The 256842-nt window shown below is 42.5% G+C and overlaps 2 protein-coding genes and 2 long non-coding RNA genes across 8 annotated transcripts; 1 reads left to right on the top strand and 3 right to left on the bottom strand.

The window, feature by feature from the left end:
* Window positions 1-18710: 18710 nt before the first annotated feature.
* RAP1GDS1 (Rap1 GTPase-GDP dissociation stimulator 1) lies at window positions 18711-132347 on the top strand. Of its 4 annotated transcripts, none has more exons than XM_068136790.1 (15): window positions 18711-18916; window positions 60812-60922; window positions 82640-82762; window positions 90269-90394; window positions 103836-103982; window positions 113169-113297; window positions 115930-116055; window positions 118645-118788; window positions 119061-119192; window positions 119609-119743; window positions 121291-121416; window positions 122352-122491; window positions 126102-126228; window positions 127490-127618; window positions 131683-132347. In XM_068136790.1, exons 1-15 carry the CDS (start codon window positions 18913-18915, stop codon window positions 131808-131810), a joined length of 1827 nt encoding a protein of 608 aa, XP_067992891.1. In that variant the 5' UTR covers window positions 18711-18912; the 3' UTR covers window positions 131811-132347. The 4 variants fall into 4 exon arrangements, with proteins under 4 accessions (XP_067992891.1, XP_067992892.1, XP_067992893.1 ...); XM_068136791.1 differs by having other exon boundaries at window positions 60815-60922; XM_068136792.1 differs by lacking the exon at window positions 103836-103982 and having other exon boundaries at window positions 18714-18916.
* LOC137440556 (uncharacterized) lies at window positions 24493-25867 on the bottom strand. Of its 2 annotated transcripts, none has more exons than XR_010987179.1 (3): window positions 25782-25867; window positions 24981-25112; window positions 24493-24629 (listed from the first exon to the last, which is right to left on the bottom strand). It is a non-coding gene; the product is annotated as an uncharacterized lncRNA (long non-coding RNA). The 2 variants fall into 2 exon arrangements; XR_010987178.1 differs by lacking the exon at window positions 25782-25867 and adding an exon at window positions 25642-25725.
* Window positions 26627-35647, bottom strand: LOC137440555 (uncharacterized). Its single transcript, XR_010987177.1, has 4 exons — window positions 35385-35647; window positions 34921-34961; window positions 34710-34779; window positions 26627-26802 (listed from the first exon to the last, which is right to left on the bottom strand). It is a non-coding gene; the product is annotated as an uncharacterized lncRNA (long non-coding RNA).
* A 3760-nt stretch (window positions 132348-136107) lies between the features above and the next one.
* On the bottom strand, window positions 136108-227767 carry TSPAN5 (tetraspanin 5). The gene is made up of 9 exons (XM_068136794.1): window positions 227696-227767; window positions 227224-227324; window positions 162166-162216; window positions 150452-150598; window positions 147267-147437; window positions 145236-145361; window positions 142198-142245; window positions 141955-142071; window positions 136108-141413 (listed from the first exon to the last, which is right to left on the bottom strand). The coding sequence occupies exons 2-9, from the start codon at window positions 227302-227304 to the stop codon at window positions 141348-141350; spliced, it is 807 nt and encodes a 268-aa protein (XP_067992895.1). The 5' UTR covers window positions 227305-227324; window positions 227696-227767; the 3' UTR covers window positions 136108-141347.
* Window positions 227768-256842: the final 29075 nt, after the last annotated feature.

The raw sequence follows: 256842 nt of genomic DNA on the forward strand, positions 1-256842 counted from the left end.
TAAAGGAAATCAGTGGGTATTGATTATCAAATAAAAGTAACAACAGCTATGCCAGCAAAACTCCATAGTGCAGATCTGACCTAAATGACTACTTGAACCAAATGCCAGAAAGAAAAGTGGGTTTACATACCCTTTGATATAGTTAAACAATATCTATTTATGTACCCAACTGATACAGTTAAACAATACCTATTTTACTGACACACTGATGTCTGCATAAAGGTGATTTCTACTGATAGCTATACATGTTTAAAGTATAAAATTGGAATGTTATCAGTATGCCAGTTAATAATAATAACAACAACAACAACAACAACAACATCATCTCTTTACTAGACCAACGTAGCTACTCAGAGCACCATACTTGCTCTTTAAAGGTTTGGGTAAGATAAAACTTAAACAAAGAACCTACAAGGCCCAGGACAATCCCTCCCTTTTTCCTCACCTACAGAGTATTATACTTTTTCCCCAAGACTTTATAGCTCTTCTGTCTCTACCCAGAAAAAAAACACAGCATTTCTTTTAGGAGTTACATTTGTAACTCAATATATGGCATCGAAAGCACTTAAACATTAAGTGAATTTTCCTGAATGAGATTAAATTCTCTGTGTGTCTCAAAAGCATAGCATTTGCTTGCATTTACATACACAGCTCTGTCTCCAAATTGTAAAGCCTTACCAAAAAAAATCTCACAGAGGCAGGGAACATTCAGATGCTGATGATGGGAATGGTACTAATTCACATGGGAAGACTAGTGACTCAGCTTTTGTGAAAAATTGTCTGAATGTACTCAGCCAATACCAGCTTCCTATCTGTCAGGCTTAGAGTATTTCTGGGAATCTAAAGAGCCTGACATTTCTGTCAGCTCCAACAATGTGCACCCTTAATAAAGATATGCATACATGCATTGATGAAACATCATTCCTGTCAACTTGGCTGTGGGCTCATCTGCAGAGGGTAGGGTGTGAATGTAACCTGTCCACACCAGCAGCTTGCATTGAAGTGGCATCCTGTGGTGGTTGGTTTATCCTAGTTCCCCTTTAGCCAAGGACAAATCATAGAATCATAGAATTATTAGGGTTGGAAGGGACCTCAAGGATCATCTAGTTCCAACCCCCCTGCCATGGCCAGGGACACCTCACGCTACATCAGGCTGCCCAGAGCCACATCCAGCCTGGCCTTAAAAACCGCCAGGGATGGGGCTTCCACCACCTCCCTGGGCAATACAAATAGAAAAACAATTGGAATTTTGCTGGTCTCTGTGAAAGTGTCAAATTTCATGTTTCCTCTGTGTCTGATTCTCAGTTTTAATTAGACACCATATGTAGTGCATCAGGAAAGAATACAGCACTTACATAAAAAGCAAAATCATATGGCAAAATTCATATGGTCCAATTAATTGAAAGACTCAATAGACTTAGAACACTGAAAGAAGTGAGGACACAAACAAATATGTTTCCTTGCAAACAGACATTATCTGGGGTATTGCCTTACAATGAAGTTTGCAGAAGTACAGAAATCAATAAATCTGGGAAGTTTTACTAGGACTACATACAAAAAGTTTGCTGAAACCATTCCTAGATATGGAGGAGAGTTTGCAAGCTATGAATAGTTGAAAGGAGCTCATCCTTTAGTTTGCTGACTAGCCTCATATACAACGTTTGCAACCATTTACTTTAGATTGCTCCAAAAGACATCATTTACACATGAAAAATACTGTGTTTTTTTCCTATTATTTATTTAACTAATATACACACACACATATATGTGAGAAAAATAATTATTTGATAACCTGAACGTGTAAGTCTGGATTTTCCTCCTCCAAAGAAAACTAAATGGAAATAGTGTACTAATAGTGCAACCCTCCCAGTCTGGATACTTCTACCTATGGTGCACGTTCACTCCAAAATAGAAGCAGACAGCATCAAATGCTTGGAATGCAGTCCGTCTGTTCTTTTTCTTTGTGATTATTTTCTTGCCCTGTCTGTGATGTGATGTGAATGACAGTCTCAGTTTCAATGTGGAATTTCAGTTTGGAAAGCCCAAGCATGTCAAGCTAATTCTATTATGCAGAACGTCTGCTGAACAGTTTGCAGAACTATGCTAACCACTTTAAAATAACCTCTTTGCCGTGTGCCTTAACAGGGCAAGCAGGCAATAGTCAATCCCTTGCAAGGGGATTACATTCAAGACCACCAAGAGCAGACAAACTGACCAGACACATAAAGCAGACATTACTTTCATGAGTTAATAGAAGGTAAAATTTAGAATGACACTTACTATCCCTGCCATCTTAATATTTTAGGTCCAGACTATGTAGTGAAATAGCACAAGTTCCATGCATTTTTCAGGGGTTAAGAATCATTTCTTTTCCTCAGATGTGCTTATTCCTGGTTTGTCCATGGCATTTTGTCTATAGCTAACATGCCTTACAGAAATTTAAAACTGCATGATGAAAAAGATTCATGTTTCTTATTAAAAGGTTTACACAGATGAAACAACCATAATTCAACATCTGCACTGAAAAACAGAAATATTAATCATGATTTTCAATACAAAGATACAAGTCCAAAAGCAGAGTAATTACAAATAACAAGACAGCAATTGTACCATAACACATATACCCAAATGCATCATTATAAGGGTCCTGTCACTTAGCCATTGTAAGTTTCAACCCTAAATAATGAGTTTAAAGCACTGCTATGTGAAACTCAACAGCAAATCCATGTGTCTCCTCTTTCCTAAGCACACTGGTTAACGCACTTCGAATCACAGAGAGCAAGTGCATCAGAAGATTGAAAAAAACAACCAACCAACCAAAACCAAACAAAAACCCCAACCAACCAACCCCCCCCAAACCAACCAACCAACACAATAAACTAAACTAAAACAAAGCAAGCCACAGCACAACACACACTCCACACCCTCCCAATTATTTATTTTACATGATTTAAATTAGGAGCTGGGGTGGGGGGAGGAAGAGGAGCAGGAGATAATGATTTCTGAACAACACTGAAGCTAAGTAAGTTACCATCTTTTCCTCATAATCTGAAGATAACAGACCCCACCTTCAAGGTAAAAACAAGTTCCTTTTCAATAGGACTAAAAGGCTGGGGAAGGACTTCTCAGGATCTCAGGTAGTGATAGGACTAGGGGGAATGGAATGAAGCTGGAGGTGAGGAGATTCAGGATAGATGTGAGGAGGAGGTTCTTCACCATGAGAGTGGTGAAACCCTGGAATGTGTTGTCCAGGGAGGTGGTCGAGGCCCCGTCCCTGGAGGTGTTTAAGCCCAGGCTGGACGAGGCTCTGGCCAGCCTGATCTAGTGTGGGGTGTCCCTGCCCATGGCAGGGGGGTTGGAACTAGATGATCCTTGTGGTCCCTTCCAACCCTGACTGATACTATGATACTATGAAACCTTGGCAACTGTGAGTAGAGTAAAACATTACAAAGGAGGACTCTGTATTAAGGCAGAACAAAACAGATGACTAGAAACGTAGGAGTGTTGATAAGGTCAATAGGAGAAACAGTTGATAGTGTCATGTGTTTGTTATTTCAGTAGAAAATGGCCAATTTCATGTATAGAGTTGTAGTTTCCTCCTCTAACACTCTAGAAAAATCCATAAGCAATTGTAATGTCATAAAAGTTCATAGAAATATTTTAATAACACATATTACATTTGAAGATCAGTGTCGTAGTTTGGGCTGGGTGCCCTCTGCTACAGGGGTGTCTCCTGTATCCAGAAGTCCAGCCCAGTGGGTGGACACAGGATATTAGGTTATTTCCTACCATGATCCCTTGCACCACTATAAGTTTTACGGCGGGGTCTGGCACTTCCTCTTTCCTTCCTCCTCGCCACCTGGTAACTGGGGAAGAGATCTCCTGGCCATGGGCCTGGTTAGGCCCAAGGCCACAGGGGGATGGGCAGTCTCAGATCTGGCCATCTGAGACTAGCCTAGCAGTGGGGGGGGGGGGGGGGGGAAGGAGGAGCCCTGGGGGTTTGGGTGCACCCTCAGGTGGGAATGGGATCTCTCTGGGTCTGTTTTGGGTCTCTCTCTTGTCACTGTATTTCTAGTTCTCTGCACGCACTCACTGTTCTATTTAAACTTTCCATCACTTTTGCAATCCGTTTGTCTGAGTCGTTATTTCTGCGCGTGGTGGGGAGGGGGTTTGCCCCAACCCATTACAATCAGTCACACAGCTTTCATATGCTTTAGGTTAGAATCTTGCAGCCAGGTTTTTCAAAGGATAAAAATTAAAAGAATATTTTCTTCTTGTTCCAAAACTCCTCGTAAGATACGGTCTCTGTGTAAATAAAAACACAGCCTTGTGAGGTTTACAATATAAACCAGCATGAAAGCAAACATTTTTAAACAAGCAAGGCACATCATATCTATCAAGGCTGAGAGCCCCGGGGCTTTTTAGTCTGGAGAGGAGAAGACTGAGAGGGGATCTAATAAATGTATACAAATACATGAGGGCCAGGAGTCAGGAAGGAAGGGACAGCCTCTGCTCACTTGCACCCTGTGACAGAAAAAGAGGCAATGGATGTAAATTACAGCACAGGAAGCTCCCCCTCAACATGAGGAAGAACTTCCATACTGTAAGGGTCCCAGAGCACTGGAATAGGCTCCCCAGAGAGGTTGTGGAGACTCCTTCTCTGGAGACATTCAAGACCTGTCTGGATGTGTTCCTGTGTGACCAGTACTAGATTCTATGGTCCTGCTCTGGTGGGGGGGGGGGGTGGACTCAAAGATCTCCAGAGGTACCTTCCAATCCCTAACCTCCTGTAATTCTGTGAACTGGAACAGTATAATCTTCACTAAAATAAGAACATAGAAGAGCATTGCTAAGTACCTTTTAATTGTCTATATTTTTATAATGATGTCTTGCAAACCCAAAATCAATGTCGGCAACTTAGAAAGATTAGAAGTGTTCCTTCTCCTTTCAGACAAGAGCATCCTGAGGCAGTAGCAATGAACAGAAGTTACAATAGGTTATGAAGACTCCATGAAGGGGTTACTTGAGCTTGTCTCCAATATAGAAAACAATGCATTTTCACATCACTGGCCAATTAAATGAGTTCAAACAAATGCCTCATATCCTGGGGCAATGCAAATTTACGGGGGGGGGGGGGGGGAGAGGAACAACCAACCAACTCAGTCTTAGAAATCCAAAGTAGAAGATCAAAGGAAAACATTATAAAAATACCACAATGAAAATTACCTTTTGCCTGGAAAATAAAAACCTCTGCAAAATGTCCATAACAGCAGAATTTGTAGAGCTCAGAGTTTTATAAAGCCAGTTAGCAGTGCCTGGGCCATCTTCTTTGATAACAGAAACCTGACCCTTAGGAAGACAGCTGTGCTTTTGGAGAGGCAGTGTCAGCTCCTCAAAAGTTTTAAGTTTTAAACACATTTAACTCCTGCTAAATATTATATGTGATTTCTCTGTGTGTGCATTTTGAAGTGTTTATACCCTACCTGTCTTGCACAAAACTAAATTTCCATTAAAAGAAGAAGCTGAAGGTAAAGTAGAATTTTGCAGTCTGAGAATAAAAGACCTGAGCCCAAAAGCATACATGAAATAATGAATACATGAAGCTATCAACTGTTCCTCCTATTGACCTTATCAAGGGCAGCAGCCCCCTTATTTTAAGCTCTCTCTCTGATGAGTAAATATCATCCATCCAAATAATGGTTCTAATTTGATAGAGAAAGATATCAGGGAAGTGGATCAAGTATTGCAGTGAAACTCTAAGGCAGAAATGAAAGGTTTTGGAGACTCCATGTTTGGTCTCTCCTGTAAAATTACCTATGGACTTTTTATTTTCAAGCCTTCCAATTTATCAGGGTAATAAACTATCTCTCTGTAATTTGCCAGTCAGAAGCACACAGATTTGCTCATACTTCATGTGAATTACACTTCCAAGTCCACTCTTTTCACAACATTAGCATGAATACCCAGGTGTATCAATGGGCTCGGCTCCAGCTAATCTCTGAACTATTCTTGGCACACCAAGCAGCAGCAACTATAATGAATGGCAATAGCACAGAAGTGATAGCCTTATCTTTTTGGCAAGAGCTCTAAAAGCTCCGGAAGAAACTCATCATCATTAATGCAAACCCAAGAAAGGAGGGAAATATGCTTTCACCAAGTAGCATTCTCACTTGGGCCTCCATTTAGGATAACATCCACAGGAGCTTAGAAAACTTAAAACGGTCAGTAAAGATTCACATGGAACAAATGTACCAAAGCAAACAGGGAAGCAAAGAGCCATGTTAATTACACTGGTTCGTTCAGGGGATCTATTATATTTATTTTTTTTGCTTGCTAATTGTTCCTTAATTCAGATTGTGAAGACAACAAAGTTTTGAGGACTGTGAGCTGAGAATACTAGGGATGTTTAACTGATTTAAAACGTTTTTAAGTTTAAAGCTTGTGTAGCTACCAGTTGCACACACAAAGAACCCTAAATGCAAAACCAGAAATAAAAATTCAGCAGTACACAGCAGCAATGAGATTAACTGAAACCTCTTTTTTTTTCCTCTTACACATCCCTGCAGTCTTTGCCATCAGGAAGTGCAAGAAGTACAGCTGCAGTCAGCCCTGCAGCAAGAAGCTTAAGACTTCAAAGCTAATTTTTCAAAGGCCTCTCAGTTTGTTGTTGACAACACTGTTTTCATTTCAGTTCCAGAGGTCCTTATAACTAAAAATACACAGGTGTCCTGGAATGCAGACTGACATCAAGTGAGAGATTTTTTTTTTAATAGGGAATCTTTCAACAGGCAAACCACAGGATCATTTGGGGTGATGAGGAGGTAGAGGCCATAACACAGAGCTAGGAAAGGCAATAGTAGAGAATACTGGAGAACTGCCATTTACATCAGGAATGTCTTCATAAGGCTAAAACATAAGATGCCTCTCCTAAAGTTTTCCTTTTAAAACCTCCTTCTTTATGTGCTCTCCCTCCCATCATCTCTCCCTCAGCTTCTGCTTATGCCCTGAATGTTGTTGATGCACTGTGTTTTCTCTTCTAGATTGCAGGTCCTATGCTGCTGCCGCAGCCCTCACCATGCTAAAAACTATCCAGAGTACACTAAGTCAGCACTGCAAGCTCTGATTCCTGCCTTCTCCATTCTCCCCAAGGGAAATCATTCTGAAGCCCAGCCTCCATTGCCTGAAGATCAAGATACGTGGTAATTACTTTTGGTGCGATTTCCACCCCCATTTGCACTGCTATGGATAAAACTTTCAGACATGACAACTACCTACAAGGTCTTGCAGATTGTCACAGTGCTTGACAGGCTACATTAACAGCAGCGGTAGGAAAACTATGTGGCACTAAACCAGGGCAACTTCAAACCAGCTCTAAACTTCAAAATCAGAAAGCCTAAAGAGTAAACCCAGTATATTAATACCCATTATTAGAAAAAGTGGGGATCTAGCAGGTTGTAGATACAGAGCTGTGACTGTGAACACAAATGTATCTTCTACTTACAGAATACTTAGGCTGGACCTATACTGGTAAAGTCATGCTCAGCACCTCCAGGAATGGTCCCAAACACTGGGAGCACACCTATTCAGTTACTGGAAAATTAGGTCCAAGTTTCATCACATGGACTCAGAATATGAGTCTGTCACAGATTCACATCTGTCTCACAACGTTTTTGTCAGTAAAGAAAAGGACAGTGCAATCTTCCATCCTTACACATTCTTGTTATGTCAATTTTGAGGCTTCCACACCAGGAGGAATAACCCACACTTTGGCCTGATGGAAGTAATACATTATTAATGGATTTGATTTCTTTTCATTTTGCTTTTGTTGTTGTTGGCTTGTTCAGTAATGAAAATATGGCAATATTAAAGGATCTTTGCATTTCTAATTGCACTGGCACTTTATTTGGTCTGTGACCTGATCCCCTCTGGCTGATGCTGTAGCCTGGATGCATTCTAGCGTGGCAGCTTTTCCTACATGTCAGAACACTACTGCTGACCACAAATCTTTCCCGTCATGCAATATAAACATTAGATTCCTTTCCTCTCTCTGTTGCCTTCTTTTTTCCTGATGCATCAAATCAGTTTTCCCTCACTACTTGGACTATAACAGAAAATAAACGTATTTATCTCGTGTGATTTTGCAATACAAACATGCAGATTTATCATCTCCTTACCTTCTTAGTCCCCTTCCTAGTCTGACTGCTGCATCTGCTACCAAGCTGCTATCATGTACCTGAAATCTCTCTGTTCTACACCTGAAACTTTCAATCATCAGGTCCAACCACTCTCACAGCCTTCTGAAGCATCATATTAAAAATTCCAGACTAAGCAACACTTCTCTTTCAAATTCATCATCTGCCTGTTGTACTGCAATCTCACTCTTTCTCAAGGAAGACATAAGTCTTATGATCAAGCTGAGGAGCTTAGAGGCAAATCAGCCTATCCTTCAAGGCAAGATTTTGAGTTTTTTTTTAAACAATATGATTCTTTGTTTCCAGTCCTGATGGGGAAAGTAAATACATTTATTTGATCCTGGAATATAAACATATTTGAGGTTTCTACATGAACCTAATTTTACAAAGGCAAACAGTAAGAAGTAGAGAACTAGGCTTAGTGAAGTCATTTTAGTAATATTTTGTGGGAGACAGTTAAAATGGTACATTTCCCAATTTTTGAGCTCTCTTGCTACTTTATGCAGATTAATGCCATTTTTGGAGAAAAAAGAGAAACTAAGATAAACAGTTTGAGATAACAAGAAATTAAGACAACAGTTTGAGACATCAAGCTTTCTGTGGAAGAAAATTCCAAGAAATCTGAAGAAACAAACATCTAGATTTAACTTGTAACTCGTTACAGACAGAATGAAATGCTTCAACACCCCCAAAGTAGCTCTTGTGGCATTTAAAGCCTCAGAATTGTCTTCCTGAAATTCTCAGCCTTGGTGAACAGGCAAGCTTGCCAAGAGCTCACTACAGTATTGGGAGAACATAAAGGCCTCACTGCTGTTGCCTAGGTGCAAGTTTTCCCTAATTCTTATTTTGGAAGACACTGTTTTTCTCTAGAATTGCTACAACTTCTTCTTGGTCACAGAATGTTAGGGGTTTGAAGGTACCTCCAGAAATCTTCAAGTCCAACACCTCTGCCAAAGCAGAATCACGTAGGGCAGGCTGCACAGGAATGCATCCAGGCGTCTTTGGAAAGTCTCCAGAGGAGACTCCACAGCCTCTCACTGGCAGCCTGTTCCAGTGCCCTATCACACTCACCTCACTGATACCACAATGGATGAGGTTTAGAGTAGTAGTATCTTTGCTGGTACCAAGATTTCAACATAGAAAAGATGAAAAGCATGTGAAATTCACAACGAACAAAACGAAAAGAGACATTTGTTGATCCTTTCATGAACACCAGCATGTTCATTGCCTGAATCAGCACTTGGGGTTAATTGCTCCATCAAGCACCTTGTACAGACAGACAGTCAGACACACACCCTGCCATTGCTATTACACGTTAATAACTTTCACAGCTGTTCCACCCTGACCTCCTAAGCCACATGGTAGAAGGAAATACAAGGAGAAGGCGGCCAAGAGTGAGACTGGTCTATCTGAAAATTCCTTTTTCTTCTCAGATTTGGCAACTGCATATAGAAATCACAGGCTATGTTTCTTGCAGTATCTCAAATACATTATGGGTGTTGAGAGCTTGCCTGGGAAAACTGACAACTCAACAAATCACTTCAGATCACCAGGTTACATCTGGAGCTGCCTTGGTTGCAAAGTGGTCTCTACCTTGAAGACCGAGGACAACAGGGTGCAACTAATGATTTATGTTCTGGAATGCAGTCAGAAAAATATGTGTTACAGTAGCTGAATGGATTGAAAGAAAAAAAAAAAGAGGGGGAAAAAAAAGAAGGGAAAAAAAAAGGGAAAAAAAGGGCACACAGCTGCAGCAAAATAGCACATTTAACAGGAATGTGAAGACTGCAACATATTTGGGGAAATGCCAAAATCTGAAATATTGAAACAGCCCAAGGATTTTGTCTGTGATATTCAGAGTTATTATTTCAGACTTCCACAAAAGAGATTTTTTTTTCCCAATTCATAACCAAATTTATATTTTTAAGGTATCTGAGAAATATCTATGTACATATACATATTTGTTTGTATATACAGAGAGACAGGTATACATACTAAATATATGTGAAGATATATGTGTGTGTATGTAGTGAATTATATTTGCAGGAATTTCCATTTCTGAAACACAATGAAACCTACCACCACAAAATATACAACATCCTGCATGTATACACACTAAAGAAACTTTGCATGTAAATGTATTACATATACACATACAAAAAACCCAAAGACATTAATATATGGCCTGTACTAAATGAATTCCTGTACTATAGAACAAAAAATAATTTGAATATATAATAACAATAAACCTCATATTTCATATGCTTGAGCTAAAGATAGCCTTTCAAAGGACCCCATCTGGGCAGATGGATATTACAGGATCACAAGAAGTTAGGGGTTGGAAGGGATCTCCGAAGATCATCAAGTCCAACCCCCCTGCCACAGCAGGACCCAGAGGTAGACCCTTCTCCAGACATTCCCTTCTCCAGACTGATGAAACACCAGTAAGTTGTGAGCAATAATGTGGTTAAGACACTGCCTCTGAAGAGAGTCATCTGGCTATTATGTTATCAATTTGTTAACTTCAGTCAGAATTAGTTCCATCGTTAAGTGCAGCAAATCATAGAATCGTAGAATCAACAAGGTTGGAAGAGACCTCAAAGATCATCAAGTCCAACCCGCCACCCAGGACCTCACGACTACTAGACCATGGCACAAACTTATTTCCTGTCAGGGATGAAGGAAATGGAGTTAAAAAGAGTTAAAAGAATACTGGTGAAGCTCAAGCTTGCTGGATTGCAAGGCTGGAAGAGGGCAGAAAGATTTAAACACGAAAGGCTGGTGTACACATCTCTTTAATTTCTTATTTAAATTCTGTGAGCTCACTGATGTTATTACTGCACTGCAGTGCTGAACCTGTCACAGAGAGGTATACAACGTGCTACAGCATAGCGGGGTTTGTCTTGGGCTTCAGTGAGGAGGGGTGTTGATTCTATCAGAACACACACAACATCAACAACAGATCAATTCTTATCCATCAGTTGGCGAAAGGCTATCCTCCTGGACATACAATCACAGACCAAAGTATCACCTAGACCTGTATCACATAGAAACTATAAAAGCTTCCAAAGATTTCAAAACAACTCTATGTTTTGTAACTCTACCCTAAAATGTCACAGAATCACAGAATCAACCAGGTTGGAAAAGACTTCAGAGATCATCATGACCAACCTATTACCTAATACCTAACACCTCCTGACAACTAAATCATGGCTTCAAGTGCCACATCCAATCTTTTTTTGAACACCTCCAGGGACAGGCACTCCACCACCTCCCTGGGCAGCACATTCTGCTGGCCAGTTACTCTTTCTGAGAAGAACTCTCTCCTCACCTCCAGCCTAAACTTTCCCTGGCACAGCTTGAGACTGTGTCCTCTTGTTCTGCCACTGGTTGCCTGGGAGAAGAGACCAACCCCCACCTGGCTGCAACCTCTTTTCAGGTAGTTGTAGAGGGCAATAAGGTCTCCCCCAAGCCTCCTCTTCTTCAGGCTAAACAACTCCAGGTCCATCAACCTCTCCTAATAGGGCTTGTGCTTGAGACATCTCACCAGCCTTGTCGCTCTTCTCTGGACACATTCAAGTATTTCAATGTCCTTAAACTGAGGAGCCCAGAACTGGACACAGAAGTCAAGGTGTGGTGTAACAAGTGTTGCTTGTACTGTGATCTTTTGGTTCACACTTCACCAACAGCTGAACACAGTGGCCTTAATTAGGTAAACCTTAGCTCTCTCAATCCTTACTGCTCAGGTAGAATTCAAATTATCTCCATTAGTATTATCAAATCAGAAGCTGTTTTCATAATTAATAACTTACAGGGCTTAGTTTGCTTTTGCACCAGAGACATTGGTGGAAGCAGAGAAATAAACAGGGCATAACTGTCCCAGTAGAAGAGTAACATTATTAATGTAGCAATAAATTACAACATTTAAATATAAAATGCTTCATTATACTTACATAAAACATCTCTGCCAGATGCATGCAATTCACTGGGTGAAGTGCAAACCCATGTGACTTACACAAATGAATATATACAAAAGGTATACAGTAAAAATAAAAGAGCACTGTACAACTGTTTTGTCAATCTGGTTGCAGCATAGGCCCAGGCAGCATAAGCTCATGAAGGGCAAGTGCTGGAGCAAGTCAGCAGAATGGCAATGAAGCTGGTCAAGAGTCATGGAGAACAAGTCTTAGAAGGAGTGGCTGAGGGAACTGGGTTTGCTTAGTCTGGAGAAAAGGTGGCTGAGGGGAGACCTTATCACTCCCTAGAACTCTCTGAAAAGGAGTTGGAGCAAGGCAGGTTTTGGTCTTTTTCAAGTAGCAAGTGGCAGGAAGAGAGGAAATGACCTTATGTTGCAGCAGGGGAGGCTTAGATTGGATATTAGATGAAATTTCTTCACTGAAAGTGTTCACAAACACTTGAATAGGCCCCCCAAGAGGCAGGTGAATTCCCATCCCTGGAGATGCTCAAAAGACACACAGATGTGGTGCTAAAGGACGTGGTTTAGCCCCAGACTTGGCAGAGTCAGATAACAGTTGGACGCAATGATCTTAAAGGTCTTTAAAAAAAACCCCTCTGAGGACTGATCAACTCCCAAATGAGCCTTTACCCAAGAACAACACTGTGCATTAGCAGACAGTCAGAAAAAAACGGTGTGAATCTAGACAAGTGGCTTGTTGGGGGCTTTTTAATTTATTTCAAATTCTTCTAACTTAAGCAGGAAAATGACTAACATTAGGTGATGACAGCCAGTTGATATTGGGAAGGATTTTCTTACAGAACAGCTGGAGATGTCTGCAGACAAAATCCCTTTTAGATGAGTATTTCAACCTCTGTCATTTTATGGTATCCAAATTGCCTAGGAAAGTTGAGTTCTCACTTGTCTTTAAGGAATATGTCAGAAAGCCATTTCATCTTTGACTACTTTTGTTCTCAGCTGTCTTGAATCACTTCCTTAAACATATTGCACCTGGAGTACTACATCCAGCTCTGAAGCCCTCAATATAGGAAGGGCATGGACCTGATGGAGCAGGTCCAGAGGAGGGCCAGGAAAATGATCACAGGGCTGGAGCACCTCGGCTATGCAGACAGGCTGCAGGAGCTAGGGTTGTTCAGCCTGGAGAAGAAAAGGTTCTGGGAAAACCTAATAGCAGCCTTCCAGTAGCTGAAGGGGGTCTGCAAGAAGGCTGGAGAGGGACTGTTTATGAAGGCCTGCAGTGATAGGATGAAGGGCAATGGTTTGAAATTAGAATAGAATTAGATTGGATGTTAGAAGAAAGTTCTTTTCAATGAGGGTGTTTGAATGCTGGAACAGGTTGTCCAGAAAGGTGGCTGAGGCCCCATCCCTAGAGATATTGAAAGTGAGGCTCCACAGGACTCTGGGAGACATATCTAGTTGAGGATGTCCCTTCTCATTGCAGGGGGGTTGAACTAGATGACATTTAGAGGTCCCTTCCAACCCATGTGATTCTACAATATTGCCAGCAGAGGCCATTAAGCCACCTGTGTATCACTGGCCAAAAAGTTTAACCTTGGCCTTCCATAGATCAGTCTGAACCCTAATGGAGTTTAGTCAAATTCAGCTGTGTACCACCACTGAGGAACGGGAACCACCAAGATCTCCTATTTAAGACAGACACATGACCAGATGCTAGTTAGGGGAGATTTACAGAGTCCAGCTGGCAAACCACCTCTTATAGGGAAGACAAAGGCAAATATAGGCAAGACCCCTACAGGAGGAAGTTTTACACAGAGAGAGTGATTGCCCATTGGAATGGGCTGCCCAGGGAGGTGGTGGAGTCGCCATCGCTGGAGGTGTTCAGGAGGAGACTTGACAGGGTGCTTGGTTGCATAGATAATTGGTTGGGTGGTGTTGGATGATAGGTTGGACGCGATGATCTTGAAGGTCTCTTCCAACCTGGTCCATTCTATTTCATTCCATTCCATTCTATATCACATTTGGAAGCAGTCTTTCTCAAGCCCAGATTTTGTGACTAGGTCACCCAAGTAGATTTTATGCACACAAATTAATCTTGGAGACCTCCAGTTGCTCTCCTCCCTCTTCTTAAGGGCTCTAGGAAAGCTACATTAGAAAATTCTTGCAAGCAAGCAAAAAACCAATGTAACTGTCCAATTACATTTGAAGGGAAGAAGGAAGAAATTCTTTCCCAACTAAGCAGGAAAACTCCTTCATCTGCAAAAGACTAGCCTATAGCTACTGTTTTTGTGTGTTATGAATGCCATTTAGACTCTCCCCAATATGCAGGAAGAAAGCAGGCGACACTGATCACTAAACAAAAATGCCCAGATTTCCAAGCCAGAAAGAGCCTTGTAACATGACACAATATATATGCACCTGCATGTAACACATGAAGACTTTCCCTTCAGCCAGATTAAAGCCTTGCTTTTTGAAAGTTTGGGATTGAGAGACACAACCCCCCTTGGAGTTCCTGAGATTCCACTTTCCCATGTCAGCCATTCTGGTATTTAAATTGCAGTCACAGCTAGAAACTTGTACTTTTTGTCAAGGTTGGAGTTTTCCAATTTCAACTTCCAGCACTCACCAGGAAGGCTTTATCATGCATACTTACACACCAGATATGGGAACACAAAAGTTATCACAGACCAAGGTCAGGTGTTCACTTCTGTATTAATAACTGCTCTTATCTGACGGAAAATGTGAGGCAGCTTACACTCAGGCATCCCTGGCAACACTCTCCCTGTGCACACTTTGTTGTCTTGTCTTGCACATATCACAGGAAGATCTCAAGAAGTCTTGTCCTGTTTTCCATGTGCAAGTTCACAAACACTGCACTAATTCCACCTCTAGGCCTAAAAAATTTCTCAAGGTGCCAGGACTTGAGGTGTTGCCTGTGCCTCTAATAGGAAACAGAAGTAAAGCACTACTCACACTTCTGCTTTCTTTGCCTTTCCTTACTTATGGCAGCCTATTTCCCGTCAGATGATCCAAATTCCACCAAGCTGCAGTACCTCATTTCCCAATGTATTGGATCATCCCAACTTACTCCTGCTGCTTGTGTAGGCTTTTAACCTCAGTAGAGACAACTGAAAATATATTCCTTACATGCACCTTTGTGCCAAATTAAATGATACAATGTACAGAAGAAGATTTGCATGCAGTTGCTATGTCAGGGGTGAGATGTGCTGAGAAGTTGAAACTGATGCAAGGTAACAAAAAGAAAACTCATGAACTAGTAAGCACTGGAAGGTCACTGTGACCCACTTTTCCATTTTCTTGCAAGACATCAGAGATATTGCTTGGGAGTGAAGGGAGAGCACTTGTTAATAACTTAGTAATTTCTGTAGTATACAACTCATCTTCACAGCTGTGTCGCAAGTGCAGAAACAAGCAGAGATCTCATAAACTGTTCTAAAGGATATTTATTTATGAAAGACTCTTTCACTTTCTTCTCTGCTGCTGAAATTAAACATCCCTTGAAATCCACAAAATGTTCTTGCACAGGTTTCTATAGCAGACTCACTTTAGTATTTTACTTCTAGTTCCTTTTCCATCAGAAACTTGAGTTTGTTGTTTTGGGTTTTTTTCCTCCTTAATAAATACATTAAGGACTTTGTAATGTCATTGTTTTTAATGAGATACTGTCACAGGCATCATGGCACCACACTTCACAGGTGCTAAGCACTTAAAAAAACAACAAATCAGGGCACTGATTTTTGCATATTATCTGCCATAGATAAGGGAGGTAGTCTGATGAGATGAAACTCTTCAGTAGAGTCCCTTGGAAATGGAAATTCCTCCCAGGAAGACTCCTCTCTGTTTCTTTCACACTATGCCATGAGTAGCCATACATACAGGATCTTGTATGCAGCTTCATGAACAGAAGAGTTTTATTTGAATTTATTTATTTACTTTTACAACATCCCTTTTGTTCTGTAGTAAACTTGTAAATAATCCAGATTGACAAAAATCAAGCTGTCAGCTCCTCTGGAATTTTCCTTCTCTCCCAGAATAAGTATCCCATCAGAAGACCAAAAATCCTCCCTAGTTTTGCAAGGTTCTTTCAGATCCACTAAAACAAATTACAATCCAAGATGTTCTGCACTGCCAGGACTTAAGACAATTTTGGTAAAAGCACAACTCTTTGGAAGTCACTGTCCTCAAAATTCCTTCCTAACAGTAAGTCTTACCTTCCTGGGTCTTGCAGAGAGATGTGTGGGTATTTCAATTAGGACATGCAAGCAAACTTGGGAAACCTAGTCATTTTACAGGGACTTATCCAAATGGGAAATATTATGGATTAGTATGTAGAGTATCTACTCCATGATCCCTCAGAAATGGGTCAGAAACAATTTTCCTACCTTCTTCCCAGGACAAGTAGAGGAAACATTTGGGTCACAAAGCCAAAGCAAAACTGATCAAAAGAAATAATCACAGGGACCTCCAAAGATCAAGTCCAACCTCCCTGCCAAAGCAGGATCACCCAGGGGAGTCCACACAGGAATGCATCCAGGTGGGTTTTGAAAGTCTCCAGAGAAGGAACTCCACAACTTCTTTGGGCAGCCTGTACCAGTGCTCTGTCACCCACACTGTAAAGTTTCTCCTCATGTTAAGGTGAAACCTTCTATGTTTAAGTTTTGTATAATTTCTTGGCTTATTGCTGTGCATCACTGAAAAGAGCTTGGCCCCCTCCACTTGACACCCACCCCTCAGATATTTATACACATTGCTCAGATCCCCTCAGTCTTCTCTGGCAAAAACATAGGACAAATTTCAGGCAAGATTTGAGAACCAATGGAAGCAGAAAACCCCACAACCTTCCATTACACAGACTCATTTAAGAATCCCTATATTTTATTGGATACTGAATTAGACCAACCCCGCAGTTAAAAACCCAACATGCTCAGGTCTGAATTGTTTGCAGCCACAGTGCAAGGAAAAGAATAGCAAAAGCAGTTGGGTTGTCTAGCCACAGCAGAAATACACCAATTTTCAGTAGCAGCTGATGATGAAATTACCTATCTTCAGTATCAGGTTCTGCATACTGGGACAGTGGTTAACCCTGCTGAAGTTAACTGCAAAATTCTGATGTACTAAGGTCAGTGCTGATGAATCATGGGGCTACACCAAAGTAAATGGACCAATTCCATCTTCAGTCTGTACTCCACAGGACTGATTATGCTTTGCCTGTCATATTACACTGCCCTTTTATAGGCACGCAAGCTCCCAGGATCTCTTCCAGAGAGGAAACCCCTGGCAGCTGCTGACTGCTGTTGAACCAGACTACTGCTGCCACTTGGGAAGCCACTGGGAGGGGTGGCTCATCCTCAACTTCTTTTTGCATCCCTCATCTGAGCTGTCCCTGGCCTATCCATTTCTGTAAGAGCAAGCAAGACCATCTATCACATTCTTCAGTCTGACTTGATTTATCCATACTTTTAAGATTTACTCAGGTAAACCTACAAGTACATAAAAATGCAAAGATCTAGAAAAGGTGAAAGTGCTACGAGACCTACTCGGTTATCATTAACCACCACCCAAAACTGGTTCCCAGTGGACAGCACTGTAATTCAAGGGCTGTAACAGCGAACAGTGCCACATTGTTCCCTGCATTATGGAGATGAGGAACCCAGGGTGGAAAGAAAGGAACACTGAATACAGTGACCCATTTTCTTGTTTAAAATGCCTTCCACACAACTACCTTGCCAGTTTTGCAGGTAAATTTATACTGTTGGTTCAGCAAAATGGACAGCAATTGGAGCTCACCTGGCAGTTCCTACCACTGTTTTTTTTTTTCCTCCCTCACACAGCCCACCTAAAATCCGCTTTTCCATTCACCTTAATTCCTCCTTTTAGCAAGATTTCCACAAGTTTATCCTGTATTCTTAAACGTGACCACCCCTTCTGGTAGGTTCGGCTTGTGTCCCGACCCCGCGGCGGAGGGCTGCCGGCGCCCTGCGGCCAGGGAGCCTCGGCAGGGCCTGCGCCTTGCCGTGACGTCCAAGAGACGGCTGCCTTCCCACCCAGGGACCACCGACCCTTGCCCCACTGCCTAGCCCACTCTCAGCTCCGCTCTCCCTCACCATCCAGCAGCCCCAACCACAAGCCGCAGCCGAGGCGGCTTGCCTTCCTCGGAACACCTAGGGATGGCCAGGGTGGCAGAAACGTCCCCTACGCCGCCTCACAGGTAACAGCTCGGCTCCTTCTGCCCGGAGGACAGGTGCAGGGCGGCGGGAAAATAACGGAACGCCCTCAGGCGCCAGCAGAGGAGAGGGGTGGGGCAGTCACCACGCGCTGCGCTCGCGGCCGTTCCTAAGAGCCGGTCCAGCGCCCCTCACTCCCTCACCGCCATAGCATCCCGGCGGCCCCCCTAACAAAGAAGGCCTGGGGCGGCGCAGCGGGGCGGGCGCTGTCGTTCCCCGTGGGAACCCGCCCCTCAGTTCCCTCCTTCCCGGCCGAGGGCGCTGCCGCCGGCTCACGCACCGCCTCCTCCCACCGTGGCTGCCCGCCCTTCCCCGGCGGCGGCAGCAGCAGCAGGGTGCCGCCGGGCGGGCGGGGTGTCTCCCAGGCGGCCTTGCCCGGATGTGCTACCCTGACTCATAGCCGCGCCGCACGCAGGCTCCGCGCTGCTGCCGCGCCCGACCGCTCCGCGCACACGCCTCCCGCGGCTCCCTCCGCGCTGGCGGAGAGGTGGCCGAAGCAGCAACAGCAGGAGGAGGAGAAGGAGAAGGCCGCGGCAGCACCATGGGTAAGTCCCCCCAGCCCCGCATCGTGCAGCCTCCTGCCGCCGCCCCTCTGCCCCCGGAGGCCGCCGCCCGCTTGTCTGTGGCAGGCGGGGAGGGGCGACTGGTGCAACTTCCTTATCGGCCACCTTCGTTCTCCTCATGTCTTAGTTCTGGAGGAGGATCGGAACGGCAGGGGTTCTCCGCCGAGCCCTTCCAGCGCTGCCGTGGCCACTGCCCGGCCCCTGCGGCGCGAAGTTTTCGTGGCTCCGGCGCTGGTGCCGGCCGGCCAGCTCTGCCCCAGCCCGGCGCCCGGCTACTCAGCCTCGGGGTACTCGCCGCACGGCACTCCTGCTCTGGAGGATGAATTCGAGTGGGGTGTAGGAAAAAGAATTTCCCCGAGTGCGAAGGGGGGTTCAGAGCAAGGAGTTATGTAAGGCACCCCCAGGACGCTTTCCCAGTTACTGTTTGCATAATGGAGACAGTTAAGGTAATAGGTTTAGGAGATTATTTTGCGATCTCCATTCATTGTTTCTGGAAGACACAAGGATCTTTGTATTTCTCTGGCTTTTGGAAAGAGCATTAGTCATAGGTACAAATGCAGCCATATTACTTCTGCCTTTTTTATTTTAAGATTGTAAATTAAGTAGTTTCACACTGATCTCCACTTGCGTGGAGCTTCCAACACATGCCATGTGAATCTGCAAAGTACAGTATTTGGTTTTTCTTTGCAGAGTGTTAAATGATTTATCTCTTGCCTTCTCCACCCCTTCCTCTTGCACGCCCTACAGCTCTCCTAGTGTTCAGCAGCTGCTGTAAAACAGATTTTGCGTAAATCTTACTATAATATAGATCCCAGAAATGGGTAAGGAGTGCCTCCCTTTGAGCTGCCAAAGATTCAGCCAGCCTGCCAGGTGCAATGGTAGGACCTAGGCTGCAGATCTGGAGGGCCAAGGAGCTGTTGTTTGCAACCAGGGTAAGGAGGTGCAAGTTCCTGGATTCTGCTTGGGTTTGACATCAGCACTTCCTGTGGCCTTAGGTAAATCAGTAGTTTCTTTGCAGATCACACATCTTTCACTTTTAACTGGAAGTTTCCACGGCAAGAAGCGGTGGCAGTGTCTCAGATAAATACTTGGTTAACTCCTTTAAAATAATGAAGAACCTTTGGTGAAAATTTTAAAATTAGAAGCTGCCAGGGTCAGGCATAAGGAATAAACTATCAGATTTTACCGGAATTAGGTAAAACTGTTAACAGCATAGTGAAGATTTTTCATGTAGGTGGAAAAAACCATCAGAATTTAGTTTGTGTTCCGTTCCTTGCTTCCATTCACAAAGTAGAATTACTCATCATACTGGTCAAAGTCTGGTTGTATCTAACTCTGTTTTGGCTTCAAAAATAAAAACTTCAGGGCAGCATCTGAAAGCTGTTCCGAAAAGCTTGCGCAGAATGAGCCCAGCAGTCCTTTTTGGGTGAGGCTGTGCGTTGGTTGCAGGTAAATTTGTGAAACTGTGTGAGATTCTGCTATGGCTTCCTGCATAAGTAAGAGTAGCTACAGTTCTTTTCAGGAAGACTGAAGTGATTTTCCTGTAAAATCTATCAGCACTTACCCGTAATTGGCCGGAGAAATTGCTTGTGAAAAGAGAGGAATTTCCCCCACACACACACTTCATGTATCAGGGCCTGATTCCACTGTTTTCTGAATCGAGGCAGCAGATATCGTTACTCCAAGTGTCAAAGACTGAAATTAGTTTCGTGTTGGCTGGCAACTAATAACGACTTCCCATGTTTAAGCTTTATATTTAAGTCCATTCAGCCTATGGTATTTTTTTGGTAACGTACTGCACAAAAGCCGAAAATGTTGAAGATTAAATCAAGGGTTAACTTGCTCTTTCTATATCTTGTATATCGTTCCAGAAGTTGTGCTCCACAAACAAGTGTTTGTGACAGACTGCAGTTCTGTCTTGCAGTTAAACATATGATGTATTCTTTATTTATGAAAGTTGGCGTGGTATTAGCTGGTTTGTATACTAAGGATACAAAGTGGAACTCCAGTGTGACCGAACTCCAATCAAAAGATTTCTGTTGTAAAAAAGACATTATGTATACATGGATCTGCATTACTTTACTGTATAGAAATATCTCTGCAGCCACTCTGGTTTCAAGGGTGTAGTCCTCTGAAGACATTCTCATGGCTGCTGTTTCCTCCTAGAGGAGCGTGTTTTCCTGTCATTGGTATCAGTTCTTTCCAAAATGATCATTTTTGTTGCTTGCATTTATAGTTTTTAAAGTTATGACTGAGTACAGTTTAAACAATATTCAGCTTTTGGCTTGAAGATGCAGGTTGCCTTAAATACTCCTGGCAGTAGAGCACTTAAAATCTTTGAGATGACATGTGCACCCACCAGTACTTCTTTTGCAAGAACAATTACGGTTTTTTCCTTCTCAGTTACTAGTGTAATACTTCAGTTTTACAATGAATTGCCCCTTTCTCCAGTCAATTCTTCTGTAAACCTCAAAAAACCTGTGGTGGGTTGAAATTTTGCTACAACTGGTATACTTGTTCAAACACTATATTCAAGAAGGTCTTTCTGGTTTAGAGCAGTGTCTTGTGGAACTGACAGATCGTAAGCAGGCTGCAGTTACTCCACCAGTAATCCACGGGCTGCAAAAGGTGGAGTAATACCACATATAAGAGTTTTTATGCAGAAGACAAATACAGATCACAACTCTTTTCATGGCATGTATCAGTTTGTGTGAAGTTTTGATCTTATGGTCTGTGATAGTGTAAACTTGTAAATGAATATCCTTCCATTTTGATAGCACTGGTTTTGTTATCAGGAAACTGAAGTCACCCTCTACTCTCAAGCTTAATACACAGTTAGGTGCTTAGTTGGACAACAAACTGAAAGCAACCTGCTAGACTCTTTTTACAATACCTAGCAGTAATAGCCCAGTGACAAGCTGTGTAAGGTACACCAGCTATAACACAGAGGGATTTATTTGTCAAGGCTCAGTTCTGCCTGAGCACCAGCAGTTATTTAAGCAATGTTTGCATGATACTTTTGGGTGAACTCGATTTTTTTTTAAAAGCATAATAACTGTTGAATCAAGTCTACCTGCAGCCATTCTCCAATAGCATTGAGAAAGAGAAGAACTATTTCTAGTTCCCTCCTGCACCTGTGGTGTCCAGGAGCTCTGCTCCGCCTTGAGAGAAGATGTTTGGTCTGGGAACAGGGACCTGGCTCCTCTCAGAATGGAGAGGAGTCTGGTGCAAGGGGCTGGATTTCCAGGTTCCGTTTTGCTTTGGTTGAGGTAAAAGTCAGTTTATTGCATCAGGATTTGTCTAAAGGAGTCACTGAGTGACCTGTTCTAGGTGGTCCTGCTCTAGTAGGGGCATTGGACTAGATGATCAAGTTTTGGGGTCAGCCTGGTAGTGACCAAACACCAAGTCCAAACAGAACCACAGGTCAGGCTCTAACAAGACGCTGCTTGTCTTCTGTACATCAGTTCAGGAACTAAAGGAGGCAGGAGAGCATGAACCTTCAGGCATGGCTGTGTGCAAAATTGCTTCTGGGAAGACAGGAATAAATCTGCCTCCCTTTTGTTAAAAACCGGTGGCCTTAGATGTGAGAGGAATAAAAGCTAATGAAAAAACACGTCTACCTTGAGAGTTCTTTTGCTAGTTTTCTCATAAGAAATGCAAGTCAACCTAATAAACTGCTTGGAAAAGACATACAGCAATTGCACAAAATATTTTTTTTTAATTCTTTTCAAGTTTTGGTGAAACAGTGAGGTTTCCAGCAACACCAGCATATTAGTTCCAGTGAGCCAGAGTACACCAGTTTCATCCGGTGTTGCATTAGCGTTTCCTAAAAATGAGAGTAGTTTTGGGAAAAGTCTTGTCTGTAAAACACAGACAGGAAACTCTGTTTAGACTGCAACCTTTTGCTACTTCAGGATCCTCAAAGAATCATAGAATTAATAAGGTTGGAAAAGACCTCAGAGACCATCCAGTCCAACCTATCACCCAACAACTCATGACTAACTAAACCATGGCTTCAAGTGCCATGTCCAGTCCTCTTTTGAACACCTCCAGTGGTGGTGACTCCACCACCTCCCTGGGCAGCACATTCCAATGGCCAATTACTCTTTCTAGGAAGAACTTTCTCCTCACCTTGAGCCTAAACCTCCTGTGGTGCAGCTTGAGACTCTGTCCTCTTGTTCTGGTGCTGGTTCAAGTGTCTCAATATCCTTCCTAAATTGAGGGGCCCAGAACTGGACACAATACTCAAGGTGTGGCCTAACCAGTGCTGAGTACAGGGACAGAATGATTTCCCTGCTCCTGCTGGCCATACTATTCTTGATGCAGGCCAGGAAGCCATTGGCCTTCTTGGCCACCTGGGCACACTGGCTCATGTTTAGGCAGCTGTCAACCAGTACCCCCAGGTCCCTTTCTGCCTGGTTGCTCTCCAGCCACTCTGACCCCAGCCTCTAGCAATGCACAGGGTTGTTGTGACCAAAGTGCAGCACCCAGCATTTGGACTTGTTAAATGACATCATGTTGGACTCTGCCCATCTGTCCAGCCTGTCAAGGTCCCTCTGCAGAGCTCTCCTACCCTCTAACAATCCAACATCTGCCCCCAACTTGGTGTCATCTGCAAACTTACTAATGGTGGACTCATTCCCTCATCTAGACAATCAGTAAAGACACTGAATAGGATTGAGCCCAGCACTGATCCCTGGGGGACACCACTAGTGACTGGCCTCCAGCTGGATGTGGCACCATTCATCACCACTCTCTGGGCTCAGCCCTCCAGCCAGTTCCTAATCCAGTGCAGAGTGCTGCTGTCCAAGCCACAGGCTGACAACTTGGCCAGGAGTTTGCTGTGGGAGGTGGTGTCAAAGGCCTTGCTGAAGTCCAGATAGCCTACATCCAGAGCCTGCCCTACATCCACCAGGTGGTCACCTGATCATAGAAGGAGATCAGGTTGGTCAGGCAGGATCTGCCCTTCCTAAATCCATGTTGGCTGGGCCTGATCCCTTGGCCATCCTGCAGGTGCACTGTGATTGCCCCCAGCATGCTGCTGAAGCAGCCAGAGAGGTTAAGTTAGTCTGGGTGAACTTCCTTAATGAGTAATGTTCCAGTATTCAGGCCAGTGTTTGTGATCTTTTGTTACATGAGACTGAAACCAACCAATTTTGTCTTCATCTTTAGTTTGAAGGCTTCATGCACAAGTTTGTTTCCTGAGAACAGGTTTTTCAGAGGTAGTTTTAGAAGTCTGTGAGGAATAGCTGGCTTTCTGTTAGCATCAAAATAACAGTGGAAAGGGAAAGGGTAAAAGAATAGCTGAAACCTGAAGGAATCAAACTGGTAACAGTGGAAATGAGAAAGCTACCAAGACAGGAATAGAAGGGAACAAAAATCCCTTTAGGGGAACTTGTGGAGTGATAGGAATACTAGAAACAGAGGAAAGGCAAGGATAATGGAATGGATGAGTGGAACAACATAGGAAACAGGAGAAAGAAATGAAGAATTCTAGTCTGTGCCTTCCACCCTCACACAAGGAAAAGAAAAACAGTTCAAACACAGTTGTGGTATAAAAGCAAATAGATAATTTTTACTGTCTTCTTTTGTAGTACCCTTTGACAGTCCTTGAGAAGATGCATGATTTTCCATCGTCCTCAAGTAAAGCTGATTTATTTCTGGAAGTTCTGAGAAGTTAATTATTTATAAATATCTTAAGAGGGAAAAAAAAAAAAAGAAAAAAAGAGCAAGATTGTACCATAAAATAGCATTTCTTAAATAGAGAGCAAGATTGTACCATAAAATAGCATTTCTTAAATAGAGAGCAAGATTGTACCATAAAATAGCATTTCTTAAATAGAGAGCAAGATTGTACCATAAAATAGCGTTTCTTAAATAAAGGGGAGAGTGGTGTCGTCACCATTTGAGAGGAGAAAAAGCTATGGAGATTCATCTCTGCCATCTGTCAAGCAGGTTGGTTGTTATCCCTTCTTAACTCTGTTGCAGGATGTAATTCACGTTTCAGGATAACACAGGGACATTAGATAGTGACCCAGTTACTTACATAAGAGAAAACCCACTTTCCACTGTGGACTAGTCCACCTGGGTCTGTTCACATGCTGTGTGTTGAAGAAGATGAGCATCCCTGCTGTCTTGGTACTGTTGGAGGTAGTGCATTTCAGATTCTGACTTGTTTCTAGATAAAATAGATAAGGAACACGTAAACTGCTAGAAATAAAGAGTCTTAAAATGTTCATGTGTCTTCTCCAGCTAATGGAGAATTTTTTTCCAGTGAGCTTTCAGGGAGCTTTTCCTAGTAAGGGATTTTTTAAGTAGCATCTTTCCTAGTAAGGGGTTTTACAAGTAGTAGCTTTCGCTGGAAGAACAATCTTTCAGGTCCTCTTTTTTGTTAAATGTGGCCCAGAAAATTGTTTCTGTCTGCAAATTTTACTATAATGGCAGACAAACAAAATGTGTTTTAGTATAATATGAGTGTAATGATAGCTAAAAGCCACAGATTTATCAATGTTGATCTTCCTTTTAGCTGTTGTGTACTCAAATTTACATGTGCTCCAGATATGCCTAGTAGAATTTGTAAACTCTGGAACAAATGGCTGTGGTTCAAGGAGCCTTTAAAGCTGTGCTTGCAGCCTGGTGTTGTTTGTTCAGACTGGGAGTTACATGGTTGTAGTTTAGAGGTCTTTGAAGCCCTGGTAATCTCATACCATTCTTAAGATGTAGTTCGAGTAGATAGCCAGGAGAATTTGTCAAATCTGTAAACCAGGTGACTGCTGTTCATTAACTCCAGATAGAGGACACAGCTTAGTGTGGGATGCTTTGGGATCTGCAAATAAACACATCATACCTTAACTGTACAAGCAGAAGCGTGTGCTGTCAAGGCAGGTGCTGTAGAATTGTCTCTGACTTGAAACACTTTCAGATGCATCTTCTTCACAAATTCTGATATGAAATGTCAAGGCATAAACATGCATGTGTCTAAAGTAGTTGTAATGAAAAATATACATACATTGAGACAATATAGATGCCTCTACAAAGTTGTGCTAAAATCTGTGGTTTAAAATCAATAAAGCACTTTCACTTCATGCTTTCCATTTCTAGATTATATGTGAACCTCATAAGAATCACATTGAAATACCAGAGAAAAAAAATTACAATCCCACTTTTGCAAAGGAAATACTTCAACCGATCCCTTTTAATATTAGGTTCCATTTTCCTCATGTTTCACAGCTCTTAAACTTACTGCTTCCTAGTCATATATTATAGGAACATCTGAGGCACAACTTAATTCTGAGCTTGTATTGAAACACTGAGCTATTAATTGTGTTGGTGATAGCTCAGGGAGATTTATGAAAGTTAATCAGTGTTGTTCAAATCCATCAGTTGGTTTTATCCACTGATACTTACTAGCCTGATGGACGTGATTTTGAAGATAGGTGCAAAGTGTGTGTATCACCTTTTTGTGGACCCTTCCTATCACATTTGACAAGTCATTTCAATATTTGATTAAATCCAGTTAGCCAGGTTTTTAAATTCGTGGAGAGAATAGCATCCTTTCTTTCAGGCTTACTACCTGTGCTCTGCAAAGGTACTTGGAGGGAAAACTGGACAGAGAATAATATGAAAATTATGACAGAGATGGAGACTGAGTGAGAAGACTGAGATTCAAGGAGGAGAGCAGCTCAGCATTATGGGATGGGTGATGTGATGAGAATTGAACAGAACCTTGGAGAAAATACGTCAAGGCTGCCAGGGAGCCTGTGGGGAACAGTCTTACGTCTGGGAGACCTGTTGAGATGACAGCTCAGCATGTCCTGGTAGTCTTGAGTTTGCATATCCGCTGTCAGCTGTCTGTACATTTTTATGACCTGTGGGAACATGAGGGCACAAAACCTACAGTTGAAACCCTATCCTTTCTCCACCTTTCAGTAAATGTCTTTACCTCTACAACACACTAGTCTGGAAAACTCCCTAGGTATAACAGCATACTCATCCTCCTCTCCTCCTGTCTTCCATACAGTAGAGGTCTGCAGTTTGGAAGAGGCTGTTACATCCAGCACTTTACAAACTCCATTCTCCCTCTTTTGCTTTTAATTATGCCCAGACCAGAAACTAGAATTGCATTGTACCATATGGATTAATTCTGTGACAATGTTTTGTGGGTGGAAGCTGAAAATTCTACTATCCTAGCTATTAAATATAAAATCATAAAATACAGTCTCTGGAGTGAGTGTAGTGTTTGGCTGGGTGTCTGCATGTTGCTGGGGGCATCCTGCTCTCTGGCAGCTAGGAACTCCTCTTGGGAGTGTATCAGAAATGCTTCCTGTCTTTGATGCTGGCCTTGACAATCCAGTGACTTAAATTAATTGTACTATTTTAACATTTCTAGTCGTAAATGCAACCTCACAAGTACATGGCACTGTTTACAGGGCCAGTAGCACTCCTTGTTCCCTTCTCTAGCCTTGCTAAGCTGATTCCTGTATCCCTTTTCTATGGAGAGATTCCCATTGTGATCGCAGTCAACAGCACCCAGTATCCTGCAGGCATAACTTGAGTTCACTGCTGCCAAATAGCTACTTGTGCTACATGAAGGCTTTGGAACAGTTCCCTTAAATCAAAATGCTGTTTTATCTTGACAGCAGGTACAAAGCATGGGAAGAGAAAGGGGATTTAAAACCAAAGCAGGATTGTACACATCTTTCTTTTCTAAATCTTCCCTGTCCACAGAATGTTTAACTTGCCCCTCCTGGGCCTCTAGAGGAAACTGACTGAAGTCAATTTTCTGAGTCTGATGTATTTGGTAATAGTATCTTCGTATCTCTGTCCACTTCCTTCAGCAATGTTTTTATGTGCACACTTGAAGTCAGTGGATTGCTGGTCATGGTAGGACTCTTGTACAAAGGGCTGGAGCACTTCTCCTATGGAGACAGACTGAGAGAGTTGGGGCTATTCAGTTTGGAGTAGAGAAGGCTCCACGGAGACCTTATTGTGGCCTTCCAGTATCTGAAGGGGGCCTACAAGAAAGCTGTTGAGGGACTTTTTAGGGTGTCAGGTAGTGATAGTATTGGGGGGAATGGAGCAGAAAAATAGAAATGTGTGGATTCAGCTTGGATGTTAGGAAGAAGTTCTTCACCATGAGGGTGGTGAGACTGGAACAGATTGCCCAGGGAGGTGGTAGAAGCCCTAGAAGTTTTTAAGGCCAGGCTGGATGGGGCTCTGGGCAATCTGATTTAATGTGAGGTGTCCCTGCCCATGGCAGTGGAGCTGGAACTAGCTGATACTTGAGATCCCTTCAATCCCTGTCAATTCTGTGATTCTATGAAATACCTCAGACACCCCTCCTGAACTTCAGTGAGCAGTTTGCAAGGAAATGCAGTGAGTGAACATGACCATCAAGAGGAGTGGCCGCAGCAAGGAGCTGTTACGATGTGTTTCCAGACGTGCATTTCTCTTTTTCTCTTTTCCCAGTCCTGATTTTAGGAACAGGGTGTTGTATGAGGAGGGGGGGGAAAAAAGGCCAACCATGAAATAGCACTGGTTTGTGAACACATTTGTTGTAAAAATGTCTGCTATGATTAAATACATTTAAAAATCTATTAAAATGCTTTATATGAATAGATTTGCTCTCATTCTGCAAAACCTGTTGGGCATTCTCTTTTCTTACTTGGTTCTCCACAAAGCTCAAGGAGAATATACAGACATGCTGGCATGTGAAATTAGGGGAAAAGCAGGGAAACATTTGTGACTGAGGGAAAGAGATGGTGGAACATGTATTGCTGACAGAAACCAAGCAGATTCAGGGTTTTTGTGGTGCTTTTGTTTGTTTTCAAGCCTTCACAATAAAAATTAAATCACCCATTTACAGCTAGATAGTGCATCAGTCCAAGCTTTGATTGCACTGAATCAAAGCCTTAGAGTGAAAGCTTTTCCACAGAACGTTTTGCACGATGGGTTATTGTTGTGCAAATCATTGTCTGGCACAAGACCTATGTTACAAGCTGAAGCCCAATATTGTCCCTAACTGGAAACAAAGCTCTTTTCAGAGTTTCTCATTGGTCAGTGAAGAATGCTTTGTAGACACTGAGGTAAATGTTTCCTGAGAATAAAAGGGGAATCCCCCCCAAAAAAACTCTCCATCTGGTAAAAGAGTTTAGCTCAGCAAGTTAATGTGGGGATTTACTGGTTGGGGGTGGCAGCTGTTGCCGGGGTTTTGTGGGGTTTGTTTTGGTTGTTGTTGGTTGTGGGTGTTTTTTGTTTGTTTGTTTGGCTTTTTTTTGTTTAGTTCTGTGAGAAGTTTTACCTCTCATTTACCAATATATTTACGTGCAGCAGTGCCCAAAATACAAGTATGCACTTTCCAGGCAAAACCCACACTTCTTTATCTGTTGTTACAACGTGCTTATTTTCTTCAAGTATTTTCTGGTTTATCTGAAGGTCCTTTTGCACTGTCTTCCACAGCCATCTATGATTCTATTTCTTCAGCTTTCTTTATTTCATTGCCCAGTTTTCTATAATGTCTTCCTCCTCTCTACCTCCTCCAGTTATCTGTTCTTTTCCTTCTTTCCTCCTATCTCCCACTCTTTCTCCTCCTCTTGTTCTGTCTTTATTAATTAAATATGTGACAGCATCTTCCATCATCTGCCCTTTCCACTATCTTTGTTGAGGAAAGAATTGAAAAACTGCTGCTCCACTTTCTAATTTAGAGAGCTCGAGTGATTTCTGTTTTCCACTTCAGTAAAATATCAGAGTCATGCTTCAGTTTTGCCTGATGCACAATAAATGTGAATATATGGAAGAATGTATCTCTTAGGAAAGGAATTGTACAGAAATGGGCCCTCTTCATGCAAATGCTATTTATACAGCATTCTTGTACCCACACAAAGCCCACACTGATACCACTGAAGTCACTGGGATCTTGCTTTTCTGGCTCAGCTGTAGTGGAGCTTAAACTGTCCCGTTTTGGTGTGAAATAGCCTTCCAAGATGTGATATTTGCTGTCATGTTTGTACAGTTGGAGGGAGAATGGCAAACATTGGACTGATTATTGACCGTTAAAATGTCTATGCTAACCTGTAGCACCAAGTGAAGAAAGAGCCACACCCTATGATAAAGCAAATGACTTGATGGACTTCATTTTTCCTAAAAAGGGATGGAATTGTATAGTTTATATAATTTGTTATATCAAAGAAGAAACAGATATAGCATGGAGAGCATCATATTAGAGCCTCCTCCTCCTGTAAAAGGAATAGTGAGCATGGTGTCATGAAGGATGTTGACTTGCTGGAATGAGTCCAGAGAAGGGCAACGAAGTTGGTGAGGGGTTTGGAGCACAAGCCCTATGAGGAGAGGCTGAGGGAGCTGGGGTTGCTTAGCCTGGATAGGAGGAGACTCGGGGGTGACCTTATTACTCTCTACAACTACCTGAAGGGAGGTTGTAGACAGGTGGATATTGGTCTCTTCTCCCAGGCAGCCAGCACCAGAGCAAGAGGACACAGTCTCAGGCTGCACCAGGGGAGGTTTAGGCTGGATGTTAGGAAGAAGTTCTAAACAGAGAGAGTGATTGCCCATTGGAATGTGCTGCCCGGGGAGGTGGTGGAGTCACCATCATTGGAGGTGTTCAGGAGGAGACTTGATAGGGTGCTTGGTGCCATGGGTTAGTTGTTTGGGTGGGTTGGATTGGTTGATGGGTTGGACATGATGATCTTTAAGGTCTCTTCCAACCTGGTTTATTCTATGTAATTCTATGTAATTCTATACATAGTTACCTTTGTTTTATCTTCTAGCAGCATAGAGGAAAGGAAAAATTATGTTTTCAGAATTCTGTTCCAGAACCTCACTTTGTAGCCATTAGATGGTAGCTTTTGATGCTTTCTGTCATTCCCAGAGAACGTTAGAAATCCCTCTTTGCAAGACTGCTACACATTATGCTTCTAAAGACATACATAGAGTGCAGACACTTAATGCTCCAAAGGCAGGAATGGTGGGAAAGGAACAAAAATCAATTCAATACGCTCCTTCAGAATGCATTTTGATCCCAGAAATGATCTGAAGGGCTTGTTTATCTTTATGAAGACCATAACTTCTCCCTTTATGAGCAAAGGCAGCCCAGTGCTTTTTTTGTCTGTTGAGAACAAGATAGAATTTAAGACTTCTTATACAGTCTCTGGAAGAGACTGGAAGAGCTCTCTTGTGAACATAAAATTTGAGTTTAGTGCATGTACCTAGTTCAAAACAGATGGCTGGAGAGAGAAATGCCCTAGATAATGCAGCATTTTCTGTTAGCAAGGGGTGGCCTGTTTTAGTTCTCCTCTTTTTCTTTAAATTGGTATTAAATAGTCTTTCTGATGCAAAGCTACAGCTGAGGGCTACTGGATTGTTTTTAGCCTACTTAGTTCTTCCAGTGCTGAACGGTTTCCCATGTGTCACTGATCACAACAGCACGGTGTCGCCTGGAAGGCAGCATACTCAGCAGCTATTTAAACCAAACTGCTTTCTTTCCTAAAATCAGAAAGGGTCATCAACAAAACAGCATTTTTGGCTGTACATAAAGCACTTCCTGGATTTTTTTGAAAGCTGGTTAATAAGCACAATTTACAAAATGGCTTAATCTTTGGCAGGTTTTTCAAAACACAAAACCTTTTCTGTTTGATCCCTTTTATGTTAAAAAAAAAAAAAAATTAGATGAGTCTTGTCCATTCTTTATTTTATTTTATTTTCCCATTACCAGAAGTTAATTTCTTAAAATCAGAGCTATGGGGCAGAGCCTGCGTGTGGATTAAGATTAGTCTCTGTTTGGGCAGATAGAGTATCACAGTATCACCAAGGTTGGAAGAGACCTCAAATATCCTCTAGTCCAACCTGGCACCACAGACCTCAGGACTAGGCCGTGGCACCAAGTGCCACATCCAATCCCCTCTTGAACACCTCCAGGGATGGCGACTCCACCACCTCCCTGGGCAGCACATTCCAACGATGAACAACTCTCTCAGTGAAGAACTTTCTCCTCACCTCCAGCCTAAACCTCCCCTGGCACAGCTTGTTCTGGTGCTGCTTGCCTGGGAGAAGAGAGCACCCCCTTCCTGGCTACAACCACCTTTCAGGTAATTGTAGAGAGCAATGAGATCACCCCTGAGCCTCCCTCTCTTCCAGGCTAAACAATCCCAGCTCCCTCAGCCTCTCCTCACAGGGCTGTGCTCAAGGCCTCTCCCCAGCCTTGTTGCCCTTCTCTGGACACGTTCAAGTGTCTCAATGTCCTTCCTAAACTGAGGGGCCCAGAACTGGACACAGGACTCAGGAGATCATAGAGTAGAATCACAGAATGGTCTGGGTTGGAAGGGACCTCTGAAGGTCATCTAGTCCAGTCCCCTCTGCAGTCAGCAGGGACATCCTCAGCTAGATCAGGCTGCCCAGAGCCCTCTTGAGCCTAATCTTGGTATCTCCAGGGATGGGGCCTCAACCACCTCCCTGGGCAACCTGTCCCAGTGTTCCACCACCCTCACAGTAAAGAACTTGTTCCTAACATGCAATCTAAATCTGCCCTTCTCTAGTTTGAAGCCACTGCCCCTCATCCTGTCATTGCAGGCCTTTCTAAACAGCCTCTGTCCATCGTTCTTGTAGCCCCCTTCAGGTCCTGGAATGTTGCTATCAGGTCTCCCCAGAGCCTTCCTCTTTATTATGCATAAAGTGAATACAAATTTGATTTAAGATGGTAACTGGGCCCAGATTATAGCTTTTATATTCTGCCTGGGCATAAATGCCCACAGGGTAATGGGTAATAAGGTGATGGGTAATAAAATGATACATGTGCTGCCTTCATATTTGAGATGACTTGGATTCTCATTTTTAAACACTCATCAGAGTTTAGTGGAATTAATGGCTTTTAAATCTGCATACAGTTTTGAAGCTGCAGTGACTCACAGCTGTGGATGCCAGAAAAAGCTGCAGATGTTTGGTACACCGGAGAATTTGCAGCAGAGGAGAGTGAGGAGTTTATTCTCAAAAGACTAGTCAGTTCAGTGTATCATGTCAGACAAAGATGAGGTAATCTGACTTCTCAAGCATTGGAAAGAAAAGGTAGATCATAGAATCACAGAATGGCTCAAGGTGGAAGGGACCTTAAAGATCATCCAATTTCACATCTCCTTGCCTTGGGCAGGCACACCTCCCACTAGTCCTGGTTGTTCAAAGCCTCATCCAGCCAAGTCTTAAACACTTTCAGGGATGAGGTGTCCACAGCTTCTCTGGGCAACCCATCCCAGTGTCTCACCACCCTCGTAGTAAAGAACTTCTTCCTAATGTCTAAATCTGCTCTAGTTTGAAACCATTGCCCCTTGTCCTATCACATGTTGTGGTCATGGATAACAGTTATTGAAAAGAGCACTGAACTCAAGCATTATTAAAAAACAAACCCTCTTCAGTGAGATATGTAAGCATTCATCTAAATAGCTGCCTTAAGTGATAGGGTGGGGGGAAGGTAATAGTGTGTTCAACTACATGAAAATTGAAACAGGGAAATAAAACCAAACTTAAAGTTAGTTCCCCCCACCCCATCTGTTTCTTTTAAAAAGTGAAAACAAGACCAAGACAGTAGATTGTAAGAAAATTGTCTTCCTCTTTGTGCTGATTCTCATGCAGGATTTGACATTCATGTATTGCAAAAGGCTGCTATTGACTCAGGGAAATAGGAAATAGTGAAAACTACGTTTTTTCCTTGAACTCTGAAACATGAAAGTTTCAGAGACATGAAATGCCTAACAATTGAAAGGCATGCTGTACAAAAGAGATACTGGTTCGTGATATGTGAAAACATTTGCTCCTAAGTGGTGGTTATCTAGTGTGACACTGCATCACTGAAGGAGATACCAAGGTGCAAATGATGTCATAATGACAGCTGGAATTCAGACAGTTATTTTCAAAGGCCTGTGTTCAGACCACAGCTCCTATTCACCTGGGTATTTTGATAATTATTTCCTTATATACACATCTCCTTATAATGAATAGTTCCAAGTACCTATTTTAATAGGCATGTGGAGGGACATGTATTTGCTCTCTTTGATCTAGGGGGGAAGTAGATAGTGTTGGATGATAGGTTGGACTCGATGATCTCAAAGGTCTCTTCCAACCTGGTTAATTGTTCTGTTCTGTTCTTCTATTCTGTTCTGTTCTTCTATTCTGTTCTGTTCTATTCTATTCTACTCTAAAAGAGTTAATGTATTTTTGTTAATGTATTTTTGTAGCTCCACTAGTAAACAGTTCATAAAATCTCCTCTGTGGCACTTCTGTTCCATTTATGTCACACATGCTGTCATGTCACAAATTCTGAGATTCTTTTTTAAACCACAATTGACAATTTTAATCCTGTTTCTCAGAGATAAAAATAATTAATAATCTTTCCTCAGTATTAAAATATTGCTACAGAAAGCAAGCCTCATTCAAGCTCTTTATGTTTGCCCTTACAACCCAAGACCACAGTGTAAAGGAGACCATCTTCTCTGCTCTTTAAAACTGTTCCCAGATCCTTCTGAAATAATTTGAAGGATTTACCAATCAAGATGATTTTACATCATACTCAACATGTTGCTTTTTCCCAATAGTAAGACCTAACCTCTGTGACATTTCATAATCAGTCTGTCTTCTCATATGTGGGAATTCAAGCAGTACTAAAGGTGCATATGCTGTTGAGTAAATGCAAGATGAGAATCTTAAAATAAAAATTAGCAGTATGTTAGCAAGAGAAAAGAAATAATTTTATACATAGAAAGGAGTGCTCTGTTACCTGTGTTTTGAGGATTTTTCTTCTGGAGCTCCAAACTGCTGTGTTTTGTTGAACAAAAGGATGCTTGGATCTTTGGGAAGAGGAAAAGATCTGTTACACAAGAATTAGATAGCAGGAATAGTCAGATCAGGACTTTCCCAATCTGTGCTCTGCTAATTTTTGGTGTGACCAAGCAGTTGCATTTCTGTCTCACAACAAGACTTAGATGTACCTGTAATAAGCATGTCCTCCTCATAGTCACTGTAGTTAGCCCTGTGGTAGAAACAGTGAGGGTGTTTTGAGCTGAAATTTGGGCAGATGCATGGAGTCATAGAAGAGATACAGAATGGTCATTTGGAAGGGTTTTGAAGCAGGACTACTGCCAACACTAAAACCAGGTCAGCCATGACTTTAGCTACTGCTTGAAGACTACAGAGGCTGTGTTCCTTCAGGTAGCCTTCTCTGTCAGACTAAAGATGCCACCGGCTGCCCCTTACCTGTCATGTTGTGAACACATACCTGTATCTCGTAGCCCTGTCATAGGCTCTCCCCAGTTTTACAGTATCCTTCTTGATCTGGGACACCCAGAACAAGACAGTGAATTTTGGGACACAAATCCTTGCCAGGCATCCAGCAGAGCCTTTGATCTGCTGGCCACACTCCTAATACAAGCGATACACAGCTTGCTTTATTTACCTTGAGAGCACGCTGCTGCCTCATGTTTTACTTGGCATCCACTGCAACCCCCCGGGTCTTTGCAACAGTTTGTTCCCAGCCTGCATCGATGCCTCGGGTTATTCTGCCGTAGCTGCACAACTTGGCACTTATCCTTGTTGGACTTGATAAGACTTCCGTTGATCCAGCCCTCGAGTTTCTGAGAGGTGCTTTAGGGTTGCTGTTTGGTATTTCAGCCATGCCCTGAAATTTAGGAAATGTCTGCAAAAGATGACAAATGCCTATCTGCCTTCAGGCTATACTGCTTTCAAACACAAACTGCATACTCAAACCCTGCAGCTTAACCAGTGCATACAGGGCTGTGTAGACTCACATATATATATGACTTCTTGCTACTAAGTAAAGCAACAATAAACACTTTGTGACTGTAGGAAAACTAAACAAGTCTGTACACTTGCAAAAATGCCTCAGAGTGTTTGTTAGACTACCATTTGCAGTCAACCTGAGCTACTGGCGATCATTTACTGCAAGTGAATAGAGGATGGCAGACCTTAATTTGTACAAACCCAACAACCTTGGTTCTGCAGAATCACTCTGATAATGAAATATGGATTCTCAGGTGTAGCTGAAGTGGGATCACAGAATCACAGAACATTAGAGGTTGGAAGGGACCTCCAGAGATCGAGTCCAACTCCCCTGCCAAAGCAGGATCACTTAGGGTAGTCAACACCGGAATGCACCCAGGTAGGTTTTGAATGTGTCCGGAGAAGGAGACTCTGCAGTCTCCCTGGGCAGCATCACCCTGATTGTAAAGAAGTTTCTCCTCATGTTGAGCTGAAACCTTCTTTGTTCAACTTTGTACCTGTTGTTCTTTGTCTTATTACTGCACCCCACTGAAAAGAGATTGGCCCTCTCCACTTGACACCCACCCCTCAGCTATTTATGGCCATTGGTCAGATCCCCTCTCAGTCTTCTCAAGACTAAACAGCCTCAGGTCTCTCTCTTCGTAGGAGAGATGCTCCAGTCCCCTGTAATCATCCACTTGGCTCTCCATTGGACACTCTCCAGCAGATTCCTCTCTCTCTTGGGAAGCCCAAAACTGAACACGGTATTCCAGGTGTGGTCTCACTAGTGCAGAGTAGAGGGGAAGAAGGATTTCAGCTTTGTACTATGCTACATTACATAGCTGATGAGAAATTGAGATTGACTTGCAGGAGCCATCGATGGGAAACTTCTGGGTCCAGATCTTCCAGTCGTTTGTGAGAGCCTTACTGATCATGCTGTAGCTTACACCTTGTTTACTCGTCCAGTTTCCTGGCCACCTAAGCAGGGGACATTGCATACCTTGAGCTTTCTTTGATGTGGAATATGATGATCCAGAACACAGAAGCCTTCCCAAGTCCCTAAGTTGAGTCATAGCTCATATCTGACTTAACTGTAGAGGTAAAAGCTCCGACTTAAATTAGGGTCATTTACCTCAACACATTGTGCTTTTACCTGTGTATTCTTATTTATTTAACCCTCCCCCTCACCCCCCAGCTTCAATATTAAATCTTTATCAACTTAAAGCAAAAATAAACTTTCTCAAGACAGATGAGTCTACACTATCAGAGTTATTTGATAGCATCTGCCATTACTTTTATCCCCCTAGAGCATGATGTAGACCTGAAATAGGACAATAAAAACTCCTGTGCAGCCACATAAGACAATAATTTCTTTTGACAGAGGCATTTAGTGCTTCTCTAGTGGGACAGAGCAGTGCTGTTTTTCAAGGGATTATCACAGTGGATCCTACTCACAAGAAAGACAGACTTCAGTATGGAAGGGTGGAAATGCACAGACTTATTTCCTGGGATATTTTAGATTCTTCTGCACTAGCAGCGTTTGTTAGTTCTCTCCCTCTGGGCCTTCCTGTGGCCTTTTCCTTAAAGGGCTCCAGCTCTTATTACACATGAAAAGTGCTGGCACAGAATAGGAGAGTGCTTAGTCTGAGAAGGCCTCCTGTGTAGATGAGACCTAGAAGGAGGTATGCACATCCTGTCATCTACTGGATTTATAGGAGATTAGGAATTGCCAAGAGTTACCAACTACTCATTGTGCCTAGCTGCCTATTTCAAGGGGGCACAATGAAGGAGAGACTTACCTTGTGTTTATAGCTGAAACATTAGCAATTTTCCATATAAATACTGCTTTAAGGATCAATTGCTGGCTCCCTATTACCTCAGTAACATCCCATATGAGGCTTTCTATGTGTTAATAAAATGGAGAGGAAGGATATTAAACATGATAACGCTTCTAAAAATGGTAATTCTTATATTGCATCTAGAATATATTGCTTCTGGAATCTCAGCAGCAACAAAGCTGCACTGATCTGTACCTTGCTGAAGCATCCTGGTCTTTTCCTCATTTCATTATAATCTCAGCATATCAACAGTAGTTAAAACTGACAGCAGCTTTAGGCTTGTGCATTATCCACACACTTACTCCATGAAATGTATCTCTAAGCTTTCCTCCTGTAATGTGTGACAGCTTCTGCACTATTAATTTCTCTACTTTCCTTTCCTTCCACATTCAAAGGACCAATTATAACTGAGAAAATAGAATTTCTGGGATAAAAGCCCCAAACAACACCATAATTGGAAAACTTAACAGGAGAGATTCTTTCCTCAACTGTGGTCCATTTGTGGCTGGCATCTGTGGGAGCTGTATATGCTGACCAAGAGGAATTTCCTTGGCACAAACACTAGAAACATATGATACAGAGAGGACTGTGCTGTTCCTTATAATGCTGGTGCAAGATGGGCTACAGCACATTGTTAGGAGTTTTTCAGACTATTGACAAGACTGATGCAAAGATTCTTTGTGTCTCTTGACTGTCAAGCAGTCCATAAATAACTCTTCAGTGCACTCAGTTATACTACAGCAGCATCCATGTTACATGCAGGCAGGAGCTGTTCAGGAAATCACCTCACAGAAGGCTGTGCTAGGTTTTGACTTCTGAAGTATGATTGTATCTTTCAGCTCTAGTGGCAAAAGGACTGGTAGTTGATCAGTAGCTCAATCCTAAAAGTCTGTCAGTGTTGAGTAGTTCAGTGACATTATAGACAAGTGTAACAGCAGAACTGCAGTTAACAGTGATGTAGTTCTTTGGGACAAGGATTAAAAGTGGCACAGATTAAATAAGATGAATATCCTGAACTGCAGTGGAAGTTTCTCTGTAGATGTGTGATTAAGGGCAGACTTCCTTACACATACGCTCCAGATTTTAGGTGCTGGTTCCCAGTATGGCGTTCAGAAACCCAAGCCAGGAGTTTTGGCTCTCTAGATTAACAGTGCCTGGAGAATTCAGAGTAGGTTCAGCTACTGAGCTCAGCAAGAAACCACATGTCGTTACTATGCAAACCATTTTCTGATCAGCACAGTTTTGGCCTTAAGCCCAGGGCCTTGAATTATTAGAGATGGATGCCTGCACCTTTTCTATGAAAGTTTGAACCTTCATTCCTCCTATTCAAATGTGAATGGAGGAAGGACCTACCTGGGTTACCGTCTTCACCCTTGTTGGGATAGACACACTTGTACACAGGAAAGAGAGGTAGTCCGGGCTTTTTCTCTGCCCCCAAATTGAAGCTGTGCCCTGAAACAGACCAGAAAACAGCCTAATAGTAGTATGTGTTCGTAGCCTATTAGTCAAGGCATGTTTCTTAAAAGGTGGAGGTGTTGAGTTCCAGCACTTTTCCCTGTGACTCATTTGTTTTATGCAATGGCTGCTTAATATAAACTACATCTCAGCAAGAAGATGTAGAAGGTGTTTCAGTCCTAACATGAAAAATAAAAAACATCTGATTTGAGTGTGTTTCTGGGAATTAGCATTGAGGTCCTTTCAGGCAGAGAATATAATATGGTTTATTTTTGTGTTAAAGCTAATGTGCAAGAGGCACTTTCATGGTTTTGCCATCCACTTTTTGTGGGACACCAGTGCCTTTTCCCAGGAATTGCTGTGTTGCCTGTGTGTATGTGGCACATTTTAAGAAGAGTCTCTCCTTCAGAGATCCCAAGAAGGCTAATACATGGATTTCGTTATTAAGCTGCCTGAGAGGACTAGGAGAGTTCTGGATTTGGGCTTAAGCTGAATGCATGTGGAACTTCAAAAGCAGAAAGGTTGCATTTACCCAGAATTTGGTGACAGGTGAATGGGACCATGGGAGGGAGGTTTTCTAGAGCCATCTCTATATATAAACCAGATTTTTTAATCCTTTCCCCCCTCCTCTGTGATTTAAAAGCTTAGCCAAGATCTACTTGGTCATCAGAGGGATAAATATATCTTTGAAAATACAGCAGACATTCTTGATTTGAGTGCCACGATAATTACAACTGTGCCCAGTTGTCACAGAACCTTGCCTCCCTTGTGAAACATCCCAAGGACTTGTATGACCTCCTTTCATTCTTGAGACCTGCAGATTTGATGCAGAGCCTGACTCCTTTCAGTTTCTGTCAGCATGACTCTTAGACTGAGAGATGGTTATGAAGCAGTGAAAGCAAAGCACTCCTCCACTTTGAAACGCACTCAGATCTTGCTTATGAAGGAAACACGAGTTGCAGTTCAATGTAACAAGTGGCATTTGGCAGAAAACTTAGAATGGCCTGGGTTGGAAGCGACCTCTGAATGTCATCTAGTCCAAACCCTTCTGTGGTCAGCAGAGGCATCCTCAACTAGATCAGGTTGCCCAGAGCCCTGTCAAGTCTCACTTTGAATATCTCCAGGCGTGGGACCCCAAGCACCTCCCTGGGCAGCCTGTTCCAGTGTTCCACCACCCTCATAGTAAAGAACCTGTTCCTAACATCCAATCTAAATCTGCTCTCCTCTAGTTTGAAGCCATTGCCCCTCATGCTATCACCACAGGCCTTTGCAAACAGTCTCTCTCCATTTTTTTTGTAAGCCCCTTTCAGGTACTGGCAGGCTGCTATTAGGGCTCCCCAGAGCCTCCTCTTCTCCAGGCTGAACAACCCCAACTCCTTCAGCCTGTCCTTCTAGCAGAGGCGCTCCAACCCCCAATGACTTTCATGGCCCTCCTCAGGACCTACTCCATCAAGCCATGACCTTCCTGCATTGAGGGCTCCAGACCTGGATGCAGCACTCCAGGTGAGGTCTCACCAGAGCAAAGTGTTAGAATTACCTCTCTGGATCTGCTGGCAACACATCTTTTGATGCAGCCCAGGATGTGATTTGCCTTCTGGGCTGCAAACTCACACTGCCTGCTCAGGTGCAGCTTCTCATCAATCAGCACCCCCAAGTCCTTTTCCACAGGGCTGCTTTCTAACACCTCATCCCCCAGTCTGTATTGATAGTGAGGATTGTTCGAGACTCACATCTCCTCACTCATTCAAATGTTCATCACAGTGGCTTGAAGTAATAGTTGAGGCCTATAACATTTGATTTGTGATTTACCCAGCTGTGCATACATACTGTAATGTGCTGCCTCAGAACATCAGTACCATGTTTACTGCACTGTCACTGTTGTATAATTTTTTACTAAATAAAGCTCTTAAATACTGTGCAGAGGTTAATGATCACTTAAAACTGCAGCAGTCATGGAGAATGCTAGTGGGCTTTGTGAAAATCTTTCTTTAAAATGGAGTTGTATTAAACATTTTGTGCACTGCTTTCATTTTGCCATCTGAGTATGCTGTTTTATGTCAGGCTTACATGAAAACTCAGTTTTCAGAGAGCATCTGAGCTGATCATATCATTGCAGTGTTTTTACTGATGCTCTTTGTCCTATGCATTTGCAAGTGAAACAAATAACTGCATTACTAGGTAAATATTTATCACTAAAGGGATTAACCACAGATGTCTCATAATCTTAGTAACACCAGGTTTAAGGCAGTACATGATACCTTTAAAAAAACAACTCTAGAGTAGATATTGACCCTATAAGGGGCCAAATGAACAATACTGACGACTCAGTCTTCAGTTTACAATCTGTGGGCACCACAATCTGCCTACAAAGTGCATGTTGTTGATTTGAGGCCATTTTAGTAATTTGTGCTAAACTGCTAAATTGAAGCACTAGTGGCATCAGTTTCATCAGGCAGGAAGCAGTGCTCTCCAGGACTGACTTAATTTCCTTTGTATCTGTCATCAACATTAGAAACTGGTAAAAGCCTTTTGCTCTACGGCATGAGGAGACTGTCACACTTCTATCAGCCCTTTTGTGGTTTAGGAAGATCATTGAATTACAGGTTCTAAAAACTGTGTTATGAGGAGGAAAGACACATTCTTACCTGCTAGTCGTTCCCTCCCTTCCTTCCTAGGGACAAAAATGTTTTGGCAGGAGTAACTTCAGTGGGAGCATTTACCAGCATGTGAATTTGTAATTGTAAGACAATTGTAACTAAAGAGGTTTGGAGTCAGGCATTAAATATGCAACTGATCTCTTTCTAACTAACTTTCACTCAAAATCAAACACTATCACAAATAGCAGGTTGCTTCCTTTATAAACTTCACGTTCAAACAGTGGGGTTTGAGGGCTGAAAGCTTTCATGCATAGTTTGTAATTATCATGTAGCTTGAACTTAAAAATAGTGGGGGTTTAAAATTGTTATTATTTGGGGGAAAACTGATAAAAAACAAAAGCAGATTTTGAAAGTTCCCTGGAGAACAGCATAAACCACTGTTAAGACTTCAAATATAAGGAATATGTGCTCTTTGGGACATCATTGTGAAGTCCTCCAGTCTCACAAAAAGCAGAGGCTGCAATTCTGAACCTTCTGCTGGGATAGGAAATTTGAGGAAAACTGCATGCTTCCATAAACAGGTAACTATGAGGGCAAGCATAGCAGACCATCTGGTTTAGGATATGTATCTTACTGTCTTCTAACTTGTCTTTAAGCTTTCTTTTATCAGTGATAATTGGCTTTATCTCTCTATATCATGTAAGTGAAAGAATAAAAAGTGACCTTTATGATTATGATGACCCTTATGATTATGTGGCCTTCCAGTATCTGAAGGGGGCCTACAAGAAGGCTGGGGAGGGACTTCTCAGGATCTCAGGTAGTGATAGGACTAGGGGGAATGGAATGAAGCTGGAGGTGGGGAGATTCAGGCTGGACGTGAGGAGGAGGTTCTTCACCATGAGAGTGATGAAGCCCTGGAATGGGTTTTCCAGGGAGGTGGTTGAGGCCCCATCACTGGAGGTGTTTAAGAGCAGGCTGGATGAGGCTCTGGCCAGCCTGATGTAGTGTGGGGTGTCCCTGCCCATGGCAGGGGGGTTGGAACTAGATGATGGTTGTGGTCCCTTCCAACCCTGACTGATACTATGATACTATTGTATCAGAGCAAATATTTATGCTCCCTGTTGAGGCTTTGTTGAAGCACCTTGTCTGAGCTCTCACAATTTCAATGTCTGGTGTTACAATCCTGTGTCAGGTGTCAGAGGATTCTCACAGACCTACCATGCTATGGAAACTATATTAGCATGGGACACATGGAGACCCTCAAGTCAGTAGCTGAACCAGGAGAAAATAGTTTGCTAAGAGTTCTATGATCAACCTTGGAAGTTAAAACTAGGTGCTTGAAGATCTGGCAAACTCCCAATTTCTTATCTTGGAAGAGGACTGGAAATCTCAAGACTTTGTAATATTAGTAAGAGTTTTTAAAAGACTTACCATTTAGAAAGATAGTCAAGGCATAGGCTTTCTTCTAGTACGGTATGCATCTGCAGGCAGGTACAACAATGTGTATTCCATAATCACATGCTAAAACAAAGTATGAAAACAACAGTTATTAACTGATAAGAATTTAAGGTTTCAGAACAGAAGTACAAAATCAGGTTACATTAATTGTTACTTTTCACTGACAACTTCATTTAATCCACCAGGATACCTTAAAAAAAGTAACACTGAGTAATTATAGAACATTAGAATAGAATAGAATAGAATAGAATAGAATAGAATAGAATAGAATAGACCAGACCAGGTTGGAAGAGACCTTCAAGATCATCGTGTCCAACCTATCATCCAACACCACCTAATCAACTAAACCATGCAACCAAGCACCCTGTCAGGTCTCCTCCTGAACACCTCCAGTGATGGTGACTCCACCACCTCCCTGGGCAGCACATTCCAGTGGGCAATCACTCTCTCTCTGTAAAACTTCCTCCTGACCTCCAGCCTGAACTTCCCCTGGCGCAGCCTGAGACTGTGTCCTCTTGTTCTGGTGCTGGCTGCCTGGGAGAAGAGACCAACCTCTGCCTGTCTACAACCCCCCTTCAGGGGGATTGTGCATGATGTGCTGTTATGAGGTCTTTTATAGCTTTTCCTGAAAACCTCTCAGATTTTTCTGGGTTAGTTACTATTTTCCCTCTGCTCAGGCCTATTTTATTTCCTGTAGTAGATTCCTCTTTGGGTCCTAATCATGTGTATGTTAGGGCTTTGAAGATTGGAATAGCTAGTTTTAATTAAATCCACAGCCCAGTGGTGAAAGAGATTGTCAGAGCAAAGATCTTTCTATTCAGATCCTATGCAAAACTCCATTTGTTGAGCTGCCTACAAATTAATTAAAGCAACAACAAAAATTGTCTGTATTTTTACAGTTTTATTCCCTTTAGTGTCTCATTACATGGTAGGACCCCCCAAGTGTTGCTGCACACATGGAAGATGTCTTACAGAAATACTCCAGTAAGAATGAGAAAGTTAGCCAAAGGTAACTAGTGACAGAAGAAGGCCCTTACCTCTCCCCTGAGCTCTTATCCTACAGAGATGAATCAATCCCATAAATTCACATATGTTACACTTGTTTCTATGTTGAGGGATAGGAATAAGGAATGTTGCTAAACCACTTCTTATAACTGAAATGGCTTTTTTGTCTCTGGCATTGTTTTACGTGTCTCTTGACTTGAGATAATGCAGGTGTGGATCACCTCTCTCAGTTTTGCAACACCAAATCCTCCCTGATAATTGTAGTAGCTGTTTTGCATAGGCCAGGCCCAGCAATTCAGTGCTATGTGCTTAGGATGTGTACGAACTTATCAGATAATTTTTCATGCGATGCGATGGTATGAGTCTAAGCCATCACAGACACCAGAGGTTGCCTAATACCGCCTCCTGTGCCAAGCTGGGCTGACACTGACACTACATCAGGTTGCCTAGAACTTTGGGGTTTTAGCTGAAGGTGGGTTCATGTGATGCTGAAGACAGGCTGAGAGAGTTGGAGTTGTTCATTCTGGAGAAGAGAAGGCTCTGAGGAGACCTTATTTTGGCCTTCCAGTATCTTAAGGGAGCCTACAGGAAAGCTGGTGAGGGACTTTTTAGGATGTTGGGGACTAGGGGAAGGCTAGGGGAAAATGGATCCAAGCTAGAGGAGAGCAGATTTAGATTAGACATTAGGAAGAGGTGCTTCACCATGAGGGTGGTGAGATGCTGAAACAGGTTGCCCAGGGAGGTGGTAGAAGCCCTGGAGGTTTTGAAGGCCAGGCTGGATGTGTCTCTGGGCAACCCGATCTAGTGTGAGGTGTCCCTGCCCATGGCAGGGGGGTTGCAACTGGATGATCCTTGAGGTCCCTTCCAACCCTGACAATTCTATGAGTCTCAGTCATCCCAGACACCAGAGGTTGCATAATACAGCCTCCTGTGCCAAGCTGGGCTAACACTGAAGGTAGATCAGGTTGCCTAGACCATTTTTTTTTGGTTGGAGGTTTTGTTATTTTTTCTTTTCCCAGGCAAATCTGAATATAAATTAGCGAGAAATTAATTTCCTCTATTAAAGATAGGTATTTTAGCACAATGACTAGAGAATAAATTATTAACTGATTTTGGCACTAAGAGATGTATAATCAATATATACTGAGTGTCATACCCATCTGTTGCTGACATCTCTCTCATTGCTCAGAGTGGTTTCTGAGATCTGTTTCCCATGTTTCCTTACTTAACAGTTAATTTGCTCTCTGCTGTAACTTTAACCCCCTGTTACCTAGTCCCATTCCATTGGCCCTGAGCAGGCTGAGCAGGTTCTTACTGTGCTTGCAGTTTTCGAACAGCTGTGCACCAGGCTTTCACTTTCACTTTGTGTTTGCCTAGTAAGAAACTTGAAGCAGCAGTAGACTGAACAATCCTAGATGTTAGAAAAAAAATAGAAACCCAAGCAGCAACCCAAAGCAAAACCTCAGCAGTTTACTTTCAAGGTTAGTTTCAAGTTTACATGCAAGTAAACTTGTTAGAACCTAGCCATCTGTACACTATTAGGTGCATACTTGACCAAGAAAAAAAAAGGTAAACAAAGAAAGCTGTCAAACTGCTCTTGAACATCCAGACAGCTCTCAAAGGCTCTTTGTGTGGTAATGTTGGCACAGCTCCTAAGTGACCAGATGGAAATTTATTAACACTCAACAGGACAAGGGCTGAGATTTTGTTTCTTAACTTACTATATTTGAAACACTTGTAAAGAATGTGTCAGAAAGCTTGGTATTTCTTTCCTACTACAGAAAGTTACACACATACCTTTCCTGAAGGCAGAGATGTTGACTCTTTCAGAAGTTGTCATGGCTGTGATGTGGGCAAGAAAAAGAGATATGTGATGTATATTAATTCAAATAGAACAGGCTTTTAGGGAATTCTAAAAAGGTGTTTTTATATAGGAATGGAATGGAATGGAATGGAATGGAATGGAATGGAATGGAATGGAATGGAATGGAATGGAATGGAATGGAATGGAATGGAAAGAATAGAATAGACCAGACCAGGTTGGAAGAGACCTCCGAGATCATCATGTCCAACCTATCACCCAACACCATCTAATCAACTAAACCATGCAACCAAGCACCCCATCCAGTCTCTTCCTAAACACCTCCAGTAATGGTGACTCCACCACCTCCCTGGGCAGCACATTCCTGTGGCCAGTCTCTCTTTCTGGGAAGCCTTTAAGTTCTTTCTCTTTTCTCCTGCAATATCTAATTTATGTTTTCAAGTTGTTGATTTTTTCCATATGTAAGGGCTCAAAAAAAAAGTACACTGAGAAATGAAACCTCATACTCTCAGGTATCTGAGACTCAGAGAGAGCCATGCCTTTGGGGAAATACCAGCTAACACAGTAATACTGTGAGTTTGCTACCTGGGAATTGTACAACTCTAACTGTACTTGGGAGACAGTGTGAGAGGCCACCAAACCAAACAATTTGTATAATTTGGGCTAAAAAAAGCAGAGTCTGGTTGACAAGGAAAGATCCTGTTGTTTTTCATGAACTGACTGCTGTGCCCACACACAGTGGCCAGCTGGATAGCTCTTTCATAAAGCAGTTCATTGCAGCCTGTAAGAGCTTAAATCATAGAATCATTAATGTTAGAAAAGACCTCTAAGATCATCATGTCCAACCTCTAACCCAAATCTTGGAAGCAAGCTGCTTACTTCTTGGTGGCCACTCCCATGCATCTCGGCAGGGATTGACATGAAGACTGGCAGTGCTGAGAGACAGGGTAGCTGCAGCCTGAGCTTCAGCTCCCAAGTGTTCTTCATGAGCTCTCATCTATGTGCAGCCACAGATCAGACCTATGGGGGGCAGGAGGAAGGAGCTGCACGACAGCCATCACACCTAGCAAGCAGAGGTGTGCAATGGTGTGCCTACACAACATGGTTTCAAGTAACTGTATGCTTTCCATCCCCTTGCTGAACAATCTAAGGGCATTTGTCTAGAGACAGCAGTGCCCCTGGCCTTAGTGCTTCTGTGTAGCATGGGAATTAGCACAGGTTTTGACAAAATCTTGTCAAATTGAGAACATTTTCTCTTTTGGATAACACTGCAGATTTTATCCAGTTACCCAGAGTAAGAAAAATCCATATACATCATAATACACAAGGTATTTGTCTCCTGCATTAGTTATAATCTCAGGATCTAAAAAAAATTGAGCCTTCACAGGACTTGCTATTTGAAGGTTAGGTTGTGATATATAGTGTATGATTTTCCTTTGGTTTTGACATACATCTGTGCTGTGGGATCTCATCACCCAGAAGATGAGTTGGCACTGCTTCCATGTAAATACAGTAGGAAGGTTAAGAAGATTACTGCTCCTGATCTACGTTATGGGTACAGATTTCCTTGGAAGAGGTTCAGAGACTCCACTCCTAGTGGACAGATAGAAACTCCACAAACTCCCAAGATGCTGAAATCAGTTTTTTTACTATCTTGCCAGCTTTGCATTCTGTTTTATTGCTGGCAGTACCTGAAGCATCAAAGGTCATTTCTGTTTTGTACGGGACACAGAGCACGTGCCCTGCCCTACCTTTTTTCCCTTGAACATAGATTTTCCTCTGTATTCAAGTTCTGATGCTGCTTTCCAGAAACATGGGTACCCTGTGTAGTAATCTGGAGAGGAAAATCACCAAATACCTTTCTAAGTAAGAAAAAAGAGTAGGTTCTATTCAGTAGGGTGATTCTGAAGAAATTAACTATAAAAACAGTCATATGAACATGTAAGAATTAAACCATAGGACACAGGAAAATTCTGTATTACTTATTGTAGAGACAGTAAAACATTTTGCTTCCATGCAGCACCCAAACAATTTTTCTCTGAAATTTGACTATCTTGCTACAACACAGCACCTAGGGAAAAACAAACAAGCAAGCAAGCATCTTACCTTCCTAATTATCAGTTTTATAACACAGCATTGACTAAAACCAGTAATGTGGATTCAATTTTGATTGCAGATGATGTTGTGTTTCTTTCTCACGGAGGACCCAGCAGGAATTCAAAAGGCTGTTGCCTATCAGAAGTCCCCATTAGTATTTTCTGTTTTGCTCTGCATCTCTCCTGGGTTTTTTGCAGTGTGGCTCAGTGAAGATCAGGCACCTGGAGAAACTGAAATGTGCAGTTATTTGTCAATTAAATGTAATTCCTTCCAAATTGATAGCCATCTTGTATATGATTTTGTCTTCCATTCCTAGTAACAGAATACCAGGAAAGACCTTTCCATAAACTGGGAACCTTATGTCTTCTTCAGCTGAAATAATTACTTTTCTATCTATCATAGCTGATTCTAAAGTGAAATTCATCCAGTACAGATTATGACACAATGCATTTCTTTTTTAGGTATGAAAAACCCCTATCTCATCCTTCTTTTAGGGCCTGTTTTAAGCAAGACCTTTTAGATCTCTTTAGAAATCAGTAAAAGTTGTTACACTGATTTTACTGAATTTTGATCAGTTTCTTTAGACCTTAAGGTAACTCCAGATCATCACTGTTTAATTGTGAAATGTAAAGGTAACTAAATCTGTACCACAGTTTCTTAGGGAAGGGACAAAAGTCTTCCAACATCCTGCAAAATCTTCTGAAATGTCATTCCTATAGTCTAGCCTTTGCACCTCAGGGTTTAAGTAATAGAGAAAGGATCATTACCATACAGAAACCAATTACAGCAGCTACAGATCAATATACCTTGCACTATTGTGAATATGTTTGTATTAGTGTCTATTGTTTATCTGTGACTACAGAGCTCAAATTTCCTCCAAGGTGAAAAAAACAAACTAAACCAAAACCAACCCAGAAAATAAGGGGAAAAAATAACTGTAGTTAATCTCCATTTCTGTTTATCTTTAGATCTGAGCCTTTTAATTCTGCTTACAGACATATTATTGAGGCAGCTCCAAAGCAGTAAAAACCTCTCCACAACACCACACCACTCTTCCTGCTTAAAATTAGCCAGAATGCATGAGATTAACACATCTAAGTGCTGGGTTCTACACATTGGCCACAACAACCCCATGCAGTGCTACAGGCTGGTGTCAGAGTGGCTGGAGAGCAGCCAGGCAGAAAGGAACCTGGGGGTACTGGTTGATAGTGGGCTGAACATGAGCCAGCAGTGTGCCCAGGTGGCCAAGAAGGCCAATGGCATCCTGGCCTGCATCAAGAATAGTGTGGCCAGTAGAAGCAGGGCAGTCATTCTGCCCCTGGACTCAGCACTGGTTAGGCCACACCTTGAGTCCTGTTGTCCAGATCTGGGCTCCTCAGTTTAGGAAAGAGGTTGAGTTGCTGGAATGTGTCCAGAGAAGGGCAACAAAGCTGGGGAGGGGTTTGGAGCACAGCCCTGTGAGGGGAGGCTGAGGGAGCTGGAGTTGCTTAGCCTGGAGAAGAGGAGGCTCAGGGGAGACCTTATTGCTGTCTAAAACTACCTGAAGGGAGGTTGTAGCCAGGAGAGGGTTGGTCTCTTCTCCCAGGCAAGCAGCACCAGAACAAGAGGATACAGTCTCAAGCTGTGCCAGAGGAGGTTCAGACTGGATATTAGGAAGAAGTTCTTCCCAGAAAGAGAGATTGGCCATTGGAATGTGCTGCCCAGGGAGGTGGTGGAGTCACCATCACTGGAGGTGTTTAGGAAGAGACTGGATGGGGTGCTTGGTGCCATGGTTTGGTTGATTAGATAGTGTTGGATGATAGGTTGGACTCAATGATCTCAAAGGTCTTTTCCAAACTGGTTAATTTCTAGTCTAGTCTAGTCTAGTCTAGTCTATACCATTCTATTCTATTCTATGTAAGCAAAATGAAAATCTGCATTGTCAAGAGGTTCCAAATGAACTGAATGCTGGGTGATGCTACGTTGTTTAGGTTGCTCTCCTGATCTTAAATACAGACATAGGAGTTGTTAGCATGTATAGACTGACCTGATAATTGCAAAAAGATAATTAGGTAGCTTACTGCTCAGGTGGCAATGAGTCACAGTGTGTCAGTATTTTTAGGTAATAAAAAAGAAGCTTCATGAGAAATCAAGATGTCAGAAGAACAGATGCTGAAGCAAAGGGATAAATGAAAGAGTAACAAGTCTCTAAGAGCAGATGGTATATATCTAAGATTCAGAAAGTGTTTTAAGAATGAAGCAGCTGAACTGCTGACAGAAATAGGCACTCTTATTAAAATTAGTTACTATGCCAAAAAAGTAGAGCAAATTACCTAAGTTAAAAACAGGTTGCAGCAGGAGCCCTGCGGTTAATGATCTATCAGTATTTCCCTACAACTAGTAATATCAGATGGGGAAAAAAAGAAAAGTACACACACCTCAATGAATGTGGTAGGACTCAAAAAAACAAGCAAGATTTCTGTTTAAATAAGTTAACAAACAAAGTAAAGCTCCTCCCTGATTAAGATGTTCATGGATTTAAGTGTTAATCTGGTTAAGGGCCAGGATCAGCCTCAGGACCTGTTCAGCGCCAAAGATGTAGATTATAACATAGGAATTGCCTTACTGGCTGTGGAGAAGCTACAGAGGCTGAAATGTTTTCAAGCTTGCTAGATCCAAACAGATGGCCCAGTGAAGTCTAAACACATCTGCTCTTTGTGAACCAGAGCACTGAGGTGCAATGTGACAATGCCAATGCCATATGACTACCTGTAGCCAAAAGTCAGTGCACCCTATTGTCCTGTTTCTTACAGTGAATGATCAGTAGCTTCTGTCTAGGAAAAGACTGGGCAGGGGCAGGGCGTAGGGAAGTAGAGGGTGATGTTCTCTCAATTTCCAGTAATCTGATGTTTAGGAATTTCCTAATCCATGAGTTTTATGCATTTCATAATATAAGTATGCATGGACTTTAGAATCATAGAATTGTCAGGGTTGGAAGGGACCTCAAGGATCATCTGGTTCCAATCCCCCTGCCATGGGCAGGGACACCTCACACTACAGCAGCTTGCTCAGAGCCACATCCAGCCTGGCCTTAAAAACCTCCAGGGATGAGGCTTTCACAGTATAACTAAGGTTGGAAAGGACCTCGAGGATCATCGAGTCCAACCTATCAACACAGACCCCATGACTAGACCATGGCACCAAGTGCCACGTCCAATCTCCTCTTGAACGCCTCCAGGGATGGTGACTCAACCACCTCCCTGGGCAGCACATTCCAATGACAAATGACCTCGCTCGGTGAAGAATTTCCTCCTCACCTCGAGTCTAAACCTCCCCTGGTGCAGCTTGAGACTGTGTCCCCTTGTTCTGGTGCTGGTTGCCCTGGGCAACCTGTTCCAGTGGCTCACCACCCTCATGGTGAAAAACTTCTTCCTAACATCCAATCTGAATCTACCCACTTCTAGTTTTGCTCCATCCCCCCAGTCCTGTCACTAGCTGACACCCTAAAAAGTTCCTCCCCAGCTTTCTTGTAGGCCCCCTTCAGATACTGTAAGGCCTCCTCAGAGCCTTCTCTCCAGACTGAATAGCCCCAACTCTCTGAGTCTGTGTCCATGGGAGAGTTGCTTCAGCCCTCATATTTTTTTCTAATTGAATAAATTAGATCAATCTCTGTATCGTCCCAGCCTCTTAAGAGATTCACATCTTAATTATGTGCACTGTGAAAATATGCTTTACTCTTTTTATTCTTGTTCAGCAATTTCATTTTAGTATTCTAGTTGCTGTGTTAGGAACAGCAATAAATAATAGCTTTCTTTTCATTACCTTAGTCTTTTTCATTATTCCATATGTCTAGGTCATTTTTTACCCTCGGTCATCTTTTCCAAAGAAAGGATCCTTGTATACTTAACTTCCTGAGGAGTAGTTGTTTCTTATGTTTGCTCAGCCATATCTGTGCCTTTTCCAGTGCTTCAGCAAGTCATTTGCAGCATGAGGTGTGCAGGGTTGTATGCAATATTAAAAATGTGGGTATATAGTAAAAATTTTGCAGTGGCAAAAGTTGTTTTCTGTTTCCTGTTGCCCAAGAAAGCTGTTGATCTTTGAACTGTCGTGGACCATTTGGTCTGGACTGCCCCTACAGGTCTCCTGGTTGCACATCCTGAGGCAGTTTACATGACCTGCTGCTAGGGATAACCCCAGTCTGCTAGCACACATCTTGTATGGCAGCAGAGAAGAGCCAGCACCCTGTGGCTCATGCTACACCCAGTGTGCACTGGAGAGATGCTGTGTTTCTCCAGAGACTCAAGGGAACAGGAGTGCTTCAGACTGCCCATTCCATCAGTGACAGAACTCAGAGAAGGAACATCTCTAAAGACCAAAGAGGAATCCTTTGCCAGGTCGTGACTTGGAAAGTCCATATAGAAGAGCACCAGCACAGCCAAAACCATCTTGTTCAAACAATGCTGAGTGAAAAGAACCACCTGCAGGTATAACCAGCTTGGCTACAGCACCAATGCCTGTTTGTCAGTTTTCTCTGTGCCTCATCCTTCTCTGACATTGCTGACTGAAGGACATCTGCAGAACAGAGCCTATAATTCTTAAGTGGCCTATATTTCCACAGCAACTAGGTGCAGGAGGACCTGGTAGGGAAGAAGGGCAATTGCTTACTCTCATGGCCAGCACCTCAATCTCCTGGCTCTGACCTGCAATGCCACTGTGTAGTGGAGGAGGATGGAGTAGAGGCTCACATAGCATGTGCAGATCCATCTCCAGGCTGTGAGTATGTTCACCTTGGTTCACCTTGAGGTTATCCCACCTGCATTCTGGTAGCATGTAAAATGGCACTTCTGCAAGGACCTGCTGTCAGCCATTTGTCATTTCTGAGAAGAGGAAAATGTGGGAATCCACTGAGTCGCACTAGACTTTCTCTGCCATTAGAGGATCACTGTTAGACGAGTTCTGTTCCTTTAGGAGACAATAGCCAGCTATGTTTCTCCTGGCATTACCTGTCAAAAATTAATTCTTTATCTCTGACAGCATGTATCTGCCTCCTGATCAGATACCAAATTACAGTACTTCCTACTAGGCTAAGAACAGAATCATTTCTAGTGACCAATTAATTGGGGTGGTTTGACAGAAAACACTGCACACTTGGCAGGACTTGAGGGCAGCTGCTGCAAAGGAGGGAGTATTTCTTGGCAGTGGTCTAAACGTAAGGAAATTCCTTGGTCCTCAAGAAACTGTCTATATTTTGGGTATTTTGCATGGCTGTATTTTTCATGTCTGGGTAGTTAAACTGTTGTATCAGACGAAGTATCTTCTGGCAAGGTATACCAGGGAAAGCATCTCAGCTTTTCCCTATGTGGATTCATGAAGGACCCATCCTGTGGATTCCTGCCAGCTTATTCAATGTCCTGTGAACTAGTGGGCACCACTTCTTTGGAGAAGGGGCATCTGATATCTTGAAAGACCAAGGCATGCTTCAGATCTCACCACTTTCTGAGCTTCCTACTGCAAAAAGTAATTCAGGCCAGATATGCATACTCTTCAGGCAGCCAGCTTCAGGATCAACAAAGCACTCCCGCACCCATCCCCACATACACCCACACACCGAATGCTCACCTATTATGTGTCTGGGATGTGTATCAGTTCGTATGTTCTCAATTAATACAACTGCAGAATATACTTAATTCAAAACCAAACAACTGTGGTGTATCAGTGGTGGATTTTTCTGTACAGGTTTGTACTGAAATTAGAGGAAGTTGAAGGCCATACAAGAAATTTAAATAATTTCTGAAGTCTAGTCTATGTAGATGCTTACATTTGAAAGACATCTATGCTGTTGTAACAAGGAGGCCCATAAAATGGCATCTTTCCTTCTGCTCACTTTGGTGGCTCACTATCTCCTGAGAAGCAGTGAAACAGACACAAAAGGCTCTGAGGCTAATACATCCCTGTAATAGCAGAACTGCTTAAATTTCTTATCTGATCAGCCTGTTTCAGTACATCCCATTTCAGTATCTCTTAATTCTGATTTTTTTCAATCTGTTCAGCTGCATGTATAATATAATAGTCCCTGTAATAACAACAGTATGCAAGGTGTCAATCAAACGGTACAGGAAGTGTGAATGATGTATTCAAGCAAAGTCTTATTTACAGAGAAAATATCTAACTGGAAAAAGAACAGAAAATATATTCAAAAGCTATCCTGACAAAAACCACCCATCTAAATACTCAGCAAAAATATTCTGAATAGAATAGAATAGAATAGAATAGAATAGAATAGAATAGAATAGAATAGAATAGAATAGAATAGAATAGAATTAGAAATAGAAATAGAACAGAACCGAACCAGGCTGGAAGAGACCTTCAAGATCATCGTGTCCAACATATCATCCAACACCACCTAATTAACTAAACCATGCAACCAAGCACCCCATCCAGTCTCCTCCTGAACACTTCCAATGATGGTGACTCCACCACCTCCCCAGGCAGCCCATTCCAATAGGCAGTCACTCTCTCTGTATAGAATTTCTTCCTAACATCCAGCCTAAACCTCCCCTGGCACAGCCTGAGACTGTGTCCTCTTGTTCTGGTGCAGCTTGCCCAGGAAAAGAGACCAACCTCCGCCTGTCCACAACCTCCCTTCAGGCAGTTGTAGACAGCAATAAGGCCTCCCCTGAGCCTCCTCCTCTCCAGGCTAAGCAACCCCAGCTCCCTCAGTCTCACCTCATAGGGCTTGTGTTCCAAACCCATCACCAACTTTGTTGCCCTTCTCTGGACACGCTCCAGCAAGTCAACATCCTTCTTAAACTGAGGGGCCCAGAACTGGACACAGTACTTGAGGTGTGGCCTAATCAGTGCAGTGTACAGGGGCAGAATGACCTCCCTGCTCCTGCTGGCCACATTATTCCTGATCTGGGCCAGGATGCCATTGGCCCTCTTGGCCACCTGGGCACACTGCAGGCTCATGTTCAGCCTACCATTGACCAGTACCCCCAGGTCCTTCTCTGCCTGCCTGGCTGCTCTCCAGCCACTCTGACCCCAGCCTGCAGCATATTTTTTTTAACATCAGTCCTAGAAGATGGCTTTTTTTTGGTGTACCTTGACTTAGTGGTTTGAAGATGCTGTGCACTTAAGGCAAAATTAGCAAGCTAATTCTTGTCCACAGAAGCTGCAGCCCCAGATACGCTATTGAGTACTTTGCAAAACTATCTGCAGCTTGGACAGCATTCCTGTGGCCCTGACCCTTAGCAACTACCACATTTTCACAAGATGAAAGAACAGTTCTTCTGTATAAAACACACTAGTGACTGAAAATTGGGATGAGTCACTGAAAAGCACTCAGAAAAATAAGGCACAATGACATGAAATGGAATTTTAAAGCATTTACTTCTGTTAGTATCTTCCTCTTTTTCTCTGTAAAAATGCCAGTGTAAGAAATACAGCAACAGTTTGTGAGAGATAGTAGTGATGCTATGCCACCAAAAGCAACATGAGCTGCTGTAGAATTCAAACCACCTCATTTTTATGAGTGTTTGTGCAGGAGTAGTTATCAGGGGAAAGCAAAATGCAACAGTAGGTGGGATGTGCCAGACAGCCCTGACAGCTCTGACAGCTCTTGCCAGACTCCACTTCCTGATTTATCAGTTTTATCGTTAGGACATAGGGGATTAAGGTCTATGGAATTCAGGGCTTTCTGTCTAGACAAAAGAACCAAATCTTCTGAAAGCAAACCACTAATCCAGGTGTAACTGAGCAACTCCCTGTGCTTGGCTTCATAAAAAAATTAGATACTTACATTGAATTTCTAACTTGATGCCTCACAAACTCATGACCTGATAGCAGACTGCTGATCAGCTGTGCCACAGCGAACACTACTAGCCTCATTTTTACCATTACCATCCTGATCTTGCTTCATTAGCTCTTCCCAACCAATGTGAGCTTTCACATGGCCTTATACATTAAGACAATCTACTTACATTTCCATGACACCCAGCCAGAAAGATAACTTACTTTGGTTTTACCCACTGGGTTTTTGTCTCTGTGAATCTGATCAGCCTGTGCAGTAACAAACCTACTGGAAACAGCTTCTGTAGAAAAGGGAGGAAGAGAACAGGAGATAATCACAAGAAAACAATGGGGGGTTGTATATGGAGACAAGCAACTGCAGCTTCTTCACTAAATGACAGGGTCAGGGCAACTGTGAAACTGCAGGAGTAAGGAAGCCTCATGCGTTTGTATGGTGAGAGCCTGCTAGAACCCCACAGTGTTTGCTTTCTGAGTATGCCTGGCAGTGTCAGCTCAAACTGTAAGATTTTGTTCTTTTCAGAACAGCAAAAGGAAAAAACAACCAACCAAACAAAAAACCAAAACCAAACCAACCAACAACAAAAACACACACACACACAAAAACACACCCACACACAAAAACCCCAACCAAGCAAAACCAGAATCTGTTTAAGATGTATTTGCATATATCCAAGATTCTCAGGTTTCAGAAGTAAATATGTCTTTAAAGGTATTGACCCTGTTTAGAAAGACTTGGGTTTGCACAAAGAGGCAAAGCTGGCAACTCTTTCCTGTGTTTTTTTCCCTTCTGTGCCCATGGCCTTCTATCATTGAGCCAAGAGATTTGTTGTTTCTACAGTATTCCTACTTACCATTTCTTCCTTTGCTCAGAACATGGAGTAAGTCTCAAGCTGCAAGAAGTTTGGAGTTAAAAAATCTGTTAGAGAATCAAGGGTTATTGTAACTGGTTTTAGAAGCATTCTGTGCATATGGCTTCTAATTTAATTTCTATTACTATTTTTAAAGCACTTACAGTATCCAGTTATCTGGTTAAATGGCAGTTTGGCACATAGCACATACTGCTGCATAGTTTCATGAGACATCTGAAAAGTAACAGGGCATCCCATTGCCACACCTGTCCATTGATTCTTGAAGGGTGTCTAATGTTTAAGTTAAATGTCCACATATATCAGTATGATATGCACATACTCAGTACCATCAACAACTGAGCTGCTTGTCCTAGGGAATGAATGAATCATTCTGCATATCATATGCAACCATATCATACCAAAATAGTTTTCCCCAGAAAAACTGAACCATGGCACTGACTGAAAATGGGAGGTAGGAGAAAAGACTGAAGAGGCTGTGGTAGCTTAATAGAGGTAGCAGATTCTAGTGTGGGGCGGACTGGAAGAAATTCCAAGTATTTAAGGTAAAGCACTCAACTCTCTACACAGCAAAATTAAGTAAGTGGGAACTTGTAGCCAGGAGGGAGTTGGTCTCTTCTCTCAAGCAACCAGCACCAGAGCAAGAGGACACAGTCTCAAGCTGCACCAGGGGAATTTTAGGCTCGAGGTGAGGAGAAAGTTTGTCACTGAGAGAGTCCTTAGCCACTGGAATGTGCTGCCCAGGGAGGTGGTGGAGTCACCATCCCTGGAGGTGTTCAAGAGGGGATTGGATGTGGCACTTGGTGCCATGGTCTAGTCATGAGGTCTGTGGTGACAGGATGGACTTGATGATCTTTGAGGTCTCTTCGAACCTCGGTGATTCTGTGATTTGTTTGGCACATACGACATAGAAGAGTCTGTAAGAGAGAAATAAAGTCTGGATGTGCTCTCCAATAACAGCAGCCTCTCTCTGTAGTCTGCAAAAACCTCTATGAAGGTGAAGTTTTTACCTATGCTAAGAAATCCCCCCTCATTTTTATGTACATGGAGTAGATTCAGCTCTCTCACTTCTAATGGTTGCTACAGTTTCAAAGCTAAGTGTGTGAGTATAACGGGAGATGAGGTGCCTGTAGGGTGGAAGAGAATTAGTGCTGTATTAGCCAAAAAATGAAGAGAGGAGTATGAGATGGGAGATGGAAAGTACAAGATGAGGGGGAGTGCATAATGTTAAGTTGTAGTCCTGGGTACCCTGCACCTCTGTCTTCTGACTAATTCCAGTGATACTTCCTGAATAATTGATTTAAGCAATGAGACTTAGCAGTACATGTTCAGCTCTGCTGTTGGTTGCATCATCCAATAAATGTGCTGCAGTAAGCCTGCTAGACAGGAACGTAGGTCAGTACCAGGGAAAAGGAGATTTTTTTTTCTTGGTACCTTGTTCCAGGAGGTGTCTGTTTAGTGTGGTGAGAGGTGATATGGAGACCAGTATCTCAAGAAACACCGCTAAGTGCAGCTGCCCCAATAGCTTTTACAGTGCTGCCTGCACACTGCTGGCTCTCTGCCTTTAGGAGTAATGACATTCCTGGCTATAGTGTAGCTTAGAAACTTGTTGGGTGCTGAATAGACACTAACTGCCTGATAAACAATTTCTTGATGAATTTTATACCTGAATATTGAGCAGTTCAAAAATGAAGCATCTTACCTTTATTTATATGGGATATTGGGCCACAAAAGCAGACACTAATAAAATACAGAGGTGGGACAAAGCTACAGCTTTGTTTAAGAAGCAAAGCAGCTACAAGAGGAGTCAAATTCCATACTTTGTGGGATGTCTGCTATGTCTCTGCTGGGCCACCAGTGCCTCAAAGACAAATAAAGGGAACTTCTTGCCATGCCTCCTTTCCTTTGCACCATCCCATATGTGGGCAAATGAAGAGGAGGCAAAGCCCAGCAGCTGCCAGCTCATCTATGAAAGGAGCTTCCTACATTACTGTGAAGCTCTAAGGCAGCACTGGCTGCCTTTCAGGTGCAGAAGATACTAGTGATGTGCTGCAAAGAAACTGTACCTGTGGCTCTGCAAGGCTTGAGTCAAGGCTTTCTGATTAGTCACTGGAGAACAAGAGAGGGGTAGACACTATTTAACATTATTTGCTTTGAGTAACACTTTCTGCTTACTGACAGAGTTGGCATAGAAACTGAAGCAGCTCATTTTTAAAAGGACAGTCCATTCAGAGAGAGCTTAGTCATCATCAGGCAAACCAAAGAAACTCAGGCTGCAGCTGCTAACACCTAGACCTTACTCATGAACAGACAGAACATTTGAAATGGTAGCAATCATATAACCCCAACTCATGTGGGAAAAAAATATTCATCTATTGAGACTTGTATTATGTGGTGTGGATATTGTTTTCTTGTTTTGTTTCTTAAAGAGGGGAGAGTTACTTAATCATCTGACATCCACAACAGAACTTTCTTATTTCTAGAAGATGCCTTATGTTATTATGGATCAGTTGAATTTAAAGAGTCACAGTATCACAGTATAACTAAGGTTGGAAGAGACCTCAAGGATCATCGAGTCCAACCTATCAACACAGACCTCATGACTAGACCATGGCACCAAGTGCCACGTCCAATCCCCTCCTGAACGCCTCCAGGGACGGTGACTCCACCACCTCCCTGGGCAGCACGTTCCGATGACGAATGACTTGCTCGGTGAAGAACTTTCTCCTCACCTCGAGTCTAAACCTCCCCTGGCACTGCTTGAGACTGTGTCCCCTTGTTCTGGTGATGGTTGCCTGGGAGAAGAGACCAACCCCTTCCTGGCTACAACCACCTTTCAGGTAGTTGTAGAGGGCAATGAGGTCACCCCTGAGCTTTCTCTTCTCCAGGCTAAACAATCCCAGCTCCCTCAGCCTCTCCTCACAGGACTGTGCTCGAGGACCTCTCCCCAGCCTTGTTGCCCTTCTCTGGACATGTTCAAGTGTTTCGATGTCCTTCTTAAACTGAAGGGCCCAGAACTGGACACAGGACTCAAGGTGCAGCCTAACCAAAGCAGAGTACAGGGACACAATGACCTCCCTGCTCCTGCTGGCCACACTATTCCTAATGCAGGCCAGGATGCCATTGGCCCTCTTAGCCACCTGGGCACACTGTTGGCTCATATTCAGGTGGCTGTCGATCAGCACCCCCAGGTCCCTCTCTGTTTGGGAGCTCTCAGCCACTCCAACCCCAGCCTGTAGCTCTGCATGGGATTGCCGTAGCCAAAGTGCAGCACTCGGCACTTGGACTTGTTGAATGCCATCCCATTGGACTCTGCCCATCTGTCCAGTCGGTCGAGGTCCCTCTGCAGAGCCTTTCTACCCTCTAACTGACTAACATCTGCCCCTAACTTGGTGTCATCTGCAAACTTGCTGATGACTGACTCAACCCACTCATCCAGATCATCGATGAAGATGTTGAAGAGGATGGGGCCCAGCACTGATCCCTGGGGCACACCACTGGTGACTGGCCACCAGCTGGATGTGGCACCATTCACCACCACTCTCTGGGCTTGGCCCTCCAGCCAATTCCTAACCCAGCACAGAGTGTAGTGGTCCAAGCCACGAGCTGACAGCTTAGATAGCAACGCAGTTCATATGAACAGTGGTGATTCTAATATTGTGTTGGAAAATGGCATCATACTTGAAAAGCTATAAGCTTAGGACTTGAGATCTGGGATGTATAGCCAAGATGGAAACATAAGACAGCATGCAGAAAATGGCATTTTCAGTTACTTGCCATTTACTGATGAAGAAATTCAAGAGGCACTTACTTCCATCATTTTTTTCTTATACACAGGCATAGAATGGAAGAAGCTGTTTCTGGTTTTATGCACCATATAGGCTGAGAAAATATTGATAGCTAAATTGCTGTTCCATGGCATTTCATAAAGTGCCTGCTGGCATCCTGTTCTCAGATGGAGAGTGATAAATGTATATTTAAATTTGAGAAGTTTAATTTAATCTACAACCTTTGACTCCTGGCTTTCTGTGTTCTCAGAATACAGACCGTACTTGCCGCCTTCGTTGATCCTGGGTCTTGCTTACTTTACAGTAACTGTTTACATTCAAGGCTATAATGCTGTTACCAACTTGATGAGGACACTGATTTGTCTGGTTTTTTTCTCTCTGTTCATCAAGCAGATAATCTAAGTGACGCCCTGAAGAAGCTGAAGATAACAACCACTGACAGCACAACAGATAGCTTGGAGGGATGCTTGGACTGTTTGCTTCAGGCTCTGGCACAAAACAGTAAGTTGCATAGACCTTCCAGATTTTATCTATAATGAGATATGTAAGAGTACGATGAGATCAGTGAATTAAAGTGGGGCAGGAAGACTAACTGAAGCAGTAGGCTGGGTTGGTTTTAACCCATATATATCTGGAACATGCAGATAGTACTGAAGACAGTGTTAGTGTGTACCTGGGATATTTGGAACAGCTGTAGTTCAACACCCCTGCCAAAGCAGGATCACCCAGGGGAGTCCACACAGGGATGCATCCGGATGGGTTTTGAAAGTCTTCAGAGAAGGTCACTCCACAGCCACCCTGGGCAGCCTGTTCCAGGCCTCTGTCACCCTCACTGTAAAGAAGTTTTGCCTCATGTTGAGGTGGAACCTTCTATGTTCATCTTCATTGTTCCTTGTCTTATTGCTGTGCACGACAGAAAAGAGCCTGACCCTCTCCACTTGACACCCACCCCTCAGATATTGACAAACGTTGACCAGATCCCCCTTCAGCCTTCTTTTTTCCAGACTGAAGAGACCCAGGTCTCTCAGTCTCTCTTCATAGGGTTCATAATTCTGGTTAAAAGATTATAGCTTTGTATTTGTAATGTATTTTTCCTCATACTTCTGATTATGTAGTTCTTATTTCCAGTAGTTGCAATTAGCAGGAATAGGCTGGATAGCCAAAGACAGTCCAAATTTGACATGTGGTATGATAGCAAAAGTAACTTAAGAATGGAACAAGATGTCTTTTTCACCAAAAGCTGTAGAATGTGTATCCCCACTCACAGTAGGCAGAAAGGTATGGTAAATGAAGATGACAGCTTAGAAGACTTTACAGAGTTCAGCTTACTTAGCACTTCAGATGGTGACAGAAGAAAAATCTTTGTAATATGGCAGGTCAAGATACCATGATTAGAAATTCTTCAGGAAAAAAACCCAAACATGTTGGTCCTTTGCAAATATCAGTACACTCAAAAGTGCATACTCTTAGTAAGTCATATTTCTTTTCTGTGGTGGCATCCTGTAAATCACAGCTATTTGGTTTATCTGGTGTAAAAGACTTCATGAGGATTTTTACAGCAGAATATAAGCACCAATCATATCAAATCAAATATGGATGTTTTACAGTCTGCTGTTAGTGGTAGTGGATTTTTACTTCTGAATAGTTTGCAAGGGGTTGTCAGCCAGGAAAGAATAAAATATTTGTAGTTTAGATCAACCCATTCTTTGAAGATGCTGACTCATTTTTCTTACAGGTTTATTTATAAGCTATCTCCAACTTCCAGTTGGATTTTGTATTTCTAGTACTTTTAAGTCTCAAATTATAAGTATTAAAACATGGTATGAAAAATGACAAAGTGCTTAGTATAAATAACAGAGTCTATCATTTTGTCGGTGAAGGTCACAAAGCTATGTCACAGAACTAGTTTGACAGATGCAAAATAATTTTGACTAACGGTGAGCAAATTACCAATGCTTCCTTGCAACCAGCTGATGCTCTTCCAATTCAGTCTAGGGATTTGCTTACTTACAAAATCTTTTCTCTTCTAGAATCACAGCTGCCAGATCAGATAAGCAGATTATTAGGATTTTTGACCTCCCTCTTCTGGGCAGTTATACAAAATTGAGCTATAATACCTCCACCATTTACCATGGGTTTTGCATGTAAGTCAGCAATGTGAATATAACCCTGCTGACCTGTCAAATCATAGAATCATAGAATCTGTTCCAAACCCCCTGTCATGGGCAGGGACACCTCACACAAGATCAGGTTGCTCAGAGCCACATCCAGCCTGGCCTTAAAAACCTCCAGGGATTAAGCTTCTACCACTTCCCTGGGCAACCTGTTCCAGTGTCTCACCACCCTCGTGGTGAAGCACTTCTTCCTAGCATCCAATCTGAATCTACCCAGTTCTATCTCCACATAGTTACAGTTGTCCAAAATTGAGGGCAGCTAAAATAACTCACTGAAAATTAGATAGGCCAGATGAGACAGTTCTTTCAACAACTTGCTGATGATTTAAGAGCCTGTATATCAATTCCCTTTCAAGTGAATTAGGTGCTTCAATACCCAAGTTCTCAGTCTCTTTGGACAACAGGCTTTAGTTGTCAAGATAGTTTGATGATTTGAGAAAAAAAAGCAGCATAGTCTTCATAGAAGGCTGGCTTCTGACTAGGAATAAGTTTGTGAGAACAGCAGTACATTAAAAAAACTTCAGAGGTTATGAGGTAAATTACCTAGGTTTGCCCACAGAGGTTGCCTAGAGATGCCTCATCCCTGGAAACATGTCAGGTTGTACAGGGATCTGAGCAACCTGATCTAGTTAGAGATGTCCCTGGGAGGGTGGACTAGATGACCTTTACAGCTCTCTTACAACCCAAAACATTCTGCAATTCTATGAAATTGCATGTAAGAGATGGATTCAACAAATAGGTAGAGAATTGGTTTTCTACATGCTGCAAGTCTCAGAGTTATTACTCAGCTGCCAGCATATTATGATTGTCCTTCCTTTGACCAAACAACCAATGAATGTCCTTTCTTGTATTTCTCATCCATCCAGTTAAGGTCTTAATACAGATTTTATTCATCGATTGACTTTTAGTTGCAGTGTGTATACACTACCTAACGTCACATAGATGTGGTGATACACACAGGGCTGTACCTCTGTGTCTGTGTATGAACTACTGTATAATAACAATTATAAATCAGATTGTTTATATAAAACCACATGTTCATTGTAAGAGAAGTCATTTAAATAGGATTTCTCATATTTTCTCATGCTGCTTTCCTTTGGTGTGCTCCTCTGTGTATGATGACATTAATGATGTCTGCATGCTAATTATAGTTCAGTAAATCATAGCATTAGAAAATAAGGCGTGCAAGGAATAGTTTATTTAAGATAATTTTATAGGATTGGGAGCTCATGGTGGTATAATAAATCATAGAACTTGCATGTATTCACTTCATTAAGACTTGGGGATCAAAAACTTACCTTGTAAAAAAGTAGTATATTATTCATACACTAATGCAGCTCACTCCCATCTACTGCTAACCAAAACCAGCAGTTAAACCCAGTGTTAATACAACATTAGGATTTTTAACAAAGGCAATAATCATTTCCACAACTTGGGTCTGGGCATATTAAATGTACATATGAATGTTTCAGAGACCGTTACACTGCTCTGAATTGCTAACCATGCATGCAGCATAGAAGCATGGGTGGTGCAGAAACAAAGATGTCTCTGAGATGTCCCTGCCCATGACAGGGGCGTTGGAACTAGATGATCCTTGAGGTCCCTTCCAACCCTAACAATATGATTCTATGATTTTAAAGGTTAAATTTCTTACTCTCTAACAATACAGTGACAATTATAATTGCATTTAGTTTGCATACAATCTTTCAACCTTTCATCATATTAAAGCATTACAAATCATTTTCTTCCCATATTACAGAAATCACAGAATCACAGAATATTAGAGGTTGGAAGGGACCTCCAGAGATCATCAGGTCCAACCCCCCTGCCAAAAGCAGTATCACCAAGGGTAGTCCAAATAGGAATGCATCCATTATTGTCTACCCATGTAAAAAGGGATGGCAAACTTATAATGAATATTGTAGCTTTTAATTTCTTTTTATGGATTATGACTCTTTTTCTTTTGTTTTTCACACTCTTCCCAATCTTTTGATAATCCCAGACAGTAACCTGCAACATGATACCTCCTGTCTGGCATTACAAGCTATTCTGAAGTTTGTCACAGCAATCAATTTAAGTTGCATGCTCACACACATGCTACAGCACACAAGGGTAAATTAAATACTTTGCTGAATGTGGTAACTCCTGGTAAATATTTGGCAAGCCAAATTCAAGTTGGTTTAGCTACTATTTAGAATAGAATAGAATAGAATAGAATAGAATAGAATAGAATAGACCAGACCAGACCAGACCAGACCAGACCAGACCAGGTTGGAAGAAACCTTCAAGATCATCGTGTCCAACCTATCAACCAATCCAACCCACCTAAACAACTAACCCATGGCACCAAGCACCCTATCAAGTCTCCTCCTGAACACCTCCAATGATGGTGACTCCACCACCTCCTCAGGCAGCCCATTCCAATGGGCAATATTTGTCTATAGAGAGAGAGTTGTATAGCCCTTTGCATCTGAGACACAGGTCTGAAAATCCTGTACAGATGGTTTCTTGAGGAGACATGTTTGGAGAGATGTATAGTCCTCCTTGCACAGGTATTTTAGATCTTATCTAACACCAACACTCCTGACTGAGGCCAGTGTAGCTTGAAACACTAGATAAAACTGAGGAATTTAAGCTGAAAGAAGCAACAGCAACAGAGGAATAAAGATAAATGTGCATTAGAAATGCTTTGGGATAAGAACATACCTCATTTTGTGTGGCCTTCCTTCAGCATTGCCAGTGAAGTCTGCTGGGGACCACTCCAGACTTTGCACCCATAAAGAAAGCCCGCAGTAGCAAAGACTTACAGTAATATTAGTTTAGAGTCTCAGATAATGGAAGTTGCCACAGCTCCTTTCACCTCTGTGGTTCTCTCTCATTCACATAAGCTGAGATTCTGTCCACCTTCTTAAAGGAAAACACAAATGCTTGATCTCTCTCCACCTGCCAGTGTTCACCATCTCTAGACTGCTAAATTTGTGATGATTTAGATTTTTAAAGGGAGGTTACTGTGCATGATCCATGAGTAAAGAAATAGCCATGCACTGCAGAAAATAGTGAATCACAAGGCGAAATTTCATCTATTACATGTGTTTGCTTTTACAAACTATCTATTAAATTACTTCATTGGCTGCTCCATAGAGTTTGGAGACTTTCTATATAGACATGATTTGATGTGTGCTGTCAGAAAGAATTTTCCGCTCTGGACATAGACTGTTCAGAGTAATATGGCAGATAGAATGATCATGACAATCACAAAAGGCAGAAAACAGGAATTACTTTGTCAGAGAATATGATTCTGAGGTTCTGCAGCTGTTTGGTTTGGGTTTTTTGGTTTGATTCGGCTTTAAAAGAAACCCTCTGAGATTAACTGTGTGTTGTAAAATGAATTCAAGTTTTATGTTTCATGTGTTGAAATCCCTTACACTAAAGATTGAGACTTTTTACAAGCAGTCATCATTTTCTTCACTCCCCTTGCCCTTCAGATGGACTAGATTAAGAAACAGCTTCTCTTGCGGCTGTTTTATAGTAGTGTGTGTGAAGAGGGCAAGAATTCAAGTCTGCAGAAAAGCTGGAGTACAAAACAGGGGGAAGGAGAGCTATGACAAGTGAATCTGTATGCATTTTTCTCAGAGAGATGGAGTTGTGGCACTTCCCTGTGCTCACTGCAGTAGAATGAGTTGCCTCCCTCTGGCCTCCAGGCTGCCCTCAGACCAGCACACAGTATCACTAAGGTTGAAAGAGACCTCGAGGATCACCGAGTCCAGCCTGTCTCCACAGACCTCATGACTAGACCATGGCACCAAGTGCCACATCCAATCCCCTCTTGAACACCTCCAGGGATGGTGACTCCACCACCTCCCTGGGCAGCACATTCCAATGCCGAATGACTCACTCGGTGAAGAACTTTCTCCTCACCTCGAGTCTAAACCTCCAGCCACTCCGACCCCAGCCTGTAGCTCTGCATAGGGTTGCCGTGGCCAAAGTGCAGCACCCGGCACTTGGACTTGTTGAATGCCATCCCGTTGGACTCCGCCCATCTGTCTAGTTTGTGGAGGTCCCTCTGCAGGGGGGAGCAAAACATAAGTTTTGTGTAGTTGTCTGCTGCCCACAGCCATCTACACTGAGATCTTAAGCCAAAGTTACGAAAGCTGTATATATGCTCTGATATTTTTGCTAAGTTTCTATCATATTTAGCAACCTCAAGGAATTAAAGGTTTGGGTTTTTTAAATGACAGCTTACAGAGGAGCATTCTCTGAAATCTCATTCTTCCCTTATGTACAAGTGGTGCTGAAAGATGCAAGGAAGCCATATTCTCTTTTCTGACCACCAGAAATTCTCAGTGCAAATACTGTAGGAACAGTATTAAACAGTAGCTTCAGTGGCATAATTTGACTGGAATATTACTGAATTTTGTCTTTTTTTTCTTTTCTTTTTTTTTAATAATAAAAGCAGCTGAATGTTACAAGCTCAGGTTTGGAACCAGAACCTATATTGTGAAGAGTAAAACTACTCTTTTCAGGGGTTTTGTTCTCAAAGCACAATGGTTTATGTTCTATGAATTACTATTGGTAAGGAGAGTTTACTGGTCTTAATTTGCAGAGGGACCTTGACTGACTGGACAGATAGGCGGAGTCCAACAGGATGGCATTCAACAAATCCAAGTGCCAGGTGCTGCACTTTGGCCATAACAACCCCATGCAGAGCTACAGGCTGGGGTCAGAGTGGCTGGAGAGCTGCCAAATGGAGAGGGACCCGGGGGTGCTGATTGACAGCTGCCTAAACATGAGCCAGCAGTGTGCCCAGGTGGCCAAGAAGGCCAATGGCATCCTGGCCTGCATTAGGAATAGTGTGGCCAGCAGGAGCAGGGAAGTCACTGTGCCCCTGTACTCTGCATTGGTTAGGCCACACCTTGAGTCCTATGTCCAGTTCTGGGCCTCTCAGTTTAAGAAGGACATTGAGAGACTTGAACATGTTTAGAGAAGGTCAACAAGGCTGGGGAGAGGCCTTGAGCGCAGCTTGAGAGGCTGAGGGAGCTGGGATTGTTTAGCCTGGAGAAGAGGAGGCTCAGGGGTGACCTTAGTGTTCTCTACAACTACCTGAAAGGTGGTTGTAGCCAGGAAGGGGTTGGTCTCTTCTCCCAGGCAACCAGCACCAGAACAAGAGGACACAGCCTCAAGCTGTGCCAGGGGAAGTTTAGGCTCGAGGTGAGGAGGAAGTTCTTCACTGCGAGAGTCATTAGTCATTGGAATGTGCTGTCCAGGGAGGTGGTTGAGTCACCATCCCTGGAGGTGTTCAAGAGGAGATTGGTTGTGGCACTCAGTGCCATGGTCTAGTCATGAGGTCTGTGGTGACGAGTTGGACTTGATGATCTTTGAGGTCTCTTCCATAGTATCATAGTATTGTAGTATCAGTCAGGGTTGGAAGGGACCACAAGGATCATCTAGTTCCAACCCCCCTGCCATGGGCAGGGACACCCCACACTAGATCAGGCTGGCCCATGCCACATCCAGCCTGGTCTTAGACACCTCCAGGGACGGGGCCTCAACCACGTCCCTGGACAACCCATTCTTCCAGCCTTGGTGATACTGTGAATGTCCCTGTCCATATTAGGAGAGTTGCAACTAGATGACCCTGGCGGTCCCTCTTCCAACCCTGGCAATTTGGTGATTCTGTGAATTGAAAGAACATAGTAGTTAGAACTAAACTTGTAATGTGGAGGAAAAGGCCTGTGAGACAGTGGATACAATTACATCCATTTATGATTTTACTGGCTCAGATATTTTTAATTTAAGCTTTAAATCAATGGCAGACTAAACTAACAGAGAAAAACATGGTAGCTTAACATATGCTTTGCAGCATGGAATCTGTTTAAAATAAAACCAACACCATAAAAGCTTGTCAGAAGGATGAGTAAAGCACTTATGCACTGGAGAAAAGTGTTTTAACAGATCAGACAGTTAGATTTCTGGAAAGAGGTAGTAAATGCTTTATTTTTTCAATCTCACACCCAAAGGAAAATGCAGGTATGTATTATTGGATTTTGGGAACAAAAGGTTAACTCTGCTCTGTAGGGAAATAAACCAGAAAACAGTATTTGCCATAATTTTATGTCAACATATAAAGATTTCTATCTGTTAAGAGCAATCTCATAAATACTATGCCTATCAAGAAAGTGAGGCTATCCCATGATCCTCATATGGAGGTCCACAAGAAAGGACTGCCTGAGGAAAAGGCAACAAGAAGGAAATAATAGTTTGCTTTTAAACCCTGGGCCTTCTGGGATAGAATTATTGCAGTAACAACAAAACAATAAATGGTACTGCTAGTCCAGACTTACTGTATTTCAGATACAAGAGGCCACAGCAGACATAAATAACCCAATTTTGACAGATGAGACATCTGAAAAATCTGCTCAGAACATTGTTTTTGGCTCTGATACAGTGAGTGTAAGGAGGCTGAAAATGCCCACTAATCCCAGCCTCCAGCACCTGGCTCTGAAAAATATCTGCCATGGTATTGGAGGGCAAAGGCAAACACACGCGCTTGAAACGTTGGGGTTTTTCACATGCATGTTTTGGGAGGCTAAGAATACGAGTTTACATCTTGTGTGTCAAAATGCTTGAGCAAAATCCCATAAATAAGCTTAAGTAAGAAGGCAGGGCCCCAATTTTGGAAGGGATTTGGAAATTTTGGAAAGGTCTTGCAATGCAAAGAAGGAGGTTTAAAATAACAGACTTTGCCCTAAAGATATGGTTGGCTAAGATGCCCCCAGCTATGCTGATACCTGGTAACTCAAGGAACCATCCAATGACACAGTAAAACTGTAAACTGACAGTTGTTTGAAACTGGGCATTTAAACATTATTGTAAGGTGTCTTTGGCATGTCGTTTTTCTTCCCATGATGAATGCAGTTTCTTTATGCTGTTCACTTTCACCCTGAGACATACTTTGGCTGTGTGGCCATGTTTTGGTGTGTTTTGAATAGGCTTACCCTGGTGGATCAGAGAAAATAACATCATGTTACAAACTCCCAGGGTAACTGCTAGCATTCCTTGCAGTCACTTCTGCTGTTTGAGCTTTCTACTGTTGAGATCATGAGCTCAGCCCTCCTACCTAAAGCTTCTGTTCAAGTTTTCTCTTGAAAGTCACCAGTGGGTTTTCTGAAATGTGTTGGTTCCTATTTGATGGCATCTCAGAGGAGGATGTGTTAGCATCTGGAGTGCTCAAGAAAATGTTAGATTTCTGCAGAGGCTGCAGATTTCTCACATTCCTTTATCAGTGCTGAAACTTTCTATCCAATGGCCTGAATCTTCTGTAGGCATTTGCTTTCAAAGGCATCTAGTTTCTTGTCTTTGATGTTTTGGTGGATTTCCAGTTCCCACCACCATATGTTAATGCAGAGGTTATACTGGAGTTGGAAATCCTGCATTTTATTCTGTTCTTTATAGCTGTGGTTCATTTATGTTGTTGAATTTTGTTCGTGCTCATGCTGGTTTTGTATTTGATGTTCCTTTTTGTTGACCTTCACTAGCCACAGAAGATAGAACAATTCCTCTACTGGAGCACAAAAATTAAGGAGAATTTAGAGATGTAATTTGAAATTGTTAAATTCAGGGCTCAACTGGAAAAAAAAACAACCCTGCTTCTCTGTAATTTTTAAATGTATTACTGTCACTAGTAATGTTTTTGATTGATGAAGAGAAAAAGTGTTCCCTGTCATTATTGCCTTTTTGAACATTTTTGACAGTTCAGTGTACATCTCCTTATTTATTCATTGCAGAGCCAGGCACGTGGTTCAGCTTGACTTTCAGCGTGAATGCCATCTGATTTTGGTGAAGTCTTGTACCTCTTTAGTACAAGCAGAATTTTGCAGTAGTCATTTAGTCTTTTGTTTCTGTGACCCTGACACAAATCGATATAAAAGACTTGCCACCTCCACACCCTAAACATAGGAAAAATTAAGTTGTAGAACCTGTTGTCCTAGCAGGTACTCTGAGATGCAAAAATTACCTGAAATCATTTTTTCCCATTTGCTAGATGCTTCAAACCTACTTCTTTGCCTTTCTGAAGCACGGAGAAAAAAACTCCACATTTCACAGCTTGCCCAAGAAAACCTGAATTTTACACATCACCCAACTAAACTTTCACTGTTTTGAAGAGTCTCTCTGAGCAGAACTAGAGCAAAATGAGTTGTAAGCATCAAACAAGGTGGCAATAATTTCATGTGGATTGTGACCAAGTAACAATGCTTTCATTACTCTGCACAGCTTTATACCTTCAAACAAAATTGTCTGTAGGCCCTATTTGTAGGGCCTCACTTGTAGGATTAACTTTTGTCTATTCTTGTCTCATGTAAAAAGAAAAATAGTAGTCAGCATCCCCACAGATTTAATACACATTGGTAACAAGCAAGCTGTAACGAAACAAACCCATGTGCAAGCAGTTTGAGGTAGTGTATCACAAGCTAGTAAGTTAACAATGGTACCAGTTGGATGAATGCCCTATTAGACCAAATTATAACCAGCAGAATTTAAGTACAATGGCAAATAGCATTTTACCACTTCATTTTTCCTGCTTTTTCTTGGAAACTACACCTCACTAACTCTGTGTACTGGAGACATGAACTGGTGTTTGCTTAGCAACTGCTAAATCTTGGTCTAGCTTCCCTGGACTTCAGTGTTGCAGGGATGATGTATTTAACATCTACACAAATCAAGGGAGGAAGAGGGAACAGAAATTACAAAGGAAGAAGTGAAACTAAGAATAGCATAGCATAGCATAGCATAGAATTAACCAGGCTGGAAAAGACCTTTGAGATCATGGAGTCCAACCTATCACCCAACACCATCTGATCAACTAAACCGTGGCACCAAGCACCCCATCCAGTCTCTTCCTAAACACCTCCAGTGATGGTGACTCCTCCACATCCCTGGGCAGCCCATTCCAATGGCCAATCACTCTTTCTATGAAGAACTTCTTCCTGAAATCCAGCCTAAACCTCCCCTGGCACAGCTTGAGACTGTGTCCTCTTGTTCTGGTGCTAGTTGCCTGGGAGAAGAGACCAACCCCCACCTGGCTACAACCTCCCTTCAGGGAGTTGTAGACAGCAATGAGGTCTCCCCTGAACCTCCTCTTCTCCAGGCTAAGCAACTCCAGCTCCCTCAGCCTCCCCTCACAGGGCTGTGCTCCAAACCCCTCCCCAGCTTTATTGCCCTTCTCTGGTCACATTCCAGCAAGTCAACATCTTTCCTAAACTGAGGAGCCGAGAACTGGACACAGGACTCAAGGTGTGGCCTAACTAGTGCTGAGTACAGGGGCAGAATGACCTCCCTGCTCCTGCTGGCCACACTATTTCTGAACAAAGTAGTGCATAAGATTTTTCAGAGGAGAGAAATGGGAGAAGGGAAGAAGAGATTTGCAAGAGGAAAATTTGTGAAAGAAGACTAAATACATGTACCTAGAAGGCAGTGGATGCCATATCTCAATAATTTCTAGTGTCTTCTACGACTACTTTCTCTCAGAAACACTATTGATTTAGCTCAATATGTTAAGGCAGCATGGTACATGTTTAGACCACAGAGTAAAATAAGTAAAAGAAACTTAAAGAGAAGTCCTGATTCTGCCAACATTTACATATATTTTTTCCTTTAAGGACATAGATTCTCACATTCTGGTAGTCCCACCAAGCTCAAGAGCTGGATTTGTATGTATATAGCTATACACATGGCAAAGCATTTGCATGTTGAGAGTCAAAATACGAACAGTCTCTTTTAGCAGTACCTTTGGTTTGGGTCATCATCAGTCCTGGTTTTTATAAACAGTAGGTGTCAAAGAAAAGTGTTCTTCCTTCAAAGAGGTATTTTCAGTTCATTTCTTAGTACACTGTCTTTGCTGAGTGTCATATAAACCTGGTTTTCTTGATGGGAAGTAAATAGCTGTAAAATTGAAGGAAAAAGCATGATAAGGGAGGTGATTCTTCCCCTCTACTCAGCTCTGGTGAGACCCCACCTGGAGTACTGCCTCCAGTTCTGGAGCCCCTATGACAAGAGGGATGTGGAGGTGCTGGAAGGTGTCCAGAAAAGGGCCACGAGGATGATCAGAGGGCTGGAGCACCTCTCCTATGGGGACAGACTGAAGGAGTTGGGGCTGTTCAGTCTGGAGAAGAGAAGGCTCCAAGGTGACCTAATGGTGGCCTTCCAGTATCTGAAGGGAGCCTACAGGAAGGCCAGGGAGGGACTTCTGAGGATATCAGGTAGTGATAGGACTAGGGGGAATGGAATGAAGCTGGAGGTGGGGAGATTCAGGCTGGATGTGAGGAGGAAGTTCTTCCCCATGAGAGTGGTGAAGCCCTGGAATGGGTTGTCCACGGAGGTGGTTGGGGCGCCATCCCTGGAGGTGTTTAAGCCCAGGCTGGATGAGGCTCTGGCCAGGCTGATCTAGTGTGGGGTGTCCCTGGGTTGGAACTAGATGATCCTTGTGGTCTCTTCCAACCCTGACTGATACTATGGTACTATGAACTTTTGCCATTGAATCATGTTTTACAACATCTGTATTAGAAGTTAATAAAACATTTAACATGCACGGGAATATCTTGCATGACCAAAGTCTTTTTGATTGGCTTGCATGCAATAAAAACAAGTCTTACATCTCATATAGCTCACACTACATATAGATTGTAACCATGGATGGCAGAGGAATAAAATAAAAAAGAATCTGTTTTGTTTTTCAGGACCATTTTCATGTAGTGAGGAGGATTTATATTCTGCTGCTAAGGAGAGCTTAGGCCTGCTTTGGCACTAGCAAGGGTGGAAACTGTCTTAGCACAGATGCAGTTTCTACTGCCTACAACATTCCTTTGCTACAACACCTTAGACCACATCCTTCAGAAAGTAACATTACCAACAAAATAGGCCTTTGTTATTTTTGTAGCTTTAGGCGGTGTAGCTGCATCAGAGTAAGGGTTTGCTGGTAGGAAGCTGTCAAACCAAAACCCTGTATCTTGGACCAGCATATTTCCACAAGCAAAAATTTCTAGCCAGCCTCTGATGCAGATAATCTGTTGTAGCAGAGCCACAGGTTCCAACAGAATTGGGCCAGCTCAGCCAGTTAAGCTCATTGCAGTCCATTAAGCTTACCTGAGAAGATTTCTAGTCAAATGCTCTTCTAAAAGGTAGAGATTCTGATGGATATTTGACAGGAGGGAGTTTTGGCACAAATACTGTGTTGCAAAGCATTCCTTCTCTTTGCTGAAGAAGGTTGTTGCATCTTAGCACGTGAGGCTGTTGCCTTTTTGTGGCACTGTGTACACATAATCCAGAAATGTTTCATCCTAAGTGCTGTGTATAATCTATTATTGCAGCATACCTACTTAATTGGAACATACTAAATCAAAGTGACTGCTTTTTATTGGACTGCCTCCCAGTAAACTGGCAGAGCCTAATGATGCTGAATGGTAATCACTGCTACTTTAGTAGGGTTATTTTACATAAATTCTTCTTAATAGTGATGTATTTAGTTAGTGCCAGATAGTTCAGTGATGTTTATCCAAGTGTTAAATTCCAAGAATTTGAATTGAATACACAATGTGCCAAATAAAGATTAACTATTATATTTTTTTTCCCCACAAAGGCATCAGTGAATAGCAGTTCCAGAGAGAATAGAACTGACAGATTTCTTTTTAGGTTGCATTTCTGAAAGGCAGCACAGACACAAAGGGGAAGGCCTGCTTTTTACAAGTCATTGTTTTGAGAAATCTTCTAATTCACAATTTCAGGTCTGAAATTTCATTCTTAGTTTTGTCCCAGTCCCTTGTGACTTGCAAATGTGATCCTTTTGATATTAGTTTTTCCTTAAACTACTTTGGCAGCAAAACCTTTTTAAAGCATCAGTAGCTTAAAAACTTCCAGTAAGCAGTGGGCAGAATTTTACAGCAGGCATTTGAGCTCACTTGAGGGCACTCTTAAGAGGTTGCTTAAAAGGAAAATGAAACAGTGCACAGCTTTCACATCTGATTTCATTTTTAAACTGAATTAAATTGAGAAGAAGGGTTTTACATTGTGGGCCCAGAACTTCAGTTACATCAATTGAGAAACTAAAGAATGAGGATATTAGAGGACCCTAGGTAAAGCCTTATGTAAGTCCAGGTAGTACACATAACAGAGGAGGCAGATTAAAATGTCCATACAGGCTGGGTATAAAATGTGAAGATTCTAGTGGGTGGCATTTGTACTAAGATGCCAGGCTACAAACGTGACAGCTGAGGCATTAATGTCAAACTCTGTCAGCAACTCTACTATAAAAGTGGTTAGCACCTGCAGAGCGTGTGTCTGAAAAGGTAAATGTGGGAACTAACAGCTCAGATAAATCCACCAAACTATGCATCAAAGCTCTGAACTAGATCCAGTTCAGGAACTCAGGGGTTGCCCAAGTTTAATATTCTGCCTTGTGCTATGGCATGGAAGTTTTCATGTGCATATTTATTCACTGAAGGCACAGCTGGCATGTTGTTTTATTTACCTGGATTTCAGCAAGGCCTTTGACACTGTCCCCCACAGCAAACTCCTGGCCAAGCTGTCAGCCCATGGCTTGGACAGGAGCACTCTGTGCTGGGTTAGGAACTGGCTGGAGGGCCAGGCCCAGAGAGTGGTGGAGAATGGTTGCCATATCCAGTTGGAGGCCAGTCTCTAGTGGTGCCCCCCAGGGATCAGTGTTGGGCTCAATCCTGTTCATTACCTTTCTGGATGAGGGGATTGAGTCCATCATCAGTAAATTTGCAGATGACACCAAGCTGGGAGCAGGTGTTGATCTGTTAGAGGCTAGAAGGGCTCTGCATAGGGACCAGCAGTGTGCCTTGGTGGCCAAGAATACTAATGGCATCCTGGCCCAGATCAGGAACAGTGTGGCCAGCAGGAGCAGGGAGGTCATTCTGCCCCTGTACTCAGCACTGGCTAGGCCACACCTTGAGTACTGTGTCCAGTTCTCTGGGCTCTTCAATTCAAGAAAGATGTTGAGATGCTGGAATGTGTCCAGAGAAGGGCAACAAAGCTGGTGAGGGGTTTGGAGCACAGCCCTGTGAGGAGAGGCTGAGGGAGCTGGGGTTGCTTAGCCTGGAGAAGAGGAGGCTCAGGGGAGACCTTATTGCTGTCTACAACTACCTGAAGGGAGGTTGTAGCCAGGTGGGGGTTGGTCTCTTCGCCCAGGCGACTAGCACCAGAACAAGAGGACAGTCACAGGCTGTGCAGGGGGAAGTTTAGGCTTGATCTTAGAAAGAAATTCTTCCCAGAAAGAGTGATTGCCCATTGGAATGGGCTGCCCAGGGAGGTGGTGGAGTCACTGTCCCGGGAGGTGTTTAAAGAAAGACTGGATGAGGCACTTAGTGCCATGGCCTAGTTGATTAGTCAGGGTTGGGTGGTCAGTTGGATTTGATGATCTCAGAGGTTTCTTCCAACCTGGTTGATTGTGTGATTCTGTAAATGTCACTGGTAGCTGCTGGTAGCTGCTGGTAGCTGCTGGTAGCTGCAACAGCCTATCAAGGGGTGGGCTCCTCAAATTCACTTTTATTCTTTGGGTATAGCTTTTGGAGATTTCAATCAGTGGGAATCCTGCAGCTAATTGGTTGGTGAATCTGTCTCTCCATATGGCCTTCCTTCCTTGTTAGAGCTGAGATTTTAATTACAAACATCTGTGCACTATCTGTTTCTCCATTAAAACTAGGAATTGAAGTTTCCCCACTGCTGCTGACAGAGACAGAGCAGAGCAAACATCGCAATGAAAGCTTTGACGTAGCTAAAGGAGAATCCTCCTTCCCTGTCTCCTAGGGTCTAGTTTGAAGGATAGGTGAGCAAGCAGATTGTGTTTGATGGGATTTCCCCATGTGAGGAGGAGCATGCCAAAAGGAAGTTACATTTACACGTTTAGTTCTCTATCTAAATTATTACTTGAGGATTTATTTTTTCCCTACAGAAAGGATTCTTGATAATTTGAATAGGGTTTTTTTGGCCAAGGTATGTTAACCAAAGACAATGCTCTTTGTTGCATGAGAACACATCATTTGTTTCACTGAGGTTCTTTCCAGCACACTTTTTGTGCTCTTGTAGTCAGATTAAAATTTGCATTCTGTGGTTTGGAAATTACAGTAGGAGGCCACAAAGAGACAGTGCTTCTGGAGGGAGGCCATATATGGAGAGAGCATCAATACTTGTTCTTGGGCACGTGAACCTTTTTTACTGTGGTGGCTGGGAGGATATGGCAGTTAGATATCCTTGCTCTCTTCATTCTCCTCCCTTCTGCAAGAGCAGGTGGGAGGTTCCTTTCACGATGTACATGGCTCATCATTATTTATTCCTATGTTCATCATTCTGATGAGAGTGCATGTAGGAGGGATGTTACAAAGCCAATGGTGTTTTCTATAGTAGTTTCAGGAGGTTTATAAAACAGCTTTGCAACTAGAAGTACATACATTTTCCAAAAGAATACGGCTGGCTTAATAAAGAGGGCACTCAGAAAGCTGCTCATTTACAGTTCTATTGTCTGCCTTCTTTCTCATGTAAAGCTCCACAACAGGGGAGTTATTGCAGTGTTAGCCTTGACTACAGTTGGGTCATACCCAATAGAGCAACTTAAACTCACTGTGCGTAGAGCATAGGAATGGTGAACCTGTAATTTTCTTTTGCTGCTGAGGGCAAAGTAGCACTTCTGATAAATATGCCTTGCCTTTCCCTTCCCCTCACTGCCTTTTCTTTCACTTGAAGGTGGAGGAAGTGATGCAGGGAGGAGAAAAGAGCGAAAGAGAGAGGCATGAAATTTCACATGAAATAGGGCTGTGATGGGAGAGAATCTAGAATTTCATTTGAGACACTTGTTGGAATTTTTTATCCTGCAGTGATTTCTGCTACTTAATTAAGCAGTCTGATAGCCACAGTGCTCAGCTCTTATCTGTGGTATTAATGAATTTCCTGCCCACACCCTTTATTATTCTGACTGCAGGCACTGCAAAAGCCATGAAAAGCAAGGATATTGACATTTTAACCACCCCAGCTATGACATTAATAAAATTTTGGCACTCTGTGATCTAACATACTCCTTGCTTTGATATCTAGTGATATAGAGACATCTAAAGCTGCAGGTTTAACCTTAGAGGTTTCCTCATGTGTATTATATCATGTGCAAAAGGGCTGTTTCTAAGGCAGCATTATCACAATCCTACAGTTTCTTTGCCTTAAAACTGAAGACACTGAGTGCTGCACAGGTGGCTTGGTGCATGCAGACCGAAAATCAGGCTTTGAAAGACAGCATTTGAAATCTGGATATCCCATATAGTAACATATAGGACTTCAAAGTGTGGCACCCTGACATCTGGCTGCCTAGATTAAGTTCTCTTAAGAGACAAATTGAACAGATTGGAAAGGGGATCTGGTTCAGCTAAAGCAGTTAAAATGGTGAGCGCAAGCCAGCTTTTTAGTGTATGATTGTTGGCTGTAACTTCTTTTTCTCTGCTATGGAAAGCATGGGAGGGGATTACGTGATGGAGATTTTGCCTGTATCTTTCTTGCACCTAGAGAAACATTTGGTTGTACTTGTTCTGACAGTACATTGAAACAGCAATTCAAAAGGTGACAACTGAATGAAGCTAGCATGAAGCAGATTCATATTCTTCAGAAATAATACCTTTTTCATGCATACACATGCAGGCAGGAAGCCAGGCAGGCTTCCTCCAGCTTCTGAAGAGAAACAAACACAGGCCAGAGCTGATGGTTGCCTATGCTAAAGCCAGAAGCAATTTCTGATTCTTATCAAAACCCAAAGTATGTCTCCTAGGCCCAGGCAACATCCAACCTTAGGTTCTGCAGAAGGAAAACCGTATCATGGTTTTTACAAGCACAGTCAAAATACTGCTACATAAATGTGACTCTCCATCCTCCTCTTCAAAAGAACAATCACACACATGCTTTCCTTCATTTCAGTCTATGTCCCCTTGCCTTTTACACTTTGATATAGGACTCATGTTATGTGAAGCTGAGCAAAAACAAGACAGATGTGCCTGGGCCTTAATGGGTGGGCAGTCTTGCCCTGACAACCATGCCACTCTCTAGTTGCAAGTGAAAAAAGAGGAGAAGAAAAGCTTGGCTTAATTTAAGATGGTTATCTGCCTTTTAATGATGTCTGTAGCTGCAGTCTTTTACTGCTGTAGTTACACCTTCAGCACATCCTGCAGAGCAGGGTCTAAAGCTGCAGGCATACATGTGGGCAGAATCACACAGAAGCCTCTTAGCTCGTGTTTTTCAAGGAGCCGTGAGGCATTTGGACACTTCTAAGACACAGCCAAACTGCTTTTGTGTCTGCAGCTGTGCTGAAATCCTCTTAAAAAGCTCACACCTAATATTTTCTTCTAAAGACATTGGCGTGGTTTGAGGGTTTTTTTAAAAACCCCTAGAGTTGAGTCCTCCAGGAGAACCAGAGAAGTCCAGGGGATGGGCTGGAAAATTGTAACTTTGTTATTCAATCTCATAATTCTATCTCTTTATAAGTTGGCAGCAAGGCCAACTCAGTCTCTTTTCCTTCCTTCCTTTGGGAGTCCTTATCTGGTAACAGCAGACAGAGGAAGGTTCTCCTCCTGCGTTATGAGGAGAGGCTGAGAGCCCTGGGGCTCTTTAGCCTGGAGAAGAGAAGACTGAGAGGGGATTAAATAAATGTTTCTAAATACCTGAGGGCTGGGGGTCAAGAGGGAGGGGACAGGCTCTGCTCAGTTGTACCCTGTGATAGGACAAGGGGCAATGGATATCAACTACAGCACAGGAGGTTCCACCTCAACATGAGGAAGAACTTCTTCACTGTGAGGGTCACAGAGCACTGGAACAGGATGCCCAGAGAGGTTGTGGAGTCTTCTCTGGAGACTTTCAAGACGCATCTGGATGCATTCTTGTGTGACCTGTGCTGGATTCTATGCTCTGGAGGGGGTTTGGACTCAGTGATCTTCAGAGGTCCCTTTCAAGGCCTAACATCCTGTGAACATCCTGGTAACATGGGGCAGTAGGCCTGTTTATGGCCTTCAGAGGCATGACTAACTTTCTCCTGCACAACTATGGCCTGCTTAGGCCAGAGAGATGGGGGGGAGAGGGGGCAGAGAAAGGAGCATTGGGGTGAGTGGTTTAGTCTGGTTGAGGGGAGGGTGCTTGGGGCGGTTTCATGTATCCTGTATATATACTGGGTGTTAAGGATTCATGTATTCTGTGTTTTCCTGTATATTTCTGAATACAATTTCTGTATTTCTCTACAATTTAAGGAGAGCATCTTCATTTTACTTCCTTTGGGAGTAAAATCCTTTCTGTCTGTTCTTTAAACCAAGACAGAAATGTAATTCAACACTTATAAGACTGGGTGCTGTGTCTCCCAGCAGTGTGGCAGGAGAAAATGCATTAAAGTCTCCTGCCTGCCAGTTGTGGTTAACATAGAGGTTCACAGGTATCTACATTTCCAATTTCAGTTTTGAGTTTAAGAGAGGAAGAGGAGCTCCTTGTTAATAGGCAGCTAAGATGTCTGGACCAGTCTTTAGTCCTGACAAGATGTTTTTGAGTTGAAGCTTTTCTTTCATCTGTATATATCCATGGGAGACTACATCTATGAAGTCATATGCTGTATGTCAGAATTTTAAAAAGCTTCCAAATTAGCCATAATCTCCTTTACACTATCTCTTACAAGAGGACTTAGTCCATTTCAAAAATTGTGATTAACTAGATTGCAAACAGGTTAATAATAATCAGAACTTCTATTATGATTTATGTCAAAATCAATCAATATTCATTTTATACCTAATCTGTATGTAATCAGATGTTATCATTGACATACTGTAGATGAGTATCACAGAATTAAACAGGTTGGAAAACACCTTTGAGATCAAGTCCAACCTATCACCCAACACCATCTAATCAACTAAACCATGGCCCTAAGTGCCTCATCCAATCTTTTTTTAAACACTTGCAGGGACAGTGACTCCACCATCTCCCTGGGCAGCCCATTCCAATGGCTAATCACTCTTTCTGTGAAGAATTCTTTCCTAACATCCAGCCTAAACCTCCTCTGGCACAGCTTGAGACTGTGTCCTCTCATTTCTGTCACAGGTTGCCTGGGAGAAGAGACTGACCCCCACTTGGCTACTACCTCCCTTCAAGTAATTGTAAAGTAGTCCAACTGAAGATCAACATCCCAAGATGAAATTGAACGTAGAATTAGAGTCACAAAAGTAATCCAAACATGAAGTTCTCTCCTTTCAGTCCATTTTTTGTCACCTAGACATCGCTGGTTGGCAATCAGCAAAGCTGTACATACCTGTATTGTGAGTCACAAAACCCATTTGAGTCACTTTGGCCAGGCTTATGCTGTCTCCTGCTCAGGGTCAGCCTGGGTGGATCTCTCCTGTGCTTGCAGGCAGCTGGTATTGTCCTGCAGCTGTACGTGTCAAAACTCAACTGCAGGATCGGAGGAGATGGTGATCCCAGTGATACATCATTACTAATTCACTGTGAAGCGCAGCTAAAGAGTGGTTGCAAACTGCTTCCCTAGAAGATGAGTTGTGGTGCACAAAATCAGCATTTACTAGGAGAAAAACAGAGAACACCTTGGTAAAAATACTGGATTACATTAAGGCTTCTCATTTGCTATTCAAGTGTGTATAATGTACCCTTCTCCCCCACCCCCCACCCCTTTACTCCTGGATTTGAAAGGTATTATATAAAACCAAAATCTATTGATCACTACTATTGCTGCCCAGCCTGTCTTGATAGCTCTCAGACCAGAGTAAGTGTGCTTCTAAGAAACTGCAGAAAGTGATACTTAGCGGTCTGTCTTCTCAGCTCTGAAATGTCTGCATCTGTTTCTCACAGTTACTGGCAAGCCCTATTTCTTTAATTTTAACTTGCTCTTACTGTAAAGCTTTTATTTTAAGTGATGTGAGGGGATTTGTGCATGTTCTACTGCTTAGAAATAGCCCTGTGAGACAGGGTTGTTGAACAGTAAGACTGGGATTCATTTGGATTTCTTCTGCTTTGCAGAAGTCATCAATTAGAGCATCTCACAGTCATCTTTGGAGAGTGCAAGTAGCTTCCATTATGAATGGCTCAGGAGTCAAACTGCCTTCTAAAGTGATATCTGCAATCTCATAACTGTATGTCACACTCACTCATCTCAAATATGCTGTTACTTGAAAGCATTAGCAAAGTATGGTTTAGCATCTAGGACCTCAAGTTTAATCGCAGTTGAATCAATGTTACTTTTCACTTTGCTACAGAGCAAATGCTAGGCAAGGTCCTGTTATGGAGCAGCTGCACAGCTCCTCGCTACTACATGCAAAAAGAGGAAAGATTTTGTCCCAGATCTTGGATATCTGCTACGAGACAGTGTTAGCTTTCCTGAGACTACTGGAGCTACTGTAGCTTAGTAGAGCAACACAGAAGATACTCAAGTTGAGTAAAGCAGAGTCTAGACTAGGATCAGTTTAGCTCACCCTCTTCTCCAATTTCTGACTGCTACACCACATGAAGCTATGCCTCAACTGTAAGAATCTTCCCCATCATCCCACAGATGCTTCCAACAATTGATCACAGTTGGATTGGTTGATGGGTTGGACGCAATGATCTTGAAGGTCTCTTCCAAGCTGGTTTGGTTTATTATTATGTATTATTATGTTCCTTGATTTTTACATAGTACTTTAGGCTGCTGTGTATCACTCCATGACTTTTAGTCTTTTCTACCACTCTCTCCAGTAGTTTCCCTATGTATGCATGAGTATGTGTCTGTATTTACTTACATAGTACTGAGTCACCTTATAAAGATGAATTAATGAGGAATGGCAAAGTACTGAGTTCTGTAAGCACATCATATAAACTAAATAAGATAATTGCAATAGCAGCTGGTTTACTATGTGGGAGAATCATTCCTTTAAGAATTACCTTGGAGAAGACTTCGCTTCGCTTTTGCTTGTCTGTCTTTTCTTCCCCAAAGCCAGTAGATACCCAAGTCATTTTTTGTGTGTGATCTGTTTTTCAGATATGGAGACCAGTGAAAAAATCCAGAAAAGTGGAGTTCTTCAGGTGTTCGCAAGTCTGTTGACGCCACAATCTTCCTGCACAGCAAAAGTAGCTAACATCATAGCGGAAGTAGCCAGAAATGGTGAGGTTTTCTACAAGAACTTTTCTGCTGGAACATCTTCAGTTTTTCACCTCACTTGTCAGTATGTTTTACTTCATTTATGTTTTCATTTTGTAGATTAGACAACACCTTTCGTACCCCTCCCTTCCACTCTTTTTGCTTCATCAGATTTTCTTTTGCCGCTTTTTAATACAATCAGAATCACATTTGCCTGCTGGAAATTCTGTAGTCTTTACTTTCATGCTATTAGTTTTTTAAGAGAATCAATAGTATAATATATTGGGCAGAAGTAGCAAGCCCTTGGCTTTATGAAAGGCATATAGAAAGAGAAAGGTGTGCATCATTTCTGCATCCGTCAGTTAAACAGTAGTAGGTATGCAGGTGGTTTGGGGATAATAGATTATTTCTTTGGTCTGAGATTTGTGATAACATTGTTACCATAATAAGGCCTTTGATACCACACCAAAACCAGTTACTGCTACCTAAAGGGCATTCATTACATGTGTTAAAGTAAGAGCCCCAGATCTCAGATGAGAATCAGGGCTCCATTTTGGTAGGTATTATATACATACAGTCATATACAGCAGATAATCTAAAACTATTTGGTTTTCCCATTAGTAAGAATTATCTTAAAGCTCATCCTATACCCTTCATGGATTGAGCTCAAAAAATAATGTCTTACCTGTAGGCAGGCACTACTGACAGACCCTGTACCAAGAGTAGAGGAGCTTTGTGGCTGACTTTTCTTACTTTCTTCTTGACTTGCTGCTGTCCCATCCAGAGGCACAGATTGCATTGTGCACTTTCCCTTCCCAAATGCCAGGCAGAAAAAAGTAGGATGCTTTGCAACTGCTGTCTGCATGTAGGTCTGGCAGCTCTCTCCCTCTCAACTCCCATGCTGATGCTTCTTCAGAGGAGAGGCTACATCGTTACTGCCCTTTCCACCTTTTCTTTGGAGTCACAATGCTACAGCTTCTGGTAGCCTCTGTGTGACCTCACTTATTTTGAGACTATCATAGAATCCTATGGGCTGGAAGGGACCTTCAAAGGTCATCCAATCCAACCCCCTTTGCAGTCAGCAGGGTCAGCCTCAACTAGATCAGGCTGCCCAGAGCCCTTTTGAGCCTCACCTAGAATACATCCAGGGAAGGGGTCTCAACCACCTCCCTGGGCAGCCTGTTCCAGTGTTCCACCACCCTTATAGTAAATAACCTGTTTGTAACATCCAATCTAAATCTGCTCTTCTCTAGTTTGAAGCCATTGCCACTCATCCTATCACTGCAGGCCTTTGTAAACAGTCTCTCTCCAGCCTTCATGTAGGCCCCTTCACTAGGTCTTCCTGGAGCCCCCTCTTCTCCAGGCTGAACAACCCCAGCTTCCTCAGCCTGTCATCTTAGCAGAGATGCTCCAACTCCCCTGATCATTTTCATGGCCCTCCTCTGGATCCTCTCCATCAGGTCTATGTCCTTCCTGTATTGAGGGCTCCAGGCCTGTACACAGTACTCCAAATGACGTCTCACCAGAGCAAAGAGGCAGAATCACCTCTCTGGATCTGCTGGCAACATGTCTTTTGATGCAGCAGCCCGGGATGTGATGTGCCTTCTAGACTGCAAGCTCACACTGCCTGCTCATGTCCAGCTTCTCATCCATCAGCACCCCCAAGTCTTTTTCCACAGGGCTGCTTTCTAACACCTCATCTTCCAGCCTGCATCGACAGTGAGGATTATTCTGACCCAGGTGCAGAACCCTGCACTTGCTCTTGTTGAACCTCATGAAGTTTACCTGGGCCACCTCTCCAGCAATGGATATTCAGAAACAAAATTAACAAGAAGATATACATGGTTAAGATTTGTAAGTTTTAAAATTAGGGAGATAAATAACCAGTGAAAAAATGACAACAGAGAAATTTAAACTTAGGAATGTTTCTGAATGATAGAGATTTTATGCAACCATATCACATCCTTATTCTGTACCTAATAAATACATTTAGAATATCACTGTCAACTGTGTGTCCTCACAGTTAGTCCTTTTACCTCCAGCCTCAGAAGGGGGAAAGTTAAGAATAAAACCAGTGGCCACAACAGATTTTAACTGAGTACTGAGCATTGTATCCTGCAAGATTCTCTCACAGATCATTTCAGCCAGTATCTTTCAAATCCAAATTAATTAATGGAATCTCTGAATAGCTTCTAATGTATCCTTTACCCTGCCAGCTTATAGATTTCTGTTAAGAGTACACTCTTCAGAAGAGCTAGCATTCTATCTGCTTCATCATACAAAATGACATTTGTCTTTTTCTTGTGAAGACTGAGAGGAGCTAGGTGTTTGAAGTGTAACTGTTGAAATAGTTGCTTAAGCAGGATAGGAAGAAACACCTCATTTGAATTCTGTTGTTTGTCTTCTTACATAAGCACACAAGTGTTTCATGCTTACATTGTACCTTTTCTGAGCAAGCACTTGGAGAAATTTGTGTTATCAACATCCTACAGATAGCAGGCATTAAACACAAGCAATTGAACTGATTTCCCTGTGGTCATGCCACGCAGCACTGGCAGAGCTGGGAATAGTGCCTCTGACTGAATCTGGGCTTTGCTGATAAAAGAGCATCTTTTTCTACCCAACTTTTTGTTTTCCTTTCCTATTCCCCTCATCTGTTCCTACACACATCTGGTCACATCAAATTCCTCTATTTGCCTCTGGTTTTCTAATGTTTCAGCTTCTCCTTTTCACCTCTTCAGCTTCTCTTTTCAGCTCTTACTTTGTTTCACCTCTCCAGCTCTCATGAATCACAGAATGTTGAGGGGCTGGAAGGGACCTCGAAAGATCAGCCAGTCCAACCCCCCTGCCAGAGCAGGATCACCTAGACCAGATCACACAGGAACACATCCAGGCAGGTCTTGAATATATCCAGAGAGGGAGACTCCACAACCTCCCTGGGCAGCCTGTCCCAGTGTTCCATCACCCTCACAGTAAAAGAATTCTTCCTCATGTTTCCATGGAACTTCTGGCTTAACCTCCACCCATTGCCCCCTGTACTGTCATTGGGCATCACTGAGGAGAGCCTGGCTCCATCCACTTGGCATTTTCCCTTTACATCTTTATAAACATGAATGAGGTCACCCCACAGTCTTCTCCTCTCCAAACTAAAGAACCCCAGCTCCCTCAGTCTCTCCATGTAAGAAAAATGTTCCACACATGACTTCCTCCTCCCAGCACGAGCTTGTGTTTGTTTGCCATTTTAGATACCCAAATACACAAAATTCCCTTTAGCCACTCTTGTCTGTCCAGCTACAGCCATTTCCCTTTCAACTGTGAGTATATGCACTTACTATAAGAGCTTCTCTCACTACTGTGGACCTTTTAACACCCCATCCTGATGGTATTTAGTCTCCTCTTCTTTACCAGCTGTAGGAATGAGAACATCATCTTTGCAATCTGTAATTTGCTACAACACAATTACATTTCTCTTTTGAAATCTTGTCTTCTTTTGGTTTATATTTCTCTGTCCTCAATGGTTCTCCTAACTTAAGTGATTTTCACTGTTTGCTTCAAAGGATCTGCTTTACTTCCCCACCAGGTTAGTGGAAACCTTCTAAATGACCCTGTTGTTTACTTTCTCTTTCTTCTATTACTTCTATGTAGTATATCACCTGCAGCTACTACATTTTTGTTGCTGTCTCAAGTCTATAGTACTATATATGGCTCCAATTCATTTACTTCATGCTCTTGCATGACCTTGGTAAATAAAAGTTTTCATAGTATATTGCTTAATTATTTTGCTACTGAATGGGAAAATGAAAGCTTCTGTTCACTGACTGGGGAGACAGTGGAGGAGGGCTTTCTTACTCCTCCTTACCCACAGGAGCAAGAACCTAAACATACAACAGAACAGACTGAGACATCTGAATCGTTCAGAGGAGAACAAGTTCCATTTCCTGTCACAGACAAAGTGAAAAAAAAATAATTAAACCCCCTGATTTAGAAACTGCAGCAAATTAACTGCTGTAAAAGAAGGAGAACTGCAAAACAGGAAATAGTTTTTATAGGCAATTAAGATAGAAAGAGCTTCAGATGGCAGAGAGGAAAGAGGGAGGAACAATGCCTTTAGCAAGTAAACATTCAGATGAAGAGGAAAGTGGGTGGCAAGGAAATAAATAAAACGTTAACAAGGACATGGGAAGAGCAGTTGCAAAGTGTGGTGGTTTAAGCCTTAACTGGGAGTTAAGAGCTCAGATGGGGGCAAGGCTGAGGATCCCTTCCTCCACCTCCCCCTCCTCCCTCCCAGCAGAGAGGGGAAAAAAAAGGAAGGAGCAAATCCACCAAACAATAATTTGGAGTCGGCTTGGAAGTAGAGAGGTAAAGAGTTTTTTCTTTAAACAAAACAACATATATATGTATATGTCAATAACAGGGAAGGTTCACAAGGGCAAGGAACAAGGATGGATGGGAGGAGGACAAAGAGGAAGAATACGAAACCAGTTTCTATCTGAAGAGGCGCAGAGGCAGCAGGGAGAAGGATCAGGTCCGACCACATGGCAGAGGAGCAGGAGGGCAGCTGCAGTAGCTCTCATCCAGGAGAGGCAGGAGCCAAAAGGAGCTAATGACTCCAATGCCTTCCCTTTTATACCCTAGCTGGACAGGGAGTGGAGGAGTGGAACAGACTCAGTTTCCCAGGGGAAAAACACCCTGCAGGGAAGGCAAAGGACTGGCAAGCCCTCCACCCTGTTTTCCAGAAGAGGCGTTAACCCACCACACAAAGACAAAATGTAACTGATATTTGTCATGTTCATTATGATGAATGCAATCACAATTTATCACAACATAGCACTGACTACAGTTCTAAAATATTACAGTATCAGAGGACAGATACTGCTGATTCTACTTAATCTGCTTGTTGATCTATCGAAGTTTACCATCACATGGGGATTGCTTACCTCTATGGCAGTTACTTTGTTAGCTAAAATAACACTGCAAGACTAACAACAAAAGACACAAGATTTTGTAGCTACAGAAACACCAAAGAATATTGAAATAGATTAAGTGCAACACAGGGAGCTCTTAAGAAGATATATTCTGGTGTTCTGTTGATCCAGAATCAGAAAAATGTTCTCATCTCTTTTTATGGGGCCTGTACACCCTGTTTCCTTCTGTCTCATAAATGACCTGGTTTAACACAGCCTGCTCTCATAAGCAACACCCCCCCCACCCCCCCCCCACAAAAAAAAAAATCACCAGGGAAAGCAGCACAAGCAGTCCTGTGGACATAGCACAATATAGCATTACCTTAGCCTGTTTCTCAGAAAAGCAGCAAAAGCAGAAACAGCAACAGAAACCAGTGGTAAAACAACCTCCACACCCCTGAAGCCTGCAGCCAGCCCAGTGGAAAAAGATAACACCCCAAACCAGAAACTGGAAGCAGCAACTGGAAACAGGAAGCTTCTCATGTTACAATCTGAACTTCCAGCCCCATGATACTTGGCTCCAGCCAGCACTTTCATTTTGAAGCTGGCATGACAGCAGCATGGTATTGAAAATACACATCAGCAGATTCAATTGGCTAAACCCATGACAATAAATGACTAAGTAACATGAAAGTGAAGGATTTTGGAAGAGTTCAGGATCAGGAAGAAACATAACACCTCCCTGGAGGTGTTCAAAAGAGGACTGGACATGGCACTTGAAGACGTGGTTTAGTTAGTCATGAGGTGTTGGGTGACAGGTTGGACTTGATGATCTCTGAGGTCTTTTCCAGCCTTATTGATTCTATGATTCTATAATTTGCAGCTGACTGCGAATGAAAACAGGCATATTGCAGTGCTACATCTCTGAAGGGTGCTCTGTAGTAAACTATTAATCATAGAATCACAGAATGTTAGGGGCTGGAATAGACCTTGAAGCATCATCCAGGCCAACCCCCCCTGCCAGAGCAGGATCACCTATGCCAGATCACACAGGAACACATCCAGGCAGGTTTTGAATATTTCCAGAGAGGGAGACTCCACAACTTGCCTGGGCAGCCTGTCCCAGTGTTCTGTTACTCTCACAGCAAAAAATAAATTCCTCCTGTTTCCATGAACTTCCTCTGCCTCAGCTTCCACCATTGCCCCTTGCCCTGTCATTGGGCATCACCCAGCAGAGCCTGGCTCCATCCTTTGACTACACCAATGACTATTGGTGTGTCAGGTGGTTGCTCCTGTAAACTTCCCGTGTAAAATGTGCAGCACAGTGCCTGTCTGCCTGTGCCTCCTCCTTCTGGACACCAGTCCCTTACATCTGTGACACCAGCTTAGTTCTGTGACTCATGTGGACATTGCTGTCTATTCTTATTTTATTCTACTCTAACACTTTATTTCTCTGCGACTGGGAGCATGGCAGGAAAGAAGGAAAGAAAGGCAGAGAGCCTCCCAGTGGATGTTAGCCTGTGGACAGGTACAAACCGTTAGGCTCACACAGTCTTTCTTATATTTCCCACCCTTTCATTTTCTTTTCCTTTTCCTAATAACGAATCTGTAACTTAGCTGTAATTCCTTTTTCTTAAAAAAAATGTTTAAAGCAGAAGGTTTTTGGGGGAGTTCTAATTAAGGGAACAGAGAGTAGAAATTGCTGCTCATTTTGAAGCATGAATACTAATTTAAAGTCATCTTTTGTGTCATTTAGTAGTTTTAATTTATGTTGAATTTGTTGGGGTGAAGGAAGGGTTGTGAATTCACTGTTCTTTTCAGCGCTTCCTTATGGTGTTAAAAACAGGCTCAGCCTGAGCAACATTAAAAATTGTTTCCATGAAAGTCAACTAAATACTCTTAATTCTTTCTAAATTAATGAATAATCACAGAATATTAGAGGTTGGAAGGGACCTCTAGAGATTCTTGGGTCCAACCCTCCTGCCAAAAGCAGGATCACCCAGGGGAGTACAGGCAGAAATGCATCCAGGTAGGTTTTGAAAGTCTCCAGAGAAGGAGACTCCACAACCTCCCTGGGCAGCCTGTTCCAGGGCTCCATTACCCTCACTCTAAAGAAGTTTCTCCTCATGTTGAGATGAACTCTTCTATGTTCAAGTTTATATCCATTGTTTCTTGTCTTATTACTGCACACCACCAAAGAGAGATTGGTCTCCTCCACTTGACACCACCCCTCAGATACTTACAGATATTGATCAGATCCCCTCTCAGCCTTCTTTTCTCAAGACTAAACAGTCCCAGGGCTCTCAGTCTGTCTTCGTAAGGGAGATGCTCAAGTCCCCTAATCACCCTTGTGGCTCTCCCGTGGATTCTCTCCATCAGGTCCCTGTCTTTCTTGAATTAGGGAGCCCAAAACTGGACACAGTATTCGAGGTGTGGAAATGGAAAGAATACAACCTCAGCTCCTGACTTGGGCTTATTCTCTAGAATCTTGCATGAGAACTGACATTGCTTTTTCCGTGCTGATGTTTATTCTCACACAAGGCCCAGTTGCAGTGCCACTGTGACCTAGGGTGGCTGAAACTGGAACCTGCTGGTGTGCTTCTAACAGGCTGTCCGTTGTTTGCAGAATTTATGCGGAACCCTTGTGTGGATGCTGGCTTGGTCCCTCCTTTGGTGCAGCTCTTAAACTGCAAAGACCAGGAAGTTCTGCTTCAAACAGGACGTGCGCTGGGCAATATATGCTACGACAGCCGTGAGTGTTGGAATATGCCATATTGGGTAGATGCTCCTGGAGGAGGGAGGGGAATGTTTTGATCTTCTGTACATCACGTGCTATGGGGTCATTTTCCTCCTTTCTTCATTCTTTCTTACCACATGACTCTTGTGATTGTGTGGCACAATCGAATGTCACACCTGGCATTACGCTGTTGTGACAGAAAGATTAAAAACCCTGTTTCACTGCTGCAATATCACTGGATATAAAACCCCAAAATATTTGTGATCCTGGGTTTGGTTTGGTTTTTTGAAACATAATTAGCTAGGTTTTCAGAGAGCAGGTGCAGCATACATAGAAGCCTGAATAGTTAGTTTTTCCTCAAAAAGAGTGTCTCAGAAGGGAACAGATGAGTCAGGGGGGAGCATTCACGTTCTACCAGTCTCAGAGGTGTGCAGAGCTGTGTATGGCTGAAATAATGCCTGAGCTCTCATTTGATTCTCACGATTTTGACGTGTCCAATCAATTGCCCCATACTGGTTTTTTTAGTAGTCAGGATCTGGAAGGGGAGATTGGGGAGGGAGTGTTTTGAGCTTATTATGAGGACAATAAATGTTGCACAGCCAAGCAACTGAGTTTTGCAATGCAATTGTGACTCCATGTGCTGGTCACATGTATGGATATGCTGTTTGCAAACCCAAGCCACTGGTTGCAGAGTTTTGAAAAGGCAGCCTCATTGTGCCTTTGGGTAAACGTTTTGGTACAGAAGCAGGGACGGCAGGAGCATCTTTCTGTACACATGAAGGAAGCCTATGGATGTCTGCAGATTGGAAGTGAGATGAAACTATAAAACAATTTTGTTACCTTGGGATTAAGTGACTTACTTCACATGGCCAGAAATTTTCTTTGTACTATGTGCTGCGTTTACTAAAAGCTTTGCTGTTCTGAATACTCTCTGTTGAAAGAATGCAATGATTAGTAGCCTTTCTCCTTGATGGTTTTTTTTTTATCCTTGTTTGAAAAGTTGTATTTTATATTGTTTTTAATTACCTTGCCTTTGACCTCAGGGAAGTTAACTGCGTTTTCCCATGCTGCAATTTCCATTTACAGACAACTGCTGCTTGAGAATGTTAATGTATAATTCTCTCATTTAGGATTTTCTTTAAGGTGACCAATCAACTGAACAACTGGAACAACTGGAAACTTCAAGTAGAAGCTTTCTGTAACATAATTTATTTATTACATTTTATTTCAGGGTGTTATGTGATGTAAGGCTCACTCCAAGGTGGCAGTGCTTTATTTCCTATAAGTCAAATCGACATAGCTACTCATGTCATTATCCTCACCTTCTTTCATGAAACAGAATAAGAACACACTGAAGTGGTTGTGTAGTACCAGTTATTTCAGATTACAGCTGGCTTTTATGGTGAAGGATTGACCCAGGACCCAAAAGCTGTGCTAACACACCTTGCCTTTCCGTGGAGCAAAGCTGGCACCGATAAAAACCTGCAGTAAGCAGTGATGTGTTCTGTATGCCATGTGTTGCTGTGCTCCTCTGGGAGGACAGTCACTACCTTCTGTGTGCATTTGGATAAGATTACTGAATAGAATGTAATAAAATGTCACAAAAATCAAGATTAGCATCTTGGATTTGAGTGGCAGAGGCAATTCACGGTGCTCATTTATCACATCCACCCTATCTGACTTTTATTTTGTATGTTATATTAATATGTAATGATTATGTAGTTATGTATCCTATCCTAAATTCTTATTTAGGACAAATACTTTCAGTTACTACAAAATTTACTCTTTTTTCCTTTTCTGTTATTTTTCCCTGACAAAGTACTTTGAAAGAAAACAAAGACTTTCAGAGTATAACGAAGAGATGTGGAAGCCTGTAATTCTAGAGAAAAATGTTGTGTATTGATGGTCTTCTCAATTGACAAAGAAGCAGCTCTTACCTTACTGATAATTGGGATTCATACAGAAACTTGAAATACAGAAACAATTGCATTTTGCCATATACAGGAGTGTTTTTTCACTTCTCCTGCCCGTGTAATTACAACACGAAGTGATGAGGAAGGCCTTTAAATCCTAAATCAGCATTAGGCTGAAGTTACAAAATCAAGCCCATAGTGAATGACTCACAGCAATATTTCTATTTATTGAAAGCCCCAATTATCCTGTATTTCATCCCAGCAGGTATGCATCACTTTGCTTAGTGACATTTTGTGCAAAAAGTTGTTCATCAGGTCTCTGTTTTTGAGAAGGCTGAATGGGTGCAGGATGAAAGTTAAGGGATGAAAGGCTTTACCTGCTGGGAAGGTGCCTTAAAAGTGGCCTTGCTGAGTAGAGGGATTGCCTGACAGGATTTTCTTGATTAAATGAAAAGTGGCAGCAGTCTCTCAGAATTCACAGGTCCCAGAATTTGCATGAAGGCAAGACCATTTGCACTTAAGTTCAGGAGAGGGCTACTCATGGAACACAGCTGCTGTGGAAAGGTAATTCAGGGCTAAGTAAGTCCCAATGCTGGACTAGGTTTAGTACCTTCCTGAAGGTAGAAGGGGAATTACACACGTGTTGGCCAGAGACCTTACTGAATAGATTATTCTCCTCACAGAAAACTTGAAAGGAAATCCTGTTTGCTTACAAGATTTTCTTCTCTGTGACGTTTGAGGTGCATGTGTGCAGAGTTACTGTCTGGGTGCTCCTCAGGGCTAGCCCCCTAAAATAATACTTCATCACCTGCCCCAGAGTAGAAAAAAAACACAGAGATTTAAATGCATTTCATGAGCAGAGGAAAAATTAGGTCAAATTTATCCTAAGTGACACTGAGGGCATCCTTTTTAAAGTATTTATGTGGTGAACTGTTTTATGTGACTCTCTGAATATCAAGAATAGAGGCAAATGTAGCTTCAAAGCAGAGTAGGAGGAAGCTTTGTTAGTGCTGCTGAGGCATCTATGTCTCCCAGAACTTCCTCTTGTACGCAGAAGAGAAAGAAACAGGTGAGACAGCCAAAAGGATTTTAAATCAGAAGCAATGAATGTAACTAATCACAGTATGCAGACTGTTCAGTGATGTCCTACAACTTAAGAACAGATCCATCACAGCATGTTCCTGTGCAGGCTGTAATTGTTGAACATGCTAAATGCCACATATACCTTTGCCCTCAAATTGTCATCAAAGCAGAAAGTGCAAAGCAAAGAAAGGGAGACAGGATCTCTCCCTCCTGCTTTCTCCCCCACTATGTCTGCAGCCTGTACCAAGTACAGCTGCTTTTACTTCTGTATCCCCAGACAACAGGTTCCTCAGCCTCACTCAGGGACAAAATACTGTTACTAGATGCAAAGCTCCAAGCCCACTCATTCCTTTTAACCACCAGTTACATTTTTCATCCCTTATAATCAAAGCTAAATTCTTAGGCATTGCCCAGTGAAGACCCTAAGACCCAGATCTCTCTTAACCCCAGACCTTGAACACTGGGGCTATTTAGTTTGAAAAAGAGGAGACTGAGAGGAGACCTCACTGCTGTCTACAACTACCTGAAAGGACATTGTAGAGAGGCTGGTGCTGGTCTCTTCTCACAGGTAATTAGTGACAGAACAAGAGGAAATGGCCTCAAGCTGCGACTGGGTAGGTTTAGACTGGACATTAGGAACAATTTTTTTGAGGGGAAGAGTGGTCAGGCATTGGAATGTGCTGCCCAGGGAGGTGGTGGAGTCACCAAACCTGGATGTGTTTCAAGGTGGTTTGGATGTGGTGGGGTGGGGATATGGTTTAGGGGTGAACCTTGCAGAGTAGAGTTGTTGGTTGGACTTGGTGGTCCTGAGGGTCTTTTGCAACCTGATTGTTTCTGTGATTCTCTACCACTTCTGTTTAAAAAGATCTTATGTGTACTCAGCTGCCTGTTGTATAAGGATGTACAGACCTCTTGCACAGATCTGCTAAGACAGGCTAAGTACAAAAAGAAAAAGCTACTCAATTGTACCTCAGGATCTAAAGCAAGAAACCAGACACTTAAGAATTAAATGTACTGGAAACAAGTCAAATTCAGTTTTCTTCAAAAAATGGCATAACCTTTTTCAGTACCATATGGAAAACCAGCAGAATCCTGGAACACAACTAGTATTGATAATGACACACTACTGGCTAATCATTTTTATGAAGGTCACCCTTGTGGCATCTGGCCACAATCTTTTCATTGTAGTGGATCCTACCAAATGTAAATACCATCTACTAAGCTGTTTCCCAAGCAGTATCATGACATTGAGAGCAGAGGCTTTAACTTGTTAGAATAGAATAGACCAGACCAGGTTGGAAGGGACCTTCAAGATCATCGCGTCCAACCCATCAACCAATCCAACCCACCTAAACAACTAAACCATGGCACCAAGCACCCCATCAAGTCTCCTCCTGAACACCTCCAGCAATGGTGACTCCACCACCTCCCTGGGCAGCCCATTCCAATGGGCAATCACTCTCACTGTATAGAACTTCTTCCTAACATCCAACCTAAACCTCCCCTGGTGCAGCCTGAGACTGTGTCCTCTTGTTCTGGTGCTGGCTGCCTGGGAGAAGAGACCAACCTCCGCCTGTCTACAACCTCCCTTCAGGTAGTTGTAGAGAGCAATAAGGTCACCCCTGAGTCTCCTCCTCTCCAGGCTAAGCAACCCCAGCTCCCTCAGCCTCTCCTCTTAGGGCTTGTGTTCCAGACCCCTCACCAACTTTGTTGCCCTTCTCTAGACATGTTCCAGCAAGTCAACCTCCTTCCTAAACTGAGGGGCCCAGAACTGGACACAGTACTCGAGGTGCAGCCTAACCAGTGCAGTGTACAGGGCTGATTGAAAACTGTTCAGAACAGCTTGCAGACAATTAAAATTTGAGTTTTTAATTGTACAGTAGCAGTGTTTTACATTAGAAAACCATAGCAATCTTACAGTTGGAAGTCCTTGGTCATGCAGTATTTTTTTCCAAGCCTCTGCAGTACAAGTACTGCATCAGCTAGAAACTAAGCATACCATGTGCATACCAACACATTACTTTCACAGTAATATTTAATACTTAATAGGAATTCATCATGAATGTTCTTTAGGAAGCTGTTAAACCAACATTATTCTGATTTCTTGGTTTTGACTCTCCTCATCGTTATGATGAGGAAGTCTTTGTGAGCAGCAAAAAGAGCTATTAAAGGAATTATATCAAAAACATAAATTCTCCTTTTCAGGCTATTTCTCTTTTCAAAATATACATTCTAAATACTAACTCTACTGAAACAAGCAACAAAACTCTCATGACTTAAGCCAGAACTTAACAAAAGCTCACATGGGGGATAAATTTGAATGAAAACCCACCAAGCCCAAATTACCATAGATTTGCAGCTTTTGCACTCTCTAAGGTATGAGACCTGATGTTTTAAAGAGTATAGGTATGGCATGTCCTGCTTATTTTTGTCAATGCAAGTATTTATTTCTTCCTCATTTTACCAGGAAGATCTATTTTAATAAACAGAAAAACCAGATCAGAATTCAGTCAGTACAGGTACACAGAAAATACAGACTAAGAAACAAAGCAGACCTTTTTCCAACTCATTACTTACTCCCCCTCGAGCATTTCATTCACAATCTGTAAAGTTTGTGTATTGCTCATACTTCAACAAGCTCAGAGGACACATCTGCTGAATTTACAGTCAAAATAGAAGCCACAGGCAGCAAGGAAATAAACATCAAAACAAAAAAAAAGGAAATGTTTCCAGAGTCTTAAATAAGGTCACATGCAGACTTGGAAAGAAATCCCACTTCATCCCCTAGATCTTCCTGCCACCCTAGAAGCCAGTTAAGAATTAAGAGACTTTAAGGACTGAGCTATTTCTTCATACTTCAAAGCTAAACAAAGTAGGAAAGACAAAACCTGGGAATCCCCCTAATATTTATGAAGACTAAAAAAAGCCCCTGTCAGGAAGAAAAGCTTTTAGGATTTCAGTAACAAAAAGTGAACTACACAAAATATGTAGCTCTCTTCTTTTAACTCAACCTCTGTTTTCATGTCTTTTATGACATTGCCTTTCAAGTTATTTAAAATTGTTCATATTTATAGACAGCTGTACAGTCATGGTGCTTGCAAGCCCTCAGAAAATAAAGTCCAATAGCTAAGTGTCTAGACATGGCCAAAATGTAAAACCTTGTCCAACTTCAGTTAAAAAAGCAGACATTATGCAACCACAAATATTCACTGTCACCAGATCAGCAATTGCAAAAAAGCAGAATCGTTATGGTTGGAAGGGACCTCAAGGATCATCCAGTTGCAACCCCCCTGCCATGGGCAGGGACATAGTATCACAGTATAACTTAGGTTGGAAAGGACCTCGAGGATCATCGAGTCCAACCTATCAACACAGACCCCATGACTAGACCATGGCACCAAGTGCCACATCCAATCCCGTCTTGAACACCTCCAGGGACAGCGACTCCACCACCTCCCTGGGCAGCACATTCCAATGACAAATGACTCTCTCGGTGAAGAACTTCCTCCTCACCTCGAGTCTAAACCTCCCCTGGCGCAGCTTGGGACTGCGTCCCCTTGTTCTGGTGCTGGTTGCCTGGGAGAAGAGACCAACCCCTTCCCGGCTACAACCACCTTTCAGGTAGTTGTAGAGGGCAATGAGGTCACCTCTGAGCCTCCTCTTCTCCAGGCTAACCAATCCCAGCTCCCTCAGCCTCTCCTCATAGGGCTTGTGCTCAAGGCCTCTCCCCACCCTTGTTGCCCTTCTCTGGACACGTTCAAGTGTCTCGATGTCCTTCTTAAACTGAGAGGCCCAGAACTGGACACAGTACTCAAGGTGCAGCCTGACCAAAGCAGAGTACAGGGGCATACTATTCCTAATGCAGGCCAGGATGCCATTGGCCTTCTTGGCCACCTGGGCACACTGCTGGCTCATATTCAGGTGGCTGTCAATCAGCACCCCCAGGTCCCTCTCTGTTTGGGAGCTCTCAGCCACTCCAACCCTAGCCTGTAGCTCTGCATGGGATTGCCGTAGCCAAAGTGCAGCACTCGGCACTTGGACTTGTTGAATGCCATCCCATTGGACTCTGCCCATCTGTCCAGTCGGTCGAGGTCCCTCTGCAGAGCCTTTCTACCCTCTAACTGACTAACATCTGCTCCTAACTTGATGTCATCTGCAAACTTGCTGATGACTGACTCGACTCCCTCATCCAGATCATCAATGAAGATGTTAAAGAGGACAGGGCCCAGCACTAATCCCTGGGACACACCACTGGTGCCTGGCTGCCAGCTGGATGTGGCACCGTTCACCACCACTCTCTGGGCTCGGCCCTCCAGCCAGTTCCTAACCCAGCACAGAGTGTAGTGGTCCAAGCCACGGGCTGACAGCTTAGCCAGCAGTTTGCTGTGGGGGACAGTGTCAAAGGCCTTGCTGAAGTCCAGGTAGACCACATCCACAGGCCTCCCCACATCCACCAGATGGGTCACCTGATCATAGAAGGAGATCAGGTTGGAGAGGCAGGACCTGCCCTTCCTAAATCCATGTTGGCTGGACCTGAGCCCTTGGCCACCCTTCAGTTGCGCAGTTATTGCCGCCAGGATAATCTGCTCCATCACTTTCCCTGGCACTGAGGTCAGGCTGACTGGCCTGGAGTTTCCAGGTTCCTCCATCCGACCCTTCTTATGGATGGGGACCACGTTGGCCAGTTTCCAGTCACCTGGGACCTCACCTGTGAGCCAGGACTGGAGGAAAATGATGGAGAGCGGCCTGGCCAGCACATCTGCCAGCTCTCTCAGCACCCTAGGATGGATCCCATCCAGAAACACCTCACACAAGATCATCTTGCTCAGAGCCACATCCAGCCTGGCCCTAAAAACCTCCAAGGATGAGGCTTCTGCCACATCTCTGGGCAACCTGTGCCAGTCTCTCACCACCCTCATGGGGAAGAGCTTCTTCCTAACACCCAATCTGAATCTACCCATTTCTAGTTTTATTTCATTCCTCCTAGTCCTGTCACTACCTGACACCCTAAAAAGTCCCTCACCAGCTTTCTTGTCCCCTTCAGATACTGGGAGGTCACAATTAGGTCTCCTGAGAGCCTTCTCTTCTCCAGACTGAATAGCCCCAACTCCCTCAGTTTGTCCAGAGGGAGTTTGGAGGGCTCCAACCCTCTGAGCATCCTCATGGCCCTTCTCTGGACACATTCCAGCACACCCAGACCCTTCTTATAACAGGGGCTCCAGAACTGGCTGCAGTACTCTAGGTGTGGTCTCACCAGAGTGGAGTAGAGGGGGAGAATCACCTCCCTCCACCTGCTGGCTATGCTTCTCTTGATGCAGTCCAGAAAGCAAATCACATCCTGGACTGCAAAGCAGTCGGCACAAGGATAGCACTAACCCCAAACCAACACTCACCTCAGCTTTTCCTGGATCCCAGGGCCAACACTCACCTCAGCTCTTCCTGGATCCCAGGGCCAACACTCACCTCAGCTCTTCCTGGATCCCAGGGCCACTTGTTACTTTCTCACTTCTCTGAATAATTTTCTTTCTTCCCAGTGCCTAGCAGGCCCCACAGATACACTTTATGGTGGGTTTTTTTGGTTTGGATTTAGTTTTTGTTTGTTATTCTTGGACAGACTGAAACATTTCACTCAAGGCCTGAGAGTAACATTTCTAAATTAATTGCTGTGTGCAAGTTTATTTTGTTAATAGCCTGTGGTGCTATAAATGTCTATTTGCCAGTGTAGGAAAAACTGCCTGATATTTTGCTGTGTAATTGGATTCCATGATTTATTTCATGCTGTATGAAATAAGCAGCACAGGCTGGCTTCAGCCCTGACTTATGCTTCCATAAACCTAATTTGTTTGACTGCAATGGAATTACTAAGGAATTACATAGAGTCATAAACTGAACTGAAGAATTTGCTGTCAGCATATTGCACATGAAAAGGAAGGCAGAGGGAAGTGTTCTCTTCGGCTTTGAGGGCCTTTACCTTGCTTTTATAGATCTAATAGAACCTCTTCATACTGGATGGCTTCTTCATTTTCAAACAGAATTTAGTAACAGAATTTGCTGCACTTCAGAACTGTAATCTCTTTGGAAACCAGAACAAATCACCTGCCAGTACTGAGACCAGCAGCATTTTGTTCTCACAGAATCACCAAGGTTGGAAGAGAACTCAAAGATCATCAAGTCCAACCTGTAACCACAGACCTCATGACTAAACCATGGCACCCCTCTTGAACACCTCCACTCGATACCAAGAAAAACATTTCTGCTGTTGTTGAAATCTTCGGTCCACTAGTAGAATTTGACTGGAAGGGAAATACTACCAAAAAACCCAAACCCTTAAACAGTAAACTCATCACTGTTCCTTTGTCTGAAATCAGAAACTTGGGATTTTTCTCATGTGTCTCTGACATAAGAGTAATATGAAAAATAGGCAAATGTTACTGGAAGTAAATTGTGGCGTTGAATCTGGCTTGCTTTGATTGCTGTCTCGAAACAAGCCTGTGTTCATGGAGGGAATGTGAGTAGTCACAGTAATTTGATAATCCACATGGAGTTTTACAAAACTTCTGTGAGCCACTCATGATATAAAAAGAGACTTTACTAATTCTTAGACATGGTTGTGGGATTGGGCTAAAGAATACAGTGGAAGTAATAACTCGTTCTGTAATAAATCTTACTGTACATTTTATAGGGGGAAAAAAAAACCCTCTGTGGTTGCTTGGGTTTTTCAAAGATGTGTGTACTTAAAAAACCAAAAGCTGCACAGCAGCATTTCCCCCTGTGAGCCGCAGTGAAGCAGTTTTAAGCAGAAACTGTTCCATCACTGATCTCTTAGGAATAACAAATGTTTATTTAAAAAGGTCACAGGAAAAAAATGTCAGCGCGGCTTCTGGGAGGCTGGAAGCACGTTAAGTGTGGGAGTTCATAGAGCTGCTGAACTGCAAAGTAGTAGTTGGATCGAGAACAAGGCACAGCAACATGCTGTGGTCTTGTTTTGACTGTAAATGATTTGGAGCCCAGCGAGTATTCTTATGTGCAAAATCTGTTTCTTAGCGACGGAGCAGGGAGAAGCGAGTCAGTAATAAGTACATAGAGCATTCTGAGTCACAGGCATGCTTTTTCGCTTGGGGATGCAACAGGATGCCACAGTGTGAGCTTGGAGTGGGTAGTCAGGACCTTCAGATTTTTTCCTCCTACATTAGATACAGGATTCTTTGTGGCCCTGCACTAATGAGCTGAGTTAATCCTCTTGAGCCTAAGGCGGTGGCATCAGGAAATCCTAATTATAGCACTAGCCCAGGTCTGATCTTCACCCAGCTGCCTAAGGCACAGTAGCAGCTACCCAGAGTGAGCTCTAGAATGGGAAAGAGTTGGATCAAACAACTCAATTAAGTCATCTCTTTTATTTATCTACCAGCCTATATAGTCACATCAACACCTGCTACTTACAGCCTGCCACCTACTTGGGAGGGATCCTGAAGTTCATTTTGCTCTAACTTTTTGGTTATACTATAGATACAGAAAGGCATTTCTTGGGAGTGAGGTTTATTTGTGAATCTTCCTGAGTTACTTCTGCTGTCTGGAGAGCAGAAGCTGGTATCTGTCCACCTGAGAAAACTATTGCTTGGCTAAGAATTTTGTTGTGTATTTGAAGTGAGAGACTGTTTCCCTACTTACAGATACAGCAGCTTTTGATCTATAACAACTTTGACAAAAACTGAGGGAAAGGAAGTAAAAGGATATGCAAGTTAGATTTTCATTTGTTGTAAAATATTATCAAACAGTTACTTTCAGAGGAGTTGTGCCAAATTCCATGCAGGTAAGGAGCTTGGCTTGTAACTGGGGTTTGGATTTTTTAACTCCTGCTCCTAACCCTCACCCAACACTATATAATTCTCTGCTCACTTATTCCATATGCAGTTCCATATCATAATGTGTCCAGAGAAAGGCAACAAAGTTGGTGAGGGGTTTGGAACACAAGCCCTGTGAGGAGAGGCTGAGGGAGCTGGGGTTGCTTAGTCTGGAGAAGAGGAGACTCGGGGGAGACCTTACTGTTCTCTACAACTACCTGAAGGGAGAGGTTGTAGCCAGGTGGGGGTTGGTCTCTTCTCCCAGGCAACCAGCACCAGAACAAGAGGACACAGTCTCAAGCTGCACCAGGGGAGGTTTAGGCTGGAGGTTAGGAAGAAGTTCTACACAGAGAGAGTGATTGCCCATTGGAATGGGCTGCCCAGGGAGGTGGTGGAGTCACCATCACTGGAGGTGTTCAGGAGGAGACTTGACAGGGTGCTTGGTTGCATGGTTTAGTTGATTAGGTGGTGTTGGATGATAGGTTGGATGTGATGATCTCTTCCAACCTGGTCTGGTCTATTCTATTCTATCATGACACAGGTACAGGACTGTCAACTCTGAGATTAAGATTTCTTTTATGGTATTAGCTTGCCGATTTCAGTTGCATTATAGTAATTTCAGGACTGCATTCAGTCTATCTGACCTAGAATCAGTGATTCAGTTTTATTTTGCACACCTGTTTTGACTCATAAGAGTGGAGTCAATTACAAAATCATGTATTTATGTATCTTTCATAATAAACAAATATGAGAAGAAGATGCTGGAATAAATAAGGATAACAGGATGTTGGAATATTCCAGCCAGTGTTGGTTTTTTCTTTGCTGGTTTGGTAAATATAAGCACTGAATCTGAATACCTGACTATGCTGTCTCTCTGTTGGTGGAGGATTTCCTTTCATTTCAGCATTATGCTTGAGTTTGTCACTGCTTCAAGGATGTGAGAGATCTAGTTCTTTTATAATGCTCCCTTTTTTTTAGTCTTACCTTGACACAGAATCTTACCTTGAATTGGTTTAACTGTATACAGACTCCATTTTTTTCAAATGGAGATACATGCTTGCAGTGCAGCACAGTCCCCTGATGTCCTCATCATGTTCAAGGTGGAGACAGTCATGGCAATGATGATTTTTTCCTCTGTTGCATCTATCTCAGTTATTCTGCAAAACACTCATTACAGTGGTAGTAAATTTAATAGCTTAGATCCAGCAACAATTACCCTTCCTCTTTTAGCTCCACTCAGCAAATTATCTGAAGTCTCTCTATATGCCCCTCACATACATATATATTCATGAATATATATAGTGTATGTGTATATATAATACTTTTCATGTATATATTATATATATATATAATGTAAGGGGTATACATGCCTCACAAACAGTATTAGCAAGAACTTTGGAACACTTTGTACTGGAAGATCATACTCTAAATATGGACAGCCTTGATTTTCATACTGCACATGGTGCAGAGCAAGGAAAACCTGATAGCTTGACCTCTACATACAACAAGGAGAGAGAAGAGTGATGATAGAGTGGTGCATAACGAGGGAAAGAGGAGATTTGCTTTGAGGCCATTAAGAAATTGAGGAGAGGGTGGGGTTTTCTTTCTTAATTTACAAAACTTTTTCCTGTAGTGATTTGCTCCCCAGGGTTTTGGGTTGGTCCAGATTTTCCAGTTGATTGTAACTGTGACTCACTTGGAAATCTCTCCTTCTGGAAATCCTGGAATTTAGGTTATTGATCGTTGTCTGTTGCTGATTGCCTGCTGGGAAAGGAAGTGGTAATGTAAATAACTATAATAGAAGGCCAATTTTTCTGTTATTCCTACGCTGATACATCAGATCTGATTTGTTACACAGGAGTTCCTGACAAAGGTTGTAGCATGTTATTTGACACCTCTCAGAGCACTGCAGTCTTTTATAGATTAAGAGCAAATTTTTCTCTTAGCCATGCATGAATGGCTAAGCACCTGCTAGTGGTATTAAATGGCAGGCACAGAAGAGCAAAAGCACTGGATTCTATGGTCCTGCTCTGGCAAGGGGGTTGGACTCCGTGATCTACAGAGATCCCTTCCCACCCCTAACATCCTGTGAGCCTGTGACATGCCGTGCGGCAGAGTGAGTGCAAGCAGCTTGTGACTGGGAACTGGTACCCCTGTTGGCTTTGGTTTGTTTCCCATTTTGTTTCTAAATAACCTAAGTGATTTATTTTCTGTGTTTCAATGTCTTGATGTGCATAACAGCAGGAATAAGTTACCTGGTCCACAAGGGCGTGTGGACTAGACTTTGTAAAGTGCTCAGAACCTCCCTCTGGTAACACCCTGTGTATTTCCAGAATGTTATTTATCAGCTGCAGCAGCTCTGCCTCAAACACTGAACTTCTTTGCAAAGGTATCAGTGCCAAGTGGTTAATCCCTTTTGTTGTAGGTGCTTTCACTTTCCTAGTTCTGTGGCATTAAAAGCTGTCCCTCGAGTGTCTCTCTAGCTGAATTTGACAGCGCTGGATGAATGCCTTCCCTCTGTGTAACAGCTTTGTGTTCAATGGTTACTGTCATGTGTGGGACTCTACAATGGGATTCTTTTTTATTTTATTTCTTTTAATGTAACTCTTTGTTTTACAGATGAGGGCAGGAACGCAGTTGACCATGCAGGTGGTGCACATATTGTAGTAGACCAGATAAGGTCACTATGCAGTAAAACAGACCCAGCCAGTGAGAAGCTCTTGACTGTCTTTTGTGGCATGCTGATGAACTATAGCAATGAGAATGGTAAACAACACCAAACATTTGCTTTATATCTACCAGGAGAACAGCTCCCTCAAAAAAAAAATATAGAAGTTCAAGTCAGCTGTAGGTTTACATTGTGGATACTAACACCAAGTTATTCTGGAAAGATCCAGCACCTTCATTCACGTATACAACTGTTTCAGTAACATGATGTTCCCAAAGACACTGTGTAGTGCCATGCAGTGTACCATAGAAAAGTTTTAAAATGGGCATCTAGAATTTCCTTCTGTGTCTAAAAGAAATGCATGGAGATGTATCATACATCTTAGGGAAAAAAACATTCCAGAAACGTGTGCACATGGCACTGTGGGATGTGGTTTGATGGCCATGGTGGTTTGCGGTTGGACTCACAGAATCACAGAATTGTCAGGACTGGCAGGGACCTCAAGGATCACCCACTTCCAAACACCCTGCCATGGCCAGGGACACCTCACACTACAGCAGCTTGCCCAGAGCCACAACCAGCCTGGCCTTAAAAACCTCCAGGGAATGGGCTTCCACCACCTCCCTGGGCAACCTGTTCCAGTGTCTCACCACCCTCATGAGGAAGAACCTCTTCCTAACATCTAATCTAAATCTCTCCTCCTCTAGCTTGGATCCCTTCCGCTCAGTCTTATCACTACCTGACACCCTAAAAAGTCCCTCCCCAGTTTTCTTGTAGCTCTCTTCAGATACTGGAAGGCCACAATAAGGTCTGTTCTTCAAACTGAATAACCCCAATTCTCTCAGTCTGTCCTCACAGGAGAGGTGCTTCAGCCCTCTGATCATCCTTGTGGCCCTTCTCTGGACACATTCCAGCACATCCAGATCCTTCTTGTAATAGAGGCTCCAGAACTGGACACAGTGCTCTAGGTCGGGTCTCACCAGAGTGGAGTAGAGAGGGGAGGGGGAGAATCAGCTCCCTCAGCCTGCTAGCCACACTTTTCTTGATGCAGCCCAGGCTCTGGTTTGCTTCCTGGGCTGCAAGTGCACACTGGTGGCTCATGATGAGTTTCTCATCCACCAGCACCCCCAAGACCTTTTCTTCAGGGCTGCTCTCAAGCCAGTCCCTGCCCAGCCTATATTGGTGCTTGGGATTGCCCTGACCCAGATGCAGGACCCTACCCAATGATCTTAGAGGTCTTTTCCAACACAAACAATTCTGTGATTCAACAGAAGTAAACTAAAAGGCTACATTAAGTCCTTCCTTTTTCATTTAGTATCAAACACCACCATAGGACTAATTTGTTGCAGGTGTGCAGTGTTGATTTAGGGGGGATATGTATGCCAAACAGTTCTTAGTTATTTTGCTCCTTGTGGAATGTGTTATTTTCTTCTAAGATAAATGGGAAATAATTAATGTATATTTGTATACATTAATGTATACAAATATACATGTATATATAATTGTATAATATACAATTATACATGTAAATAATGTATAATTAACTCTGGTCTGTGTCTGTCTAAAAGTTTGTAAGCTAATGTTCCTTACCCTGTTAAATGGAGATGTTTAGAGCCTCAGGAAAGTAAAAAGAGTAGTATCTTAAATGAGCAATCCTTGACCAGCAAGGGTTAGAAAATAGCTTTCTACACTAGCTATAAGGATGTGTTGATATTTTAGTACCTAGTTTTTCCTGCTTACAAGCTTGGTGATATGCCCAAACATATTATACAGCATTCACACATCTCCAAGTTTTCAAAACTTGAATCTCTAAAACACTTGGGATAAATGAGGAAGGCTCAACAGAGAATCTTCTCCTGACTCGTAATGGCACAGACTGCAAATACAGTTAGCTTTTTACAGCATTTCTTTGCTCATGCCCATTTCCTGAGCTGCAGTGTTGTATCCTAGGAAGGCATAGCTTCTTTAGGAGCTGCTCACCAGATCCTTAAAGCTGTCACTAGCTCTAACTTGCTTTTGTACATTCAGAGAATGGGTTGGGTTGGAAGGGACCTTAAAGTTACAGTTCCAACCTCCCTGCTACAAGCAGAGACACTTTCCACTAGACCAGGTTGCTCAAGGCTTCATCCAACCTGACCTCGAACACCTCCAGGGAGAGAGCATCCACAACCTCCTTGGGCAACCTGTTCCAGTGTCTCACCACCCTCACTATAAAAAATTTCTTCCTAATCTGCAGTCTAAATCTGCCTTCCTCAAGCTTCGGTCCATTCCCTCTCATCCTATCGCTACAAGCCCTTGTAAAAAGTGCCTTCCTGGCTTTCTCGCAGGGCCTCTTCAAGTACTATGTTCCCAGATCTCTTCTGCCTCTCAGGATGGTCCATAGACTTAATTTTTTTCCCCACCTCTACTGTAGAAATTTTTAATCTGCTTTTCTCATCTCTTCTAGCATAGTGTGTTTTCTGTGCCATGTGTCCAGAGCTCTCAGCTCTTAGTGTTACTCATCCAGCTCCAAATATCACTGCTGTATGTCTCACCTCTGTCTCTTGTTCTTAACATTTTCTCCCTCCTCTTTTCCTACTATTATCTAAGAATGCTTGTTTACAGTACTTCTCTCTTCTCCAAATAGCAACTTTCTAGTTCCTTTGTTTCCTATAATTTTCAGGAACTGTTTTGCTTGATGTCTGCATGACATTATATTTCATACTGATAACTCCATGTTCTCTTTATTTGTTAAAATATTTGGAGCAAATTAGATATTCTCACCTCCAAGCTAGCAGAATACTTTGGATTGACTAATAAGCATGCAGTATATTTGGTGGCTTAAGGCCTAGATAAATCTAGGAAGTGCTGCACAGGGGGAAAACAACCTATCAGCTTTGCTTCAGTGACCAAGAGCCCAGAAGATCCTCCAGAAAATCAATTATGAGATAAATCTCCCAATCAAGCAGCTTCTGAACAGTTTAACTGTTATGAACAATGAATAAATTACTAATTCCATCTATTAAGAGAGATTATTCTGATGCAATTCATAAAGCAGTTGCATACTTGAGTGACACCTAGGAGGATCCACTAGCTGCTCTGCTAAATGACATCTTTCATCTCACACAAAGTAAGGAATGGACACAATATTCACAGGAGCCACTGAGGCAATGGCAGAACTGAGAAATGCAGAAGTATATCCCAGCTTCTGGATCTGAGTACCACCACCCTGTTCTGCCACTGCATCAGGGAGGAATACCAGGAGTCTTACCAAACCCTCAGCCTTATCCCACATACTCATTGGCTCCTTCTGTTGGGACCCAGCTCCTGTTTGGCCCAGCACTCATCAGTGTGCTGTGTAAGACTTGTGTCTTGTAGTTCCATTGTGAATTTAGTCACTGACTGGAACAACCCTTGACTTCAACTCCAGACAATCTGCTAAATCTGTTGGGGTGGGTTCTTTGATTCATTTTTTTTAATTAGAAAGGAATTAAAGGATTACAGTTTTAGAAGAGAAGTCAGTGACTGTACCTGCAACACGTGAATGCATAGGCAAGTTAGTTGGCTTGTCTTGCCAGCTATAAGAGCCACAAGTACAACTGGACCACAGCTCTGAACTATGGACCATCATAAATTTTCAGGACAACAGCCAATGTCAAACATGGGCCCAAGAAAGTCACTTATTTCTGTTGACTACAGCAGCCAGTAGATGTCTGAGTCAATCTAGTCCCTGAGTCGATCTAGTTCTCTGCTGACCTGTAAACATGAAAATTCAGATTGCCCTGACAGTTCCTTGAACTCCCAGATTAGCAGATACCATTTCCAGTACCATAAGGCTCGATCCCATGTCACTTAGGAAGTAGATAAGCACTGCATTGGTTTTGCTGAAGGACGAAGAGTATGGGATTGCAGGCTGGAGTCCCAAATTTCTTCTTCTGTAGTTAGAGAAACACACTGGACATACACACACACAAAGACATCTGAGGAAGGAAGTGTTTCAATTCTTGAAATAGCACTGGTGCTTTCTCTTGTTTCTGTAATCTTTTTCTGCTTAGCATGCTATGTTACAAAATTGCAGGTAGGGACTTTGAAGATTTCTTTACTGATTTTAATGACTCCTACTATTTGAAGTTGCAGTAGCTGTCCAGATAAGAATGATTCCAGCACATTTGGTTCTTAGTTGCAGCTAATTGTCTGTGAACACCCTAATATTTTCTAATCCTTTATATAAATTGTTTTACTTGATTCTAAACAGTTTTTCATTTCCTGTCAATTAATTGCCCTCTTTTCCCACTAGCTACTTAGCTCCTGCATCATTCTTAGTAGCTATCAGTGTCTCTTTTTTAACACAAAGACTCATTCCTTTTTTCGTTAGCATAGGGATTTGTCAGACGAAAATGGCAACTAAAGAGCAGCTCCATGTAATGTTTTCTTTTCCTAAACAGAGCATTCCTGTATCTCATCCCAATTCTGGACACTCACCTTGAAGTTGTAACTCTGTAACACTGTTGACTAAGCTTTAACACTAAGATTCCTGTGACATCTGCTTGTGTTCAGGAACTATTTTTGCCTGCTGTTTCTCAGTTCTTCCTTTGCCTCCTCGAAATTTGATCATTTTGTTAGTGGGTTCTATGTTAACAAAACAAGCTTGGCTTTGGCATCTCTTGCAGTTCTTTTAAGCTTCAAAGAGTGTTGGTTTTCAATTGTGTTGCCAGAAATCAGTTTGTTTTTTTTCTGATGGGACATACCCCTTTGGCCTTCAGCTCAGATTACCTTGACCCTATCTATCATAATTGTATTTTACTGCCCAAATTCAGTCAGACACAAGTAGCTCATTCCTGCTTTCCATTATCCTTGAAATGCAAAGTTGCAGGTATGGCTAGGGATGAAAAAAAAAATGTTTGTGAATGGTTTTGCTCATAGCTTAATCCCAAAAGAAGCAAGTCTTGACAAAGACCTATAAGAATTCTTTCTTTGTCAAGCTACGCAAACTTCATTTGGGGTACATAGCGCCCATGCTTAAAGCTGCTCTTGTGGCACCTCCCAGTATGTTGTTGTGCTTCTCCTGCTTTGAAGACTATTATTATTACCTATAGTCTTTGTGCAGCTACAAATCTGCTTAAAAACAAGGGGCAAAGCAGGCTTGGATAAAGAGGGAAAAACTAATTAAACTACTCTAATACAACTAATAATCACATGCAAACGTTCATGTGAAGGAGTTAGTGATATGAGTAGTTACGCTGTAGATCTCACAAACCTGTGAGCCAAGACTGTAAGTTAATGGGCTCAGTCTGCATGGTAGCTTGAGATTTATAAAGCCAACCATGAAAGCATTTGTTAAGAAATGCAGAACCGATGGAAGAACTGGGCCAGCTGGCTTGCTCTAGGTGGTCAAATTGGAGAGCAGAAGTTAACGGTACACAGTAGATGGGTGAAAGTATACATGCATTTATATATAGCGGTCTACATATGTAGGTAAAACCAATTCTGCCTATAGGTTGCTTGCTCATCTCATTTCATTTTAAGCTTCAGCCTGTCAAGGTTGTCTGTCCTTCAGTGCCTTTGTAAATTACAACATTCTGATGTTAAATCATACACCTGCCAAGCCTGCCTCTCATACTCTCACAAACTTAGCGACTGGAATGAATGTTGAGGACTGATTTGCGGCATTTACAATCTGTAGGATCTATATAAATAGGGAATGAAAGGGAGATTTATGGCACCAATATGAAGGTCTAACAGCAGTATTTCAGTAATGCTTCCTTCTAAGACTTACCTATGCTGATTTTCATGCTTGCTGTGGGTTTTGTTTCGTTTACATCACAAGCTAAAGATGTCTAGCATGCTTTCAAGACCTAAATGCACTTAAATGCAAAGTAACCTACAAGCAAATAAAAAGTGTGTTTCCTGTGATAGTTTCTTAGGATGGTTATCTATCCTATTGATAGAGAATCAACAGAGTCACTTCTGTGATGGTTTAATACAGAGACAGGGATTACAAGCAGGTTTCTCTAAGGTGTGAAATGATGCCATTAATTGTACAAAAGAACATTTCCTTTAGCATTATAACCATGGTCACTCATGAGACAGGCAAAGACTAGTTGTTTTCTGAAACTCTATCCAAAATCATGAACGAGCCTAAATCAGCATTTTTAACTCAACTGCCCCCGGATAAAGTTCTCAATTTGGGATATTCTCCCCAGATCTTACTCTTTGGAGTTTCCATGTGTGTCACCGAAGGACATGGAGCCATTGAAATGCAAGTTTTAGGTAGGTAATTCATTGTGCTGGCGCATGTATTGATTGCCTTTTATCTACCTGTATATGCATCTGTACAGCATCACTGTCAGTGCTTTTCACCTCAAGAGAACACAGAGGCCTCTTACTACTGCCACATACGGCAGCAGTGTAAATTCTGAGTTTCCTTTGTAGCTTTAAGTCATAAATTCAGAAGGAGCATTCAGTTTTTCATGCTTCCTGCTCTCTATGCATCAAGTTCTGCTTAGGAAGCTGATAGAAATGCTGTTTCGCCCTGAGACATGATGATGCCTGGCTTCATGGCTCATTTTAATCCTGTGTTAGGCAGCTGCTCATTGGAAGGATGCATGCTTCCCCTGAGTTTGCCTCCTGCTGTAATAGGGCCTTGTACACTTCCTGCAGTGAAAGGCTGAGGTAAGCACTTACTCCATGTTACCCAGTCTGCAGTCTGTCATCAAATAGCTAGAGGACTGCTGGCAGTCCCTTCAGCTAAGACTGAACCACTCAGATGTTTTTAATTTCTCTCAGTTATTAAGTGCTGTAGGTCCCCATACTATTTTTAAACCTCTTAATAGACTTTGCTCTTGCATTTACTAGAGAAGAAGCCTCCGTTGGTCATAATGACAAATGCAAACTACACATTCAGGATTTGAGAATTTGCATGGCAAGATCAGGCTTAAGCACAAGCATAGCAAATAGCTGCTGGCAGCCTTTCATCTGTAAAGGTTTTGCCTGTCATGCAGTTTTGTGGCTCACAGGGTTCTCCTATCTTTAGCAGAGGAGAAAATGCATCCTTTTGCTCATGGCAGTTAAGGCATCAATATTTACCTAATAGGTAGTTGTTGTAATCCCATTCCTACCACACTGTAGACCCTCCCTGTGTGCAGGTGCCATCCTTCTAGTGGAAGGAAATGAGATTAGTATGAAGTCAGGTATAACACACACCTGACTTTTGACCCAATTAGTCTATTTTCTTTTTTCCTTTTTTTCCTACTTGGGAATTCTAGAGGCCCTTCAGTCAGCCCTTCCATGCTCTCTTGCAAAACAATATATCCTGTTTGCCTCTTAGGATTCCTGTTTCTATCCAAAGATGGATATGCTTTCCCTTTCTCCACTAGTCTTCTCCTTCTCACCTTTTATATATTTTGTATTGAGAAAGAGACAGCATTCATAAAAGAAAAAAACAGCTTAAAATAGAGAGTTTATGCTTTTGGTGTCAGAATATTCTGCCAAACAAAGCCCATAGAGATTAATTGTCTCTTCACCCATTACAGCTGGATGAAGTGATTTTAGAGTGACTAAAGGCATATAGGTCTAGATACAAAGCAGTTCCTTCTCATGTAATTTTCTATGGCATTTGTGATTTGTGTCTTTGTTCTCCAGCTCTCCATGACTACCATTTTCCCTTCAGAATTTTCCAGTGTTTGCAGGGGACAATCACAAGCCAAGGACAAAACCAGATTATTTACCAGTAACTTGAGTTCTCCTACACGATCATTTTCTCCACAGAACCATTCCACCTACCCCTTCCCCAATTTTCCTATTCAGAGGCAGCTTTTTACAGTCAGTTTAGATTGAAGTAGGAGGATGTAGTAGTGACTCACACATCTGCTGGAGGTAAAATGGCATTCAATGCATGCGCTGGTGCAACTTGTACTTACCTGAAATTTGACAGCTTCAACAGCTCTTTGGTGTTCGACATGGGGTTCTCAAATTTCTCTATAAACACCACAAATCTGTGGAAGAGGTAACCCCTCTCCCCCAAAAAAGGAAATTCAGTTACTGGTAAGTAATACAGTCTTTTAAAGATGTCAGACCATAAGGATTCCTGCTCGTCCCAATAACACTTACTTAGTGTACCAAATGGCTAATTATTATGAAAGTCTTTTTGCACTGAATAATAAATTAACTAAGCAGTCATCATTTTTATTATTTGAAAATTCCAAACATGTGACAGAATCTTGAAGACAAAGATTTCTGAGAGCACAAGATTATACTAAATAAGATATACTGGTTTTATCTCCCTGTACAAACCTCTAACTGTCATGTCTCGCCATGCCACAGATACAAAAACTCCAACTTGCTTCACTTGCTCAGAATTAAAACTAATTCCCCTGCAGGGCTTTGACCAAAAGCTAAATTCTCTTGAATTCACCAGGCTTTGGATCTTTTGAGTAATTATTTAAACCTGGTTGAAGTGCTTAGAAACAAAGGAAAAGATGCTTAGGAGACTTACTAAACAACATCTGGTACGTTCACGTCTGCCTCATTCTGTTCAGCTGTGAAACAAAGCTTTTCTTCTTCGCTGTTGTAGGTAAAACGTGTAAGAGAAAACACTGTAATAAATACTCTTTGAAAACAATCATGTTTCTGCCTAACCATCAAAGCATCTTTCTATTTGCAGACATCTAGGAGCAATAATTTACTTACTTGTAATCACTAAAAACTTTCATCTTAAGCAAAAAAAAAATCAGAATGGCTTCTAAGGACTTTTCTTAAACCTTCCCTTTTTTTTTTGTCTTTATTAAACTTTCTTTTTTCTTAAGCTCCTCAATCTGCATTGTGACTTGCTGTGTTTATAAAACTTCTCACATTTATTGCAGTGCCAGCTTATATGCATTCTGATTTTAACTTTCCAGTTTTGATCTTTAAGGGAAAACAGAATATAGGGACACCCTGTCAAACAATTACTTCACTGATGCAGTTTTGTTTGATTTCAGTCAGCTAGCGTCAGGGAGCTCAGAATCAAACCCAACACGTATTATGTAGGATCCCAGTAACCACATAGTTAGCTGTGTGATTCACTATGCCCTCCCAGCAGGCAATATTTCTGGAAATACATCCCATTGCTAGGGGCAGGGGGGTTTAAGAGTCCATATCTTAAGTCTGGACCAGGTCCTAGTGTAGAAGCGTAGAGCAGACAGATGTTTTAATGCTTCCTAGCCTAGGAGTTGTTTTATGTGGAAAAAAATGGCTTGTTTGTTTGTTTAATGACTAGAACTAGGAACAGAAATGCTAACTCACTGCTGTACTTTCTTTTCATGTAGATACCCTGCAGTCACAGCTTATCAATATGGGTGTTATTCCTACGTTAGTGAAATTGTTGGGTATTCATTGCCAAAATGCAGCTCTGACAGAGATGTGCCTTGTTGCATTTGGCAATCTAGCAGAACTTGGTAAGTTCACAATATTCATCTCCATTTACAGCCACTTTTCATAAAGTCATATATTAAGATAAGGAGAGCCTCACACTGGTGCCTGTTGCGTTCCTTTTGGTACATTCAAAAGTTAAAGCAAACAATTTCTGCTTATTGTCTCTGTAATAGGTGGCTCTCTGGGTTTTTTCCCTCCTTCAGGAACTGGAATTTATTTGGGTACTTATGTTTTATGTTAACGTTCCTCAATGCAACTACACCTAAGCACATTTTAAATCATCTAAGCAGTATTTCACGAGCACACTGCTTATAGTGAAGTATTTATTAATGATACAAATAATCTATTCTGGTGTAACTACACAAAGTTACATCACGATTACACTGGCTCATGGAAATCACTGAGGGAAGCTGAGACAGGCACAGCCCGTAAATCTGCCGATACAGATGCAGAGCTTTAACGTGTTCTAGTCTAAATACTTGCATGTACAAACCGTGAATTTTACTCAGATGCAGATGTTGTTTTTAGTTAGTTTCATTTCAATTGAAGTTTTTGGTCCTGCTTTGATCCAGTGTCTTTGCAAGTGGATTAGTTTCATTGGAATTCCAGCACATGTTTTATTATCACTTGAGTTCCACATTACTATTTTTCTTTTGCCAGCTTATTATGTGAAATTTTAGGCCTATGATATTTGGGGTTTGGGTGTGGTTTTTTTCCACTGGAGTACAATAATACAGCAGTTATGATATCATCCTGTATTTCCAAGAAGATTCAGCAGTTCAAAATATGAAAAGAATACCTGTGAGTTTGTACTACTGGTCCCCTGAAGCTACTCACAGCTGTCCTAAGTTCATAGCTGTTAAGGCCAGAGGGAACATCATTTAGTGTAGTCTGATCACATGCATAATACCTTTACTTACAGCAGACAGCTCTGCTTAATAAATCAACAACAGGACGAGGCATCAAAATAGCACTGAAGACATTACTAGATCAGAGATCTTCAAGATGAGCATCATATATTGTATCTGCACAGCACAAAGCATAATAGGGTGGTATACTGGAAATTCTATTACTAGAATGCAACTAAACCCATAATGATATTAAATAGAATCAATGGTATCTTCACCAAGAACTACCTTTTCTTTCCCTATTTGGAAAGATCCTGCTCTGTCCAGCTGAGTAATAAGAACCATGGGAAGGAAGCTTAACAGCAGCTGCTTCCCTTCCTGTTCCCATAGGCTGAAAAGAGGTTGCTCTTTAAGATTGGCACAGAATTAATTTAGCTTGTAATACTTTAATCTCCCTTAAGCAATAGCTTAGTCAGTCACATTGTAACTCTAATATTTTATTTTTGCCTTGTAACCTCAGGGAATTTTATTGTGAGGTTGTCATTTTTCATCACTTAAGAGACAACTGCATGGCGCAGATCCCCTGAGATGCATTATATGAAACGCTTATTCTGTATCAAAGCAGGGCAGAAACCCAGTAAAGATAGTGATAGTTCTGCTTTGAAAAATATTGGAAAGATCAAAAAATCCACTTTGATTATAGAATCATAGATTGGCCTGGGCCCGAAGGGACCTCCAAAGGTCATCCAGTCTGACCTCCCCACAGTCAGCAGAGACATCCCCAGCTAGATCAGGTTGCCCAGGGTTGAGCCTCACCTTGAATATCTCCAGGGAAGGAGCCTCAACCACCTCCCTGGGCAACCTCTTCCAGTGTTCCACCACCCTCACAGTAAAGAGCTTGTTCCTAACATCCAATCTAAATCTGCTCTTCTCCAGTTTAAAGCCATTGCATTATGCTATGCAGTTGTGCATATTCAGAGAAAACAATCATAGGATTGCACAAAAGGGTCTAGGTGTGCAGTTCATGCCTTTCCCCAGGCCTTGGTGTCAATTAGACATTAAAATAATCCCTAAACATCCATCAGAGCAGTAAAAAAGGTGCTGGAAGGCTTTCTAACTACAGATGGCCCTCGGGAGGTGGCAACTGGAGAATGCAGGACACCAACCCTACCACCTGCATCCCCTGTAATACTGCCAGCGAAGAAGAGTAAGATACAGGCAATGAAATAAAAGATGCTTTTGTTGAACCTGCCTTTGAAGAACCACTATCTGCTGGCTAACCTCCTGGTGGCAGGCTAGCCCATCTGTAAAGCTGCTTTTTGCTGTCTCTGCAGCATGAAATGGCCCCACAATAGCCACACACAGCTTCCAAAGTTAAGGTCACCATCATGAAACTGTGTAAATATTAAAGCATTCACTACAACTCTTTTTCTCCCTACATAAGAAAAAGCAGCATATAATCTGCTAGCCTTCCTGGTAAGCTGAAAGGAGCAAAAGACTTAATAGATATTTTCATAGTGTTACTGTTTCTATAGCTACCTTTACTTTCTGTTAGGCAAAAACAGCCCAACGACCTTGACTGGATATTTATGTATATTTAAACAGCCTTAGACATAAGTAATTCAGGTCAGTATGTTTATCTTAAAGCATCAAGACATCTTTCATTTAGTGACAAGCACAAGGCTGTTGTTCTTCTCTGTGAAGAGCACTATTGAATAAACTTGGTAATAAAGAGGGGAAAAAACCAGCCCTACTTTTTGATGTGATTGTTTTACTTGATACTGAATTTTTCCCTTTTGCCTCACAGAGTCAAGTAAAGAGCAGTTCGCCTACACAAACATTGCTGAAGAGCTTGTGAAACTGTTCAAGAAGCAAATAGAGCATGACAAAAAAGAGATGATTTTTGAAGTGTTGGCTCCCCTGGCAGAAAATGGTAAAACTTTGAGAGTTTTTTCTCCTATATGTATTTTTAATCCCCTATATGCAATCTTTTTAATAGAAATGTCTTTTTTTTAGGGACTAAGTGCAGAGTAACTGGCTGCCTTGTTCAGAAGCTACTGGAGCAGGTCTTGGGATGATAGTTTCACATAAAGTGAATAGGTCTTAATTGTCTGAGCATATGACAGGAGCTAACACAGTAATTGCACCTCCAATTCACTCTGTGCCTGGTTATGTTACACTCTACTTCTCTGTGCCCACAGTGGGAATATCAAAAGCTGCTTTTTAGAGGGCCTTACGTTTTGTCTGCAAAACACAGGCTCAGGCACTGGCAGTCCACTTGGACTTGATGATCTGGGAGGCCTATTAGAGCCTCAATAATTCTGTGATTCCAGCAGAAGATCATGGGTGGTTGTGTCATTTTCTGTGATCACAGAACCACCAGCAGTCCCAGTTCCCAGGGATGTTACTTTTGCAAGGGCCATATTAATTGCAGAGCTTAAGAGCTGGATGCTCTCATATTGAGGGATTGTAGTAATTTAAGTTGGGTGTTTGGTGCAATATATATGGCAGCTCCAGGTAGCCTCAGGAACCTTGAGTTTCATTCACTGATCAAGGCAGTGCTGGAATCTGTGTGCCAGATCATTCCTCCAGGGACCTTCCTCCCAAAGGAGTTCTGGGCAGTTTGTATAACCTACCACCTGCCCCTTAAAGAAAAGAAAGAAATGAGGTAGTTAAGGAGCTTGACTGAAGTGGGAAGCAGTTCTGAGCATGGATGACATGACAAGATTAGATGCCTCTGTAGCTGTGTTGTAATCAACTTGGCATTAAAGTAACAAATTACTGGGCAGAACTCTAAACACTGAAGATTCAGGTTTCATCCTACTATGTTGTACAGACTACACACTACCCGTGTCTCTTTTTCCATAGTATAAATCAAAGTAAGTTTTTGCTTCAGCTAAAGATTTTGTCTCTCATATGAAGTGGTATGTGAAAACAGGAGTCAGTTACAAAAATCCACATTTTGCCAAAACAGGCTCATTTATGATACAATAACTAGCAATTTGGTGTAAGATGGTTCCATCCTTGGAGACTGGCACAAAATTGGATTGAACCTTTGGCAAGTTTGACATATTTCAGTTCAGATGCTTAATATCTTTTAGACTGTATTCTATAGTCACAGTAGAATTTGGTAAGTTCACTGCTTCTGAACATAACTGGGGTGCTTGTATGTTATGAGGTAGTCAGCTGCTCTCCCACTGAGGATTCAAAGCATACTTCAATGAGCTCACTGTGCTGGTACTGTGCAGGTGCTGTTGATTGCAGATAATTAGCAATAGGTCAGGCGTCAAAAACATCTAAATGAAGTGTTTGCAGAGACTCAGTTTTGGTCCTTGGGGGGTTTTTGAGGTTCACTTTGTTTTGTTGTTTAAGCTAAGCACACTGCTGTAGCAATTCATATATTTCAAATGGCAGAGCATCTGCAGCCTGGTGTCCTGTAAATAAGGGAACTCTTTTTTTTTTAAGTGCCTGAGTTCAAAAGTGCCTATTGAAAAAATCCCAACACAATTGGATATTTTGCCTATTTAAGAAAAATCCCAACTGGATACATTGCATTCCCTAACAAATTCATGAGATCATCACCTACTTTTAGAGAAGCAATGAATTGAACTCAGGCAAAAAGCCTAATGACAACAGGAAACAGAGTCAGACACATCTATCACCAGAGGTAGAACACTTTTCCTCGCTCAGCTGTTGCTTGTAAACTGCATGAAAACAAGTATTTCCAAAGGTTTGGCCTTTAAAAGCATTTAAACTTGGGATAAATTAGTTATTGTTACTATGTTGTGTCATACAGAGAGCAATCCACATCTCCGCAGAGGTTTGTGACTGTGTTTTCTAAAATCAGGGTGCAAAAACCACCAGAATGGCTTTCACATCACAAGAAGACATAGCACAGCATCAGGCACGCACTGCCACCTGCCAGTCCCACTTAACAGAAAGGAGATTCCCGGCTCCAAGTTCACAGGGAAACAAAATCTGTTAAAGATTATGTTGTAGAAACAACAGGAAAAAAAATATGGCTCCCAAGTCTTGCGTCCCCACCTGTTGAGCCTTGTTGCCAGTAACCAAGACATGGGTTCGCTTCATCAGTTTCCAGTTCTCTAGTCATGGCAAATTTCTCCCCCAACTCAGCCTTTTGGATTTGGCCTTACTGTACTTCTGCAGCCCTTTCAGCAGATGATAGAAATCTTGTTTCAGCTAGAAGAAAGAGGTGATAACTTGCTCTGAGATTTAATCAAGAAGTTCTGTATTTTATACATCCATGTGACACTGAAGTCACTGAAGTTCTGTACATGAAACACAGTAAGAAACCCTAAGTTTGTTCTGCTCAGGCAGTGGTGGGTAAATGGTAGCAGCAGTTGGCCCTGAGAAGCTGCAGCTTTATCTGCACAAGCTGTTAGTGATGAAACCAGTGACATCACTGCTTCTTTTCACAGTCTGACCCATGGGTATGTAATTACATGGAGGTACTTAAAATAAAACCACTGTTCTGACTCCTCTTACCCATGCTGTTCTTCAGATGTCATTAAACTGCAGCTGGTTGAGGCAGGCTTGGTGGAGTGCTTACTTGAGATCGTCCAGAAGACTGTGGACAGTGACAAAGAGGATGATGTTGCAGAGCTCAAAACAGCTTCTGATCTGATGGTTTTATTATTGCTTGGAGGTACGTCTGGTCTCTCACTGCTTTCACAAAGCAACAGCAGACACCTGTAATGCAATTTGGCTCCTGAGTTTTATTGTTGATTAATTTTCTGAATAACCTAGAAGCTTTGCTGCCTGCTAGTTAACATTCTTGACCCATTGGTCAAGACTTCCTCTCATTCCATGGTAGGACTGGATTAATTGCAGTTCTGCCAGCAGAGCTGCATAAACGTGAAGAATCTTCCCTAACAATCACTTCTTTGGCTTGCTGACTGTCTATGCTTTTTACCCCAGATGAGTCCATGCAAAAGTTATTTGAAGGAGGAAAAGGCAGTGTGTTCCAAAGAGTACTATCATGGATTCCTTCCAACAGCCATCAGCTACAGCTTGCAGGAGCACTGGCCATCGCAAATTTTGCCAGAAATGGTAAGAAAAGGCCTGAAAGGGTTATGTAAATGTATCTGTGCCCTTCTATCGCTCTCTCTCTGTACATTATAAACACAAGCTGTGTGTGGCAGTGAAGCTGGTATTGAGCTGTGCAGCCATATCAGGCATTTTATACTTTACACTCCTAAAAAGTGGTAAGCCTAATTTTAAAGTACTGTTTCACATTTGCAGAGAAGTACAGGGGATTTCTGCCGCCTCCAGTGTTCCTTGCATCACTCTTCTGGATTTGTCATGATCACTGATCATGACTACCATGCCACAGATGACAGTGGTCAAATTCTCAACAAGGAAATCTAGAAAGGAGCAAGGAAATAGCCCTTTTATTCTTAAAAAGCTCTTATAAAAGTCTTAGCAATCATCTTCCATTCATAAGTGATGTGTGTCATCTTGCACAGATGGAAACTGTATCCATATGGTGGATAATGGCATAGTTCAAAAGCTGATGGATCTGCTAGACAGACATGTGGAGGATGGAAATGTGACTGTGCAGCATGCTGCTCTGAGTGCTCTCAGAAACCTGGCTATTCCTGGTAAGCCTCACTTTGCATTGCTCAAAGGTAAAATGCTCTTCTCCCACTGGACCCTGCTGGGCATGAGGGTGGGAGAACTGACTGACCAGTCCTAAAGGCAGGTCAGGCTTGTGCCCACCATTCAGGCCCATCAGCATTTTTATGGCTCTTACACAGCAGTAGTGTCAAGCAGTTTTAAATATATCACAGGCCTAATGACCATCCTTAACCACTTTGATCCCACAGTATTATCCCCCACCAAGGAAAGGGAAGCTTAGTGATGGGAAGGCGGCTGAGGAGGATTTCTCAATCCTTTCTGCACAGAGCTCTGTATTTGTGTGCATTTTGTTCTGTTTCATTTGGGATTGCTCCCACAGCTGCAGAGTCCCCTCCAAAAAGCAGTGCCCACTTTGTTGAAACATCATCTTCATGTAACTTCCTGAGGCTTTGCCAGTTCCCAAAGCAGAGCTGGAAGCAGGCTGCTAGAACAAGAGCCTGCTGCAATTAGTTACTCTTTGTAGGCAGTGAACCAGTGCTAATCTGGCAATTTTTAATAACTTGCATGAGTTTTGATGACCCAAGCATAAAAGGCAGAGCACATGCACATAAAAACAAAGCAGGTGTGGAATACTTGTGCATGCTTTCCTCTACCAAACCAAAAATAACCTTTCATCCCTTTAACCTCATTCTGATATTTTCAATTCTGACAACCAAAACTTCCCAGAAACATTCACACATACAATAACTAAACCCACATAGCTTCAGTGGTGTGCCACTTGCTTACCTCTCTCAGGTGAGTAATTCCATGAACTTCTAGCAGTCAGCAAGCTCCCCTGTAGCCCATGCTCAAGGATGCCAGAGGCCTACATAACATTTCATGTATACTGTTACTGAAAAATGAGCAAATCATAACTGGCCTCAGTGCCTGTGGTTAACTGCTTGTGAAATGGTACTTTGAATATGGAATAAGTGCCCCTTGCTAAATTCCATACCGGAACAAGTTTGCACCTTGCATAGAAGCAGAGAACAGGCAAGTGGAGAGCATAAAAGAGGGGATGAAAGAGTTTAGAGGGGCAATACAAGGACTACAGGCTCCAGCCTGTCAGGCCACAACCACAGCGTTATTTGTATCGAGGGTTGGAAGCAGGTAAGAGGTTCTCCTGCTAATTGGATGCTTTAGTTCCCTTGCCTATGTAAAACAGAAGACTGTTGTTAGAAAACAGAGAAGTTTCCTCATATTTTGGGGTGTCAGTGCTAGCCTGGGCTTCTACTTGATGCATTTTGTGGAGGACACCTTTCCTAGACCAAGGGGGAAAAGTCTAGCCTCCAGTTTATGCACACTGAAAAGCAGCTGTGCACGCCAGGAAAAAGCACTGAGTTTCACACCAGTGCCTTAGCAAGCAGGACATTTTTCCACAAGGCAGTACTGTCAGCACACACTCATGTTCCTCAAGTCTCTCTTCACAAGCTATTTTTCAAACCACATCTGAGCCTTCACTTCCAGACTTTGAAATTAACTGCACTTCCAGAAATGCTGCTGAGATGCTCCCTGTTCTTTATTCATGCAGTTGTAAATAAGGCAAAGATGCTATCAGCTGGTGTGGCAGAAGCTGTATTGAAATTCCTCAGATCGGAGATGCCCCCTGTTCAATTCAAGCTTCTGGGAACATTAAGAATGTTAATAGATGCACAAGGTAAAAATAAAGTGTTCTCTACGTTAAGTGATTCTCTTTGGTTCAGTCTGTGATATGCTGCCAACATTCTTGTAAGAGAGAAGCAGAGGGGTTCTTAAAATTTCGTTTCCTAGAGTGTTGGAATAAATCTAAGGGAGTAGAATGTGGGTGGATTCCCCCCACCCCCACCCCTGAATTCCTAACTTGACTATGCAGGATGCTCAGAAGAAGCTGTCAAATGCGTATTTACTTTTGTACTTCAGACCTCTACGCTGTCACATTAGGAGAGGTACTGAGGTGTGAGTGTTCTAAACCCCCACTCCTGTTTTGCTGTTCACTCACCTGGCTCCTTGGAACAGACTAATTCACTTGTTCATCAACAAACTGCCATCTGAAAAATGAACAAAGTATCTTTCAGCTTAACACCCTGTTCCAGGACGAGGATTTTTTGAATCAGAAGTCTGCTAACAACCAAAACCAGTTACTGAGAGAAATCAGCCAAGTGTTTATTTCTGACCCAGTCATTTTTTTGGAAGCTCTATTACAGTTTTCACAAAACTATGAGATGTGAAATAGAAATTCGCTGAGGAAATGTGTGTAGCTCAGTCTACAAAACTGTAACTGAGCACAGTGCTCCCTTCTGGCTCCCTCCAGCATTACATTTTGGAGCTCACTCACATGGGGGGGCGACATCACCTGTGTTTTCCCTGCTCTAAACCAGTACTCAGGCCCCCTGAACTGGGCTAATAAATTGCTTTCAAAAACTGGATTATAAGTATTTTTCTGTATTTTGTGTCCATTTTGACTGGCTTTATTTGCTTGACCTCTCCCTCTGATAGTGCAAGCTAGTGAAGAAGTTCTTCACTCATTCTAGTTAGTAACTTTCAGCTTATTTTTCTAGCCCTTGCTTAAAGTGACAACTTTTTTGTTGTGTTGTTGGCCCTGGCACCATGTAGCAGAAGCAGCTGAACAGCTGGGCAAAAATGTAAAACTGGTGGAACGCTTGGTGGAATGGTGTGAAGCCAAGGACCACGCAGGTGTGATGGGAGAGTCCAACAGGCTACTTTCTGCACTTATACGCCACAGCAAATCAAAAGTAAGTCAGAAAAACAATCCCAAAAAGTCAGCTTGTGAGAACTTAGAGTTACCTCTGAACTCTGGTATGTAACCCTTCTGGAGAGCCAGGGGGGTGAATTCATGGACTAATCTCCTCTGCCTCTAGAACCTGCCAGTCAGACACAAGCACAGGTTTAAAAGCTCACTGTAACTATGTAGTTAAAAAACCCAAAATACCCAATTTCTGAGGGGCAGGCCAGCTGAAGCAGCACTGTTAGGATTCACCTGTCTTTACTTTGTTGTATTTGTATCCTCTTGAAGTTCAGCATAGTCTTTATGCTTTATTGATGCAGTACCTGATGAATCATTGCACTCAATTGTTACGATGCTGGTAAATATTTGTACTAAATTGAGATCCAGAAGTCTGCTGTATGAAGAGTAGGGGGATAGACTATTTCAGTGTGTTAAGATTCCAACTGATCACTAGAAACTATCATTGATTCCAGATTCTAACAAAACATGCCAAAGGAGAGACTGTGGGACCAAAGACCTTTACACAAGCAGTCCAAGCCCGCTGTCCTGGGTTCAGGAAAGCATTACGCAAAACAGAGCTTTAGAAGGGACAAAAGCATCTCCTCTGGAACGAAGCTATTCCAGGCTCAGAGTTCATTTAGTGTGTTCACTGATAGAAACACAGCCTGCATGACTGAGCTTAAATAACAAGTGTGATTCAGAGAACTCAGACTTCAACAGCAGCCTCTTCATTCAGGCATAGCATTTGCAAAGTGAAGAACATACTGTTGACCTGATCTCTACTGGCCCTTCCTTAGGGAGATTGCAGCCTTTGCTGATTTCCAGTATTACTGCCTCTAATGCTCATTCTTTATCTTCAGCATCTAAAACTGACCAGGTGTCATTTTCCCCCAAGTTCTCTTTTTTTCTGCACCACACACACAGAGTCCCCAAGATGCCTGTGTAGGTGGCACACGCTGCCACAGATGCAAGTTTTTATCAATACCCTTCACAGGAAAACAGAATCCAGCTCTAAATAAAGAGACACTATTGATGGCATCAAATGGATACTAATACAGAAGTTCGTTATGGCTTTTGAGTGGTTTCTGTACTTACAGAGGAAACTTACCTGTAAACAGAGCTGAGAGACTGAGGTTTTGAATGCTTTTACTGCCCTCTAGTTTTGAACGAGCATGACTATGGTTCTTCACACCACACTTGGGATTTAATGTTAAAGGATTTGGGGTAATATTTACAAGAGCAGCAGTGCTTTAGAAAGCTTATCTCTCATTCTGAAAAAGGGAGTGAGTGCTTGTGAATTAAGCCACACTAGCACCAAACCTGACTGCTGCCATCTCTTCTGTGTTTGGTGCTGCCTTTTAGAGGGTGACATCCACCTGAAAAAACAATTTTCCTGTCAAAAGTGCTGATTGATTGCCAAGGCTTATACAGCCAAAATCCCACACCAATTCAAATACAAGTCTCACAAGTCCTTGGGAGTTCCACCATCACAAATAACATCATACTCTCATGCTTGTCATACTTGCATTGTGTCCTTCAGACAAAAAGTTGTTCTAAATGTGGAATTCTGGAGTCACCAGGCTATGACTTGTGCCACTAGCACCTTCAATGTGAGCATCCTGTTTGCAAGGATTATGATCACATTATGTGTCATGGGTTTGGCTGGGATAAGGTTAATTTTCACAAGAAGCTGTGAGTAGAGCCACTAGCCAAGGGGATAGTCACAGACTCACCAAATGTCAGGGGCTGGAAGTGACCTCAAAAGATCATCCAGTCCAACCCCCCTGCCAGAGCAGGATCACCTAGACCAGATCACACAGGAACACATCCAGGTGGGTCTTGAATATCTCCAGAGAGTGAGACTCCACAACCTCCCTGGGCAGCCTGTTCCATATTGTGTGACGATCATACTCACTGTTTAATGGAGGATAAGAGCTTGGGAAGGGGATAAGCATTGGGTTCCAGGTGGTAAGCACAGAACCCTGTGTCTGTTTGCTTGCATAAAGAATGTGACTGCACAGCCTATGCAAGCACTGGGACAGAAACCATTCTAAACACACCTACCAGGTAATGAGCTTTGGCTTGCAGCTCAATTTAGAAATCGATACATACTTCAAAAGCAAATTCAGCACATTGGGTTTTTTACCAAATTATTTCAAGACATAACTGCTACTTCAAAACCTAATGCACTCACAGAACAAATGAAAATAATAAAGACCAAATCACATTTCCTCAGTTTCCCTTGGAGGTGCCAAGTTACCTCCTTCTCAGACAAACATTTTGCAAGCATTTTGGGACATGTAATGAAGAAAACATTAGATGCAGAATGACTTTTTAAACAGCCATTAACAAGCAAAGACCTGCAGGCAGCATTTTTGGACTTGACAAGGGAATCCCAGTTGCCTAGTTTTGAACTGCTTTAAAGCCATTTAACTTATTCAGCATTTTCATTTCCTAGATACCGGGCAACAGTTCATTCTAATTGGTGGCATTAGAACAGAAACAAACCCATCTGCACCCCATAACTATCCTTTCTTAAGCCACAGTTGTGTTTGAACTGCTGTGGAATTGCCCTTCAAGAGAGTGCAGCTCACTTACCATCCCATTTCTAAAGACCTTTTTCACATACACCCTGTTACAGAGCAGCCTGCAGCTGCCTGAACGATTTAAAGAAGCCCTGAATATTCTTGGAGAGAGGTGAAGCATTTGATAGCTTTATTAAAACAATGTCCCCTTGTCTCCTTATCCCAAACACATGTTTTTTTAGTTACTTTCAGTAAGCTGCTTTGAATGTCACACCATAAAGAAGGGATGTGCAGGAATGTGTCCAGTGAAGGACCACGAGGATGATCAGAAAGCTGGAGTGCTGCTCCCATAGAGACAGATTGAGAGTTTGGGCTGTTCGGTCTGGAGAGGAAAAGGCTCCAAGGAGACCTTATTGTGGCCCTCCAGTATCTGAAGGGGGCCTACAAGAAAGCTGGGGAGGGACTTCTTAGGGTGTCAGGTAGTGATAGGACTAGGGGGAATGGAGCAAGTGGGTAGATTAGATTGGATGTTAAGAAGAACTTCTTCACCATGTGGGTAGTGAGCCACTGGAACAGGTTGCCCAGGGAGGTGGTGGAAGCCCCATGCCTGGAGGTTTTTAAGGCCAGGCTGGATCTGGCTCTGGGCAACCTGATGTAGTGTGAGGTGTCCCTGCCCATGGCAGGGGGGCTGGAACTAGATGATCCTTGAGGTACCTTCCAGCCCTGACAATTCTGTGATTCTGTAATTCTAAAAGTAATCTTGCCTGAATTCAGCTCAAGGTGTTCGGCGCTTACACCAGAGTCATTATTAGGCAATTGACAATACACCAGAAGAACTGGAGTTACACAGCATAACTGGAGTCAGTTACATGTGTCTTAATTTAGTCACGTGGCTAACTGGCTTGTGCCCTGTACTTGCAGAGGACCAGCAGATGTTCGCAGGCCCACGTGTACGTTCATTTAGGTATGAAGCAATTACTTGTGCATAAAGCCATCGTGTACCCTTACACAAAGATAACAGTACTGATGACAGTTTTGTTCCTTAATAGAGTTTGTATGCCATGGAGAACTTTTTCATCTCATTTATTTTAGGATGTAATTAGGACCATTGTACAGAGCGGTGGCATCAAGCATTTAGTAACCATGGCAACCAGTGAACACGTAATAATGCAAAACGAAGCTCTTGTTGCACTGGCACTAATAGCAGCCTTAGAGTTGGGTGAGTATCCCAGCAGTTCACTCTACCTGTTCTCCTTCCAGTCTGTGAAACAGCAGAGAGCTCCAGGGAGAGCTGTCCAAGTTTCTTTCACACAATAGAGCAACCTCCTTCTTCCACCTGCCTTTCAGAAGCATGGAAATAGTTGACAGTTCACGCAGTCATAGGCAGGCAGTAAAGTCATGCAGAGGAGTGGTGTCTGCTGGTAGTGTCTGCTCCATCATTCTGGTAGGTGATTATATGATCTAGAAAGGCCCTTCAACAGAACTTTCAGATTTGGAGTAAAAACATCACTCTCAATAGTGATAAAAACATTCTTTATAGTGAAGACTGTATGAACTGCCTGCATTCCTACAGTGGAACAGTTCATCTCCTGAGAGGGCTTGTCAAAGTAAAACTTCCACCTACCCTCAGCAGTGGGAGCCAGAGAGCATGCAGAGGTGGATGATGCCCCCAAAACATTCCACAGCAATAGGTGCAAGAGCTACCATATGAAGGCAGAGATGATTATGTGTTTTGACCTGCCTGTGAAGTACCTCAGCTTACCAAATAGAAAGGCAAATGCCCCGGAGAGGTTTTGTTTATCCTCTTTGCTTGCTTGTCAACTAAAATAAGACACTAAACAAGCAACATTACATAGTTTTGCTCTTGATTTTATCTCTTGCCATTCGTACTACAGGAATGCTACATTAAACTTCCACATCGCTTCCAATGCAGCAGGGAATTGATTTAAAAGGAAAAATGTTCCTATTCACACAGATTGTCTTGGCCTTCTTTGTCTCATCTTCAGACATTAAAGCTCTTGATCTTTAAAATGTTTCCTAGAAAACTACAGAAGAAATAACTCTCACACTCATCTTTTTTCACAGCCCTTATAATGGACCCTGAGCTCCCTCTACCCTGGAATCAAGAATTACACCATCAGTATTTACTCAATTTCCAAGAGAAAATCCAGGCAGTGGAAGTCTTGAAAGCTGAAATATTGCAGAAATAGCTAGAAAGCCTGGTGGCTTTTCCATCAGCTCACTGCATGTTTAAGATTGGATTTTGTCATTAAACTCTGATTGTCTTTCCAAGCCATTGGGCTGTTTTACATTTTTATAGCAAGAGCTGTGATTTTTATTATCACACCACCTGCTTCAGTTTTACACACCACAGCACCACTCTTACTACCCTGAGAGCGCCACGTTTCACTAAACAACTAACAGACAGAGCATCAAGGCAAGCAGCACTTCTGATTTACACATTTTTACTTGTGTTTCAGGCACTGCTGAAAAGGATCTGGAAAATGCTCAGCTTGTTCAGATTCTACACAGACTGCTCTCGGACGACAGGAGCGCTCCAGAAATAAAATACAACTCCATGGTGCTGATCTGTGCCCTTATAGGATCTGGTGAGTGCTCAGAAGAGGCTGCTCTCCTAAGAGGCTTATGTATTTTAAACTCTTTTTAGCCTGAGCATAGAGCACATGCAGACACTCTGAGACTGGCTCTCCAGTCACAAGGAGTGTATACAGAAGGGTTCAGTTTGCTATGACACTTTATGGTGTTTCTTTACAGTGTCAGAGGCTGTTAACTCAGTTTTGGGTATTAACTGCAGAAATTGGACTCTGGCTTCTGCAGGATGCAGCCAGCTGACATTTCAACAGACAGGAGAGTAATGAAAGGCATTTAGAATGCTACTGTTACCAGGATTTCCTAGCAAATATGGAGATAACAAGTTCACCATCATCAATGTGATAGCTTTATTTTTTTCCTGGTGAACTTAGCCATGTACAATTTGGTAAAATCACACCAAAACCAGTAGGAAACACAAAGATGCACAGGGAGTGTTTGCAAGGGCATGTGTGCACACAGCTGAGTACTTAGAGCAACAATCCTGCTTTAGGAGTGATCCCCACACTTACCTCACTAGGATGAGTCCTTCCCCTCGGCAACCCTCACATGGTTGCCCCACCAGACACAATTGTTCATGACTGTTTTGAAAGGCAAGCAGGATGTGCTCACTGCTGGACACTGTAAACTTTAATCTTTCTGAGCTAACTCTGCAAAAAGGTCAGATGTTGCGAGGATGCTGTAGCAGGCTGTGGTTTGATACTGCAGCTTCCTGCCTCTGTGTGTGTGCACATAAAACCAAAACAAAAAGCAGCAACATTTCATGGGGAAATTTGGTTTCCAGCTGAGGTTTCAAGAAGTATCTACATTTCCTCTGCTTAGTTCTGTGTTTAGTGGGTGGAAGGAGAACAAATTCATTCCATAAAGGTTTCAGAACTTTACAACTAATATGACAATGAACTGGATTAAGTACAGCAAGGTAGAAACTCAGCCTGTCTGCATATGATTTGCCAAGTGTGAAACATCTGAAGGCTCTTCAGAGATGAATTCAGAGCAATTCAGCTGAATTAAGTTATCATAGCTAAGTATGTACTCTCTCTGTACACAAAGCTGCTATTATTCCCCCTTAGAGTTCACCATGCCCACTGTAAGTGAACTCTGGTGGCCTGTACATCCATGTGAGTGAATGCTGCATTGCTGCCCTCTTAAAGGAACAAATAATTGTTTTGAGAGCAGTATATACATCTCAGTGTACAAAGATTGTGCTCAGACTTCACTAACAAGCCCCAGCTCCCCGTAAGCGTTCACTTTAATGTCAGGTCAATGTAGTGTACTTGTTACAACCTTCTTGAGCTATTTCCTGCTTGAGATTATCCATTCAACTTCAGAGCAGAAGCCTTTCTGCAGAGGGTACCCCTCAGCCTCACTGCAGTGTCTGTGAGCATTCCCACTGCTTCCAACTAAATTCATCATCCTCAGAAATTCTGCCTGACACTTGCATTATCCCTTTTCCTGAGTCCTATTCACTTGCAAGACTGACAGAGTTAACATCAAATACCTGTCTCTATTCCACCAGAGTAAGGAGCAGTCTTGTCTTAGGGGTTTTTAGTGTTACCCACCTGGCAGAGTTTGGTCTGACACCACACCATCAGCTTAACTTAGACTTGAGGTGCCTTATCCCACACCCAGGCTCACAGGGAACAGACTGCAATATATAACTGCAATATGGGGATGCAAAGTTAAGGCTCAGTGTTCAGCCCTGCTTCCTGATGAACAGGCCAGTGAGCACATGAGAGTCACAACTGAGCAACCTAGGCTTGCACTTCTGAACTGTGAACAAGGGGGGAGGGAGGGTGTCAAAGAGCAAAGCCTGTTCTTTGCATGTGAAAAGTACTAAAATACATCTCTTATTTGCACCACCATCTCCACACGGTGAGCATTTCTAATGACATCTCCACATTCTGCTGTACTCAGACTTGAGCAGTCATTTTAAAGTAATTGACCCCCAGTAGAGTTCCATAAAGACCAGAAGGGGTTGCATTGTCTTAATTATTGCTAAGTTTAATTCTCCAGAGATTGCTGTTGTTACTGTCCTTTGTTACAAGGGATCTGGCACCACATTTAACTTGATACTGCCAATAGCTACGTGTTAAGAAGTAAATATATATATATATGTGTTTATATCAATTTTGCCACCTGGAAGTTGCTCTTGAAACTGAGTAAATGGAGGAAACAATGGAAAATGGAACATCAGCAAAAGCAGAGCATTCACAGCTAGCACACTCACTTCTCTGTGTGAGGGTCTCCACGCTCACAGGAACCTGATGTTAAGTGTAGTCGAATAGCATAGCTAAATAGCTATTCAGCTACTGTGAATTCCTTAAACTGTTCAGTAACATCTGCTTAAACACAACGGTATCTCAGGAAGAGCAGAGATTGCTTACAGAGCATAACCATCCTGAGCGCCTCACCAATACCGCTCTGTATAGAATAGAATAAACCAGGTTGGAAGAGACCTTCAAGATCATTGTGTCCAACCTATCATCCAACACCACCTAATCAACTAAACCATGCAACCAAGCACCCTGTCAAGTCTCTCCTCCTTAACATCTCCAACGGTTGCAACTCCTCCACCTCCCCAGGCAGCCCATTCCAATGGCCAATCACTCTCTCAGTGAAGAATTTCTTCCTAACATCCAGTCTGAACCTCCTCTGGCACAGCTTGAGACTGTGTCCTCTTGTTCTGGTGCTGGTTGCCTGGGAGAAGAGACCAGCCCCCACCTGTCTACAACCTCCCTTCAGGTAGCTGTAGGCAGCAATAAGGTCTCCCCTGTGCCTCCTCTTCTCCTGGCTAATCAACCCCAGCCCCCTCAGCCTCTCTTCATAGGGCTTCTGTTCCAAACCCCTCACCAGCTTTGTTGCCCTTCTAAGGTGCCCAGGTGCAGAGCAACGCCAGAGTTCCTAGCTCTTACATGGCATGGTTTAAATGGCAAGAAAACTGGAAACTTGTCAACAAGAAAGTGGGTAGGAAGGGAAACAAATGTCAAAATTTGCTACTAAACCCAGTGACATGCACACAGCATAGCTATCCAAAACAGAGGGTTAGGACTTCTCCCGTGAAGCTCAAAGATGAAGCTCCCAGCAGCACCTGGGAAGCAAAACTGTACATGAATATTTGGGGCTGAGTGGAAGTTCACTAGAGTGGCCTGAACAGGGCATGAAACAAACCTAACTGCTTTGGCTCTCAACTGTGAAATACCCAGAACACAGGCCTTTCAGAAAGCTGCCTTTTTTTTTAATGGCTCCATTTTTGTGGGCTGTTCTCAACCTCTCCTTATTAATACAATCATAGAATGGTCTGGGTCGGAAGGGACCTCCGAAGGCCACCCCAGTCCAACCCCCTCTGCAGTCAGCAGGGACATCCTCACCTTGACTATCCCCAGGGATGGGGCCTCAACCACCTCCCTGGGCAACCTGTTCCAGTGTTCCACCACCCTGATACTAAAGAACCTCTTCTTAACATCCAATCTAAACCTGCTCTTCTCTAGTTTGAAGCCATTGCGCCTTGTCCTAGACAAGGTACGGTGCAATCCAGGATGAGAATCACAGGGCAGTCTCTCACAGTTTTGAGTAATACATAGGCACAGCACTCAGCATTGCACCACATGTTGTCTCCATTTAATTTCAGAGTTACTAACTAATGACAGCTAACAGTGACCAAGTGGTGACACTTCCATTAAAGAACCACATCACCCACTCCACACCCTCACAAACAGCCAGAGCTGATTTGATACAGACCACTTTAAGGAATAAGGCAGAAGAATATTGTCACTAAAAAGTACTTCCCAAGCATCTGTTTTAGAAGGCAATCCAGGTGGACTTTTTAACTGCTACGTGGCAGCTTTCTGATGCATCTCTGCCTGAAACCCACAGAGTCTGTGCACACCCCAGGCCCTGGAGAGTTCTCTCTCCATCCTCAAAAGCAATTAAAAGAAGTCAGTAAGATGATAATGTTTACACACACATTTCTGTGCTTGTGTGTAGAGGGCTCTGTGCCCTCACCACGCTTCTCTGTTCTTTTGCTGGTTCATACAAAGCACCATTTCTTTTACTCTTTTTCCAGAGCCTCTCCAAAAGGAAGTGCAGAGCATGGCGTTTCTAGAAGTTGTCTCGAAACTCCGCAGCCACGAGAACAAAACTGTTGCCCAGCAGGCCTCGCTAACAGAGCAGAGACTTGCTGTAGAAAGCTGAGGAAGGTCTCGTTTCCAGTGCATCCCATCACAGATTTCACCTTTGTCCTCTGTCCTGCTGCTGCTCCTGCTCTGTTTTCCACTGTATCATTCGTGCATGCGTGTAACGTTCCCACACAAACTGATGAACTGCTGTAGGTACCATCCCCAAAGGTTTCTACAACTTCATAGGTGGTGTTACCATGAACCTGTCTTCACCCGTAACTGTTCTACTTGTATTCTTGTTGCTTGGGCCACGTAGTAGAATGTGCATGTTGTAGTCCTATGATGATGTAGAAGTGGTACTACACAATGACTCTTTCCTCATGCCCCTAACTGCATAATAATGTACTACTAAAGTAGGGACAGTACAAGAGGCAGCAAGTCCAGACTAGCGTGCCGAAAGTAAGACTAAGAAGTAAATCTAGCTCCATTTTTGGTGCTTTGGAGATTCAGGTTTGAATGCAATGTATTGCTGCTCATCCACTGGTCTTGCCTATTAATGTCAAACTCGTGGTACCTAGAGGTAACAAATAAAGATTTCAGTGCTCCCACTTTATCCTGTGGTTTGTCCTTTATTGTAATCACATGCAGAAGCCGTGGCTGCACCACCACGCACTGGTGAGGAGCACTTTTCATTCCTGGCTCTGGCCCCATTGCAATCACTGCCTTTCAGCTGAGCAAATACAAAGGAAACCCAACCACTTTCAGTGTGTATGCTCACACAGAGGCACTGTGTGGTTTAACAATCCTGCTTTTTAACAGGAATACACTGGACAATCCTTCTTCCTTACAGAGTTTGAGCACTCTGGGGGCTTGCCTGGGATTGGGTTTTTGTTTGTTGGCAGTTTTTTGTAGATGGATTTTTAAAGGCTTATCTTGCAACAACTTTTCAACAGAACCCTATCGAGTGAGAAATGCAGCATGCAAGAGTCTTTTCCTCCTTTCTAGGTAGATTTGGGAAATGGCCAGTTTAAGTATCTTATCTCACAGCTGTTCTTTCGTAGATCCGTAACATGGCAGTGAGTTAAGCAGCAGACAGCTCTCCTGGAAGACGGAACAGCTGGGAAAGCAGTTTCCAGCCAGCACATGTTATTTTTCACCATCTGATACCATTGTCCAGCTTGATCAGAGACACGACATGCGATGATCATAACATCTATAGCATTTTAAACCAAATTCGGCGCTAGCAGCGCTCAACTGCCAGCCTCAGAGGTGTCAGGTTCCTTTTTTAATCATCAGAAGTGGCAAGGTCAAGAAGCCAAGCACATGTGCAATCCTGTGCCATGTGGTTGCAAAAATACCTTCCCAAATCAACTTTCCAGCTCCCTGAAACCACTGCTTATCCCACATGCACTCAGGGGGAAGATGGCAGTCATGCTGGAAATGGGTTTACATACATAAGATGGGCATAAAAACAAACTCGCCTCAGATAGTTTAAGCTCCAAGACCATAGCAAAGTGCAGCAGAGGTTTCACATCCATTTAATCTGGTGGCAGAAACACACAGAAGCAGTGTCTAATACTAATGGGTTAATTTAAGGGCTAACCTGCCTGCTCCCCAACACAAAAGTAAGGGGAAGAGTAACCCACACAACTCAGGGTTGAGACAAAGAAATGAGAACTTAATATATCACGATGCATCATTACCTTAGCTGACAATCTAATTCATCTAATAATACAATGCATGATTACCTTAAAGGCTATTTGCAGAAGCAGTGCAGGGGGAACAAACAGCATAAACCAGAAAACTAAAGCCAGCAGCTACCTGCCTCCCACCCATCTTGCCACCATGCCTAGAAAAGTGCCTAGACCCTCCCGTTAGCACTTCCATTTGTGAAGCTGGCATGGCTGCAGCGTGGTATGGATAACAGCAGCAGAGTTTCAGCTCAACCCACGACAGCTGTACAACAGCCTCCTATTTAAAAAAAAAAGATATCAAGACATTTGCTACTAGTGGTGTGGCAAAGCCACTGACAATGCAGAGCTGTGGACACAGACCAGGATGTTGTGTATCAGGGGGTTCTCCAAAATAACACAGCAGCACTGAATGTTAAGTAGCATGTCTACAAGAGTTCACAATGACCCACACGACCCCAAGTGATCCCTGGTATGGAAATAATTTGCATAGGTTTAAAGACATTTCAAAATACATTAGAAAGATGTTACCAATGACTTACCTGGTTCTAGGAGGAGACTGTTCCTTATGACATAAGTATAAACTTTAAATGCTTCTGCCACCTGATCCTAACTGACAAAGCTGGGACACCAGCAAAATTCCCATTCCAACCACCTGCTTAACTGGACTTCAGTTTGAGCATCAGCCATTATATCACCAAATGTTTGTTAGGGATATCACTGTCACAGCAAGCACAAACAGGCCAGCACCAATGTCCCACTTGCAGATGGAGTATCAAGTGACTCACTTCTAGGCAAGATCCATGGTAAGCCCATGCACAGAAGGAAAGTCTGCCTAAGGACAAATCAAAGAGGGTAGCTGAAGAGACTGTCTATCCACACGCAAGCTGTGCTGTTCTGAGGTATGCTGCAGTCCACAGCTCATCTCTGCATAGCTGGTAAATCATTCATCACCTGAGCCTCTCTAGTAAGAGAAACAGGGCCTAAGGATGTGTGTTTCACTACTCACTTGACAGAAGTCAACTGAATTGAACCTGTTGACAGAAGTTGTGATTAGATGCCTAGCACAGCTCAGTACCTGCTCCTCAGACTGTCTTTATGAAGGTGAAGCCAGACTGGGGCTTTTTAATTTGCCACAGCAAACCAAGCCAAAACCAGCACTGCAGCCACACTACACAGGCAGACAGTGCCTCCCAGGTGTGCTACATATGTCTGCACCTGTAGGACTCTTTAAAGACCCAGCATCACACCAGTCAGGAAGACAAAAAGCGTGTGTGTGCTTTTACATTTCACACTGCAGAAATACGAGGAACAGTTTCCGCCTGGGTAAGGCACAAGCCCCAGCAATATGAGCCACAGATCCAGAGGGAACCCAATGATCAAATGAGACCATCAGACCCAGAAGTCATTTGTTCAAACATCATAGAAATGTTCTCCAGGCATGACCTCAAGAACAAGTCTCTTAAGATTCACAGACTGCAGGTATCCCCCCCATCATGAACATGGCTTATCCATGTGTGTCACATCTGTTGCATGTTACAAAGGTTTAGGCAATACCTTCAACTTCTTTTTGGCTTAATTAGTTCCTCCTTCCCTTCCCAAGGCCTCCACATCTGCATTCTTATTTTGCCAAGTCATTTCCCTACATTCAGATAACTGTATGTACCTGAAACATGGAAAAGGCATTGGACTTCAATTTGGATATAGAAACATGCTTTTAAATCAGTCACAGTGGTGTTTCATGGACAAAACTAGGTCTGAGATACTGAACTGAATTAGCTTGCTCTACAGGTTTTGCAGTGCTAAAAATTGGGCTTCTTCCACCTCTGACTACACAAGCCATCACTACCCATTTTTGCCTCTACAATAAAATACAGCAGTTCTCACCACTTTTAAGGGCACCACAGAATCACTGGTTGCCTGGGAGAAGAGACCAACCCCCACCTGGCTACAACCTCCCTTCAGGTAGTTGTAGACAGCAATAAGGTCTCCCTTGAGCCTCCTTTTCTCCAGGGTAAGCAACCCCAGCTCCCCCAACCTCTCCTCATAGAGCTTGTGCTCCAAACCCCTCACCAGCCTTGTTGCCCTCCTCTGGACACATCTGAGCAACTCAACATCTTTCCTGAATTGAGGGGCCCAGAACTGACACAGGACTCAAGGTGTGGCCTAACCAGCGCCATGTTGCACTCAGAAACATGAAATTCCCACTTCCCTTTACAGAAGCGTAATTAACATTGTGACAAACCGCTTTAGTGCTGCTCCCTGCAAAGCAGCAACTCCTGAACACTTCAGGCTCACTAGAATTATTATGGAGAGAGCTCCAAGAGTTGTACTAACCAGCAGCCACAGCAGCCCGAGGAACACCAACGACCTGTCAGAAAGAAGCAGAGCATGTTCATTAGCCAGAGACTTCTAAGACCAGTCGACAGCAGATCTGGGACCTCCTCACATGCGTGTGTGCTCTTCATGTATTAGCTTTTTATTCATTTAAGGGCAGCTGCTGGCAGCGTGACAATGCGTTCTGTGACTGAATTAGGACACAATATTCTTCATTGTATACAGGAGACTTGGGGCTTTATTCCCCCAGTTAGTTGGGGGGGACAGGCAGGAGTCTTCTCCTGAAGGACCATCTCTTTGTACCATCAAGGTGCAGCGCTGCATCAAGAGTACGCAGTTACAATGTCGTATTTCACGCAGTTTTATTTATAAAATTGTCATTATCTAACAAATTGCATATAAAATGATTTACTTCAAGTAAATACAGAATACTGCACAACTATTAAAACTATTGTATTGTCCATCGTTAAGTGTATTAAAACATTCCTAAAAAAACGCCTCTAGTAAAAACCAAGAACCCAAGAACACAAGTAGCATGATCAAGACCACTTTCAATAGCTTAAAATGAATTAACAGGAAGTTGTGGGAACTTCCTAAGTAGACTCCAGTTACATCCATTGAGCTCAGCATGTGATACAATACCACAGTCTAATGCTAAAGATGACAAGTAATAACATGATGCACCTGATCTATGCTTTTCTCCTAGCCTGAAGGTAACCAGCCCAAAAAAACCAACCAAACAAAAAAAGAAATCAGAAAACTAAAGCTCAAGTCAAACTCTACTGGGCATGCAGTTCTGTTATAGCAATACTTTCAATTGGTAAGTGTAGTTGGCTTTTACAATCAATTTTACACCCCATAAAAAAAAGGAACACAAGAGAATACATTCGTATAAAAAGGAATGATACACAAAGGGGAAATATCAACACCTTGCTGTACACCCCAGGATGAACCCAAGAGAGAGAGAGACTCAGTGGGAACTAATGTGGAATACACAGATCAGAGACGGGAGTGAGCCACAAAACCCAAATCCCAGGCTCCTGAGAGCTCGAGGTGGTATTGGGTCCATCTCGACCGTGTACACAGCATGAACATGAACACACATACAGATGGAGCTTTTCATTAACACATTTATATTGCTGAAACACAAGAGACCACTAGCAATGCTGCCTGCTGCACACTAGCAGTCACAACACCTACTGTTATACTGCATGTTAAAGGAAATGGATGTTTGTTATTTTTAATTCAAGTGGCAAAATTTGGTAACTAACAGGGTAGTTTTATTTTGTTTCAGACAGTTTCATAACCAGTAACAGATACCTGAAAAAGCTTCTGAGAAGACAAAAATGGGAGGAACTAGAGAACCCTCAGTGGTGCTCAACACCTGTTGAGATCTAATCTCCTTCCCAGGTACTTGCAGAACTGCCATTTCAATGCACCCAGAAGGCACACACAGCAAGAAAGGAAACAGAAGCAAAATTTCACACGAGTTACTCCTGAAACCAACATCATTAATCAGAATTAATGTTACCAAGGGCATCTCTAAGGTAGTAAAACCAGATTAACATCCAGGACAGTTCTTTTAGCACCATGGTGAGTCCTGCTGCAAGTGACGGCAACTCCCCATAACTGATAGGGGCTGCTGACTCCGACCCTCCCCATCTGGCAGTCTAATGCTGCTCCAGTGCCAAGTAGCAGAGGGAAAAGGCAAGGGAGGTCCTGCTACTAACCCGAGGCCGGGTGGTTGGCCGGGGTTTTGCCTCCTGCCGCAGGTGCCTGCTGCAGATGGTTGGGTAGGCACTAGAGGGCAGGCGAGGAAAACACTCCTGCCTCACCTCCTGCAGAGGCGAAGCCGGAGCCACTTCAGCATCCCACGCTCACGGTAGGACACCTTTCATATCTATTACAAACACTTCTAGGGTGAGAAAAGCAGTCATGTGCAAGAATCATTTCATCCGCATGCTACTATTTACATTTCAAACATTATTTACACACCAGAACTACAATTAGCATCTCTCTCAAGGTGGCTTTCAGGACAGAGGACACTTGAGCAAGCACCTCTGCAGCTCCACATTCTAAAGGACACATCAAAATTATGGGTTTTGAAGCCAAAGGATTCTACTTCTACTGAAAGAGACACACGGAGACAAGACAAATATTTGTCCATTAGGCTATTAATAAAAAAATAACAAACAAAACAACCCCAACCACAGAGTTCAAAGAAGAGAAAGGCCTATGAATACTGTGAATATGGAGAGTGTTGAGAGGTCAGAAGAGTAACAACAGTGATGCCCTCTGGCAGGGCTCAGTGGGGAATGTGGAAATGGCTTCGAATTCAGGGTTATGTTAAAAGCCACCACACTTCTCATTAACAACGCCACTATCCCATATGAATCACCCAAACAGAGCTATTTCACACTCCACAGGGGCTGTAAGCCTGACAATGAATCTCTGAACAACTACCCACATTAGAAATGACTAGACTGACCTCTGAATTCACACCTACCTCATGACCACACTGGGCAGACTAGAAATCACCAAGTGCTACTGCCTACCACATCTTATTGCTTTAGAAAACGAGCCCCTGTAGCCAGCAGCTGTGCTCTAGTTACAGCTCAGCTGAAGCTTTCACAAAGTTTTCTGGAAGAAAGCTTGGTTGCATTTGGCAGGCTCTGACAATAATAGATTGATCTCCAAGACCTCCCATATGCTTTCCAAGCAGGACGCCTAAGCTGTCGAGTAGCTGCTGACAGGGCATTTCTAGGACTTCTTACCCAATCTGTAGACAAAAATGTGCAACACAGAGAGCTAATCCTGAACATTCAGTATGCATCCACCAAGCAACTACAAAAATGAGGAAAACAAGAGCATCTCTTGGAAGTGGCAAAGGGGTGTGGGAAGAGCAGCATCTGCAGCAACAAAGACAAGCTCTACAAAAGTAGGTTATTTAGTGGTTTTTCTAAGAACAGTCAGTCATTCTGGGACTCAGAAGTGATGCAGCACATTTGCATTTACGCGTGCAAGCACTGAGAACAAGATTTGCTCACCTCACAGCATCTACCTTCCTATCAGTCTGACACTGGCAACAGCATGTCCAGCAGACTGGAACTCAAAGAACAGAGTGACAAGACAGAAGGCAGGCAATACAGTACAACTGCAGAAATTCAAGTAGAGGAATGAGATTGTGTTCAGAAACCCACAGCAGCAACAGCAGTATTCAAGATCAGTGGCAACAAGGAATGTTTCTGTAATGGAGGCTCTCTCTTTTTCTGCAGACCAAAGCACTGGGTCACAACCACAGCTCTTGGGTGGAAGGCTTGCTTCCTCAGTCATGCTTCCCTGATTTCTCCCCACATCACTTTGTTTCACTGCTGCAACACTGGTGCTGATGATTTGTCTGTCCTGTTGCTAGCAGGTAAAATGGTGTGCCCCTTTGGGGGAAACACACACCAGTAACTCCTCCGGAGTGGCCAAGAAAAACGTAACACTGTGGTGAGATGGAACCAAGTTTATTAAGGACAGCAAATTATAATTGCTTTCAAATGCTTTTAAAAAAATAAAAATACTCTGAGTCATGGCTGGCCTTTAACAGCAGACACCAAAGGATATGGAGGCTGCCTGATTCAGAGCCTGTCAGTGGGAGTTAACCAGAAGAGGATGAGGTAATGCTCAAAGACAGGAGGACAACAGGACAGTCTGAGGCAGCTGTGTAGCACCGGTGTGCCTACCACCAGCTTTCAGAGGGGGGGAAAAAAGCCACGGCCAGCTAAAGCACATAAAGGCAAAATGTGCAAGGGTTTATATGCTCCTAAGAGTCAAAGGACCTTAACAGGTCATCAGAACAGCTTTCTACCCATTCCCCAGAAGAAGGCAGCTTTGAAAGCAATGCATTCATCTCTGCTAGTCCACATCATTTGAAGAAGCTCTTCTCAGAAGGATGCTAAGGATGTCAGAAAGAGATGCTACACACCCTCTGCCACTGCCTGACTAAAGCAGGAGCCAAGAGCTCATAGCTTTCAGATACTGAGAAGGGTCACACAACAAGCTATACTTATACAAAGTGCATAAAACTACCCAAGCCATGGTCAGGTTTGTAAGTTCACTATTATTAGTGAAGAAGAACTAATCAAAGATTCTAAGCTGGATGGAATCTGATTTAATTCTTCTTCCACTATTTGTGCTTTATTCCAAATTCTGCTCTTTTGTCCAGTTCAAAAGAGTGTCTTGACTGATCCCAACACACACTTCTGTTTTAAAACTTTTATTCCATTGCTTCAAGAAAGCTTTGTGTTGCGTTTAGAGCAACAAAGGGAGATGCATTTTTGTAGCAAGGATTTGTTCACTGGAGGTAAGTATTTCCTCTGGAAAGTGTTCTCTCCAGCTCTGAAGGGAATGGGATATGATCTTTCCATAATCACATGCATTTACCAATAAATAAGTTTGGATTAGACTGTATTAAAACATATGCACAGATTTAAAGCACGGGAGAGTCACAGATTCTTACTCCACAGCTCATGCAAGTAAAAAGAATTAAAAGAAAAGAAGAAAGAACAAAGCTTCAGCTAGGAACGGACCAAGAGGAATTATCTCAAAAGAAGTTTCACACAAGTATACTAAAGCATTAATATTAGTGAGATCCCTAAATACATTAGGTTACACTAAATTCCAGAGAAACAGAAGATTTAGCCACGTCAGATATATATGTTTTGATAATTTTTTAAGTTAATATATAATTCACTCTTTGAATAATATTACTCACTTGGACCCAACATCCACACTGCTTTCATACATTTATACAGTTACACCCCATCCTTGCCTTAAGAGACTGATGTCCTAAGGTATGGCAGCAACCAAAGGCTCTACAACCCTTGTTTGTCACATATAAAACTCCTTTCCCTTCAACACGAGGGTGGAGAAGGAAGAAAGATGTTGGTAAAATACGGCAGCACTCCCTGTGAGCTTGCTGATTCCAACCTCAAAGTAATGCAGGGAGATGGCTGGAAGCTTGCATTAAAAAAAAAAACTATCCCTTGTTTTAAAAACAATTTCTTTTACTGTACAATAGATGCATAGAAAGTTGCTTCCTGCTTGATGGGTTTAGACCTGTAGCTCAGTAGCTATTTTTAGCTGTGAAAATAAAAGAGATTGTTCTTGAGTGATGAGGAGAGAGACCATCTCAGGAATATTTGGCAGCTATTGAAGAGCTCATGACACGAAGAATAAACAGCATATCCACAGACTACAACGATGCAACTTTGTCCCATTGAATACACCAAGTTTAAAAAAGTGTCCACTTGTTACTCAGGATCAAGAATACAGTAGAGATTCACAGCTCAACAGCTTTCAAACTGGTGGTTTAAAAGAAAAAAATTGTCAGTGAGCAGCAGATTAAGTAGCCCACTCTTCTCTCCCCCTTCCCAAAGAAAAACGAGTTCACTGCAATATCACAAACTTAGACTTGAGACTGCTTGGGAGAGAAGGCTTCCCTGTCACCCACGTCCATACAGCTTGGTGTCAGAGTGACACACTGGAGGTTTCAGAGGGTTTCGGTTATCCAGTGTCTTGTTGCGGTTACTTCAGCAGTTTTACCAGCTGGCTCTGACAGCTTCAATGTCACTAACCAAATTCTGGGCTAAGCATATCCCAAATATCTGGAAGAGACAAGAGTTTATTCATCTGGATCATTAGACAACTCTTTTTACACAGGCAAACTCCCTAGGTTAGACAGAAATCTGGTAAGAAAAGAAACAGAAAGCTAGCAATCAAAGTGTTGAGAGAAGGAAGAATATTGCAGAACTCCTATAATCCCAGGATTTTTATAGTGCCACTGGGTTCCAAGGAAATTGAACAGTTCTAGACTTGCTGCACAAAAGCAACTGTAAAAGCTTTTCACTGCTCATTTAAAGCACTACCAGAAACAGTAGGTCTCTACAGGCTTAAAAACCTCTACTTAATCTTTATCCAACAGAGTGTTACTTTTGAACTGCAGAGAGTTGAAAAGACACAGAAGAAAAAAATAAAAAGAAACAACATCCCCACAGATAGATAAATACTGCCCTCACTAAAACCTACCAAGTTTATATTTTCTAGTGCAACTGACACTGATTTCTAGGTCCCAAATACAATTCCCCCCTCATGCAGCCTATTTATCTGCTGTTCTGCGCGATTCATTGCGAGGAACACGATGCTTACCTGCAGTAATGCTATCCCAATGAATATACCAGCAACTATGGTAAGATTGTCCTGCAACCATTTCTCAAACTGAGGGACACAGCCTTTCGTGTAGATAACAATCTGCTGATCAACTTCCTGCCACAGAGAAGAGGGAAGAAACCAGATATAATTACATTCAACTTATCCCTTCAGTAGAATAACCTGCTCTTGCAAGAGATTTGGATCCTTAAGATACCACATTTAATAAAGAAGAGAGCTTACTGGTTTTTGCCTTGCATCATAGCCACACTGAGTATTAATAACATCTTCCTAGGAGAAAGAGAGACAGAAAAGAGGCAGTCAGTCAAGTGTCTCCCAAACACCCTTGCCCAGCTCCCCAGTTTTGTCCTGTATGATAACAATCCCCCTAACTTTGGTTACTACATTGCTTTTTAAAAGCCTTTCCTTTTCCATTCAGAGTTTTTCATTATTTGAAAGAAACAAAAGCAGTGTCACAAAATATCTTCTGCTCTCAGGACAGCAAGTTGGGAAAACTGGCCTTCCACCTGGGTGCACTCCACATTTCATACGCAAACATTCAGGGATTAGGGAACATCTATTTTAGAGTGAAAGAACCTTCTACTGAAAAGGTTTTGTCTATATTGCAAACCATGCCAAGACTACTGTTAACATTTCCAGGGTTCAGTCTGTGCAGTATGAAGAGGCAAGAAGGGGCAATTTTGTTGCAGAAGGTGCAAGTTTCCACGAAGGATGTCTATAGAAATACATACGGTACCTAAAGTTCCTTTATAAAAGCTAGGGAGGAAAAAGAAGAGACAGAAATGTGTTCTTACTGCCTAGCCTTTCTTAGAGCAGCTCGATAGCAATAGGAGAGGAGGGTTCCTTTGTGCTGCCTCTGCTTTAGTACTCCCAAAGCACAGGTAATAAAATAAGCTATGGCAGAATTTGGAAGCTGAAAGATGCATTTACTCTGTATACTGCGTTATTTTGAGGCAATAAAATGAAGCAACTACTTCTGGTGTCAGCCGCAACGGCAGCAAAATATGAAGTTACTGGCTCATGTAATAATGGTGAGCAGGAGGAGGAACTTAAGGAAGTGAGAAAATCAGCTTATCCTTGCCAGGTGTACTGAACACAATTTAATCAAATTATGGAAAGTGAGAAAGGCAGTAAGCAGAGAAAGATTTTTAAAGACAGCAATACAGACAAAGACATCTCCTGTCAGCAGTTACAGCTCCTCCAAGGGTTTCCTCACTTTGCAAAAAGTACATCAACAGGTTGTATCCTGTCATTTGCCTAAACTGGATGCCCTCAACAGGCCTTTAAGATTTGAGCAACTTGCATCTTTGAGTGAGATGAATGTTTCAGTTCCAGGATCTAAAAATGACAGTGCCATGTACTTCAAGGCCGTAAAAGTAGAAAAGGTTCCAACAGAAGGATTTTAAGCTTTCTTCTAGGTGCTGAACGCCTGCTTGCTTTATCAGCAATGTCTCATGCCTTTAGCCTTGGAATTTGTCAACTGAAAGAAAGCAATAAGAATTAAATGGAAATAAATCAACTTTTCTAGGCCTTGCCTGTAGAGGAATTTGGAACATTTAAACCTGCTAGACTGTGGCAAAGTGAACTATAGTAGTCCAAATCGATATTGAAGGAGACTTATTTTGGCCTACCTAAAACTTACCCCTCCTGGTTTAAGCTACACTAGAAGCTAAACAGTAAGTCCTGTTCAAATCACCCACACAACTTTGTCAATCCAACACTGCATCTTCATTCCAAAAGGAACAATTTTGCTTTCCCACAGTATAAACCTGTGTTTATCACTCTGACCCAGTCACAGATCGGTTACTATTATATCCATTATATGCACGGCTTCTAACATTGTTAGAAATACTATTTTTAGTCTTTATTTTAAAGGCTTTCCTACAACAAATAGGAATTAGACTCATCTTTACATTTCCTACTGCTGCATGAACCCCTAAAACTGCATAACCATATACACACAGAGATATAACTTTAGCATGGATTATGTATTTATAGGATTACCTTGTACTGCTGTCACTGGTTTGGTTTTATAACATCTACATTTTTAAAACTGGGTTGTGATGACCTCCCTGTGTGGGTAGGTGGGCAGACAGGCAAACAGTAGGGGGAATCCTAAGCATAATATAACACTTGAGCCTCACTTAAATTTTAATACTTCATTAAAATATTTTCAGCAATGTTTGTGAGAAAGGTTTAAAGTATCATGAAGATGTGTTCAGGGGGACAGGAAGGCAGCTTGTGCAAGTGACAGGAAAGGAAGGAGAGCAGCTCTGGTGACTGGATGCCAGAAGCAGTGATTGCTGGTGTATTAGCAAGGCAGGAAGCACCTGAGGTGCCTGGGGCAACTTGCCTAACTTTAGTCAGTGCTAGACTCATACATTGAGAAACTGTAAGTCACTCCAGGTGAAGAAAAAGCCACATCTGAACTATTAGGTAATACAAGCACTCGCAGGCTGATTCTCTTAAGTTCTATGAAAATCATACATATGCAGCATTAGCCATGTAAGTTTCCAGGCACATTTATCCCTGTTCCAAGCCTTTCACTCACAAAGAAGTGCTTCCTTACACTTTACCCTTCGTTCCTGATCATGTCCACACTAGTAACGCATGACTCCAACATTTTCTGCTTGATGATCCAGAACTGTAACTATTTAAGAAGACATGAAAATTTACCAAACAGCTGCTCCCTCAAATACTTCTTAATTTTCAAGTCTGATGCCAGGTGACAGGAAGTTAAAGTGAATAAAACAGTGCATAAAGATGTCCATACTCAACTCAAGATTCTAATGCAAACATTTGTCAGTTGTTCAGGACACAAACCACCACTCATTACTGTCCCTAGCACAAAATGGGTCACACTGGCTGCAGCCTCTGAACACTGCATTAAATAATAAGCAGGTACCTGCTTCAGAGTGTCTGATCTTAGAGCTTTTGTTCTTTAAGGCAGTGACAATATTAAATTGACAGCTCACATACTTCAGCTCATTAAGAGCTTCTGCTTTTTTATCCTTGCTAAAATTAATATGCATGCTCAGCCAAGCCAATGGTTCTGTCATTCTACTGAAAAGCATCAAACAACATACAATGAAGACCTAAATTGGCTCAGGATCTTTGCTGACTTCAGAAAAGTGAGAGCTGCAAGTATGAAAAAAATACAGGTTGGTGAGAAGATAATTTCCAGGGGAAAAAAAAAAATCTTCTAGAATTATTTAAAATTGGAATACCAGAGCCATCCTCCCCTCCCAGCTCCTACTTACGGCAGGGTCTTTCGTGCAACAAGAGAATGGCACACCGCAGCGCTCTCGGCTTGCGTTGGAGTCTGTGCAATTGAAGTAAATATTGAGGTTCCAGTCATCAGCTCCAAAAGCCCCACAGCACTGCCACTAGAACAAAGAAAGGAGAGCCTCTTGACTTTTAGAACAAATGAATTTCATCATCAGTAACATGCATCATTGCTGCCAATTTCCCTCCAGCCTTCAAAGCAAAAATCTGAGAGTGCTCTTGGTTTCATGGAAGCTGGCATGGTATGACAGTTGTGTTGTTCAGGGTGGGTTGTCTGTTTGGGGTTTTTGCCCTTTTTTTTTGGAGGTGGTGGTTAGTTGGGTTTTTTAAAAAAGACTATTTCAAACCTGCAAGTTGTTCTAAAATCATCATGTGATTAAACTTACATTCACACTCTGCAATGCTGCTCTCTAGGGAGACACAGAGCAGACTGCTAAGCCTACACAACATCACCAAGCTGCACAGGCCTGCAAGCTGAGGCCCCAGAGAGAGCACAGCCAAGAACACAGAATTCTATCCAGTCTAACCAGCCCTGAGTTTTCAAAACAACTAATCAGCTCCAAGGGCTACACTGGCACAGCTACTCTTTTTGCCAGCTTGGGGGAATTTTTGCCTTACTGTTCAGACAGTATGAACACATTGCTTCCTGAGCATCACAAAGAATGGGTACCATTTGCTGAACACACAAGGAACAGACTGGAGATCAGTGGCACACTGATGCTTTACAGCATTTGAGGAGCTAGCCCAATGAACCCATCAACTTCAAAATAAATTTTTAAAACCCCTACATTTTTACAAGTGACAGAACAATTCTCTCTGTATAAATGTAGCACAGTTCCATTTGTAATATCTGATTATGTTGCCTTCAAGTATTATTTCTGCTAGCTGAAAAAGTAGCTTACTGTCCAGGCTCTGCTGTCCCTAACTTATCTGCTAACACTGCTAATCCAGTCAGAAGAGCAAGTTCCATGCAGTGCCTGCAAAACTGGACTGCTGCCTTTTGGTTACATGCAAGTGGGCCACTGCTTTCAGACTGTGGTGACCTCTGATGATCTCTCAGCTGAACAAGCTTCTAACTACTGGAAGGATCTACATCTGTAACTTATTTGTCATTCTTCCTCCAAGGCACATAGAAGCAAATCAAACAGTGAATTAAACGATTTTAATTGCAGAACATACAAAAACTAGTGTGACTTCAATCAACACTCAACCATGTTATAGCTACACAGAGCCACATTCTAAGAAGAGTTCATCAAAACAGGCCTGAATTTAGTACTGGAGCAAGAAAGTACTGACAAAATAACTTGTGTGCCCAAGTCAATGCAAGACTGCTTTTCACACGCTGATAAACTACAAAGCTGGACCTGTACAAGCACGCACACCCTTCACCCTTTCCTCCCAAGTGCAGATGTAGCCTCCTTTAGAGACTTCCTATGAGAACTTTGAGCTACCCATTTGATTAGGCTAATTGCCTTAGGTCTACTTACAAAGAAGTAACATTACAGTTTCACTGCCACTGCAGTGTGGTGCAGCACTTCTAATGTTGCTAAAGTGACAGCAAACATCCATCTCAGAACCAAATTAATTTTAGAATAGGAAATGTGCTAGCTCCTACAATAATACTTTGAACATCCCTCCCCCGACCAAGAACCCTAAAGTATCTTTCTACACATAAGCAATATGCTCCAAAAAGCTGAAAGCAAGGCATCGATGGTTAACTTGGCGATCTGAATGCTAAGTCTTCAAGAATAAACCACCCCAGCTCCCCACCTTGTTTTACTCATGCAGACATCAATGAGTAAGCCACTTGTCACCAGTGCTGTGTTTGCAGAAGTTGTGTAAAGAGAAATATGTATGCATATATACACACACACAGACAAAAGCATTATATGCTATTGTATTTCTGTTGTTCCTTGAAGAAACCAAACAGATGGGAAGTCAAAAAATAGAGTAGGTTTTTCTTTAAAGTAAGCTCCACAGAAAGAAATAAACATAGCCCAACTTACATATTCCTGTGTGAAGTCTATGAGGTTTTGCAAATCAATGTCATCTCGGTATGCTCTGATGTTGTTGTTTATAAAGAAATACAGCTGGTCCTTTATCCAGTCTTTGAAAACAAATGCTAGAACACCAGCAGTGAGCTCCAGGAAGAAAATAATTCCAAGAAATACAGAAAACTAGTGGGGAGAAGAAGAGAAAAAAAATAATTATACTGTTTGGTGACCTTATTTCTCAAAGCACACAGTTATGTCCGAGGGCTGGAGCACCCCTCCTGTGAGGACAGCCTGAAAGAGTTGGGGCTGTTCAGTCTGGAGAAAAGAAGGCTCCGAGGTGACCTAATTGTGGCCTTCCAGTATCTGAAGGGGGCCTACAAGAAGGCTGGGGAGGGACTGCTCAGGATCTCAGGGAGTGATAGGACTAGGGGGAATGGAATGAAGCTGGAGGTGGGGAGATTCAGGCTGGAGGTGAGGAGGAAGTTCTTCACCACGAGAGTGGTGAAGCCCTGGAATGGGTTGTCCAGGGAGGTGGTTGAGGCCCCGTCCCTGGAGGTGTTTAAGTCCAGGCTGGACGAGGCTCTGGCCAGCCTGATCTAGTGTGGGGTGTCCCTGCCCATGGCAAGGGGGTTGGAACTAGATGATCCTTGTGGTCCCTTCCAACCCTGACTGATACTATGATGCTATGATACTATGACTTCATATGTTTCAGTACAAGTTCAAGCTATTCCAGCTCACAGGAAATTTTAAATTAAGAATACACTATTTAATTTGGGCTGTAGAGGAATCTTAGTTCTATTCAAACAAACAATAAAAATGCCAACAAATTCAAACTGTGAACATTTCATTAAATAAGAAATTATATTTAACAAGGACACAGAAGTGCCGGAGCGTGTTCAGAGAAGAGCAATGAGGTTTGTGAAGGGCCTGGAGCACATGGCCTATGAGGAGTATCTGAGGGAGCTAGGGTTGTCCACTCTGGAGGAAGCTGAGGGGAATGGAATGAAGCTGGAGGTGGGGAGATTCAGGCTGGACGTGAGGAGGAAGTTCTTCACCATGAGAGTGGTGAAGCCCTGGAATGGGTTGTCCAGGGAGGTGGTTGAGACCCCGTCCCTAGAGGTGTCTAAGCCCAGGCTGGATGAGGCTCTGGCCAGCCTGATATAGTGTGGGGTGTCCCTGCCCATGGCGGGGGGTTGGAACTAGATGATCCTTGTGGTCCCTTCCAACCCTGAATGATACTATGATGCTATGATACTATGACTCTTTACAACTACCTTAAGGGAGACTGAAGTGAGGAGGCAGACAACCTCTTTTTCCAGGTGGCAACCAACAGGATTAGAATAAATGGTTTGAAGCTGTGCCAGGGGATATTTACACTGGTTATTAGGAAATACTTCTTCACAGAGAGGGGTTCTCAAACTTTGGAATGGTCTGCCCAGGGTGGTGGTGGAGCCACCATCCCTGAAGGTGTTTAAGCAGTGTGTGGACCTGGCACTTAGGGACGTGGTTTAGTGGTGACCCTGCAGTGCTGGATCAAAGGTTGGACTGAAAGACTTTGAAGGTCTCTTACAACCATAGATACTCTGTGATTAGGACTATCAAAGATATCCATGAGAATTCACTAAATTTCAACAGAGATGACTACTCACTACCTGTAGGACCCTCTGAAAACTCAGATTTCTGTGTAGGCACTTATACTTTCAAACACACAAACAGGAAATAGTGCCAGAGAAATGCTATAAAAGGGACTTCTTTAGACACTTTCCTTGGTAAACTTTGCCTAGGCAGACAAAGCAAAAATTGGTAACAGCAGAAATTAATTAGTGACTAAGAGCAGAATGTCTGCTGAATGACTCACATCCACATTAAAACCAAATGAGGCCACTATGATTAATGCAAAGGCAATGGATGCCAAAAGCATTACTAATGATCTGCCACTTTCTCTAAGCATCTCCACTGAGTCTACACTGCTATTAAAACACACAGGGGTCCTCAAATACTGGAATTCCATCCCTTTCGCAATCACGCCTTTGAGTTTCATTTTAATAAGCTCTGTTTGTTCGGATGCATTTGAAAATTTCTCCTGCATAAGAAGCTATTTCTGGTACAGCAGATGGGCTCATTTTAGGCAAACTAAGGGAAGCAAGGAAGAAAAAGTGTAGCAATAGCTCCATCTTTCCCCCTCTCTCCCCCTACCCCCCTTTTTTTGTTTAAGACAGACAAGGGCAAGCTAGAACTATCCCAATCTGCTTAAATGCCTCAAGAACTGCAACTCTCAGCTGCCACCTCCTCTTATACAACATGTCTGTGGGAGCTAAGTATGTCACTTGAAGAAAGTTGTTTCAATGGAAGCTTTTTCATGTATGTATTAATAGTTAATGCCTATGAAGACTACTACTCAGGCTGTGCTCACCTCTGGAAGTTAGCGTGGTGGAGGAAAGAATCTTGGGTTTTAATTATAGATTTTAAATTTATCTGAAATGGACATGATACTGTGATCCTCATCTTCAAAGCTGATAGGAGGAAGCCTTTCAAAAATCAGAACCGTGCTATTTAGCTGAAGAAGTTTTTAGTACTAAGATGTATTTTTATATCAGCAGCTCCTTCCTCAACTGGCAGTCCAGTTGAAGTCAACAACTTCTATTTCCTTTACCCATCCTGGGCCCATTTTCCTCTTTTGCTGAATGGAACAAAGCCTCTTCAGATTAGCTAAATGTTACAGAACTGAGGATATCAGCGAGTAACACCTCATAGCAATTCTACCTCCTTTATACCACGTGAGATGCACGCACATCAGAAATCACACGCGTGACATCCAGCAGCGTTTCACGCGCCTTGTGTTTCACAAGCAGCACGTGTGCGCTCAGGTTAACATGCGGATTCTCAACAATTTCCTCTTTTTGTGACAGGAAAGCAAAATGTTAGGTTACATCCAGATGAAAAGCAACAGTTCCATGAGTTCCATGTTATAATTCTTACCATAAGAAAAAAAATTAAAAACCAAATTAAAACCCCAAATCAGTAAGCACCAGAGACTGAAGAACTGCAAAGCATTAACAATTCAGCAGAAGCAATTCACAGAGTATTCCTCTCACAGCAGATAACAGGCTTCACAATCCTTAGACAGTTCAGTAAGAACAGACAACATGACTTATGCCAGGTAACTAATTAACGCCACAGTCGCAAAGGCTACTTACGAATTTGAGCAGAAAGGTATTTTCTCTCAAAGCTCCAATGCATCCTGCAAATCCCAAAATGAACATAACTCCTCCTACCACTAGGAAGAGCCAAACTGGATCAAAGCCTCCCAGGTCCGTGATTGAGGAGATATTGGACAGCACTCCCTTGGAAAGAAACAATGCCAAGAGATAATTAAGTTCAGCTTTCTGTTGTACAAATTCTGATTGCATCTTTCTTTTTTTAAGAGGTAGATGACTACAGCAAATAAATGTTCTGCAGTACAGCAAGAAAACACAATTGAGAAAATCTTTGCACTCAAAAAGAGATAAAAAGGGCCATTACATACAATATTTCTGAATCAACATGTGGAATGAACAACAATAAAATGCGCTTCTAGAGTCCTCTGTGAGAAACCCACAGAACATTTTGTTGCTTCTGTAGCTATAAGAATCAGTCTGCCAAAAAAAAAATTAGAATAGATATTTGAACTAAACTTAATTCAATCTTTTATTTCCCATGCTGAGATACATTTTAGCTATCACATAGATTGTTTATGTAAGCACCCAGTTACAAATCTTATGAGAGAGAGCAAGAACACAGCTTTGAATTTAGCTTTTATGCTATTTACAACATTTGACAGAAAATACAAGTGAGCTCCTTGGTTGAGCTATCTTCCTGGAATCACAGGAATATTCAGGTTGGAAAAGACCCTCAGGATCACCCAGTCCAACCAATAACCCTACTCTATAAGGTTCACCCCTAAACCATATCCCCAGGCACCACATCCAAACAACCTTTAAACACATCCAGGGTTGCCGACTCAACTGCCTCCTGGGCAGCACATTCCACCGCCTGACCACTCTTGCTGGGAAAAATTTTTTCCTAATGTCAAGCCTAAACCTACCCTGCTGGAGCTTGAGGCTGTTCCCCCTTGTTTTGTCACTAATTACTTGTGAGAAGAGACCAGCACCAGCCTCTCCACAAGGTCCTTCCAGGTAGTTGTAGACAGCAATGAGATCTCCCCTCAGCCTCCTCTTTTTCAAGCAACAAGGTATTTTGTACCAATTTTGACAACCTTGATTCCTGACCAATTCAACTTCAGGCATCTACAGTGTTAAAAACTCACTATGTAAGTAATGACTAATCAACCGGGGGGGAGGAATGAAAATGTTACTTCTCTTAGCAGGACACAAGGCAGCTGAAGGACTTGTCTTAGGAGATGGTTTACGGTAACTTAAGTTAGACCCATCACATAGTAAAGAACATATGCTATGTTTTAGATACAACAATCAGCAGTCTGCTTGTAATGCCATTACCCTCTTAGAAGCAGAGCTTGAGCTGTGACACCAGTAATCCCGAGGGGAGCTACTTTAACACATTTTAACCAGAGTTTGGCTGATGTTGAACAGATGGGTCATATCAAGAAGCAAGTACAAAGTCTTCCTTATTCCTGTGAGTTTGTGCAAGAGTAATTAGTTTCCTAAAACCTTTTGGAAGCAAAACAGCTGAAGCATCAGTGTTTCTTCATTCACCTCCCCAGTGCTGTAGGTCAATATAAAGCATGCTGCTGCAGCAGATATTTCTCCATGTATTTCCTCAAAGAATCCTGAACACAGGCCAAGCGCTTGGGACTATTGCTTTCCCTACTAACTCTTGAATGGATTTGTGGCTTGAAAAGCAGCAGATCTTCAATTCTAGAGCTCATTTGTAGAATTTTTAAGTTCTTCATCCTTTTCTTTTTCCCTGTTCATATCCCCTTTGTTTCTCTGAGACATTCCCATAAAAGTACTAATTTTGAAGGAAGCTATCAGAATTTCATTTCCCCTACTGTGGGTTTAGACTTAGGATTTTCTAGTTTTAAGTACTCCACTTGGAGTACTCAGAACACACAGTCACCTAACCAGCATCTTTTAGAACAGTAGTGTGCATAGTTCCCCAGTTTCCCAAGCAAAACTGAAATTGATGTTTTAAGAACTCCCCACATTCACCACTTTCCTCCTACATTCCATATAGCACCAGTCTTATTGTCATTCATAAAAAAGACAAAAATAGACACAAGGTATGATAAGGCTGCTCAGAGCTAGCATAGCTATCAAAGCAGACCACCTGGCACATCCCTTTTTCTAACCAACTATTTATGAGATGCTACAAGCCAGGATGAAATGAACACTTACCTGCCATTAACACTTAAATCAACTTGTGCATAAGCTTTCCACTACTCTTGCTTCATTACATATGTCTGATTTCTTTTCTGTGACTAAACTTTTTGGCTAAAAACAACAAACAAAATAAACAGCATAATCCAATAGCACAAAAACCTTTTAAAAAGTCATGGCCTTGGCCATACACAAGTCAGGAAACACGAGCTCTACCCCAAGAGAAAAAGGCTGCTAAGATTACTTCTTCACGAAGTTTGTAAGTCCTTTCTATGTTTCCTTTCTGTGCCTATATAACTACCATAACATGAGCAGAAATTCTGCCTTAAAGCAAACACTATTTATCATTTCTTTCAACATTTGCTGATTTGGGAATTAAGGGACTGTAGTGCAGGGAGAAAACAAGTCAGAGAAACAATGTTGCCTTTGTATTACAATTATTGTACTTAAAACAAAAATGACTGTTCATCCTTCCTGGCTTAAGTCTTTCTTCATAAGACACTTTGTCTTTCTTTTAAAAAAAGAACAAACCACACCCAAACAACACTAACACACCAAACCACTACACCAACACAACCAAACCAGAAATATCCTCCCCAAAAACACTCTCAGGTATTATGTTTAATCGAGTTCCTTCCACATGAAAGTAGGAAAATTCAAATGCAAGAAGACATCCAAATGCGACTCAGCTTGCACTTTTGGACAGTGCTCTTAGAGAAGCTAGTCAAAATCAAGAAGTATTGTCAGTGAGAAGAAATACATCATTTTATATTTTGTCATGTTAAAGTAGATGTGGATAAAATTTAGTGAGCCAATTCTAAATGACTTGTCTGATCACGTCCTTTCCCACCTCTTTTGATTTTTCTAGCATTGCCAGGCTCTTAGCACGCTAACATGCAACATACTGGCCAGCCACTCAACAAAAGTCACTCATGTGACTTCTGGTGTCCTCCAGGCTCCAACTCCTCAGGGTAACTATGATCTGACATGCACTGAAAATAGAAGACCACAAGCTTTATCTGCCAATATTTACTGTCCCTGGAAAACACCTTTACATTCATCTTTTGCCAGCCCACATAAGGCAATCATAAGACTAGCTTGGACAACCCCCAATTAATACATCCTGACAGCACAAAGCACATACTGCACAACTCATGTTTGTACCCTGTGTACTCTCTGTACGATTCCCCAGTTATCAGTATTCTGGAGAGACAGCTCAGGATATCCACTCAGCAGAATGGCTTTGGCAATAAAACAATTGCTAGCAGCAGGAATGACAAACAGACAATGCTCTGTGGTTACAGCTACGGATGCACAGTAGTGTGATAGAAGATTGCTACTTACTGCTGAAATATGGTTTTCCTGTCTTCACAGTATCACTTAGGTTGGAAAGGACCTCAAGGATCATCGAGTCCAACCTATCAACACAGACCCCATGACTAGACCATGGCACCAAGTGCCACGTCCAATCTCCTCTTGAACACCTCCAGGGATGGTGACTCCACCACCTCCCTGGGCAACCCGTTCCAATGACGAATGACTCGCTCGGTGAAGAACTTCCTCCTCACCTCGAGTCTAAACCTCCCCTGGCGCAGGGGACACTTAAACTCTCTTAAGAGACAGCAGCATAATAATTTAAAGATAAGCATATTTTACTTCAAGCAATAGGGCAATGACTGGTGAATATTATCTCAATTTAGTATTCTTTCTCTACTGTTAAGAGCAGCTAGATGTGCAGTCCTACAGACTCATACTTTTCCTATCCACTGCAATATAACGCCTGCTGCTACAATAGTCAGTATTTTTTGGCTGTAATGGCTGTTCCTGCGCAAACTTCAGCAGAGATACAAATGCCTGGTAGTGACCAATCCTGATTTCATCCCTTCTTTAGCCAAAACCAGAAGGGGATGTTTCCAGAGGTGCTTCACAAAAGCATCAAGAATCTTTAACACTGCATCCTCCAGAGGCAGGTTCTGAATCCTCGGGATGACCAGTCACAGGATATATTCTGTTTGTCGAGTGCAGCAGTCCACTCGGATCTTTACTGTGGAATAGTTGCAAGCACTACTGATGCTTTAGCATGCAAAAAGAGGACAGGATTCCTTTTGCCTAAACCCACATTCTTATCTTAGAAGGATGGTTATTTCACTAGGGTACACAAATATCACTTCCTTGATAACTTAGGCATGTGTGTAACATTTATTTGGCAATAAACACTTTGTGCAAAGCTGTGTACTCTAACATTTTTCTTCTCATGATGGTGTTAATCCAGGCCTCTGCTGTAGTCCCACAAGGAGAGCCAGGAGGACATGTTCCCTGGCTGATCGCCAGTTCATCTGTTTGCTCTGCTCCCCCACCCTTGGTTGCCTGTTACTCCTAACAGTGCCTAGGTTATTACTTAACCTTTTAATCCACAAGTAGAAGTTTCTTTGGAGTAGTAAAGCAACAAAAGCATCATCCACAACTGAACTAAAATTAGAATGGTAAAGTTATGAACAAATTTTGTGAAATGCACCCCACTTCCATCACCAGCATACGAGACAAAAGGCAGTAACGGTGGTTTCTGTCATACCAAGAAACCTCAGATAACCAAGCCAGGTCTGCAGAAGCTCTTCACATTACCACAGTATATTAGAGGCTGGAAGGGATCTCCAGAGAGCGAGTCCAACCCCCCCTGCCAAAAGCAGGATCATCCATGGTATTCTGCACAGGAATGCACCCAGGTGGGTTTTGAAAGTCTCCAAAGAAGGAGACTCCACAACTTCCCTGGGCAGCCTGTTCCAGAGCTCTGTCACCCTCATTGTAATGAAGTTTTTCCTCATGTTGAGATGAAACCTTCTAAGCTCAAGTTTGAACCCATTGTTCTTTGTCTTATTACTGTGCCATCCCTTGGTGACACAGTACAGCCAAAAAGGGCTTGCCCCTCTCCACTTGACACCCACCCCTCAGATATTTATACACATTGATGAGATCCCCTCTCAGTCTTCTCAAGACTAAACAGCCCCAGGGCTCTCAGTCTCTCTTCATAGGGGAGATGTGCAAGTCCCTTAATCATCCTCATGGCTCTCCATTGGATTCTCTCCAGCAGGTCTCTGTCTTTCTTGAACTGGCAAGCCCAGAACTGGATGTAGTATTCCAGGCGTGGTCTCACCAGGGCAGAGAGGTAGAAGAACTTCTCTAGACCTGCTGGACACATCCTTCTTCATGCATCCCAGGATACCATTGGCTTTCATGGCCACAAGGGCACATTGTTGTTCTATGGAGAACTTGCTGTCCACCAGCACTCCAAGGCCTTTTTCCATGGAGCTGCTTTCCAGCAGGGCAGCCCCTAACCTGTACTGTTGCATGTTGTTATTCCTCCCCAGAAGTAGGACCCTGCACTTGTCCTTATTAAACTTCATGAGGTTTGCCTGCACCCAGCTCTCCAGTCTGTCCAGGTCACATTGGATAGCTGCACAGCCCAACAGGGTGTCGGACAACTCCCCTAGTTTTGTATCATCAGCGAACTTGCTGAGGGTACAGAACTGGAGTCCTCCCTTAAGGAGCACAGGCAGTAAACCAGTCTTTGAGAGATATCTGAATCCAGAGACAGATCCTCTGTTGCCACACCATTTTCTTCCCAGGGCCAGAGCCCTCCATGCTACAAGCTGCATCTTACACATAGCTCAAAGGAAATCAAGGCCAAGGAAAAATGCTGGTCTTGAAGACAGTGACTTGAGAAGGCCCCTCCTGCTATTACAGCTGCACAATTGTTTTCTTTATCCCATCAATAGAGAATAAGGATGTAACAGTCACTTAGAAGAGGTGAGAGTGCATCCCTCACCCCTTCTCTATCTTGTATTCTTTAAGATTATTAGGACAAGTTGTATTACTTGCAGGGACAAGCTGCCAACTCCAGCTCCCTTTTGATGTGCATCCACATAAACATTTCAGATCAGATCCAGAAGTCCATTTAAAGGGGTCACACACAAGTTATGCTTCAGTTCATACCAGTGAACAGTATCAGAGCACACAGACTAGATGACTTAGAAATGAAGATGTCCCCTGGAACACAACTTCTGCTCCAACCACTAGCAGGATTTATTCTCAGTCCATGGGATTACACTAGAATTAGGATGAAGAAAACTCACACCTTTCATAATCTGTACAGTGTGCAAGTTGGATCAACCCCATTTCCTCTCCTCTTTGTCCACACTACTTACATTTAGCAGAACCCAAAATGTTCATTTTCCCAGAACATACAGATGTCAACAGAGACATCTTGGTTGGAGCAGAGTCCCAGTGTTAGCACAACTACATGACCTGATTGTGTTCCTGGCCAAACAGAAGGGAGTCATAAGTGCACTAACAAACTAGCAAGATTTCCAGCTCATCTGCGGTTATGGTTAGCACAGAGAATCTACTGCCACATTCAAGACTCAGAAGTGTTCCCCAAAGTTTGCTAGACCATTGCTTCTCTTCAGAGCAGCTGATTTCGCAGGCACAGTAGCATGTTGAAAGGCAAGAGAGACCAGCTAGAAGTGAAAACATGCTAGGCAGCAGTAATCTTTAAAAACTGACCCAGTAATGAAAATTCAGGCATCCTGAGTCAAAGACAGCTTAGGAGAGCCATCATCCTAGGGAACAAAGAGGTGATATACGTTGAACATACATGGAATTTAGTCCTTGAGAGTGTGCGTAAAAGAAAAGGACTTGGAACAGCAGTTCTATAACAAACAATACTCCAGGGGGACAGCAAAAAGTAACAAGAAGTCAACAGCAGTAGGATGGGAGAAATCAGATTTACTTTTCCATTTCCAAGATGGGAGGGGGGAGAAATATATATTTTTGGTTTTTTTTAAATTTAAAAATCAATCTTCTGTGCTGCAGAATCCCACAACTGGGAGGGATAAAAAAAATGACAGTCATAAAAAGATTTAAAAGTAGAAGATCTTCTGAAACAGAAGATTAGCCTTTCACAAGCTTGTCTGCAGGACTTAAAATCATTGGCAAACATGGAGATGAGGGTGATGGGAATTAAAAGTGTTTCCAAATGTGTGGCTAAAGCAGAAAAATGTCTCTCTACTTCGTAAGTCATGAAATCCCAGTTTCCCCATGCCATGAGCCTGAACGAACACGAGGAACAGAACAATAGTCATTGAAACATGCCAAATTAATTCCACTCCAGCATTTTGTCTGTCAACAAGCAACTAGGTGGGCGATGTTTACAAATCTTCTTTCCTTAATTTTTGTTGGGTTTGCATTTCCCACAGCAAACAGCAGCAGAACTTTATTTTTCAAGTACCTAGTAAAGGAGAATTAGTCTAGCTTTCTTGCAGAGTGTGAGTAACTGGCAGAAATACATGCAAGATCCAGATTTTCATATCATTTCAGGGTGTTAGAATGCTAATAAAATGATTTAAGAGTGTTTAGATAATGCTTGTTTACAGACTAAAATTTAAATATAGCAGCAAATATTAGCATCCCTGTCTCTTCCCCAACCCTCCAAAATACACACTGGGTTCTGGCTCAGCAGCAGGAGACATACTTTTTCCTTTAGCCCATAAGGACCCACAGGATATGAACACAATTTCTTTGTCAGCAACTGCTTTGAAGAGAACCACACAAGAGTCATGTATGCATGAATTACTAATGTATCACTCATGCTGGGATGGTAAAACAAATGAGATTTTTTTTCCCCTAAAACAGCTGTAGTTTTCCATTTCAGGGTGAGGAGAGACAGATTTGGTCTGGCAAATTGTGACTGTTTCCATGCAGAAACTTTAGCCTGTCCCAGAACAGGCCTAACTCACCTTATGTCAACCTGTTAAGTTTAGTTTAAACCTGAGATCTAGATGTAGAACTCCTGCTTGCTAATACTGTGCTGGCACACATAGTGGCGCTCCAAACTCTGCACAACTTGATGTCTAGCTACACTGATTTAACAAGCAAAGCCTAGAAACTAAACTTAGGCACATAATCAACCTCTTTCTCTTCTCCCCCTTCACTTCAGTCAATCTCAGACATGAACTAAGTGTAATGAACATTTTTTGCAAGAATCTGCAGATATTTTTTTCAACTATTGCTACCTTTGCTAGCTCCTACTTAAGGTATACCCCAAAACCACAGCACTTTCATTCCCAAAACTCCCTCACTGTGGATAGTCTTAGAAGGTGTCAGAAGACATAACAGCAATTCATCACTTAGTCTCACTCTCTTTTAATACACATCTCCTGCAGGTAGTAAGAGAGCCAGCAAGCTTATTTTCCCAACTACGTATTGACATCATACCATGAACACTCCCAGTGAGCCTTAAGACCATATTTTCCAATATAACCAAGGAGGAAAATAGACATTTTGTACAAGTATAGCTTTTTTTTTCATAAAAAGTCAGCAGACTACAGAATTGACCAGGTTGGAAAAGACCTTTGAGATCAAGTCCAACCTGCCACCCAACACCATCTAATCAACTAAACCATGGCACCAAGCACCCCATCCAGTCTCTTCCTAAACACCTCCAGGGATGGGGACTCCACCACTTCCCTGGGCAGCACATTCCAGTAGAAAATCTCTCTTTCTGGGAAGAATTTCTTCCTAACATCCAGCCCAAACCTCCCCTGGCACAGCTTGAGACTGTGTCCTCTCATTCTGTCACAGGTTGCCTGGGAGAAGAGACCAGTCCCCACATGGCTACAACCTCCCTGAAGGGAGGTTGTAGACAGCAATAAGGTCTCCCCTGAGCCTCCTCTTCTCCAGGCTAAGCAACCCCAGCTCCCTCAGCCTCTCCTCGTAAGGCTTGTGCTCCAAACCCCTCACCAGCTTTTTTGCCCTTCTCTGGACACATTCCAGCAAGTCAACATCTTTGCCTAAGCTGAGGGACCCAGAACTGGACACAGGACTCAAGGTGTGGTCTAACCAGTTCTGAGTCCAGGGGCAGAATGACTTCCCTGTTCCTGCTGGCCACACTGTTCCTGATCCAGGCCAGGATGCCATTGGCCTTCTTGGTCACCTGGGCACACTGCAGGCTCATGTTCAGCCTACTGTCAGCCAGTACCTCCAGGTCCCTTTCTGCCAGGCTGCTCTCCAGCCACTCTGACCCCAGCCTGTAGCACTGCATGGGGTTGTTGTGGCAAACATGTAGAACCCGGCACTTCGATGTTAGAAGAAATTACTGAAGTGGTTAAAAAAAGCCAGTCAGGCATAAACATTTTTCTCCTGCTTCTAAGCAAAGCTAGCATTGCTTGGGCTTAGTACAGACTCTTTATGTAAACAATGTTCAAGTCACTGTTGGGGGTGGAGGGGCAGAAATCAGCCGCCACACATGAACTTTTTTGTAGTGCAAGCCCAAGTCTAGCATGCCTGAAAACACTGTGAGATTGTGAGCCATATAGTGCATCCATGTATAGCTAGTTTTATTCATTCTCTGAGTCTATTGCCCCACCTCGCCCACCAGCTCTCTTTCAGGCTCATGCCTCAGAATTCTAATTGCCCAGTTTTTGTTTAGGGCTGGCTGACTGGCTGTCAAGCCAATTCTATTGCCTATTTGACAAATGAGCTCTTTTGCCTCCCTGCAAAGGCTGGAAGGAAGGTCACGAGACTGTATAGTGTGATTTTCTTTTATTTTCTTCTTCACAATAAAGTTTCAAGGGGACAATTCAAGCCAACTTAGCCAAAAAAAAAACAAAAAAAAGAAGAGAGAAACAAGCCAGCAAACCCACAAATCTATGCCAAACTTTTTTAGCTGGCAGCTAAAAGGGACTTCCGTAAAACATGGATTGTTTCTTCACATTCTGTATTTTTCATGTGGCATGGCACACTACCTTTTTACCTTAAAAAGATTCTGCAAAGCAGTTAAAGTATATATAAGTTGATGGTTGGGTTGTAAAACACAGCTGAATAGAAAGCTACATGATTCAAGACAGAAATCAAAAAACCTTCCCCACTACCAAATCTGTTTACAGCATAGTCCTCCTGAAAACATAGACTTTACATTTAGGAAGCTGCATCAGACCTGGTGGGTGCAGGGCTCAGGAACATCATGGCCTTGGTGGATACATCACTCCCTGGCTGAGCTGGCCAAGATTCAGCACCCTCCCTGCACACCCTTCTGCACAAACTGCCATGCCACATGCTGACTTACACACCACACTCTGCCTGCCTGCTCTCCAGTCCCCTGATGCTTCCCTGCCAAACCAAAACCTAAAGAAACCCCCTGTACAGAGACATCTCTCTCTGATGCTGACCAGAATGGTTCTGAAGCAAGTACTATCAGCACCTGGCTGTTAGTTCCAGTGTGTTCAAACCTCCTACCATCACCCACACCCTGTCACCTGCTCCATGAGAGCTGATGGCTCCTGTCAGGTCTCTCCATTCCCCTAGCATTTCCCTACCCAAGGAAAACCTGTGCATGCTCTGAGTATTAAACAATGCAGTTTTACATCTTTACTGAATGGAAAACAAACAAAACCACTCAGCATCTCTTTCCAAGCCCATTCAAAGCATCCAACATGTGGTACATAAATATACCTCTATAGGTGGATATGTAGTGTGAGTTAGTTAATATCTCATTACCGTTTGTACTTGTCTACATCCAAGGCACGTGCACAGAGCAATTAGAAACCAGCAAAATTTGTCCTGTGCTTTTATGTGCCAAAACTTCAGTGTTCCCAATGTGTTACTTGTTCTGCTGCAAGCACCAGTCATTATGCCTTAGGTGAACGTGGATTTCTAACTTACTCCATGTTTTCCATTAAAGAAGGAAAAAAACCCAACAACATTATGTAACTGTCATAGCACCATTGTTACCAGATAGGATTTGTTATTTTCAATCTTCTAAACAAGAAAAGGAAGCTAGCTTGAATTTTAGCTGCTGTCTTCATCCAGTAACCAAACACATACTGACATGGCTTGACATTTTCTTTTTTCCCCAACTTTTGCAGCAAGCAAACTAAAACTTAGGCTCTGGTTCACAATTGTACTCGCCTCCTCCTTCACCTCACTTTCTTCCCATTTCCAAGTTGATTTCATAGTCTTGCAACAGAGTGTGTCAGTAGACAGGTTTATTTGCACAAGGAAACACAACAGTTATTTTCTGTCTCAGATGTGGCTTTGGTTTTGGGGTTCATTTGTGTTTGTGCTTGTGAGGTCTGTTTTGTTTTGCTTGTTTAAGAGAAACAGTAATCAGCATGCTACGCTACAGCAAAGTCAAGGCAGCTTATTTTCAGGAAGCTGCCCTCTGAGACTTGGAGGCTCCCTTTCCATTCCTGGGGCCACACGCTACAGACACACTGCCAATATTTCTTTCAGTGGAGTCTTCTAGTATCTGAGCTGCAGTCTGAGTGTGTATGGATTGAAATGGTTATTTTACATGCAAGTGTCAGCCATTATTTCTTGCCAAGGCATTCTTGGGAAAGATGCCAAGGATCTTCCTCTAGGTGAGCCGAGCCAAGGTTTTATTTGACAGAGTAACTTGATTTTGTTTCAGTAGAAACTGTGTGTGGACACATGAAATGTGCAGCATATTACTATTCAAATATTTCATCAGAAAAAGAGAAAGAAAGAGGAAAACCACAGAGTTTGGTGTTATTTCAACTTACCTTTTCATTCCATGCCCATAATCCAATCCCAAGAAACGCTATGCCAAGGAACTAAAGGGAAAAGAAAATAATATCAGAACAGGAACTATAAATTTATGCATTTATTTTGTTTTTTTTAGTATACCTATTGACTCATCTTCTCTGCTAGATCATCAATTTCATCAGGGCTGTCGGGGCTTACCAAGAGTTTTAAAATATTTACCTATTTGTTTCTTTTACAACTCGATCATTGTAATTGGAAGGACTTAAAACTCGCACAGAGCATTCAGGGGTGTTCCACACAGGAATAGTAGGTGCTGCAGATGTCATTTTCTCAGCATCAAGTAAGGTTCTTTTTGAATTGGTCAGACTCAAAGCAAGCTCCACAGTCAAGCAACACATTGACTGTTTTATTACTGCCGCCTACATAAAACAACTGCGCTCACAGATCCTTCCAAGTGAGAGAGAGTGACTAAAACAGAGTTCTAAATACACATGTACTATCAGTTTTAGCAATGTTGTCTACAGAAACATATTAAACAGCTTTCTATACCTCATTATTTCTGGGGAAAAAAACCCATGAGAAATACTGGTCTTAAAGATCAAGAGTTTTAAGAAACTGCAAAACTAGCATTACATAACCTTTCTGATTCTGAATGTTTTTGTACCTCATAAAGGTCCCTTCCCCTTCCAGGGGACTTAGAAGCACCAAACTCCAAAGATAAGCATTTTTCCCCCACAGTGGAAAAAAGAACAGTCCTTATGATTTAGTTTTATTCCTGTATTCTCTGTTCCACTAAATAATTGAGAGTACAGTTTCTCTAAGTACTACAGTTTCCACACAAATCCCACACTAAGGACCAGTGAAACAAGCAGAACGAGCACTCTCTCCCAACATCCTCACAGCACATTTTGCATAAGACAGTACCAATTATATAGACCGTTTAAAAAACAGAGTGGGTGTCTGAGCACATCTCAAAACGTCCATCTGTCCAATACTCAGCTCTGTTTTTTAAAACCTAAGTGCTGGCTGAAAGGAAAACTATATTCGCTCTAGTTTCAGAGCATGTAACAGAACATTGTTCAAATACCAAACCCTGGTTTTGTTTTTCCACACTGCAGTGCACAGATTTAGTTTGGCACATAGTACACTTTCTCTTACGATCTGTGTAAACAGTTAAGTATTCTAATGATCTTTCTTTTGCAAAACAGGACAAAAATGTTTTTCTGGTCAGAAGTGGGAGGAGGAAGGAGTATCAATTCAAAAAAGCTTTCCCAGAAGTGATCTCAACAGCATCAAAGCATGAGTCCTCCTTCCTTATAGTCTTTTTTTTCCCCCAATGTTGTAGGAAAGCAGAAAGTATCTATGGAAGGTTTCAGGACAAGAAAGAACAACAGGCCACTGATACTGGAAGGATGGCTTGATGATAAAGAAGAGCTGACCATGGTAAACAACCTGACATGCCAGACAAGAGGACGCTTGCCTCCATGCTGGAGAAGACCAACCTGATATGGGATGAAGATAACAATGGACAGCTGCATATCAAAGAAGAAAACCCAATTAGCAGCAGTGGTGCGAGAATGTCAGGGAATTGCTTACCCTGCTCGATTTTTCCTATATAAGCTGCTTGTTCTGTACCAATAAAGGATTCCTGCCTCACCAACAGGGGAGTCCGTGCATGCTTTCCGAAACAATGTGACAATTTTAGCTTTATAATACAGGAATATCTGTAAAGCATGATCTCAGTATCAAGTGGAATACGCTCATTGAAATACCCTGAAGTTCCCTAACACTTGTTGCATCTTTGTGACTCTCTCCTCCAAGTATCCTTTGCCAGCTGACTAAAGGATCATGCGTGCTACTATCCAGCAAGCACACTCAGAAGCCCATTTGTACTAACTGGGAATGAAACGCTTCTCTTTGGCTTGAAAAGTCATGACTGTAAATTTAAACAATAGTACAAACCAGTATTCTTCAAAGGAAACTGTTGCAGCCTTGGCTATATTTTAATACAAGACAAATGGAGTATTTTCCTAGATGGAAAAACAGAACTGCTGGTCAAGAAAGTCTGTTCTTTCGGCAGCCTCATTGGCTTATGAAGTACAAAAACTGGATAAGAGAATGTCAGTACAGCCTCCTGCCATATGCTACATACACCTCTCTTAGAGGTCATCTTACTTGTACTGAGATTGCTCTTTATGGTCAGAAAGCTTGCCAGAAGAGTTTGTGTAATCCTCCTGACTGCAGTGATTATTTGAAATTCGAGATAAAGCTGTACAAGTTTTCAAATCACTTTCAGACAAATACAGTTAAGTTCTTTTTTGCTGTAACAGGCTCCATTTCCTCTTTTTCACACAACCAAAAGTACCCATATTGAAGGAACAGAAGGGAGAAAGCTGTATTATAAAAATGCTTACACTGCCTTTGGAAGCAGCAAATTGCTATTTGTAGGGAGGTTCAAAATACTGTTTTGCAAATAGTTTATTATGGTTTTGAACAGAATAAGCATGAAAAACTAGAAGAAGGAGTCTGATGCGTGCATCCAAATGTAACTTAACAGCCACACACATCAGCTCTAAGTCTGGCTCAGATCTACTAGTTTTATTAATAAATAGTAATTAATATTTAAGTTTATTAATTATTCAACCCTTATGGGTTTGCAGAAGTGACTTAGAGTAGACTATACAGGTCCCAAGCCAGGTCAAACTCAGCTCAGTTTATGGATTGGTAATGAGACTATACCAATACTAAACTGAAGCACCTAAAAAAAACTGAGACTGGCAAGCTGGTCAAGAAAAAAAAAAAAACAAACAACAACAACAGGAAATTGAGTTGTTAGAGTTTTCAAGGGGATCAAAGATTATATGCTGCTCAGTCTGCTCCATATCCCAAAACAGAAATTTCTGTTCAGCTGCCTTCAGAAGCAGCTGATGAAATAGGAACAATGGACAAGATCCATTAGAAGAAAAAGAATCAGGATGGAATCACAAACTCTTTATCATAGGATGCTATGGAAACCAAAAGCTTAATGGCATTCAGAAGAAAAGATGAGAAATTAATGAAGAATCCATAGCTACCAAAAAGTGATTTTGATAGAGCTTCTGGCTCAGGAAGTTTTTACACTGCTGCTCATTGGGAAAAGATCACTGTATGCATGTTTTGTTGCTTAAATACCTCTTGCCTTGGATAAATGCTACTTGCATTACTTGAGACAAAATACTGAGCTAGGCAGACCAACGACCTAACTCCCTACAATCAAGCCATCTGAAGGCCCACAGCTGCACAAAAACAACCTGCCACAGGAATGAAGCACACAGGAACCCTCTCAGTAATCCCTACTGGCAGAAATGTTCACATGGAGACTTACAGGATCCTCTCACGAGGATTAACTATGGATTTTATGGACAATTATGAAAGAAACTCCTGCATTATCTTTAAAAAAACCCAAAGCTGAATGTGCTAAGCAAAACCTCCTCTGTATTTTGGCTGTTAGAACACATATCCTACTTATCTTGCAGCCGTTCTGCAGAAGTCTCCAAGGTAGTCTTGTTCTGCTTGCTTGTAACCAGACAGAAAAACCTCTTCACATCTGATGTGGGGAGAGCCAGTGAGATGGCACACCCAGCTCAGTTAAGCCTTGAAAATTTAATTTACATCTATTAAGTTATTCCAATGAGTAATAAAAAGGTGGAAGTTTGCCTCATTATCTACAAAACACCCTACAGAGAATAAGAGTCTTAATTCTCCACAGACTTCTAGTAAGGCTATTTAGTCTGAGTATAAATGGTCACCAGATCTGGAGCAGAGCTTGCAAAAATGCTGATGCTTTTCTTTTTAAACAGCAATTTGCAAGAGAATATTAAAACAGTCCTCTGGAGTATTACAGTCTTAACCCCTTGCTTAGTAGTACTTTCTCAGCCATCAGTTTTCTATTCACAAACATCAAACAAGATGTGTTCAAGGCTGTGTTTTTCTTCTATAAGGATTATATGTATTCATGAGTAGAACATGTAGCAGTACTTGCACGGTCACACTACTTGTAGGGCTCACATGCAGTTTTCAGAAGTGGATTGATCGATAAAGTGTTTCAAGATGCACGTCTCTTATTCCCAGTTTTGCCTGCATGGAGGAAAATCATTCTTTGTTGCTAGGGATACAGCACAGCATGTCATTTAAAAAAGTTTGAGAGAGATCAGCTTAATTGTAGGGTGATCAGATGTTACTTTACATCCTGAATTTTCCATCTCAGCTGACACTTATAAATAAATAAGCTGGCACTGGTTTTCAACCAAAAGGACAGCCACAGGCCCAGCAGTAAAAGGCTGGCTGACATGCCACACACAAGAACCTGAGCCTGTCCCTATGCAGATACCTTACAGACTTGTGCAAGGTGGAACTACAGTGCAGCCACCTAACTTCATCCTCACCACAACAATACAAACACACTGGCAGAGCTTGCCAGAATTTAATTAGAGTTCAAAACCAGAGCTTCTTCACAAGAGCTTTAGTTTTCTCTGGAGCCCTGTCTTTAGCCAGCACAGGAATGTAAGGTACAGTAGTCTACTGACAAACACATCAGTGATCAGAACAACATGAAGTGTAGTATTTGATATCCTGAAATACAATCAGGAAAACGTAAGCCTTCTGAGCTGAGCTTCTAACAAGCCTCTAAGTGATCCTAAAGCCCCAGATGAACAGTTTTTCCCTAAGCACAGTGCTCTGCTCAGCCTCAGAGATATCCCAAAGTCTGAATGCTCACTGCTTTCCTTAAAGTATTTTATGCCTAATCAGTCTTTTTGCTTTTTAAGCCAAAGCAAAAAGAAGCTTAATGTCTGTGGCAGAGCACAAGGGATTTTGTTGAGGGGTTTCTAGTTGGTTGGGGTTTTTGCTTGCTCTTAAGTAGCACTAACAGAGAAAGGGCACCAAACCAGAAATTAAAATGAAATATTACACAATTTTCTTCTTCTTTTCCAGCCACTGACGTGTACTGTTTTAAACACATCAGTTAGCATTATTTCCAACCAAGTAAGCAGGACATCTTCTCAACTCTCCATCTTTTGTCTGGACCAGTACCACAGGGAAGGAAAGTAGCAGAAATCTGCCCTGTTTCTTCTATCCACCCTGGTTCCAGTAACTTTTCTATTCTCAAACTGTTACACCACTACATTTTCATGTGGCTAAACATATATGGTGACCATGGGAAATGGAAACTCCTCAAAGCATAAAACCCACATGCACATATTTGTGCTAATGCCTACACAAAGAATGAATTCTCCTGAAGCCCATTTCTTGTTTGCCTGGGGACATTATCAGCAGGAAAACGCCATGTACTACAGTCAGTGAATGAAGATGCTGCGTAGGTGACTAATTACCATTTTGGTTCACAGCAACATTCAGATATAGACTGAATATAGACCAAAAGACGTCAAATCTATTTCTACTTTATGTGCAGCTTCTAAAAAACATTTCATTAGATTTCACAGATAACTGTCTCAGTAATACCTTTTCCTTCTGGAAACAACACAAACACATGTAGAATAAAAAAGACCCCAGTTACCACATATTTAGCTCAGCTGAATCAGAGACAACTCATTTCATAGAATCATCCAAAGGAGAAAAACAGACCCGAGTACATGACGAGAAAATCTGTCTGCTCCATCTTGCAGGACTCAGTGTGGCGGTTTGTAATGAAAAATTAAGCACATCTGACCCCAATTTTCCAAGCAAGACACTGTGCCTGTTAATGTATTTTTCATTTTCACCACTATGGGGCTTTCCTCTATGTGTGACAAGTAAGCAAGATCTATACACTCCCTACACCCACTCCAAAAGCACAGTCCATTACCATAGTTTTCTTACTGCCTTCTCCAATTCATTAATTGCAAAAGCACAACATCTGCTTTCTGTTACAGTTGCTCTGTGTATTTATCTTATTGCTTTCTGGTGATGCAAAGTAAGCACTGCCAATCAGCTTGGAGCAAGAGTCCCTAAATACTAAAGCCACTCTCAATTTGTCCACAGGGACTGATTTACTGAGAAAGCAGGATGAATTAGATCCTATTTCCTTTGCTTCAACTTTTGAAAAACTCCCTTCAGGCCTGGATAAATTTATCTCTTTCCAAGTCCACAATGAGACTTCTCCAAACTCGGGTCCTGCTGTCTAAAGAAAATACTCTATTTGGAGCTTTTGTAATTTTATTTTTTTTCAAGCACACAAAACAGACACAGCTTTCTTCAATAAAAGCTTTTAGGAGTCTATAAAGTTCTTGTTTCTATGAGATCTAGCTGCCTTCTGAAAACCAGTACCCTTTTCTCATGAAAATAACATAAATAAATAAAAATCCAAGACCTTTATAGTAAACACTGAACCACACAGAAACCTTTTAAAAGTCTACAAAGTTGAAGTAACAAGACATCTCCATTCTCTGTCACTTTAGTGCATCCCTCTTGCCAGGACATTATCCCTTCCACTCTTCCTTGCACTCTACTGTGTCTTTGTTTCACCATCTGCTCTCTCTGAGCTTTGTGTGAAGACTAACAAATTCAGCTGCACACATCTCTCCATGGGTTTCATCCCTGCCTTCACTTCTGAACTACATTACGTACGTCACATCCCTCTCCTATTCCTAAACAGCCTCGCTCTTTTCATCAATACCATTTCATCTCTGGCTCAGACCTCTCCACTGCAGCTTCTCTGCCTGAAGTCAGTTTCTATTTTTAAAGCCATCCAAAAATTATGTAATTAATATCCTTGCGCTGACTGAAAACAGTATGGGCTTAAAACACAGCCACAAGCAGCAGCAAAGTGCAAAATCAAAGTAAGAATTTAAAAACACCTGACACCTGAGCTCCACATCCTATATCATTATGCTAATCGTTTCTCTTAACCAATTCAACATTGCAAAGATGTAAGCCTTCTCATTCAGCAGGCCCACAGGTAAGAAAAAAGTATGACAGCAAAACACAAGTACATTCTTCTTCAAGGCGAGGTGACTCAGTGTCTGGAAGCAATATTGCAAGCGACTCACTTTACAGGTCCTCCTTGCTGCCCAGGGATAGCAGCTTCCGACCCCAGAGGACACCAAAACCTCCTCCAGTTCCTCTGTTTCTGCTACTGCTGTCTCGTTCAGCCCAAACAATCCCACCTAGCTAGAGACTATTTTGATGCAGCCTCAACATGACTCTTGTTTATTCTTTTTCTGAAGCTACAGTTCTATTTAAATCTGAAGTTTAAAACAAAAACCACAAAGCAAAAAACACCATATAAAAAAACATTCCATGATGAAACACAGCATGCATTAAATTCTCATTAGGAAACTGATACACAAGCACTCACTTACTTCAGCTGTAAGCAGTGAAGTTGTAACATCCAATGCAGGCATTTAATACAGCAAACAAAAAGGACCTAAGCTAGTCTTTTCCCTTACTAATGAACAGGCAATGTAATTGCCTGTACAATTGATTTCAGTAGCTGAGAATATAAGGAGTGCAGAGGCAGGAAACACAAACAGGTAGGCTTGTCAACACAGCAGGATATTCTGAATGCTCAGCATTTCCTTTTGGGAAAGCAGTCTCAGCAACTAGTCGTGCTTGTAGCCTACGCAGAGGGAGCCCCAAAAATCTATCCCAGCTACACAAGCTGCCACATCCCAGGCTGTTGCAATGAACTATACTCAGAGATTCAGTCTCTCACTTCTCAGAGAAGCAAACCCACGTGGAGAATGAGGAAGGGATGAAAAGACTGAATGAGTCTGGATAGACAGGCACACAGAGTGAACACCACCAGCTTTACAAACTTGGGCCAAATGATTTAATCCTGCTTTCCTTTTACTACAAGAAACAAGCACAAGAAAGAGAGTGAACTCCAAGCAAACAGAGCATAAATTCAACCTACAAATGAACACAGAACTTTTTCTGGGAAATTCTACAACAGCTTTCTTGCCTTTTACCTTCACTAAAGGCTAATTCCTGGTTCTTTTTTAGGGGTCACCCAGTAAGATGTTCAAAATAATTTAGAAATATATTGGTAGAATATATATATCTGAAGAAATCACAGCTTGAAAAGGTGCAAGTGATTCAGTGCAATTTAGTAACATGCCAGAAACCAAACTCAGGCAGCCAAAATCCCAGCCACAATATAATGTGATCGTATAGCCTGTCACACAATGACCAAACACAACTCAGGACTGTAAGCTGTGTAATGACAAATGCATATATATATATATATAGCATGTGTTAATACATGAAATAAATCCCTTTCTAATAGTCACAGCAGTGAGTGTTGAGGGGATAGAGGCTAGAAAGGGACACAAGAGGGGCTGCTTTGTTTATTAGGAGTTATCTGACAACCTAGCAACTCTTCATTTTCCAAAGATGAAGCTCGGAGCATACAGAAACTAGTACTACTTTGTCAACACAAAAGCCTAACCTCAAAAGTCACACCAGCTTGTGTCTATGTATGCCTGCACAGATCTCCATTTTCCAGAGAGATGTGGAGAAAAGAAGCCAAACCACTAATGAGGCATCAAATTTATTTTCCAATAAACACATGCAATCATCATCAGCAATCCTGATGCACAAAGCCAAATCACAAAGGATGTGTTCTGTAAATACTGAGCAAAACTCTTATTTTGCATCTTATATTCACTGCAGTAGAGGGAAACATCTCTAAAAGCAGTGTTTTCAGCCACAGTCAACCCTCAACATTTCCAGTGTACTATACAGTAACTACTGAGAACTAACACTTTCAGATTACCAGTTCAAAATGGTTCTGTGGACCAGTGTGGCTTCCAGAGGCACTAGATCTGCTAACCAGATCTTTGAAAAATTCTATTCTAGACAGTAAACCCTGCATTGTACCTTACAGAGTGTTGCTTCTGACTGACTCTAGAAGCTACTGGATGTGTTCCTGACGTAGCTTATTCATAAGATCAAGCCAAATTTTTGCTCATGTGAACATTAACTAATGCTTTGTTAGCTTTTTTTATACAACAAGGTTCTAATGTCTAATAAAAGCAGAATTAGCAGAAGTTGACAGCAATCTGTCATTTCTACAACACTTGGCAGGGGGCAAAGCAAACAAAAGCCAGGACTGATTTTCTTATTTAATTTTTTTTAAACAAAGGTGACACAGAACAAACAAGAGGCAACAAATGGTCACAAAGCTGTTTTCCTGAAGGTTTGATTCCTAGGCAAAAGTTCCACGGTTTAGGAGCAAAAATAAGTAAATAAACAGGCAATCAGAAGCCAGCTGATTTCCTAAATGAAACAGACTGCTGACCCAGTCTACTTTGCAGACAGCATCAAAAGCACTTCTATCATTTGTCACTCTCAAAAGAAGCATCAGGAGCTTGACTAAACACGTAGGCAAAATACTCTTCACTTCTGTAAAGGTGCCCCTTCAAATCACAGTTGTTTAACGTGATACAGCAGTCAGGGGAGTCTGCTGATACCACTTTTGCTGGAGATATATACAATGCTACTGCTCCAATTTAATGCGAGATTGTTAAACTCACTTTAAGAATAAATGCATTGAAAACAACAGAACTAAGATTTCCGGTTCATTATGACAGAGCTAACTGTTCTCATACACAGTATCACCAAGGTTGGAAGAGACCTCAAAGATCAAGGCCAACCTGTCACCACAGACCTCATGACTAGACCATGGCACCAAGTGCTACATCCAATCCCCTCTTGAACACCTCCAGGGATGGTGACTCCACCACCTCCCTGGGCAGCACATTCCAATGGACAATGACTCTCTCGGTGAAGAACTTTCTCCTCACCTCCAGCCTAAACTTCCCCCGGCACAGCTTGAGACTGTGTCCTCTTGTTCTGGTGCTGGTTGCTGGAGAGAAGAGACCAACCAATTTCAGCAACCAAACAATTTCAACTTGACCAACAGTATCAACAATATCACCTAGAACATGTAGAAAGCTAATTCATTAAGTGAAAACTTTCATTCCTCATTTTACTGACACTTTGAACTGCATTATTTCTGTAAACTGCAGCTCCTGATGAATCCATCACCTTTGCCTGTTACACTTCTCTGATTTGCACAAACACTAATAGCCAATCCCTCCTGTCATCACTTACCAGGAAAAAGGAGACAAGAAAATTACTTTAAGGCATATGGAAATGTGGCTGTAGTACATACAGATGGCTCCATGAGAAGAAAGCTATAAAAATCAAGTGATGTTGCCTCACCAAGATTTTTCTGCTGCATAGCTGTGCTCTTGCAGTTAGTCATTCTTTGCTTAATGCTCCTCCAGGATGAAGGAGTAGTTTTGGTATTGTAAAGATGACTTACAAGAGAGTGCACATGCCAGCTAGATAATCTCATTTTCTCCCTTACTGATAAAAGCAGAGCAGCTGCTCTTCAGATGCCACCTTCCTTACTTGTACATAGTCATCACCAAGAAGAACAGTACCCCAAGATAATTTTTAAGAAAGCCTTGGAAACACTGAAATTATCTTACAAGTCTTCATGTTACACTTCAGTTTCCAGAGTCCCACAAAAAACCACCCTAAACAAACTATATATCAAAAAAATTCCCCAGTCAACAATGGAATAAAACAAACACACACAAACCACAAAAACAAAACAACAAAACCTGCCATACCCACCACCAACAAAAACTCTAAATCGTGCCAGCAATCAATAACACCCACTACAAAACTCAAAAAAACCCTCTGGGAGAGAAGGGGATTTGGTTTGACCACCTGTATTTGCCCATCATTTTTAAGTTGGCCTAGCAACTTAAATGTTGCAACAACTCCCAATGTAGAAAAAGTATTTTCTTAAATTCTGCTCAGCTCCAGAAAGGTTTCAAGGCCCAAAGTTTACAAGAAGCACAAAGTAGCCATTTAGTCATAAAAATGTGAATACTGGATAAGTTCCTACGGCCAGCTGGACATTGTTTCCACTATTGAATGCTAGCAGAAAAACTTTGGCTGTTTCCCATGGAACAGTTGCCCTACATAGCATCTCAAAAGGGACCCCTGCAATCCACAAACTCAACTCCAGCTTTCCAGGCAAAACCTACTACATTTGACTTGATAAGCTGGAAGGTAACATGACTATGGAGAATTCTACCTTTACAGTCACTCAAGATCTTGTTGGAATAATGTTACCTTGGGCAATACACAATAGCAATACATTAGAGCACAAACTGAATGGAGCAGATCTCCACCAGGCTGAGGGGCTCAGGAAGCCTCTTGACCATCCCTAATAGCAGACTTGTCATCAGCAATATTAAAGGATAGGAGGAGATTAAGAAATGTGTGTTCTAACAAACCTGTGATGGAAACAAAGGCAAAAACGTAAAAAAGGAAAGTCTCAAAATTGCTTAAAAGGCTTCATCTTCTAAAGGAAGGTAAAAGATTATTCTCACAATATGTTTATACAGCAAAGAAGGTGCACCTGTCACAGATGATTAATTCCTTTTAAAAACACCAGTGTAAAAAAAGGTGTCCTGGTAGAACAGGGGTAAAAACTTGAGCCTAGGTGTAAATGGAGAACATATGCAGCAACAAACTGCTAAATAAAGTTCGACACCTCCCTGCCTGCACTGGAATTTGAATCCAAGCTAGCAGAGAAAATAAATATTTTGCAGCACAGAAGTGCAAGCATAACACTTTGCAGGAAAAACAGCTTAGCTGAAAAACATTACCAAAGTTTTTCCCTTATCTGAAAAAAACATTGTGCAAGTTCTACACAAAGGCAATAGTGTCACTAACAAAGAGGCAAGAGGAGAAAGGGAGGAAAAGGGATGCTTCCCAAGAGGAGGATCTGGAAAGGAAACCACTCATAACATAGCTTCTCCATCTTTCAGTCCTGCTTTTGTTTAAGTATATCTGAAAATCACTTCTAGACTCTCAAGAAGTAAATGCAAACAAACCCAAGAACATCTAATTGAACGTTTTTTCCTGTTTCTCAACCATTTCATCTATTGATCTCTTCTTGAAAATGAAGCTATTTGTATCTTGACCAATATGCCCCAGCAAATCCAGAAGGCTCCACTTGCCTTCTCTTCCATTTCAAAACACTTCAGCCTGGGAAATTTCTCCATCTACAAGAAGGACACAAGGAAACTTTCAAAGCATTAGTTATTTTTCTTTAATTGTATTTGTATAATTTTGTATTTTTCTTCATTTGAGCTGAAACACTGGGAGAGAGAAAGAGGCCTTAAAATCTGGTTCTTCCCTGCTGCACAAATACTGCAATTAATTCTGCACTGAGATACGCAGAGAAAGAGTGAAAGAAAAGGTCTTCATTAACACAACTGTAAAAACTGTCACCATGCTTGTGGAGCTATCAACAAGCATCCTTCCTTAATACCTCATGTCCTTTCCTTCACATAGTGAAGAAAGGTGACCACAACAAACTGGAACAGTAGGAGGGCTGAACATATGGGACATACAGATGGAATGGAATTTACCAATCCAAACACAGTACCATATACTGAAGGACTACAAAAATATCTGCTATAAACCAAAAATTTATTCACTGGAAACATAACAGAAGAGAGCCTTGGAACTGCATGCACCAGTCTGCGAGTTAGCAAGCTGATGGAATATGCAGAAAGGCAAAGTAAGATTTTGGTGACATTTAATGAAATGTTCTCAGAAAAAATGTAATTCCTTTCTCTAAGATTCCCACAATTCCATCTCTCTACAGAGGTTTAAAATGGTGAGCACTAGTGGTAGGGTTATAGCCTGCTATATGATAGCAGGATCTTCATTTAAATGTCACATCAACACTGACAGCATCCAACTGTATGAGTTATTGCATGGATTGCAGCTCCTGTACAAGACCCCTCTGTACCCTATCAATACTCAGCAATGAAACTGGGGTGTCTGGATTTTTGTGCACGGACCCATAACAATTAGCACACAGCCAGGCCTGCTCGTGTAAATCTATAGGTTCATTAACTAGACTTCACTCCCTAGGACGCTAGGGAGATGAGGTATTCCGGTGTGAACACAGAATCACAGAATGTCAGAGGCTGGAAGGGACCTCGAAAGATCATCCAGTCCAACCCCCCCTGCCAAAGCAGGATCACCTAGACCAGGTCACACAGGAATTTATCCAGGCAGGTGTTGGATATTTCCAGAGAGAAAGACTCCACAACCTCCCTGGGCAGCCTGTTCCAGTGTTCTGTGACCTATACAGGGAAACAATTCTTCCTCCTGTTTCCATGAACTTCCTATGCTTCAACTTCCTCCTTGTCCTGTCATTGGGCATCGCTGAGAAGAGCCTGGCTCCATCCTCTTGGCACTCACCCTTTATGTATTTAGAAGCCTACAAGATGACACCCCTAGATCCTAAGGTTGTCAAGGTTTTTTAACAGGGAACTTCAGCTTCAGCAGCTCCTATTGTGACTGTTAAACTTCAGTTTCCCTGCTAGATCAATGCTAACAGCAAGTACAGGATTTTATAGGATCAGGTCCATAATTGCTTTGCTCCAAATAAAGTCAATCACTCTCACCAATGCTCTTGCATTCCAACCGTCATTCAACCATCTGTGGTCAGCCCTCCCCACCTGCCCTGAAAGCATTGTTTCCACTTACACACGGGGTTCCTCAGTGTGCACCATTTAGATGTGTGTCCATAAAAATCACAATTTAATTCTATGACATTTGGTACAGCACTGACCCCTATTCACACAGATGCATGAAAGGAGCTCAGTGTAATGCAACTGCATTCCTGGCATTGCTGTGCTCCTCTGGCTGCACTCACATGACCTCTGCCTGGTTTCTGCCACTACCAAACGGGCAGCCAAGCAAGTGGAGGGTGGCACGTCAGATCCGCTCTCTCCATGCACAGAATCAAACAATTATGCTCCACAGCAGTCACCCTTAGGGCATTAAAAAGAGAAAAAGGGGAACAATGTGCATGAAGGCCTAAGCACATCACCAATAGCTTTTTGCCTCTCTTTCAGCTGATACAGTAATTAGCATTACCAGCTCTTGCCTCAGGCAGAGCAGAAGAAAAAAAACGATCTAGAGTTGGAAGTGATATGCCCCGAATTAAGGAGAGGGGTCATTTCCCTGCCCTGCCATTACAGTCAGTATATATGCTCTTTATGCAACAATGCAGGACAATAAATCCATCCCAAAGCTTTCTACGTTGTCAGTGTAGTCTATCACCGACTTGTTCAGTTCTCCTACTCTTGCCTCTCCTACACAACTCCTGACAAGATGTGGATCTCTGAGGATGTGCTACAGGAACTTACAAGCCCCATTTTGTAGAATGAGCCCCTGCACTCTCAACTAACATAGTCACAGATACGCACAAACAAAAAGCTTCTGATCGGCCATGAGGCCGTGTGGAGGCTGGAGCTGTGAAAGAAGCAGCAGAAGGAAAAAACCCACACTCCACAATGTTTCCAGTGACTAAGAGAGATTGATTTTGGCTGCTGGCTGAGCCAACTGTCTGTCCCCATGAGACACTACATCTATTACCAATCTAGAGATACAAAACAAATTTTCAAAAAAGGTTGCAAAAATTATTTTTTGATAATATAGGGAAAAAAATCTGGAATCATTCATTCTCCAGGAAAGGATGCACAGTTTGGGTACACAAACATCATCAACAGCGGCACAATTCTGTTTTCTCTTTTAACAGCAGCTGAGAACTGCTGAAAGCCTTTGAACATTCTCCCCCTAATTATTGCTAATGTCCATAGGAGCTAACTTAAGAGAATCAATTTCTTACCATAAATGTAGTTAAAACTGAGAAGTGGGAAAAAAAGCAACTTAACATTAAACCCCTAAGCTTTCCTTAATTCAGATGTCTTCCAATTATATCACAGAATCAGTAGGCTACAATTAGTGCCAACATATTTTAAGCCAGCTAGTGCATCTCCTCTTTTAAAGTAATTTTTACATTGGAAAGCTACATTTTAATGAGAATACCTACCAGCCTGATCAGACCTTTTGCATTGTCAAGAAAATAGCTCTGCAACCAAGTTTCATATCTCTATCCAAGAATAGGCACCTGTATTGTTGTATCCTCTCATAGAGTTCATCAGACCAGTTAACTTTTTATCACAGCTATCCCACTTGCAAAATTCAGGCATCTTACAGATCTGCTTTCCTGGAGAAGGATGTATCATGTATACAGACTCCCTTTTCATCAGTTCAGGGATTGCCTCTAGGCCCCAGTAAATGTGAAATAAACTCATCCAATCTGAATCATAAGAAAATACTCATATATCCTTGTTAAGCACAATTTCCTTCTCTAATTCAGTGATCAATGTAACATGCAAGCAAAGACCCTAGCATTCTGCACGTTTCTGCCCTATGAAGCAGCAATAACTGCAGGAGCAAAACCAAAGACCCCAAGCTCCTGACTAGCGTGTCCCACACTCTAGTATAAGGAGAAGGAAGATTTTTTGCTACTTGGTTATACAGCCTTTGCACAAGTCATGGCTGAAAAAGCTGGAAGATTGCACCCCAGGTAAGATGACAGCTAGTCTGTGGGTCAATCTCAACAGACAGAAGCAATACAATTAAGAGATCAACTTAAGCTCTGGCATATACTTTCTACTTAATTCACTCTTCCAAATCCTGTCACCAAGGGCTTTCTGAGTAACCCAGCTATCCCATTATTCCAAATATATATAAGAATGGCAGTAATACAGTTGTTAAAATCATAATGCATACTGATATATTTATATATGCATGTACTTTGTAAAAAAGCTCTCCTCCCCAGTATACAGTCAAAGTAAGAGGTTATTAAGAAATATGGTACAATGAGAGTATTTTACTGTCTCAAAGACAAAACATGAAGACTAACAAAAATACACTTCTACCTCAGACTCTTCTACAGCTTTCTTCCTCTCTTTTTTTTCCCCCTCCTTTACACTGTGCAACTCTGAGTCCTTCACAATATTTACACTGCAGTTAAACTCACAAATGGGGATTTTTCTTCCTATGCTCAAAACTCAAACTGGGATTTTTCTTCCTGTGTTCAATGACCTTGAAAATTGCCCATCTGAAGAAGTCCCAGTGGAATTACACTAAACTACTGCTATTCTTAGCACATACAACACATGGTATGTAAGCTGCATGATAAGCATCCAGGTAAGTTCTCATTAGCAAGGTGCCTCATTTCATAATACAAGTTAGTACACGAGCCTGTCACAACTTGCCAAATGAAAACAAAACCACCTCAAAACCAGACAGTATCTGTATGTAAAAGCTGAAAAGGTGAGCTGTGTTCAATGAGTGACTTGGACATTAAGAAAGACTCAGAGCTTAGCCCTGCTCCTCATGAAATGACATGGTTCCAATTTCTCACAGCTATGGTAATGCTGTCAATGTTTGTCACATGTGCTGCTCAAGACCAGTATGATGTGCTTCAAGTTCTGCACAACATTTGCCAGCTCTGAAGCAGTAACTTGGACAGCCTTTTTTTTCCTACTCTGCATAAGCAGGGCAAGTCAGGAAGGCACTGACTGCAGCACAGTCATCTCAGGACTTACCATTTATTTTTGGTTTTTTTAAAAGCATCCTTGTTGTGTCACCATTTTTGCTGACCTGATTTTTACCCTGAATTTGCACATCGGAAACATTGTTCTCAAACCCAATGCAGTTCAATTAGCAGTCCTTCACCTATCCCTTCCACGCCTTTAAGATGAGGCACTGAGGAACACCTTATAGCCAAACTATATGAATTGTTACCAAACTGCAGAAAGATGGCCATTTCTAATACTTTTGGATACTGATACCACTGTTCTTTTTACACAGAAAAAACAATTCCTTATGGAAGTGACATTATTTTCCACCCAGAGAACTGACATCAACTAAGTTCTACTATAAATGAAGTGCCAAGGATGTTTATACAGAAAGCTCAAGTTCTTGTCACCTTTACACAAAAGCAAGTTTTGCCAGAAGCATGTGTACAAGCTCAGTCACCAAAATGTTTTAGACAAAACAAATTATCCCTGATCCACTTTTCAGTGACTACCATTTGAACAAGCTGTGTGTCATAAAGCAAAGATAAACTCATTCCCATTGTCATTTGCTAGCAATTGCTCAATTTCAATCCACAAAAGAAATGTTGCAACTTGGACAATACTCAAAGATCATGTTTGAATTAGCAAGGGGAATTAATTATCCATTGAATTATTGAGTGAAGAGTGTACATTCTTACATCAAATTATGAAAGAAAATAAGACACACTTCAGTGAAACTGTATGAGGTTTTAAGCCCTCAGATTTTCCACATAAAGAAGGGTTCCATTGCTGAGGGGGAAAAAAGATAAAATCTTATAGTAATCAGATGTTAACTATTTCAGAAGTCATGCAAAAACACCTAAGTGTAATATTTGTCCTGAACCGTTACATGAAGCATACACTTAGTACTTCACACATATTATATACCACTGCTTCATTCTATCGCTGATTTAATAGCTCTGATGAGCCCTCTTCCAAAGTTACAGATAAAGTAAAACTGATGTGACAGACAAAATTCACTATAAAACACAACCTATGTTTGGCTGAATGAAGCAGAACTAAAAATAAGCCTATTTTGTACTCCTGTGCTCCATTAAACACTTAGAATGCTTTATGCAATATTAAGAACTATTATCTATTGCTAACAACTGGTAATCCTTTTCCATCATTAAAATTTTATCCGTCTATCCAAATTCAACTAACTGGGGATCAGGCCAATCAGTTGTAAACATTTCCTTTCAAAATAAGAGTAGAAGAGGCAACTCAGCACTTGCAACACATTTAAACACCACAAGAAAACTAAACTTCAAGCTATTACTCATTTCTCCTATAAATCCTGAGGAAAGAATACTTAACACAAAACAAACACATTCAGTTCTCTTTTGTACATTTTCTTTTCATGGGCAGTTACAGATATCTAGAAGCAAGACTGTAGCTTTTTCTTTATGAGAGTTGCTTCTAAATATTTCTTTTCATTTTCACCAGAATATGGCAGCCACATAAGGACAAAAGACTGACAGTGCAATTCCAGGGGAGCTATGGGTATGTGTGGCTATCAGTACTTCTAGCCTGTACCCAAACTACATCGCTTCACACAAAATCTAGAAGCTCCTTTCAGTTCTAAGCTGGCTATCACACATCTAAGTGCCGGGTTCTACACATTGGCCACAACAACCCCATGCAGTGCTACAGGCTGGGGTCAGAGGGGCTGGAGAGCAGCCTGGCAGAAAGGCATCTGGAGGTACTGGCTAACAGTAGGCTGAACATGAGCCTGCAGTGTGCCCAGGTGACCAAGAAGGCCAATGGCATCCTGGCCTGGATCAGGAACAGTGTGGCCAGCAGGAACAGAGAAGTCATTCTGCCCCTGGACTCAGCACTGGTTAGACCACACCTTGAGTCCTGTGTCCAGTTCCAGGCTCCTCAGTTTAGGAAAGATGTTGACTTGCTGGAATGTGTCCAGAAAAGGGCAAAAAAGCTGGTGAAGGGTTTGGAGCACAAGCTCTATGAGGAGAGGCTGAGGGAGGTGGGGTTGCTTAGCCTGGAGAAGAAGAGGTTGGTGCCATGGTTTAGTTGATGAGATAGTGTTGGATGATAGGTTGGTGCCATGGTTTAGTTGATGAGATAGTGTTGGATGATAGGTTGGACTCGATCATCTCAAAGGTCTTTTCCAACATGGTTTATTCTATTCCATTTTATTGCCAAAGCACCAAGCTTAGCAGAAAATAGCTGTTTCTAGAAACTTCAGAGCCCTTTTCTTTCTTCAGTTTAGATGCTCTCAAGCCTTTAACTGGGAGAAAGTTGTTGAGCAGAAAGCATTTGGTTTGATGTATAGATGAGGATTCTCTATTTTTATCTAAACCACTTAACGTATTACAAACCAAGAGCTACTCAGGTTTATGCATACAAAAATGCACACAGTTAAACTGCAACTTCTGTACAGTGCTTACATTGTACATAAAAAAATGTAAGAGTTCACTACCATTAAACAAATGTGTGAGACTACACTCATACTGTTTAAATCATTATTATGTCAAAGGAACCTGGAACAGCTTTGGAAGATGAAATCACCAAAAAGAGGATTACAATGTATAGAAGCTGTTGCATGCATAGCAAAATTGAGTATTTGCAGCTGTGCAATGCTGTAGTTGCTGAAAAAAAGCCTTGGGCTTGAACTCTGAGGTACTGTTTTATTCACCTTTCACTGACTTTACAATAAAAACAACTGCAAAACAGTTGTAACCCAAACCAGGAACTTTTATTAGTGTTTCCTAAGGTCATGAACTTTTATTGACATACCAGACTGCATGCCATGTAGTGTCAATAATCTGCTGATCAAGGGTCTCTCAAGTCCCACAGACTCTATAGACCATGACAGTTTAATTACCTGCTTATTACAATCAGGTGTACAATACTTCTACAAATTAACATTTTCTCATTCTAAATTAGCTGTCAAATTTATGAATACATTTAGAAACAAGACTGAAAGACCTGAAGCTATATATTAGATGATGGACTGAAAGAAGAGATGAGTGCATCACCGCCACAAAGCTGACAAGAAGCATGACCTTCAGAACACACGTCCTAAGCACCTGGGAAGTAACAGCCCACAGTCAGGGCTGTCTAACCAGGCAATAACACAGCAGACAGAACACAAATTTTCACCATGGTTTTGCCACTGGCCTGCAACAAGACCCCATACAGGTCACGTCCTTTTTGTGCCTCAGTTTTTCCCATTCTCTTTTGTCTTGTCTAAATGGACTGAATTCTTCAGAACAAGGCCTGTCACAAAGCTGACAGTCCAATACAATACCACTGCTATTGTACAGGCAAAAACCAGAGCAGTTTCTCAGGCTCAGCAAGGGTAAAAGTGTTGGTGAAACACTGGTTTCTTATTGTTCAATTAAACAAGACTGGATCTGGGATTTTACAACAGATTATTGCTGGTTCACTTCCACTTTAACATATAGATCATCCAAGAAAGAATAGGATGCAAAAAAGGATTTGGCTAAGGTTTCATTTTAAACAACATTACTACCATTCATTTGGGTTTAGCCATATGCTATTACAATGGGTTACAAACCTACTGTTTGATAGATTTTAAGAAGTCTGAAAGACAATACTGAAGAAGGTAAAAGGGAGATAAATGCAGCTGCAATGGAGTGGCACTGCCATTATATGATAAAAATACCTCGAAAATATCCACAGCAGATGCAAGAGAAATGCAGAGGCTCATCTTTTCTAGTGGTCTGTCTTAAACGATTCACATCTGACAAGCTTTCATCAGTATCAGGACATTAAAGGCTGTTTTCATACCTTTTAGGCATGGCAGACAGCTATACTTTAAAAGACGCAATTACCTTGTCTGACAAAGGTGACTGGTTTTTTTCCCCCCTTAATAAAAGCCTGAGAGTCGAAGGACAGAAACAAGAAAAATAAAGCAAAGAACATCAAAAGCAGGATAGAGTGGGTTCATGTGACTTGTGCTGTCTAGTTCCTTTTCTCCTTGCCTCTCCAAATTAATGTGCATTTGGGATCAACACAATTAAGTCTAATAATGCCACAGACGATCCTGAGAGAGCAAGGGCACTAAGCTTGTTTGCTGCAAGCTACATGCCCCTGTCCTTCCATAAGTAATCTGAAGTGTTGACTAGACCTACGCTTTGTGATATTTTTGTCACCATCAAACACTACAAATAAAAAACAGGGAACTCCAAGCATTTATTGGAATTGGGGGGGAGGAAAGGGATTTTAAGCTGCTGCTGCTGGTTTTCAGCTTACAAGAGTAGACTAGAATCAACACAGGCTCCTAATGACCAGCTCTATCACATTTGCCGTGCACCAAGGCATACCTTTGGCAAGCCTTGCTTCGCTGGAAAAAGCATCAGAATAACCTTTACCTCATATACTTATCAAATTTCCAACATCAATAATGATCTAAAGAAAAAAATCAAATCAAATAATAACTAGTAGTTTCTTTTCCTCCTTTCATAGGACTAACATAACTAGCAAAACAAAGACATACATACATGTATCTGTCAGCTGCCATTTTTTTCTTCATAAAATGACAGATCTCAGTAAGTCTATTTTTATTATTTCATGCCCCAAGACTGTACTTCAGGTGTTCTTACAAGACTCGCATCGCATTTTGATCAAAGACATTTCCCTGAGGACACAGGCACTGCAGCTGTGCAGTGTGCAATGCAAACTATTTGGATTGAAGTCAACATACAAAGTAAAAATCTTATTCCTACAGCAATATCCACTCATAAGTTCTTAGCCCCATTACCTGCAGTAAGACTACCTAGTCTTCAGCATTCTATAGGAACTCAAACTAAGACACACTTATAATCAAGTTTGGGTTAAGTAATTTTAGTCACTCTACTAGGATGGCACTGAGGTGAAACTGGGATGGGAATGAGGTGAAAAAGCTAATTAAGACAGTAATTACCAGTACTTCAACATGGAAATTTAAGGACACGACAAATAAGCTTTCAGGTCCTACGTCTATTATCATTCAGTATTTTTGTTAATGAACAAAGGAGAACAGCACATTTATTCAGCCTTTCTATAACAGTTCAAATGAGAAATATATTTTAACTGAGTACAGTGATCTAGAGAGAACAAAATCATTCCTTCAGTGGAAACTACACTTGACTCTGTCAGCTTTCGAGTAGTTCCTTGTATGTTAAGTGTGGTGCAAAAAAAAACACCCCAAAAAACTCAGTACATGGCAATTCCTCACAGAAACTGATCCAGTACAGGACTACTCAAATAATTGATGCTTTTTCAGATTCTCATTACAACTAAATTCTGCCCAGACTTCAACCTCCCAGATATATACACACACACACTTAGTACTTAAACCATTCTCAGAAGGCTCCCCTACTTCCCAAGTTTCTCCTCACTCCAGGACAGCAGCAGCAAAACACTGCTGCAATTTCTGCCACAATAATTATGTACCTCTCTGACAAATCCAGAGTCACAGAAAACATCCAGTTGGGAGAGACCTCAACAGATCATCCAGTCTAACCTTCAACCCAGCACTGAAGGGTCAATTTAATGTCCCTAAGAGCCAGGCCCACACGTTGCTTAAACACCTCCAGGGATGGCGACTCCACTGCTGCCCTGGGCAGACCATTGCAATGTTTGAAAACTCTCTCTGTGAAGAAGTATTTCCTAGCATCCAGCCTGAACATCCCATGACAGCTTGAAATCATACTATGCAATACTTCCTTACTAAGAGGGCACCATTTGAAAGTTCAAGATTAAAAATAATACCAAGTGTTGTAAAGACTTGTGATAAATGGTAAGTTGAATGAACCAACAATAAAAAAAGCTATTACACAAAAAACCCACAAGCTTCATACAGGAGCAGCATGAAGCACTATTGTCTGCAAAATACAGAGAGTAATCCTGCCATTATGTTTAGTCTCTGTAAGGCTTAGCCAGGTGTTACAGGTAGTTTTAGGCATTTGACTTCTACAAAGATATGAATCATTTAGAGTATCTAAGAAAGCAAAGAAATGACTGCTGCCCTGAATAGAATGAACAGGCTTCGGACATTTACAAACACAAAGGACAACAAACTGGTAATAGTCCCTACCCATTGCATAAACAAACTGGAATCATCTGTAGTCTGTATTCACAACACAAACAGCAATAGGCTGGTATTTAATCAAGGAGGATTCAGATGAGGCAGCAAGTAAAACATTTAATTGAGGACAGTAAAACACTTCAGCTTCTCTAATGAGTTCCTGTCCTACTGCCTTCCTGAGGCAAAAACACACCCAGTACTTCAGCCTTCCTTGAATGAGCGATTACTAAGTTGTCTCCCTATTCAACAACAGACCTGTATTTTCACTGAGCTTTCTTTTGCTATTGGTAAACTTGTAGAGGCCTTTCTTGTGAACTGTTGTGTCCGCACCTAGCTTGCACTGCCCAAAAGTTGCACTGTCTTACCTGTCTCTTGCTTCTATTTCTTACATGTTTTTAAGTCCATTAAAACTCCTTGCTTAGCCGAACATTCCTTTCCCTGAAATTCTTAGTCCTCCTACACAGTGGGATGATTTGTTCTCAACTTCACAATGAATTTTCTTTGTGGACCTCAAACCAAACTTCTAGTGGTTTTCTATTATCAAGTATGGACTAGTGAATACAAGAAGTTAATTTGGCTTAAAAAAAAAATCTCTTGCATTTTTCTAAGATGAAGTGACAAACTACAAGATGGGGTTAAAAATTTTAAAAGGCAAATAGTGCAAAAACTTGTATAGGTAAGTTATAAGTGAAGCTACTATTGACCAGCTTACAATCTGTCATAATTATTTTGCCATTTCTCACTTTATCTCTCACACCTTCAATGAATATGCATTCTTTGCTTTTGAACTGAAAGGTTTTCTATGTGGCAAGAACAAGTTGAATGTACTGGAAGGTTTTGTGAGTAAGACAAAACAGTGGAAGCTAAAGACTAACCTAAAACCCCGAATTTAGCAGTATACACCTAAGGATAAAAATCCCTTACAGCTCAACACTTTCAGTATCATAAAGGTTGAATAGCTCTTCCTCACTATAAAAGAAATAGTTTTACCATACTGTAAGTGATCACTTTGAGAAACCTGGTGATACCGTTTTTGTTTCCAGATTGGAATGAGAGCTAGTTCACCCCTCACAACTGACATCCTCCTGATGATACAAGTATCTCTGTCCTCCAACTGTGACAGACAACAGATCCACTTAATCATGGGCACTGAAAGCCTAATATTGTTAAACATATTTTCATGGTGTATAAATTCACAACCCAACTACTTGTCACTTACAAACTTCTCCTCCTGAATGTTGTACCTTCCACACAACACCACAGTCTAGAATACAAAAAAAATGTTACTGCAGTCTGCTTTGCAATAGTTTGTGTAATTTTTAAAATAAAAGAATAAAGATCTAATTCCTACTGCTAAAGAGGCAAAGAAGTTGCACCAATGGGAAATTTGCTGGCAACTGTCTCAGCACTAGAAGATTAAAATCATCAAGACAGAGGCATCAACTCTTGAAGGTGTTTTATGGACCTCATCATAACTATGTTTTTCCATAAAGCTCTAGCGACTCATTATTGTTGGCTCTACCTAATTTGTTATTCATTACTTGAGATTCTCAGTTTTCCTTGGCTCATTAGTTTTTATAGCCAAAGGGAAAATAATAGTAGTCCAACATTCTTACAGTATTGGCTTGAATTATGACTAAAAAAATAAAGTCTTTTATCTTGGGGTGTCAGTATTTTTCAAGGCTTGCACTGACAACATCAGGTATCTCCTTGCTGTGACTGTATTTTATCACTCCATCTTACTGTTTGTATTAACAGATAAGAAAGCAATCTTGTAATGTCTAAGGAATCCATCTCTTGAACATGTATAGCACATCTTAGCCAGTAAAAATGCCAGTCTCAGCATCACAAAAATCTTTATAGGAGTGTACAATAAACTAAATAATTAATAAGTATGCAATTACTGCTAAGCAGCAAAATAATATGTGCAACTTCCATTTTCTGTTAAAAGTCCACTGACAAAAGCTGTAACAATAGAGTGCTCATGTCTAGATGTTTTGGGAAGTGGTTTCCTGGTTGCTGGATCCTCGTGATTCTATTGCATTCCCAGGTCTTGCAGCATGGTCTGTAATTTGAATAACTGACTCAGAATAACAATGGATTTCTGCTGATCATAGATGTCCCCAGACCTCCGTCTCTCAGAGCAAACAAATGACACTAAGACACTGAACAGCAATTTCTAAATTCTTTAGGGTCAAGAACCAGAACAAGTGTTCCAGCTGTTCCCGCCGCCAAACAAGTCAACAAACATTTGTGTAGTCTCACAAAATAAACATTGAGCCTTTGCAACTTAATTTATATGCAAACAGGAATTAAACAAGTTATAGAATGACCAACTGATCAAATCCAGAACAAAAGACATCTCATTCCTAAATGAGCTTCACATAAGATGTGCAGCAAACAAAAGAGGGCTGAAATTTTAGCGCAAGATTTGTGTACTCATTCTTCCAATGACAAGCCAGATCTCCATATAAAAGGAGAAGACTTGAGAACATTGAAGTAATTTTAATAGGCTGAAATGAGGTAATACATGGTAAAAACGATCAGACACTGTTCTCCATTATAAAGGGAACACAGTTATTCATAGCACTGGTTTAGAAAGAATGATTCTGATCTTCTTGGAATACCACTGAACAGACATTCAATAAAAATATCTCAGTCCTGATAATAAATTGGGGGGGGGGGGGAAACAAACACCCCACACACCAAAATCCAGGGGAAAAATTACATATAAAGCATTTGAGGCCTGAGCCTGAAATCTCAATGTATTTCCACAGAAAGTATGTTTTTAGCCCTGCATCATGTGTATTCAACACCCACTACTGCTCACATGCTTTTAGTAGATGCAAACAAAAACAACTGAGGCAACAAACCACACAGTACTGAGAGCAAGGAAAGTCAGAGGGGACTGAAGAACAGAAACTGAGACCCACCATGAGAAAATGCTATTTTATGGTACGGAGCTCTGAAGTAAGAAGCTACTCTGCACCAGCTAGCATTTAAGGGGCTTGAAGGGCTTCCATTGATCAACTGTACCAGCATCAGCTACGGTATTACACAGGTGAGCAAAGACAGCATCCTGCTACTGTCTCAAGAGTGGCTAGCTTTGCTGGTTCAGAATGATTCTACAGTTAACATTGAGGTTGTACACTGCCCGAGAAAGACTGCTTAGAAATTAAATCCTAGCAACTTAAAAAAAGTTTCCCACCCATCTCAAGAAATCAACAGGTTTCTCTGATAGATAATCATGAGTTATCACCACAGTAATCAAGAGTCTAGTTGCTTGGAAACTTGCTTAGGATGCTAGAGATCCTGTTCTGTTTAATTACTTGATTTAAGCTAAAGGCTGCATCTGATCTGAATCTTTTATGCAAGACAGAGTGAGAAAACTAACCATGTTACTAACCAAGCAAACAATTCCATATTGGAACAAACAGGAATTTAGGGAAATGCTCGTCCCTAAAAATAAATTAAAAGTAAAAATTAGACATTTTCTTGGTAAACTTCAACAAAATAGCATTTCTTAATAGGTTGTAAGTGGTTGGCCTTAGAAAGCCAAAATTTCTTTTATTATTACTGAAATTATTTAATTTGGTAATCTACAATGGTTATCAAAGAGCCTCTTCACCTCCCCACACCAAAGCCCTAGAGTGCTTTCCCCATCCTGCTTTCACACGTGGATAAACAGCTTCCAGGATCCTTGCCTGGACTGATACAGCCGCAGCAGAGGCTTTTGATCAGCTTCCAGCTGACTATTGGAGAGCATTTGTTCAGGGCTCATGCTGTTGTGAAACAGCACGAAAGTTACTCTGTGTGTAGGGTAACATGAGACACTCATTTTCAGACAGTAATGACCTGGCTAACACAAGTTCCCTCTACTACTCTGCAGTCCTCTTGCTGTAAGTAACTTTCTTGTAACTTAGTAAACTGTCAAGGGCCAGACTGACTCATTCACCACAGAGTAAGTGTGGTGTCCCAAAGGAACTCAGTACTTCTACAGCTGAGAAACTGTAGTGGCATTTGCTGAAGTACTTTTGCTGCTCTATTTCCTATAATTGCTTCTTCAAACTCTAATCTGTTTTGATTGGTATAGGTCCATAGCTAGCAAGGAAGCTATCAATGCTTCCTTTGGGGAAAGCTAGGATACAGCTTCACACAAAGAGGCTTTTAAATAAGAAGTACTCTTTGCAGACAAATTGGCTGGTGCTCAATATATGCTTCTATTTTTTGTTAGCACCACTTAAAATACTGTGTTAGCAGGATTCTGTCCCTCCCTACTTTAACATCTCCTTAATCTCGGCCAGCCTACTTAACACAAATCAGCATGAACAAGCTAGGAAAAAAACCCTCTCTGTCCCTTCCCCTTAAGATTATGCTAGTCAAGGAGCAACCTGTGGCTTGTATGGACTGGGAAAGTGCCCTTTGGACATAGAAAGCAGATGGGTTATAAGATACTGGATACTGAAAGGCATAGAAAAAGAGGGGGAAAAGGACATTGTTAAATCCATCCCTGAAAATCTTCAAAAGGCAAGTGTCCTTGCTAGCAGGCAGTTCATTTTGATATTGGATCAATGACAGCCACTGGTGGTTCAAAGGCTGCTGCACCAATGCCTCATTACTTGTGCAACTCAGTATTCAGTATCACTAAGGTTGGAAGAGACCTCAATGATCATCGAGTCCAACCTGTCACCACAGACCCCATGACTAGAGTAGGGAGGACACTACTGCCCACTGCAGGCTTGAACTCAAGACCTTTGCATTAAGGGTCTTATGCACTACCAACTGAGCCACATCCTTCACACCATTTCATTTGAAGTCCTAAAAAATGTCTTCCAGCAATCTGCACAACCTCCTAATTCACTCAAAAGTCATGTGAGGAACAGCCAAATGACAGCTGAAGAAATAGGGATAAAATCTTGGATGGAAGTCAGCCATCCCTCCATGGCAGACTACAGGGTAACATGCAGTAGCAAATTTCTTAGGGCAATATTAATCCCTTCAGACAGAGATTGGAGGAGTAAAACACAAGCAGTCTATGGAGGCAAAGAAACCCCGAAAGAGGCAGATATAAGGGAGAGATGGCAATTTTAGCTTTATCTCACCTGATTGGACAGAAGCACGCATCACTTGGACCTTTTGTCAAGAGTGAGAGAAGACTGAAGATGACAAGGCAAGTGGAAAAAAAAATAAGAAGAAATTCACTCAATTTACGTGAGGCTAAACTAAATCCCTGCACTATTTCTGAAACAGAAAAAGACATAAATGACTGGCTACTTATGAGTAATTATCACAGCTATTTAAAAAAGATTTGTTAGGAGAATTTTGGCTGTTATATAATTATCCTATGGGTCACCATCTGTCTTTAATTCTTCATAAAATTAGATGTTGTTTTCACCAACTGCTATAGAAGATCTACATTCTCATCCTGCATACAAGCTGCAACATAAGAAATCTATTCATATCATCTGGAATATGGCAGAGCCAAATAACAAGCAGTGCTCTACTAGCAGTTTCTTTTGAAAGCCAGATCACCACCTCCCATATTTGACTAAGAACTCAAGGGTGTAGATCTCTAACTTATACATAGCTTTGCCTGTTGCTTTGCTGCAGCTTTCTTCTGACAACAGAGTTATGTTCTGCAATATTAAGGGATGCTTTGGTTATTCTTAGCTTTCCCCCTTCCCCCTCTGTTTTTCAAGTCTGTAAGAGGACAAAACTCTGAACTTTAACTTTTCAAAGAGTTTCTGTGTACAGAACAAGATTCTGTGACAGGTTCCTATTCAGTTGCTTTGTACAAGGTGTTACTAGGGAGAACTCTCCCAACACTGCTCATAGTCAAAGGCACATACTAATTTTCCACCCAACAAATACTGAAGATGTGAGCCAAAGGGTTTCAGAATTATTGGCAAGGAAGGAGGAGAGGATAGCACATCTAGCACTTCCTCTTGTATTCATCAAGGAGGTCAGCAAAAGTTTGAAGATTCCTGTTTGAGCAGTAGTACAAGAACTGTCACTCAGAAATGTCATCTTTCAGCCTACTGGGGGAAAGAACATGACCAAGATTTTACACAACTCAATACATCCTTTCTCCCCCACTAAAAAGCCCTCGCAACTTATGTTGGCTATTTACATGTGCCTTGCTATTTTTGGGGGGGAAAAGAGAGAAAAAAGCCAAACCAAAATTAGTGGTTGAATTGAAAAAAGGCATGGAAGGCTTGGCTGAACTCTCCAGAGGCAGGGTCACATACACTAAAAATATGAAATAGAATCCTTTACCCATATCTGTGCATAGTTTTCAGAACAGAAGCCCCCAGAAACAGACTGCATCCAAACATCAACTAACAGTGCTGCTGACAAATGAAAGTTAAAACCAAACCACATTTTACCAAATGAAGTGAGACCTTTGCATCAAGTCTGTGTTAGTATTTCACTTTCCCCCCTCCATGTAAGTGAAGAGGAGTCAGTACAATTTGTCATAGCCACTAGGACAGTGACAACACAATTAGCTGAAGTGGGCTCTGCCTCTTTTGAGCTGCTTACAGAAGGAGCAATAAACTCAAACTGTACAACCAAAGTAGGCAGAGTGACCATTTTTTTGAAGCAATGACTGGCAATTAAAAACCCTGCCAGATATAAAATCATCTTAGTTAAAAATTGAATGAACTGTTGATTTGGCACAATACTTGAATCAATATCAGAATTCAGTACAGGTCCTCCAAATTAAGTCTCAAAATTGGCTCTCAGCTTTTACACAAAAATGTGCACTACAGTGCACCAGGATCATATAAATTAGAAGAAATAGCAACAACAATTCCAACACTGGAGCCTTTAGGCAAGAGTTACAAAATGTGCCTTATACAGAGCCACATGTGCTGACCAATACTGGGGGAAATTACGTTCACAAGCCACCATCTTCAGGTCTTGCTTTTATCACGTACTCACATAAACAATTCAAGTAGCACTCTGCTCAACTGAGAAGGAAGAACACAGTGTCTGCAGCAACAGCACTCTGGTCTTGTTTTGAAGGACCAAAAGGAAATTGCAAGTGCAAAACTCAAGGATGGAACAGGAGGTGTTTGCGTACTGACCCTCTCCAGCTGTCTGTAGTGCTTTCCACCCAACACCATTGTGGCAGTTTAGGATGGGTGCCTCCTGTTACTGCCACATAAGTTACACCTCTGGTGTTCCAAGTGTCCAACTCAATAAGGTGGACACGGGAAACAGCTTATTTCTACCCATAAATCCTGCGCCCTATAAATTCATCTGCAAAGTCACTTTCTTCCTCTTTCTTCCCTCTCTGTTCCTGTGGCAGATGCCCCCTATCAGGTAATGGTGGGGGAGTATCTCAAGGCCTCTTAGGCCTGGCTAGGCCTAATGCCAGCAGGAGAAAGTGGCGGGGGATGCCAGTCTCAGACCTGGCCAGCCTGAGACTAGCCTAGCAGTGGGGGTTTTGGGTATACCCTCAGGTGGGGAGAAGGGAAGCACTAGGAGGCCTTTGGGTGTGCTGTATGGGACTCTCTATGCTTTGGGATATCTTTGCCACTATACTTTGTAGTTTCTGTAAAACATTAATTGCTTTTCTGCTTAAACTTTCCATCACTTTGCAATCCATTCATGTGAGTGTCATTCTTCTGTCCCTCTCAGGGCAATAGAGAATCTGTCTGGCTCTAAACCAGGACAACCAGTCAACTCAATACACTAGTTTCCACTGGAGTTTCTGTAACTGGCTCCAGGTGGCCTAAGACCACACCATCTTTCCTGCTGCAATGCAGCAAGTCTTGCCTCATCAAACACAAAGCTCCATGGAAAAGGGACCTACAGTGGCTCTTTTATCCTCCCCCACCTCTAAGATGTGGAGATGTGTTCCTTAACGGCAATTCCCAGACATAAGCCTGATTAAATCAGTCTGAGCTTCAGTGCTAGAACACTTGACCTCAAGTGACCCTTTTTTTTACATAGGGTTGGGCAGCATGAACAGAACAAGTCTGCTACCAGGAAATCTACTCTATTAAGATATGCTTCTGGCAAATCACAATCTATTCCTTCTTTCTTTTCAGATTGAAACAAGCTCACGTTTGGTTGGCATTTCACCACTCCAAAAGCGTGATAAAAGGCAGGCAGCAGTTGTGGAAGAAGTTTTTCAAACCCTCTCCAGCCTTCAGCATTCCCTGGTAGAGCTCTTCAATATCTAATGGCAAAGCAACCAGGTAGGATTTCAACATCCAAGCTGATTACATATTATGTGCTTATGGTTCTCTCAATAGCATTGTGGATGTTAAAGTGGGGGCAGTCAGAATAAATGTGCATCCAGTGCACCCACAAACTGCTTCACAGCCTCACAATTTAAGAACTCAGACACAAAACAGACATTTTCAATACTTTAAAATACTGTAACATAAATGGGTACAATAATTCCATTTGCAAAAGTGCTGCCTACTGACAAGGCAGGGAAAAAACAAAACCAACCAACAAAATCAAAAACACCCAACACAAAGACACATACAAAACCCCAGAGACAAAAGACAGTCATCTGCAAACTGACACACTTTTTTTCCCAAACACCTTTGCTGTTAATGCTAAGTCTCCCCATGCTAACAGCTTTTTGAAGAAGCAGCATTTCTAAGATACTCCTCTTTGACTACTAGCCAAAATAAGAACCACAGCAGCAGACACCACCCAGAGCAAGAGCTCTCTCTACTGAGAGCATCATGTGCATCCTAAGGCAGCCAATAGCATCCTGGCCTGTATCAGGAACAGTGTGGCCAGCAGGAGCAGGGAGGTCATTCTGCCCCTGTACTCAGTACTGCTTAGACTACACCTTGAGTCCTGTGTCCAGTTCTGGGACCCTCAGTTTAGGAGAGATGTTGAGGTGGTGGAATGGGTCCAGAGAAGGGCAACAAAGTTGGGGAGGGGTTTGGAGCACAAGCCCTATGAGGAGAGGCTAAGGGAGCTGGGGTTGCTTAGCCTGGAGAAGAAGAGGCTCAGGGGAGACCTTTTTGCTGTCTACAACTACCTGAAGGGAGGTTGTAGCTAGGTGGGGGTTGGTCTCTTCTCCCAGGCAACCAGCACACAGAACAAGAGGACACAGTCTCAGGCTGCACCAGGGGAGATTTAGGCTGGATGTTACCAAGAAGTTCTCCACAGAAAGTGGTTGCCCATTGGAATGGGCTGGCCAGGGAGGTGGTGGAGTCACCATCATTGGAGGTGTTTAGGAAGAGACTGGATGGGGTTGCTTGGTGCCATGGTTTAGTTGATTAGATGGTGTTGGAGGATAGGTTGGACTCAATGATCTCAAAGGTCTTTTCCAACCTGGTTAATTCTATTCTAAGACCACTGAAAAAGTTTTTTAATTGTTGAATGATCATCATAAACTTGCTGAAGAGCAGTTTTGCAAATCATATTCCTTGCAGACCTCATTCTCAGTTCCAATCACACTGGATTCCATGAAGTAAAGCCTCTAGAAATGAAACTCTTATAGAATAGAATAAACCAGGTTGGAAGAGTATGAAACTGAACAGAAACTGTGAGGAGAGGAGTTCAGGGAAGCCTATTCCCCTGCCTGCTGCTGCTGCCTCTTCCCAGCCAAAGAGTCATCCTGGTAAAGCAAAGCAGCAGCACAGCAGTCTGGGGAGTGCCAGCTTGGGGCAGTTCCCCTCGCAGCAGTGAGGACATGAGCACTGCACGACCTCTGCATTAAAAGCTCAATCTTCAGTGTCAATACATAGAGCTCAATAAGCAAAGGAGTGGGGCACAACAGTATTTTCAATGTGCAAATAAAATCATCTCAAGTAAATGAATACCAGGGAACACCACAGACTCAGCAACAAATCCATTGTTAGAAATTATTTCTTTATCACTAGCTGCTGTATTTTGATAAGCACCTGTTTGCTGATCTTCAGATTGCTTTGCTTCCCTACAGACTATTCAAAGTGGAAAACAATTTCTTTGAAATGCAACCAAAGAAAAAAAACAAAACATTACAACATTGAATCTCAGCTCTTGTGAAAGGTTTTAAAACCATTCACCTAAATTCACTATTAAACTGTCATTTAAAATAGGCTTTCAACAGCCTCAGTGCCAGTACATCTCACACAATGAAGTAATTTCTAGCAGACTCAGAAGTACAGCTTCCAGGAGAAAATATTAAGATAAGGTCTCACTCCAGCTGATCAGAACATCCCACTCACTATGAAAGCAAGACTGCTGGCCTTTTCACATACAGGTGGTTCTGCTGCTCTTTTATATGAAAAACGAGTTCTACCATATCACTCCTCCCAGCAGTGCTGCTTCATTCCCTGAGGTCTGCCAAAACCATGAGGGGAGTAATAACAGTGGTTAGTGAGGGTGACAGCAGAGCTTTGCAGGTAAAGAGGAACTCAAGATCATGAACTAGCAACAAAAGAACCTTTGCAACAAGAAGTTTTTCATCCACTCTTTCAAGAGCATGGGGTTGTATTTCACTACCGGCAGAGCACATTGCCAAGAGCAAGACAGGAATGCAGTATTTGAAACTAGTCCAGGAACACTGGTAGGGAGTGCCTCATGAGTGAGCACAAATATTAACCACCCTATGCTCAACATACAGGCAAAACTCAAAGATTGTACATCATCACCAGTAGATTTGGGTGTCCCTATCCCATTCAAAGAGCTAATAAAAGTGCATGGGCTGTGTACCAGCTATGTAGAGTTTCTCTTGGTAATACTTGTGCATTTAATAAATATATTGCATACTTCCCCAGAACTGGTGATGAGGCAATCATTGGTACTGCTCAAGAATCAGCATTCACCTTCCAAGTTACTAGTAGACTGCCATATTGCACACTTAAATGTTGAAACCCACCACCTAAACACCATATGGGTACATCTCAATTTCCAAACTCATCTTCAATTTGCTTCTTTCAGGGCGTGTGATCTCACATTTTGCAAGAGAATTCAGGGTAGGTTATTCTCAACTACTACACCTCTTTCTTTGTTACTATTACATAACTATCATTTATCATTACCCTTAATGAGACACTGGAGCAGGCTGCCCAGAGAACCTGTGAATGCCTCATCATTGGAAGGTGTCCCTGCTCATAGCAGGGAGTGTTGAGCTAGATGATCTTTAAAGGTCTCTTCAAACCTAGGCCATTATTTGATTCTATGATCATGGCTATGTGCCAGCTATGTCATCTACACTGCAACAAATTCATAACACCAATTCTCCCTTGCTAAAGTTAATCTGGTATAGAGGTAGGAGGACCTTCCTGCCCCATCCCACTCAGCATACATGCAGTAGTCACTGTGCACGCTAAAGAAAAATTCAAATAGTAATGCAATTCTAAAAAGAATGCCCCAGAAGTTTCAGGTCAAAGCAACCCAAATCACATGCTACCCTGGAGGTCAATCAGCTCTATTTCTAAGCTATAAAGTGAAAAAGCAGGTCACATTTGGCAAAAGTTCAAAGCAGGATGCAAAACAATGCTGAAGTGCAGAGATTTACAGGCTATGGAGAACTGCTGATGTACTGAAATGAAGCAACAAAATAAAAGCTCATTGTATAATTACACTAATACAGAGCAATTTACTTAATAGAAAGGAACTATTATGTAGTCCTACAGCAAGCAACTTGCATCAACGAGAAGAAAACACAGCTGAGGACAAGCTGGAACTACAGGTAGCTAAAAAGCAACGCAGATTCAGCATGCCTGTTAACAACCACAATCTTCAACAAACTTGTCAAGCATGCACCAGTTATCACATCTGCATGCAAAAGATGCTGGTTTGATTTTTTTTGTTTCATTGTTGTTATTCTTTTGTTTTGGTTGTTTCTACCATTCCAAATTCATTGCATCATTGCACTGAGCTAGTAAACAGAACATGGTGACAACAACACAGAGCAACACTAAATTACCTTACATAGGCTCAACTGATCCTGATTTTCCTTTCAGGCATCATGGGTGCACACATACTGGGGTCTTCTCTGGGTGGGATTTAATCTGTGCATTTGCAAATATTTTTGCACCAGCAACAGATCTTAAATCTCAGGTATTCCCTCCATTTCTCATTCCTGTTTCACCCCAGGGACAGAGGCTGCTTTTTCCTCAAGGCACTAGGCAGTACTCTTTCCTCAACTGGTCTCTAAACTGGAACCACAAATTATGTCATTTTAAAAGGAAATTAATAAAGATATAAAAGCAAAAAGCAGCTTTCTGTAGTTTTGCAACCTATATGATTTCACCATTTCAGTTCAGAAAGCTGTCAAACCAACATTTATGCCAGCACGATTAATAGTGTCACCCACCAGCAGATGGTGATTTTGCCACCAAGACAGTCAGTCACTTCATATTACACCTAGCCAAAAGTCACTGAAATTTTTCTGAAAGTAAGGATGATCCTCAAACTAAGTAAGTATCATTGATGTGGACAGGATTTTCTATTTTGCTCTTCAAGGAGTTACTGAATGTGACTGCAAATACTGGAAAAAACAATATTACTATACAAAGATTTGTCCTAATACCAGAGTACTTTGAATTAAAGCAGCAGACATATTCACACCTCATGGCTGTCTTGTGGATCTATTCTGCAAAGGACTAGAACATACTTGACAATGATCAGGATGCAACATTTAAGCATTTATTTTGCATACACAGCACCCTGCTCAACTACAGTTCTGATCAACAGATCACGGTCATCAACACTAAAGAAAACAAAAAGAACCATCACACTTGAGAAGAGTCCTTATTGTCTACTCCTTACGCCACCACCATGTCTGATGGCCATGATGGCCACACCCAAAGAGTGGCTGTCCATGGCTCCACGTCCCAGCGGAGGCCAGTGACAAGCAGAGTCCCTCAGGGATCAGTCCTGGGACCAGGCTTGTCCAACATCTTTGTGGGTGCCATGGACAGTGGCATTGAGTGCACCCTCAGCAAGTTTGCTGAGGACACCAAGCTGTGTGGTGCAGCAGACAGGCTGGAGGGAAGGGAGGCCATCCAGAGGGACCTGGACAGGCTGGAGAGGTGGGCACAAGCCAACCTCAGGAGGTTCAACAAGAGCAAGGGCAGGGTCCTGCATCTGGGTCGAGGCAATCCCAGGCACAAATACAGGCTGGGCAGTGACTGGCTGGAAAGCAGCCCTGAGGAGAGAGACTTGGGGGTGCTGGTGGACAAAAAGCTCAACAGGAGCTCTCAGTGTGCACTTGCAGCCCGCAAAGCCAATCAGATCCTGGGCTGCATCAAGAAAGGTGTGGCCAGCAGGTCAAGGGAGGTGATTCTCCCCCGCTACTCAGCTCTGCTGAGACCCCACCTGGAGTACTGCCTCCAGTTCTGGAGCCCCTATTAAAAGAGGAATATGGAGGTGCTGGAATGTGTCCAGAGAAGGGCCACGAGGATGATCAGAGGGCTGGAGCACCTCTCCTGTGAGGACAGGATAGTGATAGGACTAGGGGGAATGGAACGAGGTTGGAGTTGGGGAGATTCAGGCTGGACGTGAGGAGGAAGTTCTTCACCATGAGTGGTGAAGCCCTGGAATGGGTTGTCCAGGGAGGTGGTTGAGGCCCTGTCCCTGGAGATGTTTAAGAGCAGGCTGGATGAGGCTGATCTAGTGTGAGGCTCTGGCCAGGCTGATCTAGTGTGAGGTGTCCCTGCCCATGGCGGGGGGGTTGGAACTAGATGATCCTTGTGGTCCCTTCCAGCCCTGACTGATACTATGATACTACGTCTCAAAGCCCTGCAAGACCCTAGAGAGAAACTCAGTGAGGAAAGTAATCTTTCCTAGTAGGCACTGCCACATGTAATTCACTCCATGCCATGGGACTCAACTGACACAAACAGCTATTGTGAGAATACATTCCCACATTGTCAGTGCCAGTTTACAGTAATCTGGGACAGCAGCAGCCGCTACTTGACACTGCTGTTTTAGTTGGCCACCAGTTTCATTCCCTCAGAACACCAGGTTTCCAAAAGCTTTGAGAAAAGCTAATTCTGGCAGTGCTGAGATACCTGCTAAGATCTCAGCATCTCGCTGTGATTAGGCTACAGTACCATTTTCCAAAGTGCCCGGCTGGCTCCTTCATAGTCCTTTCTCCACAGTCCCTTGTGGATGTAGGCTAGGAATACAGCCCACAGAAACAACCTGCAAAGTCCATTTTGGTTCTCCTTATCAAGCTCCAGTAGGTAACAAGCAGAAGGGGAAGTAAAGGGAAATCATCCTGCAATACAATCACTAAGGTGGAATGACACATCTACCCCTTCTGCTCAGAGATACAGCCCAGATCTTCAAAGCTGAACTTCTTTAAAAAAGGGGAGAGGGGGGGAAAAAAAAACACAACACACCAGATAAGATTTCCTGTGCCCCTGTCATTAAATATACTGTGAAAAGCTGAGGAAAACTGTGTAGCCATAACTTTCATATAAGCCAGAAGTGTTCTAACACTGCATGAGAGCTGCTCTGATATGTACACTGTGCCATGAAACAGTTAGGATGATTTCAACATACAAGGGCAATTCCTCTACATGTTTTTGGCTTTTATGCCAAGCATTGATTTGAATAACAATAACCAGATGCTCTAGTTATGTAATGAACTCTTAAAATATTCCCACATGCATTTTCTACAGCGGCTCTAAGTGACACATTTGGCTCTCCCACAGCACAGAGTGCCTTTACTTTGTATTCACGTACACAATCAAATATTGCTTTACACAAGCACCTCCAATACACCATACTTGGGAATGTTTATACTTGCATACAAATGCTCTGAGAGCATTAAAGGATGTGCATAAGGATGGCCAGCAGGAGCAGGGAGGTCATTCTGCCCCTGTACACTGCACTGGTTAGGCCACACCTCGAGTACTGTGTCCAGTTCTGGGCCCCTCAGTTTAGGAAGGATGTTGACTTGGCTGGAACGAGTCCAGAGAAGGGCAACAAAGCTGGTGAGGGGTTTGGAACACAAGCCCTATGAGGAGAGGCTGAGGGAGCTGGAATTGCTTAGCCTGGAGAAGAGGAGGCTCAGGGGTGAGCTTATTGCTGTCTACAACTACCTGAAGGGGGGTTGTAGACAGGCAGAGGTTGGTCTCTTCTCCCAGGCAGCCAGCACCAGAACAAAAGGACACAGTCTCAGGCTGGAGGTCAGGAGGAAGTTTTACACGGAGAGAGTGATTGCCCATTGGAATGGGCTGCCCGGGGAGATGGTGGAGTCACCATTGCTGGGGGTGTTCAGGAGGAGACTTGACAGGGTGCTTGGTTGCATAGTTTAGTTGATTAGGTGGTGTTGGATGACAGGCTGGATGCAATGATCTTGGAGGTCTCTTTCAACCTGGTTTATTCTATTCTAGTCTATAACATCCTATTCAGAAAAAAACGAGGGGAAAAAACCACACACAAAGTTAAATGAAGAAAAAGTATTAAAGATCCGACAGGAATGCTTAATGCAGAGACAGAAGTTACAGCCCTTTTTGCAATTGTCACTTTGGCCATCAGAACCTCCTACTTTCTGTCAAAAAGTGACCAGGAGAAAGGCAATAGAGTTTAGGGACAGGAAGGGGTTGAGCGCGTCTATAGAAAGCAACTTCTAACAGTGTTAACTCAGGTACTTATGGAATAGAAACAACTCTTGTTGACAAGGTGTACTGCAAAACTTGCCACAGTCACTGCTCACAGGTTCAGTTCAATCACAGCTGGAACAGCAGCAAAAGATCTTCCACATCAGATGCTTGGCTTTTTCATTTTTGCAGTTTTATCTGATGCATCCATGAGTGTTAGTAACTGAATAGCAAAGGCCCAGAGTTCTTCCCAGTACTCTCCCACAGTGCACAGGGGAACAGTAAGCTAATCAGCAGTTCCTCAGGAACATTTGTGTATTCACATGTCAGGTATTTATCATGCAAAGGAAGGGTTCATCAGCAGATAACTGCTTTGGGCCATATGATCTAGATGTTTTACTACTTCAAGACATCTATGACATCAAGATCTACTTTTTTTATCTCACTCTCTCCAGTCCTTATGGTTGAAAAGCTATTTTAGATGTCTTAATTGTGTGACAACTAGGGCTTTTAATGTTTTGGGTTGTAACCTGAAATTGTTTGCCTATTACAGAGTCTAGCTATTGAGGAAGGCTAACTGATGTGCACAAAGTCAGCCAACAAGACCAACAGTTCCACTGGCACACAGCCCTTGCAAGAGGTTAAGATCACATTAAGTACAGCTCCTTTTATGAAAACTTGAAGCAGTTACTTGAAGGAATTCTATAAATAATGCTTGTGTCTTTAAACCTGGTTTCATTTTGACCATGTTCACTGGTAAGTAGTGAAGAGGTGCAGTGGCATAAAATACACCCAATTTAGAGAAGCTGGCATGCAAAGAGCTCAGAGACTTGTAGAGTCTTACATAATGAGCAGTCAGCCATCTTCATCAAGTACAAACAGGAACTCATGAACAGCAGGGGATGGTGGTATTGAAAGTACAGAGCAATGTCAGTTACCTATTTTCTTTCCACTAAGTAAAACCATTTGGTAAGTCACACAACCACCATCACCACACAGAAGCCGGACCTCCCCCTTAACCCCAAGAAGAGTTTTTTCTTAAGAACAAAAATAATTTTATTTCCTTCACAAAATATGCTCTGTCTTAAGAATTCACATGAAAGGACAGTCTAGACATGGCACTTAGGGATATGGCTTAGTGATGGAGTTGGCAGCATTAGGTTTATGGTTGGACTCAATGATCTCAAAGGTCTTTTCTGACTTCATTGACTCTATGATTCTGTTACAATCTTGGATATCTTAGCTTTGTAAGGCAGTATGAAGATGGCTGTACTGCTGTTTTCTCAACACCAATACTGTACTTGCTCAGAGCTAGACCAAAAGCACCTGCAGACTATGCATCAATGTAATAAACAGTAATAGGTGAGGCAGCAGTCACAATAGAGCATCTCCTTCCCTTGGCAGAGCTATGAAGAGCACTCTACAGTGTCCAGCAGCCCCACATCACAGATTCATGGCTTTATGATCTAGAAGGCCTTGCCACTGCAAGAAGGATGGATGTGCTTCTAGACCATTGGAGATGTACTTTTTTAGGACTTTAACTGTGTTACACAACTCCCTTCACACTCAGTTTTTACGCTAAAGAGTATTACTTTGAAAACTTCACAAGTTTATTTAAAAACAAGCAAACAAATCCCAAACAAACTGCCACACTTCAGCAAGAGCTTTCCCTATAGTTTATTATCAGATGATGTTTAGCCTTTTGAAAGTTCTAACCCTTAGGGAAGGCAGGAAGCACACATTATATCTGTGCCACTGGCAAACGTGGACAAAGAAGTCCTTCTGCTGGAGCCCAAACCCAAATATAGCAACAGATTAATCCAGCTTCATTCCCCAGCACATCCCCGTATTTGCTCACCTTTCTAGAAGGCTCACTGCTACTGTTAGCTACCTCTCTTTCCCTCAGAAAAAGGGCAAGTCATGCAAAATAAAGCTCTGGGTACATCATGGAGCTACACGAATGTACTATCCTGCCACTATTCCCTTCTCATTGCACTGTGGAGTAAGAGAGAAGAAAATGATCAGAAGAACAGCTATCAAGACCTGAAACAACATCAAGAAAGAAATGAAGTATCAAATTATGAAGAGGTAAACAAGCTACTTGTCTCCTTAAGCAACATGGGTGCAGGATCACCCATCCACAGCAAGCCCCACACCAGAGCCACGCAAACCACAGAGCTTGCACCCCACAGCTCAGACACCAGTGACATATGTACTCAAGAGACTGCCTATGCGCTACACATTCAGTTCACATGGTTTAGAAACAGAACAAATCGTAAAAGATACAGCTTTAAGTTACCTGCATCATTGATCACTGTTCCTACATGACAGTTTTTGAAGCTGACATAGAAGCCAAAGGGGAACTGTGCAGCACTTTGAAAGACTCAGGTGTCATCTTCACATTACCAAATGCTCTCACATCCCCCTTGCTCTTTCTCCTCATTTGCTCAGTGTTCTCAAACATCAACATTACTCCTTCCACCCTTCTCATTAGTTAACCAGACAGTTCAACCAGTGAGCCTGTTTGCATGAAGTTTTCTTTCACAATTCAGTAAGATTCAGCATTACCAATCGCAAAACCATGCCCACCACTGCAGCTTCAAAATTAGCATTGCAACAATTAGGCCTTTTTAATGTTGCAACAATGAAAAGACACCAAACTAGCTAAATCAAAAACTGCCAGACAACCACACAAAAAACCCACAACAGCATGACAAATGGAAAACAACTTCTACACCTAAAAAAAAGTTTTCCACTCCTGTCTTGACCTGCTCAACTAACAAATGCCATTTCGTGAAGTTCACTTTAACCCCAAAATCTGCATCACACCTTCCATTCCAGATAATTAAAACACTTTTAGAAACATGAATCTGCATGGCACTCTGCAAGGATGACAGATACAACCATTTATTAGTTAGTCATTCAGTTACTTTTAGACTTGAATGGGAGTATATATAGGAGTTTTACCAGATAAGTCATTACAACACAGATACTCCTACTGAAGAAAATATAAATACAGTGAGGAATTGCACAGCAGTGTGAAACACAACCTTGTGTTATTTTGGTTAATGAAGACATTTTTGAGAACTCCAACTCTTTCCCCTTTAAAGCCTTTCATCTACAAAAGAACAATGCTTCAGACAGGCAGCAGTCTCCATATAATAGCTGTTCTGTAGTATACCAGGGCATTTGTCTCCTAGGAAACAAGGGGGGAAAAAAGGACAAAAAGTATCCAGCACATTAAATATGCAAATAAACTAGGTCACACCAGTCATATTTCACTCAATGGAGCAAAGAATCCACAATTAATTATAATTTGGAATACAGGGTTAGTTTTTCAGAAACTGCTCAAAACTAAGTGATATTTTTTCACAAGTATCTGTGAAGCAGACTGGTTTTTATGAACAAATGCAACCTTCATGAAAATACATGTTTTATTGCCCCCCAAAAACACTCTTAATGCAAATGTATTCTAACCAGCTATCTGCACAGGCTACCGAATTCTGAGCAACGCACTGCCAATAGTAAGTCACACTATTGTTCTACTCCAAAACCTTACCAAATTCTAGGCAGGTTTCCACTGTGCTTGTCTATAGCCTGTAAGAGAGCTCCAGTCCCAGAGTAACTGGCTTCTTAACACACAGCCCAAGCCAAGCCCCACTGCAGTAGGAAGCAGAGGAAACAGAACAGAATAAACTATCCTTTTGAACAATACTTTTCAGTCTCCTGAAGGTAATACATCATCAGTTGTTTCCCAAGCTCCCATGAAAAAATGGAAAGGGTCCAAGGAAAGCTGAACAGGTCAGCCTCTCTCAAAAAAAAGAGTCAGAAAACTCCAACAGTTGCATGCCCCATTCCTTCTTAAAAAAAAAATTCCCATTGGCTTCCAGGGAATTCTTATTTCATAGATGAAAAGCAAGGTACACAAGCATAACTTCATATTGTTAGCAACTTCCTCTTCATTAGTACACTTGGAATGACATTTTAAGAATACAGAATCATAGAATTGTCAGGGTTGGAAGGGACCTCAAGGATCATCCAGTTCCAACACCCCTGCCACGGGCAGGGACACCTCACACTACATCAAGTTGCTCAGAGCCACATCCAGCCTGGCTGAGAAAACCTCCAGGGATGAGGCTTCCACCACCTCCCTGGGAGACCTGTGCCAGTCTCTCACCACCCTCATGGTGAAGAACTTCTTCCTAAAATCCAATCTGAATCTACCCACTTCTAGTTTATTCCATTCCCCCTAGTCCTACCATTACCTGACACCCTAAAAAGTCCCTCACCAGCTTCCCTGTAAGCCCCCTTCAGATGCTGGAAGGCCACAATGAGGTCTCTTCAGAGCCTTCTCTTCTCCAGACTGAACACAAACTGTCTCAGTCTGTCTCCAAAGGGAAAGGAGCTCCAGCTCACTGATAATACTCGTGGCCCCTCTCTGGACACATTCCAGCACATCCATGTCTTTCTTGTCATAGGGGCTCCAGAACTGGACACAGTATGCTTGATCAGAAAAAGTACAATTATTTCTATTATTATAGCACTTGCACTAGCACCCACAGGAAACACAGGCCAGTGCAATCAGCCAAAGGAAGCTTCACAAAACTCAAAAATCTCATAATCAGCCTGTTTGAAAGCATGGCAATCACCTAGCACAGTGTTAGATGAACAAAGTAGCTTATGTTGTGAAAGGGCCATGCTAGCAAGCTGAAAAACTGTCAGCTGAGTCATATCAATATCAGTTCCCAGAATAATGAATTCTACACTGTAGCTACACACTCTCTGACACTGAGCTACTGCTAAGAGAGTCTCTTCAGCTCACAGACAGGGATCTCTAACAGAACCACATTGGTCATAACTGAGGGTGGAAAGAATATTGAATGAAAAAACCTCCAATGCTATTTATATTGCTTGTACAGTCTTTGGAAATCACAGTGTGACAGTCTGCCAAGTACTTCAGGTACTGTTCCTGTTTGTTGATTTTCCAGCCCGCAGAAGAGACTAGCACAAACATCAAAGTTGTCCTCATGAACGCTTGGTACCTGTTTTGTTAGTTGTGGTACAAAATAGAAAAAGGATGCAGAAATGCTGCTCAGTCCTCTTCCTCACCTTTAAAGGATAACATAAACAAAGGTATGCCAGAAGTTCGGGGAAGTATTATTTTATTTAGTCAGACAGGGCAAGACAGGGAGGAGCTTCACACAAAAGCCCATCCTCCGAACCCACGAGCAAGTCAAGCAACAGAGGCTCACAAAAAGCACATTCAAGGATGACACAATTTCAGAACTAAAAGAAGTGAGCACTGACACAGCTGACAGGAATGGAACAACTCTTGCAACTAAATCAGTGGGTTCTCAGCAACATTTTTGGCTATGTCACTACACCCTGGACCCCTCCTACCAAAATAATCTCAGACTGATCAGAATTAATCAAAGATTTATATTCCTTCACATCACCACAAACATCAAAACAGTGCACAGAGTACTTCTCATTCTGCCTGTAGAGAAGGCTTACTGGTGGGGGGGAAACACCACCAAAGAAACCAGCACAGCAACTCTCCAGAAGGGCAGCCAACAAAGACCATCTTAACTCAAGCACTAGCTAGTAAGTTCACATCACAGACCTGCTGTAGTTTGTACCAGTTGGGATGGGGTTACCAGGAAATTGCTATCAAAAGCTACAGAAGTACCTTGCCACTGTTTCTCAGCAAGGACACCGCATGGACAGTTGCTTTCCCACTCATCCTGCTGTAGGTGACACAGAACTACAAGATGCCAGCTTACAGGACTAATTCATCTGGCACCTGCTAATAGCACTAAGTTTACTGAAGAAAAACACAACCGTTCAGGATGTGTGCATTTGTTTCACTCAACAGTTTACTTGCAGAATGTTGTCCTCCTGCCCCATCAACAAAGTAGCTTTCAGTTGCCTAATTAGTGTGATAAAATGAGCAGCATGCACAAGTCCTTCTCTTTCCCTCCCCCCAAGTTTATAAAGTCAATTATACAAAGCAAAACATTTTACTGTAACACAACTGTGAATAGAAAAGTTCTAAACTTAGTCATATTTTGGTTTCAGGTTTCCACACTGTGGAATATTAAGTATGACAAAATGAATACATAGGCTATCCCATTTAAGAGAGTTATCTGAACTACCATTTGCATTTGTTCATTGCTTCCAGATTCAGGGAATTAGACAAAGAAACACAGTTAACAGCTTGATCCTGAACACCATTCAGATCTTTTTGGTAAATCTTCCCACATGCCCTGTGAGCAAAGTCCCATTATAGTCCTCACCTAACCCAACAGCAAGATAATTCTGTTTTGATCTATAGTTATTGAATATACATTTCCATTACCATAATAAGCGAAAACCACTGGAAGAGTAACTCATTCATTAAAAGTTAAAGGCTAAAGAAGAACTTTTTTTTCAGGGAGGATTTTTTTTTTTTTTAATTACTAAGTTCACTGGGCAAGGAGGGGGCAGGAAGGAAGGAACAATTTTCCCACCAATTCTGGAAGAATATTCATCTGAATGTCACGTTTACAGAAGGGGACCTCTTGATCCTGTCTGTCACTATACAAGCACCACACAAAAATGGCAATTAAAGATATGGAAACATCAGCCCTGGTCCTTTTGCATCTCATTACTGCATGCAATTGCATTAGGCATTACTGAAGATGTTCCAGCTACTTGAGAGGGAAGAAAAAAAACAAGCCCCAAGAAGCAGCTATCCCATTAGCATGCAGTCAGGCAAGGCCATGGTTTCATTAAGCAGCAAGGAAGCAGTTAAAGCACCTAGCAGCCAATTTCAAAGGTATTTCAATCAAAGACATTAAAATAAATATGATTATTAAGACGGTAATGGCTTTCTGTTCTTATTAAGTCCAACTGGTAGACAGAACAAGAATTTCATGGTTGGTCCCATGATTGTTTCCAAACATTACCATATGCTTATACAATTTCCGTAATGACTATGATACTTTTAAAGAGCAAACTTAAAAACTCAGCAAGTTTTTGAAGAGCATTTATATGATTTAGGAACCTCTGACTAACATTCAACATGAACTTCAGCATGCTGTCTTAGCAATGAGTAATTCCTATCAGCTTTCATCAGTTTGAAGTCACTTTTGATGATAGCCACAGCTTGCACTACTTTTGAAAGTTTTCTCAAATTCTCTTTCCTCTTAGGACTTTGCAAATTATGATCCTTTTTTCACAGTTCACAAAGGCAGTGTGCCTCTGATTTCAAGTAAGACTCTTAAGTGCTTGAAGTCTATTCTTGTTCAGGTAAGGCCTAAATAACTCTTTACAAAAAATGAGTTTGATGTTCACACTTAGCTTTAATTAAAGAGCTCTGAAAAAATGGTGTCAAGACTGTTCCCTCCAGAACCCACTCAGAAGATGCAGATAATCAGACCAATATATTTATTAAATACCAAAATAGCCCTGTCAGAACTTAAAGAGGACAGGGGAGAAAAAGTCTGTTTGACTTGAAAAGACTTCAGTTCTGAAGAAAAACAAATGAAACAGCTACAAAAGCCTTCATGGCTTAACATGCTCCCCTGAAATTTAGGAGGATGCAAAATTCACAGACAGAGGTATCAGTATATTCACACTCAAATTACACTTTTTTCCAAACAAATTTCCAGGACTAAATCACATTCAATTCTGATTAAATCCAAAAGATGGTTGCATTGCTACATAGCCTTGCATTTGAAGTCCAAACATATCTTTGTTAAAGAGAAACCATGGAGAAGCTCCATTATCCATAATGTAGAGAGCAGTAGATCAGGTGATTAGAGGATCAGACTAAAGCTGCACTGAGAAGTAGCTAACAAGTAAATAATAATGCAAAGAAAGTTTCTTATGCCTTACATGATTTTCAGGGACCAAAGATTAACTGTTTACTGAAATGCTTTTCCTAAGGCCTGTCTTACAACTTTGACAATGCCCAGAAGAGAAATCCATCATGATAGAAAGCACACCACAAGGAGATGAAAGTGTAACAGATTTTTCCATTCCATGTGGGACAACAACAGAGAAAATAAATCACTTAAACATTTCAAGAAAGATTTTAAAAGGGCAAACAACAAATGCTTTAAAAAAAAATTCCTACAAGGACACTGGAATTCAGCCTCTGGCAGAAACAGGTAAGTTAGAGAACAGGACTATCAAAAAACATGGGGAGTCTTCTCTACAGAAGAACATTCAACATCACTGGCATGAGCCAAAAGCTGCTAAGCAATGTAAACAAAGTCAGGAAAAAGTAGGGAAGTGGTGAGCATAGCTACTTTAATAAAAACAATAATCATCATCACTACTACATATCACCAGTAAGGAGGGGGCCTCATATTCTTTGTCTCAATGTACTTATCTGCTATATCAAAGAAAGAGAGTAAGAACAAAACAACTTCCTCAAAAAAAGCACATACACTGTTGTGTCAGTAAACCTGCAGAGCCCTGAATCTTCAGCAACCATAAAAAGCAAAAATACTAGTCTCTCTTGAGCCTCTGATGAAACCCACATTGCTAATTTTCTCTGCAAACTGTACCACTCACTCAAGTACATAAAACATTTAGAGTTATTGGATTGCTTCTTCCATTCAGTCAGTGGTAAAAGATTGTGACTGATAAAACAGCAGAACAAATTCTTGAGGAAAAGAAGAAAGTCAAGTGAAGATGATGTACGAAGGGTCTGCTCTGCCATTGCACTGTCAGCCAAGAGCGGCCATAGGAGACCTTTGTATTTTAATTTATGCTCTCTCAGTCAGGCTGAGGAGCAGCAGCTGCTGCAGTAAGAGCAGAGAATGCATGGCTGTCAGCAGAGCACACAGGAGGGCAGTCCTTATGCCTGCTACCCTGTAGAGAGAAGAAAGATAGCAGGAAAAGATTTCCCCAGCAGGGACCCCTCACTGCAAAAACAGATTCTGCCTGGCAAGAGCAAAGGCTGCCCTCTTCAACCAGCCTCCACAGTATTGGTACACAGTAGAAGTGTAAGATCAAAGAACTATAAATAATAAATATATATACACACATAAAGAGAAATGTACCTGCGTGTATATATATATATAAACTAACATCCTAATGCACACTGCTCACATTTTATTTTATTAATTCTAGTAGGAATTACATTTCTAGCAATTACATATTTGGGATTATACCTAAAGCCTAAAGCATTACATCTATTTTGCAGCATGGGTTTGTTTCTCATTCAGCACAACCTATCATTAGCAAAGACTGGGGTACTATCCAGAACACAGCACACAGCAAGCATCAAGGTGAGGAGAAGAGAGGGACCAACTCTTTGCTGCTGCCCAGAAAACATGAATTAATCCAATTACTCCATAAATATGCTATATGCCTATACAGGGTTTTATTTATATATATATATATGAAAAGAACAAACAAACAAACAAAAAGAGTGAAACAAAATAATAAACCAAACACACACAAAAATTAAGAAAACCAAAACTACCAACCAAACAAAACAACACACCTTCAAATGCTAAGCCTTTAAGTGATTAAAGTGTTCTGTTCCATTGTCCAAGCTTTCATTGAAGTACTTCTAAAATAGATCCCTATGCAGCAAACAAAATAGATTTCAGGCCAAATGTCTACTGAACTTTTCTCAGGCCTTTGTTAGGTTTCTTCTTGTTGTTCTGTGGTTTGTTTTCTTTTCTTTTCCCAATGGAATCAGATCATGGTCCTGGGCCCTGGGAACAAGGACTCAAAGACATTCAGATGCATTCATTTATTATTTCTTAGTAAAACAAAAAGTCTTAGAACTCTGTAAGCTTTTGATTTGTTGGGGGGTTGGGATTTTTTTGGCTTTTGTTTTATTTTTCCCAACCCTAATAAACTACCTTAAATCTGACATCAGCCTCTACATTGTCAGTTAGACTTAGAGGATCTGGGGTTTTTTGGTCAGAATCATACCATTAACTTCTGCTGCTAACTTGCCTCTCTCGTCTTCTTTCTCAGACAGTAAATAGTAGTTACCCATTGCTACTTCAGCTTTTCTCCCTACTCATGACTACTGCACAAGTAAGCAAGAAAAGTCTCACATTTTATTTATCATATGTCAAATGCTGTGGTATAATGAAGATGACTTCTATAAATTTGTCTTGATTAAAAATTTGCTTAGGGTACAACACGATCTTAAGGACTTAGGAACGTCATGCTTATACAGCACTGAAGACTCCACTGCAATGTCTTGGCCACTGATTTATGTTGCGCAACATCTCAGCCTCATACTCTTCACACAACATTGGTTTCTGCTTCAGAGACAGCCTAGGCAGCAGGCAGCACTCCACAAAAAGCCACAAATTTGCTCCTGGACTTTCTCAAGAAAATTTCCACCTTTCCTTCCAAAATAATGAATACGTGCTCATTTGAGCTTCTGTGTTAAAGCTAACTACTAGAGTCTTCTGAAACAGTAATCAGAGGAAGCAGTCTGGTGCCTGCCCAACCTTTCAGATTCACCTACCCATCACAGAATTCTCATCCCTCATTACTGCTGAATAACAATCTGCCATAACCAGTAGCAGAATTAAATAAGAATTTTGGGAGTGTAGGCTTGCTTGTTTCTTCCGTTTGGGAGGCAAGGTGAAGAGAGGATAACGGACAATAGGGCAGGCAATTGCAATCCTACGTAAAAAACTGCCAACTACATACATAACTTGCTGTTAAGCATGGTGTGGGCTGAAAATTGTTAATTCAGTAGAACTGGAGGAGCTGTGTAAAGATCCAAGCAGGTCACTGGAAACTTAACACAGGCTTTTTCACCTGTGACACCCAGCTGTAGGTGCTGTGAACAGCAACACTTACACCTCCAACATCTGTAATTTGACTAGCCATACTGCCAAATAGGAAAGTATCCAAATTTTGTTTCTTAATGGTATTGTATGTAAAAGCCAGGGGCAAGGTATGGCAGGGAGCAGATAAAAATTGTTTCAAACTACATTCTTCAGGTGCTGAATTTTCCTCGTGGTTTCCCAGAAGCTAAGCAGATGAACATGAAAGTTAACTGACTCCAAGCTGCAGAATGCTTTATTACATGCTTTTTGGAACTCTACCTTTCCCACAAGTGAGCCAAAACTAATTGGGAAAATTGAGAACTAGATAATGTATATCATGTATTTCAGGAAGTCAGAGATTCAAGGGCCAACCAAATTCACAAAGAAAAATACATCTTGGGATACCAAACACAAAGATCTTAATTCTGGCTCTAAGGATACCTACCTTAGACCTTTTTTCTGGTCCTGCATAATCACTAATACATTCTCTTTGTTGCATTTGTAGGTTCTTTGAGGACTGCCTTGACCTTGCTGCCTTACTTAAGTTCTGTTCTATCTCAGGAAACGATTCAACCCAAATGTTACGTTACATGTCAGGGAGAGAAGACGGGAAGCTCAACTAGAACACCTCCCAGCATACCACCCATAAAAGCTACAAAATTACTTCCCATCCAGCCCTGTGCAAGTTTTAACTCCTGTACTGTATCCAAATGAATGTTCCATTTTATTTCAAATGCAAAATGCACCTTGGTAAAGGAAAGCACTGTTATTTTAATATGATAATCTAAAAGAACTAAAATATACACTTAATTTCAGCTATAATTAATAAATTGACATCTTGAAAATTTCAGAGTCCCTTTTTTAAAGATCACAAAATTACTTCCAATAATACTTTTGAAGCTTCAACTACTACTCCTTTTGCTCCCAGCTTTTTTACTGTCATGGCTTATTTTGTTATGAACATTTCACAAAATTTCACAACCTCGCCCTATTTTCATTCTGTACACTGAGAACTCATTTTGAAATTTCCTAACAGTTTACAAAGGTCATGAAGTCCAAATTGTTGGCATAATCCCAGGTTAAGAAAGAAGAATTTTGATTAGACACACAGTCACACCAAAGCTCAAAGGAGAAAGAAAAGAGTACATCTTTACCAGCCTTCATTAAAGTCAATAAAAACTCATACTGGCTCATACCAGACAACTTTTTCTGCATTAATGGCTTAGTTTCCATTACTTCTGAAGTAGCTATAGCTCTGCAGATTTCAACACACCTTTTCTAGCTCAGCCTGGAGCTGATTAAAGGTATTAGACCTTGAAAACACCAGGGAAATGACACTCCATCCACCAACTTAAGAGCTAATTAAAATTAAGTATTTCCAAGGGAGATTGTTCAGCCTACAGTGTTGGGGATTTTTAGCTTTGGTCTGTCCACAGACATTATTAATTTTGTCAAATTAATTGCAGGGTTTGTGTTTGACATGGACAGCACAGAAAAAAAACACCACATAGCTTCAATTCAAGGTAGCTACACCTGTTTGGTGTTTTACTAGCAAGGTGGTCTCCCGATTTCCCCGATCAAATTCTTACCCAAGAGGAGCAGCTTTCCTCTCATGTCACCCTTCACCAGCCGCTCAGTTCGTTTAGGAAGTCATACATCTTACACTGCACACTGACACACAAACTGTTTAAGCTGACTTTGCCAAAGCCACCATCTTGAAATGCTCTTAGAAGAAAAACATCAAACCTCCAAACTACCTTTGAGTTGCATGGGACTCCAGCTGGAATACAAAGAAGTCTTCAGAAAGATACCTTTTTAATCACACCTTTTGTACCATACTAAACATACCCCACTATTTTTTCTTAGAAAGAAAGTGTTCTAGGTATTTAAAAGTTGTCAGCACAAACAAAGTTAACAGAAATTGAGACTAGACAGTCTTCAAAGGAATATTTCTTCAATTCCTAAACTAAAGAATCAGATTTACGTTTCTTTAAAGGTAAAAGGAAAGGTGACTTTTGCTGTCTACTTTTAACAGTATTGAAATCATGGGTATGAGCGGAATCATAGAATTGTTACAGTTGGAAGGGACCTCTAGTTGCAACCCCCTTGCCATGGACAGGGACACCTCACACTAGATCAGGTTGCTCACAGCCACATCCAGCCTGGCTGCAAACACCTCCAGGGATGAGGCTTCTATCACCTCCCTGGGCAACCTGTGCCAGTCTCTCACCACCCTCATGGGGAAGAACTTCTTCCTAACATCCAATCTGAATCTACCCATTTGTAGTTTTGTTCCATTCCCCCTAGTCCTATCATTATTTGACACCCTAAAGTCCTTCACCAGATTTCTTGTAGGCCCTCTTCAGATACTGGAAGGCCACAATAAGGTCTCCTCGGAGCCTTCTCTTCTCCAGACTGAATAGTCCCAACTCTATCAGCTCATACTGTGGTACTCTGAAAGAACCAAACAGTAGAAATTAATGCAATATTCATCAAGTTCTGCATTTAGACTGCTACTGCCTTTTCTCTATCAATCACTGACACCAACAGTCTGAGACTTTCAGTTTCCATTCAGCTTTAAACTGATTTCCCTTGATTTATATACATGGCTTCTTTTATGCTTTGTTTACAGAAATTCTTTTATGTGCCACACCAGCTTACTCAATAAGGCACCATTAGCAGTAATAGAACACATTTCATGCAGAAGCCATTATCTTCAGCCTAAGATGTTGTTATAGTTCAGAAGCCGTTAATAAAACGCAGTGATTTCTTACGTGGCTAATGGCAGACCACATATGCAGAAGTACCTAACAGATGAGCATTAGTAACTCCACTACACACAGATTTATCATTAAGTTGCTGCTATTACATGTGTGCCTAGCAAAAGTAGGATTAGTACTCAACACAGTACTATGCATTGCTATTTATGAAAAATTATAGTGGTGGTCAGCTTGTTGTCCAGACCAGCTGTAAGGCACATGGCCTGCAGAAACCACTCATGGTGTGGTATTTCAGCAGATATAAAGCTATTTCACTCAAGCACACCACTTACTCTACAACTAGAGAGAACACAGGCAGAGTCATCTGCTGTGGAGGAACTCAGCTTCAACAGCAGTTTTCTCAGTGCTAAAAGTACTAGAATCACATGTAGCTCCTATTATTGAGGGGAAGCTTTCACTTAAAGGACCAAAACGGTCACACAGGATGCTCACTCCAAGATACGAATTAGCACAAACACTGCCTGATAGGCTCCACTGTTCTCTGCCAGAGTTTTTTGGGGGTGGTTTGGGTTTTTTGGGGGGTTGTTTTTGGGTTTTGGGTTTTTTGTTAGAACAGTGTACCACACTTTATCAGCTCTTAGCTGCTTAGGCAACTGAAGTAATTGCTCTGGCTTTTTTTAAAGTCTTTTGATTGCTTTGTTTGGGGACCTCTTTGAGCTTTCCCACTCCCACTCTTTTTTTCTTTTTAAAAAAAGACATTGCTTGAAAACCAATTACGCAGCTGCCACCAAGTGATTCCCATTGAAGTCAACAGGAGCTACACTTATGCAAGAGTCCAAGCATTTACAGTGCTGAAAGCCTCTGTGCTCTATACCCTAAGTGGATGGAGGCAAGCTATGCAGGAGGCTCATTCAAAATTAATACTACATCAGGAAGTGGATGAGAGAGGGGGAAGGCACTTAATAATTGATCCCAAGTTAGGTTTTTGTGAATTCTGAAATGCCTTAATGCCTATGTCTGATTTGGTTTACCTTTACTGTGTTTTTTTTGTTTGTTCATTCGTTTTTCAAAACTGTCTTTAAAGTTCTATTAACATAGGGAAACAGTAAGAAAGCTCTTAAGTGACACTTTGATAGTAGCTGCAGAAAAATATCTAGCCAGAAGGCAACATGAAGATGGAATAGAAAGCAGGCTTTATTTAGACTAAGTATTACTACCTTCTCACTTTTAGATTACATTCTCAAAGTTAAACACTTTCTGCTTTATGAATAAATGGCCCCTTCTGTGAGACGTTACAGGTTTCTCTTCTTCACACCCTTTATACAGAAATTCAGTCCTACCCCAGAATGCAGTCAAAATCCATCCTTCCAACCTACAGTGTCCTTCAAACTCAAGCAAGAAGTCTAATCCCATTCACCTGAACAACTTTGACAACACAGCTACAGCAGAATTGTTCTACTTTGCACTATAATTATCACCTGCAGTTATTTCAAGGACACAATACAGGGTGGAACAAGGTAGCCTTTTAGAGTAAATAAAAATCTGACTCTCGTACACTACGGAGACTTAAAGAGCAGTACTCAGTGAAGTTCAGATACATCTCCCAAAGATATGACGAGTCCAACCAGTTCCCGACTTAAAACAGACCTTCACAGTGGGCTTCTAACTAATAAAAGCAGCAGCAACAACCACCAGCCTACTCAAATTCAGTGCTGTACTGCAGCCACAACTAACATCACCGAGATCCTGTTCAAGAGCAACAAAGCTTCCATGTGGTTCAAAGAGGAGACCCAGCATATCCCCCAAATCTCTGTTGACCATGCCAGTCTCTATCATAGCCCCATCCATTCCACCCCAACTGATTTTATATGGCTTAAGTCCTGCAGCAATTGTTTAAGAAGCTGAAATATGAAATTCTGTATATCATGTACAATTCTGATATTCACCAGTCTTACTGTTTGACACATTAACTAAAGGAGGATTATCTCTGCAGAGGGTCTTGTACTAACATTGAGGTTTGCTGTTTCAAAAGGAGATGCTTCCACATTATATTGAGAATAGGCACATGTTTATGGAAAAAAAGTGTTTGGCAGGTAGGAACAAGTGCCTTATAAAATAGTACCCAAAAAGCCAGTGTGGTTTTTTACTTCTGCTTCCAGCTTCTCTGTGGACTGGTGGCTGGACTCCAGTAAGAGAGCCAGCAAACTGCCCTGGAGAAAAGTCCTCTCAAAGCATGGCAGTGACAACACAGGGGCTCCTGTGGGCTAAAGGCACAGAACCCAGCTGAGGTTCCAATTCCAGATGACAGGAAGAAGAACAGGCATAAACACACAGCAAGAAACAAAGAGGACTACCTTGGACAAGGGAACAAGGGAAAACAGCCTCTTTGCACTAGGGTAGAGCACAAACTAAAAGGACCACAAAACCAACAAGAATCAGGTATTTACAACAGGCATGGCAATTTATCTAGGCAGTAATCAGATGTTATTGACAAGAAAACCACAGCCGAGTTGAGTATATCATAGCTGTCATTTAGCAAGCATGACATTTAAAATCGTACATGAAACTGGATGATATCAAGCTCACCTGTGCACAAACTTCTGGGATGGGGAAAGCGGAAGGCAAAAGCTACTGCTGCCTACAGCTGTCAGAGATCAGCACCTTTGCAAAACAGCTGATAGGGGGTCATGAATATATGGGGGATAGAAGAGTACCTCCAAAACGAGACAAAAATGGTCAGATAAACATTACAACTCATTCACCTGCTGCAGTGACTAGAACTCTTCTGCATCAGTTTCATCAAGTTGGTATCTGTTTTCTTTAATAGGCAAGGCTATTAACCACATCTGCTTGGGAGCCACTTCTTTTCCCACAGGTATGAGAGTGATTTGGGAAAAATGAAGAGCGGAGGTTAGCAAGGATGTAATTACAAAGATGTAACTGGCTTGTGTTCTTGAGTCAAACACACAAATTACCTGCACGGAAAAGATCCGGCAGAATAAAACACTGGTTCATAGATCACCACAAACCTTTAGACTACCTAGGCAGCAGGTTTGCCTATCTTCAAATTAACAGGACATCTTATAAGAGGAAGGAAGACTGCCTACATGAATAAGAAACTGAACTCAGCTCCATGGAGCTGAAGGGGGAACACGATTGGTGACTACGCCAGAGCTCTTGGCAACATCACAACAGTGGAATACAGCCAGAGGAAGATCAATGCAAAAAGTCCTTCTTTGCAGGTAACAGTTAGATGGGTTTCCAGTCTCTTCAAGTCCTGCTTTTAAGTATGAAAGTCAATGAACCAGTGCTCCAGCAAGTCCGGAATTATTTTCTAATACATTATTCGATATACAACTATGTGTGCATATACATTGATATAAAACATATACATGCATTTCCAACATTCAATGCATATTAACGTTTTGTTTTCAACAAAGTCATTAAAAGAATACTAATTTGGAATAGATAATTATGACACACTCTCTTCAGAGACACCATCTGCCAGCCCTTCTAGTGGGCAACTCCAATAGAATAGAATAAACCAGGTTGGAAGAGACCTTTGAGATCATCGCGTTCAACCCATCATCCAACACCACTTAATCAACTAAACCATGGCACCAAGCACCCCATCCAGTCTCCTCCCTAAACACTTCCAGTGATGGCGACTCCACCACCTCCCTGGGCAGCACATTCCAATGACCAATCAATCTCTCTATGAGGAATTTCTTCCTAACATCCAGTCTAAATCTCCGCTGGTGCAGCTTAAGACTGTGTCCTCTTTTTTTGGTGCTGGTTGCCTGGGAGAAGAGACCAGCCCCCACCTGTCTACAACTTCCCTTCACGTAGTTGTAGAGAGCAATAAGGTCTCCCCTGGGCCTCCTCTTCTAACGTGGTGTTTGGAATAACATGGATGGGAAAGAAAAGAAACCAGAGGTAGATAATGGAGCTCTCTGCTTCAAGTTAAGTTTAAATTCAGTTCACGTTACAATGAATTTGGTACACAAGTATTGTTTGCTCTTTCTCCAGCATCTCTGGACAATTAGATAATAACCAGAAATCTTACTGAAGCAGAGAATATCAAAGTGAACTGAAGGAACATTCCAAGTAGCATGTATGTTGACATAATACTCCTCAGACTCATAATTAGTAACACAGAATCATGCCTGATGCCTCTGTGTACTCCACAGTCCAAAACCACTTTGTTGAAACATGCCATGCTTGTACAATCACTTTAAGCTGATCTATACAAGGAAAGGAGAATTCAATTCTGACATCTTCCTACACTTCATTCTTGCAGCCAAACAGTGTCAATAAAAATTGACCCAGATCAAAGTTCTCAGTCAGATCTGGCAACTGACCACTATCTGAAGTTGCGCTTGCACATTTGGTTCTGCAGCCCTGTGCTAGCCTTCACCACTTGCAGTCCCCTCCTCTCACTTTTACACCAGAATTTGCAAGGTAGTACACCAAAACCAGTCATAAAACCACTGCCATAAACAAGGCAGGAAGGGGCCCCGCTGTGGACACAGGTCCTGCCAGTCATTCACAGAGGAAAGACTAAGACTCTTAAGAAAGCAGCAAGATCACACATCCTCCAGGATTTCCACAGAAAGAGAGAGAAACAAGATGATGATTGTGGTATCAAGCAATATGGATCACAAACTAGACCTCAGTTATTCTTTTAACTATAATCATGTTTTTTTTATTTATATATGCACATTTCTATAGCCTTCACACATGTGAGACAGCGGAACTTTCCTCTACAAATTAATTATGTAGCTCCTTAAAACACAGGGCTTCTGACATTTTTTTCCTTCTTAATCATTTTAATTATATATTTAATGAATTGTTGTCAGACTGGTTGAATTCACACATTCCTTTAGTCATATGCCCACGTAACTGGCATTCAGAAAGACAACGTCTACAAAATGCTGTATTTTTCCTACATGGAGAAGGGAACCCTTTTGGGTTTGTATTTCAATGGCAAAAATTAAAATAAATAAAAATCCAAAACCCCTGTTAAGAGGAAAGTAGAACAACCCAGTATACTCCCAGCTGAGAGTGGCCTAAGATACTTGCAGCCTGGCAGGATTCAATGCTTTGAATTGTCACCCTTTCCAAATTCTGTTCTGTGTCCTGAAACACACTAACCACATGGCATTGCAAAAATAAATTTGAGTTCTTCCACAAGGTGACACAGCTAACTGAAGCATGATATGAAGCAAAACCACCTTTGCCATACATTACCTGTAAACTTTTTGCCTCGGCCTCTCTGCTTTTATGTATAAATGATTTACAGCACATAGAGGTAATCCCTTTCAAGCTCTTTTTCATTACAGCCAAGTGGAAAACAGAACGCAACAGAAAAGATGCAATTCAGTGAGAGGCAAGCACAGAAAACCTATCCTCACAAAGATAAACATATGCCCTGTGCATGGGTACTATAAAGCAGAAGTGTCTGACCAGAAGAACCTGTGATGCAAGCTCTGACAAAATGAACAGATAAAGTGGATCTGCCAGAGGTGACACCCCACACCAAGTGCTGCTGTGTCTTTGCTTAGGGTACCAGAAGTCATTCAAGAGAGCCTGCCCTCTTAATACAAAAGAAAGGCCTGACATTAAAAGAAAGTTCTGCATCACAGAACAATTGCCCCTAAATCAGACTAAATTAAGACAGACTCTCATTAAATGTAAGCTATTAACCTAGTAGGCTGAATTATTGCAAGTATCCTTGCAGTCTCATTTATATCATACTTATTGTCCTATAGAAGTAGCTTACTGGAGCTATGACAGCACATATACTCAAGGTTTAAAGCCATGAACACTATATTCAGGAAAACAAAACAGAAGCCTCTATGAACCAAAAATATTTCATATATCTAAAGGTATCTAGTCTTCTTTTCATTCTTTCTTCTAAAACAATACTACAAAGAATCACCAAGCACTTTTAGGCCATTGAGGAGGAAGATAAACATATTTTGGCCTGGAAGAGGCATAATAATTTTTCCCAGTTCTTTGGGAAATTGACAGTTCATTCCTAAGATCCTCTGTGTGTGCTAAAATACTTATTCTGAATGCTGTCCAAAGGAAAGTGACTGGAAAGCTGAAACATTAGCTGAAGAGATTGATGCATATTAAAATAAATACTGCTACTGCCGTATTTTATACGGCTAAAGGAGCAGGATCTGACTGGTTTTATCATCTCCACAAGTCAGGCCATCTGGAGGTTATGAGATCACTCTGAGTCACAATTTGATACCAAATCAAGCATCCCTGACTAAAAGCCTCAGTGTGTTAGTGGCATTTCTAAATGCCAGTGCAAGAGGAAGGCTGGACTGCTCTAGATCTTTGTATAACTTACAGAAGCAGCTATACAAATGTACCAACAGTGACATCCACCCACAGCAATTACATCTGTAAAAAGTCCTGCTGAAATCAGTGAAAATTGATATTCCTTGTGACCCATGAGTTAGGATAATTGTTGGCATGAGAGGCAACAGAAACAACAAAATAAGCCAACCAACCAACCAAAACAAAACAAAAAAAAAAAAGAACGAACAAGATGGTTTCCAAACTCACACAATAATACAATGGAAAAGAAACAAATAAGGCCTTAAAGCAATAATCTATGTTTTCCTGAATTCTGCACTGGCAAAATACAGTAAAAATCACTGAGCTTTCTTTATTGAGTTGCAACAATATTTGCAATTTTTTATAGGAAAAAACAGAATTTAACAAATTATCATACTGGAAGACATGTAAATGGTTACTGCTGACTGATGTCTGGACCATAACTAACAGAGCTGGGTTACTTCAAGAGATGTTCAGCTTCTTGCTCCTGCCCACACCAATAAAACAATCACAGGCTTGACAGGCTACTACCCATATTCTGAGGAATATATGAAAGCTGATTCTATCCTACAGAACTATGGTTTAGGACTGGGTCAAAAATACTCTCTCTCACCTCCAGTTTTAATTGGAATCAAAACATTATATTCCAAACGCTTACAGCAAAGCCGCTGCTGGTTAATGGAGTAAAAACTGTTGAAGTACCTAGACTGAGCATTCAGCAATGTATCAGCCTCTTGCTCCAACTGCGTAATTTCTAGTACCCTGGTGACACAAAGAGTTCAGAATTCATTTTCAACAAGAAGTCTATTTGAAGGAACAGGACTTTAAAGAAAAGGAAGTGTTTTACTAACTGTAAGCCCAAGTCTCTTATCCTCTACTAATCACTGACTACTGTGTCTTAAAGAGTTTAAAAAAATAAAGAATAAATTAAAGTTTACTAAGTAGTACCCCAGGATTATTGTAATCTATGGAAGTAGGTCTTTGAGAGTGTTCCTCAAGAGCATACTAAATACATGCTTTCTGTCTCCTACATTTTCCTTTTTTCCACTCCCCATTAAAAAAAAAAAAAAATCAATAGCAAAACCCAAAACTAAAACACATTAAAGAACTCAAACTCTAACAGCACACAAACTAAACAGCCTTCTTCTCCACACTGTTGATATGAAAATTACCCTACATATATTCCACTTTTTTAAAAAGCAAAAAAACCCTTTCATGCCCAGTATAGCTCATGCTTGCTTTCCCTGTGTGCCTATTACACCATACACTGCAGCTGAATATGGACATACATAATAAATAAAACAAAGAGTTTACCATGAAAACACTGTCTGAATCAAGGTGACATGTCCACCTTCAAATATTACAGAACAAGAATCTGTTGCCTTTATTAAGACAACACTATCAACAAAGAAAGATGGAGGAACTGGGACCAATGGTAACTGGGTTTTACGCACACAAATAGGTGCAGAAGTGCTCTGTTGGGGCTGCCCATAATCTGAGTGTCATTCACATGCATCAGCTTTTCTCCAGCTGGCACACTAAATCTTCAGAATTAACTCCTCACTTTGAGACAGATGTGCCACCAGGTAAAACTTACTATGACAATTCAATCAAGGTGGAAGACTCGTAAATACATTTACCACATTCATTTTTAACGTGGAAGACAAGCATGTAAGCTGTATTTGATAGTATCAGGAACATTCACTGGAAGTATGTTGATACTAAACATGAGAAGTCACAGTTAATCACAATTAGTTTTTTTTTCTAGTTCTTGTGCCCTTATGCTTCCTCCATCTTTTGTAACTAAAAACTTCAAAAGGCTTAAAACAATAACATATTGACAAACACCTTTTGGCAAAACAAACATCCTTTGGATAAAGGAAACAGATTCACCACATACCTCATCTATTTCGTTTTGTTAAAACCAATGACACAGCCTGCCACAAAAGTTACAAGGGAAGGCAGAGCAAGGAAATTTTTTTTATTCTGAGGATGACCTCTACAAATATGAAACACATCCTGTGGAGCCAGTAGATTTATTGTACTTTTGTATGCATTTCAAGGACTGGGAATACATCTGCTGAAAGAAACACTAAGGAATTGAGGAATCTCAAGCTCACAACAATGCACCCATTTCATCAATACATACATCACAACCTCACACTATTGTAATACAGTTGCATATTTTCCCCAAGCAGGCATTGTTCCGTTTCTGGCAGGACCACTTGTGAAATGTTCACAGTATCACAGTATCACCAAGGTTGGAAGAGACCTCAAAGATCATAGAGTCCAACCTGTCACCACAGAACTCATGACCAGACCATGGCACCAAGTGCCACATCCAATCTCCTCTTGAACACATCCAGGGATGGTTACTCCACCACCTCCCTGGGCAGCACATTCCAATGACAAATGACTCTCAGTGAAGAACTTTCTCCTCACCTCCAGCCTAAACTTCCCCTGGTGCGGCTTGAGACTGTGTCCTCTTGCTCTGGTGCTGGTTGCTTGAGAGAAGAGACCAACCCCTTCCTGGCTACAACCACCCTCAGGTAGTTGTAGAGGGCAATGAGGTCACCCCTGAGCCTCCTCTTCTCCAGGCTAAACAATCCCAGCTCCCTTAGCCTCTCCTCATAGGGCTTGTGCCCAAGGCCTCTCCCCAGCCTTGTTGCCCTTCTCTGGACACGTTCAAGAGTCTCGATGTCCTTCTTAAACTGAGGGGCCCAGAACTGGACACAGGACTCAAGGTGCGGCCTAACCAAAGCAGAGTACAGGGGCACAATGACTTCCCTGCTCCTGCTGGCCACACTATTCTTAATGTAGGCCAGGATGCCATTGGCCTTCTTGGCCACCTGGGCACACTGCTAGTTTGTGTTTAGGCAGCTGTCAATCAGCACCCCCAGGTCCCTTTCTGTTTGGGAGCTCTCCAGCCACTCTGATCCCAGCCTGTAGCTCTGCATGGGGTCGCTGTGGCCAAAGTGCAGCACCCAGCACTAGGATGTATTGAATGTTACCCAAATTATCTAAGTTAAGAATTGGTTTTTTTTTAATAAATGAATTTTTAAAAAATTAAAATCACTTGATCACAAAAGGGCAAGGGAGAGTGAACAGAATGCTTCCACTTCACTGCAAGGGCATCTTCCCAAAGGCATTTTTAAAAGATCAAATGCTACAGAACAGATCATATTGATTTTATTTTTTTCAAAACATTGTGGCAAGGGAAAATTACATAACCAAAGCTTCCTTGTGGATATCGGAAAAACAGTTGACATCAGAAAATTAACTTCTGCCTCTCTGAAAACTATCAACAATGTACAAAATTTGATAAACAATCTATTTGTCCATTAAAGGTCAGTGTGCTTTTCCAACACTTTCCCAATAATATGCTTATATAACCTTATTCAGTTTTCTTTGCACTATATTCCTGTAATTCAGAACACTAGACTCCCATATGACTGCCATCAAAATCAGCAGATGCCAAGCAAATTAAAACACAAATTATGACTTGTAACATGCTGATGTATTATAATGGCAGCATTATCTCAACTTAGAGTGAATCATCAGATAAAGCACAGGTTTCCGAGGTGTCAGTGCTTTTTATACATCTTTCCCATTAGGCTAGAGTCATTGGAATCAAGCGTGGATTGAAATTCAGAGTTAAGCAATATTGCATATTCAGTTTCTGTAAAGTAAAATAAAGCACAAAATGCAATTTAAAACAGTTCTTGGAATTAAAAGTCAGTTGAACACTGTCTTGCAAAAATGTAACAGGAAAGAAGGGAAAATGGTTCTTGCCTTTTCAGGAGCACGGTGGCCTACTTTTACTTTTTGCATTGTACCTACATTGTTCTACATGGAAGTCCAAGGGGGAAGCAGGAGAGAAGGCACAGGGTTTTTTTTATTTTAACTACAGGAAAATGTTTTCTGTCAACTTACATTAAGGGTGCAGTTCTCATCTGAACCAAATTACATTATGGTTTACCCAGACAAAGACATAAAGGCTCATTAAAAAACACTATGTGTTCCATCACCCTGAAACGGTAGCAAACAATGTAGTGCTTTTACACAGGCATTATGCTAGTCAAGTAAAGCTCAGGTGTGTCCTAATGAACAACTAGCTGAAGAGCAGCAGCTGAGCAAAGGGAAGGGAAGTATAGTATTAGGTCCTAACTTATGATTTGAACGTACTTGTGCCTATTTAGTCTTACTTTGGCAATGCTCAAGCAAGATTCTTTTCCATGGAAGCATAGTACTCTCATTAAATAAGTTTCTCTGAACAAACACTTCCAGCATATTTACCAATTTAAACAGTGAATTTTCAAAAACCTTAATCTTGCAAATACACCTAGAACATGAATTATGTACAGACTCAGCAGACAATATTGTCTTCTACAACAGTAAGAAACATGCAGTTAGACAGTAACACATTACCGGGGGGGGGGGTGTAAGACTGAGAACTATCTGCTAAGTAGCATACAATCACCTTTAATTACAACTACTTGTAGAACATTAAAGTGTAACTTTCCCATATTCAGTATTTCAATAATTCAGTTGGGTTTAAGATATAACAGACCAGAACAAAACCAATAAATTGACAAAACGGTCTGATAATTTGCCTGTACTGTGGCATATAAAGCCTCCAATTCTTTCTTATATCTTCAACATGAGTAGCATATACAATCATTTACCATGTATTTTCAGCAGATCTATGCTATTCCTCTGCTCTTCCTTACTCGCTTCTCTGAGTCCATTGTTTTACAATGCAAATAGAGAGCATTTTGCCATTTACTTACATTAACATTGTAACAGGCTGTGTTAAAAAAAAAAAAAAAAAACAAAAAACTAAGTGCTCTGTAGAAGTTTTAACAACAGTGTTCTACCTATCTCCATGCTTGCAAGATCCCTGGAGAGCATCACAGAGTTAATACGATGATCTCTTCATCATTTCAATTTATTTACAATGACTAAATTAGGGACTATTTTTGATTATCACTTTATGTGAACAGGCTATCAAACCTGCAATCTTCATTTGCAGCTTTTCTAGCCCAGTTTCATGATATATTACTGAAGGGTTTACTATTAATTCTGTAAAAACAACATTAAAAGATATTCTATGAGAGTAACTGCCTATGTTTTCACTCCAAATCATGACAGACATAGTAATAAATGCAAGCTTCCTTATAAAGAATTACAATACTCTGAAGAAATGTTAAAGTCCTATAACGTGCTTTCTCTGTGAATTTGAAGAAGTTTAGCCAAGGACACAAATGAGAGGATTAGCATTTTGCAAAAGGGGAAACCTGTAAGCAAGTGCCACACGTCAAGCAAATGGCAGAGCAGGTGACATACTCAGGTTTTCAGATTAGCAGGATATATAACTTCTTATAGACTGACAGTGCCTGAAGGCACAAGGTAAGGCATTTGTGTGTATTTCACCATCATTTCCCTCTTTTCGTCAAAGAACCCGGCACACAAGTGCTCCTCATGCTACTCTGTCTCCTGCTGAAAAGCATCTGTGATCACAGGAACATGTGCCCAGGGCAATCAAAATGAAAAAACAGACAAGCAAAAAGAAGCATGACAAACTCAGCCACTTAAAACCAAGAGAACAGTGCAATAAAGACAACTACTGTAAGGTCCGTATACTACAAAGCTTGCAACCAGCCATCTCCACAGGTCAGCCAAGTAAACACTGACATAAACCCACAATCAACAGCACTCTAGCAGCCTACCTTTTTGAGTATAAAAGTGTAATTAATCAAAACTTCCATCCTTCCAAAACACCCTCTTCAGGCATCTTTGTCAGAAACACAGACATGAGGCTAGCTATGAATACCTGCTAGCCACATAACCACCCTCCTCTGTTCTCACCAGGGTGACAATCACAAAGCTCAGTACTGGTTAGAAGGCTTCCTCTCCTCTGTTTTTTCCCCCATCTTCATCCATAAAACTTCAATGGGGGGTTTTAAATTATTTTTCCCAATTCACCTTTCTAGTCCAAAGAAGCCACTTTACTAGATACATACTCAACGTGCCATCAAAAACCCTCTAAACCACGTTTAATCTACCTGAGAGTTTGTGCATGTTTCTCATTGCTAAATGCAATCATGAAAAGAGGGGGGTTGTACACGTGAGAGTCTTCACCCAACTTTAACACTCTATGCAGAAATAAAATGCCTTCATTTACGTGAGAATGCTCAACCCTTCCCTCTGTGTCTAAGAAATTCGGCATATACAGCCAAAGTCAGCTGCTTCTTTTTCAAGCCCAACACATTGAGAAGATGCTAGAAATACTATTACATGCAGCTTACATTACACTATACAGCTCTGCCTACTCTTCCAGCCAGTGCTATAATGGTGCAACAAGATACAGTGCAGACAGGCGAACAAACAGCAGCACAGCCAAGAATCCCAGCAAATGCCCAACCAAGCCTCCCATGCGCTCACACTTGAGGGATGGGTGGAAACACCGCTTCCTCCCGTCCCCCATCCTATTAATGCTACTATTACTACTACGCGGTAATTGCTAATCATAATAATACCCGTGCCACACACAACCTCGTCATTGTGTAACCATTGCCTTAAACAGCACTGTCCAGAGAACATAAGCTATGATTTTTAAGGGTTTTTCTTTAATTTTTTTTAACGTCACAAAAAAAACATACTGATCAATTCGTTCTCCAGGCCTGGGTGTCTGGCTGCTCCCTCCCCCACAAAGCAGAAGAGGGGGAAGGAAGGAAGAAAGGAAGAAGGGAGAGGGGGAAAAAGAAAAAGAAAAGCACCGAAACCCTTTTCACACCTTCAACAAAAGCAGTTAGGAGGGCCGGAAAAGCAGAGGCGGCGGCAGGTTCGGAAGGTGCAGGAATGCAGCACGCCAACTTGCCCCACGAAGGGCTGCCCGGAGCCGGCCGTGGGGGCCCAGACGGCGGCACCCCCAGCCTCGCGCCCGCGACAGCCCCGCTCAAACCCCTCATCCTCGGCCTCGCGCCCAACTGTCACGCGCGAGCCCCGGCTCCCCTGCTCCGCGGTCCCCGGTTTTCATTCCCGGCCGTGCCCAGCCCGGGAGCGGCGGCGGGGGAGGAGAAGGTGGCAGATAAAGACACGAAGCGCCGTGCAACCGGCACACTTACCCAGAAAATGACATTGAAGCCGAAAATGAAGTATTTGATGCAACAACTGACTTCAGGCCCCTTGTAGTGCTTCCCGGACATCCTCTGTGCTCATGAAGACACTTTGCTCACGGCCAGGGTGAGAACCAAAGCGGGGGAGGGGGGAATGCAAAAATGGGGAAAAGAAAAAAAAAATGAGAAAAAAAAAAAAATAAGAGGGATGAAATAGATGGAAGGGGAGCTGGGGGCGGCGCGGCGGAGAGAGCTCAGCGCCGGCTGCGCGCCGTGGGGAGATGCGGCAGGAGCGGCTCAGCGGCTTGTCGGCTCCGACTTGCCGGGCGCCGGGGACAGCCGGCGAGCAGCTCCCACCTCCTCCTCCTCTTCTCCCGCATGGAGGAGGCCTCGGCTACTCGCGGCGGGAGGGGGGAGAGAGAGAGAGAGGAGAGGGGCGGCCGCCGGAGAAGGAGATGGCGGGCAGAGGCGCGGAGCTCACCACAGCCCGGCGCTGCCCAGATGGAGCCGCGAGCTGCTACCACCCGCCCCGAGCCCGCTCGCGCCGTCCCTCCCCTGCCCCCACAACGGCAACGGACACCGTGCACACCCTACCCACGGGAGAGGAGGGCGGGGAAAAGCCGCCACTGGTCGGCCCTGCGGCGTGATTGGCGTCACACTGCTCCAATAGTACTGCACGGTCCCCGACCCTAGGCGCCCCCCTGGAGGCGGGGTAAGGGGGAGCTCCGCGGCGCCCCCTTCCGCCGTGGCGAGCCCTAGGGGAGGGTTGCGCGGCCCGGTGGAGGTGGTGAGAAGCGGATTTGGCAAGTGGCGCGGTGGTCATGTTTCTCGCTTGGGGGCTGATGGCGTGGGGGCTGTGCCCGCCGGCCTTTGTCTGCGGCAATGAGGGCGGAGGGCGGCCTGGAGGCTGCCACCGCCGCGGTCGAGGTTACATAACGGGGCCAGCGGGCCTCAGGGTGGATATTGGATCGGCTGTGTCGGGTAGCCCTCGCGTGGGGAGCCTGTCAGTGGGGGGGGTGTTCGAGCCGCACCTGTCAGTGCCGAGGTAAACGCGGCTCGTTTTGTGTTGGTGCCGGTGAGAAGGAACCGTATCGTGAGCCTGTCACTTTGGGGGCTTCTAAGTCAAAGGCGAGGTTTCTTCTATTCTTCCTGCGACACCTTCTTCGGCTGAGCCCCCGGCGAGCGCCCCAGCCGCCCCGACCTTGCTGAATCTCGGGAGATGCCAGACGGGTAGGCTCCCTGCCTACGGGGGGCTGACACAGGCCGGCCGGCGCGGGGGCAGTGGGGAATAACACAGGCTGGCTGCCGTGAGGACAGCGGTCCGTGGCATGCACGGCGAGAAAAGCACAGGGAGGAGGGTAGTTCTAGAAGGAGAGGTAAGCTAGAATTGTACTGGGGAGGTTATTCTGAATGGGTGTCTTTGGATCACCTCAAGCATGAACGCACATGCACTACACAGAGGAACACATGAAGAACTGTTTTACAATGCTTATTAGAGTTTGTATTCATCACACGGTGAAGACGGAGACTTGATGGGGTGCTTGGTGCCATGGTTTAGTTGTTTGGGTGGGTTGGATTGGTTGATGGGTTGGACACGATGATGTTGAAGGTCTCTTCCAACCTGGTTTATTCTATTCTATTCTTTTCTATTCTATCCTATTCTATCTATGGTGGACCTGGCAGTTGTAAAGTTACGTGGCTTAGGTGTATCCAGATGCTGTTGGGGAAGGTAGAGTACACATGGGCTGGGGCTAACCGTGTAATGAACAGCTGATAAATATCATTTTAATGTTGCAAGTGTTTAGAGCTTCCTGGTCCAGTGGTAAGTGCAATACTTTTAATTCAAAAGAGAGAAGACATCTTTGTAATAGACTGTTTCCAGCTCTACAGGGCTGCAAGATAAACACACTTAAAAAGTAGGGTATTGTTAGAACTACAAAGGACAGTCTTTGGTTCAGGATGGCTTCAATTTGGTGATGGGGCCTTGGCCATGTATCTCTATAGAGAGAAAAAGTATTTGTCGGGGTAGATGTTATGAAGAAAAAGCATCTGCCAAAATGGATCTATGAAAATAAGCAGTGTTATTGGTAAATGAATTAATGCACAGTGTCTGTACAATTTCACTCTGACTCTGACATGATTACCACATGAGTAATAGACAGAGGGATAACATTCAAATATTGCTAATGCTGTGTCTTTGCAAGGCCATCCAGTGGAAGAGGGTAGAACAGGGTGAATGATCAGTAAGAGCATATTACCAGTAGGGTATGATAATGTATTATGTTAAGGTGCTGTTTTTACAAGTGGCTTCAAATATTGGTGACAACCTGTACAAACATTTAATATTACTGTCATAACACCCTTCTAATAGCACATGTTGGCAGCCTTTAGCATTTGAATGCTTCAGAGGCAAGAGGAAAATATTGCAGAGCAATATTTATGATAACTTCAGTAACAATCTCAGCTGCTTTACCTATCAATCCCTTCATACCCAATTGACAATTTAAAAACAAACACAACCCACCTCAGTGATAACGCATTACACAACTTCACCTGCTTTCTCAATCAAGAATATTACCATTGCCAAGTGTCACTTTAAAGTCAGAAACATGTAACATTGTCCCATCACCTGATCAGCTTAAGGACAATTTACTTGAAGAGGGTAATGAACACAGAGCGTGCTCCCCTTAATTCATTTTGTGCATACAGTTCCTGTACAGCCTCAGAATTGAGCATCCAGATGCAAAGGCAGCAAAACAGCTTTGATGTAGATAACCGATCTTTCAGAATGAGAGGTGGAATAGAGTCCTCTGTACCTGCAGCAACTTCTCTCGTTTACAAACACATTTTGTTTCCTTTTCTAGACAAACTGATTTAAAAAAAAAAAAAACATCTTTTGGTTTTGTGCTGTCTTGTGGATCACTTCTTACATGCTTTGGCCACCTAGGTCTGGAAGCTGAGCAAGGCAACTGTGACAGCACTTCAAATTCACTGTTAGGTACCAGTCAGTGCTAAGTTCCAGTGTGATGGTGTGGCACAAAAGCCTGAGGCAATACTAAGCAGGGACAATAGTACCTTTCCTTGCAGTATAGCAAGGCAATTATTCAAATTCTGTTATTTTATAATTCATCTGACTAGTCACAAGAGTCCTACCAGACAGTATTTCAACAACAAAGCAATGTTTTTAGCAGCACAATGCTTCATAGCACTAGGCAGTGCTTTGAATTACTGCTCATATCAGAGAAGGAGTCCCATCCAAATGATTAAACCTACTGCCTAGATGTATATACTAATGGACTTCTAACCAAAGACTGCCCAAGACTAATGCTTAGCAAGAGCAGGAACTTAGAGACGTTCCTATCTTCAAAGGCGTATAGTTGCAGACTCTGAAATCCGTACTTCTAGCCAAGTAAAGAACTCTCATCCCAGTTACTCAATTCAATCATTTCTTAGATCCAGCACCTCTGACTGTGTCAGCTGTTTTTTGATGTATGAATTCTTTGACATTTTCCAGGGAAAAAGAAATGCAAGTCTGAGTGACTTGAGATGAGAAATGGCTAAGCAGCACACTGAAGACACTAGTTCGATGAGTTATCACATTGCTAATCTAACCACGTGCCACACTGAGTGAGAGAAAGCACTGTGGACTAAGAAAAATTCAGTGTCTGTACCTGTAAGACCAGTTATTTCCTAGACTCTTCATTTTAGTTGAAATTCATAGGATAGCAATATTTTTCCATGGGGAAGCCATAGAGTTTTCTGACATACAGCAATAATAGAGATATTATCTGCCTCAAAGTATTTTTCAATCTAAATACCGTATTAGCTTGTAATGCCACTTTTAGTCATATGCTAGTTTTGGAACCATGAAAACACTTTGGATTCTGCTTAGAAAACAAATTACAAGTGATGGGGAGGTGCAGTGGGTTTTAGGTTTAACAGGAGCTCAGAGGTAGGAATTTCATAGGATCAAACTCAAGTGGTAATACAGGTTGCATGGGCCTTGGTGGAATTACATGCCATATAGAAGCTGTGAGCATGCCTTCAGCTTCCCACAAGAATAACACACATCTTTTCAATTAACTCACAAGTGCAAGTACTGACTAATTACTGTTATGGCTATAACTGGTTAGTGGCTTTCTGGGGAGTATTGAGCTGCTTTTTCATATGAAGCTTAGCTCTCAGTACTGGATAATAGCATCCTCTTGCAGGACCAACCTACCATCATTATCATCTGCTAACGACAACATTGTTAGGATGATTTACAAAGCATTAAGCATATCTATACATCTACAAAGTAAGAGCCCGAACCTGAAGTGAAGACCTAGCAAATAACTGATAACCAATTGCATTATGTCTGATTTTACTTTCTCAAGAGAATGTGTGCCCAAAAATGATTTTCCTTTCTCTGCGTGCTGTACTTTTGGAGTAAGGATCCATTATTTCATGTGTCCTGAGAGTAAGACTAAGTACGGCAAAGAAACTGGAAGTTGTATTCACTACAGTTCCCACCTCCACTGGGCAAGATTTGGAACAAAGATGATGAGAGCTACTAATTGGTATGCAAATTACATAAGGAGAACCACCAAGTATCAGCAATAATGGTCACAAGGCCTACTCAGCCAAGCTCTGCTGCTTGCCATCTGCAAGATACTGCGTTCATGATAAGCCTAGACAAGTTTTGCAGCAGGCTAAGAAGGTACACATGAGGGTGCAGCCTCAGAAGGCCCTTTGGAGCAAACATGCAAAATGAGATGCAGACTGTTAGTGCCAAGAATACTACTTTGAAACTGTAGGCAAGAATAATACATCCCTCTCTTTTTATCCTGTGAGAGAAAGAAGAGGAGGTTTTGTACCAGGTACCTTGAGCCAGGAGCTCGTACCTCTGCCACTGGTGAGACGAAGGGGTGGGAGTGATGGCATGCTTCTGTCTTCATGCTGTGAAGTCAAAGGAGCAGCCAGGCTGCAGCTCCACCATGGTGGTGCTCAGGGCAGGCATTCAGAAAGGCAGCTCTGTTCCTGTAGTGCACTGTTTCAGCAAGCCCCTGTCCTGCATAGTTGTACAGAGCTCTTTGTTATTAAATTCCCTGACAAGTCTATGCAATGATAAAGCAGGAATGGTATGACATACCTGATCCATAGCTCACAAATGTGGTTCCAAATACTTACATCCAAACTGGCTCCAAAGTGCATGAACTGTGAGGTGCATCTTACACAGGACAGCAATAGGGCTTATTGAGATAAAACATACACACGATTCTACAAAAGACTCACATTGGCAGTCCTGAATTAGGCCACACATGGAGAAGCTGTGGCCTTCTCAAATGCAGATTATTGCTTTTGTATAACTGAAGGTTCTGCTGTAATTCTTCTAAAGTGGCAACCAATTTTTATCCTGTAATAAAGCATCATATAATTTTCTTAAAGTTGAGATCCATTACATTTTTCAAGGCCCTCTGAATTGCTTTCATCAAATAACACAGGACATCCTTATTAAACCTCTGAGCTGTGAAGCATCTGGTGTTTACTCTCCAGTAGCACTCAGGAGAGTGAGGGTTTTCTCTGAGTGCTTTTAATGGTGGTATGATTTTCTGCAAATCCACCATTTCAAGTAATTTTGGAGTATGCTTCCCGTTGAGGGTTTCCTTTACTCAGCCCTAAGCCACCTGTGCTTCCCCCATTCCTCTTCCTGTGCAGATTTTTCTTTTTTGCTGGGAGCCTGAAGCAGAGTTGTCCACACAAACAATCCCTCAGGACTCAATCTGGCATCTCTTTCTAGACAGATCTGTAAATCTGTCAGAGGGTCAGGGAGGGGAAGCAGGAGGTAGGATGAGAGAGTACAGGACTGCAAATCTGATTGCTGTGGGCTTCAAACGCCAAGTTGCAGCTGAAGCGGTGGGTGGGTAGGCTAGCAGACCAATTACTCTCACAAACCAGCTTTTAGCAAAGCTTTCAGCCATAGCCTGGACAACAGCTGAGCAGTGGAGTAGATACTTGATCAGCCTGGTCAAGAGTTCAACCCCAGCAGCAGCAAAAGGGCTGCTAGCTTCACTGTGATATGAGTGTCTCCTGTCTGTGAGACTACACAACAGTGTTCCCTGGACTTCTAATGCTTTATTAGGACTGTACAAGAGTTCTGCAAGTGAGTTGTAATCCCAAAGGAGGCAGCTGATATGTTAAACCCGATTTCCTCACGCACTGGTTTCTGGTTCTTCAGACACACCTCCTACAGCCACGTCTGATAACAGTGACCACAAAGATACCAGAGTTTCCATTGCCTTTAATATTGACATTTGCTTTCTCAGAGCTGTCTTACACAAAGACAGCTGCCACAGAAAGTGTAACACTGCTAGTAGCACCAGTAAACGGGTATTTTACAGGTCTGTATACTTCATGTTGGTAGACCTGCACAGGACCAAGGTCAATAATTATTTTAAAGCATTACCAAAAGGCACAAAATAGCAGTACTAGAGTCATTACAAAACCATGCTATATTGTTTGGTATTGCTACTTCCCGTAGTGTCATGGGAGGAATATACAAGGCCTGTGGCAATGCTACATCTTTGGCAGATAGTCCTCTGTACTCAGCAATAGCATGCCATTTGTGACAGGATCAAGTAGCAGAAAATAAGACTCAAGCTAGCTACACGGTTCTTCAACTTGGGAACTCCAATGTTTTGAAGAGTTCAAAAAAGTAAGTAAACTGAGTCCAGACTTTGTTGCTGGACTACTTCCAAAGGTACGATTACACCTCATAAATAACCTGCACATATTACCCTTCAGGCACTTCTAAAAGTGTATTTTTCTGGAAGTGCCTTCCTATTTACTTGTTTGCAAGTCCAGTAAGGGGAAGTTTCCAAGCCTTTCTTACTCTCTCCTGTCCAGTTAACAAAGCCAGAAACTTTCCTGCAGATGAGAGCAGAGTAACCACCAATACTCTCACTGAGCTGAACAATTACTTTTGAAGACTGTTTGCTCAGAGGCTTGCCATTTGCTATATGCTTCACTACCTCTGTGTCTTACTCAGTTTGGATGGGTGGAGCTTATTTTCATTTCCTTCTCTTCCTCTACCATACTAATTATACCATCAGCTTTTTTCTTTTTCCTTTCCTGTCACAGAGCTTTAAGAAAATTAAACTGTGAGTAACTGAGAACCAAGACAGTATTTGGAAAAGAAATCCTACCCCAGACCTATTTCTAGATTAATCTCCATCTTACTCTTTCATCTTTACATACATCTTTTCCTATTTTCAGCCCCTCATGGGGCAAAGTATTGAGTCCATCATCAGTAAGTTTACAGATGACACCAAGCTGGGTGCAGGTGTTGATCTGTTAGTACGGTAGGAGAGCTCTGCAGAGGGACTTTGACCAGCGGGACAGATGGGCAGAGTCCAACAGCATGAGATTTAACACATCTAAGTGCCAGTTTATACACATTGGCCACAACAGCCCCGTGCAGTGCTACAGGCTGGGGTCAGAGTGGATGGAGAGCAGCCAGGCAGAGAGGGACCTGGGGGTACTGGCTAACAGTAGGCTGAACATGAGCCTGCAGTGTGCCCAGGTGACCAAGAAGGCCAATGGCATCCTGGCCTGTATCAGGAACAGTGTGGGCAACAGGAGCAGGGAGGTCATTCTGCCCCTGTACACTGCACTGGTTAGGCCACACCTCAAGTACTGTGTCCAGTTCTGGGCCCTTCAGTTTAGGAAAGATGTTGAGTTGCTGGAACCTGTCCAGAGAAGGGCAACAAAGCTGGGGAGGGGTTTGGAACACAAGCCCTATGAGGAGAGGCTGAGGGAGCTGGGGGTTGCCTAGCCTGGAGAAGAGGAGGTTCAGGGGAGACCTTATTGTTGTCTACAACTACCTGAAGGGAGGTTGTAGCCAGGTGGGGGCTGGTCTCTTCTCCCAGGCAACCAGTACCAGAACAAGAGGACACAGTCTCAAGCTGTGCCAGGGGAGGTTTAGGCTGGATGTTAGCAAGAAATTCTTCACAGAAAGAGTGATTGGCCTTTGGAATGGGCTGCCCAAGTTGATTTGTTAGAGGTGGTGGAGTGACCATCACTGGAAGTGTTTATGAAGAGACTGGATGGGGTGCTTGGTGCCACGGTTTAGTTGATTAGATAGTATGAGATGATAGGTTGGACTTGATCTCAAAGATCTTTTCCAAACTGGTTAATTCTATTCTAAAGTGACCTGAGATTGCCGTGTTTGATATTTCTAGGTTATACTACTTGCCTCCTCCTTGTTCCTGCAAGTGGTGAGCACAAAATGCTAGTCTTATGACAGCAAAACAGCTATTTTAATGTAAATATGTACCTTTCTCTTGTTTTGAACCCCAGGACACAAATATATCTCTAAAACACACACTGTGGACCCAGTAAATACAAATAAGGGATCTGAAAATGTGAAGAAGAGACTGATAAGGGGAAAAAGTGTTATCTTCAAGAAACAGAAGCAGACTTTGTTGATTACTCCTGTTTGCTTTCAGGCAGAAGAAATCTGCCTTTTGAAGTAGGCCACCTTGCTCCTGCAGTCCTCAGGAAAGCTGACTTTTTTCACCCAGAAGCATTAACCATTTCAAGGAGACTGGCCATGAACAAAATACTTGTTCTGAAAGGAAAGCTAATTTTGCTCAAGACAAACCCTTCTTCCCCAAATTAAGGTGTGAAAGTGTGACATAGATGTCACTGTCTGAAGTTTTAGTAATTTTACATTACCAAATCCACCAGATCAAAATCTGTGGCTGCTATGGCACAACTTCTTAGGACTTTGTTATGCTATGTCCCAGTCTGAGTGATGAACTCTGAAATGTGTCACAGTTATACATACTCCTATGAAAAAATAGAAGTTGTATTACATGTGTAATGCAATGGAAAAAAGAAGTGGATTTTTGTTACCCAAACCCCCCTTCTCCCATCTCCATCAGGTTTGAATGGGAAAAGACAAAGGCGCTAAATTGCCTTCCAAGGTGTGAAATTGCTTGGGGACAGGCAATTAGCTCCCATTTTCCCCCCAGGGCCGAGGTTCCTTACCCGTCGGGGAAGTCCCCTGGGTTTGGGAGCTATGATTAGCAGGACGCTTCGCGCCCATTATACATTTGCCTTGGACACTTTGTCTAGAAACGCGTTAAATGGTGTGGCCAGAAAGGGATCGGGGCTCTCGCCACCATCCTGCCGCTGCTCCTGCCCTCACTCTCGCTCTCCCGCTCTGCCTCCCGCCTTCCTCTTGCTGGCTCCGCTCAGACCTGGCTTCTCCCCACACCCCGCCTGCCGTGAAACCTGCGGCTCTCTCGCAGTGCTGCTGCTCACAAGTTTCCCCTCGTAGCAGCCGTGTCTACACACACTTTGATTCTGGCGGCTCCTTTTTCTTTGGATCGTGCTGCATTATCCACAAATTGGATTATAAAGCCTGCAGTTCCTGGAGCCTGCCACCGACGAGACCTAGGGACCGACGCCAACTGCCTGCTCCGTCCTCATGAGTACAACCTGGCGTTCTCATCACTTTCCCTAGGGCCCTGGCTTGCCTCTGATTATAAGTGGAATAAAGCTATTTTGTGGCTTAGCCTTTTCCATTTTCTGAGTTCTCTAAATTGTACTAAAGTTGCCCATAAGCATCCTGGTAGAATTCATGACCAAATAGAACCTGTAAATAATCAAATAAGTTTTTATACCTAATTTGGGGGCAGAGTTTCAGGAAAAAGAAAGAGAACCATATTTTTGTAATTCCTGCCCTGTTAATTCAGTCCCTGTCAAATCAATTTTGTTTTGCAAAACCTCTATCATTTTGTTAAAATTTAGCATAGCTCTTTCAATGTTTGTGAAGCTTCAACTGTTCATCATAAATTTGCTTAAAAGCATCAGCTGCTGAAAAATGTCAAGCTGTAAAGGAGATGGACAGAGAGCTTACAACAAGTTCATTGTTCTGCTCTAAGTCACTCTGAGCAGGGAACAAAACCAGGAGCTGGACAAAAAGGAGGTCCAGCCATCTAGTGGTAAATCGCAATGATATGAGGCCTGCTGATGTCTGCCTTCCAGGGGGATGTTCACAGAGCCTCTATGTGCCTGTACTCCAGAGAGGAAAAAACAAAGTATTTCCCACATTTTGAAAGATGCAGAACTCACTAGCACCGAGGCATCTAGGCAGGAAGCTCAACTGCATTGGACCTTACAGACAAACTGGGAAAAGGACTGGCAGGAGAAGTAACCCCATCAACCACAACGTCAGCTTTTGCTGGGTTCACAGAATCACAGATTGCCAGGGCCTGGAAGAGACCTCAAAAGGTCATCCAGTCCAACCCCTCTGCCAGAGCAGGATCACCTAGACCAGATCGCACAGGAACACACCCAGGAAGGTTTTGAATATCTCTAGAAAGGAAGACCCCACAACCCCCCTGGGCAGCCCGTTCCAGTGCTGTCACCTTGACAGGTTTTTTTTCCTCATGTTTCCATGGAACTTCCTATGCCTCAACATCCACCCACTGCCCCTTGTCCTGTCATTGGGCATCACCGAGTACAGCCTGGCTCCATCCTCCTGGCACTCACCCTTTACCTTTTACATCTTTATAAACATGAATGAGGTCACCTTTCAGTCTCCTCCACTCCAAGCTAAGGAGGCCCAGTTTCCTCAGTCTATCCTCATAAGGAAGATGTTCCACTCCTTCAGTCATCTTTGTGGCTCTGCGCTGGACTCCTTCAAGCAGTTCCCTGAGGTCCTTCTTGAAGTGAGGGGCCCAGAACTGGACACAATATTCCAGATGCAGCCTCACCAGGACAAAGTAGGGGAGGGGGAGGAGAACCTTTCTCGACCTACTCACTACACCCCTTCTAATCCACCCCAGAATGGCATTGGCCTTCTTGGCCACAAGAGCACACTGCCAGCTCATAGTCAACCTCCCAGCCACCAGAACCCCAGGTTCCTTTTCCCTTCACTGCTCTCCAACAGGTCAGTCCCCAGCCTGTACTGATGCCTGGGGTCTCAGTATGGGTTGGCAGGGAAGAGCCTGCAGTCAGCGTTCTGCACTGTAAGTACACCTGCTTACAGTGCTTATTCAGTCAGTCTTTTTTTCAGACTATAACTGTGTCCTTGCACTTGCTACCCTGCCTGCACCTGTACAGCAGTAATAAGGGAAAATACTGGGCAGTTCCCCACAGTTTGATAGCAGAGAACAGCATATCCAGAGGATATGCACACAGAACAGCACAATGTGCTCAGGTCCCACTTCGCATCAGGACAAGAGAGCTGCAAGCAAAATCATCATGCTTCCAACAAGAATGATGCAATCAAACATCTACACAAAGAAAGCTATGTTTAGCCCAAGAGAGGATAAAGGACTCACCTACCCAATGTATTGAGGGAACTGTTTCATATTTTCTATATGGTTACAAACTTCAGAGAAAAACCTTAACCTTGGCAAGGCCTGAAGAGCCATCAAAATAGTAAACCACAAAATACTCAAAGATGAGAATAGAAACCATACAATGTGGATGCCTGAACACCTGTTGGTATTCAGTCCCACATGCCAGAGCTCCCCTTCTTGGAGTGATTTCAGTGCTTAGAAGCCCCTGTCTCCCTGAAAGCAGTCAGATGCAAGTCCTGCAGAGCCCAGTATACAGCTTGCTTAGCCACAGAGAAGAGGCATCCAGTGGGATAGCCTTAGCACTATGGACATGAAACAACCATTAGTTTCAATGTGAAGTGAACCCCAGGAAAAACTAAGCTAATTACCTGTTTGCCTAACTACAAGATGTAAATACTTTACTCACAACAACCATGATTAAATGTAGTGCCTGTCTTACATAGTGATAAGCAACTGATTTCCATCTGCTTGTTAACCTATGGAATAGCAGCATGATATTAAATTCCTTGTTTCTACATTTTACTCCAAGCTGTTTTGGCTACCTCTGAATTCTTCTGAAATATCAAATTTTGCCCAAAGCACACCTCCCTTCTTGGCTTACAGTCATGAAACTGCATTGCAGGTTGTACTCAGCTGCCAGACACTAACCAAGGTATATAGCCGTGGGTAAACTACAGACAGCCAAGTGTAAGTAGGGAATAATTCTGCCAAACACCAAATAGTTACTTTGTGCTGTGAGAATTTTTGTAACTGAAAACAAAGTTTTGTTCCAGGTGGTGAACTGCAGCATGAACTGATTTCAGCAGACGCTTGTGTAGTGGAGAGAGTAGAGAGTATAATGATTCCTGTGAGGTATGGGGTATCTGAAGGCAACTCAAGCTGTCAGTGTTACTTGTTGACAGCTACTAGTGTAGAAATGAAATACAGCTGTTTCCTATTAGAGTGCTATCAGCTACTATATTTCAAACTCTCACTGCTATGTGTGTAGTGTTTCCATTACTTGGATAATTAAAACAAGCAAGAGGGACACATGCCTACCTGGAGGTGGTGTTTGCCATTGATTATCCTATAAAAAACTGTAGATAGGGGTGCAAATTCATCAGGAGTGTTTTGTCAGAGTTCTCTCCTAAGGAGTGTTTTGCTACAGAGACCTTATATGTCCCAGTGAGGAATTATGCTAATTTTTCATCTGTTCTTTTCCAAACATGCTTTCTCACCTGGCTAACAGGAGAAATTGACTGCCCAGAGCCTGCAATGTTGTGTTCCCTGGTGGGATGGCTGCCTTATGCCATCTGGCTTTGTGCCTCTCATTTCATTGATGGCTCACAGCAGATATTTGCATTGAATCCCACAGCAAATCACTTTCAGAGATGACTGAAACCCCCAACTTTACAGTGAGTCTAATTCTTAATTCACAGAGACAGTCCTGGTGGTGAGGAGGTCACACTGTGAGGGTGATGGAGCACTGGAGCAGGCTGCCCAGAGAGGTTGTGGAGTCTCCTTCTCTGGAGACCTTCAAAACCTACCTGGATGCATTCCTCTGTGGTCTGACCCAGGTAGTCTTGCTCTGTCAGGTGAGTTGGACTAGACCTCTAGAATCACAGAATTGTTAGGGTTGGAAGGGACAGACCTCAAGGATCATCCAGTTCCAACCCCTCTGCCATGGACAGGGACACCTCACACTAGATGAGGTTGCCCAGAGCCACATGCAGCCTGCCCTTCAAAACCTCCAGGGATGGGGCTTCTACCACCTCACTGGGCAACCTGTTCCAGTGTCTCACCACCCTCATGAGGAAGAACTTCTTCCTAGCATCCAGTCTGAATTTACCCATTTCTGTGTTTTGTTTCCTATCACTCCCTGATACCCTAAAAAGTCCCTCCCCAGCTTTCCTGTAGCCCCCTTCAGATACTGGAAGGCCACAATAAGGTCTCCTCAGAGCTTTCTCTTCTCCAGACTGAATAGTCTGTCCTCATAGGAGAGGTGCTCCAGCCCTCTGCTCATCCTAGAGGTCCCTTCCAACCCCTAACATTCTGTGATTCTGTGTTAGAATGAGAACAAGCAGAAGAGCCATACTTTTTACTTCTGTTTTACTTGCTTTGAAACTAAGGCAAAAGGGAGTCTGCAAAGGACTTTCTCACAGCATCTCAGTAAATCAGTAGCCAGGTTTGCTACCTGTTCCTCTACTTGGCAGTCAGAGTCTAGGGCAGAATACTAGACCTGAGTGTTCTGCTTCAAAATCTCCATCTGCCTTTCTTTTCTTACATGTGAACAGAGCTTCAGCTTTGGGATGGAGCAGTATCCCAGTCTGCATTCCTCTGCCATACGTTTTGGATATTCATTGAAACAGTTATTTTTGTGAAGACTTGAAACTGCAATTTGAAAGCTGCTGAGAGAAGGGATCCATGTTCCAGGGCAGAAAACCCGGAAACAGCACCTCCTTCAATTTGTAAAACACACACTGGGGTCAGGGTGGGGTGGTTTGGCAAATGAGTACAAATGTACACCATCGTGTAGCCATTTGGGGCTGTCTGCACTTGGAGCACCACTGCTGTCTTTCTACTGCTCTGCAGGGTGCCTGTGTGCTCTGCAAACATACTCCTCTCCTGTGGTTATTTTTGATGCCGCTCCTTAAAACAGATGTCCTCATACATGTCTCTTTCCCACTACATAAATAACAGTTTGTCTCATGCTCCTGCTATCCTTTTGAACTACATTAAAAAGGAGAGGGAAAGAAGAATCTCTCTTCCAACTGGTGATTTCTGTTGTGGTTTTTATGGCACTGTCACTCCAGGGCACGTGTTGCCTTCATGCCCTTAGAGTCCATTGATTGCCACCCAGACATGCCTATTTGGGGCATTCCAAGCTCTTCCCTTAGAAGGAATCATTCTTCTTAATCCCTCTCCCCTTCACTTCTCTTGGGAAAACTGACATCAGTATATTTCTGAAGAAACAAGTTGAATGTGTGCAGAAAGAGACAGTCTGACCTGCATGGATGCAGACATACTGCTGTCAACCTGACAGAACCAAGCCTCAACAATAATCTGAGGACATCACTGAAAAGAGGTGAACTAAACTACCATGCTTCCTCTAGGTCTCTTTGGACACCAAGTGTGGCAGACCATTGCCAGCTCTCAGCTTTCCTGCAAAGCAGCAAGCCCCAACTTGGATTTCCAAAGAACATGCAAAGAGCAGTGCTTTAGCTCCAAGATTATGGAGCTTTCAAGCATTTACTTTTAGGTGTTGGATCTAGGGGAATCAGCCAAGCAATCACTCAGCCTGCCCATTCCAGTGATTAAAATATGTGCTGAAGTGTGGAACAACAAGTTAAGACGAATACCCTCGATAGAATATTTGGCCTCAGTGTAATTATCTGGTATCTTTTACATGCACAGGGACTGATTCTGCTAGCCTTGCTCATAGGGTAGCCGAGGAAGTATCCTTGCATGTTTAAAGAACACTTATCAATAAGGCAATTCTAAGTAGTGAAGGAAGCAAGCAAAAGCCAGTGGAGGCAGAGGTCTATGAACTTTGCACCCACACATGAAATCCCAACTCCAAGCAAATAAATAGGAGTTTTGTGGCTTTGGCTGGGGGTGGAGAGATTTTGCCACACAGCTACAGTCCTAACAAAGCACAAAACAAAACTAATCTGCAGAGCCAAGGGCTTAGAGCAAGAGAAGCATAGTTTTCTCTGTAGCTAAGGCCCTGTGTACAATCACAAGTGACAGTAGTGGAAGCTAAAACAGGTGAGCAGTCTGCAGAACAGCAACATCTGTTAGATGATCTATTAGAGGGTAGGAGAGCTCTGCAGAGGGACCCTGACCAGCTGGACAGATGGGCAGAGTCCATTGGCACGAGATTTAACACATCTAAGTGTAGGGTTCTACACATTGGCCACAACAACCCCATGCAGTGCTACAGGCTGGGGTCAGAGTGGCTGGAGAGCAGCCAGGCAGAGAGGAACCTGGGGGTACTGGTTGATGATGAACATGAGCCAGCAGTGTGCTCAGGTGACCAAGAAGGCCAATGGTATCCTGGCATGGATCAGGAATAGTGTGGCCAGCAGGAGCAGGGAGGTCATTCTGCCCTGTACTCAGCACTGGTTAGGCCACACCTCGAGTCCTGTTGTCCAGTTCTGGGCTCCTCAGTTTAGGAAAGATGTTGAGATGCTGGAATGTGTCCAGAGAAGGGCAACAAAGCTGGGGAGGGGTTTGGAACACAGCCCTATGAGGAGAGGCTGAGGGAGCTGGGGTTGCTTAGCCTGGGAAGAGGAGGCTCAGGGGTGACCTTACTGCTGTCCACAACTCCCTGAGGGGAGGTTGTAGCCAGGTGGGGGCTGGTCTCTTCTCCCAGGCAACCAGCACCAGAACAAGAGGACACAGTCTCAAGCTGCACCAGGGGAGGTTTAAGCTGGATGTTAGCAAGTTGTTCTTCCCAGAAAGAGAGATTGGCCATTGAATGTGCTGCCCAGGGAGGTGGTGGAGTCACCATCCCTGGAGGTGTTTAGGAAGAGACTGGATGGGGTGATTGGTGCCATGGTTTAGGTGATTAGGTGGTGCTGGATGACAGGTTGGACTTGATGATCTAGGAGGTCTCTTCCAACCTGGTTAATTCTACTCTATTTTATCTCAGAGACAGTCCTGGTGGTGTAATAGCATTCCCAAATGGCTCCTGTGGCACTGTTGTCAACTCTGGAATGCCAAACAACTCGAACTACTAATGCCAAGCAGTTAGAGTTGCTTCTTTCTAGGGAACCAAAAAGCTGTCAGAATGTCCACTTCCATGTCTTCTCTTAGCATGAAGTTTCTGAGAACAAGATTCTACAGTGCTGATTATCTGCAGAAGCTTTGTTACTCGTGGCACAGGGATTATAAACAGACCATAATACAAGGACAGGGTTTAAACTGGACTCAGTTTGTAATTATTTTTTTAAACCATGTAGCCTCTTTCTTTTAACAGCTGTGCTCCCTCTAATGTTAGAAAAAGAAAACAGCCTTCTACTGTTGAGATGCTTTACACACAGACAAGCCTTCCACACCCTGGGGAGGTTTTTAGCCTTACCTTGCATCTGCCTGTGTGACTTGGCCAACAAGAGAAACCAAGAATGCAAGCATCATCTGCTACTCACAGCTCTGTGCTATACTGTAAACCCCTGTACAGCTGCTGTTTTAACATGGAAAATACATCTCAGTTGTGAGTTCAGGAGGTGGTCACTGGCACAGCAGTGTAACAGTGGGAAAGAGAAAAGTTTAGCTGCTGCTCTGCCAGTAAGGGAGATAAACACATAAACCCCACTAAAACCAAATCCAAATCTGGTGTGACAAGAGCCTGGAGATACATAGCAAGTTACCCCACAGGGTTCCAGGTAATAAGTTTGTTAAACACCCTCATCCCACAACTAAACATAAAAGCAAACTAAACAATTGAATTAGAAGAGTAAGAATGAACATCCTCAGCCCCACAGAGCAGCTGTGTTGGGGCACACAGACTCCAGGCTGCCTTTGCTGGCATATGGAGCCCAGGGGCACTTATGTGAACACAGAGATAGGAGGACACACTGACAAAGGGTCAGGTCCTCTAACATGAACACAATTCCACACCATGGGCTTGTGGGTAAGAGTGAGCTGCCAGTGCAAGCTTGTTCAAAACAACTGAGAAACAGTACAGCAGTACTGCATCCTTAGTCAGAAACACTGAAGCTCAGCTCAACAGGAGTGTGAAGGCCTGTGTCTTTACTCATTGCAACAGCCACAACATAAAATCCCAAACATATCTCTTTCAATTACAATTCCAAATAAACAGCTGACTACCAGCATGGTATAGGAGATGGGAGGAGAGTGCCAACAGGACATTCCCTTCAGGGGAACAGGATGAGGATAGTGGCAAGTAGCACAGCACACCTGTTTACTGGCCCTCCACCAACTCTAGGACATGCTTTCTGATCCCCACCAGGATGGCATTTCGCCCTCACTCCCACCACAGCTCAGGTTTCACCTCTCATGCTGCCATCTCAGCAGCCAGGAGGCTGGGCCAAGAAAACTCATCCAGGGTAGATACAACACCATGCTTCTGGCAATGGAAGAGACTGCTGCAGGACATCTGTCTTCATCTTACCACAAAAGCCTTAGCTACCTCCTCCAGACACCTTATGAGCCCTACTACCACCAGATGAAAGGGGGAAAAAAATAAAAATTAAAGTACTGAAACCACCAAACAAAAAAAACCCCAAACCAAAACACACAACTAGTGCTTTACTTAATTTTTAGCTAGTGAAAGCTGATTACTGCTTATGAAGCCTGATCCATGCCTGCTCTCTAAATAGAAAGGGAAATGTGTATTTTCCATTACATGGTAAAGAACAGTAGACTAAGACAAGAATGTCTTTAAGAAATATAAATCAGAGGACTTGATGGGAGCTGTCTAGCTTGATCTCTTTTTCCTTTCAAACTTCAATTGCAGCCAGGAGTCGAAATTCTGCTGCGCTAAACCTCTCAGCACAGCATGATCAGCTGTGTGCTATCAACACTCCTATCCTGCAGGCTCACTCATACATTGAAAAAATTATTCCTGCATGTCAGAAGCAGTAAATTTCAAAGGCAGCAGTAGCCAGTGAAAAATTATGGAAGCTTAGGTTGCCTACACCAGCTGGTACACTGCTTCAGCAATGCATGACATGCTGACTGCATCCAAACATGGGCAGATGTACTTTAACACCAAATCCTCTTTCTTTACTTTTACATGTATTAACTGAGTAAGCACTTCCTCCCACATACCTATTTTCTGTCTCACTCAATGCATAGAGCAAAATATATTCACCTTCTTCTTCAGGTCACAAAACTCCACCCATGCTTGCAGCTAGCTCGTCTCCCAGCTGCCTTCAGTTGAGTCTCACATCAGTTGAAGCTGATCTAAAGGCAGCAGACATTAAAATCCCCTCAACCAAAACTGATACATTCCTCCTGCAAAAGTTACACATGGAAAGCCAAGGACAGGCAGTAACAGTCCACAGATTGCCTGAAACAGTTGTGTGAGGAGTGGAGCTGCACTGAAATGAAAGAATTAGAAGACAGCTACTGGGTTGCCCACATCCCCTGGAGATCTGGGGGAAGGTAAATGCTTTATCTACAACCATTACCTGTCTTGGTCCTCTGGCAACAGAGCCAGAAAGAGCAATACCTGCACTCCAGTTCTGCTCCTCTCTTTCTACAGATGGAAAATAATTTTCAGACTGCTTTTATGCCTCCCCATGCTTCATTGCAGCAATTATGTGGGACATGCAAAACTTTGGTTTGACCTGTTCTGAGCTGTCTCCCCCTAGATCCATATCTTCCCTTCAGCCACTTCAGTTTTGTTGCCTTTGCTATTCTATGTGCATGTTTGCTGGGAGGATGAATGTGTTGCTCTCAACCTCCCTGCAGTGGTGAAACCCAACAGGTTTACCCTACATAGCTCCTCTATTGCTGTCATTGTAATGAGAAAGAGATCTCTGCTCTTCTCAGGGTTTTCATTACAGATGTGCAGGTGGGCTGTGTTTATCTGCTATGCAAGACAGAATGACAGACTTGAGTCCTTTTGAATTTGACCTACAGTACAGTTTTTAAGTAGCATGAATACTAGAAAAATGGCACCAGCATGGTCTCATAGGTCTATTAATCCTGCAAGGCTTAAAGTCAGTTGGTGATACAGACTGAAGAGTTTATAGAACTAGCAGCTCCGTGGCTCCAGCTGCACTTGGTCCTAATGCTTTGTACTAGGGCTAGACATCTGCTCTAGTACAGGCAAGACCTATACTTGTAACCCTCTGAAAAGCATGACCCAGACTAGTCTGGAAGGAGCTCACTATCATTCAGTTTGTTTTGATGAGCCATGGAAAGTTCATTGCAGGCTTGCAAATCAGCGATTCTCATGAGAACACAATAATGAACATCTGGAGCTTGATGACATAGTGACAATGGGGAAACTATGGATGGGTGCCACTGTCAGTAACAAAATGTCATAAATGTTTGAGAGTGCAGTCACATGCCTGAGCAGTACTAATCTGCCACTGAAAACCTTGCTCCACAGACATCTTCTAATCACCTTCAGTGCAGTTGCTTTATCATTATCAGCAGGGCACACAAAATTGTCTGCAGAGCAGCAAGCTGGTCAGGTTATCTGGCAGCATTAAAGCTGTCTCCTCCTGACAAATACCACATGTACTGTTCTAGCAAGGGGCTAACCCTCACTCAGAACAGCAGAACAATTCTAGTGGTAAAGAAAGCTGGAGTCAGATCCAATGAATATATCCAAAAGGAAGCCTGGTTGTGTCAGCAGGTGAATTTGAAAGACTTCCACAAAATACTGACAGCAGCTGCACATCAGATCTGTTATCCATGTGGCCCCAGACTGGCAGGAGCCACATTCACTGTAAAAGTAGGCCTTGCCTTTGGTTGTGAGAAAAGCTCTGATCTTAGTTTTTATCATTTACGGCAGGATAACTGATGCAACGCAGGTGAGATAGCAAGTCAGCTGTATTTTTAACAGGATAAAACAACTGCTTGGCACCATGCAGTGCTTAGCTCACTGTGACTCATACAAAAAAAGCAGACTGCCCTTCATTGATAGGGTATGGGCTATCACATACTAGTAATTTCCCCAACCAAATGCATGTCCGTAACATCACATCCAAACAGGATGCACATCCTTCCTCCCTTAGGTAAACCCGCCCAAAGACAGGGAACAGATGTTGCTGTGTAATTTTTATGTGGAGCCATTTCCTATGGCAGATACACATCTGCAGGCAGCCACCCTGTGATAGATTACCACAACAACTGAATAGAGGAGAAAACATTTTTATCCTGTGATTTTATGTCCCCTTCCCATTGCCTTTCGATGAGCTTGACTCAGTTTCAACCTGCCTGGTTGCAAGAAGAAAATAAGTTCATCCATACACAGTGCACTCACATTTAAGTAGTATATTGTATGTCTTTCAAGACAATGCCTAGTCACATTTAGGGGAAGCTACAGAGCAGCAAGCAGCCATGCACTTTGGGCACGATCTCTGAAGTCTGTGAAAATTTTTGATCAAAAGATGCCCTGTTCTGCTTTGAACCTTTATTAAAGCTCCCCAGGCTGAGCTATCAGCATGAGCCAGCAGCAGTCACATCCAGTTCTCACACTGAGCTTTTGAATCTTGTGTGCAGTTTACTGCCACATTGCAGGGCTTAAGAAACATTATCTAAAGACAATAAACACAGCCTGTATGCAGTTAAATCTGTGGACTGAACTAAAATACAAACTTGGTGTTTCTATAAATCTTACATCATCCCCTCCTACTTTTTTCAAAGGAAGGTAGATTATATCTGACATTTTCTGTTATCTGAACTTGTCTTCTATCATTTCTTGAAAGATTTCTATCCCCTTAGCCTTGGACTGTAAAAAAAAAAGTTAAAGAATCTATTATGTGCAATGGCTGGTATTTTAGTAATCTTAATGTTTTATTACTAGACTACAGCAGAGATGTGTGAAAAAGCAAGATGAGGGATAGTCATTAAACCTACTTACTGGTAAAACCTGTGCACAAAGAAAGCACAATTGGCTTTGACATTATTTCTGTATTCAACTAAATATGTCTAGGAAGGAGTTAAGTTTCTCAGGAGACAAAAGGATACATCAACATTTGGCAAGATTATAGAATCCTAGAATGATTCAGGTTGAAAGGGACCCCAGAGATCATCTACTCCAATCCCCTTCTATGGACAGAGATGCCTCTCAAGTAGACTTGGCTGCTCAAGGCCTGATTGCCCAGGGAGAAGGCATCCACAACCTCCCTGGGCAACCTACCCCAGAGTCTCATCACCCTCATACTGAAGAACTTCTACCTAATAGAATAGAATAAACCAGGTTGGAAGGGACCTTCTAGGTCATCATGTTCAACCCATCATCCAACACCACCTAATCAACTAAACCATGCAACCAAGCACCCTATCAAGTCTCCTCCTGAACACTTCCAACGATGGTGACTCCACCACCTCCCCAGGCAGCCCATTCCAATGGCCAGTCACTCTCTCTGTGTAGAACTTCCTCCTAACCTCCAGCCTAAACCTCCCCTGGCGCAGCTTGAGACTGTGTCCTCTTGTTCTGGTGCTGGCTGCCTGGGAGAAGAGACCAGCCCCTGCCTGTCTACAATCTCCCTTCAGGTAGTTGTAGACAGCAATAAGGTCACCTCTGAGTCTCCTCCTCTCCAGGCTAAGCAAGCCCAGCTCCCTCTCTCCCTCAGCTTAAAACCATTCCCCCTCCAGTCCTGTTGTTAGACATGCTTAGGAAAAAGTCTCTCTGCAGCCTTCCTGCAGGATCCCTTCAGGTATTGGAAGGCAGCTATAAGGTCCCCCTCAGAGTCTTCTCTAGGGTGAACGAGCCCATCTCCCTCGGCCTATCCTTATAGCAGAGATGTTCCACCCCTTAGATCATCTTTATGGCCCTCCTCTGGCCTTGCTCCAACAGCTGTGTCCTTGTTATGATAGAGACCAGAACTGGGCACAGTATTTCAGATGTTTAGCAAAGAAAAAGTAAGAGTTCTGCATAGGAGAGCTGTAACAATTACACCAGGGTCAGGCTTTTACTTCTTCACATGGAGAAGCTCTTTCAAACATGAAAACTATGCACATGAAATTCAGGATCCAGTAACAGGTCAGACTCCCTGTGGGATTCTGTGTGAAAGTGAGGAGTTCATACATATTTGTATCTACCAGCAACCACAGTGCCTTCCTTTTTGCAAGCTTCACTGGGGATTAATTTGTTTTAGAACAATCCAAGAGAAAAAAAGAGGTCCCCTCAAGCAGATCCAATTTTAAGACTTGTGAATTCACACTTCCACTGCATTTTCAGGTCTGCCATTCTGTCATCCAGGATAAACAAGATCAATTAGGGATGGAAAAGAGCAAGCAGAAGGTAAATAAAAATCAGAACACCCTTAAACATGTCTCGCACTCTAGCCTTCCCTAATGTGGCACAACACAGACAAAGCAGGATCCAACTGGATAGCATTTATTCCTTTGAAGAAAGAGCTACCATAGCTACCCCAAAAGCTTGTGAAGCTTGCTTTTTTTTTTTAAGTGGAGGACAGCACCTGAACTCTGGCAGAAAGCAGAATGAAGACAGCCATGTGCTCCCACATGGAGCTCCCCCATGGAGCCACCTTCATGCTTCTAAGTGAATCTTCCCTGCACCCCAGGGACCCTGCTGATCATTGTTGGTGCAAGTTCCCAGCCTGCAGAAGCCAGAGAAAGGAGAACATACAAAGCTCCCTTGTCAGCATGAAGCAAGGTGAGTTTACATGATGAATAATCTCTCTGGTACTACTTCTGTTTGACAGAGTTGAGTCAGCTAACACTGACTTTCAGTGGCAAAATGCCCAGGGTGAAGGAATGAAACTGACTTTGTTTGTGGCTGTTTCATTTATTAGGTCACAAGGTTCTTGAAGGAACCAAGAACCCAAGGGACTGCTCTAAAATAACAGCAGGTACAAGCAGAGAAGAATTTGCTTATTTTTAACTGAAATAGGACTTAAAGCAGCATCAAAGTGAAAAGCACACAGTAACTGCATCAGGAACAGTGAGGCCAGCAGGAGCAGGGAGGTCATTCTGCCCCTGTAGACTGCACTGGTTAGGCCTCACCTCGAGTACTGTGTCCAGTTCTGGGCCCCTCAGTTTAGGAAGGATGTTGACTTGCTGGAAGGTGTCCAGAGAAGGGCAACAATGTTGGTGAGGGGTTTGGAACACAAGCCCTGTGAGGAAAGAAGTTCTATACAGAGAGAGTGATTGCCCATTGGAATGGGTTGCCCAGGGAGGTGGTGGAGTCGCTGTCATTGGAGGTGCTCAGGAGGAGACTTGATGGGGTGCTTGGTGCCATGGGTTAGCTGTTTGGGTGGGTTGGACACGATGATCTTGAAGGTCTCTTCCAACCTGGTTTGGTTTATTCTATTTATTCTAACTATGGACAGCTCTGCCAAGTGAAATCTGGACTTAATGATCCAACTATTACCCAGGTCAAAACCTAAGGCTTGCATTTGAAACAAACCTGATCCTCTTTAAGACACAAGATGGACTTGGAGGGGGGGCAAGCTGGTACTACTTTGGGAAAAAGCTCTGCCAATTATCAGAAATAGTTGCTTCTTTTAATTCAAAATCAGATTTTCTGCTTCTGCAGTTCCATTCTTTTTAAAGGCAGAGTGTGCTAAACTGCAAGACTTATTTACATGCTGTAACTGTATGGCTCGCATTGCTCTTTGTGGCAGAAATTGAGTTGTTAAGCAGACTCCCAACCCAACAGAGGAGATGCAAACTACACTGCAAATAGATAGGATTAGGTAGAAGGCATAGTTAAATACACCCAGCCACCTCAAGGAAAGATTTGTACCTCCACCTTCATTCATTAAATGGTGGTTCTGGCCTGTCTGCCACCAAACTGAATTGGAAAGGGAAGCTTAATCTGACACAGGATTGCCTGTGGGAAACTGCTACAGAGGATGATACAAGTGGAACTGCCTTCTAGTGCATTGCTATGCTGGAAACTCAACTGCTGTGAAAACATCTGAAGACCAATACTACACATTAATTCAGAAAGGGACTCACCAAATTAATGGAGACAATCCATCAGTAGCTATTAAGCATAATGGTCTAGCTGCAGGCATTTTTACCAGAAGTTGACAAGATAGCCCAGTGGGAAGATCACACTTTCATTTCTTCAGCTGTTTCTAAGGACACCCAGACTGGTCAGTATTTTAACCATGCCAGTAGATAGGAAGAAACCTTTCCTGTCAGCCCCATGTTTAAAATAAGCCTGGTCAAGGATACAGTGTGTACCAAAGGAAGGCAAACATCAGAGCTCCTGGCTCCCAAGTGAGTCAGAAAAGCAATTGTCTGCATGGAATCCTCTATTAACTGTAATGAAACCCCTGTATCTGGGGGGTTGGGTTGGTTTTCTTGCATTTTCTGGTGGGTTTCTTTGGTTGTTTTGCTTTTTTTTTTTTTTTTCCAAACTGTCTCCAAAGACTAAACAGGGCCTGGAACATCTCCCTTATGGGGGAAGCTGAGGCTCTTTAACTTGGAGAGGTAGAAACTAAGGGGTGACCTCATTCACGTGTATAAAGATATAAAGGGAGAGTGCCTAGAGGATGGAGTCAGGCTCTGCTGGGTGATGCCCAATGACAGCACAAGGGACAATGGTGGAAGCTGAGGCATAAAAAGTTCCATGGAAACATGAGGAAGAATTTTTTTTCTCTCTGTGAGGGTGACAGAACACTGGAACAGGCTGCCCAGGGGGGTTGTGGAGTCTCCCTCTCTGGAAATATTCCAGACCTGTCTGGATGCATTCCTGTGTGATCTGGTCTAGGCGATCCTGCTCTGGCAGAAGGGTTGGACTGGATGATCTTTTGAGGTCCCTTCCAGCCCCTGGCATTCTCTGATTCACCACATAGAGAAAAGTAAAGTGTATTCCCCTTTTACACAGAATCACAGAACATTAGGGGTTGGAAGGGACCTCAAAAGATCATCTAGTCCAACCCTCCTGCCAGAGAAGGAGCACCTAGAGTAGGTCACACAAGAATGTTTTTAGTGACATTTTATCCTATGGAACACAGGATAAAACAATTGAAAAAGAAAATTCCTGTCAGCCCAACCGTGTTACTAGTTACAGTAGTTCATTTTTCCTACTTACACCACAACTTGCAGTACACATGAACAGCAATCACTTTTTTGTGATCTGAAGAAAGAGCAACAGTGACATTAAATTGAACTGAAAACCACTATCAACATTTTCAGAAACATCTACCATGGTTTAACAGCTACCTTTCTAATCAGGACAGCTACAGAGACCTATACTCTTTTCTTATTTGGACTGTGGCAAGACCCAAGAACAACTGGCTTTCCTCTTGCTCATCTCATGGCACTAGATAAAAAAAACAACCAAGCTTTCTGAAAGACTCAGTGCAAAAGCCACCTTGTGCCACATCCTCCTGCAGCTGAGGTCTATTGATTTTGCCAAACATGTCAAACCCTTCTTGCTGGGACACATATGAACAGGAAAACACAGCAAAGGTTTTACATGACCCTGAAGAGATGAACACAACACCAACTTTTGGGAAGAGGAAGGCGCTGTTGGTTTCTACTTTGCTTCATCTGTACTTTATTTAGTGTAGCTCCATTTGGGACATGCTGCCTCCTGCCACAGTGCAAAATGTCTACTTCTGCACATCTTCACCACTTGAAATTTTCAAGGTTACTATTTTATTACTGATTGAGAGCAGATGGTAGCTGGAGGCCAGCACCTGGAAAATGTGCTCTTGCAAGTATTTGAATCAGCATCCAATCTCTTCAGCCAGAAAGGTGATGGGAACAGGCCCAGCTGTTCAGCTTTCCCAAAGCGTATCTGGAAATGATACATGCACCTGGTGAAGCTCTCAAACATTCCTTTGTGTGCCATCCACAGCCTGCTGCAGGGAAATACACGGCCACACTCCCTCAGCAGCTCAGCTCTATGCATGAATGAGAGCACATCCAAAAATAGAGATTGCATGAGAGCTGAGAGGGAGCTTGCAGCCCAGCTGGACTGGAGCTATTCTAACCCATGCCCCTGCCACACAGTCTCCCTGAGGGAGTATTGTCATCCTGCTGGATCTTCATAGTATCAGTCAGGGTTGGAAGGGACCACAAGGATCATCTAGTTCCAACCCCCCTGCCATGGGCAGGGACACCCCACACTAGATCAGCCTGCCCAGAGCCTCATCCATCCCAGGCTTAAACGCCTACAGGGACAGGGGCTCAACCTCCTCCCTGGACAACCCATTCCAGGGCTTCACTACTCTGATGGGGAAGAACTTCCTCCTCACATCCAGCCTGAATCTCCCCACCTCCAGCTTCATTCCATTCCCCCTAGTCCTATCACTACCTGATATCCTGAGAAGTCCCTCCCCAGCCTTCATGTAGGTCCCCTTCAGAGACAGCCACTCTTTGGGTGTGGCCATCAAGCCAGTTCTTTATCCATCTAGTGGTCCACCAATCAAACCCATGAGGAATTAGTCTGGGACCTGCTGAGCCACTTGGACACTCCCAAGTCCAAGGGACCGGAGGGGATCCATCCTAGGGTGCTGAGAGAGTTGGCAGATGAGCTGCCAAGCCGCTCTCCCTCATTTTCCTCCAGTCCTGGCTCACCGGTGAGGTCCCAGGTGACTGGAAACTGGCCAATGTGGTCCCCATCCACAAGAAGGGTCCGATGGAGGAACCTGGAAACTCCAGGCCGGTCAGCCTGACCTCAGTGCCAGGGAAAGTGATGGAGCAGATTATCCTGGCGGCAATCACTGCACACCTGAAGGATGGCCAAGGGCTCAGGTCCAGCCAACATGGATTTAGGAAGAGCAGGTCCTGCCTCTCCAACCTGATCTCCTTCTATGATCCGGTGACCCGTCTGGTGGACATGGGGAGGCCTGTGGATGTGGTCTACCTGGACTTCAGCAAGGCCTTTGACACCGTCCCCCACAGCAAACTGCTGGCTAAGCTGTCAGCCTGTGGATTGGACAGCAACACTCTGTGCTGGGTTAGGAACTGGCTGGAGGGCCGGGCCCAGAGAGTGGTAGTGAACGGTGCCGCATCCAGCTGGCGGCCAGTCACCAGTGGTGTGCCCCAGGGATCAGTGCTGGGTCCTGTCCTCTTTAACATCTTCATCAATGATCTGGATGAGGGGGTCAAGTCAGTCATCAGCAAGTTTGCAGATGACATCAAGTTAGGAGCAGATGTTAGTCAGAGGGTAGAAAGGCTCTGCAGAGGGACCTCGACTGACTGGACAGATGGGCAGAGTCCAACAGGATGGCATTCAACAAGTCCAAGTGCCGAGTGCTGCACTTTGGCTGCAGCAACCCCATGCAGAGCTACAGGCTGGGGTCAGAGTGGCTGAGAGCTGCCAAACAGAGAGGGACCTGGGGATGCTGATCGACAGCCACCTGAGTATGAGCCAGCAGTGTGCCCAGGTGGCCAAGAGGGCCAATGGCATCCTGGCCTGCATTAAGAACAGTGTGGCCAGCAGGAGCAGGGAAGTCATTGTACCCCTGTACTCTGCATTGGTTAGGCCACACCTTGAGTCCTGTGTCCAGTTCTGGGCCCCTCAGTTTAAGAAGGACATTGAGACACTTGAAGGTGTCCAGAGAAGGGCAACAAGGCTGGGGAGAGGCCTTGAGCACAGCCCTGTGAGGAGAGGCTGAGGGAGCTGGGACTGTTTAGCCTGGAGGAGGCTCAGGGGTGACCTCATTGCCCTCTTCTCCCAGGCAACCAGCACCAGAACAATGGGACAGAGTCTCAAGCTGCGCCAGGGGAGGTTTAGGCTGGAGGTGAGGAGAAAGTTCTTCACTGAAGAGAGTCATTCGTCATTGGAATGTGCTGCCCAGGGAGGTGGTGGAGTCACCATCCCTGGAGGTGTTCAAGAGAGGATTGGACATGGCACTTGGTGCCATGGTCTAGTCATGAGGTCTGTGGTGACAGGTAGGACTCTATGATCCTTAAGGTCTCTTCCAACCTTAGTGATACTGGTAAGAACAAAAGAGGCCAAATTAACTTGGAGCCAAAGGGCTGAAATTACTGAGAAACAAGAATTCGCCTTTGAGTGTTCACTGACACTTGCAAAAAACCCATCACCAGATCTCACTAAATGACTGAACCAGGTTTAAGTAGCAGCTTTTCTGAATTGTTTCCCTTTCTGCAAGATTTCTAAGCCAATGGAATTCTCCCTCTGTAGAGTATCACAAGGACACAAATAGAAGAGAGATAAGGAAGCCCATGCATTGCATTTTCTATTTGGGCGCTCCTCACACAGATATGAAGACCTGAATGGACTTGGGTACACTATGAGGAAGGAATTTGTTTTTTCTCTGCCTTTCCTACTTCCATGCCACCTCAGAGCCATCTGCTAACACCTGAGAAATACACTGAATTGATGTTGGGGCAAGCTCTATCAAGATACCAAAACCCTTTTTCTTTTTTGGTTGCATACTGATGTTTACTCAGGAACTTTCCTGCACAGAACTGCAAGTTCATTTAGTCTTCTGCAGTTCAAAGGCCTGGGATAGTCAATTGTCTCAAGCTAAAGGGAGAGCTCAGACCACAACCTGGAAGATATAAACTGTCCAAGTCCAACAAAACAGTTTCAAAAATTCTCATTCTTACAGCTTTAATAAGGGAGCAGCATGGGATGCATCAGAAAAGCCTGTAACATCACAACTGATGAAAATGTTACGTGCACAGTACTCACCTGAGCAACTGCAGTGTCAAAAGGATTTGGTGCTGGATTAAGGATGAGCTGTAAAGCTTGTTCCATCTCCACTATGTCTGATTTCAGGTTCAGCATCTGCCCAAGGCCCAGGGAAATGCTTCAGTTCAGGTGCCTTCAGTTTGTCTTCACCACCATCATTAATACTTCTTTACTACAATTATGTAGGGATGATGCTTGCTGAGTAGTCTGCCACAAAACCGAGAGGATGAGTTGTCCATCCCCTAACACTTTACAAGGTGTAGCACAGCTCACACAAGCTATACCTCTGAGCTGTTTTGAAACTTGACATCCAGTAAAGGACTTCTTGCTTAGAGCCCAGCAGCTGCATTGGAACTAAGCAAAGGACTTACCTGAAGAGAAAGTGCCCAGCAAAGACATCTGGGAACAGCCCCAGCGCTTGAGGCACTCTGGCTGACATGACCATGCTCTACAGGCAGCTCCCCTCACATGAGCCATCACCAGGCTGCTGCCCATCTCACACAAACGCTTCTTTAGCAAAATTGTGCCAACTATAAAACATAGCTTCTAGCAGCCTCTGAAACATGCAGAGCAAGGGAGGAAATGTTTTCTTGAAAGATTAATGTTCTAAGGTATTTAAGCTCAGACCTACAGAAAGGAAGAACTACAACGTTTAGGCTCAAAATCTACAGATTTTAACAGTACTCTGGGTGGATCTCAGATCCAGCACTAGCTGTTCCACTGCCCCAGCAGCTCAGTCTCTGCTAAGTAACATTTTTGCTGTCCGCTGGCACACTCCTGTCAGCCTCCTCCTCCATCTGCTGCTCCTCTCCCCCAGGAAGGCATTAATGGGCACAAAAGAAAGGCTATCATAAGTATGCGCATTCTTCATTTTAGCATCACAGTTCAGTCTTGGAATAAAACCCCTGAACAGGCACACCAGGCAGCTTGGAATCTCTTTTCTCCTTTCCAAGCATGCCAAGCCCAGCTGCAGCCAGCCTAGCTTGCATGCAGGTGCAC

The sequence above is a fragment of the Melanerpes formicivorus genome, unplaced genomic scaffold (genome assembly GCF_026170545.1).
Source record: "Melanerpes formicivorus ecotype bairdi unplaced genomic scaffold, bMelFor1.0.p_v2 SCAF_4, whole genome shotgun sequence".
In the NCBI taxonomy this organism is placed as follows: domain Eukaryota; kingdom Metazoa; phylum Chordata; class Aves; order Piciformes; family Picidae; genus Melanerpes; species Melanerpes formicivorus.

Coding starts and splice junctions, on each gene's coding strand:
- RAP1GDS1 (XM_068136790.1), top strand. Junction 118,789..119,060: donor GGTTTTATTATTGCTTGGAG/GTACGTCTGGTC, acceptor TTTTTACCCCAG/ATGAGTCCATGCAAAAGTTA. Junction 119,193..119,608: donor CGCAAATTTTGCCAGAAATG/GTAAGAAAAGGC, acceptor CATCTTGCACAG/ATGGAAACTGTATCCATATG.
- TSPAN5 (XM_068136794.1), bottom strand. CDS start 227,304: ATGTCCGGGAAGCACTACAAGGGGCCTGAAGTCAGTTGTTGCATCAAA. Junction 150,599..162,165: donor TATGGGCATGGAATGAAAAG/GTAAGTTGAAAT, acceptor TTTCTTTCCAAG/GGAGTGCTGTCCAATATCTC. Junction 147,438..150,451: donor ATACCTTTCTGCTCAAATTC/GTAAGTAGCCTT, acceptor TCTCCCCACTAG/TTTTCTGTATTTCTTGGAAT.